Source organism: Trichomycterus rosablanca, chromosome 1 (genome assembly GCF_030014385.1).
Source record: "Trichomycterus rosablanca isolate fTriRos1 chromosome 1, fTriRos1.hap1, whole genome shotgun sequence".
NCBI lineage: Eukaryota > Metazoa > Chordata > Actinopteri > Siluriformes > Trichomycteridae > Trichomycterus > Trichomycterus rosablanca.
In genome coordinates this window covers 45,957,852-46,246,209 of record NC_085988.1, presented here as the reverse complement: position 1 = coordinate 46,246,209, position 288,358 = coordinate 45,957,852, and the positions used below count along the sequence as shown (strand labels likewise).

The window sequence follows — 288,358 nt, the reverse complement described above, 5'->3', positions numbered from 1 at the left end:
TGCTCAGGTACGAACGCATGCACTGCACATGCAAACAGTATAACATTAAAAACATCAGTGGGATTTCTGAAGAAAAATCTCTCTCACTCTCTTCCCTTTTCTTTAGAATGAGATGTCTCTGGCAACCGAACAGCTCTCCAAACAATTACTTAAATATGAGAAACAGGTAAAACATGACCACTCCCTTGTGTAATTAATTAAAGTAGTAATTCTGAGTAGCATCGTTGCTGTAATAATAAACTATATGCTGAGTCAGAATATACTGAATTTATTTTAGGGATAGGCAGTTTTGTTATTCACTAGATGGTGAGGTAAATTAAATAATTACATGTCCTTGCATGTTCTTCCCATCTCATCTAGGTTTCTTATGGCCACTTTTTGCTTTGCTTCCAACTCCAATAAACATATTTCTAGGTCAGTTGGCAGTCCCTAGGTGTGATGAGCTGAGTAGATTGCTACATAAAGCTCTGCAAGAAACTGGCGTCCCTGTTCATTGTGTTTCAAAGTCATAGATATTGTTTTATATCCTTGCACTGATCTATGTCTCGCTACAATTTGATCGTATAGATCCACAGACAGTTTTAGTTCTGACAATGAGTGTAAATTGTGGGCCATTATAGACCCAATTCAAAGTGCAACAGGTGGACTATGAGTTTTATACACATATCAAGGATACATATTTAAAGGAAACAGGAGGCACCTGGGCTCGGTGGGTAGCACTGTCACCTCACAGCAAGAAGGTCCTGGGTTCGATCCCGAGGCGGGGCGGTCCGGGTCCTTTCTGTGTGGAGTTTGCATGTTCTCCCCGTGTCTGCGTGGGTTTCCTACAGGAGTTCCGTTTTCCTCCCACAGTCCAAAAACATGCAGTCAGGTTAATTGGAGACACTTAATTGCCCTATAGGTGAATGGGGGTGTGTGTGTGTGTATGTGTGTGTGTCTGCCCTGCGTACAGGGTGTTACTGTGTGCCTTGCGCCCATTGAAAAGCTGGGAAAGGCTCCCAGTGAGGAGGCACCTGACCACAATTTGGAATGGCACAGCAAATTAATATGAATGTTTCATATACTTATGATTCCAAAACACTCAAATGTTTTCAATTAAGGGTTATATTTATTCCGGATCAAATCAGCAACACAAAGTGCTCAACAATTCACATTCCTCATTCAATCCATAAACAGTTAATTGTTTGACTTTGGGTCTTTTTTTTAAATTCTTTATTGTTGCAGAACTTTGCTCTTGGAAAGGGAGATGAAGAGGTGATCAGCACACTTCAGCACTTTGCCAAAACCATGGAAGAGGTAAGATAAGCGATGTGTGTATGTTCATTATCTTTTGTGGCTGGCTCTGTTTGTTTACTTAGAGAGAGTGATTAATGACTGATATACAGTGCTCAGCATAAATGAGTACACCCTTTTTGAAAAGTAAGATTTTAATCAATATCTTACTGAACACGGGAAAAATTTTCAAAATTTGGAAAAGACTGCGCTTCATAGAACATTACTTTAACCCATAGCATAAAAGTAAGGTTAATAATATAACTTAGATTAAAAAATATTCAGTTTTACTTAAATGAGTTGATGCAAAGATGAGTACACCCCACATCAAAAGGTACTACATCTGGTATTTTGTATGACCTCTATAATTTTTAAGGACAGCATTAAGTCTTCTAGGCATGGAATGAACAAGTTGCCGACAAATTGCAATGTCTATCTTTTTTTATTCTTCAAGAACGACCTCTTTTAGAGCCTGGATGCTGGATGAAGAGTGATACTCAACTTGTGTCTTCGGAATTCCCCATAAGTGTTTGATTGGGTTCAAATCAGGAGACATACTTGGCCACTGAATCACTTTCAACTTGTTCTTCTTCAGAAATGCAACAGTGGCCTTAGAGGTGTGTTTTGGATCATTGTCATGTTGGAAAAGTGCATGACAACCAAGGGCACGAAGTGATGGTAGCATCTTGTCCTTCAATATAGAGCAGTACATCTGTGAATTCATGATACCATTGATTAAATGCAGCTCCCCAACACCAGTAGTACTCATGCAGCCCCACTTAAGGACACTGCCACCACCATGTTTCACTGTAGGCACCATGCCTTCTTCTTTGTACTCCTTACCTTTGCGACGCCATACAGTTTGGAAGCCATCAGTTCCAAAAACATTTATTTTGGTCTCATCACTCCAGAGGATAGAGTCCCAGTAGTCTTCATCTTTTAATCTCTTTCAGCATGGGCCCTGGCAAATTCTAGGTGGGCTTTTTTGTGCATGGGCTTTAGGAGAGGCTTCCTTCGTGGACGATACCCATGCATGCCATTCTTCTGCAGTGTATGCCGTACTGTGTCACGGGAAAAAGTCAAGCCAGTTTGGCTTTTTACCTCTTTAGCTAACTGCAGTGAACTTGCATGGCGATTTTCTTCAACCCTTCTCATCAGAAGACGCTCCTGTTTGGGTGTTAACTTCCGTGGATGGCCTGGACGTCTCTGTGAGATGTTTGCAGTTCCATCTTTGTTAAACTTTTGTATCACTTTTGCTACAGTATTCATACTGATCAGTAAAGTATTCATGCCGATCTTCTTGTAGCCTTCACCTTTTTTGTGTAAAGGAATGCTATTCTTTCTCAGGTCTTGTAACATTTCTCTTTCATGTGATGCCACCGCTGACAGCATGAAATGGGACGGGGTTTTCTTTGTTAAGTAACGCCCTTTAAACTGTGAACTGTCTGCCGGACACCTGTTTAATGAATAATTAAACTCACATAATGTTTAATTCGTGTTAATTAGAATTTTGTAGTCTAAACTCCTAAGACTTTCATTGGGGTGTACTGATTTTTGCAACATGGTCTTGAATGAATTTGTTAAGAAAATTACTTTTTTGTGCGTACAAATGAACAAATCTTGTTTGCAATCAATGGCCCACATTTGTAGGAGTATTTTGTAGTATAGTATCCCATAGAAAATGTTGATTCTGGAAAGAAACTAAAGGTTTTCTGACAAATCTGTTGGGGTGTACTCATTTATGCTGAGCACTGTATTTAGTACTGTATTACCATTATACACTTGCAGTGTGGTACTAGGTGTCAGTGGCAACTGATTCATAATGTAACAACTATTATGACACATGAATACATTTCTGTGTGAAATATTTTAAAGCTTTGAAAATATTTCAGAGCCCTGATTTAAACAGCTTTAAAATGAACTGGAACATCAGTTTAGGCTTTTTTGACCAGCATCAGTGCCCAACCATAAGAAATGCTCTTTTGACTGAATAGGCACAAATTCCCACAGACATACTTCAAAGTCTTGTGAGAAGCCTTCTCAGAGGAGTGGCTGTTATACCTAAAAAGATCACAAGGTCACTCTATTATATAGATATATGATATTTATTTTTTTAAATGGGATGTTCAACAAGCTTGTGGTCAGGAGTCCAAACACTTTTGGCCATATAGTGTCTGTGCCCATTTGTATAGCTGGACTGATGTTGGTCAAGAAAGCCTCAGTTAATGTTCCAATTCATTATAAATCTGTTCAGTGGGGCTGAGGTCAGGGCTTTGTGCAGGCCACTGGAGTTTCTTTAAAATAATCTTTTCTTCATGTCCTTATAGAGCTTGCTTTGTACACAGGGCACAGTCATGCTGGAAAAGAAAAGGGCATTCCCTTGGAATGCTTATTATTTCCATTATATAATTGATTTATTACACCTGTTTGCAATTGCAACTGTATGAATTTAGGGCTACACTGCCTAACTATCTGTAGTTGTTTTTATAATTGAAGGTCACTTTTTGTTGTCATTCTGCATATTGTGAAGGACAAGTGACACAGTACGATGTTAATATTGCAATTTTTACCTGACAGTCTACATGAGAAAAAAAGGATTTTACTCCTTAACATTATTTGTTGTGCATTTTTAAATAGAGTCATTCATTACTATTGAATGTCACTGCTTTTGGCTTTATTTTTCTTGTTAAACAAAACACCCTGACCTGTGACTTTTACTTGTTTCTAAATGCTTGTCTATAATTTCCTAATTTCCTAATTAGCTAAGCAGACATTTAGGTTAATTTGCCTTAAGTGCATACCTAAGTTTGCATACGTCAGTAAGTGGGTGGATAGGTTTAGCTGGGTGGAGACCAGAAATATAATGCTATAATAAACATAATCACCTCAAATTGATATACTTGCTATGCACTTAATATGCTGTTCTTAATGCATATACAAACATATTTAAATATTTTATTATATCTTTTCATGGGACAACACTATAGAAATAAAACTTGGATATAACTTAGAGTAGTCAGTGTACAGCTTGTATAGCAGTGTAGATTTACTGTCTTCTGAAAATAACTCAACACACAGCCATTAATGTCTAAATAGCTGGCAACATAAGTGAGTACACCCCACAGAGAACATGTCCAAATTGTGCCCAAAGTGTCAATATTTTGTGTGACCACCATTATTATCCAGCACTGCCTTAACCCTCCTGGGCATGGAATTCACCAGAGCTGCACAGGTTGCTACTGGAATCCTCTTCCATTCCTCCGTGATGACATCACGGAGCTGGTGGATGTTAGACACTTTGAACTCCTCCACCTTCCACTTGAGGATGCGCCACAGGTGCTCAATTGGGTTTAGTCCATCACCTTTACCTTCAGCTTCCTCAGCAAGGCAGTTGTCATCTTGGAGGTTGGTGTTTGGGGTCGTTATCCTGTTGGAAAACTGCCATGAGGCCCAGTTTTCGAAGGGAGGGGATCATGCTCTGTTTCAGAATGTCACAGTACATGTTGGAATTCATGTTTCCCTCAATGAACTGCAGCTCCCCAGTGCCAGCAACACTCATGCAGCCCAAGACCATGATGCTACCACCACCATGCTTGACTGTAGGCAAGATACAGTTGTCTTGGTACTTCTCACCAGGGCGCCGCCACACATGCTGGACACCATCTGAGCCAAACAAGTTTATCTTGGTCTCGTCAGACCACAGGGCATTCCAGTAATCCATGTTCTTGGACTGCTTGTCTTCAGCAAACTGTTTGCGGGCTTTCTTGTGCGTCAGCTTCCTTCTGGGATGACGACCATGCAGACCGAGTTGATGCAGTGTGCGGCGTATGGTCTGAGCACTGACAGGCTGACCTCCCACGTCTTCAACCTCTGCAGCAATGCTGGCAGCACTCATGTGTCTATTTTTTAAAGCCAACCTCTGGATATGACGCCGAACACGTGGACTCAACTTCTTTGGTCGACCCTGGTGAAGCCTGTTCCGAGTGGAACCTGTCCTGGAAAACCGCTGTATGACCTTGGCCACCATGCTGTAGCTCAGTTTCAGGGTGTTAGCAATCTTCTTATAGCCCAGGCCATCTTTGTGGAGAGCAACAATTCTATTTCTCACATCCTCAGAGAGTTCTTTGCCATGAGGTGTCATGTTGAATATCCAGTGGCCAGTATGAGAGAATTGTACCCAAAACACCAAATTTAACAGCCCTGCTCCCCATTTACACCTGGGAGGGACAACGACACATTTGGGCACAATTTGGACATGTTCACTGTGGGGTGTACTCACTTATGTTGCCAGCTATTTAGACATTAATGGCTGTGTGTTGAGTTATTTTCAGAAGACAGTAAATCTACACTGCTATACAAGCTGTACACTGACTACTCTAAGTTATATCCAAGTTTCATGTCTATAGTGTTGTCCCATGAAAAGATATAATGAAATATTTGCAGAAATGTGAGGGGTGTACTCACTTTTGTGATACACTGTATATACAAAATATGAGATCTTAAATATCGGCCACATAGTGGAAAAAAAATCCGAATATCCGAATATGTTTTAGGCTGATATTGGCCTTAGCACTGATATTAAGTTGTGTATAAGTGTGTATATACAGTGTATCACAAAAGTGAGTACACCCCTCACATTTCTGCAGATATTTAAGTATATCTTTTCATGGGACAACACTGACAAAATGACACTTTGACACAATGAAAAGTAGTCTGTGTGCAGCTTATATAACAGTGTAAATTTATTCTTCCCTCAAAATAACTCAATATACAGCCATTAATGTCTAAACCACCGGCAACAAAAGTGAGTACACCCCTAAGAGACTACACCCCTAAATGTCCAAATTGAGCACTGCTTGTCATTTTCCCTCCAAAATGTCATGTGATTTGTAAGTGTTACTAGGTCTCAGGTGTGCATAGGGAGCAGGTGTGTTCAATTTAGTAGTGAGAGCTTCACACTCTCTCATACTGGTCACTGAAAGTTCCAACATGGCAAAGAACTCTCTGAGGATCTTAAAAGACGAATTGTTGCGCTACATGAAGATGGCCAAGGCTACAAGAAGATTGCCAACACCCTGAAACTGAGCTGCAGCACAGTGGCCAAGATCATCCAGCGTTTTAAAAGAGCAGGGTCCACTCAGAACAGACCTCGCGTTGGTCGTCCAAAGAAGCTGAGTGCACGTGCTCAGCGTCACATCCAACTGCTGTCTTTGAAAGATAGGCGCAGGAGTGCTGTCAGCATTGCTGCAGAGATTGAAATGGTGGGGGGTCAGCCTGTCAGTGCTCAGACCATACGCCGCACACTACATCAAATTGGTCTGCATGGCTGTCACCCCAGAAGGAAGCCTCTTCTGAAGTCTCTACACAAGAAAGCCCGCAAACAGTTTGCTGAAGACATGTCAACAAAGGACATGGATTACTGGAACCATGTCCTATGGTCTGATGAGACCAAGATTAATTTGTTTGGTTCAGATGGTCTCAAGCATGTGTGGCGGCAATCAGGTGAGGAGTACAAAGATAAGTGTGTCATGCCTACAGTCAAGCATGGTGGTGGGAATGCCATGGTCTGGGGCTGCATGAGTGCAGCAGGTGTTGGGGAGTTACATTTCATTGAGGGACACATGAACTCCAATATGTACTGTGAAATACTGAAGCAGAGCATGATCCCCTCCCTCCGGAAACTGGGTCGCAGGGCAGTGTTCCAGCATGATAATGACCCCAAACACACCTCTAAGACGACCACTGCTTTATTGAAGAGGCTGAGGGTAAAGGTGATGGACTGGCCAAGCATGTCTCCAGACCTAAAACCAATAGAACATCTTTAGGGCATCCTCAAGCGGAAGGTGGAGGAGCGCAAAGTCTCGAATATCCACCAGCTCCGTGATGTCGTCATGGAGGAGTGGAAAAGCATTCCAGTGGCAACCTGTGAAGCTCTGGTAAACTCCATGCCCAGGAGAGTTAAGGCAGTTCTGGGAAATAATGGTGGCCACACAAAATATTGACACTTCAGGAACTTTCACTAAGGGGTGTACTCACTTTTGTTGCCAGTGGTTTAGACATTAATGGCTGTATATTGAGTTATTTTGAGGGAAGAATAAATTTACACTGTTATATAAGCTGCACACAGACTACTTTTCATTGTGTCAAAGTGTCATTTTGTCAGTGTTGTCCCATGAAAAGATATACTTAAATATCTGCAGAAATGTGAGGGGTGTACTCACTTTTGTGATACACTGTATATATATATATCCCTATAAATAAGCCCATTATGTACTAGGATGCAGAGTTTCGGGAATTCAGTGTTGGCGGAGGGGTAAAATCTTTTCAGGAGTCTGGAAGTGTGGGCCTTGATACTCCAATAGCGCCAACCAAAGGGCCACAAAGAGAACAGGTTGTGACAAGTGTAAAATGAGTTCTTAATGATGTTATGGCCTGGTACAGGCAGAGTTGTTCTGGGAAAGCCAGTCCTGTCACAATACTGATCAGGTTAAAGCGATGATAAAACAGGAAAATGAAATCCTTTAATAAAAAGTAAATAGTATTTGTTGATGCTGATGATAATCTGAAATAATTGGGTTTCTCTATTAAACACACAGCATAACAGTTCAGTTCTAATCACAATAAAATGAATAGAAGTAACCCAAATAGCTCTACACATTCAGGGGAGAAAAGAAAATACAACTTCTAACTTAACTTACTAATGGGGCAGGGAGTGAAAGCTAAGTGGATTAGGGTCTGGGTTATCAATTGTTGCAGCATTACAATGAATTAATGCACTCAATATGAATAACAGCTCATAACGTCAAAACTAATCATTGCTGTGCTTGTGGCTTTGCTATAGTGTTTTACCAGTTTCACCTGTGTAAGTGCTTTTTGTCTTACAGCTTTATTTTATGAGCTTTATATTGGTCAGATTAAAAGCAGCTAAGCTTTTGGTGTCTTATAAAATGTTGTATTGTATTGTCTACCTTGTATTGTCTACCTAACAAGGTAGAAGAGCATAGAGCATTTGACATAAAACATGCATGTGATGCTTATTTGTATAAAGGTTTTTGTTAGATTAATTGCTGATTGAAAGATTTTCTTCTTTAATCATAGAATAGCATTTTTATACTTCTTGTTTATATTATGTCTCTCCTAGTTGAACTCCCTGCACAAGAATTTGGCCAGTCAGCTTGCAGAAAGGATGGTGTATCCCATGGTGCAGTTCAGGGAGAAGGACCTCACTGGTATGGCAGTATTATGCTTATTAAATCAACTAAATAAAATGAGACATTTGGACATGCTAAAAATCGGTGTCTCTCCGGCTGGGCTGTGCGGCTATATGAACAACAATTGGCTTGTTGTTCATATGGGGAGGGAAAACGGATAGAGACCTCATATAACTGATGCAATTATGACCTCTGCTGGCTGATTGATGGCACCTGCACAGAGTCGAGGAATAATGCATTGTTCAGGCTCTTCGTACACAAAGCTGATCCGCATATGAACTCACCTCCTGCAGGTGAAAAGATGCAGTCGGCTACTGCACATGTGTCGGAGGGGGCGTGTGTTTTTTCGCTCTTCTCAATCGGGGTGGAGGTCAGCACCAGTAGAGAGGGAGTATAATGCAATTGGGTAAAACATGGACATGCTAAAAATTGGGAGAAAAGGGGAGAAAATGCATAAAAAAAATCGGTGTTAACTTTTTTATAAGGGGATTTCTGCACTGTTGTAGAAGTACAGTACAATAAAGATCCTAATAATCTAGGTTACATGCACTGAATTACTTGATTACGGGACTAAAACTTTGCCATGTTTTTATTAATAATCAGATTACTAAATGCACTCAGTGCACATAAATGATGACCAACAACGTTTAATCTTTTCAGGACATCAATGTTTCAAGTCATAATTAATGTGGTGTTAACTTTCTCTTTCAGAAATAAGCACGCTGAAAGAAATTTTTGGCATTGCTAGTGATGGTAAGTAAAGAATGATTCTTTAAATCATAGGAAAAGAGTGATTCAGTGTATGTTTTAAGATTATTTGTAAAATGGTAATGGTTTTCCATTCATGCTCATTTTAGAGCATGAAGCAGCCATGATCAAATACAGCAGACTACCCAAGAGGAGGGAAAATGAAAAGGTAGGTACTTAAATCCTGTGTATATTTACAACAGGGCATACATAAAATAATACCTCCTGTTTACAATTTGCTTAAACATAAAGTTTGTGTTTGCATATCTGGATCTGGACATTTTTAATTTTGCCCTCCTATGTGCAACCTATTAGAAACACATGAACAGCTGCTTTTTTAGTGTATGCAGCACAATTCACAAAACCTAACAGATATGGGTCAAAAGCTTCAACTGATTTTTATCTCTTTGACTTTGACAGTGGATTATTTGTTGGTGACAGCCAGACTGCCTTAGATATGTCAGAAACTGTTGATCTCCTGGGAATTTTATGCACAACTATCTCTAAAGCCTAATTCTTATTAAAACACTGCATGTGGAAATTCCTTGTGGGGAAAGCTCAGAAGAAAATAGCTAGACTGTTTCAAGCTGACAGGAAGCCTACTGTAACTTAAGAACTTTCATTCACACATATGGTACGCAGAAAAGCATTTCAGAATGTGAAACACATCAAAGCAGCTGGGCTACAACAGCAAAGTCCAGTTGTGTTATACTAGTGTCAGCTAAAACCCAGAATTATAGAATACAGTCATCATAGGCTTACAGAAACTGGACAGTTAAAGATTGAGTAATAAATTAATTCACATTTTTCTGTGGGCATCCAACACACAAATGTCATGCCAAAACCATGGGCTTTGATTCACAGTCAATCCCCCTTCAGTGCTATAACAGCCTTCACTTAAAGAAAACTCTGTAGCTGAGGTCACTGTTGCCAATATTTTGAAAGCATACAATTCACAAAATTGGGTTTACCCCATCAACCCGCTAGGCTCGCAGGGTCCACCCGATCAACCAGGTGCTGCTGTTAGCTATATATTAAATAACAACATGCTTATGAAACCTCTCTTTGTGTGATTGTGTTTGCTACCAGCTGAAATCAGAGCTAACTGGTGAGGTGGCGTTCTGTCGGAGGAAGCAGCACCAGGCCTCTATGCAGTATTACTGTGCTCTTAATGCTTTACAGTACAGGAAGAGAGTAGCCATGCTGGAGCCCATGTTGGGATACACACAAGCTCAGGTCTGAGAACAGTTTTACATTTTCTCTTTGTGGTAAATTATTTCTTGTGTGTGTATTTTTCAAGAAGCAAAAAGTGTCTTCATAACATTAAAAAGAGTATTACTAATATTTTGCCATCGCACACACAGGTTAACTTCTTTAAGAAAGGAATAGAACTGGCCTCTAAGAAAATGGACACTTTCCTTGCTTCTGTAAGCACTATGTCTGAGAGGTAAATGTCCCACTGTTGGGTGCTTTACACATGCAGGATTTATTCATTTACTTGCTAAATGTTATTTATTTTAGTCTAGCAACCAGTTGTACTGTCTGTTAAACTTCTTGTCTTTTTTTATTTGAAGTATTCAGGCACAGTTGGATGCTGAGGCAGAGAGTATGCGTATGACCCAGAGAGACTTGTTATCAGTGGAAGATACAGTCTACATGCCTGATCAAGACCAGGAACCAGTAAATCGCGCACTCATCCAAAAAGCAGGCTACCTCAACATTAGAAAGTATGGCTACTCTATACTGTATGTTTTCTTTTATTTTGTATCTTTTTAAATGATTAGATCCTTCTGAATGGATAGTTGAAAAAATCATTTAGTCAAACGAGTCTTTACAGCAATAACAAGTTTATTTTATCATTTAAAATACTTAATGCCTAACAGACTTAGTGGTTAAGGTACTGTACTAGTAATCAAAAAGTTGCTGCCCCCCAACAAGGCCCTTAACCCTCAGTTGCTTGCAGTTCTAAACCAGTTTGAATGGTATCGGCTAAATGTCATACGTGTAAAAATATAAAGTAATGTAAGCCAATCACATTTAATCGTAGAGGGTGACAAGGTCATCTTAAACCTTCTGTAGATAAACCGTATATAGGTAGATGACTTTATATATACTTTATTTACATCAAATACCAGCTATTATGGCATATTTTAAATGATTTTGCTATTTAATAAAAAAATTAAGTTTGTGGATGAAACTTAAGACTCTGATACAAATAAAAACGTCTTAATGTGACTTATTATTATTACATAGCTACTTAATTAGATAACTAACTGATTTGGGCTGCTTTTTGTTGCAGTTGTGTAAGGTTTTGTTTTAAGAACTTGAGCTCTTCTGGTCTAAATAAGAGACTATATTCTATATAATATAATCCCTGTAAATATTAGGGTATAAATGTAAACTTCTTCTCAGAATTGGCCATCCAATCAAATGTGGCGTCCAGGCAAGAAGGGCCTTGATCATGGAGTTAAGAAAGAACCCAACAGCCAATTTTAAAAGTACCCTGAACATGCAAAAATTAGAGAACATGTTGGACGGGCAACCATCTCTGCAGTGCTCCATAGATCAGGCTTTTATGGAAGAGTTGCAAGACATTTTAAGTAAAATGCATATGACGGCCTGCTTGGAGTTTGCTAAATAACTTGCAAAGGCTGCATGAGAAAAAAGATTATCTGGTCTTTCAGAGCCCAGAATTTCAAGGTATGAAACTGGGAAGCACCACTATAGTAAGTTGGTTGAGCACCTGTTTGGTTGAGCGGTTAAAGCGGTGCAACCCCGGTTCGAATCCGCGCTTCACCTCCTGGGACAGTGGTAGCCTAGTGGGTAGAGCTTTGGGCTATCAACCGGAAGATTGGCGGTTCAAATCCAGGCTCTGCTATGCAGCCACTGTTGGGTCCTTGAGCAAGACCCTTAACCCTGGCTGCTCCAGGGGCACTGTAAGGTGGCTGACCCTGCGCTCTGACCCCAGCTCCCAAAACAAGCTGGGATATGCGAAGAAAGAATTTAATTGTACTGTACGTCTGTACATGTATATATGACAAATAAAGTATATCTTCTTCTTCTTCTATAGCATTATCCTGCCACCACCATTTTTGACCAGGTGATGTGCAGTGCCTGTTTTTAAATCTCATCATACATCTGTGGAGAGACCTAAGGATGGCAGTTCACAGATGCTCACCATTCAGTCTAATGCAGTTTAAGAGGATCTGCTATAAGTAATTGCATAAACTGCTCAAATTCAAGCTTGTAGAGACATGTTCTTGCCACTGTTATTGCTGGCACAGGGAATTCTGCATGGTGCTGAATAAATGGTCTAAATACTTAAATGAATAAGACATTTTAGTTTTAGGTTGTTGTCATAAAAAAATCCTTTTCACATGATTAGTGTAGATTGGTGGGTAAAAGTAGATTTAAAATCAAATCCACAGCACAATAAAGTGTGCAAAAAGTCACAGGATCTGAATACTTACTGAATTAACTGCAAGTCTTACACTGAGCATGGCTGAATATCTGGGGTTGGATTGTAGGAGGGTTAAAAGTAAGGTAAAGAAGAGCTTAATGTTCCCAATAAATGTCAGCACGTAACATCCCTATTCATGTTAAATGTCACACGATTAGAATCTTCCAATGCATTTATTAGGGGAATTATTTATACAGTATATTGTTAATCTAATACTTTTTTTTGGCCTTCTGTTGCAGTAAGACAGGCCTGGTCAGCACAGCCTGGGACCGACTCTACTTCTTCACACAGGGAGGAAACCTGATGTGCCAGCCACGTGGCGCTGTAGCAGGGGGCATGGTGCTCGACTTGGACAACAGCTCTGTCATGGCTGTCGAGTGCGAGGACAGGCGCTACTGCTTTCAGATCACGTCACCGACCGGAAAAACGTACGGCCATCAGGATTAAACTGTAGCTTAAACATACACAATCTAGCCAAAATTATGTAGACATCCGAACATAAGTTCAATCAATAATTTTAAAACTCTTATATAAATAAAAGTATTGTGATGCTCCTTCTAATTTTTGCATTGCATTTGTTCAGTCACAGCAATTGGTAACAGGTATAATAAAGCAATCAGATCAAGTCAAATATATTCTTTAGTTTAGGTAAGACCCTTTTCTGTTCTAACATGACTGTACCCCTGTGCACAAAGCTTTAAAAGCTTGATTTGAGGAAACTCTAGTGGTCTGCAAAGAGCCCTGACATCGGCCCCACTGAACAGCTTTAGAATGAGCTGTCTTTTTTGACCCACATCAGTGCCCAGCAATACAAATGATTAATTAACAAATTCCCACAGATTTCTTAGAAGAGTGACTGTTGTTACACCTGACAAGATCACATAGAGGTCACTCTAGGTCATTTTAATACAATTTGTTTTTGAAATGGGATGTCCAACAAGCTCATAGTCAGGTGTCCAAAACCTTTTGACCATATAGTGTATGTGACCTGCTGGAAAGGTGACGTTGTATAAGTTACTGAGCTTGTTTGTATGACACATTCTTCGGTTAGTTTATTTTGCATGGAAGTCTAATTGATTTTATGCACATCAGTGTAATTGATTTTATGCAGTCAACGTGTATTTTGCCATTTAACATTTAACATGCCTGTATTTAATTAGAATAATTTAATTTAATTCAAGTAAATAAATTGTTTCATGTGGGTTAAATCTGGATGTAAGACTTTTTATGACCTCAGAAGCGCCCTTACCTTCTGTGTTTCCACTGTGCTATGATTTTTTTTGACTGCATTCAGCTGTTTCTGCAAGTTTACACTTCTCTTTTGGTCCCTACATCAGTATTCTTTGACAAACTAAATACCCCAGAGCCAGGTGCCTAGCCGCTATAGCTGGTTGATTCCCAAAATGTAGCCTGAAGACATAACCTACTCTTCTTTTTCTTGTACGTCTTCTTAATTAAATCGGCATCTCACGATCACCCAAAGACTTGTGTAGGATTGCCTGTCTCTGTGAGTTATTGTTAAAAAAGCAGGTTCTTTTGTTTTCATTCTGCTTGTTACACTGCTCAGCAGCTATTTCCCAGATCCATTCTCAAGAGGATCACACCACTAAAATCAATTTTCTGTCACAACAGGTCTATCTCCCTGTGAGACAGAGAAACTGGTTCTTTTCTATAACAAAAAACAAAAAGAGGACAGAAAGTCATTGGTACTGAAAATAAACAATCTCCACTGAAAATCTGCCCCAAGAAACTTTCTGTCGTATATAAATTGCAGCTCTGCAGAGAGTTCTTTTATCAATGTCAATGTCTTCTTTTTCACCCCAGGTCTATGATTCTTCAAGCAGAGAGCAAAAAGGAGTATGAAGAGGTATCATTTTTGTACATTTTTATAGCTAAGATGGATGGTTCAGGAGAAACCTGCTTGAGAAAATGTTTTAATAATAATAATAATTTTATGAATACTAATTATTTATTTTTTCCCATACAGTGGATCTGCACCGTTAACAACATTTCTAGACAGATCTACCTGTCTGATAACCCTGAGGTACTTTTTTTTTTTGGCATGTCCACACTGCTTATCATACACATGAACACATCACTACACTTTTATGGCAGGGGAAGAGTTTGGGCAGCTAAGATAAGTCAGTCCCCTCGCACTGGACCATTTTTTCCGGTGGATGGGCTGCAGCAATAAGCATAAGGCAACTTACCAAGTAGACACCAATAATTGATAGCCATTGAAAATGCAAAAATGTGCACAGGTCCTAAGTAGTGTAGCAAAATATTATCATTCAATAGATGCTTAAATTAGCCATGATTTGACACTGGGTAATTGTAACTAACTGGCCACTCACTGTAACACATACTGCATTAAGCATTGTATACTGATTAGGGGATTATAAAAATTGGTGAAAAAGGCAAAAAAAAGTATAAAAAAGATGAAAGACGGTGCCCATGTGGCTCAGCGGGATATTCCGCTAGCACACCAGCGCCTAGATTCTGAACTCCTCGGTTCGAAACTCGGCATTGCCACCGGTCGGCTTGGCGCCATCTAGTGGGCATAACTGGAAGTCCCTGCAGCAGACACGTTTCTGCTAGGGCGGGATGACCGGACTATGTGGATGGGGTCTTCAAACGCCGTGTAAGGACCCTGATTAGAAGATAGAGAGGCGCCTGTGCAGAATGTATGGGTGAAAAAGGGTTCCGCTAAGGGCTGCACACAGGTCGGAGAAGGCGTGAGCAGCAATATACTCTCCTCGACAGCAATCAGGAATCCCTCAGCAGCAGAAGACAAATTGACTACGCTAAATTGGGAGAAAATGCATAAATAAAATAGACAAAAAAGATAAAAGATGCCCAAATGCTGTGGCCCACCACCCTGAGATCTCAAGCCGGCCGGCCGGGAGCTTACACAGATGTAATTGGCTATGTCTAAGTGCAGGCAGGCCAAAGGGATTCCTCATTACTGCTGAAATTGCAGCCTCTGCTGGCTGGTCAATGGCACCTTTACAGAGATGGTGAATAATATAGAACAGTGTGCGACTCTTCATATGCGATACAGCTTATGCAGAGGTCAGGAAGCAGCTGGCTACTATACATGTTGGAGTGTGATAGGTACGACCCTCCTCATTCAAAGTAGGCGTATGCTGCAGTGAGGACTGATTATATTGAGTAATTGGATATGACTAGAATGGGAGATGAAAATAAATGCATAAATGCACTCAGTCTTTGCAAGCAAATGTGCATGTCATGGCTCACCTAGAATTTTGGTATTATTTCACCATCTTGGGTACACAGAAGTAGGATTAATAAAAGATTAGGTGTTGGAGATATCTCATCTAGGGAAAGACCAGAAATAACCAGAAACGCTAATTGTCCGTTACTTTCGAGCCCTCAGATGGCATTGAAGGAGAAACAGTCATGCTACTGTCATGCTACTGATAACTACATTGACTCTGGAATGCTTTAAGAAAATGTTGTTACTTAACACAGTCCACCACTACACGGAAAAATGCAACCTAAAACCCTTATTACACAAAAGAAAACCCATAAATTCTTTGCAGAAACACTACTGAGTTTTCTGGGCCCAAGTATATCCCGGCACACATTTCCACTGTCCTTCGGTTCATATCCATGTTTCAGCTTTTGGGTAAAATAGACATCGTTCTGCATGCCAACGATGAAAAAGAACAAAAAGAACAGAAACATGATATGGGGTTGCATCAGTGCCCAGGGTACGGGTGATTTACACGTGTATAGTTACCATTGACATGTAGTCAAATATTGTTTGTGACAAGGTGTGGCAAATGCTGCAATCTAGATGGCATCTTTGTGTATTGAAAATGTATGGTACAGCATGAAGAGGAGAATCAGACAACCACCATGAACTCTTGAGCAGCTTGTATCAAATCTCGTATCAAGGAAGAATTCCACTTGCAAAACAACAATTAGCATACTCAGTATACTCCTAAACAATTAAAAGTTTAATTATTAGGAATGGTGATGGAACACTGGTAAACACAGCACTGTCCCAACTTTTTGGAGTGTTTTGCATTTGTATTTTCAAAGTAAAGAGGGTTAAGGGCCTTGCTCAAGGGTCCAACAGTGGCTGCATGGGAGAGATGGGACTTGAACTATCAACCTTTCGATTGATAGCCCAAAGCTCCACCCACTAGGCTACCACTGTTCCAAAGTTTTACAAAAGGTCTTAACTTTTTTTCCATTCTATGTTCTCCAGGCAGTGGCCATTCGGCTGAATCAGACAGCCATCCAGGCGGTTACTCCCATAACCAGCTTTGAGAGAAGAGCAGAGGGCTCACCCAACCCAGACAGGTTTGACTGATGGTTTGATATTATGTCACTGTGTTTTTATCTGGATATTAGTGTAAAAAATGTTGATCTTGTAGCGAGAATAAACCTTTTTTTATTTTTGTGGTGTTTGTTTTATCCTTTGTTGCGCATGATATCTTGACCCCAGTGTGGAGTGGCTTCAGGCAATTTCAGTTTATTACATTTTCTCTTTCGATTGAACAAAAGCGACCACACTTAGCCATTCATGACCCATTGTTTAGTTTTACCACATCTGCTTTTTTAGGATTTTTAGAGCTATATTGTTGTCCAGCCTAACAGTTAAAATGTTAATTTTTGCCCCATTTAATGTTAAATGGATTCCTCGCAAGCACGACACACAGCTCCATTTTTGGCATATTATTTAAATTTTCTAAGCTATGCTAGCAAAGGCCACTTTTCCCCATTTTATTTGGGGAAACTACCTCTTTTCCAGAGACATTTTACAAGTGTACCTGTTTTGTGAGCACATATTAATATACTAATACATTAAATATAAATATATCAGTTCAAGTATTTACATTTAAATGCTCTTAAATATATCATTTAAGAGTATTCAAATCAGTTGTTTAAAGTCAATTAATTAAATGATCTGTTTTAATTCTTCAGAATCCTTTTAATTATTGTTCTTATTTGCTGCATTTTATTTCCACAGTACCACACTGACCATGTGCAGTTTTGACCAATTTTGTATTTTCATAGCCATACAAACATAGAACTTGAAGCATTTATTATTAAGAACCTCAAATGCAAGCTTATTATAAAAAGTAAAGCTTCACATGCTTACTTAACTGTCTACACATTTCACCCACAAAATCATTTGCCACACCTTAAGTGCTCTTATAGTAACAGTATGCGATGAAGCGTCAATTTTTAACTGCTATATCAGCCTTCATTTCATGCATCTTTACACTGTTATTAAGCTAAACTCACTCATCTTTTTTGTAGGGCTAAGCCAGGCTCTGCGCTCCCTCCTACCATTACAAAGCCCCTTGCTGCTTCTGCTGTTCCAGAGCCTGAAGACCTAATCGCCCCTGGAACGCCCATCCAGTTCGATATTGTGCTGCCTGCTTCAGAATTCCTGGATCAGAACAGGACAGGAGGAAGGTTAGTGGATGCTGTAATCATTGTACACATAAAACATAATCCACCAGTGTCCCAGACTAACATTTAAATTGCTGGTTCACTGCTCTAGGATTGTGAAATGCATATTTTAGGAAATCCTTCATTTAGGCACAGTCGGTTACTCACTGTATTTGTATACTGTACTGTACTTACAGAGCTAGCGAATGGAAAGGATTGCCTGTTTATTAAAAAAAAAGTTTTTAGAATTGTTGATTGAGTCAGACTTGCTTAGTCCAGGTTTTTGATGGTGCTTACAGATGAAATAAAGCAAATAAAACAATAAATAAATAAATAGCAGTTCTTAATTAAGTAGGTGGTAAATCAATCTCATTTTACTTTTTTCCACTTTTCCTTAACTTGCAATAGGCTGGTGCTCTTTTCTAACATACCCTTATAAGATTAACAGCAGTATCAACTCGAGACATTATTTTCTTGTGTTTGTAATTATATATTCATTTCAGTTATGATCATTTGGTTTGTTTAAGTATATGAGGCCAAATAATATTAAGGCAGGCGCTCAGGTGGCTTAGTGATCTATTGGATTGGCCCACCACAACACTAAGATCTGGGTTTGAATCTCAGCAGTACTATGGACCAGCTGGACGTCTACACAGACATGATTGGCTTTGTCTGAGTGCCAAAGCCCCGCAATAGACTGGCGCCCTGAACTAGAACCGGACCTGCAGCAACCCTGACCAGGATAAAGCGGCCGATAAATGAAATTCCGCAGGTGTATAACAGACTCCCATTAAACATGGGATAGCTGCAGACACTGATTACATTAAAATATATATACAGTGTATCACAAAAGTGAGTACACCCCTCACATTTCTGCAAATATTTCATTATATCTTTTCATGGGACAACACTATAGACATGAAACTTGGATATAACTTAGAGTAGTCAGTGTACAACTTGTATAGCAGTGTAGATTTACTGTCTTCTGAAAATAACTCAACACACAGCCATTAATGTCTAAATAGCTGGCAACATAAGTGAGTACACCCCACAGTGAACATGTCCAAATTGTGCCCAAATGTGTCGTTGTCCCTCCCTGGTGTCATGTGTCAAGGTCCCAGGTGTAAATGGGGAGCAGGGCTGTTAAATTTGGTGTTTTGGGTACAATTCTCTCATACTGGCCACTGGATATTCAACATGGCACCTCATGGCAAAGAACTCTCTGAGGATGTAAGAAATAGAATTGTTGCTCTCCACAAAGATGGCCTGGGCTATAAGAAGATTGCTAACACCCTGAAACTGAGCTACAGCATGGTGGCCAAGGTCATACAGCAGTTTTCCAGGACAGGTTCCACTCAGAACAGGCTTCGCCAGGGTCGACCAAAGAAGTTGAGTCCACGTGTTCGGCGTCATATCCAGAGGTTGGCTTTAAAAAATAGACACATGAGTGCTGCCAGCATTGCTGCAGAGGTTGAAGACGTGGGAGGTCAGCCTGTCAGTGCTCAGACCATACGCCGCACACTGCATCAACTCGGTCTGCATGGTCGTCATCCCAGAAGGAAGCTGACGCACAAGAAAGCCCGCAAACAGTTTGCTGAAGACAAGCAGTCCAAGAACATGGATTACTGGAATGCCCTGTGGTCTGACGAGACCAAGATAAACTTGTTTGGCTCAGATGGTGTCCAGCATGTGTGGCGGCGCCCTGGTGAGAAGTACCAAGACAACTGTATCTTGCCTACAGTCAAGCATGGTGGTGGTAGCATCATGGTCTTGGGCTGCATGAGTGTTGCTGGCACTGGGGAGCTGCAGTTCATTGAGGGAAACATGAATTCCAACATGTACTGTGACATTCTGAAACAGAGCATGATCCCCTCCCTTCGAAAACTGGGCCTCATGGCAGTTTTCCAACAGGATAACGACCCCAAACACAACCTCCAAGGTGACAACTGCCTTGCTGAGGAAGCTGAAGGTAAAGGTGATGGACTAAACCCAATTGAGCACCTGTGGCGCATCCTCAAGTGGAAGGTGGAGGAGTTCAAGGTGTCTAACATCCACCAGCTCCGTGATGTCATCATGGAGGAGTGGAAGAGGATTCCAGCAGCAACCTGTGCAGCTCTGGTGAATTCCATGCCCAGGAGGGTTAAGGCAGTGCTGGATAATAATGGTGGTCACACAAAATATTGACACTTTGGGCACAATGTGGACATGTTCACTGTGGGGTGTACTCACTTATGTTGCCAGCCATTTAGACATTAATGGCTGTGTGTTGAGTTATTTTCAGAAGACAGTAAATCTACACTGCTATACAAGCTGTACACTGACTACTCTAAGTTATATCCAAGTTTTATTTCTATAGTGTTGTCCCATGAAAAGATATAATGAAATATTTGCAGAAATGTGAGGGGTGTACTCACTTTTGTGATACACTGTATATATATAGTGCCAATAAGACATGAAATATTTCGACCTGGACGACTGTGTTCCAATAGATCTGCTGGCACTAGCGATTGTTGATCTGTAGGAATGGTGTGACTTTCTGTATGTGATCCAGCTCACTGTGAGACTTCATGTCTAGCAGATGTTGCCTGTGATTGCTAGCTCCTTTAAGCAATTTTTTTATGGATATGGGGTTATGGGGAATTGTACAAACTAGATTAGGAGAAAGAGCACAACTAACATTGTGCATTTTTGTCATTTGAAATATTTTATGGTTTGTTTTATTGAAGCAGCTATTAATTTTCATGAATTTACAGACGCACAAACCCTTTTGGAGAAACAGAAGTGGACAGTTCATCAAGTGCTGATGCTGATGGTAAGACACCCTGACTGTCTCTTTTTTATTTGAGCTTTTTATTATTTATATTGGATAGCTATGAACAGAAAATGTTGAACACATTCTGTTTTCTTTTGAGTTATTTTTTATAAACAGAGAGCTTTAAAGTGTTTAAAATAAATAGCTAAATATATTTCTCATTTTGTGTGTGTTTTTGTGTGCACACGCTTGTGTATAGACTCGCTGCTGCAGCAGGTGTTTGCTGTACGTTTTCTGGGTTCTATGGCTGTCCGCTCAGGATATACACAGGAAGTTATCTATGAGGCCATGAGGCAGGTGCTGGCTGCTCGGGCCATACATAACATCTTCAAAACCAGTGAGTCCCATCTGATGGTGACCAGTAGCTGCCTCCGGTAAGTCTGACACAAAGTGAAATTTAGGCAGAATCATTTTCATCAATTTCTTGTTCACATCGATTACTAGTAGTACCTTGTAGCCGTATTCAGACTCCAAACCATTTCTACAATGATTTTCATAACCAGGGATTTGAAATCTAGTATTTGCTCTCATATTTTAAGTCAGATTTATGGGTTCAAACACACATGAAAAAAGTTAGATAAAATCTTACTAAGGAATTGTAAAATGTGTCCCAGTTTAACCATCTGCAGTAGTGTAATGGTGTTTAGAAATCTTGCCACAAATGCTTAAGAGTTAAGTATAGGACATTTACAATTTTCTTTATTTTGATAATGCATCTATCAAAGCATTGAGTGTGCTTTGCTTAAACTTCAAAAGCTTTGACATATTGGAAATGAATGATGAGTAGAAGTCAATACAACGAAATCAGATTCCTTCAGCCAATATCAGTCCCAGCTGTTTAAAAGCATATCCATGACATAATGCACCCACCACTATATTTTACAGTATATATTTTTAATCTTAAAAGAGAGTCCAACAAGTAGAAGCTTTTTATTGCAACTCTAAATGTACAATAGTGTATCACCTTGGATATGGCCCTATTTACAGTATATAGGGCCATATCCAATTGGGTGCCTTGCACCCAGTGTTTTTCTGTTGAAATCAGACACAAGAAAATATCATTATATATAAATATTTTTTTATTGTCGTACAGGTTAATCGATCCTCAGACACAGGTTACTAAAGTTAGTGTAAGTATAAGCATTTTTCTTTAGCATCTAGCATTCACTTAATTTAACTTTTAAGTCAGTCAAATGACAAAATCTAACATGCACATGTTCTCTTTGTTTCTTTTCTGTTTTTCTTTATCTATATCTTTTTTTGTTACTTTATCATCTGTGTGTCAGTTCAACCTAAAAGATGTTACCCAGTTTGCAGCTCATAAGGAGAACAGTCGGCTCATGGGTTTTGTGGTGGAGGGGAGAGACTGGAGCGAGGAAGAGGTGGAGGCTGAGCCATCCTTTAGTGCCTTTGTGTTTGAGAGCAATACTGAAGGAGAGAAGGCAAGTTACCATTTCCTTTGTTAAAAAAATTGTGCCTAAGATTAGAAATGTGTCTGGACTCTGAGTTTTATACTGGAGTTTATTGCTGGAGTTGCGTATTGCAACTTATAGTGACACTTTACTAGATGTATACCCTCTAGGCAAACATACCAGTACAAGTTAGCTATGCATGTATGTATAAAAGGATTTGCAGTGCATTGACCTCTTGTTGCTACAGTCATGTGAAAAAGTTAGGACACCCCATGAAAACCTTTGTCTTTTTGAACATATTTAAACATATGGACATTTGAGCTTCATTTGAACAGTACTGAGAGATGGAGCTTTTATTACTAAACAAAAAAAAATGTTAAAAATTACTTTTAAACTCAAGTTGTAAAATGTAATGAACAAAAATGAAAATTTATTGTGAGGAAAAAGTTAGGACACCCCCACATTTATTACTACTTAAAATGTCTAAAATTAGAATCCAGTGCACCACATCAGCTGCAATGATTACACCATCGTTAGAGGACATTGGAGTTTTATTTAAACCTCAGACATAAGTTTGGTTTGCTCTTGATTGTTGAAGTGAGTGGTATCACCATGGTGAGATCTAAAGAGCTTTCTGAGGCCTTCAGAAAGAAGGTTGTAGATGCATATGTGTCTGGGACAGGATTTCCTATGAGTCTGGGAAGGAATTTAAAAAGATCTTAAAACAATTAGAAATCAGCCATTCCACTGTACGGAAAATAATTTACAAGTGTGAACATTTAAAACAACTGCCAACATGGCCAGGTCAGCCCGTCCTAGCAAGTTCAGCCCAAGAGCAGACCGCAATATGCATAAAGAAATATCCAATAATCCTACAATGTCATCACGGGACCTACAGGTAGCTCTTGCCATAGTTGATAGGAAGGTACATGCATCTATCATCAGAAAGAGACTGCACACGTTTGATTTTCATGGGAGGTGAGCAAGGAGAAAACCCTTGCTGTCAAAGAAAACATCAGGGCAAAACTAAAGTTTACCAGAGAACACCTAGACAAAGACCAGGACTTCTGGAACAATGGGCTTTAGACAGATCAATCCAAAGTTGAATTATTTGGGCACAGTAACAGAAGACATGTTTGGCATAAACCAAACACAGCATTTGAGCACAAGAACCTCATACTCAACTGTGAAGCATGGAGGTGGAAATGTCATGGTTTGGGGCTGCTTTGCAGCAGCAGGGCCTGGCAAGCTCGCCATTATAGAATCCACAATGAATTCTTCACTGTATCAGAGGGTGCTTGAGGAAAATGTAAGACCATCTGTCCAAAAACTGAAGCGGAAGTGGACCATGCAGCAGGACAACGACCCAAAACATTCCAGTAAATTCACCAAGGAATGGCTCAAAAGAATGAAATGGAGAGTTCTGGAATGGTCAAGTCAAATCCCGGATCTTAATCCTATTGAGATGCTGTGGGGTGATTTGAAACGGGCTGTGCATGCAAGAAACCCCTCAAACCTCACACAGCTGAAATAATTCTGCATGGAGGAGTGGGAAAAACTTTCCACCAGTCGATGTCAGAGACTTGTAGATGGTTATAGGAAACGTCTAATTTAGGTTATTTCAGCCAAAGGGGGAAATACCAGCTATAAGAGCATAGGGTGTCCTAACTTTTTCCTCACAATAAATTTTCATTTTTGTTCATTACATTTTACAACTTGTGTTTAAAAGTAATTTTTTCAGGTGTATTAGTTTAGTTATATAAGCTCCATCTCTCAGTACTGTTCAAATGAAGCTCTAATGTCCATATGTTTAAATATGTTCAAAAAGACAAAGGTTCTCATGGGGTGTTCTACATGACTGTAGTTGCCTTTACATACTTGGGTTCCTGAAGGTTTAAAAATACACAAGTGGGTATTGGGAGGTAGAGTGCAGGTAGATATTAGGAAATTATTTAACCATATTTGTAATGTAATATAGGTCCCTTAATCTTCAGGTTTGAAGACATTTCTTGGGCATACAATGTTTAGTACACTTTCTTGTAATATTTCTTGCAGCTGTCAGAAAAAAAAAAAGGTTTTATGTTCTTATTCTGTAGTGCCCCAGTCTCTGCAAACAGAAGACCACTATACAGGCCACTAAAACACAATCGACCTTTGATTTCATTCAAAATACTCCTACAGTAGCTCTTAAGTGTTTTAGCCAATGCTGCACATCTGAGTTTTTGGGTTGTGACCTTGGACCGATCACTGACCGATCATACATTTAAGTTGCATTTAATTTATTTACTTTAATTTAATCAGTAATATAGTGTTTGTGTGAGCACAAGCCACCAGAACAGTGTCAGTGCCCAATGGCATAGAAATACAAATCTCTGTAACTGTAGTGTACTGTACTGTAACTAAAGGATAAAGCCCTATTCCTTTGAAAGATACTTGCTTAGTTGTTCTTTTTTAATGGTCCCCCTAAATTGTTTCATTGATTTAAGATTTGGCCACTATCTATAATTTCACTTGCGATTAAAAGTCCTCAAAGGACTCCACTTCTCTAAAACTAAACTAACTAAGATCCATTGATCTGTTTCTTTATTATGTGAGAAATGTAATGTTAAAGATGGTACCTTGGCCCTTTACATAGTTCCTGGTGTAATATATTTGTGTTTCCTTTGCACTTGCATGTACCCTCTTCCTGCTATAGCAATTTGTGGGTTTCCCAAACTCAGCAGCAGATCCTAATAACCAGTATGGTCGCCTGAAATCTTCTTTTGCCCCTTGTTTTAAAAGATGGATTTCTGAGATCAGACACAGCCCAGATGATTTTGATGTTATAACAGACAAGTTAGATCATATAATAGGCATATACTGTCCAAAAATGAATTCCACATCACATGAAAAAAGCTCAGAGCTCAATGTATATATATACACCAATCAGCCATAACATTAAAACCACCTCCTTGTTTCTACACTCACTGTCCATTTTATCAGCTCCACTGACCATATAGAAGCACTTTGTAGTTCTACAATTACTGACTGTAGTCCATCTGTTTCTTTGCATGCTTTGTTAGCCCCCTTTCATGCTGTTTTTCAATGGTCAGGACCACCACAGAGCAGGTATAATTTGGGTGGTGGATCATTCTTAGCACTGCAGTGACAATGACGTGGTGGTGGTGTGTTAGTGTGTGTTGTGCTGGTATGAGCGGATCAGACACAGCGCTGCTGGAGTTTTTAAATACTGTGTCCACTCACTGTCCACTCTATTAGACACTCCTACGTAGCTGGTTCACCTTATAGATGTAAAGTCAGAGATGATCGCTCATCTATTGCTGCTGTTTGAGTTGTTCATCTTCTAGACCTTCATCGGTGGTCACAGGATGCTGCCCACAGGACGCTGTTGGCTGGATATATTTTTGGTTGGTGGACTATTCTCAGTCCAGCAGTGACAGTGAGGTGTTTAAAAACTCCAGCAGCGCTGCTGTGTCTGATCCACTCACACCAGCACAACACACACTAACACACCTCCACCATGTCAGTGTCACTGCAGTACTGAGGATGATCCACCACCTAAATAATACCTACTCTGTAGTGGTCCTGGGAGAGTCCTGACCATTAAAGAACAGCATGAAAGGGGGCTAACAAAGCATGCAGAGAAACAGATGGACTACAGTCAGTAATTGTAGAACTACAAAGTGCTTCTATATGGTAAGTGGAGCTGATAAAATGGACAGTGAGTGTAGAAACAAGGAGGTGGTTATGACTGATCGGTGTATCTGTTTATGTATATCTAGCTATATAAATTTATGTATACAGTGCTGGCCAAAAGTATTGGCACCCCTGCAATTCTGTCAGATAATACTCAATTTCTTCCAGAAAATGATTGCAATCACAAATGCTTTGGTATTAATATCTTCATTTATTTTGCTTGCAATGAAAAAACACAAAAGAGAATGAAAAAAAAGTCAAACCAATTATCATTTTACACAAAACTCCAAAAATGGGCCGGACAAAAGTATTGGCACCCTCAGCCTAATACTTGGTAGCACAACCTTTAGACAAAATAACTGCGAACAACCGCTTCCGGTAACCATCAATGAGTGTCTTACAATGCCCTGCTGGAATTTTAGACCATTCTTCTTTGGCAAACTGCTCCAGGTCCCTGAGATTTGAAGGGTGCCTTCTCCAAACTGCCATTTTGAGATCTCTCCACAGGTGTTCTATGGGATTCAGGTCTGGACTCATTGCTGGCCACTTTAGAAGTCTCCAGTGCTTTCTCTCAAACCATTTTCTAGTGCTTTTTGAAGTGTGTTTTGGGTCATTGTCCTGCTGGAAGACCCATGACCTCTGAGGGAGACCCAGCTTTCTCACACTGGGCCCTACATTATGCTGCAAAATTTGTTGGTAGTCTTCAGACTTCATAATGCCATGCACACGGTCAAGCAGTCCAGTGCCAGAGGCAGCAAAGCAACCCCAAAACATCAGGGAACCTCCGCCATGTTTGACTGTAGGGACCGTGTTCTTTTCTTTGAAGGCCTCGTTTTTTTTCCTGTAAACTCTATGTTGATGCCTTTTCCCAAAAAGCTCTACTTTTGTCTCATCTGACCAGAGAACATTCTTCCAAAACGTTTTTGGCTTTCTCAGGTAAGTTTTGGCAAACTCCAGCCTGGCTTTTTTATGTCTCTGGGTCAGAAGTGGGGTCTTCCTGGGTATCCTACCATAGAGTCCCTTTTCATTCAGACGCCGACGGATAGTACGGGTTGACACTGTTGTACCCTCGGACTGCAGGGCAGCTTGAACTTGTTTGGATGTTAGTCGAGGTTCTTTATCCACCATCCGCACAATCTTTCGTTGAAATCTCTCGTCAATTTTTCTTTTCCGTCCACATCTAGGGAGGTTAGCCACAGTGCCATGGGCTTTAAACTTCTTGATGACACTGCGCACGGTAGACACAGGAACATTCAGGTCTTTGGAGATGGACTTGTAGCCTTGAGATTGCCCATGCTTCCTCACAATTTTGCTTCTCAAGTCCTCAGACAGTTCTTTGGTCTTCTTTCTTTTCTCCATGCTCAATGTGGTACACACAAGGACACAGGACAGAGGTTGAGTCAACTTTAATCCATTTTAACTGGCTGCAAGTGTGATTTAGTTATTGCCACCACCTGTTATGTGCCACAGGTAAGTAACAGGTGCTGTTAATTACACAAATTAGAGAAGCATCACATGATTTTTCAAAGGGTGCCAATACTTTTGTCCACCCCCTTTTTTATGTTTGGTGTGGAATTATATCCAATTTGGCTTTTTGACAATTCTTTTTGTGGTTTTCCATTGAAGACAAATTAAATGAACATTTTAATATCAAAGCATTTGTAATTGCAATCATTTTCTGGAAGAAATTGAGTATTATCTGACAGAATTGCAGGGGTGCCAATACTTTTGGCCAGCACTGTACATACACATCTGGCCACTGTGAACACAACCCCCAATCGCCCCAAACCAGACATTTAAGACTTTATAGACACAAAACACTAGATTTTAACCCCAGCAATGTTTTCTTCACTTTCTCAGATCTGCTACACAATAAATCTTGGAAAGGAGATCACTGCAGCAAAGATGGTAGGATCTAACATCCCAGAATGATGCACACAATAAATTTTTTAGGGATTTCAATCCATTACTTAATTCTATTGTATTCCTTGTGTGTGTTGCATTAGGACCCGGAGGCTCTTGCCCACCTTATGAAGTCCGTGCCTCTGACCAACGACGGGAAGTTCCTGTTGTTGGAGAGTGAGACAGGAGAGGAGGCAAACGGTGAAGGACTGGAAGACCTGGAGTCTGAGGCCTGATGATTTATCAGGATAAGTGATGATCCAGGGTCAGGTGTTGCTGCTCATATCCTAACGTAAAACGGTGGGCATTGTTCCTAAACGCAGAAGATAAAACTGACTGTTTGCTTTTAAAGTATGGTACATTCTGGCTCTACTCTAATATCCCACACTCCTCAATACAAATGTTAAATTTATAGAGTTATAAAGATGTAGGTACACATAGGAAGACTTCAGCTATGCTAAAGATGTGATCATGTGCATAGGAATCTTGCAAGTGTATCTGCATGTGCACTATTAATCCAATCATTGTTAATTCGATAAGATACAGTTTAAACAAGTACTTTCAAAATCTGATTATTAAATAATCAGCAGTAATCAAATGAAGTAGGGATGCTGACACCTTACTACTGTAAACTAAAGTAAAAGCATAATTATAGCTAGCCCAAGAAATTCCACTGCTGACTGACTCTTGTAGATTTTCATATTATTATTACTAGGTGCATTGCATAAAAACTCATTAATTGGATTAATGCCAAAATCTCAACAGTTTTCTGATTATTCTGTACATGCAAAGGCACTCTGTAAACCCAGGCTGAATTGGCTTAGCTTTCATTATCATCAGACTCATAACTGCTAAAGAACTTAAATACATTAAATGTGTTGATACTATTTTAAGGTGCACACAGCAGGTGAGAAGAAAATATGAGGCTGCTTAAAAGCCTTAGAGTCAGAGCCTCTCCGAGGAGTCAAATATTGGATAGATTTATTTCTTCCATGCTGCTTACCTACAGTATCTCTCAGGGCTAGATGTACTTAGCCTTTTACGCTTACTGTCAGGCTCAGTTCGATTACATTCTGCATTAAAAAAAAGAAAGAAAAAAGAAAATTTTACGCATTGTGCTGTAGCCTAAACAAGATTTGTTATTGGCAACTCACCAGCTGCTTGTTTCTTCCTTCTGAATATGCAAACAAGGAAGGATGGTGCAGGAGGTAGGGGATTCACATGAAAATAGGGTGGAGATTGAAGTGCTCTTTAATATACAGTATATATATATATATGTTAATATATATATTCTGATTCATTTAAGGTTTGGGCAATTTAAGGTTTGGGCAAAAAGCCCCCCCAAACCCCCCCCCAAAACACACACACACACACAATTTCCTAAGTCTTCTTAATTGTTGCAGGGAGTGTTTACAAAGTCAACACTGATTCTAGTCCAGATATATCTAGAACAGGGGTCAGCAACCTATTGCATGAGTGCCACAGCTAGCACGTGGGACACATCTGCCTGTCATGGTAATTTGTGATAGTAATAACAGTAAACGTATTTCAAACTCAGGGCTGTGCCTTACTGATTGGACGCTTACTTAGCTTACTTACTCTGCTAGGGCGGGATGACCGGACTATGTGGGTGGGGTCTTCAAACGCTGTGTAAGGACCCTGATTGGCAGATAGAGAGGCGCCTGTGCAGAGTGCATGCGTGAAAAAGGGTTCCGCTAAGGGCTGCGCACGGGTCGGAGGAGGAGTGAGCAGCAATATACTCTCCTCGACTGCAATCAGGGATCCCCCAGCAGCGGAAGACAAATTGACTATCTGATTGACCGCCAATCTGAGACAAAACATCAAAGTTCATTTAAGGATGATGCTGACAAAATGCATGGTTTTATTAGTTAGAATGGGTGTCCCTATATTTTTGTCCATATAGTGTACAAAAAAAGGTTGCCGACCCCTGATCTAGAATATAGTATTTAAGACTACAGTCCACAACAGCAAAGGAATAAAGTTCAAGTATGTGATTTTTACATGACAGAATATTCTGTTCTCAATAGTGTTTTTATTAGATACAATCTAATATTAGACATCACCTGTGTCCTTCAATGACATTCTCGTTTACTTTCGTACATCTAGTCCTCAGTGTGCTGCAGGACTAAGAAGCCTAATACCAAGGGTGCTGTTTTAATACATTATCATCTTTAATTGGTTCAGAGTTTTTTGCTGCTGAATCATCAAGGCTGTGTGTTTCAATAACAGCTACAAGAGTCTGTACTTTTCTGATGTTCTTTCCTTTTACCTGTGATTTTATTATATCTGCTAAGCACAGGGCAGTAATATGAGGTGTAATAAGCCAGCAGTTACAGGGCTTTGTGAACTCTTGGGAGTTATCTGGATTTCTGCATTTTCAGCAATATTTGGTCTGATCTAAACTAGTCACATACAAAGCATTGTTTTATTCATGTCTTCATTCAACAAATGAATTAATCCTTCATAATCCAGATTGGAAAAACGATGTGAACAAAACCGTAATGTGTCCAGTAGCTGCTGATTAAAACTCCTTCTGACAATTGTCCAAATTTGAGCATATTCAGAGAATTCTTTAAGGTCTTGTATTTGGCTGTTCCAAAAATGTGGAAATCAGTCTCAAGCAGTTTTCCCTCAAGACTGTGAAGGGAGCACCTTTGAACTTAAATGTGGTAAAGCTTCAATTAATGGAACGCTACCCTGACAATGTTCTATTGTTAGGCTGAGATTTTGTGTTGTTGGTTTGTAGCCTTTTCCTTTTTGCACCTTACACCACTCAATGCTGTACATTTAGTCCAACCTTTGGATGAAATAAGACATATGGCCGAGACACTGTCCCAAGTTTTTTTTATTTTGGCATTGGACCATTCAGTAGTATCTTTTCAAAGAGCTGGTTGTTCTTCCTCTAACGGTCCCTTAACAAGAAGACATATTTGTATGTCTTAACATCTAAAGCTGTGCTCTTGGTGTACTCTTTGCACACAATCCCAAGTAAAGGAAGCACATCTTATAATGAATTAATAATTAATTCAAAAATTGAGGTAACTCCAAAGATACCACAAATGTTTAAACTGTTTAGCTTAGCTTAGTTTTCTGATACCTACCAATGAGTTAAACAAGTCTGCTTGCTATAAGCAAAACATTCATCCCATTCCAAGAGTTAAGTTGCATGTAGATTGCGGATAATTGCACTATTATTATTTCATGGTAATGGTACTGTAATCCACATACAGTCCACTCACTCTGTAAAGAGCTAGAACTTTCTCTCTAAGAACTGTGAACATGGTTTAGACCAGGGGTCTTCAACCTGTGAGTACTTGCCCGAGGGGGTGGGGGGGGGGGGGGGTGCGTGGCACTACGAGATTACAATTATGAACCGGTGGCACACGAGACTGGCGGAGGACGCAGCAGGCATCCGCGATTGAGCCGTGGTCTACTAAGGGGAGGGGCGCGTCGCGAAAGCCATGCTGGGCATCCGTGCCCGAGCCGTGCCTTATCCAGGGGACGGGGGCGTGGCGGAAGCAGCGCTTGATACACGCGACCGAGTGCTGTTCCACCAGGGGGGGGGGGCACACAAAGGGGGGCGCATGCCTGAAAAGGTTGAAAACCCCTGGTTTAGACACCTGTGTGCTACTTTACTAACCTGTTTACTCACTTTACTCTTTACTCAGGCCCTTTGCATTAAGTTCACTTTGTTCAAACAACCAATAAATATTCAGTTTTAAAACACTAAGAGACATTGCAATTTCATTAAAAAAAAATCTTCAACTCGGGCTAACTGCTGTGTTTACAGTGAATACATGTTGCACTTTTAGGTTTAAACTATTAAACAAACAATCTATCTAGAGTTCTCTATGGCTTAGTAAAAACTAATGCTAATATTTTCAGATGCAAGTGTTGATACTTGCACATAGATACTAAGTTAACTTAACCCAAAAGCAGGTTGTGTGAAAGAGGCTTAGGTTACTTAGTGTGGTTTACCATACAAAGCAAGTCGTTTTTGGTTTCTCATTACATTAGCTAATAACACAATCACTTTGTTATACAAAAGCCATTATCAAAAACGTTGGGACATTTTGTTAAATAAAAAGAATCTGTGATTTGTTATTTTTATTTCTACTACTACTAATAATTAAGAAATAAATAAATGGGCAAATAAATGGGCAAATAAATGGGCAAGCAGTAGCCTAGTGGTTAAGGTACTGGACTAGTAATCCGTAGGTCACTGGTTCAAGTCCCACCACTGCCAGGTAGCTGCTGTTGGGCCCTTGAGCAAGGCCCTTAACCCTCAATTGCTCAGATTGTTTACTGTAATAGTACTGTAAGTCGCTTTGGATAAAGGCGTCTGCTAAATGCTGAAAATGTAAATGTTCAAGGGGATTATCATCATGACAGATGTTGACTTTTGTCCACTTTTGCTGAGAATAATCTGGATAGTACTTTTTATCTTTGGCACAGAACTTGATATCTGAAGCTTAAACATGGACTTATCCAAACACATACCACGTTTCCACTGGGTTTTGGTCCATCCGGCATTTCTGTATAACACTGATGTATAGCCTTCTTTTTGTGGAATAATTTTAGGTTGCATTTCTTGATGCATCGGTAGCCTGTGTTAAGTGACAATGTTCTAAATAACTCCCAAGCCTATGTGGCTGCAAAGTCATGCAGTTATTATGCGGTTGTATGGTTTTGGGCCTTGCCCTACACAGTGAAATCTCTCCGGATGCCCTAAATCAGCGCTCCCCAACCCCGACCACTGCCCTAAATTATTTGCAATCTTGCATGGAGAAACGTTCATTTGCAATTGATTGAACATGTTGGAGAGCCACAGCCCATCTTTGGAGGAAAGCTCCAAAGGCTCAGCCTTTGCAAGCAATAATGATACCCTCATCTGTAACAATTTAGCTGCTAATTGTGGAATATTTTAAAGCAGGGTATCATAAATATCTTACAATCTTTTCACTCATTTTGCCCGTTTCAACTTTTTTGAGTATGTTACAGGCATCAACTTAAAAATGTGTTTAGAATTACAAAATACAATGAAGTTGGTCAGTGGAAACATCTTTTCTTTCTAATTTTGTTGGTTAAATATTCTAGAGAATTAATAAAACCCAGATTCTTTTTGTTATTAATGCATTTTACAAGTTGTCCCAACTTTTGTTAATGGCTCATACAAAAGTATAACTTTGAGTTATGTTTGTGCTGGTTCGGCTCTCTACTTACATTTCTATTTCTCCTCAAGGGCTTGTTTCTTTTACTAGTTCTTATCCACTTGCTTGAAATCATTAGAAGGTGTGTTTATGAGCTTATTTTCACTTATCAGCTGCATTCTGCAAGATATACACATTCTGAATTAGCTGCACTTCAGTATTTTACAAAAAAGCTCATTTATACATAGAACGGGTGTGTGTGGGGGTTGTTTATTTCCAAACAATATTAGCTGGCTGGTGTAACAATGGTGGCAGTCATTAGCTGATTCATTAAATGCAGTCTGTTGAAGTAAGCTCACTTAATTAGGTCGCTTTTAATTTTTTTTAGCTTGTTTAAAAGAGCCAGAAGACTATAACTGATTGAGGTACATATAATTACGTCTCTTATTAACAGTTCGGTTTTCGCATCTGGCTTACACTGGCAAGAGCTTACACTAATTAACACTAATAAGAACAATGGCAATGCTTTTGATGAAATGATTGGAGGCGTTGATGTAAAAGGCCTTGCACGTCTGTCTTTTCTTATACAAAATGTTCTTATAACTTTAAATAAAGCTGTATGCAGATTGCAAAACTTTTCTTCTGTCGTGTGTTATCTTTTTTTTTTTTGATGTATTTGGCTGTAGCACAGATTTCAAACTGCTCAGCTACAAGAGGAAACAGGGGAAGTAACTTTGGCCTCCAGAGCTGCTCTGCTCTAAAAATAACATAGGCCTTGTTTGAGAATTTTCAGAAAAGGAGGCAAAGATCTGCTTGGCAGTCTGAGCTCCAGAACATCCCATAAAGCAGTGGTCCCCAACCACCGGTCATTTATTGCCGGGCTGCACAGAAAAAATAAATAATTAGAGATCGCTACAAAAGCAGTTAAATTTCCAAAACTCTTCGGGTGTTACTGTCTCCTATCACCACTAGGTGGCAGCAGCGTCTCGTTGCAGTGAAAAAAGCTCAGGATTCACACTGATTTTCTATTCTATAGTTACTCTATTTTAAATCCTCCCTCCTCCGCCGGTCCGTGAAATTATATCTTATATGAAACCGGTCCGTGGTGCAAAAAAGGTTGGGGACCGCTGCCATAAAGGGTTGATGATATTTACATTTGGTAATTTAGGAGGCACTCATTAAGGAGTGGTTTGTTATACATCAGGATATCTGCAGTATATATGGGGGCAATGGCTTTATGGAATAAGGGAACATCATAACCAAGCACATGTGCTGGCACAAGTCCATTTAAATGTTGTATATTAGGTTGTAGGTTGTTCAATTGACCTATTTAATAAAACCAAGCAAATGTACAAAAGATCTTCAAAACATTTTCACACTGATATTTTGGTTAAAAACGGTGAGGGTGGGAGCAGTTGTAATTGATCGTGTCTGAGAGACTAAGAGCGCCATCTGATTTCCACCTTTTTGGACAGCACAAAGAAGCTTTAAGGGGAAGAAGATTTTCATGTGATGATGATGTGAAAGCAGCGGTGCATCAGTGGCTACACGCTAAACCAAAAACATTTTTTGCTGATACCATTAAAAAGTTGGTAGGACGCTGGGAAAAATGCATCACAAAGGAAGGTGACTGAAGAAAAGTGATGTCATTTGTTTTTAAAATTCTAAATAAAAAGTTAAAACAGTGTGGAAACTTTTTGAAAAACCCTCGTAGAAAGACAGTGTTTGCTTTTACATTTATGTCTATACTGCCCTTGTTTGATTACTGTGACACGATCTACAGATTTGCCTGCAAAACCACCCTTCACAAGCTCAACCAAGCTCTGTCATTCAGCTATTTAATTTCCCACAATGCCTCCTATAAAACACACCATTGCTCTTTGTACTCCCTGGTTAAATGGTCATCTTTGCATATGTGTCGTAATATTCACTGGTTTATGTTTATTTACAAAACTAACTCGTTACTAGTTACTGCAGCCGGTGTCTGTGGCTGAGTATAATACAAGGTCCTCACATTATATCAGTAAAAGCCCCTTAATCCAATAAAGAAACACTTAATCCAATATCATTTTCATTTGCTGCTTCCAACAACTGGAATCTGTTACAAAGAACTCAAATCCTTAAAAGCAGCAGCTGAAATGAATTTATCTAGTTTTAAGAGCTACTTTAATGATTTAATGATACTTGTAATTGCTTCATGTGATGTTTCTGCTCTTGCCTTTGTCCCTCTCATCGTTTTCTTCTTTCCACAAGTGCTCCTTGGCACTTGACAGGCTGCCATTGTAAATAAGAACTTCTTCTTAATGTCTTGCCTGGTGAAATAAAGGTTAATAATAATAATAGGCAAGAGGACAGTTAGCTGTGATAGTGGCTTTGACCTCATATGGTAAAACAGAGTCATTTCTGATGTTGCTATTCTATCCTATTTACATATTTGCAGCTTAAAATTGTTCCTGTAAACACTGCAAGCAATTGAGGGTTAAATGGCCTTGCTCAATGGCAACTTGGCAGATGTGGGGCTTGAACCAGCGACCTTCCGATTGCTGGTCCTACCACTGCCTTTACACAAATCCTACATGCAGGATGTAATGTATCTGTTGCTGCTTTATCCTGATCAATCCTGGTCTCTAAACTGAGATCCCTTATAATGTTGAGCCATCCCAGTAATCCCACTAGGTCTTATCCTAGTGAATAGCTGTTAGTCTAACCAGTATGTTGGCTCTAGCCTGTGCAATTTCTTTTTGTTGTTTTTTTGCTATTTTGTTTATGCATTTTTTACCCATTTTCTCCCAATTTAGCAAAGTCAATTCGTCTTCCGCTGCTGGAGACTCCGGTCGTGTCCGAGAGGAGTATAATCGTCTGCCTCACGCTCCCTCCGACGCGTACGCAGTCCACCGACCCCTTCTTATTCACCCAGACGTTCTGTGAGAGCCACGCACTGATCCCCGCGCTCCTTCACTCCCTATACAGGCACCTCGGGCTACTAACCAAGGCCCTTACACAGCGTTGAAGACCCCACCCACATTAGTGCGGTCTTTATCCCTTCTGGCAGACTTTTAATGGCCAATTTTGTTGGCTGCAGGCACTGCCGATTATGCCCGCTAGAGGGTGCCCAGCCGACAGGCAGCAGAGCTGAGATTCGAACTCGGGAGTTCAGAATCTCAGCACTAGTGAGCTAGCAGAATATCCCCCTGTGCCAGCTGTGCAATTTCTTGCCCTGTTTTCTCACCTCATCAACCAATAAACCATTAGAAATTTAGAACTTCATGTTTCTTTATTATCATAGTCCAGTAGTTCTTAATGACATAATAATATATGAAAAAATCTATATTTCCTTTTATTTGTACATAACAGCTCAGAAACAGGACAAACATTCATTAATCTTCAGTCCAAAATAGAGGCCAACAGCCAATGTATTAAATCTACTTCCCATAAATATTTACAAGCTGCAGGCCAGTAATTAGAACACTGTTTAGAATACAGAAAGCCTTACTGACTGCAATATGAAGAAACCCATTCACTGATCGCACACATACTGCAATGCATTAGGAGTCTTTATAGTAATTGTTGAAGTTAAGACGCAGCAGGAAGTCTTCTAGATGAGGCTGGTAACCTTTGTCCACCAGTTTGGAAACCACTGTAGATGCATAAACACAGAGAAAAATATTTAATACTATTTATTTTTAATTCATCCATGTTGCTATTAATGTTGATCAAGTGTAAATATCCATAGGCAAACACTGAAACTAGTAGAATGAATGGTTCATACGGTCATGCTCCAGTATTGCACCTTTCAGTTTGCCAGAAACCTTCTTGGCTAGAGCTGCCGAGGTAACCATGTTCATAATGTCATAATGGTTTTACTACTGTAAAGACATTTACATTTGCTCTCTTACATTTCTTACAAAACCTAGGGAGCTCTCTACGTAGGCAGCATTTTATGTCATCCTTTTATGTCAGCATTTAGGCGCACTCCCGAGAAGAAGGCTGTTCGAAATCCTAGATGCCTTAATATCCTCCCTAGTAAGGTATCTTAAAGTTACAACGGTATTTTGAGTGGAGAATGAGGGAGCATCCGATGCTGCCTTAGCGGTGAAGGCAATCCCAGCATTCAGTGTGGCACGACTTTTCTCACAAAAAATAACAAATATGGCGGACGATGTGAGTTACTTTCAAAAGTAAATAAATTATTATTGATTATTAATTTGTATAAACTTGCACAAGTGTAAAGTATTTGCAAATACGTGCTTGTTAGGAACAGTTTAACCATTTTCGGTACACAGACAGAAATGTTATTTGACATGTTGCGTGTTATGCCAACTCATCTCATTGGTTTGAATGGCATGATGTGTTAGCTTAGTAAGCGAAACCCAATGTTATCGCTGTCTAAGCAGTGCGTTCGAATAACCTGACTTATAAGTCAATGACTTATTAGAATCCTGTCTACTTAGGCAGCGGCCTATGTCTAGTTTTGATGGTAAGAAATTCCGAATTGCCCTGCCAACTAAACATAATGCAATGCTTCTGTGAAGTCCACTGACCCCTTCTTATTCACCCAGACGTTCTGTGAATCCATGCATAAGGCCAGTATTGGCGCGCGGAGAGCCACGCACTGATCCCCGCGCTCCTTCACTCCCTATACAGGCACCTCGGGCTACTAACCAAGGCCCTTACACAGCGTTGAAGACCCCACCCACATTAGTTCGGTCTTTATCCCTTCTGGCAGACTTTTAATGGCCAATTTTGTTGGCTGCAGGCACTGCCGATTATGCCCGCTAGAGGGTGCCCAGCCGACAGGCAGCAGAGCTGAGATTCGAACTCGGGAGTTCAGAATCTCAGCACTAGTGAGCTAGCAGAATATCCCCCTGTGCCAGCTGTGCAATTTCTTGCCCTGTTTTCTCACCTCATCAACCAATAAACCATTAGAAATTTAGAACTCCATGTTTCTTTATTATCATAGTCCAGTAGTTCTTAATGACATAATAATATATGAAAAAAATCAATATTTCCTTTTATTTGTACATAACAGCTCAGTAACAGGACAAACATTCATTGCTAAAAAATAAGAATGTTATTATTTATTTTATTTATAAGGATTTTAATGTCATGTTTTACACACTTATTTTATTACTGGTTACACAAGATTCATCAGTTCAAGTCTTTATTGTCAAACACAGTCATGGACAAATTTGTATCTCCAATTCACCTCACTTTGCATTTCTTTGGACTGTGGGAGGAAACCCATGCAAACACGGGGAGAACATGCAAACTCCACACAGAAAGGACCTGGACAGCTTCACCTGGGAATCAAACCCAGGTCGGTCTTGCTGTGAGGCGACAGTGCTACCCACCGAGCCACCGTGCCGCCCGACGTGTTTAAAGAAAGTAGTAAAAAGCTTTCTCAGAAGAGTGGACACTATTTTGAGTAGCAAAGTACAAACTTCATTTAATTCACCACTGTTCTTAAAAATCCTATACAGGTGTTGGGTAAAAAGTGTACATGGTAAGTTCATTGCTCGAAAGTAAGGAAAGTGACAGCTGTGTGTGCATAGTGAGTTTATCACATGTACCTTCCTATCTAGAAGCAGTAAAACAACAGATAAATGTTTGCCCCATGGTTGTAAGTGGGTGAGTGATAAGAGCAGTAAACTGGGCTGTGTCTGCTTACCTTTGAACAGGAAGCGGGAGTAGTATTTGAAGGTGTTGTAAGACTGCTGCATGGCGATGAAACTGGGGTGGACTGTCTCACCCTGCTGGCTCTGCCAGGACTGAGCAATCAGCTGGCCACGGAACTTCAGGATCAGACTGAAGATGCTGTGGATGATGTTCATGACCGGGGCTGCTTTCTCTGTCAGCAGAGCTCTGAGAGCATCAACAACAACAATAAATATGTCATACATGCAGACCCAAAAATCAACAGTATTTTAAAAGTGTGTACAGACAAAAATTATGCAAATATTTGCAAAAACTGCAGTTATTGACAACTAGTGGAAAAGCCATGAAACTTAATTAACAGGGATGTCCCGATCATGTTTTTTTGTTCCCAATCCCGATCCCGATCATTAATTTTGATCCCGATCCGGTTCCTCTTTTCATCATATAATAATAAACTCGCTGTATTCGACTGAGTGTTTATTTTTTAGGTGCCGTATCAAATTGGTAGTAATTGTAGATCGTTTGGTTAAATGATATCTGGTTTGTTTCTTATGAGCCACCGTACTTGTATGCATGTTGTAACTGTAACAAACATTTCTGTGGTTGTATTGTGACAATGGTTTGATGGACGTTTCTACGCGAAGTGAGTGTGTTTTGACCCTTTGGGGCTTCCATAGTGCATGGAACAGCGTGCTTGGCTAATGCGATGACTCTAGCTGTCCGCTATTCGGTACAGTAACAGAAGGAGTTAATAAAAGTGTTATGCTCCCGACAATTTGTGAATATACCGTGTATTTATTCCTTTATTAAGCAAGTGCATCACTACGACGCTCGGTTACATAACTAAGCCAATCAGAGTGCTTGATACTGAGATGTCTTGTAACACGTAAACTCGTAAAAGCTGTATGTTATGGTCCTGAAGTTTTCATACTGGGATTAAAAGTTATAGTTTTGTAAACCGGAGTGATCCTTGACTCACACACCATATAAATAGTAAAATTCTACAGTAATGAACGCAGCTCTGCTCCTACCACCTCGTGAAACGCTCGAATTGCAGACATTACACTTCGCTGTTGGACTTGTTTCACTTTCCAATTTAAAGTATTTCCACACAGCGGACATGCTGACGTAAAACAAAGGATCGGCTTAGGATCGGCCTTAGTAAAACCGATACCGATCAGTTAAAAAATGCTTTAAAAAATGACATCCCTATTAATTAATTCATTGGAAATGGTTCTGATCATGTTTTAATATAGTGTGCTCTCTGCCTTTATTAAAACCCATTATTAAATACCATGCATTTTGCTGAGATCCAATCCCAGGAAGGTCACTGGGGTCATTATAAATTTGCACCATTTGCTGTCTTGTCGAAGCACCTACACTAGCGATGGATGATCTGAAGGGTACAGTGTGTCTCTATGCCATACACTGGGACACTAACAGGTGAAAACATGAAGTTGGCAACTGTGTGCGTGTCAGAGGGGGTGGCTGATAATCACAGCTCTGAACAGCCAGTGCGGGGGTGGTGCAAGTGGCAAGAGAACTGCAGAAGAGGAAAAAAATAAGAAGGTACATAGGTACCCTGTCCTTGCAATAACTGGAAATCATAGCATTATTATAAAAGATCTTCTATTTGAAAATAGCAATAATTAAAAGAGATATACTGTACGTGTTATCATGAGAGTTTGAAATGATTATGTGTAATCCTGCATTATGGCTGCACTGGCACGGCTCTGCTGGCCGAGATGTTTAGGTCTACCAGTGCATTTTGGCTTATGTTTTAAGATCACAACTTTTTCCATGTGCACTTCTTAGAAGCAACATCATTAACTAACAATGCTGTTGTTCCTTCAGTCAGTAAATTGGATGTTATTGCTTAATGCCTTTGCAATACAGAAAATGTACACAGACATATCTACACAGCTTCAGCCAGAGAGCTTTCATAAAGAAGTTTGTATAGGTGTGCAGTGCAGTATTGTAACCTAAAGATGGCCCTGTTGAGGTACTCGGCGTGTGTATGGTGGATGGCGTCCAGGTCGTTGGCACTGCTCAGCTTGTGTGTGAACTCGCTCCAGGAGACCTGCAGGATCTGATTAGCGATGTAGCCCTGAATCACCTTCACGAAGTGCTGCATCTCATGCCTGTACAGCTGCAGCTGACGGAACTGCACCGAGCGCCCTGCTCCCTTTACCAGGGCTAACACACACACAGACAGACACACACATAGGAGACAATGTTGAAAAGACATCGATTTTTACCATCTCACACAGAAGGTATTTCATCATATTAGTTTGCTACAACCCAGAATTAGTGGCATTTAACAGGCAATTTCAAGCAATTAATAAGCACTAATTACAGTATGTTAAATAATGCCTACAATTGAAACATTAACCATTTTTTAAATTGGGGCACTTTAATGTATCATCAAGACAACACTGACATCACTGACATGTAACGATCATCATATTCAACCTTTAAAAACACACCAGCATTTACCAACCTATTCTGTAGTCACCCAACCTGACAGATAGTGGGGAACAATATTGACATTTTATATCCTGAGGAAATCCACAAAAATCTATACAGGCCTAACTAATCCCACATAGCCAGATGCCTTTTCAAACGTAATCTCTTACATGAACATATGAGGAAACTTTAAATGAACCTTGGTCTGAAGGTACATGAGAGGAAGGCTTCATAAGGGCTGGACCAAACATGGTTTGAATAATAAGACTACCGGTATGCTCATGAAGGCAGAGTTTGAAGTAAGTTTCTTTTGACTGCTTCCTGATTTGACACAGTTTTACACTGGATGCCCTTTCTAACACAACCTGGTTTTATCTGGGCTTGGGACCAGCACTGAAAACACTGACAAGTGCACCTCCCAATGGCTAGACATAACCAGTCATGTCTGTGTAGACACCCAATCGTCGATACCACTGCTGAGATTCAAACCCCGAGTGAGCAAGCATATTTTATCCTCATGCCACCTATTAGGAGTCCTATCCATCAACTCACAGTACCATTTTTTGTGCTCTGATTAGGGGTGGGCGATATGGCCTTTAAATAATATCACGATATTTTGGGATATTTTTTGCGATAACGATATTCACTAGCGATATCTAAGAACACTTTTTTCAAAAGTTTATATTAAAAACACTTGTTTTGCAGACACTCAGGAAATCTAAGGTACAAATGTTACTAAATGTACATTAAATTAAGCATCACTTCCAGCAGGGCTGGGTGATATGGCTAAAAAACACAAGATCTACATATGCTTTTGAGAAGTACTATAATGTAAACTTGTATGTAATGATATAATGTAAACTTAAAGTACTGTACAATGGCAGGCCACTGCCCGTATTTTACCTTATATTGTTTATAAGTTCTCTTAAAAACACAAAACATTGTAGTTCTGATCAATTCTGACTGATTTAGTGTTTATATTTTGTATTATTATAAGGCTGTATTTGTATCTAACATTTATATTAAACAAACCAGCAGAATCTCACAATAACATTTATGTTGTCCGTTTTACTTCAAATAAATGAGCATCGAAAAAATCCCAAAAAGTTGAATATTTGATTATGCTTTGCTATCATTGCAAAATGAAAGCGCATGGTAAACAGCAGCACCGCGACCCAGATCAACCACACAGCAGTATAAAATCATAACCGCAGCTTACCTTGGAGGCCATCTTGTATATTTCCAGAATATTTCCGGAATATACAAATCCATATTTAACTGTGTTTATCTATCTAGCTAATGAAAACCGTCTTAGATCATTTAACATTTATTCTCTTGGCTGTGGCGGCTGAAAGCTGAAACTGGTTTACTTATCTGTCAAATACACAGCAACCAATGAAGAGAGAGATTTCGCCCAAAATTTTAATTAAAAAGCACTGATTGGTTTATACAGTGTATCACATGAGGCCCAGTTTTCGAAGGGAGGGGATCATGCTCTGTTTCAGAATGTCACAGTACATGTTGGAATTCATGTTTCCCTCAATGAACTGCAGCTCCCCAGTGCCAGCAACACTCATGCAGCCCAAGACCATGATGCTACCACCACCATGCTTGACTGTAGGCAAGATACAGTTGTCTTGGTACTTCTCACCAGGGCGCCGCCACACATGCTGGACACCATCTGAGCCAAACAAGTTTATCTTGGTCTCGTCAGACCACAGGGCATTCCAGTAATCCATGTTCTTGGACTGCTTGTCTTCAGCAAACTGTTTGCGGGCTTTCTTGTGCGTCAGCTTCCTTCTGGGATGACGACCATGCAGACCGAGTTGATGCAGTGTGCGGCGTATGGTCTGAGCACTGACAGGCTGACCTCCCACGTCTTCAACCTCTGCAGCAATGCTGGCAGCACTCATGTGTCTATTTTTTAAAGCCAACCTCTGGATATGACGCCGAACACGTGGACTCAACTTCTTTGGTCGACCCTGGCGAAGCCTGTTCCGAGTGGAACCTGTCCTGGAAAACCGCTGTATGACCTTGGCCACCATGCTGTAGCTCAGTTTCAGGGTGTTAGCAATCTTCTTATAGCCCAGGCCATCTTTGTGGAGAGCAACAATTCTATTTCTCACATCCTCAGAGAGTTCTTTGCCATGAGGTGCCATGTTGAATATCCAGTGGCCAGTATGAGAGAATTGTACCCAAAACACCAAATTTAACAGCCCTGCTCCCCATTTACACCTGGGACCTTGACACATGACACCAGGGAGGGACAACGACACATTTGGGCACAATTTGGACATGTTCACTGTGGGGTGTACTCACTTATGTTGCCAGCTATTTAGACATTAATGGCTGTGTGTTGAGTTATTTTCAGAAGACAGTAAATCTACACTGCTATACAAGCTGTACACTGACTACTCTAAGTTATATCCAAGTTTCATGTCTATAGTGTTGTCCCATGAAAAGATATATTGAAATATTTGCAGAAATGTGAGGGGTGTACTCACTTTTGTGATACACTGTACATCTGAAAAGAGTCGTTTCTGACTCCTTGACTCAGTGATTCAGTTTCCATGCTCATACGCAAAGGAAAGCTTAGCTCTTTTGTGTTTTAAACATTTTCAGATGGTAACCTGTGTATTCTGTGTTCGTTCACTTACACAGTTTCTGTTCTCACATCATTCTCGGACTCGCGCACTGACTGACACTCCTCGTACTCACGCGGGTGCTTTTGCTTTAGGTGCTGAAATAAATTTGATGTGTTGCCACCTTTTGTCGTCACAGTATTTTTGCACGTTTTGCAAATTACTGTCGTTTGTTTGGAGTCTGACCTTCTGTATCTGAAAAACTTCCACACTAGTGATGTAGCTCCTCTTGTAGGGACTAGTTCATCCTCAGTGCTAACTCCGGTACTACTCTCTGCATTGGTCGCCATTATTTCACTGTTATGCGCTTGAGAGCGAGTGGCGCACGTTTGCTAACAATATCACGATATGGCAAAAATCATATCGAATTTACAACTATATCGGTATTATCGTGAACGATATTATATCGCCCACCCCTAGCTCTGATTAGATATACCTTTATATTAGTATACTTTTACTCTATGTATGTCAAATAAAGCAGCTTGGGGCACATCCAGAAAGCGTATCTCTTTTGTGGAGCAAACAATGTCAGCCTGTATTACCATACAGGAAACTCATTACACTTGAAGTAAGAGCGAAGGTTACTCAGTGCTAAATTGTATGCTGTCACTCAGGACAGAGGAAGCAGTGTTTTGTAACACCTCAGCAAAAAATTTTAATAGCAAGTCTATTTCTCAAACATTCATTTCAAAGACTTGGCATGTTTAGTAAAGTCTGAGAAGCAGTTTTGCTTGGGCTGTGGATTTGATTGCTCTGGATGAGTTTCAGAAAAGCTTTGAGCGTAGCCGCTCTTATTTTCAGTGCTGTTAATAGTCTTCTTTAACAATGACTTTTCCAAGACAGTAAATCATGACATGACGTCTGGTCCTGCGAGATTTAATTATCTTAAACTACAAACTTATCTACAATGGAAGTCTAGGAGCAGTTTTGGAATTTGTAATCAGGACACTAAAATTGGTCATTTATAATCACATTCTTACAACTACTGTAGCTTTGACTAAAGAATGAGTAATGTATTCTATTAAAATCAATTTTTGAATGGCGCAGCTGGTAAAATGTGTGGTGTCCTGATTAGTGGGTTATATCCTCAGATCCAGTCACTTTTTGCATGTACGTGACCTGGCTCATAAAATGCTGGAGTGTTTCTTTAACAGCTTGGTGATGACCTGCTGATTGCAGCTACCTGTTCGTTTGAGATGAAACCACACGTCGCTGAGAGACCACACCATGTGTTTAAGCTGCAGCAGGAAGGAGAACAGCCGGTTGTACTTATTCATACAGCTGTCCGTTATGATAATGTTTAATGGCCAGTCCACCTAAGAAAAAAAACAAGAAAGAATGAGCACACTTGCGCTGATTAAATAAAACATCTATTACCTCATCTATTCTCATAAAAACTGGAGGCAGGATCGAGGTGTGGTTCGGGAACACCACACCAAAAAAGGTTCAAAAGGTTCTGAGGAGCACAGTTTCAATTTATAAAGACACATAAATAGGTGAACCCAAAAAACCATAAAACCACCAAAATCTACTCAATGATTATATTTAAATGCACAATGCATTTACCATGCATATAGTTTCCTCCATTAGCACACCATGCATAATGTTGTCTGAATATTAGTAAACCATCTGTCAGTTCAAGTGCTATGAAAAAGTATACGCTCCCTACTCATTTTCTTCTTTTTTTTGCATATTTGCTAGTGATATGTTGTAGATCATTTAAAAGATTTTAATATTAGACAAAGATAACACTGTTCAGCTCTACCTGCCTTAGTGAAGGGCTGCGTCCGAAATCGCATACTTCAATACTGAACAGTACACAAAAGCAGTATGCGAGAGCTGGTAGTGTGTCTGAATACGTAGTATTTATTAAACAGTATGTGAAAAGTACCCGGATGGCCAACTGCATAGGCAGCCAATTTTAAGTATGTAAACGATGCACACTTGCCGTCCTATAATCTACCCCATAATTCAACTGGAGCTGCAAAGGCGTTCGTAGCGAAGAAGAAAGACGGCAAAAAGTGAAGTAAGGCGAAAATTGAAAATATTATGATTAAGTACAACCCTGAATGCCCAACACATTCTTCTTACTGGACCACTGTGGTGAAGAGAGAGCTGAGCCGCAAAGCAAAGCTCTCAATTTACCGGTCGATCTATGTCCCTATCCTCACCTATGGTCACAAGCTTTGGGTAATGACCGAAAGAACGAGGTCGCGGATACAAGCGGCCGAAACGAGCTTTCTCCGGCGGGTTGCTGGGAATACTCTCTGTGATCGGGTGAGGAGCTCAGTAATACGGGAGGAGCTCGGAGTACAACCGCTGCTCCTTCGTGTGGAGACGAGCCAGTTGAGGTGGTTCGGTCATCTGATAAGGATGATTTTGGAGGTATACCAGGCACGGCCAACTGGGAGAAGGCCCCGGGGTCGACCCAGGACCCGCTGGAGGGAGCTGGTAGAAGTGGCAGGGGAGAGAGATGCCTGGGACTCTTTGCTTGCACTGTTTCCACCGCGACCCTGAATGGATAAGCGGAACAGATGATGATGATGATGATGACAACCTTAAATAACGTTATGAAAATGACAGAATTAATTAATTAATTGTCTGATTTTGAAAATTGTTGTAACTGTGGCGATGTGATGTCATGCATCACGTGACGTTGGTAAGATGCTGGACGTAGTATGTCTGAGATTGCGTGCATACTGCACACTGGAGTACTGGCTCCCGGCCTAGCAGTGCGCACTGCCTTAAATATTGTACGTACTGTTTAAGTATGCGATTTCGGATGCAGCCAAGGTGTACACAATGTAGACAAAAATGGCATCCATGAGAGTAGGGCTGCAACTATCGATTATTTTTGTAATCGAGTATTCTATCGATTATTCCAGCGATTAATCGAGTAATCGGATAAGAAATACTTTTGCTTTAATAAAAAGCAAATATAACTAGGGCTGTCGCGCTAACCGCAATTTTGAAATATCGCGGTATAGACCAGCCAACCGCAGGGCATGCCAAGCAACCGCAACACCGCGGTGTTCACGTTTTTTCTTTCTTTCTTCTCTTTTTTTTTTTTAATATTGTTGCAAAGTCCATCTTGTTATACGCTTACATTCGGGCGTAATAAATGTTAAATAAATTCATAATGAAAATGAGCTAGGAGCGACATTTTCCCGCAACCTGTTCGCATGCGTTGCTGCTGAGTGTCAGGCTTTGTGTTTTAAAATGTAAACAATCGCAACAGGAATTATTGGCAAGTTTATTAATGATCAAATTGAGTTCACACTCAGTAAATACTTGTAATTTAGACTATATTCAAACAGGCTTGGTGTACTAAAACACTTAATGATGGTTAATATGGAATTGCAGCCTGCAAATATTCTCTTGCTGGCTTGCTGGAATGATTTAAATGTATTTTTTCGTTGAATAAAAATGTATTGAAACGAATAATAACTTGAAATGTACTGTAGTATATATTGTTATGTTAATTATACCTACTAAACAGATAGTTTGTCGCATTGTAAAGTCGCATGCAGGTACAGTACACGTGTATTAGTGTAACGAGCCCCATCAGAGAGAGTTTTAGTACCGAGGGGAACATCGCTACCCCACTCAGATTCTCTCTAAACCACATCAGGTGAACATGTTGGTTCTTCTAGCGCGCATGATAACGCAGGTTAAAACTCTTACAGACTTTATTCTTTATTCTATTTTTTTTTACCATATTTTGATTAGATGTGCATTTAAAATATTTAGATTTTTTTTATAATATTTATAATGTTTCACAGTGTATATCTAGCCTAGGCTAGAAGCTTAATTTAAACCTTTTTTAATAGAGAAAAGATGCGCATCCCTGCTCTGTTCTGTATTTAACAATAAACACGCATTTCATTGGTCTTAAAACTGTCTCATCTTTGTCATTATAAAGCAGTAATATACCGAATCATAGCCTAACAATAAAGCTTGTTTATATAGCTCTAAAATCCAGATAAATTAAGTAATTTTCAAAAACAAAAAAAATGTAGATATTACCGCATACCGCGATATTGAGACAGGTTGAATATCGCAAGGGGAAATTCTTTCACCGCGACAGCCCTACATATAACATTAAATAACACGTGTCTCTTAAAACAACCTGTACATTTGTATTCCTTGCATACAGTGCATACAGTACAGTTTAAAGAACATTTTTGAAATGCAAAAACAAATACATCAAAAATAAATCAAATGACCTTTAAAATGTATACAGGCAACCTAAAACTAAGGCATAAATAATAATAAATATAATACATGAACATTGCCTCGAATTTGTGCAACTTTCAGAACTAAAAGTTTCAGCTACAGTTCACACATACCATAAACATTTAATATTTTGTTGGGAGGTTTTGTGGTATTTGTAGGAGGTTCTGTCAGGCTTGTATCTCTTAGATGAGGTAGATTTAGTGTGTGTGTGTGTGTGTGTGTGTTTGCCTAAGTCTTCAAAAAAGCGTGTGGCGGTTGCGATGAAGAAAAGTCAGCGTATCAACAAGACGCTCTGATGGTGTGGATGTTGTGGAGTTTTCGTTTTTTCCAGCTTAAAATGATCTCAGACTTTCTGTGGTTTTCTCTGTCCAGTCTCCTGTTCGCTATTTTCTCTCTTCCTATATTTTGCAGTCCGCGCTATCAAATCTCGGCTGCGTCCTAAATCGCTACGTTCACACTGAACAGTACACGCAGGAGTGACGAGCGTGTCCAAATACGTAGTATTCATTAAACTGTACGCAAAAGTACCCGGTTTAAGTCTTGTTAGGTACAGTTTAAGTGTGAGACTTCAGATGCAGCCCTCGGCTTCTTCACGTCACCTGCCCAAAGCGTAAGCACGTTGTGCAAAAGTGAAAATCGTCTGTGCGAAACACCGTGAGCTGTATATAGTTGTATGGATTAAACGATGCCTCGATGCAAAAAATTTTAATCGATGATTTTTAGTAATCGATTTCAGTCCTACATGAGAGAGTTGCAAGGTACAACAACTGCTGACCAAAAACAACACAAAGGCTTGTCTTACATTTGCCAAAACATCTAGATCCAAAGACTTTTCAGTCTTACATTGTTGAGGAATTTAAGGATGAAATGTATTGGGGATATGTAGCCTATGTCTTTCTCTGTTGTACTTTGGGCATTTGTTTAGGATGTGTTTTATGGTGATCAGTATGTGACAGTCTTCAAAAAATGTGGGGTTTTCTCCTAGTATTAAATGTTTGTGTGTCAATCTGGATTGGCCTATTCTACATCTAGTGTATATAACTTGATCTGTATATTTATATTTATATGTTACTTAATTTATAGTAACACATTTTTAAAAAAAATTAAGAAACTGGATGGGGGCAAATACTTCACAGCACTATACACCTTCACTCTGAGTGCTATAAGTATATAGCACTGGCCTGTGTGCAATCACCACCTACTTCATTCATCTTTACACTAAATACAGTTTTTATTTATTTATTTATTAGGATTTTAACGTCATGTTTTACACTCTTTGGTTACATTCATGACAGACACACGGTAGTTACTCGTTACACAAGGTTCATCACTTCTCAAGGTTATATCGAACACAGTCTTGGACAATTTTGTATCTCCAATTCACCTCACTTGCATGTCTTTGGACTGTGGGAGGAAACCGGAGCACCCGGAGTAAACCCACGCAGGCACGGGGAGAACATGCAAACTCCACACAGAAAGGACCCGGACCGCCCCACCTGGGGATCGAACCCAGGACCTTCTTGCTGTGAGGCGACAATGCTACCCACTTAGCCACCGTGCCGCCCCTAAATACAGTAATAAGAACAAATGTATTTTTTGTTGAACTGTCTACAGAAAGCCATGTAAGGATTCCAATACATTGGAACACAAGAGAGCCATCAGTGTAAACAACAAGGATTTAAGAAGGATGACGAAGAGTAAGAAGAATGGGGAGAATGAGTAAGGAAAAACTGGTGTGATACCTTGTAGCGGAGTTCCAGGCAGTTGAGCGAGTCGGGAGCATGAGGGTGAAACACCTCAGGCAGATAGCGCAGCGCAAATGTGAAATTAGCTGCCAGCTCGCTGTCTCCATGTACACTGTACTGCATGGCCTTGTTTAGGATGGAGTTTAGAACCAGGGGAGTCAGCAGTTCACCAGGTGTCTGCCCACTGCCCAGCTGCACACACACAAATCATTTTATAGTTAATATAATTAACTGCCATATAATCCACAACAGAGTAAAACCCAAGATTATTATCAACTTAATTAGGAATACCTACCAGCTATTTAATAAGGTATAAGCACCATAAAGGTCAGTTAGGTATAAGCAACATGTTTATTTGTTTTATTGGGATTTTAACAGCATGTTTTACACTTTGGTTACAAGGTTATATCGAACAGAGTAATGGACAATTTAGTGTCTCCAGTTCACCTCACTTGCATGTCTTTGGACTGTGAGAGGAAAACAGAGCACCCGGAGGAAACCCATGCAGACACGGAGAGAACATGCAAACTCTGCACAGAAAGGACCCGGACCGCCCCACCTGGGGATTGAACTTCTTGAACTTCTTGAACTTCTTGCTGTGAGGCGACAGTGCTACCCACTATAAGCACCATGTAAGCACCATAATATGCTGTAAAAACAGGACATTAACATCACGACCTTCAACTTCTAGATGTTGTAAGGTGGATCGTACTACTGTGCATTCTGGTGCCATTTCTTCCACAGGTATAAGGAGTTAGCACTTTAAATGGCCTGCGACTATGCAGTCACATACGAATGCGAATGCCCCTTTGATGATGGTTTATGTTACATCTTGTAAATCACAGTGAGACCGGATTAGGTTTTATGTCCAATATTGGCATGTCCAATAATGGCATTATCAAGTCTTGGCTGCCCAACAATCTGTATGCAGTTTGTGGTTTGTCCCTTCTTGGACCACTGTTAGTTGGTACTCGCCACAGCTGCCTGTGAGCACCCTTCTGTTTCGCCGATCATCTGGCCATAATGAGTTGGCTCCTACCAAAGACATTCGAGTCGTTATGCTGATAATATCTGCTGCATTTGACATGTGTAGCATGAGTAACTAATATCAGCCAAACATTTAATACCACCCGACCATCAGATAGATAATTGTTACATTTGGGGGAAGGGGGTGGTCCTAGTGTTTTGCCTCATTGGTACATGTCCTGTTCTAAAAAAAACTTGAATACTGCTACAGCACATCACCCCATATTTGAACCCAGGTCAGTGAACACCTAGACACCTAAGCAAGCGGTTTTAGGATAGGGTTTCATTCATTATGCTCTTTTTAGATCCATTCTGTGGTTGGATATTTTTGGTTGATGGACTTTTCTGTACCAAGAAGAGACAATAGTGTGCTAAAGAATTCACTTAACATTGATGCACCTGATTAACAGCACTGCTTTGCTAGTGATGGTCCATGACTCATATAATAACCAGTCCTATGGGGGATCATTTCTGTTAATAAACAGAGTAGACGTCACTGGAAAATTACAGTAAGTAAAGGCATGCCTACAAACTGCACCTATATGCTATGAATACATGATCAAATGGAAGGTGTACAAAGTATAAAAGAGGTGTACCTAATTAACTGACAATTTGGAGTGATTATAAATAAATTGAAAACAGCTGGAAGCAGATCTTTGCTGCAAAAACAGTTCAAGTAAATTATGGGAGAACTCCATCCATTACCAAACGCAATGCATTAGTTCCCTATCCAAACTCCTTCTATAATACATGCATACAGTCTGTCACACCATTAATGTTCTGTTTTATTTCTCACTTTCTCAAACAGGCGGTCAGTAAGCGAGAGTGCAAATTCTCCGTCCTCCATCAGCAAAAAGTGCCTCAAAGCTTCAAAGTGCTTCTCCACTCTCAGTTCAACGAAGAAATAATCCACCACCGCTTTATTCACCAAGGACAAACTGAAAAAAACAACAACACAAAACATTTAACATAGGCACTCAAACACATTTATTTAGGCAATACCTCTTGATAGGTAAAACCACTAGTTGAAAAAATTTCCCCTTCTTCCCCCCCTTTAGCGCATCCAATTGTTCAATTTGCATCGTGCTTCCTCTCTGTCTATGCCCGAGGAGATCGAAGCTAACCCATATCCCCTCCGAAACACGGGCAGCAGCCGGATGCATCTTTGCCACCCACACATTGATGAGTGTTGTGCCACCTAGCGTTGCATGCGGAGAGACACACCCTAAGGGCACTCTTCCTCATCTCTGTGCAGGTGCCTCTAATCAGCCGGCAGAGGTCGTAATCGCATTCTGACAGAGAGAGACCCACATCCGGTTCTTTGTCCCGCCCCCAACTGAGCAACCGGCCAATCGTTGCTCATACAGCCACTCAGCCTCGGATACAATGTACCCAGAATCCAGCTCTGGTTGCAGCGTGTCTTTTTACCGCTGCGCCACCTGAGCGGCTCTATTTGTGTAGATTCATTTTATTTTCTTTATTACTCATGTGACCGGGCAGTTATGAAAGGGTATTTCAACGCTAGTTGTACCATGTGGTCTTTGAGTTTTGCCACAGCATTTTAGTAGGTCAGTTACTCCTAGGTATGTTCAGCACTGTCCCTATTTTCTCCATTTGTAGATAATGGCTCTCACTAATCTGCTTCACACTGGCAGACAGGTTCTGTCAGTGATGTTTAAATTCAACAGGTCTGGCATTAATCATGCCTGGCTGTGGCTAGTAAAACTGAACCCAATTGTCAAATGAATTTGGTTAACTGATTTAGTAGCTAAGAGGACAATAACCAATTGTAAAGGACCAACATCATCAAATGCCTACATTCTGTTAGACATTACTGGAACTCTCATTGGGACCATCTTCTATATCCTGATGAGACCAGAAATAAAAAAAGCATGGCAGTAGACCTGTGTATATATTTAAACACTATCAGACTCACTGTGTGATTAGTGGAGTTGTGACTGAGTGTTTCATGAGCACAGGAAGTGGCATCATTTCACTGAGCTGAACAGCAGTGGAGTCTGTGGCGCAGTGCAGTGTCGTCTCCACTGGGAGACCGTTCGGCCCACGGGTAACCTGCTGCAGGAGCTGTGCATCGGGGGCTGACACTGAACCACACAAGACACAGACAAATTAAAATGCATTTGTTAGTGTTAACCTCCAACCATTTACCTTTTAGCATAATGTGTAGCTCACATGTCACTTTGTAAACCTTACACATTGCTGATAAAAAAAAATGAAAGCGAAATTGAAATGACGCTCACTTATTTGGCTAAAGGAATCCTCGTACTGCTCAGCGTGGTACTGAGAGGCCAGCTTGAGAAGGTAGTCATCTTCTGGCCTCTCTGAAGGGGACAGTCTCAGCCCCTGAGCCCAGGCAGCAAGACTCTCACCCAGAGTTTCTGCTGTAAGGTCTAAGAGGTAAAAACATTCAAAACGTTAATGCTAAATCCAACTCAAACTGTTTTTTACATTATTACTCCTTAACATAGGATTAATCATTACAAATTAATTTAGTAAAATACCTGTTTTAAATAAATGATTGGCTCTACAGTAAACATTCCAAATTTGAGCAGGTACAACCAATCATCTTCCAAATCACAACAGGGCTAATTGGCTGGCAGCTGACATTAATTGTAGTGGTCTTGATTACTAATGAACAAAACTGACTGTTTCTTGAGGATTTCACAGCTAGTAGTGCATGGTATAGCAAAAATTAATCATGGTTGGACAGGTGCTCCGAGATAAAGTTGTAAAAAGTTAAGAAATAGATATAAAACATATTTTAGAGGCTTTAGCTACCCTTTATGTACAATTTAGACCATTATTTCATTTTTTTAAATTCTTTTTCTCCAATTTTTCCCCCTAATCTAGTCGTATCCAATTACCCTGATTGCTTTACGCTACCCTCTACTGATACAAGCTTCCACTGCTGACTGAGGCAAGTTCATATGCGGATCAGTCTTGTGCACAAAGAGCCACACCCTGTCCACATTGTTCCTCGACTCTGTGCAGGCGCCATCAATCAGCCAGCAGAGGTCGCAACTGCACCAGCTATGAGGAACCCTGGTCCGGCTTATCCCACACTGTGAACAACAGCCAATCGTTGTTCATGTAGCCAGCAAGCCCAGCTGGATGGCAGAGCTGAGATTCAAAATTTAGACCATTATTAAGTAGCGCAAATGTATGGCTGATCTGGCTTTCTGTCCAAACTGGATGGCCGATCCAGTGTTATATAAAGTTATGAGAATATCTTGGGTTGAGGATCAGAAAGGCAAATGTTTTTGAGCGCCTAGGTTAGAGCCCTGACCTAAATCTGACAGAAAATCTCTGGATTGCTTTGAAGAGAGCAGTGCATTCAACACACTCGGAACAAAATCTGACTGAGCTTAAACTATTCCACACACCTTCTATTTCCATTTCCATTTTCAGCATTTAGCATTCACCTTTATCCGACTTACATTACAGTTACAGTATACAGTTTGAACAATTTAGGTTTAAGGGCCTTGCTCAAGGGCTCAACAGCAGCAACCTGGCAGTGGTGGGGCTTGAACCAGTACCTTAACCACTAGGCTACAGCTGGCCCTAGTGACCTTCTAGTGTGTAAAGCTGGTAGGAACATATCCAAACAGACTGATGACTGTAAATAAAGCAAAAGATGACTCTACAGAGTACTAAACTGTGAGACTGATTATTTATTCCAGTTTTTATCTTCAGAACTGTTGTTTTTTTTCTTATTGACTGAATGATGTGAAGCAAAATGAAGCTTAAATAAGATTTTTAGGGGGTTTCAATCTCAGCCTCTAAAAGTTAAAAGAAGAATAATTCTGGCCGCTCAGGTGGCGCAGCGGTAAAAACACACGCTGCAACCAGAGCTGGATCTCGGATACATCGTATCAAATCCAGCTCTGCCTTTGCCAGCTGAAGGCTGAGTGGCTACGTGAACAACGATTGGCAGGTTGTTCAGATAGGGGACGGGACTAAACAAAAAAAGCTGGATGGGGACTCTCTCTCAGACTAGTGCGATTACGACCTCTGCTGGCTGGTTGGTGGTGTCTGCACGGAGATGGGGAAGGAGTGCGGTAGGGGGTGTGGCTCTCCGCGCACAGCGCCGTACCACACTGCGCTCGTCAAGTGTAGGTGATAAGATGTTCAATTGCTGTGCACGTCTCAGAGGGGGGGTGGAGCAGTCTCGTCCTCCCCAATCGGGAGCAGGGACAAGCATTAGTAAGAGGATGATTGACGGGTGGAAATAGGATGCGCTAAAGTGAGAGAAAAAGGGGTAAAAAAAAAAAAAGAATAATTTTTTCTATAGGCCCTGTGAATAAAGTTCAGTACACTGGACTTGCAAATAGGTCTTATTTGAAATAATTTGCATAATGAAAACACTATTGCAACAAAGTAAATAAAATGCTTACTCTGCATTCCCATGTAAAAAGTCAACAGAACATGAAATTTCCTAACTTTAATTACTAATCAATCATTCAGTCATTGGGTATTTGCCCAAAACACTGAAGAATATATTTTATGTAATTGAATTAATTGTGTAGAATTTACACAGTGGTTAGCAAGACCTAAATTCAGCAAAGCAAGGGCTGTCCACATATTTTCATCCATATAGTGTGTTACACCAGCATTAAACATTTTGCACATACATTACATTCACAGTCCTAGATGACAATGGGATCAACTTAAATGCCTCAACTGTTGCATCACTAGGTCCTTAGCTTGACATGAAATTGTAATATTACACAAGTCACGTTCTTACCTTGCATCTCTTTGATGTCCAATTTGTCCTGAGTAAGTTGATTGGGTCGAGCTTGAGTAGTTTCACCATAAGAACTTCCAGGCTTGACCCCCAACACCACACAGCCCATTCCTAGGCTAGAGTCAGAGGAATGCCCAGGGGCATTACCTGGGAGAGAAGGCTTCTTAGGAGACTCAGCCCCCATCACCACACACCCTACACCCAAGGTTGAATTTGATGAATGCCCATAGGCACTACCAGGGAGTGGAGAAGGTATCAGATCTGGACCAGATACAACACATCCAGCCTTTAGCGTCGAGTCTGAGGAGTGACCGTAAGCACTGCCTGGCAGGGGTGAATGTGTGGGTTTAGAGTCTGGAATCACACAGCCCACAGTTATAGTGCTGTCTGAAGAGTGGCCATGCTTGCTCCAACGAGGGCAAGAAGAAGCAACGTTTGAGACAAACTCACCAAGCTTTATGTGGGAATCAGAGGCGTGACCGTGAATATTAGGCGATGGGGTTGGGGTGGTTACATCAGAAACAAGCTCACCAATCCTAATATGGGCATCAGATGCATGGCCATGAATATTAGGTACAAGGGTTGGGGTAGTTACATCAGAAACAAGCTCACCAATCCTAATATGGGCATCAGAGGCATGGCCATGGATATTAGGTACAGGTGTTGGGGTAGTTACATCAGAAACAAGCTCACCAATCCTAATATGGGCATCAGAGGCATGGCCATGGATATTAGGTACAGGGGTTGGGGTGGTTACATCAGAAACATGCTCACCAATCCTAATATGGGCATCAGATGCATGGCCATGAATATTGGGTACAGGTGTTGGGGTGGTTACATCAGAAACAAGCTCACCAATCCTAATATGGGCATCAGAGGCATGGCCATGAATATTGGGTACAGGGGTTGGGGTGGTTACATCAGAAACGAGCTCACCAATCCTAATATGGGCATCAGATGTATGACCATGGATATTAGGTACAGGGGTTGGGGTGGTTACATCAGAAACGAGCTCACCAATCCTAATATGGGCATCAGATGTATGACCATGGATTTTAGGTACAGGGGTTGGGGTGGTTACATCAGAAACGAGCTCACCAATCCTAATATGGGCATCAGATGTATGACCATGAATATTAGGTATAGGGGTTGGGGTGGTTACATCAGAAACGAGCTCACCAATCCTAATATGGGCATCAGATGTATGACCATGAATATTAGGTATAGGGGTTGGGGTGGTTACATCAGAAACAAGCTCACCAATACTAATATGGGCATCAGAGGCGTGACCGTGAATATTAGGTACAGGGGTTGGGGTAGTTACATCAGAAACAAGCTCACCAATCCTAATATGGGCATCAGATGTATGACCATGAATATTAGGTACAAGGGTTGGGGTGGTTACATCAGAAACGAGCTCACCAATCCTAATATGGGCATCAGAGGCGTGGCCGTGAATATTATGTACAGGGGTTGGGGTAGTTACATCAGAAACAAGCTCACCAATCCTAATATGGGCATCAGAGGCGTGGCCGTGAATATTAGGTATAGGGGTTGGGGTAGTTACATCAGAAACAAGCTCACCAATCCTAATATGGGCATCAGATGTATGACCATGGATATTAGGTACAAGGGTTGGGGTGGTTACATCAGAAACGAGCTCACCAATCCTAATATGGGCATCAGAGGCGTGGCCGTGAATATTAGGTACAGGGGTTGGGGTAGTTACATCAGAAACAAGCTCACCAATCCTAATATGGGCATCAGAGGCGTGACCGTGAATATTAGGTACAAGGTTTGGGGTGGTTACATCAGAAACGAGCTCACCAATCCTAATATGGGCATCAGAGGCGTGACCGTGAATATTAGGTACAGGGGTTGGGGTAGTTACATCAGAAACAAGCTCACCAATCCTAATATGGGCATCAGATGCATGGCCATGGATATTAGGTACAGGGGTTGGGGTGGTTGCATCAGAAACGAGCTCACCAATCCTAATATGGGCATCAGAGGCGTGACCGTGAATATTAGGTACAGGGGTTGGGGTGGTTACATCAGAAACAAGCTCACCAATCCTAATATGGGCATCAGAGGCATGGCCATGAATATTAGGGGATGGGATTAGAGTAGTTACATCAGAAACAAGCCTTGGACCTTGCTCAGCTGATGTCTGAGAAGGCTGAGCAAGATGCTCACTAGCTTTGGGGATTTGTTCTATGCTTGGTGTTTCTTGTTTTGGCTCAGAATCCAAAGCACATGATGAGGGTATCTTCCCTTCTTCAGCCAAATTGTTCTCTTTGCAGTGGTCATTTGTCTCCTGAAATGTATTTGTTGCTGGCAGTACTTCAGCCAGACTGGGCTCTGGGACCTTAATTGTGTTTCCTCCAGTTCCCCCTGTAGGGTAAGCAGAATTACTATGGGGTGTAAGACATTCTAGAGGGCTGTAAGGGGATGAAAAGTCATAATGTGAACTCTTCAGCATGGGATCAGTGTTTTTTAAGGATTCTGCAAGGTCAGAGAGGTCAGAGCCAATGTCCTGTAAAGCCTGGGCCATGACCCCACTGCCTGGGGCACACGGAGGTTTAGGTAAATAGTCGACAATGTCGATTTCTTCTGATATCACAGCATCATTGTTCCCAGTAGAGACAGAAAGAGGTGCAGTTATCTGTGGTTCAGAAATGCGATATTCCTGCAGTACAACAGATGAAAAGGCATTAAATCAAGTCTCCCCACACACAGAAAGACAATTCTAGTAGCGGAAATTTCTAGCCAAGCTCACAGACCTGCTCAAGTCTAGAAGGTTCCTTGGTAAAAGGTGGTTCATGAGGTGGACCCTTCTGCCCTAATGGATATCTCTTAAGCAGAGTCTGGAAAGCAAAAGTTAAGAGACCTTCATTCATCAACCATCTTAGAATTACTCAGAAAGATCATGTTGGTGTTCTTATTTTTTTATTATATATATACATATTTTTTTAATGCATTTTCTCCCGATTTTTAGCGCATCCAATTTTTCCCAATTGCAATATGCTTCCTCTGTACTGGTGCTGACCCTCGCTCCGATTGAGGAGAGCGAACTGACACATGCCCCCTCCGACACGTGAGCAGTAGCCGACCGCATCTTTACACCTGCACGAGGCGAGTTCATATGCGGATCAGCCTTGTGCACGGAGAGCCACACCCTGATCAACGCATTATTCCTAGACTCTGATGCAATTACGACCTCTGCTGGCTGACTGATGGCGCCTGCACAGTTATGAAGTCCCTATCCGGCTCCCTCCCTATATGAACGACAGCCAAACGTTCATATAGCCGCCCAGCGCAGCCAGATGGCAGAGCTGAGATTCTATACAATGTATTTTAAAAATTCCAGCTCTGGTGTGCTAGCATACAGTGCCTTGCAAAAGTATTCAGCCCCCTTGAACTTTTCAACCTTTTGCCACATTTCAGGCTTCAAACATAACGATATGAAATTGTAATTTTTTGTGAAGAATCAACAACAAGTGGGACACAATCGTGAAGTGGAACGAAATTTATTGGATATTTTAAACTTTTTTTAGAAATAAAAAACTGAAAAGTGGGGCGTGCAATATTATTCAGCCCCCTTGCGTTAATACTTTGTAGCGCCACCTTTTGCTGCGATTACAGCTGCAAGTCGCTTGGGGTATGTCTCTATCAGTTTTGCACATCGAGAGACAGAAATTTTTGCCCATTCTTCCTTGCAAAACAGCTTGAGCTCAGTGAGGTTGGATGGAGAGCGTTTGTGAACAGCAGTTTTCAGCTCTTTCCACAGATTCTCGATGGGATTCAGGTCTGGACTTTGACTTGGCCATTCTAACACCTGGATACGTTTATTTGTGAACCATTCCATTGTAGATTTTGCTTTATGTTTTGGATCATTGTCTTGTTGGAAGATAAATCTCCGTCCCAGTCTCAGGTCTTTTGCAGACTGCAACAGGTTTTCTTCCAGAATGGTCCTGTATTTGGCTCCATCCATCTTCCCATCAATTTTAACCATCTTCCCTGTCCCTGCTGAAGAAAAGCAGGCCCAAACCATGATGCTGCCACCACCATGTTTGACAGTGGGGATGGTGTGTTCAGGGTGATGAGCTGTGTTGCTTTTACGCCAAACATAACGTTTTGCATTGTGGCCAAAAAGTTCGATTTTGGTTTCATCTGACCAGAGCACCTTCTTCCACATGTTTGGTGTGTCTCCCAGGTGACTTTTTATAGATATCTTTGAGAAATGGCTTTCTTCTTGCCACTCTTCCATAAAGGCCAGATTTGTGCAGTGTACGACTGATTGTGTCCTATGGACAGATTCTCCCACCTCAGCTGTAGATCTCTGCAGTTCATTCAGAGTGATCATGGGCCTCTTGGCTGCATCTCTGATCAGTCTTCTCCTTGTTTGAGCTGAAAGTTTAGAGGGACGGCCGGGTCTTGGTAGATTTGCAGTGGTCTGATACTCCTTCCATTTCAATATGATCGCTTGCACAGTGCTCCTTGAGATGTTTAAAGCTTGGGAAATCTTTTTGTATCCAAATCCGGCTTTAAACTTCTCCACAACAGTATCTCGGACCTGCCTGGTGTGTTCCTTGGTCTTCATGATGCTCTCTGCGCTTTAAACAGAACTCTGAGACTGTCACAGAGCAGGTGCATTTATACGGAGACTTGATTACACACAGGTGGATTCTATTTATCACCATCAGTCATTTAGGTCAACATTGGATCATTCAGAGATCCTCACTGAACTTCTGGAGTGAGTTTGCTGCACTGAAAGTAAAGGGGCTGAATAATATTGCACGCCCCACTTTTTAGTTTTTTATTTCTAAAAAAAGTTTAAAATATCCAATAAATTTCGTTCCACTTCACGATTGTGTCCCACTTGTTGTTGATTCTTCACAAAAAATTACAATTTCATATCGTTATGTTTGAAGCCTGAAATGTGGCAAAAGGTTGAAAAGTTCAAGGGGGCTGAATACTTTTGCAAGGCACTGTATTTTACCGCTGCGCCACCTGAGCGGCGTGTTCTTATTTTCAATACGACACCAATTCTAAGTGTCGGTTAGGGCTGTTACAGTAGCCATCATACCATAAAATTACTTTTCCAAACTTCATTTGCAGAAAAGTTGGGAGGAAGAATCTGTGATTTGTTAACCAACTTTAACAACAACCTAATTGTAGTTTGTAAATAGAAACACACCTGCAACACACTCCAAAAAAAGCTTGGACAGAGACAAAGTTGATAGAATATTGAACGTACAATGTTTGCCTAAAATAGGCAGGTGAGAGAATCATAATTAGGTATAAAAGGAGAATCCACTAAAGGCTCAATCAGAACAATAATGGATTGTGGCTGACCACTGTGTCCCAACATCATGACAGAATTGGCAATCATTTAAAAATGCTCAATTCTCAATGCAAATTGCAAAATAAAAGTTTTTCACCATCTACTTTACATGATATTGTAAAAAGATTCATGGAATCTGGAGAAGGTTCAGTCAATGTATGCCAAGAACAGACCCCTACTGAATGTCTGGAGAAACCGTCATGCTACTGTGATAAATATAGTCCCATAGGCTTGAGAGTACTTCAGAAAACTGTTGTCACTTAATAAAGTCCACCAGTGCATCAAGAAATGTAACACAAATCTCTATTACACAAAGAAAAAGCCAGACATCAATCCTATGCAGAAACAGCACATGGATTCTCTGGGCCCAATAATTTTATCTTAAATGGATTTAAAGATAATAGAAACATGTACTGTGGTCAGTCCACATGTTTTCTGGAAACAATGGACAGTGAGTTCTCTGTGACAAAGGAAAAAGGGCCATACAGTCTGTTAACAGTACAAATAATTTTGGTCATAGCTGAATTGAAATTCCTCAAATTGTTTAATAATATTATGCACTGTAGAGGAAGATATGTGCAAATCCTGTCTAAGCTTTCTTTCAGGGACATTGCGTTTAAATATTATAATAAATTGGTCACACAAACTGGAGCTCCTCTACCCATCTTTGCTCCTTTAAGATCTTCGTAAAAATTGCTTTTGTGCATCACTTGTTTGAAATCACATAATTTGTTTTTTTTTTTTCACATTACTAGCCCTAAAATTGGCTGTCCCAACTTTTTTGGAATTTGTTACAGGCCTGAAATGCATAAATGAATGTGTATTAACAAATGAAATGTAGCTAAACAGACTATCTTGGGTTCAAACTGTCTGAAATGAACACTGCAGTTTGTTTCATTTGCATTTCACATACCGTCCCAAGTTTTTGTAATTAGGGCTGTATTTAGACTTTTGTTTAAGATTATACAGTAGTTTCCTTGCAGGTTTATGAAAGATGGAGGGATACACAACGAAAGTCCACACAGATACAAGGAGAATACAGAAAGTAACTGGTACACAGAATCAAACCCCAGAACATAGAGCTGTGAGGCACCAACACTACCTGCTCTACCACTGTTTTGGTCAGTATACTAAAATAAATGTATAAAATGCATTATAACTGATGTATTATTTTTGTGCACTGGATTACATCGCTACTAATTAATGAAGTTTAGATTTAAAATCGGAATAGCTCCGATTTCCTTATCTACTGCAAAACATGTAGTGCCCTTTAATAGTTTTCACTATGCCTCTGTACTGTGGGTGTTACACAGTACCATGGTTTGTGAGAACCTGGGTTCAATCCTCATTTATGTTCTGTCAGTAAGAATTTCACTTTTTTCCCTATGCAGCAGAGAAACTAAAAACAACTGGACTGGGAAAAAATAAATAAATAAATGAATAAACACCACCTGAGGTAGTTTGTACCTGTAGAGATTGGTGGTCCTGCTGTAGGAAATTCAGCCTGGCTTCATCCAGCTTTATTCTCTGAACTTTCCACATAGCCCTCCGCTCCCTTTTGGCAGCTTCTTCAGAAAGACGACTGTACTGTGCTATCAGGTCCATACTAAACACACACACACACACAGTATGAGTGCTGCACCATCCCAATTATCCAATTCTTAGCCCCAAGTGTGCGCCTCACACCTCATTTTTGAGACAAGTTAATGGAGTAAACTAAAACTGCTAGGCTTTATATCCCCGCAGTAAAAATGGAAACATGACTGTTGGTCTTACCGTGCCCTGCGCTCCAGCTGCTCCTCAAGAGCCTGCAGCCTCTGTTCTCTGTCTCTGAGCTCTCGGACAAAACTATAGTCATCTTCCTGCTCCTTCCTCTTAGCAGAACTGCGCCACTGTGAAAACATGAATGCCCTTATTAATATTCATACATTATAACATATTCATAGTCAGACACTACTCGCAATAGTGCAAATGTTAAATGCTCTAGTTCAACAGGAAATTACTGGACACTAGTTTTGATCTGTAAGCAACCTACAGTGTCTCATTTTAGTAGGATTTAAAATGAGCTCTGCTCATCCGAGACAAAACAAAAGTTAGGAGTAAATAAAAAGTATGCAAATAAAGAGTTTTAGCACTGTTACTGGAGTTTTTCTTTAGACACATGATTGTACATATGCCAGACACAAATATATTTAACTCATTATTTACTTAATTACTTACACCGATGAAGCATAACATTATGACCACCTTCCTAATAGTGTGTTGGTCCCCTTTTTGCTGCCAAAACAGCCCTGCAACTGCGATGCACTGTGTATGTGACACCTTTCTATCAGAACCAGCATTAACTTCTTCAGCAATTTGAGCTAGAGTAGCTCGTCTGTTGGATCGGACCACACGGGCCAGCCTTCGCTCCCCACGTGCATCAATGAGTCTTGGCCGCCCATGACCCTGTCGCCGGTTTACCACTGTTCCTTCCTTGAACCACTTTTGATAGATACTGACCACTGCAGACCGCGAACACACCACAAGAGCTGCAGTTTTGGAGATTATCTAACCCAGTTGTCTAACCATCACAGTTTGGCCCTTGTCAAACTCACTCAAATCCTTATGCTTGTCCATTTTTCCTGCTTCTAACATCAACTTTGAGGATAAAATGTTCACTTGCTGCCAAATATATCCCACCCACTAACAGGTGCAGTGATGAGATAATCAGTGTTATTCACTTCACCTGTCAGTGCTCATAATGTTATGCCTAGTCGGTGTATATCCCACAATAGCTTTCAGCCTTATTAGAAAGTATCAAAACTAGTAATTGTATCTACATTAATTGGCCTATCTATAGCCTATAGGTCTGAAATTTTTTCTCTAATGTATATGTATCAGAGCATTTTCTATACAGTGCCTCATCACCTTTGCACTCTTGTGAAGGGTAAGCATAGTAGTACAAGAAAGTCTGGAAAATGTAGTCATTAATAAATAGTAGAACCTTTAATAAAACAGTGCAGTATATCTAAAATACCACAAACTGCTGTTGCTGTTATTTGTAGACATTTACTTTAGTGAAAAAGGTTGAGGATTTACCAGTGTAAACAGCAGCTTTTTAAAAGAGGATTAAGGTCACGTAAAAGTTTTCTTATCACAAAGTTTTACTGTTTTACTTTGTTAATTGTAATTCCACCCACAAGCTCTTAAGTTGGTATAAAGATTCATTGGACTTGGAATGAAAAAGCCTCATTAGTATATTGATTTGAATTCTTTTAACAGCTTATCTTCCTATACTAGTTTTTCCTTATTTTAACGAAAGTCTTTAACACTGGTCTTTCTGATGGGATTGGAGTGCATGACTGGACAGGCATAAATTATACTCCTGCTCTAAAATAAACAGTGTAGTGGTAAATGCAGATATATCCAGCCCTTGCAGAGAGCTATTATCGTTCCCCAAAATATGTCCAAACTTTGCTAAGACGTACTGTAATGTGCTATTTGAGGAGAGAAACCATTTACTGTAATTTGGACAAACTGCCTTGGCACCTGCTGACACAAGGAAAATGAGGCTATGCTAATGGATCTGGGCTTCTAATATGCTTCAGAAAGAATGGCACTGCAGTTTGGCTCTTTAAGCACCTAGTGAATGTACAAATCCAAATCTTTTTCTTGACAGTGTAAACAGTAAACATCACAAGAAATGTGACATTTTTCATTTCGACCTGGGACAATTTTATATACAGTACTTACAGGGGTTGGACAAAATAACTGAAACACCTGTCATTTTAGTGTGGGAGGTTTCATGGCTAAATTGGACCAGTCTGGTGGCCTATCTTCATTAATTGCACATTGCACCAGTAAGAGCAGAGTGTAAAGGTTCAATTAGCAGGGTAAGAGCACAGTTTTGCTCAAAATATTGCAATGCACACAACATTATGGGTGACATACCAGAGTTCAAAAGAGGACAAATTGTTGGTGCACGTCTTGCTGGCGCATCTGTGACCAAGACAGCAAGTCTTTGTGATGTATCAAGAGCCACGGTATCCAGGGTAATGTCAGCATACCACCAAGAAGGACAAACCACATCCAACAGGATTAACTGTGGACGCAAGAGGAAGCTGTCTGAAAGGGATGTTCGGGTGCTAACCCGGATTGTATCCAAAAAACATAAAACCACGGCTGCCCAAATCACGGCAGAATTAAATGTGCACCTCAACTCTCCTGTTTCCACCAGAACTGTCCGTCGGGAGCTCCACAGGGTCAATATACACGGCCGGGCTGCTATAGCCAAACCTTTGGTCACTCGTGCCAATGCCAAACGTCGGTTTCAATGGTGCAAGGAGCGCAAATCTTGGGCTGTGGACAATGTGAAACATGTATTGTTCTCTGATGAGTCCACCTTTACTGTTTTCCCCACATCCGGGAGAGTTACGGTGTGGAGAAGCCCCAAAGAAGCGTACCACCCAGACTGTTGCATGCCCAGAGTGAAGCATGGGGGTGGATCAGTGATGGTTTGGGCTGCCATATCATGGCATTCCCTTGGCCCAATACTTGTGCTAGATGGGCGCGTCACTGCCAAGGACTACCGAACCATTCTGGAGGACCATGTGCATCCAATGGCGGTGCCGTGTATCAGGATGACAATGCACCAATACACACAGCAAGACTGGTGAAAGATTGGTTTGATGAACATGAAAGTGAAGTTGAACATCTCCCATGGCCTGCACAGTCACCAGATCTAAATATTATTGAGCCACTTTGGGGTGTTTTGGAGAAGCGAGTCAGGAAACGTTTTCCTCCACCAGCATCACGTAGTGACCTGGCCACTATCCTGCAAGAAGAATGGCTTAAAATCCCTCTGACCACTGTGCAGGACTTGTATATGTCATTTCCAAGACGAATTGACGCTGTATTGGCCGCAAAAGGAGGCCCTACACCATACTAATAAATTATTGTGGTCTAAAACCAGGTGTTTCAGTTATTTTGTCCAACCCCTGTATGTGGTACTGATATCCAGTTTGTGTCAGTTAGATTAGATCTGAATGCACATTTTATATTAGTTAAACATGACTGTCGTCATTTTAGAATGAAATATAATGTAAATAGGGGTGATTGGGTGGTGCACCAAACTAATGTGTTAGAGTACCACCAAACAGCTCTTGATTTGGAATACCTGAAAGAGCTATCAACCTAGCCAGGTGCCCAAATAGGATAAGAAAAATATTTTTGTTTGTTTGTTTGTTTATTAGGATTTTAACAACATGTTTTACACTTTTGGTTACATTCATGACAGGAACGGTAGTTTCTCATTACACAAGGTTCATCAGTTCACAAGGTTATATCGAACACAGTCATGGACAATTTAGTGTCTCCAATTCACCTCACTTGCATGTCTTTGGGAGAGTGTGGGAGGAAACCGGAGCTCCCGGAGGAAACCCACGTGGACACAGGGAGAACATGCAAACTCCACACAGAAAGGACCTGGACCGCCCTACCTGGGGATCGAACCCAGGACCTTCTTGCTGTGAGGCGACAGTGCTACCCACTTAGCCATCGTGCCGCCCAAAAATATCTTTGTAATTAATTTTTTTTAATTATACAAATGGCATACAAATGGCTTTTGGCCTGTAATAATTTAAAATTGGGTGCCAGGGGTGCCAATTCACTAAAGCTGAGATATAGGGTGCTATAGGGTGATAGCTGTGCTATCGGCCAGTCAAGTGTTTACATACAGACATGACTGCCTGAGGAGAAATAGCTAAGGCCCTGCTATGAATTGACATCCTGTCTGGGGTGTGTTCCAGCACTGCAGCGCGACCCTGACAATCAATAATGATGAGCCTATAATTAAGAGTACACTAGCACAGTCAAAATAAATATTACTAGTAGCGCTTCTCTGTTTGCTTGCTCTTTATTCTAGTCAGTGTTTTAGTGGATCCTGGGTACAAAGCAGAAATACACCCTAAACAGGGAGGCAATCCACTGCAGGGCATCACACAACTGCCCCTTTACTCACACCTAACTACATTTTACAAAAGCACAGACACGGAAGGAACATGCAACAGTCCTCGCAGACAGGAGCTGAAAACAAAGCTCAAGTATATCGCTGTTTACAATGTGTATTAAATTGTATCAGTCTTACCTCTTGGTCAAGCTCCAGCTGCTGCTTCAGCTCTTCAAAGCGTTCCCTCTTTTTAGCTTCTTCCAGCAGGCGCTGTGACATCTGGCTTCCTGCAGGGGGAGCGAGCACACAGCAAGAGATCAGCACCTAGCCTAATCATTTCCTTGTCTCTTTTTTCACTCGTGTCTCGCTTGCTCACTTACTGCTCCCTGTGCTTATCTGCATCTGACCTCTAGCTGCATAAAGTGCGTGCACACTCTTCACCTGATCAGTGGAAAATCAGACTGATCTAAAGCTGAGAACGAATTATGAGCTTGGCAATGTGGAATAAAACTCAAGCAGTTTTAACAAATGAACTGCTTGGTTATACTGTGCTTTATCTTTCTATCGAGCAGCATCAGCAGAAAGCCCTTTATTTTACGTTAGAGTCATATTTTGCTCTCTTAACCGCCCCGTAACGCTGCCCGATGTTCAATAATGTGGTGACGTATATCATCAAGAAAGTACATCCTGTTATGAATGTGCCTAGATCTAATGTTGCTGGCGAGAAGAAGAGATGGAATGCCTGCGATAAATACAGTGCGGGAGACGTTTGCTGACCTCGGATGCTCTCCAGTGTCTTGGCTGCTGATTCTTGGACCTGATTGATGAGCTCTTGGCGTGCCAGCTCAGTACGTATTGCCTAATGTGTGAAAGGGGAAGGCAGAGATGGATTGACAGATAGGCGGACAAAGTACAAGAAGATGACAGTCATAAAGAGAAGAGAACAAGTTACAGCCCTGTGGCTTATAATGGCCAGCATTTTCCTCTGATAATGTGTTAATGGATCATAGACGTCGATGCTTTTGAGCTATTACAGAGGCATTTTCTAACAGTCAGAGTCATCCAGAAAGCACAAACAAGCGCTGCAAGGGGTTTGTCGTGTTAAGAGTATAAAAGACACATTTACTTAATCAGTCATGATTACTTAATGGTTAGATATCACATGTTCTGAAAAATTGCATTTTTACTAAACACAAACAAAAGAAATAAAACAGAAAACCATGACATAATTGCGTCTACTTATGCCACTACATTGATTCTTGGGAGTCAGAAAACCTTTTCCTGCATGATACAGACACAGTAACATCATTGGTACAGTTCTCTCTTTGGTTCAGTCTTTCTCTCTCCAAATGGTTCAGAAGAAAAATAAAGCTCTGGCATAAAACAGCTGTTTCTGATCTTACAAACACAGCTATAAGCCACTGTTCTTCTTGTTCACAGCGGCAAAACACGCCAGCACACCAGGGCTGACATTTCGAACTCGTCGGTTCGAATCTCAGCTCTGCCATCCGGCAGGCTGGGCACCTACTTTCAGGTATGGTGCTGGAGGGGAAATCATAACTGATGCAGTTATGACCACTGCTGGCTGATATATGGCGCCTGTACAGAGTCAAGGAATCATACGTAGATCAGGGTGTGGCTCTCCGTACACAAAGCTGATCTGCATATGAACTCGTGCAGGTGAAACGATGCAGTCGGCTACTGCACAGATGTCGGAGGGGGCGTGTGTTAGTCTCGGCTCTTCTCATCCAGGGTGGAGATCAACATCCTTAAAGAGGAAGCATAATGCAATTGGGATTTTTGATACAACCAGATAGGGAGGATAATTGGGAGAAAATGCGGAAAAAACAAAAAACAAAACAAAAAAGCGTCTTCTGGTGTGGTGGAAGCCCTTTTTCAATAGCTGATCCCAATTCGTATTAAACAGAACTTGAACCTGTATTAAAACCGACACCTGGGCTAGTCAAGACTCCAAAAAGTGGGCAGATGTCGCACAAAGTAGATGCAATGGCCAATAGGTGCCAACTAAGTGCTGGATGATAGGATTAAGCAAACCTGGTATTGGCGGATTTACGAGGGTTCTTCAAAAAGTTTCCGAACTTTTTAAACTCTATTTATTAAGAATTTCAAAAACAAATTACATCACTTTTTTTACATAGTCACCTTCCGGTGCACTTTTCCCAGCTTCGTACCAATTTTTATAATGCCATCAGCAAAAAATGTTTTTGGTTGAGCATGTAGTCACTGATGCACCTCTGCTTTCACATCATCATCACACGAAAATCTTCTTCCCCTTAAAGCTTGTTGGAGTGGTCCAAAATCAGATGGCACTAAATTCGGACTATAAGCTCTCTCTCAGTCTCCCAGACATGACTAATTACTACTCCTCCCACCCTCACCCCCACCCCTTTTCCAACCAAAATATAAAAGTGCAGAAACTTTTTTGAAGATCCCTCATACATTTTTGCACCGCTACTAGGTAAAGTGTTGGGACATATCATAGCAAGCAACTTTAGCTTGACCCCAAACCCTAGACTGAAGTCAAATAAACGTTTGTGTAGTAGTAGGCTAATATTTAGTCAGGTTCAGTGCAATACCTGCTCCTCTCTGCTGACGGCGCTTTGTTTGGCAATAGTCTCCATGCGACCCCGGTACACGGCACAATCTCTCTCGATCTCCTCCACCTCCCGCAGAGAGAAAGTCACAGCAATCCGTGGAACTGGCACCTCTGACCAAATGTAATGCTGCCAAAGAAATAGTGAATGTGCTTGGCTTGGGTTTTTTAGAGTACCCTTTATATGTGGTCAGACTGAAATTCACTTTATCATCGCTGGGAGTGAACGATGTTGTATCATTATGTGTGCATAATGTTTTGTTTCACAGCAACAAACAGCCATTTACTCTGATTCGATTCTATTGCTTCTATTCATGTCCTCTAAATAGAACTTAATTTAAATGATTAGACATGCGTAGGGGACTAGCCAGAGACTCATTATGTAACCACTTCATGGATTAGTAAAACACCACATTGATTCACAAATTGATTTGCTTTGGCCTAACATAATTATTTCCAGTCAGAAAAGAAAGGCTCCTATCTATTTAAATGGGAAGAGACCTTTATACCAAAATTATCACCAACCTGATGTTGGAGTGAAAAACGTCAGCTCAAATAACACATATTTTTAAGAATTTTATTCCATTCTGTTGTTTTATCACACTATATTGTATCAATGTGGATTTTGTATTAACTCTTATTTAATAATTCTTATTCTGTTTTATTTTGTCAATCACAATCTTCATTCATCTGTATTCAATCCCATTCTAATCCTTTTTTTTATTTTGTAAGACTTACTTTTAATCTATTCTATTTACTCACTTCCATTTACATTTTCAGCATTTAGCAGACGCCTATTCAAAGTGACTTACATTACAGTTACAGTATACTGTCTGAGCAATTGAGGGTTAAGGGCCCAACAGCAGCCAACTTCTGGTTGCTAGTCCAGTACCTTAACCACTAGGCTACGGCTTGCCCATTTAACCCTATGACGCCAAGCATATCATATTTGATACATGAGACCTCTACATCATCAGTATGTATACTGTTTTCCTGAAAAACCTAATATGTACATTTAGATACATGTCTTCTGCCCTACTGCTTTGCACCAGAGGACCTTTTATTAAGATATCCAAATTGGCTGCCGTCGTTTTTTACTGATCTTTCATTAGGAATATTTGGTGGATTAATGCAACTTAATGGTACTAGATATTTCATAATTTATTTTGTTGTAAAATCGGGTTATTATGAGTGTATCTAATTATATACAGCAGGTATTAAAGGCAAATATCAGTAAATTGTGGTATAATGCATTTTATTCATTATGAATTCCACTAAGCAGCATACACTATTTATTTATGTAAACTAATTAAATGTTTAATTACATAACTAGATATACTGTATATGCAAACTCTTATTTAATTACTTTTTTTTGTATTGCACAGAAAGTCAAATAAACACTCCAGTTTAAAAAAAAAAATAGAATTTTTTTGGCGGTTTATGCTTTACAGGGTTAATTAATTACAATCTATTCTTTTCCATTTTTTCTATTCCATTTTATTAAATTTCATTCCATGCTATGCTCTTCATATCCCAAAATGTCTTATTTATGTGCACTATATAGGGTATAATATATAGATTTTTGTTGCTTTTTTGCATTTTCTCTGATATTTCACCCAATTCAGTCATTAGCAATTCTTTTGCTACTTGCCACTTGTATCACACCTGCACTGACCAAAAATAGCTATCGCGCTCCCCCTTGGACACACATGCAGTCACTGGCTGCATCCTATTACCTGCCAGTGGTGGAGTCTCTTGCAGTGAGCCATTCTATCAACTCTATGAATACCCCACACCCCCTCTGACATATGTTCAATCCGCGGCCTCTTCTTATCACCTGCCAGTATTGGATTACCAAAAAGAGCTGTATCGCGTACGGCCATGCTAAGCTCCGTGTGAAAAGAATCGAGTAAGTTCTGCCTGCTTGATGTTCAGCATGTAGCCAATGCACTATAAACTACTTGTCATATAACACCTGAACCTAATATTTTGAGGTTTGAGCTGCTGTTTATTAAGAGACCATTAAAAAAAAGGTCTCTGATATGCAGACTATTAGACTTTTAGTAACCAAAGCCAGCAGATAGTATCAGGGCAGGTTGCATAAAAATAAATGCATAGCTTATTCTGGTTACAAGGCAGCCAACATCATCATCCAAAACTGATCTAAACACAAACCTGTGGGCAACAAATCTTGAGCAGATTGATGGTTTTTCCGCAGACATAGACGTCGTTTGCAATGTGCCGGAGAAACACTGGCACACAGTCTTCTGCATCCTGTGAGATCAAAGTGTAGCCCTGTACCCAGAAATGCTTATCTGCAGAAACACAGAGAGAGAGAGAGGCATGCTCAAGATACTGTATTCCAGTCTGTGTTTGTACCATGATCCTTTGATCATGCAAAGCACAAAGAGCTATGTACATATGTAGCAGAGCTGATCATATTTAAATGAGAAAGACATGTTGCATCCACCTGCATTTATATACAACACCCACACCTGTACTTACCTCTGTAGCTGAGGTAATCCTCATTCACCTGAATCAGAAACTCTTTATATACATCTCTGAAGAATCCACTGTACACCCAGTCTGAGACAAACCTGCACAGAGTGAACTCAAAGAATCAGTCGGTATAATCAATACACCAGAATTACAGATGTGCCTATTGCTAACAGGTGCACAAATTCAAAACCAAGCCTTCAAATCTAGTAAAGAATTTTTATATTATTATTAACTTTATACAGTATTAGTATGCATAGTTTTGAATGAAATAGTCAAATGAAGGGTGGTGTCCTCAAACATTGTGCCACAAAGAAGAATGGTCAGGTTGACGAACAAAATTCTCTGGTTTCCTAGTGAAGTTACGTGTCGTAACACCAGAAAAAGAAAGAATTTATAGTTAATACAAATCAATCCACGGTGGTGATGGGCCAACAACCAACTGAGTGTCATTTTACTCTTTTTATTGTAATGTTTTAATACCACTTTACCCTGGTCAGGGTCAGAGCGGATCCCCTTGAATCAGTAAACGCAATGCAGTAACACACTCCGTACAGGACGCCGATCCATCTCAAAGCCTCAGCTGCCATGTTTAGTTATGTTGTAAAATTATATTCAAGAATGCATCTGCTACATATGCCTGAGGCTTTGCAATAATTGAAGCTAAGAGTCATAATGTTTAGCGCGAGCTCGAGGGTGATCCTGCCCTTGCTTCAATTAGTGTTTCCTATTAACTTAATTCACCATGTGTTCTGAAAGTAATTCTGGCACAGAAATTGATCTATATGCATAAGTCTTAATAAGCGAGACAAAAAGTCATTCAAAACCAATTAATATGAAGTACTTCGATAAGTACTAACAGTTATCATGTACTTAAGTAGCAAATGAATATTTATCCACTGCAGAAAGTAGATACAAAGTTTAAACAGACACAAATCAAAGGTTGTGGCATTTAAACAGGTCATTCATTCATGAGAAGGAAGGGGTTGGGGGATTAAGAATTTTTTTTTTCATTTACATGTATGGCATTTAGTAGACGCTTTGTGACTTACAATTGTCACTGAGTATAATTCAGGCAATTTAGGATTAAGGTGACAACAGTGACAACTTGTGGAAGGGTTTGAACCGGCAAACTTCTGGTTACTAGTGCAGTACCTTAACCACCAAGCTACCACTACGACTTCTCAGGACATTGTAAGAATTGTGTCTATATCTGGCTTAAATCAGTGTCCCTAATAGTTGTCATGGTGCTTTTAATGAAATGAAGGAAGACAGAGTCAGTCACTGCAGTGTGCTCCCACAGCAGCCCTGCTAGAGCATCTACATGATTAAAAAACAGCACATCGATCACAGATACTAAAGCACTATTGAGTTGTTATCCCATGGTGTTATTTAGAGGGTTAGGGCAGAAATGTAATCTAGAGAGACAGAAGCCTACAGACAGAAGAGCGAGAGAAAAGGGAATTATGGAAAACAACAGATTAATCTTAATCAATAAGTAAATTTTTTTATTGCTTTCCTCTATAAATATATGGACTACAGTGAATGTTGAAGATGTACAATTACAAAGCAAACACACATCATGGCAGTCTTGGGATTTTAATGATTTCTGCAAGTCTGTTTTTGTCTGTGACTGAATGATTTATGTGTATACACGCTACATGGCCGAATGTATGTAGATAATGCTCTTAATTATTGGCTTCTAATAACAGGTGTATAGACCCCTGTGCACAAAGCAAGGTCCATAAAAACATGATTTAATGGATTGTTGGTAGAGGAACTCCAGTAGCATGCAAAGAGCCTGGTAGAACTGATAAATTGGTATGTTGGTGACCCCACTGTAGCCACATAAATTAGTCTAGTCTGGCACAGCCTTTAGACCCAGGCCCCAAGCATTACAATAAAAAAAAGAGAAAGCTCTGTACAGACCTCAAAAAGCTAATGATAGATTTAGCAGCCACTTCTGAGCCAATTGAGGTAACAAGATTATCTCTACAAACTACATGGAGCAGTTGTCTCCATGCCAGGGCAGAATAGGGAACGCAACACTGTTAGCTTATGATGTAAGGACAATTGTCAAAACCACAAAAGCAGATCAGGTATGAATTGGAAGTTGCTTAAACATAGGTGGTACTGTTCACAGTAAAGTGAGCTTAATAGCACCAGGAGCTTAAGATCTGCCACGCAAGAAAGAAGACCCTGCTCCAAAATCAGCACCTTGAAGCTCGACTGAAGCTTCTTGTTGAGTACCAAGATCATCATTTTTTGCCATATTAACCAGAAGCATGTGTGTATGGATCAGACCGAGTCTTTAATGTCAAACACAGTCATGGACAATTTTGTATCTCCAATTCACCTCACTTGCATGTATTTGGACTGTGAGAGGAAACTGGAGCTCCCGGAGGAAACCCACACAGACACTCCACACAGAAAGGACCCGGACCACTATACCTGGGAATTAAACCCAGGACCTTCTTGCTGTGAGGTCTGCCCTGCATATTGGTGGAAATTATTATGCTCCAGGGCTAAAACTGGTGAATTTAACAATGAATAGAAAAATAATAGAAGGATACCTCAAAATTCTTACATGCAATTTGGTATTCTGGCAATACAGTAACTCAAAGCATGCAGCATAATTTTTCAAGTGGCTAAATTAGGCTCACACTTTTGGAATGGCATTTCCAATGTCCTGGATTTAATGCCAGGAGAAACAGTCAAAGATTCAACCAGTGTAATAATGGATAATAAAAGAGGCTGATAAAGGTGAAATAAGCTGGTGGCACATACCAAATGTTTGCTGATAAACATACAGTGTATCACAAAAGTGAGTACACCCCTCACATTTCTGCAGATATTTAAGTATATCTTTTTATGGGACAAAACTGACAAAATGACACTTTGACACAATGAAAAGTAGTCTGTGTGCAGCTTATATAACAGTGTAAATTTATTCTTCCCTCAAAATAACTCAATATACAGCCATTAATGTCTAAACCACCGGCAACAAAAGTGAGTACACCCCTTAGTGAAAGTTCCTGAAATGTCAATATTTTGTGTGGCCACCATTATTTCCCAGAACTGCCTTAACTCTCCTGGGCATGGAGTTTACCAGAGCTTCACAGGTTGCCACTGGAATGCTTTTCCACTCCTCCATGACGACATCACGGAGCTGGCGGATATTCGAGACTTTGCGCTCCTCCACCTTCCGCTTGAGGATGCCCCAAAGATGTTCTATTGGGTTTAGGTCTGGAGACATGCTTGGCCAGTCCATCACCTTTACCCTCAGCCTCTTCAATAAAGCAGTGGTCGTCTAAGAGGTGTGTTTGGGGTCATTATCATGCTGGAACACTGCCCTGCGACCCAGTTTCCGGAGGGAGGGGATCATGCTCTGCTTCAGTATTTCACAGTACATATTGGAGTTCATGTGTCCCTCAATGAAATGTAACTCCCCAACACCTGCTGCACTCATGCAGCCCCAGACCATGGCATTCCCACCACCATGCTTGACTGTAGGCATGACACACTTATCTTTGTACTCCTCAAATGATTGCCGCCACACATGCTTGAGACCATCTGAACCAAACAAATTAATCTTGGTCTCATCAGACCATAGGACATGGTTCCAGTAATCCATGTCCTTTGTTGACATGTCTTCAGCAAACTGTTTGCGGGCTTTCTTGTGTAGAGACTTCAGAAGAGGCTTCCTTCTGGGGTGACAGCCATGCAGACCAATTTGATGTAGTGTGCGGCGTATGGTCTGAGCCCTGACAGGCTGACCCCCCACCTTTTCAATCTCTGCAGCAATGCTGACAGCACTCCTGCGCCTATCTTTCAAAGACAGCAGTTGGATGTGACGCTGAGCACGTGCACTCAGCTTCTTTGGACGACCAACGCAAGGTCTGTTCTGAGTGGACCCTGCTCTTTTAAAACGCTGGATGATCTTGGCCACTGTGCTGCAGCTCAGTTTCAGGGTGTTGGCAATCTTCTTGTAGCCTTGGCCATCTTCATGTAGCGCAATAATTCGTCTTTTAAGATCCTCAGAGAGTTCTTTGCCATGAGGTGCCATGTTGGAACTTTCAGTGACCAGTATGAGAGAGTGTGAGAGCTGTACTACTAAATTGAACACACCTGCTCCCTATGCACACCTGAGACCTAGTAACACTAACGAGTCACATGACATTTTGGAGGGAAAATGACAAGCAGTGCTCAATTTGGACATTTAGGGGTGTAGTCTCTTAGGGGTGTACTCACTTTTGTTGCCGGTGGTTTAGACATTAATGGCTGTATATTGAGTTATTTTGAGGGAAGAATAAATTTACACTGTTATATAAGCTGCACACAGACTACTTTTCATTGTGTCAAAGTGTCATTTTGTCAGTGTTGTCCCATGAAAAGATATACTTAAATAGCTGCAGAAATGTGAGGGGTGTACTCACTTTTGTGATACACTGTATATTTTAACTTAGTAGTGTGGCTCATATTATTAGAAAGTCAAATTGCAAAAAATAGTAGTAGAAATGATGAGAAATGAAAGATTGGGGCACTTGAGTGATGCAGCTATCTGACACACTAGCACACCACTGCAGTGTTTGAACTGGCAAGTTCTAATCTCAGCAGACAATCACAAAAGGAAGAAAAGTCGGACAGATTTCCTCCCTCTGCAATATGCAATCTCCGGGAATGGTCGGGGCGTTTGTCACACAGAGCATGGCATGGCACTTCGTATGCAATACAGCTCTGTGTGGGAACCCAACAATGACAGGTTATTCAAAGCGAGGACAGCCTGGACATGTGTCGGAGGGGGCAAGTGGTGATCAGCTCTCCCTGATAAGATCAGGGGTTGTGCAAGCGGGAATGGATTTACAAATAGAAATTGGAAATGACTGGATTGGGAGATAAAGCAGGAAAAGTCTATTTTGCACCTATCGGGCTGAAATAATGCCTGAGGTGTTTAGGTTTTACAGAAGCTAACCAACAAGCCATATGCCATAAGAGTACCAAAATTCATCCGCTAAATAACCCTGGGGTAAAATCCAGGGGTCTTAACAGTATTCTTGACACCTGATAAAGGTTTTATTTTGATATAAAATAATATAGTGTTTATACACTTATCAGCCATAACATTAAAACCACCTCTTTGTTTCTACACTCACTGTCCATTTTATCAGCTCCACTTACCATATAGAAGCACTTTGTAGTTCTACAATTACTGACTGTAGTCCATCTGTTTCTCTGCATACTTTGTTAGCCCCCCTTCATGCTGTTCTTTAATGGTCAGGACCCACACAGGATCACTACAGAGTAGGTATTATTTGGGTGGTGGATCATTCTCAGCACTGCAGTGACACTGACATGGTGGTGGTGTGTTAGTGTGTGTTGTGCTGGTATGAGTGGATCAGACACAGCAATGCTGATGGAGTTTTTAAACACCTCACTGTCACTGCTGGACTGAGAATAGTCCACCAACCAAAAATATCAGCAGCACCCCGTGGGCAGCGTCCTGTGACCACTTATGAAGGTCTAGAAGATGACCAACTCAAACACCAGCACTAGATGAGCGATCGTCTCTGACTTTACATCTACAAGGTGGACCAACTAGGTAGGAGTGTCTAATAGGGTGGACAGTGAGTGGACACGGTATTTAAAAACTCCAGCAGCGCTGCTGTATCTGATCCACTCATACAGCACAACACACACTAACACACCACCACCATGTCAGTGTCACTGCAGTGATGAGAATGATCCACCACCCTAATAATACCTGCTCTGTGGTGGTCCTGTAGGGGTCCTGACCATTGAAGAACAGGATGAAAGCAGGCTAAAAAGGTATGTAGAGAAACAGATGGACTACAGTCAGTAATTGTAGAACTACAAAGTGCTTCTATATGGTAAGTGGAGCTGATAAAATGGACAGTGAGTGTAGAAACAAGGAGGTGGTTTAATGTTATGGCTGATAAGTGTATGGCCACTAAATCTTGTAACTGCTAAAATCAGATAATAGTACTAACAGAAACCAGAATCAGAGAAACCTGAGGCAAGTATATTATGTGCCTGTCACCTGGTGAACAGCTGACTTGGTATGCTGCTGATGCCGTGATCCCCAGCAATGTTTCTCTAATATACCAACCAGAGAAAATAGAAACATTCATTTTATGCCTTATATTAGCAAATCACTGCAATACATGTACGGTACCATGGGGAAAAAAAGGAAATTTGCCCTTCTTGATGTTTTCTATTTACACTCATTTGTCATAGTAAATGGTTTCAGATCCTTCTGAACTTCACATAAGGAAAGAAAAAAAGGCTTGCAAGCACCAGATTAATCCTTATGGCGTTTAATTGGGTTGGGGTCAGGGCTCTGTGCAGGCCAATCAAAAAGTGTCAAGACATGTACAGTGCTGTGAAAAAGTATTTACTCCTTAGCAAATTCTTCTATTTTTTTAAGTCTGTCATGTATTAAAATTAGATGGAGGATCCAAAACAATATTGTAAGACATGTAAACATAAAAAATGCAGTTTTTAAATGATTGTTTAATTTATTGAAGATGAAAACCTGAACCTAATAACTGGTTGTGCCTCCCTTTGCAAAAACAACCGCAATTAAACTCCCGCAATAACTTGTGATGAGTCTTTTACAACACTGTGGAGGAATTTTGGCTTTTCTTTGCAGAACTGTTTTAATTCTGCTACACTGGAGGGTTTAAGAATGAACTGCCCTTTTAAGGTCTTGCTATTCTATGACTACTTTCTCCATTTGTGAATAATGGCTCTCACTGTGGTTCTCTGGAGTCCCAAAGCCTTGGCTTGGCAATGGCTTTGTAACCCAGACCTAAACACTGCCACATCACCCCACTGCTGCGTTCTCTTCACTGGCTTCCTGTAGCTGTACGCATTCAGTTTAAAACAACAATGCTCACCTACAAAGCCAAAAGCTACCTTAGAGAACTCATCAAACCCTGCTCTGTACCACACAACCTCCGCCACTAGTCCCGCTCGCCTTGATCCTCCACCCAGAACTCAGGAAAGACACACATCAAGGCTTTTCTCTGTACTTGCACCCAAGTGGTGGACCAAACTTCCTCTGTCTGTCCGAACATCTGAGTCTCTCACTGTCTTCAAAAGATGTCTAAAAACCCACCTCATTACAAAGCACTTAAGCTGAGAACTAACATGTACCTGCTAACGCTTTTATTTAATTCTATAAAAAAACTCTACTTAAACTCGAGTAGGAAATGTTTACTGTGGCAGCACTTCTTTAAGTTGTTTGGATAAGAGTGTCTGCTAAATGCTGCAAATGTTAATGTATATTTTAATGACTTCGGTTTGCATCAGTAGTGCTGCTTTTTGACACCTTCTAGCCTGGCAGACAGGTTCTATTTAAGTGATGCTTAAATTCAACAGGTCTGGCATCAATCTGCCTAGGTGTGGCTAGTGAAACTAAACCAATCTGCCACCTGATATAATAGCTTAAGGGGAAATTAGTTTTTCCACATAGGGCCAAGTAAGGCTGAACAATATTTTTACTTCAGTAAAAAAAGTCATTAAAAAGGCATAATATGTTTAGTTGGATTATCTTTGTGTATTATTAAACATAATTTTAGCGATCTGCAAAAACACAAGAAATTGTGCAGGTGCGAATACATTTATTACATTATATTTATGGACCTCTGAGAGAGAGGAAGAGAAAGAGAGAGAGAGAGAGAGAGAGAGAGAGCAAGCGAGAGGTCATACTGACCTTGTGTAAGGCTCACAGCTGCTCTTCAGCAGCGACAGCAGTACTGGGTAGTTCTCATTACTGCAGTTACTCTGTGCTTCATTATACAGGTAGGATAGAAGCTTGACTCCCTAAGAAACCAGAACCCCCTTAATCTATTAAAAACAGTACCTTATATTTAACAGTGAATCTAAAAAAACTGAACCGTGTCTCTCACCACAGGAAATGTAGGCTGACATCCAGTAGCAACACCATTTACACAGCAGAGCTCTGCCAGGTATCTGCCGAGCACACAGACATAGTGGAATTACTATCATTAGCACATCAGTTTTCCACTTACAACATCTGCTAGAGTAAGAGCAACAGGTAAGCAAGATGCACTTGAATGTAGCACATTTTCACAAATACACTTAATCAACTAGGGGTTACTTGCTTAAAGCTAACAACATGCATAAAATCTCAGCAGTGCTTCTTGCCGAGCTCCACATAAAAGTGAGGTCAAAAAATCGTTCAGCCCACATTTAGTTTTTTACATTTTTAGAGCCTATACCTGTAGCATACTGCAATTAAGTATCTTAAGTACTTATGATGCCTGAGAAAGTCCTGACCATTGAATGGCAGAGATAAGTGGTGCCATAACTATCGCAAACATGTTACAGAATGACATTTTGGTGGTGATAACTATGTTGGAAAAAAAAAACCATAGCTTTATGATAATACTGTATTAATATTTATTATATTATATTTATTAAGTGTTGAAAAATAATGCCTGAAAGTTCCAGTAGGGCTTATTTCCTCAATTAAAATTTCATCAGAGTCATGGCTATCCAACAACCTGTCGGGGGTTTGTGGCTTGTCCCCTCTCAGACCACTGTCTGTGGGTGTTCATCAAAAAGCCTATTTGGCCAGCACCATATGGCCAAAATGATTTGGCCCCTATCAAAGTTTTTTATGCTGATCATATCTGCTGCATTCAAGACATGTACTATGAGTAAGGCCCTAAAGGCCCTACGGACGTAAAAATCGTGTGACAGACTGCGAAATGAGCAGTTTCCTGTGTAATATGCAATTTTCTGTGAAATTTTAAATGTAAGGTTTGTGTTTCGCGATGTTTCGTGTTGAAGTGCCTCACGTTTACTGGTTAATTTGCACATTGTGGCGGTCCTAGTGTAATTGACTGTCTTTAAAGTTTGCTGAGTTTATAATGTAAGAAATAAACTGTACATAGACAAACTACTGGAAGCATAATACTTTACTGGCTTGTTCTTTTAACGCACAGACTACACAGAGATGATCACGTGTGTAGAGAAGCACACATGGTTGATTATGGAATCCCCAAGAGACCAAAAAAAGCACTCAATATGTAAACACATACATCAAACATCGTCCGCACACCACACCCACAGAATCAGTCTTATACACTAGCAATCCTACGGCAATTCAGTTAGCAATCGGTTAGTCAAAATGTCCAAGATGTCGAAGCCTAAGGCAGCTAAAAACACGACTCGGGTAACTGAGTTTGGAAAACTCCCAACCAATTCTGTGGATGCTGGGGGGGATGTGAAGACACGGAGGAGTATTTTCGTATTTGAGATCGTCGCTGGATGTTCTAGGTTCACATTCAACTATTAACGTAGGCTGTTCTGTGTATTGTAGCTTTCATTTATTCTATCATTCAGTTTATGAGTGTTTATAATTTAATGACACTTGTGAAATGTGGCACTTTTCATTAAAAATCCATGAAATTTGTCATTTTTGGAGAAACGAGGTCCGTGAAATTAGGCGCATTTTCCTGTGAATTTAGCCCCTAACTATGGGACTAGCAACATGATGGATTAAAAAAGTATTCAGACACCTTAAATTGCATGGTAGATTTGATTTTTAATGAATTTATTGTGCATTTTTACCAATTAATCTACACTATCACATAATGGCAAAGTGAACCAACGTTTTTAGAGAAAAACTGAAATCTTCTGTTCACAAATTTATTCCAAGCTTTTTTGTAACACTCCAAATTGTGGACAGGTGCATTCTGTTTGTTTCAATTATTCTTATCAGCAGCTCAATTGGAGCTTGGAAAAGCACAGCTGGGTCTATAAGGTCACCCAGTAACACACAAGCATGAATTTCAATGCTATATAATTAAGAACAAGCTAAATAAAAAAGCTATCGGAAATATTGAAAAAAAACAGGGATTTCTACCTGAGCTGGCGTCCTAGCTTGCGGAAATGGAAGCCGATGGTAAGCAGACTGAGTGCTGCTGGCGTACTCAGAACACACGCCCTGTAGTAGTGCAGATAGCGCCTTAGGCCACCTGTAAATGCCTGACACATGCAAACAGAAAAAAAAAAACACTTATTAGATTTGTTTTCGTAAGGTTTTGATACAAATCCGATGGAGAAAAGCTGCCAGCCGTCCTTGATGCAAAGCAAGGTCAGCCATGCTGAATGTTGAGCCATTACCTGAAACACTAGGCCTTTCTTATCAGCAGAACCCAGAGAGAAGCGGCTCAGGCGAAGGTAGTGAGTGCCATATTGCGCCACCTCCTCTAACAGGCGGGTCACACTCTCCGGGGACGTTCCCGACACACACACATCTGCATGCACATCAAAGTGCACACTCGTCTGGAACAGAGTGTGCGGAGTGAGCGAAGTGAATAAAGACGATTAGCATATCCACAAGCCAATAAGTGCTTCATTACCTACATCGCCTATTCCTCAAAGTGTAAAGAAGCAATCCGTATTTTTTTTTTATGCTACACATATGAAGTGTAATTAAAAGCATTTCTAATCACCTCGTTTAGAGGGAAAGTACCAGAGGCCACCCCTATGAGTACATTAAGAAGGTCTTTAACAAGCTGACTTTGGCAGTCCAGAGGCAGAGGGAGAAGAGGAGAGGGAGTCTGAGTGGAGAGCATATTCCTCATCTCACCCTCCCACAATCGGTACAGCTGATCGAACGCCCCCCTGCCGGCCTCAGTCAGATATGGAGGTTCTTTCTGACCTGGAGGACTAGAAGCAGAACACAGAATTAGTTTTTTTTTTTTTTCCAGACAGCACCAAATGCTCTAATTCAATTTCCTGCTTCTTATTCTGCTCAACTGGATGCTATGCATAGTGACTATTAAAATCACACAACTATGCCACATCAGCCATAAATACAAAAGAAAAATAATAAAGGGTATACAAATTTGGATCAGTTAGGTACATTTACATCTAAACCCACTGGCCAGTGATTAAGAAGGTTCCAGATTCATATGAATGATAAGTTGAAAAAGAAGTGTTCTAGTATGATATGGGCCCATCACAAGCCCCACAAGATTTTCAATGCACCTTAGCATCGACTTCTCAAGTCTCTAAAAATGGTACTGTATCTCCAATTCACCTCACTTGCATGTCTTTGGACTGTGGGAGGAAACCCACACAGACACAGGGAGAATATGCAAACTCCATACAGAAAGGACCCGGATTGCTCCACCTGGGAATCAAACACAGAATTCTCCTGCTGTATAACGAGCCACTGTGCCACGCCTAACAAAGAGTACAATCACTGTATAATAAAGGTAGGTGTGTCTAATAAGCCAAACCAACACATGTATTTATCTGATGTATATGATGTATGCAAAAGTTTAGATACAACCCTGGCCTATTTTTATTTAAAGTTTTTTTTCTGCAAATGGTAACACACAGTTACTTTATATTTGATAAACTTAAAGAATAGGCGAAAAAAAATCTAATACTAATTATAGCACGATTGGAAATCCTTTCAGCTGTAATATCTCAAAACTCATTAGACCTTAATTGACTTGACAGGACATTGAGCAGGTCAAGAACTGTCATTAAGAGTCGTCAGCTTATGACAGTTCAAGAGCATAATCAATTCTTCAACCTGTCAAGTTCTCTTCTAACACTTAACATCCATGGAATCCATTAAACAGCTGACTGGGGATTGAAAAATAAAATCAGAAGCTATGGTCATCAAACTCAAAGCTAGGCAGAATTGAGGAGGTCAAGGTAAAATCATAAAAATCTCAGAGATAGAACTGCCTGTATGGTGGCTATAAAATACAGAAAGTCCTAGAGGTGTTAAACTTTTCTACTGTGCAGTGGTACTTGCCATACATTCTACTTTATCAAAGGCTTTAAGGGTGTCGAAACATTTGCATGAACACAAATAGAAGTACCATAGCAAGGGGTTTGAATACTTTGTGAGTGAAAGATTTCAGTTTTTTGTAATTAAAAAAACTAAAAGAATGCTTTCACTTTGTCATTCTGATTTATTGATTGTGAATTGATGGTTAAAAATGTACCGATCGGGGTTTTTGGCACCGATTCCGATCTCCTTTCAGGGATATCGGCCGATAGCCGATTCCGATCCGGGGGGGGGGTGATTTAGCAGTAAATAAAGTAAATAAACTTAAAAAGAGCCTCACAGTGAAGATAAACCAGAGCAGCGCACGCTCCGTGTTTTCTGTTATTAATTAAATGTCGTGGTTTTAAATAAACACCAACTACTACAGAACATTTTGTGTGACTCTCTTACATTAAAAAGCTTAATTAAAAAGCTTAATTAAAAGGCTTAATTAAACTGTTATTACCACAGATCTGTAACCAAATCAGACTCGTTCCGTCTAAGGAGCTAAAAGTTTTCTGATGATGAAGTTCAGCAGATGATCCTGAACTAACGAATTTGGTAATGAATAAACTTTTGCCTCGGATTGGCTCTGTAACGTTTTCTGTTCTCATCTACATCACAAGCAAGAACCGCTTACGATTTACCAAAGTGAACCAGGAGTTTATATAATGTGCTCATAGAATCGACTCAGATGTGACCGTGTTGAATTATCTTTTTAAAGTAAATATTACAATCAGCAAAATTACATCGTATGTATGATGCACAACGTTAATGATGTTATTTTAGGTCATGAAGAGCTTTCACGATTGTTTCTGTACGATTGTTGATGAATGGTGATGTGATGGTTGGTGCTTTGTAGCTCAAAGTGTGGATCAATCCACTGAGCTGTTAACTTAACGTGATCTTTATATAATCACACGATCGGATCGGCTACTTTTAGGAGATATCGGCCGATCGCCGATAGCATATTTTGATTAAAAATCGGCTGATACCGATTCATAGCCGATCGATCGTTCCATCTCTATTAAAAATATAGCACATGTAGCCATATGAGTCTAGTGCAAATTATATTCTGCCTCCTACCAGCCCACGTTTTCCCAGCAGCGCCGTCTGGCAGGTACAAATGTGCGCAGAGCCTCCCAGACATCAGGCTCCGGACTAGAACTCTGCTCAGACTGTGAGTCGGGAGTCAGATTAGAGGCAGACTGGAAGCCTTCATCCTCAGACTGATCCAAACATTGAGGAACCTGAACACACAAAAATGACTAATGTGAAATAGCATACCTGGTCTTTCAGTTTGAAGTATACAGCTATGTAAACAATGGATTTTTAAAAACTCAGCTAAAAACAAAGTGGCTGGCCACTTTAAATTTTGCTTATATACACAGGGGTTGGACAATGAAACTGAAACACCTGTCATTTTAGTGTGGGAGGTTTCATGGCTAAATTGGACCAGTCTGGTGGCCAATCTTCATTAATTGCACATTGCACCAGTAAGAGCAGAGTGTGAAGGTTCAATTAGCAGGGTAAGAGCAGTTTTGCTCAAAATATTGCAATGCACACAACATTATGGGTGACATACCAGAGTTCAAAAGAGGACAAATTGTTGGTGCACGTCTTGCTGGCGCATCTGTGACCAAGACAGCAAGTCTTTGTGATGTATCAAGAGCCACGGTATCCAGGGTAATGTCAGCATACCACCAAGAAGGACAAACCACATCCAACAGGATTAACTGTGGACGCAAGAGGAAGCTGTCTGAAAGGGATGTTCGGGTGCTAACCCGGATTGTATCCAAAAAACATAAAACCACGGCTGCCCAAATCACGGCAGAATTAAATGTGCACCTCAACTCTCCTGTTTCCACCAGAACTGTCCGTCGGGAGCTCCACAGGGTCAATATACACGGCAGGGCTGCTATAGCCAAACCTTTGGTCACTCGTGCCAATGCCAAACGTCGGTTTCAATGGTGCAAGGAGCGCAAATCTTGGGCTGTGGACAATGTGAAACATGTATTGTTCTCTGATGAGTCCACCTTTACTGTTTTCCCCACATCCGGGAGAGTTACGGTGTGGAGAAGCCCCAAAGAAGCATACCACCCAGACTGTTGCATGCCCAGAGTGAAGCATGGGGGTGGATCAGTGATGGTTTGGGCTGCCATATCATGGCATTCCCTTGGCCCAATACTTGTGCTAGATGGGCACGTCACTGCCAAGGACTACCGAACCATTCTGGAGGACCATGTGCATCCAATGGCGGTGCCGTGTATCAGGATGACAATGCACCAATACACACAGCAAGACTGGTGAAAGATTGGTTTGATGAACATGAAAGTGAAGTTGAACATCTCCCATGGCCTGCACAGTCAGCAGATCTAAATATTATTGAGCCACTTTGGGGTGTTTTGGAGAAGCGAGTCAGGAAACGTTTTCCTCTACCAGCATCACGTAGTGACCTGGCCACTATCCTGCAAGAAGAATGGCTTAAAATCCCTCTGACCACTGTGCAGGACTTGTATATGTCATCTCCAAGACAAATTGACGCTGTATTGGCCGCAAAAGGAGGCCCTACACCATACTAATAAATTATTGTGGTCTAAAACCAGGTGCTTCAGTTTCATTGTCCAACCCCTTTATATATCAACCATTACATATTTCAAACAGCTGTTTATATCATCAGATTCCCAGCTCAAGGGGATACATGCAAAACCAGACTGTGTAATAAGCAATAAGTTAATATGTTCAATAAAGATGGAAGTACACTCCTGGGCAAAATTAATTGGCCGAACCCAAAAATCCTTTTAATGGTCCTTAAATTGTTCAGAAAATGAACAGGATCTAAGAAAATGCACTCTTGAGGCCTGACTCTTTTTGTCTTCTTGTACGCAAAGACAAATTCATGTTTGTGTGTTCAAAATAGTTTTTTTTATTGTTTGTTTGTTTTAGGTTTGGCTGATTTTTTAGCCCAGGAGTGTATAATGGTTTGAGAGTTTTTGTGAATGAAGATAGTTCACATTATACGAAAAATTCATTTAATTTAAATCCATATAAATACCGATTGTTTTGGAATGTCCAACCAGGTCTTGGTGTCCACTTACATTTGGCCTTATAGTGTGTGAAGTATGTGAATTTAATGAACTATATATATTTGAACAGTGAATTTTGAATATTGAATTTCAGTGTCTAAATATAAAGCTAACTCAATCCAAAAATCTGGCAGACAGAATAGACATCTCACCCGAATCGTCAGTCCTGTGACCTCTGCGTTGCTGGGCACTGGTGGCAGATCCAATCGGACATCAAGGTCTGCCGTCCTCGAGTGCTGCAATGCCCCGAACAGAGACAGTCTAGTATCCCTCTCAAATCTCTCCTCCTCTGCATGTCTACTTTGCAAACCAAAGAGCCCAGTTCCTGGAGGAGCATCTAGTAAATTGAGGGTCGTACACACTCCCCCCAATGCCCCCCATTCCTCCTCACATACTAGAGCCCAAGTCCTACTCTCCAGCCTCTGTAGCTCGTTGTCCACGTAGCCCGGAAGTGGAGGTCTGCGTAGCACGGGGCGGTTGCGCCGCATACAGTCCCTGCTGAAAGAGGGCACATGGGATGGAGCTGAACCTGCTAGCTGTGCCAAAAGCTCCAGCACTGATTCAAGCTCAGATAGACCGGAGGAGCAGGATACTTCTCGCAGCAGCTCAAGGAGGCCCTCAAGCTTCTCGGCTTCCTCGCTATGACCCGAGACGCGGAGGTCAAAGGAAATCATGAGCATTTTGTTGTAGGATGGTGTGTTGGACAAAGCATTCGGTGCTGAGGAGCTGGATTTGGAAGAGCAGTCTTGGAAAAGTTTGGAGAGGAGTGTTGCGTAGGCGCACCTTCGGAGGGTGCGATGAAGCTCAGAGCGCGAGACACTTCCCATGGAGCGGCGCTTCCATGACACTCCGGACAGGCTGCAGTCACAAAGTGCACCAATGAGTCCTGTGATGCTGCTGCCGCTGGTAGTGAAACCAGAAGAGGTTTTTGGTGAACCCCAGCTGCAATTCATGGTCACTTACTGTTAATGAGATCAGTGCATCGTTTGATCTGAAAAAAAAAAAAAATTGACAGGCACCCTAAATGACTACTGATATGATACCAATGTTTAATGAACATACTTTGCATTTACAAAACAAATACCAAAACACTGTGACAGTGGGGATTTATTTATGAATTTATTAGGATTTTAATGGCATGTTTTACACACGTTGGTAATCACTGGTTACACAAGATTCAAGATTAATGTCAAACACAGTCATGAACAATTTTGTATCTCCAATACACCTCACTTGCATGTCTTTGGACTGTGGGAGGAAACCGGAGCTCCCGGAGAAAACCCACACAGACACGGAGAGAACATGCAAACTCCACACGGAAAGGACCCGATCCGCTCCACCTGGGAATCAAACTCAGGACCTTCTTGCTGTGAGGCGACAGTGCTACCCACCGAGCAACTGTGCCACCCAAAACAGGCGTTTTAATTTAAAAACATGTCTTACAGTGTTGCAAAACTTCCACTTGAAAAACTGCCACAATTAGTATCTTCATTTTTCAAATCACAGCTTTTTTTTTGTGTGATGAGGCATCAATTTCTGGGTTGGTGAATTTTGAACAAGGAGACTAAAGACCTTAATTAGGTACATTTCAAATCTTTTCTTTGTCCTTTCGCCTGCTAAATTAAAGTTCAAGTGAATTAACAAATTACATATCAGTTTTTGTTGCATTTTTAGAAAGTGTCCTTTCAAACTTTTCTGGGAATTGGGTATGTTCAAAACACTGCATGTGAACCGTTAAATGAAATGTTAAAATACAAAGTTTTTTAGAATCCTTACATAGCATATTAAAGCCTGCTACAGCCTTATAGGGGAGGCGCCACGTTGATGTGTATGGCTTCAGAATGGGATGTACAACAAGCACGTGATCAGGTGTCCAGCTTTACGTTTGGCTGCACTGCACAAAGCTTAAATGATTATAAACAAATGTATAATTTGATGCCTGCAACACACTCAAAACAATGAGCATGAAGCAAAATAAGAGTGAAAAGGTTACATAACAGTCAAGTTACACTGTTTTAATACATCTCAAACATGAAAAACTTTACATCTCTGCGCTTTCATTCATTCATTTCTTTCTTCATTTACAACTGCACAGAGCATGAAGGTCCTGGGTTTGACCCCCAGGTGGGGCGGCCCGGGTCCTTTCTGTGTGGAGTTTGCATGTTCTCTCCGTGTCCACGTGGGTTTCCTCCGGGTGCTCCGGTTTCCTCCCACAGTCCAAAGACATGCAAGTGAGGTGAATTGGAGACACTAAATTGTCCATTACTCTGTTCGATATAATTTTGTGAACTGAAGAACCTTGTGTAATGGGTAATTACCGTTCCTGTCATAAATGTAATCAAAGTGTAAAACATGATGTTAAAATAGACTTATGTGTCTATGACTCTAGTGTCTCCATACATGTCTTGATTGCAGTGTTGGATTTGCTACAATTACCCAATATATTGCTAAAGTTATCCAATATATGTAAAGTACAGGTACATGTTTGTTGTTGTGTTTGTTCCGTTTTCTGAATTTGTACTGTTAAATTTTATAGTGTGTACCTTTATTGTTGTATAATGGTACTGGAGCTTTAATTTCCTTCGAGATCATTTAAGTATAAATCAATCAATCTATCTATTTATCTAATTTCATTTAACTTTGGGGGTAGCACTGTCGCCTCACAGCAAGAAGGTCCTGGGTTCGATCCCCAGGTGGAGCGGTCCGGGTCCTTTTTGTGTGGAGTTTCCCTGTGTCCGTGTGGGTTTCCTCCAGGTGCTCCGGTGTCCTCCCACAGTCCAAAGACATGCAAGTGAGGTGAACTAGGGATACAAACTTTTCCATGACTGTGATTGACATTAAAGACTTGAACTGATGAAGCTTGTGTAACAAATAACTACATGTCCTGTCATGAATGTAACCAAAGTGTGTAAAACATGACGTTAAAATCCTAATAAATAAATAATAACATTTAACTTTGACTACACTCATTGTAAACTACATTTAACAGTAGACTTTTGTCAAGATCTACAAAGACATTAACCACCTAATGCTGGAAGAGGATGTTTCTGAATCAGTGTTTTGACTTACAACTGTAAATCAGCAGATAGTTTAGCTACTACCTATGGTGGTCTGATACGCCTTGTTTAGCTTGCTACACTTGCACGTCGTGCTAACTAGTACATAGGTTGACTGACCAACATAGGCAAGTAAGCTAACATGCTAACCATCCCAGTACATTCATAACCAGTACATACATCCCTGACTGAGCGTCATTATCAGAAAAGCAGTTTTGTGTGTGTGTGTGTGTGTGTGTGTGTGTGTGTGTGTGTGTGTACACGCACCTGGTCACGCTCGGTGTAAACAACACTACAGAGCAGTGTTGATATTCCTGCTTCGGTTTCTCTCATTAGCACTGCTCACACCTGAATCATTGTAAAGCGTTATAATAGCTAGTCTAACTATTTATTCCATGTTTACTATGAGCAACAATGTCACTCATATTACACTCTAGTTACAACATAAACTGTACCTCTGCAGTAACCAAAACATTATACCCACTTTCTAATTCCTCTCATACTGCCATGGCCACCGCGCTTTCTTCAAAAGTCCGGCCCCCGAAACAAATGATTGGATGAAACCCACTGTTTCAACCTGCGATTGGCTAGACCTCTCAACGTTTTTGTGCAGATCACTTCCGCCAACAAAGCCCGCCTGTCAGGGACGAATTTGGCTATGCTATGCTACAGTGCGTTAACGGTGTTCCGGACAGCACATGCAAACGTTCTTTTAATTTATTTTAAATAACTGCTTCATTCTAGTCAGAAAAAACACTGGGATTGATTAGGGTGCTAGTTTATCGCAGATACACAAATGTATCCATTCACTAAGTCACAAATAGATACATTTTTATAGAAGAATGCCTTCATTTGTCATATATACATATACAGGTGTACAGTACAATGAAATTCTTTCTTCACATATCCCAGCTTGTTTGGAAGCCCAAAAGGCTCAAGGGCCCAACAGTGACTGCATGGCAGAGCTGGGATTCGAACTCTCAACCTTTCAGTTGATAGCCGAAAGGTCGCAGTACCGTTTTGGAAGACATGGAATCAAACCTAGTGAAATTTCAGAGATAAGGAACTTTTAGGACCCTAGTGCTGTGTGGCACCTATCTACCAGCTTTACCACCATGCCAAATTCATACAGTTTCCTCCACAACTACAAAACATGAACAACAGGGGCTGTAAAACATTCTTAATTATAAAAAAAACGGGCCAGACGGGCATTTGAACTGGGTGACAGGTTTGATTCGGGAAAAGGGGGGTGTGTTGGATAGGTAATTTCTTTTTCTCCAATCCCCCCACCCCCAATTTTCTCCCCTAATCTAGTCGTATCCAATTACCCTGATTGCGTTACGCTTCACCTCTAACGATATAACCTTCCACTGCTGACTGAGGAGCTTCGCTCCCTCCGACACGTGTGCAGTACCTACTGCCTCTTTTCACATGTACAAGGCGAGTTCATATGCGGATCAGCTTTGTGCACGGAGAGCCACGCCCTAATCAGCATTATTACTGACATTATTACAGTTATGAGGAACCCTGATCCGGCTTGTCCCACACTGTGAACAACAACCAATCATTGTTCATGTACAGCCAGATGGCAGAGCCGAGATTTATAATACAATGTATTCGAAATCCTAGCTCTGGTGTGCTAGCGTATTTTATCGCTGCACCACCTGAGCGGCGGATTGAAATTTCATGTAATTGCTGGTGCTATGGCAGTGTATAAAATAGGGGTTAAAATATATGACAAATGCATCAATAACCATGCAGCTATGTTTTTTAACTTAAATAAATAAACGGCTAGTTTTTAACAAGACAACTAACAAATGCATTTTTGGTCAGATTATCTTTCAATTCAGCGTTAGTCCTAAACAACAATAATAACGAAAAAAAATTTGTCCATCAGTAGCTATTTTGACAATAATAGCGTTGACAATAACCTCTATCATAGTACGCACATTTGGAAATCTTTACACTGTTTTAGAACCAGGGAACCTTTAGAACCTTCTGTTTGAGAAGGCAGACATGCAGTCCATTGATCTGTAGCTGTTGTGATGCTTCATGGTGTAAAATGCAAAAACTCCTGCAGAAGTAACAACATCTTACCTGGTCTTTACCTGACGAACTCTTTCCTTTAGCTGCAGTTTTGTGTTTTACTAAACTGGCACCTTTATTTAACAATCGAAACACGAAAAAGCCAAACAAAAGCCAAATCCTGGTCATTTTTAATAATTTAGAAATCCTGTCTGGAGGGATTTTTTAGGTAAAAATATAAAAAGCTCCCCTTTATTAGAAGTGTAATTATTAATACAATGGAAAAACTAAATCTTATAGTTAATCGGTGGCACCCCTTGATTTAATACTTTTTGCAGCCTGTCTGAGAAAACAGCTTAATTTTAGGAGAACACATGCAGAATAAGAACATTTATGGAACATTATGAAACCTTAATGTACTAGTATGCTGCAGAGATGACTAACCTTTTTATACAAAGGCTATGTGTTAACAATATGCACAAAGGCCTGAAAGGATTTGTTGGAAATCTATTTTTAAAAGCCTGCTCTAAATGCCCTCTTTGTGAAATACACCTTATGCAATATAAAATCTGAATATCATAAACTGAAGAGGAATATCAATAAAAAAAATAACAAATAATAATAATAATAATAATACAGACAAGTAATATAAGCCAATTACAGTAAGATGAAAAATTATATTGTTCCAGCAACGTTATCAAGTTTCCTATTAAAAGTAGTGAAGTAAAAATGTCTCCATCTATTAAAAGAGCAGATATTATGCACAGTTTGCACTACCATTATTCGGCTTAATATGATTAACACTAAAATCTTTACTGCTTTGCTGAACAAACAGCACAGAGCAACCTCAGCTGATTGTCTTTATGAGCTGGATTGTGCTGCCATAAATGGACCTAGTGCTTGCTAAAGCTGTGCTGATTGTCTGCTGAATTAGCTGGTAAATGAGAACTGAGGGTATTTTCCAGGAATTTTTTTTTCTCCCAACTGTGATAATTTTAATAAGATGGGTCAATTACGTACTGAAGCAAATATACATAAAGCTGACAATCTTCATTCAAAAGGCTTTATCAGCTTATCAACTTAAACAAACAATAGATCAGTACCAGGCAGCAGAAAACAGCATCAACCAACACTCAGCTAATGATGCTTTGTGATGTCTTTAAGCAGTGTCTGTGGGATGATGTGATCTGTATGTAATGTAGAACGCTGGAATATGTTAGCTGGTTGAGATCAAAGCTAGATGTCACTGTTATCCCATTGTTATCCTAATGTTTAATACTGTGAAAAGTTTCTGTCCCCTTGGTTGCTTAATCAAAAGAGTTAAATAAAAATAGTAGGGCAGTTTAGCTAACACAGCCAGACTTGTTTACATTCAGTCTTCTGCAGGAACACTATGACATAAAGGATATAAGTATGAAATGTGTAACAAAGCCATTTTCCCAGGATTCCACAGAATGACAGTTAAACACATAATCTTCATATTAAGGAAACTTTGCTTGTGAAGTTGTGACCAGTTTTTTTTCTCTCTTTTTCTCCCCTAATCTAGTCGTATCCAATTACCCTGATTGCATTACCTCTTTGCACTTTACCTCTACTAATCAGAGATGGAGACTCGAGTCGCACGCACGTAAGTCGCACACACAGCGACTTCAGACTCGATTCAAATGACTCGACTCGTGACTCGCAAAAATGACTTGTGGACAGCAAAAGTCAGCAACATTAGTTACGTGTGACAATTATATATACAGTGTATCACAAAAGTGAGTACACCCCTCACATTTCTGCAAATATTTTATTATATCTTTTCATGGGACAACACTATAGAAATAAAATTTGGATATAACTTAGAGTAGTCAGTGTACAGCTTGTATAGCAGTGTAGATTTACTGTCTTCTGAAAATAACTCAACACACAGCCATTAATGTCTAAATAGCTGGCAACATAAGTGAGTACACCCCACAGTGAACATGTCCAAATTGTGCCCAAAGTGTCAATATTTTGTGTGACCACCATTATTATCCAGCACTGCCTTAACCCTCCTGGGCATGGAATTCACCAGAGCTGCACAGGTTGCTACTGGAATCCTCTTCCACTCCTCCATGATGACATCACGGAGCTGGTGGATGTTAGACACCTTGAACTCCTCCACCTTCCACTTGAGGATGTGCCACAGGTGCTCAATTGGGTTTAGTCCATCACCTTTACCTTCAGCTTCCTCAGCAAGGCAGTTGTCATCTTGGAGGTTGTGTTTGGGGTCGTTATCCTGTTGGAAAACTGCCATGAGGCCCAGTTTTTGAAGGGAGGGGATCATGCTCTGTTTCAGAATGTCACAGTACATGTTGGAATTCATGTTTCCCTCAATGAACTGCAGCTCCCCAGTGCCAGCAACACTCATGCAGCCCAAGACCATGATGCTACCACCACCATGCTTGACTGTAGGCAAGATACAGTTGTCTTGGTAATTCTCACCAGGGCGCCGCCACACATGCTGGACACCATGCAGACCACAGGGCATTCCAGTAATCCATGTTCTTGGACTGCTTGTCTTCAGCAAACTGTTTGCGGGCTTTCTTGTGCGTCAGCTTCCTTCTGGAATGACGACCATGCAGACCGAGTTGATGCAGTGTGCGGCGTATGGTCTGAGCACTGACAGGCTGACCTCCGACGTCTTCAACCTCTGCATCAATGCTGGCAGCACTCATGTGTCTATTTTTTAAAGCCAACCTCTGGATATGACGCCGAACACGTGGACTCAACTTCTTTGGTCGACCCTGGCGAAGCCTGTTCCGAGTGGAACCTGTCCTGGAAAACCGCTGTATGACCTTGGCCACCATGCTGTAGCTCAGTTTCAGGGTGTTAGCAATCTTCTTATAGCCCAGGCCATCTTTGTGGAGAGCAACAATTCTATTTCTCACATCCTCAGAGAGTTCTTTGCCATGAGGTGCCATGTTGAATATCCAGTGGCCAGTATGAGAGAATTGTACCCAAAACACCAAATTTAACAGCCCTGCTCCCCATTTACACCTGGGACCTTGACACATGACACCAGGGAGGGACAACGACACATTTGGGCACAATTTGGACATGTTCACTGTGGGGTGTACTCACTTATGTTGCCAGCTATTTAGACATTAATGGCTGTGTGTTGAGTTATTTTCAGAAGACAGTAAATCTACACTGCTATACAAGCTGTACACTGACTACTTTAAGTTATATCCAAGTTTCATGTCTATAGTGTTGTCCCATGAAAAGATATAATGAAATATTTGCAGAAATGTGAGGGGTGTACTCACTTTTGTGATACACTGTATATACAGTATATACTGTATATATACAGGGTTTGGACAATGAAACTGAAACACCTGTCATTTTAGTGTGGGAGGTTTCATGGCTAAATTGGACCAGTCTGGTGGCCAATCTTCATTAATTGCACATTGCACCAGTAAGAGCAGAGTGTGAAGGTTCAATTAGCAGGGTAAGAGCACAGTTTTGCTCAAAATATTGCAATGCACCCAACATTATGGGTGACATACCAGAGTTCAAAAGAGGACAAATTGTTGGTGCATGTCTTGCTGGCGCATCTGTGACCAAGACAGCAAGTCTTTGTGATGTATCAAGAGCCACGGTATCCAGGGTAATGTCAGCATACCACCAAGAAGGACAAACCACATCCAACAGGATTAACTGTGGACGCAAGAGGAAGCTGTCTGAAAGGGATGTTCGGGTGCTAACCCGGATTGTATCCAAAAAACATAAAACCACGGCTGCCCAAATCACGGCAGAATTACAGTGTATCACAAAAGTGAGTACACCCCTCACATTTCTGCAAATATTTCATTATATCTTTTCATGGGACAACACTATAGACATGAAACTTGGATATAACTTAGAGTAGTCAGTGTACAGCTTGTATAGCAGTGTAGATTTACTGTCTTCTGAAAATAACTCAACACACAGCCATTAATGTCTAAATAGCTGGCAACATAAGTGAGTACACCCCACAGTGAACATGTCCAAATTGTGCCCAAATGTGTCGTTGTCCCTCCCTGGTGTCATGTGTCAAGGTCCCAGGTGTAAATGGGGAGCAGGGCTGTTAAATTTGGTGTTTTGGGTACAATTCTCTCATACTGGCCACTGGATATTCAACATGGCACCTCATGGCAAAGAACTCTCTGAGGATGTGAGAAATAGAATTGTTGCTCTCCACAAAGATGGCCTGGGCTATAAGAAGATTGCTAACACCCTGAAACTGAGCTACAGCATGGTGGCCAAGGTCATACAGCGGTTTTCCAGGACAGGTTCCACTCGGAACAGGCCTCGCCAGGGTCGACCAAAGAAGTTGAGTCCACGTGTTCGGCATCATATCCAGAGGTTGGCTTTAAAAAATAGACACATGAGTGCTGCCAGCATTGATGCAGAGGTTGAAGACGTGGGAGGTCAGCCTGTCAGTGCTCAGACCATTCGCCGCACACTGCATCAACTCGGTCTGCATGGTCGTCATCCCAGAAGGAAGCTGACGCACAAGAAAGCCCGCAAACAGTTTGCTGAAAACAAGCAGTCCAAGAACATGGATTACTGGAATGCCCTGTGGTCTGACGAGACCAATATAAACTTGTTTGGCTCAGATGGTGTCCAGCATGTGTGGCGGCGCCCTGGTGAGAAGTACCAAGACAACTGTATCTTGCCTACAGTCAAGCATGGTGGTGGTAGCATCATGGTCTTGGGCTGCATGAGTGTTGCTGGCACTGGGGAGCTGCAGTTCAGTGAGGGAAACATGAATTTCAACATGTACTGTGACATTCTGAAACAGAGCATGATCCCCTCCCTTCAAAAACTGGGCCTCATGGCAGTTTTCCAACAGGATAACGACCCCAAACACAACCTCCAAGATGACAACTGCCTTGCTGAGGAAGCTGAAGGTAAAGGTGATGGACTAAACCCAATTGAGCACCTGTGGCGCATCCTCAAGTGGAAGGTGGAGGAGTTCAAGGTGTCTAACATCCACCAGCTCCGTGATGTCATCATGGAGGAGTGGAAGAGGATTCCAGTAGCAACCTGTGCAGCTCTGGGTAAAGGCAGTGCTGGATAATAATGGTGGTCACACAAAATATTGACACTTTGGGCACAATCTGGACATGTTCACTGTGGGGTGTACTCACTTATGTTGCCAGCTATTTAGACATTAATGGCTGTGTGTTGAGTTATTTTCAGAAGACAGTAAATCTACACTGCTATACAAGCTGTACACTGACTACTCTAAGTTATATCCAAGTTTCATGTCTATAGTGTTGTCCCATGAAAAGATATAATGAAATATTTGCAGAAATGTGAGGGGTGTACTCACTTTTGTGATACACTGTAAATGTGCACCTCAACTCTCCTGTTTCCACCAGAACTGTCCGTCGGGAGCTCCACAGGGTCAATATACACGGCCGGGCCTCTATAGCCAAACCTTTGGTCACTCGTGCCAATGCCAAACGTCGGTTTCAATGGTGCAAGGAGCGCAAATCTTGGGCTGTGGACAATGTGAAACATGTATTGTTCTCTGATGAGTCCACCTTTACTGTTTTCCCCACATCCGGGAGAGTTACGGTGTGGAGAAGCCCCAAAGAAGCGTACCACCCAGACTGTTGCATGCCCAGAGTGAAGCATGGGGGTGGATCAGTGATGGTTTGGGCTGCCATATCATGGCATTCCCTTGGCCCAATACTTGTGCTAGATGGGCGCGTCACTGCCAAGGACTACCGAACCATTCTGGAGGACCATGTGCATCCAATGGTTCAAACATTGTATCCTGAAGGCGGTGCCGTGTATCAGGATGACAATGCACCAATACACACAGCAAGACTGGTGAAAGATTGGTTTGATGAACATGAAAGTGAAGTTGAACATCTCCCATGGCCTGCACAGTCACCAGATCTAAATATTATTGAGCCACTTTGGGGTGTTTTGGAGAAGCGAGTCAGGAAACGTTTTCCTCCACCAGCATCACGTAGTGACCTGGCCACTATCCTGCAAGAAGAATGGCTTAAAATCCCTCTGACCACTGTGCAGGACTTGTATATGTCATTTCCAAGACGAATTGACGCTGTATTGGCCGCAAAAGGAGGCCCTACACCATACTAATAAATTATTGTGGTCTAAAACCAGGTGTTTCAGTTTCATTGTCCAACCCCTGTATATATATATTGTTTTTTACAAACTAACGGATTCTATTCCTAATGGGACAACACACGGTTATAAATTTAATAGCATCTGATAAGACAACATAAGATAAGGTAAGCAGTGGTTATGAATTTTTTGCTGTGTTTGGGATTTTGGCCGCTGTGCCGTAATTTGCAATGAAAACAAAACGTCAGTTTAAGCTTTTAACTGGTACCTAGGAGTAAAGGCACAAAGTAAAATGGCGAAATACAGTCGCTAATCTGTTGTTGTTTTTTTATCTGAACTTACATATTATTTGTTTATTTCTACTCTACATTTCCAATATATGTTTTGTGTATATTATATTGACTCGTGACTTGACTCGGACTCTAGCCTAAAGACTCGTGACTTGACTCGGACTCTAGCCTAAAGACTCGTGACTCGACTCGGACTCTAGCCTAAAGACTTGTGACTCAACTCGGACTCTAGCCTAAAGACTCGTGACTTAACTCGGACTCTAGCCTAAAGACTCGTGACTCGACTTGGACTCGTATTTTGTGACTGGTGAACATCTCTGCTACTGATACAACCCTCCACTGCTGACTTAGGAGCTTCGCAACTGACACACGCCCCCTCCGACACGTGTGCAGTACGACTGTACGACCATTTTTCACCAGCACAAGGCGAGTTCATATGCGAATCAGCTTTGTGCACTGAGAGACACACCCTGATCAGCATTATTCCCTAACTCTGTGCAGGCGCCATCAATCAGCCAGCAGAGGTCGTAATTGCACCAGTTATGAGAAACCCTGGTCCGGCTTTCCCATCCCTGAACAACAGCCAGTCGTTGTTTATGTGGCCGCCCAGCCCAGCCGGATGGCAGAGCTGAAATTTGATACGATGTATTCGAAATCCCAGCTCTGGTGTGCTAGCGTATTTTACCGCTGAGCCAGTTTTTTTATTAGCTTCTAATTAGAAACTGACCAAAAGAACCTAGAAAATCATTAAAGTAACTGCAGAGCCTTAGTTAAAATTACTGTTCCTGACTCTACAATACAAAAGAGTCAAAATCTCTTGATGCATGCTCAATAATCCAGGTACACAAATCCACAAAGTTGAGTCAGTTCATCTGGATGCTAAGTTTGGTGTCTTTATACCAAACTTTGTGTCCAGATGAACTGATTCAACTTTGTAAATACAAAAGAGACTAGGCAAAATGACATTCATGGAAACGAAGAAACCACTGCTAAGCAAAGGAAACATCGATGTTAGTGACATCTGCAATAGCACCTGAATAATCCCTTAATCCTCTGGCACGGTTTTCTATGGACAGATGGGTTAAAATTAGTTTCAAGGGTCTTATGTCTGGGGAAAAAGTAAATACAGCATTTTAAAGAAAGAAAATTATTTTAGCAGTCAAACGTAGTGTTAGTGCAGTGGTGTGAGGGTGATTCAGTGCATTTGGAAATGAGCTACTTGCCCTTATTATATGTATTTTAGTAGTCTACGAGAAAATCCCTGAAGAGAAGATAAGGGTCATCTGTTCACCAGGTAAAGCTGAGTTGTAATTAGGGTATGCAGCAGGACAATGATCCAAAATTAAAGTTCTGAAGCAGCCCAGTTATGACTTTAATCCAAAGGAGATGCTGGACCTGAAACAAGCACTTAAGGCCAAGCACTTTGTCTTGTTGTACAACCCCAAATCAGAAAAAGTTGGGACAGTATGGAAAATGCAAATAAAATAAAAATGCACTGTTTCTTACATTTAGTTTGACTTTAATTTCATTGCAGACTGTTTGAACCCAATATATTTCATTTATTAATATACCTCCATTCCTGCATTTCAGGCCTGCAACACTTTTCAAAAAAAGTTGGGATGGGGGCAATTTAGGGCCAGTAATGAGGTGAAAAAACTAAATAATGATGTGATTCCAAACAGGTGATGTCAACAGGTGATTGTAATCATGGTTTGGTACAAAAGCAGCATCCAGGAAAGACTGAGTCTTTGATGAGCAAAGATGATCAGAGAATCTCCAGTTTATCAACAAATGTGTGAGAAAATTATTGAAATGTTTAAAACAATGTACCTCAACAATAGCTGATATAACCACATGGGTGAGGGATTACTTTGGCAAACCTTTGTCCGGCACTACAATACAGAGTTACTTACTGTGCAAAAAAGAAGCTTTATGTTAACCATGTCCAGAAGCAATGTCGACTTATCTGGGCTTGGAGGCATCTGGGATGGACCATCACACAGTGGAAATATGTATTGTGGTCAGATGAATCAGCATTCCAGTTCTTTTTTTAGAAAAATCCAGACCAACGACGAAAAGGACCATCCAGACTGTTATCAGCAACAAGTCCAAAAGTCAGTTTTCTGTCATGGTATGGGGCTGTGTCAGTGCCCTTGGCAAAGGTCATTTACACTTCTGTGATAGCAGCATTAATGCAGAAAAGTACATTGAGATCTTAGAGCAACATATGCTGCCTTCAAGACGTCATCTTTTCCAGGGACGTCCATGCATTTTTCAACAAGACAATGCAAAACCACATACTGCACACATTACAAAGGCATGGCTGCTGAAGAAGAAGGTACGGGTACTGGACTAGACTGCCAAAATAAAAGCTGAAACACTAAATCACTTCGTATCCTTGGTGCCAAAACTTCTTTTAAATGAGGTGAAAAGGAATGGCAACATTACAAAGTGGTAAATGCTTTACTGTCCCAACTTTTTTTGGAATGTGTTGCAGGCCTGAAATGCAGAAATGGAAGTTTATTAATAAATGAAATGAAGTTTAGCAGATGAAACATGAAATATCTCAGGTTCATCCTGTCTGCAATCAATCAATCAGTTATAAAAGTCAATGTAAGAAAGTCTGTGTTTTTTATTATTTGCATTTTCCATGCTGTCCCAACTTTTTCTGAATTGGGGCTGTAGGGGTTAGATATGGTGATATGTTAAAACATACACACATACACAGATATACACACACACAGGTACAGATTTTAAAAGTTTACATACACTTATAGGAGACATGAGTCTTGGAATGTCATGGCAACCTTAGGACTGTTTTTATTTGTTTGATTGAATGAATAGAACACATTTGTCCAATAACACGTTCATGAATTCAGGTTTTCAAGAAATCTGTTGACTCAGAAATATACTAACAGCTACTTAAATTGTTAATTTGGTGGTGTTGAAAGTGATGTTATTTATTTATGTTGTGGTATGAGAGTCCTGGCAGAGTGAGCTTTTTATGGCATTTAGCTTAGAAATGTCCATGTTTCTGTATTTTTTATTAATGTAAGCAACAACAAACCACAATCTGGCTTTAGCATAGATGTTTTGAATTTGGACCTTCATTATCTAATGTAAAGAAATTTCCTTTCATATGACACTTAGGCAGGAGACCAGTGTTCCATGTACTTACAGTATATACCGACAAGGCATAACATTATAACCACTGACAGGTGAAGTGAATAACACTGATTATCTCTTCATCACAGCACCTGTTAGTGGGTGGGATATATTAGAGAGCAAGTGAACATTTTATCCTCAGTGTTGATGTGTTAGAAGTAGGGATGTAACGATGCACCGCGATACAGTTAATAACCGATTCAAAAACTCCACGATTCAAATCGATTTCACATGTAAAATGAATCGATATTCACTTTAAACAGCAGAGGGCACTGGCGCTAAACACCTTGCCTGGTTGACGTCACTGGCATTAAGCGCCTGGTTGCCAAATTCGGGGTTTTTCAAAATTGTTTTGCATAGTTTGTACCTACCTCAGAAATAAAAGGACCTTCATTATTTAGATAAATAAAGGATAATCACAAATACAGTATTATATAGTATATATTTTCTTTTTTAAGAGAAATAATAAAAGGAAACTTTGTCATAATTTGTCTTCAATTTCAGTTTCGGGTTCAAATCGTATTGTGAACCCAGTATCGTGAATCGCATCGCATCGTGGGTAGAGTGTATCGTTACATCCCTAATTAGAAGCAGGAAAAATGGGCAAGCGTAAGGACTTGAGTGAGTTTGACAAGGGCCAAATTGTGATGGCTAGACGACTGGGTCAGATAATCTCCAAAACTGCAGCTCTTGTGGAGTGTTCCCAGTCTGCAGTGGTCAGAATCTATCAAAAGTGGTCCAAGGAAGGAACAGTGGTAAACCGGCGACAGGGTCATGGGCGGCCAAGGCTCATGATGCACGTGAAGAGTGAAGGCTGGCCCGTGTGGTCCGATCCAACAAACGAGCTAACTAGTGGTGGAAGTGTGATGCTTTGGGCAATGTTCTGCTGGGAAACCTTGGGTCCTGCCATCCATGTGGATGTTACTTTAACATGTACCACCGACCTTAGCATGTACACACTTTCATAGAAACGGTATTCCCTGATGGCTGTGGCCTCCTTCAGCAGGATAATGCGTCCTGCCACAAAGCATGCTTCAGGAATGGTTTGAGGAGCACAACAACCAGTTTGAGGTGTTGACTTGGCCTTAAAATTCCCCAGATCTCAATCCATCTGTGTGATGTGCTGGACAAACAAGTCCGATCCATGGAGGCCCCACCTCGCAACTTACAGGAGTTAAAGGATCTGCTGCTAACATCTTGGTGCCAGATACCACAGCACACCTTCAGGGGTCTAGTGGAGTCCATGCCTCGACGGGTCAGGGCTGTTTTGGCAGCAAAAGGGGGACCAACACAATATTAGGAAGGTGGTCATGAGGTTATGCCTGATCGGTGTACTACAAAAATGAGTACACCCCTATCACTTAAATAACTCAAAATAGAATTGTTATAAAATGATAGTTTATATTTAATTTAAACAATATGATAAATGCTGTTATTTTACTGAAAACTATCAGACATGCCATAGTGAAATTACAGATTTCATTGTGGAGCAAAAGTGAGTGCACCAGTGTTGCAATTTTCAATTAAGGCTTATTACTTAAGCCCTGGTACACCATGGGCCAAACTATTTATTGCTGCTTGACTGCTTGTCTGTTTAATGCACAAAACAAGCTGTTAACACCAGAATTCTCACATGCTGTGCTCTTATGTGTAATCTATCATGGCTCTACAAGGCAAGGAATTGTCTGTAAATGTACAAAACCAAATAGTAACATTTAACAAACATGGAAAAGGGTACAAGAACACTGGTAAGCTGATAACCATAAGCTGAAACATAGTGACAGCAGTTATTAGGAAGTATCACCCAAGTCACATCCGCATGTAATCTAAGGCATAGTGGCAATCCCTGAAAGATTATAAAACTCACAGTTTGCTATTTACACTACCTTGGACAATCTAAAAAACAGTCAGGCCAGTGCTTCCAGCTTAGCACAAGACTTATCTGCTGATATTGGCCTTTCTGTGAGTGTTTAGACATTACATGAAGTCAATCTCTATGGGCAGCGTCCATGAAGAAGGTGGCATAAAGCCGTAAGATTAAAAATTGTTAAAGAATCTAAACAATATTGGAAGCACATTCTTTGGTCAGATGAAGCCAAGATTCACCTGTTTGGATCAGATGGAGTTTAGCATGCTTGGCCAAGACCATCACAATGACTGCATAGTACCAACTATGAAGCATAGGGAAAGTAGAGTGTTAATATGGGGCTGTAAGAGTTCAGTGGGTGTACGAGGGATGGCATTTATAGAAAGCATCAAACCACCTCCTTGTTTCTACACTCACTGTCCATTTTATCAGCTCCACTTACCATATAGGAGCACTTTGTAGTTCTACAATTACTGACTGTAGTCCATCTGTTTCTCTGCATGCTTTGTTAACCCCCTTTCACCATGTTCTTCAATGGTCAGGATCACTGCAGAGTATGTATTATTTGGGTGGTGGATCATTCTCAGCACTGCAGTGACACTGACATGGTGGTGGTGTGTTAGTGTGTGTTGTGCTGGTATGAGTGAATCAGACACAGCAGTGCTGCTGGAGTTTTTAAATACCATGTCCACTGACTGCCCACTCTATTAGACACTCCTACCTAGTTGGTCCACCTTGTAGATGTAAAGTCAGAGACGATCGCTCATCTACTGCTGCTGTTTGAGTTGGTCATCTTCTAGACCTTCATCAGTGGTCACAGGATGCTGCCCACGGTGCACTGTTGGCTGGTTATTTTTTAGGTTGGTGGTGTCTGATCCATGCATACCAGCAGAACACACACTAACACACCACCACCATGTCAGTGTCACTGCATTGCTCTGAATGATCCACCACCCAAATAATACCTGCTCTGTAGTGGTCCTGTGGGGGTCCTGACCATTGAAGAGTAGGGTGATACAGGCTAAAAAAGCATGCAGAGAAACAGATGGACTACAGTCAGTAATTGTAGAGCTACAAAGTGCTTCTATATGGTAAGTGGAGCTGATAAAATGGACAATGTGTGTAGAAACAAGGAGGTGGGTCTAATATTAGGTTCAGTCAAATCTATATGAGCACAGAGATACAGCTGTGGTCATAATCAAAATTTTCATAATTAATTGTGTGAAATAAGTAGGCTGTGTCACAATTCAAATAACATTATTAAACTTTTTAAATAACCAAATAATATCCTTATTCGCTGTATGTTTACTTTTGACAACACAGTAAACAAAATGAAAAAAAAACCACAATGTTGTAAACTTTCGCCTTGATGAGCTTTGAGTGATGTCTCTCAGTGAGATGTGAAAGAGAATGAGTTTAAATAATTACGCTCCCAGCAGGAGAAATGCAAAACGTTATTTTCGATCCTGTTGTACTAATTTAGTTTGATTAATTGCGCAGCCATGTGAAACCATGCCTCCTGCATTGAGAATATTGCAGTTGTTGAAAGGATTGTTTTTCTCCCTGCTCAAAAATAGTGAAAATTCACACTTGCGGCGTTATCAAAGAGCCTTTGATGGCCTATTTTTTTTTACTGTAAAATGCTTTTCTTGCAATTACAGACCAAAATGGTACTTTCTGACTTAAACCGTGACCCACAAGGGGCTCTTAATAAAGAAAAATAATTATTCCAGCACAGTGCCAACTCTTGAAAGCTATTTCTTTCTTCTTTTGGGACGTGAATGGAGCGTGCATATCTTTTGTTATATCACTCAGTTGGTTAAGTTTCATGGGACTTCTGTCTTTGATATTTCTTCCTTCTGCTCTAGTATTTGCACAAGGCAGTGCTTGCTTTCATCTTTTGAGATTTATTTATTTTTACTTTCATGATTTAATGAATTTACCTAAAGCCTAAAGTTGCTGGGCCATTTCTGGAGTTCCCAAAATAACAATTGTGTGTTTTTAGCACAGATCACTTGTTTAGATACAGATTTTTTTTTTTTTTTAATTTTAATTTAGGTGCTCAGGTGATGCAGAAGTAAATTCCACAAGCCCACTACCGCTGGAATCCAGAATTTAAATCCCCAGCAGTGGTATCGGCCAGATGGTACCTACAAACGTGATTGGCTAAAGGGGGGATGGTCAAGGCCCTGCAATGAATTGGCATCCTGTGCTAGGGGTGTTAATGCATTGCACCCAGTAATTCCAGGGAAACCAGGCCCAAGTTTTCAGAATTGAAAACTCTTAGTATTTGGACAGGGCTGTTGACCATTCTATGGTTTATTGTTCATTGACATAAGGAAAACTGCTTTTATAAGGGATTTATGATGCAAATAAAAATAACATTGATGCTGTTATTACCCACTGTGGGTAAAAATATGTCTTAAAACACTTGACAAGTCAGGGAAAGAAACTTAGACAGATTCCTATACCATCAGTCACACCTAAGAGCAGCAACTTAGAGAGTAGCAACTTTTTTGGCCAGTGGCAAAACACTGAAGTGCCAAGAGGAAACATTTACTCACATACAGCTTGGGAAAAACATAGCAAACTCATCACAGAGAATGCATTTTTGTATCTTCAGTGATTGATTGATACAACACAAATATTATGGGTTTAAAAATCATACTTTTTTCACACATTTGGACAGCATGCTGGCATAGTAGGTAGTATGGTGCATTACAGCTTTAAGGTCTTGGAAATATGGGATTAAACCTTTTCTCCAGTATGTTTTGCCAGGGTTTCCTATGGGTACTTTAGTTTCTCCCACTATTATGTATCATAAATAGAGCCTAGGTGTGAGTATGTAAGTAGGTGAGTATGTGATGCCCTGCAATTTACTGCTGCCCTGTCCATGGCTTACATTTACATTTTCAGCATTTAGCTTACGCTTTTATCCAATACTGTGACAGTATACAATCTAAGCAATTGAGGGTTATGGCCTTCCTCAAGGGCCAAACAGTGGCAACCTGGCAGTGATAGGGCTTGAACCAGCGACCTTTCGATTACTAGTCCAGTACCGTAACCACTAGGCTACAACTGACTACAATTTGCATTTTGGGCATTTAGCAGACACTTTTATCCAAAGCGACTTACAGTACTGTGACAATATATTGTCTAAACAATTGAAGGTTGAGGGTCAAGGGCCCAACAGTGGCAACCTGGCAGTGGTGGGGCTCGAACCAGTGACTTACTTAATTACTAGTCCTGTATATTAACCACTAGGCTACATCTGCCCCTATTTTAGTTTATTACCACCTTATGATAGGCATATTACCACCTTCCAGGAGGCATACTGGAACCTGATCAGGATTAAACAACTACTTTATAAAATTTTATTATTTTATGGTAATTCAACATAAAGTTTTACAACTTCCTGCTTCTGGGGTAATTGAAATTGACATGATAAACTTTACCAGACAGTGCTCCACTCAGTTTTGAAGGTTTACTGACGTTGTGATTGATCACAAGCACTACTCCACAAATTTATTTCTAAAAGCACATCAGAGTGGAGAAGTTTTATGTCTGGTTTTGACCAACAAAAGCTGTTTCATTTTCGTTATGATGTCCTGATTTTAAGTATTTTATTAGGATTTTTTCATAACTACATAGCGTTTTTAAAGGTACAGTATGTAAATTCTAGCAGAAGTATGCCTTTGCAAGCAAGTCACAGAGGAACATTTTGTACCAGCACCCTCATCCAGATCTGACAGCTTCAAATAACAAGGCAATACACATTCAATCGATACTTGTTATGCTAAAATTACACCATCAATTTGGTCTACATACAGTGGTACCTTGTAACACAACGTCCCCTAAACTCAAAATTTTAGAAACTCAACACCCTCTGTCAAGAAATTTGTACCCTTAAACTCAACGTTTCTCTTAAACTCAACCTGTGTGTGACTGCCGCTTTGTTCAGCGCTCGGCTTGAGCGGTGTGGTAAAACGTCATCAAGCTGATGAGTGTGAATATGAGACAAATCTGCATTTGTGTGGAATAACAAATCCAGTCTGAAAGCTCCACATATATCTGTATTTAGCTGGATTTTCCTTTTGTTTCACTTGTGTTACAGCTTGGGGTTCTGAGAAGTTGTAAGAAACAGCTTTTCTGAGAGAGTCTAAAACACTAAAAAGCTTAATGTGACAATGTATTAAAAGAACGACATAGAAACACTAAAACTCTCTTAATTATTACTGCTCATAAGTTCTCTCCACTAATTAAGAAGAATAAGAAAACAATAAAAAGTACATGTTTTGTTGTATTTTTATTGATTTGTAACTGTTTTTAAATTGTATTTCAGTGTTTTTATTTTATATTTGTGTTATTTTTAGTGTATAAGTGTCAAAAACAACCACATTATTTTACATTAGCCTAAAATATCTGCAGTTCCGCGGGACCATGGAATGCATAAACAGGTTTCCCATACATCCTTATGGGAAAAAATACCTTGAAACTCAACACCTTTTAAACTCAACACCACTCCCAGAACCAATTGAGTTTCAAGGTACCACTGTATATGCACAGGGGTTAGATAGTATTCAGACCCCTTGTAGTTTTGCACACTTTATTTTGTTGTGGAATCAATTTTGAATAGATACATTTGCCATTTTTATCCATCAATCTACAATAAGTCATTTATAATGTTTTCAGATTTTAAAGAAAATGTGTTCAACTTTAATCAATTACTATTTTTTTTATTCACAAAAAGTATTCAGACGTTACTACTGTTTGCTTTAATTATCCTTCAGATGTGTCCAGAACTTAATTTGTAGTCATACTGTTGCAATTCTTATTCTTACATTTTTCTTATTTATATATTTTTCTTATAAGAGCTCACCATTAAATCCAAAACAATACTTTCCAAATTTATAGTATATATATTCAGTGTGAGAGTCATTGGTGGGAAATCACTATTGAAAATGCCTCTATTCTGCATTTTTCTTGAATAAAAAAAATGGTAAAAATGTGTGTAAAAAGTTTAATCTTTTAAGATTTTACAAGGAAATCCTAAATCTTACCATCTTAATTACAGATACAGGGTATAATGGGGCTCAGTATGTAACTTTCTGTGTGCATTTGGATATGGATCACCATATGAACCCACCTTGTGCAGGTGAAAATAATTGGTCTGCTGCTGCACTTGTAGGAGAGAGCGTGAGTTAGGTATGGCTCACCTTGGTCAAGAGTGGAGGTCTTGATATGACTTTATCTCTTGCTGTTAATTGGGAAAAAGCAATAATTGAAAGTACAAGAAAAATAACAGCAAGGGGTCAGGTTTAGGGGTTTGTACAAAAGAGTAACTTAGACTATTAATTTAATGCTGTGAAGTCATTTTGCTTTGATGCATTACCCCCCATTTTTTGTTAATAATTAAAGTTGACTCAAGGTTTAACTGCACCAATTAAGAAGTCCATGACTTGGTGTCTAGCCATAGGTGGAAAAAACTCACTTCTTAAACACCTCTGACCCTTTTTAGTTTTTTTGTGCTAGTTTTGTTTCTGTACAAGGTATTCAAATCATCTAACCCTGCCATGATTGTACAAATCCCCTACTAGAGCATTTAAACAGTTGACGTCAAGTGTGTATATTGTGTATTTATCACATCATTATAAAATTAAAATATGGAACTGATAGTTTCATATTCAGTATATACACCGATCAGCCATAACATTAAAACCACCTCCTTGTTTCTACACTTACTGTCCATTTTATCAGCTCCACTTACCATATAGAAGCACTTTGTAGTTCTACAATTACTGACTGTAGCCCATCTGTGTCTCTGCATGCTTTGTTAGCCACATTTCATGCTGTTCTTCAATGGTCAGGACTCTCCCAGGACCACTACAGAGTATGTATTATTTAGGTGGTGGGTCATTCTTAGCACTGCAGTGACAATGACATGGTGGTGGTGTGTTAGTGTGTGTTGTGCTGGTATGAGTGGATCAGACACAGCAGAGCTGTTGGAGTTTTTAAATACCGTGTCCACTCACTGTCCACTCTATTAGACACTCCTACCTAGATGTAGAGTCAGAGACGATCGCTCATCTATTGCTGCTGTTTGAGTTGGTCATCTTCGAGACCTTCATCAGTGGTCACAGGACGCTGCCAATTTTTGGTTAATGGACTATTCTCAGTCTCAGTGTTTAAAAACTCCATCATCATTGGTCTTATTCACTCATACCAGCACAACACACACTAACACACCACCACCGTGTCATTGTCACTGCAGTGCTGAGAATCATCCAGCACCTAAATAATACCTGCTCTGTGGTGGTCCTGTGAGGGTCCTGACCATTGAAGAACAGCGTGAAAGCAGGCTAAAACAGTATGTAGAGAAATACATGGACTACAGTCAGTAATTGTAGAGCTACAAAGTGCTTCTATATGGTAAGTGGAGCTGATAAAATGGACAGTGAGTGTCGAAACAAGGAGGTGGTTTTAATGTTATGGCTGATCAGTGTAAGCAAATGTGAATGTAAATTACAACATTAAATTGTGATACTGGACTCAAACAATGTGTGCCATCAATGCTTGCAGTACTGTGCATATTTATAAACAAATATCAAGCAACTGTAAACAATATTTTAGCTAAATTATTCTGGAACCAATTACCACTGTTATTTTCCCTATAATGAAATGTGGTTCCTTCAAAAGATCATTAGCTCTAAATGATAACATTATGCATTAAGAAACCAGTCTGTTTACTGAGTGTTGCTCTATACTGACAGCTTAATAAGAGCAACTCACTTACGGGTTATATAGCAATTCAATATCACCAGACCCAACCGGGTGCTTGTTAAAAGGCTAAACGTTCATTCATGGCAGACCACATTGAGTGCGGTGATGGAAGAGAAGTGTCTCTTTATTGATGTAAGGCTGCAAGGTGTGTTGTCAGGCCTTGACATCTACAAAGTGGCGAGCACTTCAGTACAAACAGATTAGCCATGTAAGAAGTATTCAAAGTATCTGAAAGAGCCAAGGCTAGACTTTATTCTGGTGTCTCAAAGTATGTTACAGTCCCAGGAATCTTGGTTCACTACACAGTCACAAAAAAAAAAAGAAAACATCTCGAAAACGGTACAACATATTGCCATTTTCCAGGACCTCAAATGCATAGGATTATTACACAAGGATACAGTGTTGACAGATTTGCTTTTCCATTGATACAAAGGCATATATCATTACAGAAGATGAAAGAATAAAAATAACTGCACAGCAGTAAGAAGGTCATCGTCGAGTATAGATATTTTTCATACACACCATGGAATAGCAGAGAAAGAAATTATAGATCTAAGGGATAAACACAATATGAAACACCCTGCACTACTCAACACTTCTATTGTAGACTTTCCTCTTGAAATGAAAGCAAAGCTTTTGGGGAAATGGGTTTACATTCACCACAGCTTACTTTAGTCCAGATTCATCTACGCTTGTTCTCAATACACTACAAAAGCACACACTCGTACACACAAACCATGAATGCTTTAGAGATAAGAACACTATAAAAACAGCTTTTTCTTTTCTTTCTGTGGGGGTTAGCCTATTGGCACATTGTGACTACAGCACACAATTTATCCTAGCACTTACTTACAGTCAGAACCATATCGCAAAACACTGCAAGCTCTCTATCACTAAAACTCGCCATCATTACTAAATACCATCAATATTCAACAAAAGTTGTAACACTTAATATTGTTTAAGGCACATTTCGGTGAAAGAAAGGCTAAAGAAGCTTAACATTAAGCTATAGGGCCTTGGTCTCAGGTTAAGAAATGAGAAATAGGTAATATTGCGAGTGTATGTATAAGCATGGCAACTGCATCCCACACGCAATTAAGATCAAACGCATCTCCCGCTGGTTTCATTAAAGCATAGGGGAATTGAGTGGACAGTGCCAACTGCCGCCAGGCTTTTTTTTTTTTACTTCAATGATGCACACTGTTCAGCAACCGAGAGACCAGGAACAAAATAATGTTACTTCAAAGACAAGTCTTAAAACTCAGAGACCAAGGACCATCTATCAATTTATCTGGCAGTACAGTCAAGGGCAACATGAGCCCTAAGAAACATGGACATGTGACAACCTAAAAAAAAGGCCGAATAATAAATGGAGAAATTTAATGAGTGCAGACGCTGCCAGACAGGTGATGCAATTAAGCACTTGATCCTAATGGTTAAATATGCAAGAGGAGAAGATCTAAGACCATTTAAGATCTGATAAGGTCCAACAACTCAACCCTTACCATCCTCCCGACACACAAAACAGTGCTACATATTGTAAGACCGAGAGTTATTATAAGGGCAGGTGGCTGTCATGCTGTGAGGGCATTTTGCTGGCATGGATTGGGTCCACTTGCCTCCTCAGAAGAAAGGGTCACTTCAAATCAATACAAAGTTATTATGACTGCCTACCTGATCAATATGGAACACTTGTAATCTCTTCCAGGATGACAATGCCCCTATGCACAGTGCATTCAGTCACTTAATGGTTTGATGGGTTTAAAAAGAACATAAATACCAGAATTTAATCCACTGCTGACCTAGGTTGATTTAGAAACCAGGTTTGACAGCACTTTCCACCACCATCATCAAAACACTAATTAAGGAAATGTTTTCTCAGAGAGTGGTTCATCCCTCTTGTACTGTTTAAATGGTTTTTATAATATATGACAACTATTTATAATACACTGATCAGCCATAACATTAAAACAACCTCCTTGTTTCTACACTCACTGTCCATTTTATCAGCTCCACTTACCATATAGGAGCACTTTGTAGTTCTACAATTACTGACTGTAGTCCATCTGTTTCTCTGCATGCTTTGTTAGCCCCCTTTCATGCTGTTCTTCAATGATTGGGATTATTTGGGTGGTGGATCATTCTCAGCACTGCAGTGACACTGACATGATGGTGGTGTGTTAGTGTGTGTTGTGCTGGTATGAGTGGATAAGACACAGAAATGCTGCTGGAGAATAGTCCACCAACCAAAAATATATCTAGCCAACAGCGCCCTGTGGGCAGTGTCCTGTGACCACTGATGAAGGTCTAGAAGATGACCAACTCAAACAGCAGCAATAGATGAGCGATCGTCTCTGACTTTACATCTACAAGGTGGACCAACTAGGTAGGAGTGTCTAATAGAGTGGACAGTGAGTGGACACGGTATTTAAAAACTCAAGCAGCGCTGCTGTGTCTGATCCACTCATACCAGCACAACACACACTAACACACCACCACCATGTCAGTGTCACTGCAGTGCTGAGAATGATCCACCACCTAAATAATACCTGCTCTGTGGTGGTCCTGTGGGGAAACAGATGGACTACAGTCAGTAATTGTAGAACTACAAAGTGCTTCTATATGGTAAGTGGAGCTGATAAAATGGACAGTGTGTAGAAACAAGGAGGTGGTTTTAATGTTATGGCTGATCGGTGTATATGCCGTGAATAAGCTGTTCTGGCAGCTCATGGTAACACACCTTACAAAGACACTACTTTTAATTCGGATCTTAATACTGGCCTTGGACCCCAAAGAAGCAACATTTAACCAAGAAAAGTATGCTACCTTAAAACCTACGATCCTCAACAACAGTGAGAAGGACATTTGTGTATTGCAGTGTTTTAGTACAGACCTTCATGACATCTAGATGCATGGACAAGTATTGGATATCGTGACACAGATTTCTACCAAACAATACAGTTTAAAAAGTACAATTTAAATGATTACAACTGCGTATTGTAAATAGCTCTATCATTAACGTCATTAGAATTTGAAGACTGATCTGTTCTGAAAGTTTCAAAGCTGCCCAGTAGGTTTTATTAACTGAGGGAGATGGGACCAAAAAGTCTCCTTAAAAAAGTGTACCTATTAGTATACCAGCAAGGATGCAAGTCTGCTTTTTTAAAGCTGTGAGAAGCAGACAGACTAAATTAAGCAGCCATTTGATCTAAAGACGAGCAGTGACAGTCGAGTGCAAACGTTTGCATTCCCCGTAGTGTTTAACATTTCTATTTACAATTCAAAGATCTTAAAGCTGCAGTAGACAGTTTTCTTGGGATTGATGTGTGATCTATGGTACAAATTTGTTACTGTAAAAATTCTGTGATCATCAGCATATTTTGAAGCACACTCCTACCTTTTACAGAGTAGTCTAGAATGTGGCAAGTACAAACATTGAGTCAGAGTTAAAGTAGTGCCTGCATATGCAACATCTGATACAAAATCAGCCAGTGTTTCAGGTCAGTATCAGACCATGATGTGCACTCAATCTTTAACACTTAAGGGATATTAAGTGTAGCCAATCCAGCTTGTTAGGAGGCCAAGGCACCTGGAGGATCCTATTTGGACACAGAAAGAAAACTCCTCCGTGTTGCACCACCATGCAGCCTATAGAAAATCATCATACCCTGTCAAAACTTTTTACAGCTGTATTAACACATTATTACACTTGATATCAAATTGAAATGAACATAAATATTTTATTAATCATTTCACTTTATCTAGTAAAATACCTGGTTTGAATAAGTGATCAGCCCCATAAAGTAACCATCTGCTCCAGTATAATCAATCACAATCCAATTAATTTCAGACCACACACCTGGCAATCTGGCCCCCACCTGACATAAGCAGTAGAGGTTTTGATTACTTCTGAATATAACTGGCTGGGCACCCAGGTGGCGCAGCGGGATACTCCGCTAGAACACCAGCGCTAGGAGTGTGAACCCCCTCATTTCGAATCTCAGATTTGCTACTGGTTGGCTGGGCGCAATTGGCAGTACCTGCAGCAGACACAATTTGCTACTAAGTCTGCTGGGTGGAAAAATACCAGCTACCAGCTACCAGGGTGGAATCTTCGACGCTGTGTAAGGACCCTGGTTAGTAGCCTGAGCCCCCAGTACAGAAGTGAAGGAGATCAATGTGTGACTCTCCGTGTGCGAGACTGGCCTCACATGCGAATCCACCAAAGTATGGGCTGCATACGCGTCAAAGGGGGCGCATGTCAGGTGAATATACCTTCCTCGGATGTGACTGGGGTTTCCAGCAGTAGAAGACTAATTGGATATGCTAAAAATATAGGCAAAAGGGAGGAATGCCATGAATAAATAGACAAAAAGAACAGAATAAAAAGGTTGTTCCCTGTGGAATCCAGTGCTTGTAGTGTATGCTAATGCAAAAATCTGTCTTGATTGGAAAGATGCTCTGGCATACAGGATACAGACACATTTTAATTGCATGAACTATTTTGTGATCGAGCAGTGCATCCAAATTGGGTGAGGCACAATGAGAGGCCAATGGCAACTATGAAAGACTTACAACTCTTAAAAGCTGAGATAAGTCTGTCTGCGCACATGACAGGCTGGCTTGTTGGTATGTTGTTGAGGTTACTGGGTGTTTCTTATCAGTGGAAACTAAACAATTGGGAAATTCACCCAAACTTTAAGACCTTAGACAGCAAAAGATGGGCAGTTGGTTCACTTTCTGGCAAGGCAACAGCCAAGTATAAAATAACACAGTGGCTTATGTATAGGAACACAAATGAACAAGTCAGAGCCCTAACTGCCTAGTCAGGATATACAGAGAACAGTGCATAGCCAATTAAAGCAAAAAGCTGTACAAAGTATTACATCAGTAAACTGATCACTTTCAGATCAACCCTGTTTTTAATTTTAAATCATTTTATTCGTTTTTAGAATGGTTGTCTGCCTTATACTTGAATGTTGTGTAAATAAAGCTGTACAAATATTTTAATATTTTAGTAGCTTTTGATTCTCAGCTGTAAAACAGTAATGTAAATATTTCATAAGGGTAGGATGATTTTCTTAAGGTGTAATTTAACAATATATTGTCCTATGAAAAAGTCATTACCTACACTTTAACTGCCTCTGATTTTGCATATTTGTCATACTGAATGATTGTACATCATTAATTAAAACAGAATTGTACACAAAAGTAAACATATTTAAAGTAATTGTGCCCCCTGTTTCTCCCACATAGCGCATCCAATTCCTACCCATCAATCATCCTCTCACTAATGCTGGTCCCTGCTCCTGATTGGGGAGGACGAGGCTGCTCCACGCCCCCTCCGACACGTGCACAGCAATCGAACATCTTATCATCTACACTTGACGAGTGCAGTGCGGTACAGCTCTGTGTACGGAGAGCCACACCCTCTACCGCACTCCTTCCCCATCTCCGTGCAGGCGCCACCAACCAGCCAGCAGAGGTCGTTATCGCACTAGTCTGAGAGAGAGTTCCCATCCGGCTTAATCCCGCCCCTATCTGAACAACAGGCCAATCGTTGTTCATGTGGCCGCTCAGGCTCAGCCGGCAGGCAGAGCCGAGATTCGATACGATGTATTCGAGATCTCAGCTCTGGTTCCAGCGTGTGTTTTACCGCTGCGCCACCTGAGCGGCCTAAAGTAATTTTAAAAACAACACTCATGCACCCACTCACTTTCTTAACCGCTTATCCAATTAAGGTCGCGGGTTTAGGTGCAGGAGCCTATCCCAGCTTTTCAATGGGCGCAAGTCACACAGTAACACCCTGGACGGGGCGCCAGTCCATCGCAGGGCAGACACACACACACACACCCATTCACCTATATGGCAATTCAGTGTCTCCAATTAACCTGACTGCATGTTTTTGGACTGTGGGAGGAAACCCACGTGGACACGGGGAGAACATGCAAACTCTGCACAGAAAGGACCCGGACCGCCCCGCTTGGATATCGAACCCAGGACCTTTTTGCTGTGAGGCGACAGTGCCTCCCTTAAAAAACAACACATTTTGGAAAAAATAATCTAATTCATTTAAGTAACAGTTATTAAGCACCCATATAACCCTTGAAAAAAAACAAAGTAATTATCTCAAATAATTCAGTATGAAAAAAATATGCACTAACAGAGACAATCAGAAAGGCATCAACTTTCAACCACAATTCTATGAGGAATCTTCAAAAAGTTTCCGCACTTTTATATTTTGGATGGAAATGGTGAGGGCGGGAGGAGTAGTAATTGGTCATGTCTGAGAAACTAAAGCTGCGTCCGGAATCGCATACTTCCATACTCAATAGTACGCGAAATGAGTAAGCGAGAGAGGTTAATATGTCCGAATACATAGTATACATAAAAAGGTACGCGAGAAGTACCCGGATGACGTACCTATTGGGCAGCCAATTTTAAAGACAAATAAATTACAAAATACGATAAATATCCAAAATCTTGGCGAGTGGGGTTTGTAATGAGTCTGTAACTATGGTGATATTACGTCATCACGTCCTCACTTGACGTTAGTAAGATGGCGGATGTAGTACGTAGCAGTGTTGTGTGCACAGTGCATACTTCTGTACTGAAAGTATGTACTTCTTTACAGGGCGAGTAGTGCATACTTCCTCCAATCTAGTACGTACTCTGTAAGTATGCGATTCCGGACGCAGCTCAAGAGTCTGGATTTAGCGCCATCTGATTTCCACCTTTTTGGACACTCAAAGAAGCTTTAAGGGGAAAAAGATTTTCATGTGATGATGATGTGAAAACAGCGGTGTATCAGTGGCTATGTGCTCAACCAATGGCATTAAAAAGTTGGTACGAAGCTGGGTAAAATGCATGAGAAGGTGAAAATTCTTAATAAATAGAGTTTAAAAAGTGCGGAAACTTTTTGAAGAAACCTCATATGTATGACAAACATCATAGCAACATTTGCTAATCAAGACACTCTTAAGGGTATGCAAACCTTCCACACAACTGTGTGTTAAGTTAATAGATCATTTGATTCAGTCATGTATAATGCAATAATTCTCAAATTAACTTCCTCCAACTTTTGAAATTGATGTCATCAACCGAAAAACATAACCAGCTAATAATGAGCTGCATTAAAAATGTGCATTTAGGAACAACAACCACATTTCCAGTACAAACAGTAAGTAAATAACTAATGGAACATTTATTGACATTACGTATAAAACTGACATGCCTTGTGTTGACATTTTTCAGTCCGAATACTATTGCCTGAACAAAATCCTGTGTGCTGTTTTGGTACATGTAAAGGAAATGTGCTATTAATCATAATATTGGCTTTTCCAGTGTTTCCTCTGCTGGAAGCTGACACCATAAACTCAGCAGATCAGAATCAATAAAAAAACAAGCAACCCCTGCTGAGAAAACTGTCTATGTGCTGCCAGCTGAGGAGCTTTAGACAATGTTTGGTCGGCAAATGCATCGGACACGATCTCCTGGTGATACACAAACTTACACATGCACACACTCAAGCTCCAACACCCAAAAACTGGTCTTGTACAAATGACCGAGTGCCTCTCTTTTGGTCAGTATTTAGGCATCCTGTGTAAGAGCGAAGTCAGCAGTCAAGACAATCACGTTCCCACTCAGACATCCATTACATACACACAGATGCTTTATAAACACAATCAACACAAGGCTGTCCATTCTTTTTCTCTTATAAAGCTTTCTGCATAAAGACTGCACATTCAAAAAAATATAATACAATTCATAAAACCTTATTTATTTCTCTACACAGGAGGAAATTGAACATCTGTTTATACTTATATGCTAATTACACCAAATTTTTTCGCAACAAACGTTCCGTTTTGCCTAGAAGATTTTAGCCCGACATGGCCATTGGCAGTTTAATGCCTCGTTCTCACTCTCACACTGCGTCTATCTTTGTTTCGAAGAGTTAGAGATCTGTCACTTTGTTCTCGAGTGCAGCAGCTATTTGCTGGAGTCGCAGTGTCAGCTGCTTACTCTGAGCTGTAGGGTCTTCATCCAAAGCCAGGACAATCTATGAAATTAAGAATGAGAGTGCAGTGAGTAAGAGAAAGTCTGTTATAAAACTAGTGCTAGAGTAAAAATGTAAAGATATTAAAGCCTATAAAGGAACATCAGACTCTGGAAAGTCTATTTGCACAAGCAGTCTATTAGCATCCATCCTGAGAATAGTGCATGTGTAAGCATGTTTACCTCTTTATAGTATTTGCTGGCATACCGGTACAACTGATGGAGGGCAACTTGGATATTCAATTTGTCGGTATGGGCCTGCAAGACACAATGGAACATTATTAAGCATTTGCACAATAGCCAGTATAGGAATCAGAGGAAGCATTTGAAGGGCTCTCTTACCCGTGACACTTCAGCTAAGTGAGTGTTCATGTCTTGGTCGCTCACTGGTACCATTACCCGGATTCCTTTGTAGTAACTGTGGGATTGACACTTCAATATTAATGAGACTTATGGGATGTTCAAAGGCATGAATAGCTTACAGAAGAGATTACTAGTCACTAAAAAACTTCTCCACCCAACATTTGCACTATAACAGCCTTTTGAAGATGCTTTCTGGAAGATTTTGGAATGTTGGAGGGAATTTCTGCCCATTCAGTCAAAATAGTATTTGTGAGGTCATACACAGATTGCCTGACTTTTAATCAGTATTTCATTTAATTCCATTGGGGTTATTTATTTAGGATTTTAACGGCATGTTTGACACACTTTGGTTACATTCATGACAGGACAGATAATTACTGGTTACACAAGATTCATCAGTTCAAATCTTTAATTTCAAACACAATCATGGACAATTTTGTATCTCCAATTCACCTCACTTGCACGTCTTTGGACTGTGGGAGGGACCCGGACTGCTCCACCTGGGAATCAAACCCAGGACCTTCTTGCTGTGAGGCAACAGTGCTACCCACTAAGCCACTGTCTATGTGTCCATTGGGGTTAAAGTCAGGGCTCTGTTAGAAGGCCACTGAAGTTACTCTACAACAAACTCATCAAACCATATATTTATGGTCTTTGCCTTGTACACAGAGGCACACTGATACTGGAAAAGAAAAGAGCCTTTTCTAAACTATAGGGATTTAATGATAAAGTGGATGTCAACATACTTTGGTCCATATAGGGTATGAAGTATCATAAGTTGAAACACAATTGAAATGGGCATGAACTTTATTTTCCTGGGATTTTAAGTGCTTCTGCAACTGTAAAAAAAACTTTCCTTACGTTTTTTTTCCATTAAACAGAACCTAAAGTTTGTTAAGTACATATGCTAAAAGCAAGGATGATTATGTTTGATCACCAGGACAATTTTCTTCTCAGCATAGGAAAGCTTTTTCTCCCATTTTTGACAAACAAACCTCTGTTTCATGTACTGTTTCAGGTAGAGGCTCAGAATCAAAGAGAATCAAAGTTCTTTCTGTGTGGAGTTTGCATGTTCTCCCCATGTCTGCACGGGTTTCCTCTGGGAGCTTCGGTTTCCTCCCACAGTCCAAAGACATGCAAGTGAGGTGAATTGGAGATACAAAATTGTCCATGACTGTGTTGGATACTGAACTTGTGAACTGATGAATCTTGTGTGTAATGAGTAACTACCGTTTCTGTCATGAATGTAACCAAAGTGTAAAACATGACGTTAAAATCCTAATAAAATAAATAAGTAGAATCAAATAAAATCACTTTTTAGACCGTCTGTACCTCCAAACTGATAATCCAAGTTAATTTGTGCATATTTTGACCCAACAAATTCTGTCAAACAGTTGCAGAAATCGCTGAAATCCCAAGACAACCTCTTGTGCAAACTTTTGTGTTTTAACATTTATTTTGTCTTTTTACTAAATTATTCCTCCCAATTTTCCTCCCAATTTAGTCGTATCCAGTTACCAGATTGCATTATGCTTCCTCTCTACTGATGCTGATCTCCACTTCTCGAGGCGAGTTCATATGCGGATCAGCTTTGTGTACGAAGAGCCACACCCTGATCAACACATTATTCCTCAACTCTGTGCAGGCACCATCAATCAGCCAGCAGAGGTTGTAATTACATCAGTTATGAAGTCCCTATCCAGCTTCCCACCCCTGTATTAACAACAGCCAACCGTTGTTCATGTAGGCGCCCAGCCCAGCCGAATGGCAGAGCCGAGTTTAGAACCGACGAGTTTTAAATGTCAGCTCTGGTGCGCTAGCGTGTTTTACCGCTGTGCCACCTGAGTTGGCATTTTACTACATTTTTAAATGTGTAGTTTCTTTATGTGATCACTAGGAAACATAATGTTAAAATCAAAAGTTTATATACTCTAGTGAGCAACATGTAGGTCTTGGGAGCCTTGGGATTTCAATGACTTAAGCAACTGTTTTTTTCCATGAATTGAAAGCTGCTGAAACCTTGGAGGCATCATGACATTAGAATAGGTCAGCAGTTCTTAAACTTGTCAAGACCACACATAGGATCATGTGTGACCCCTCACTTCAGTTAAATGTTGTAGATATACAGTTATTTCTAGAACAGTGGTTATAACCATATTAACAGAACCACCAGCAATCAGAAGATAGGTAATATAATAGTCGGCAGTGACAAACTGCTTTGCAAACGCGATCCTTTTCAAACATCTGATCCAAATACTATACCGGCAAAGTCTGGGTTAAAAACACTGTTGTGACATTTGTACACATCATCAAGAGCAATTCTGTGCATCAGATGCACACGTAAGTGGATATAATAACTGAAAATAATCAGTTTGAACATTATCATCCATCATAATTATTGAATAATTGTCTAACCTAAACAGTCATTTTCACAGGTAATTAGAGTAATAACACTCACTCATCCACCATTTTCTTGTATGTGGAGATCTCCTTTGCATAGAGAAGCTTGTTGCTGGGGGAATCCTGTTGAAAAGAGAAAGAAAATGTAATGTTGTTGTTTATACTCTCCACAACACAATGAGCAATTGTTTAGCTTGAAGTAGCAGATAACTGAGCTTGGTCAGGACCCCCACAGGACCACCACAGAGCAGGTATTATTTAGGTGGTGGATCATTCTCAGCACTGCAGTGACAATGACACTGCAGTGCTGAGAATGATCCACCACCTAAATAATACCTGCTCTGTGGTGGTCCTGTGGGGTTCCTGACCATTAAAGAACAGCATGAAATGGGGCTAACAAAGCATGCAGAGAAACAGATGGACTACAGTCAGTAATTGTAGAACTACAAAGTGCTTCTATATGGTAAGTGGAGCTGATAAAATGGACAGAAACAGAGAGGTGGTTTTAAAGTTATGGCTGATCAGTATATATATATATATATATATATATATATATATATATATAACAGGTTTTCAGTTATTTAGTGAAGATACAGATCTTTGCTTTGCTGTATAACACAATTATAGCATCAGCTCAGGGATTAATAGTTTTTGATGCAGAGTGAAATTCATCGATCCCTCTATTATGGCAAGTCAACGGAATAAATTCACCACTGCTCCAGGATTTCTCCATTAAAAGATAATTGCTTAATGTGGTTCCGTAAAGTCTAAGAGCTTCAGATAAGACCTTGTGACACTTTCTGATAGCCTTTACTTACACTAATCAATTTACTAATCAAGTCTTGCTGTGTTCAATTTGCTACACTTGTTTACCAATTAAATTGGACGAATTGGTTGCAGTAACCAATGGGGCAATTACAGTGTATCACAGAAGTGAGTACACCCCTCACATTTCTGCAGATATTTAAGTATATCTTTTCATGGGACAACACTGACAAAATGACACTTTGACACAATGAAAAGTAGTCTGTGTGCAGCTTATATAACAGTGTAAATTTATTCTTCCCTCAAAATAACTCAATATACAGCCATTAATGTCTAAACCACCGGCAACAAAAGTGAGTACACCCCTTAGTGAAAGTTCCTGAAGTGTCAATATTTTGTGTGGCCACCATTATTTCCCAGAACTGCCTTAACTCTCCTGGGCATGGAGTTTACCAGAGCTTCACAGGTTGCCACTGGAATGCTTTTCCACTCCTCCATGACGACATCACGGAGCTGGCGGATATTCGAGACTTTGCGCTCCTCCACCTTCCGCTTGAGGATGCCCCAAAGATGTTCTATTGGGTTTAGGTCTGGAGACATGCTTGGCCAGTCCATCACCTTTTCCCTCAGCCTCTTCAATAAAGCAGTGGTCGTCTTAGAGGTGTGTTTGGGGTCATTATCATGCTGGAACACTGCCCTGCGTCCCAGTTTCCGGAGGGAGGGGATCATGCTCTGCTTCAGTATTTCACAGTACATATTGGAGTTCATGTGTCCCTCAATGAAATGTAACTCCCCAACACCTGCTGCACTCATGCAGCCCCAGACCATGGCATTCCCACCACCATACTTGACTGTAGGCATGACACACTTATCTTTGTACTCCTCACCTGATTGCCGCCACACATGCTTGAGACCATCTGAACCAAACAAATTAATCTTGGTCTCATCAGACCATAGGACATGGTTCCAGTAATCCATGTCCTTTGTTGACATGTCTTCAGCAAACTGTTTGTGGGCTTTCTTGTGTAGAGACTTCAGAAGAGGCTTCCTTCTGGGGTGACAGCCATGCAGACCAATTTGATGTAGTGTGCGGCGTATGGTCTGAGCACTGACAGGCTGACCCCCCACCTTTTCAATCTCTGCAGCAATGCTGACAGCACTCCTGCGCCTATCTTTCAAAGACAGCAGTTGGATGTGACGCTGAGCACGTGCACTCAGCTTCTTTGGACGACCAACACGAGGTCTGTTCTGAGTGGACCCTGCTCTTTTAAAACGCTGGATGATCTTGGCCACTGTGCTGCAGCTCAGTTTCAGGGTGTTGGCAATCTTCTTGTAGCCTTGGCCATCTTCATGTAGCGCAACAATTCGTCTTTTAAGATCCTCAGAGAGTTCTTTGCCATGAGGTGCCATGTTGGAACTTTCAGTGACCAGTATAAGAGAGTGTGAGAGCTGTACTACTAAATTGAACACACCTGCTCCCTATGCACACCTGAGACCTAGTAACACTAACGAGTCACATGACATTTTGGAGGGAAAATGACAAGCAGTGCTCAATTTGGACATTTAGGGGTGTAGTCTCTTAGGGGTGTACTCACTTTTGTTGCCGGTGGTTTAGACATTAATGGCTGTATATTGAGTTATTTTGAGGGAAGAATAAATTTACACTGTTATATAAGCTGCACACAGACTACTTTTCATTGTGTCAAAGTGTCATTTTGTCAGTGTTGTCCCATGAAAAGATATACTTAAATATCTGCAGAAATGTGAGGGGTGTACTCACTTTTGTGATACACTGTACTTTTTCTATAAGAAATAATGTTTCATGTGATGTGTTGTCTTTTTTAAGGTGAGTTAGGGTCTGTCTGAAAACCTAGTGAGCTGCCTTGCTGCTTACTGTTTACCTAAGCAGCTGTCTAAGTAGAGATGATTCTAATAAGACATTGAGTGCAGGTTATTTAGATCCTCTACTTAGACAGCAATTACGGTGATTCTATCACCGCAGTTTTCGCTTACTAATGCCTAGTTCACACTACACGATTTTTGCCCTGATTTTCGCTCGACGTCAGGTCGCCTCTATATGTGGCAGCTCTGCGTTTGCTCGGGGATCGAAACTAGGCTCTCGATCGCTATGTTTGAACTGTTCAATGACTCGATCCGAGCGGCTTGAAGATCGCTCACCAACTAAATATCTGGACCAGTCAGCGAGTCAAAATCCTGTAGTGTGAAAGGTGTTGCGAGCAAGTTGCGAATGGCAGCGAGTGCTATGTGGAACTACAGCCAATGAGAATGCAAGATACGGGGTGAGGAAAAACCCTGGGGAGGAGTTGTAAATGTGTGGGGCAGAGGGATAATATAGTTTTTATCAGAATACATCAGCATACACAAGCTTACACAGTATTTGTGATCTTATCGTCCACGCCAAACCATAATACCCATGCTGCATTGCAAAAAATATTTGTTAACCTCAAACTCACTACAGAACAGACAATCCCTGCTTGTCGCGTAGCCCAATTCACTCGGATTCATTTTTTTTTCCTACTTGATATTACCCTGCACATCAGCGCACAAACTCGCTTCTTGTTGACATTCATTTTTGGACATGGTATCATTAAACCCCTCGTCACTTCTCATGTGTGTTTTCATGACAAAACGTAGTTTGGGAGACCAGACAGACTCATCTGCGATTCCTCCCGGTGATAGATTGTGTAGTGTGTGACCCCATATCGCTGATCAGTCGTGTAGTGTGAAATCCACAACGACTTAAAAGACTCCCGACTACAAGAGATCTGGTTGTGTAGTGTGAACTGTACAGCGACCTGACAGCTCCGAAAGTCATGTAGTGTAGTGACCCCTATCGCCCGATCAGTCGTGTAGTGTGAAATCCACAACGACTTAAAAGACTCCTGACTACAAGAGATCTGGTTGTGTAGTGTGAACTGTACAGCGATCTGACAGCTCCGAAAGTTGTGTAGTGTAGTGACCCCTATCGCTGATCAGTCGTGTAGTGTGAAATCCACAACGACTTAAAAGACTCCTGACTACAAGAGATCTGGTTGTGTACTGTGAACTGTACAGCGATCTGACAGCTCCGAAAGTCGTGTAGTGTAGTGACCCCTATCGCCGATCAGTTGTGTAGTGTGAAATCCACAACAACTTAAAAGACTCCCGACTACAAGAGATCTAGTTGTGTAGTGTGAACTGTACAGCGATCTGACAGCTCCGAAAGTCATGTAGTGTAGTGACCCCTATCGCCCGATCAGTCGTGTAGTGTGAAATCCACAACAACTTAAAAGACTCCCGACTACAAGAGATCTAGTTGTGTAGTGTGAACTGTACAGCAATCTGACAGCTCCGAAAGTCATGTAGTGTAGTGACCCCTATCGCCGATCAGTTGTGTAGTGTGAAATCCACAACGACTTAAAAGACTCCCGACTACAAGAGATCTAGTTGTGTAGTGTGAACTGTACAGTGACCTGACAGCTCCGAAAGTCATGTAGGGTAGTGACCCCTATCGCCGATCAGTTGTGTAGTGTGAAATCCACAACGACTTAAAAGACTCCCGACTACAAGAGATCTCGTTGTGTAGTGTGAACTGTAGAGCAATCTGACAGCTCCGAAAGTTGTGTAGTGTAGTGACCCCTATTGCCCGATCAGTCGTGTAGTGTGAAATCCACAACGACTTAAAAGACTCCCATCTACAAGAGATCTAGTTGTGTAGTGTGAACTGTACAGCAATCTGACAGCTCTGAAAGTCGTGTAGTGTAGTGACCCCTATCGCTGATCAGCTGTGTAGTGTGAAATCCACAACAACTTAAAAGACTCCCGACTACAAGAGATCTAGTTGTGTACTGTGAACTGTACAGCGACCTGACAGCTCCGAAAGTCATGTAGGGTAGTGACCCCTATCGCCGATCAGTTGTGTAGTGTTAAATCCACAACGACTTAAAAGACTCCCGACTACAAGAGATCTAGTTGTGTAGTGTGAACTGTACAGCTCCGAAAGTCATGTAGTGTGAACTTGGCATTAGCGTCCTCAGGCCATTTAAACTGCAGCATGCTAGATAACATCTCCCTCTGAGTACTAACAATGGTCAAGCCCAAATTTGCAAATAAATGTACACCTTTATACAAATTAAAAATCAATTTGAATTTATTTACTTTTGAAAAGAACAAATGTAGTTGTGCCGCACTGAATGATGGGATTGCCTTCACCGCTAACGAATCATCGGATGCTCCCTCGTCATTCAGTCAGTTTACAGCTTAGAATTGAGGCACCTTAGTAGGCAGCATATAAAGGCATGTAAGGATTTAGACAGCCTTCTTCTTGGTGGCGTAATTAGGATGACATAAAATGCTGTCTGTGTAGAGGTTTTCAGACAGACCCTATGTGTATCTGTTTTTTAATGGTTTTAAAGTACTCACCGTGACAAATATGCAATAACAGTGGTAACACAAAAAAGGGGCAAGTACTTTTTACACCACTTTGGGTCTTGTAATTTCCATATGAGAGTTAAAAAAGCAAATTGGAGGAGATAAAGAGATTTGATTCATACATGACTCCAACTGAACATGACCAAAGTTTGCAATTTAAGCTACAACACAAGCAAGATTTCTTCTATTTTTCTACAAAAAGCACAAAATAAATACCATGTTCATGAAAAAAATATATGAATGAATATATTGCTCACTGCTAGGCTGAAATGAGCACGGAAACAGGAAAAGAGTTGGTGTGTCTTACCCTGCTGAGTTTGTGCTCAGATTTAGTGCAGGCATCCATGAAGGTCTGTGCAATGACCGACAACGAGGCGTCAACCACTTCTGTTACATGAACATCAAAGATGAAATGAGGGTTCTTCAAAATGTTTACCCAGAACCTTAGAGGAAGACTGTAGAGAGCGAGAGAGAGAGAGAGAGAGAGAGAGAGAGAGAAAGAGAGAGAGAGTTGACCTTAACAGTTCAGACAATAAAACCTAATCAACAGTCCAAGCAGCGTTTGCAACTCCCAACAGGCTTGATATGGCAAATTGCTCAGATGCAGGAAGTTGTGAGGGGATTTAATAAATCTGGCTCAGCTGAATGCAGCAGAGCTCATCAGCTCTCCAGATCCAATGCCTGCAGTCACATAAAAAAGAACTCTGAATGCCCTTGGTAAATAAAAAAATCCATATTTATCATTGATCTAAGTGCATCCCAACTGTACTGGAAAATTACACAGTTTCTTTGTGCTTTAACAGGACTAAACAAATATACATGGGAGTTGATTTTACATTTTTGGGAAGATATGGCTAGCATGTGCTTCCTCCAAGACACACAAAGTTATCCACCGCTTTTTTATGGAACTCATTTAATTCGGCAGTTCAGCATACTTGGTGTAGAGTGCCACCTGCCCTAACCTAAACACAAGCTTACAGATGCTTGATATTGCATATCAATGGGAGGGAATATAATCTTTCTCATGCTGAGAGGTGAGCCAGATCCCTGCCGTTGATGGCTTACGGCATCAACTTAAAACAGAACAAAATGTAAAATACATTTCACTCACTTAATGTTAACACTATTCACCACGATAAATAGCATGCCCCATGTTAAAAGATAAACTCTGATCAAAAGTCTGCCATAAAAGCAAAAGCATGGCACTTTACTTCTAATAATTTTTACTGAAGGTCCTAAAACTGTCAGCTGAAAGCGTTTATCATGAAGAGGACCGAAAGTGATAAAGATTTTGCCCTGGAAAAGCATATGAACAAACTTGAAAAGTTATCATACAGGCTTGTTAAAGTGTTACATCATGTTAGGTTGAAAGATGCAAAACAATTGATTTTCAGGGCTACTGCTTGACAATTTGTTTAACACAATTTGCTACTGATGTGGCAATGCTTTTGTCACTTTTCGAGCTTTATGCATCTCTAAAACACATTTTCAGAAGTCTTCTAAACGTTTTTTGCCTTGAGGCATGGTCCACACTGACTAATCTCTCTTGAGAACAGATTTGTCAGCAACCAGACTTGTTTGCCTTTATTTACCAGGCCTGTGAAAACCTGAACTTCCAATCTGTTCTCCTTTATTGGAACCACTTTAGCCTATTAGTTCTTAGAGACATCATTAACACAAAGGTTCACTTAATTTTTCATCCTGCACTGTATATACACCCATATGTGGGTGTAAACATTAGGACCACCCATCTGATATGCTCTCAAAATCTTCGGCATTTAGTGGAAGCTTTTATCCAAAGCCACTTACCGTTGTGACAGTATACAATCTAAGCAATTGAGGGTTAAGGGCCGTGCTCAAAGGCCCAACAGTGGCCACCTGGCAGTAGTGGGGTTTGAACCGGCAACTTTCTGATTAGTGGTCCAGTACCTTAACCACTAACAGGTCCTTTAACTTCTGTAGGTTGCAAGGTAAGACAAAGCCTAATACTGATGATGAATTACAATGTGCCAGTGTGTCAATAAAAACAAAAGAAATTGCAATTATTATATTATTTATAATATAAGTTATTATAATTTATGTAATTGTAAACAAGACATGTTAAATAAATTGGCAAGAGAATGAATATATCACAAATACTTGTATATATCTTGCATATGACAGCCCAGTTAGAGATTCCTATCTTTTTTAATTAACCAGGTACTTAATTACCATCATGTTTGCTTAGCTGTTTGGTGCATTATTATTTTTCTTTCAGGAGAGGTCTCTGCTGGATTAACACAACAAAACAAGCGCGTGAAGTCAGCGCTCTAACGATATTACACATCATCCTCACTCCTTACACTGCTCCAATCGGCGCCGGTCTGGCCGCAGCGCCAACAGCTCATCAGCAGGAATAAATAAACCCAAAGCTGATGTTAATTAATGCAGCATCCTCCCACAAGAGAATTAAATTAGCTGAATATAAAATAGCAGGTCACACTCCTGCAGGACCAGAGGGAGAGTGTGGATGCGCAGATATGTTACAGAAAGGTAATTCAAAGACCCACAGTAAATCATAGACATTGAAATCTTGGGATCATTCCTTGGTTCTTTTTGGTGGTTTTAAAATTTCTGTAATATTATGGAACTTTGACATTGGCCTCCTTCATCCTTATTGTTCATTATGATTAACTACAGCTACAGACTTCTTACTGCTTATACACTGCCTGGCCAAAAAACAGGTCACCACCTGGATTTAACTAAGCAAATAGGCAAGAGCCTCCCATTGGATAATTACTGCATGGGTGATTATGTTTCAGCTGGCAACAAGTTATTTAACCCCTAACTGATGCAGTGAGTAGCTTCTCATTTGTTAAACAACCATGTGGAAAGACATCCTGTGGTCGTGGAAAAGATGTTGATCTGTTTCAGAAGGGTCAAATTATTGGCATCAAGCAGAGAAAACATCTAAGGAGATTGCTGAAACTACTAAAATCGGGTTAAGAACTGTCCAACGCATTATTAAAAAGTGGAAGGACAGTGGGGAAACATCATCTTCGAGGAAGGAATGTGGTCGGAAAAAAATCTTGAATGATCGTGATCGACGATCACTTAAATGTTTGGTGAAATCAAATGGTAGAAAAACTACAGTAGAACTCAGGGATGTTTAATAGTGAAAGTAAGAGCATTTCCACATGCACCATGAGAAGGGAATCCAAGGAATTGGGACTAAACAGCTGTGTAGCCTTAATAAAACCACTTGTCAGTGAGGCTAACCGGAAAAGACGGCTTCAATTTGCTAGGAAGCATAAAGATTGGACTCTGGAGCAATGGAAGAAGGTCATGTGGTCTGATGAGTCCAGATTTACCCTGTTCCAGAGTGATGGGTGCATCAGGGTAAGAAGAGAGGCGGCTGAAGTGATGCACCCATCATGCCTAGTGCCTACCGTACAAGCCTGTGCTATGATCTGGGGTTGCTGCAGTTGGTCAGGTCTAGGTTCAGCAACGTTATGTGCCCAAAGAATGAGGTCAGCTGACTACCTGAATATACTGAACCACCAGGTTATTCCATCAATGGATTTTTTCTTCCCTGATGGCACGGGCATATTCCAAGATGACAATGCCAGGATTCATCGGGCTCAAATTGTGAAAGAGTGGTTCAGGGAGCATGAGACATCATTTTCACACATGGATTGGCCACCACAGAGTCCAGACCTGAACCCCATTGAGAATCTTTGGGATGTGCTGGAGAAGACTTTGCACAGTGGTCCAAATCTCCCATCATCAATACAAGATCTTGGGGGAAAAATTAATGCAACTCTGGACAAAAATAAATGTTGTGAAATTGCAGAAGCTTGTGGAAACGATGCCACAGCGAATGCATGCCGTAATCAAATCTAAAGGCGGTCCAACCAAATATTAGAGTGTGTGACCTTTTTTTTGGCCAGGCAGTGTATGTTCTTATTAAAAAAGCTAATTTGGCTTAATTGTAAAGTTGCATAAACCACAAAACTGGTAATTGTGATGATAACCGAATGTTTGACACATACAGTGCAATTACATCACAAACTGCTGGTGTAAATACAAGGCAACTGGTCCCCACACTCTCCCAGGAGCTTCCATTTTTATCCAAAAAATGTTCTATCACTGAAACCCAGAGAAAGAACAGCCCACACAGCCACACTTGCCTGTTGGTCTTCCAGATGTGTAACGTCTCTTCATCCACATTTTCGTGTTTTAAGGCCTGCTCATCCAGAAAGTCGAAAAAGTATTTAACAGCAGGCGGCACCTCGGTTCCTGAACAGAGAACACTGCGGAAGAAGTCATCCACGAACTGCTGCAGCGTCCCCTAAAACACACACATTCGTGCAAAATACATGCTGTAAACACAAATCGGGCCACACTGCTCACTTAATAACAAATAACCTATATGTTCAGATAGAATTCTTCTTATATTTTTGCATTTTTCCTGCATTTCTTCCAATCTAATAATTGCCAGTTACCTGCTTATACCACCCTCATGATGACCAAGGAGACTCAAGACTCCTACAAAGAGTGCATCTTTTCACCTGCCAGTGACAGAGTCTTCCAGAAAGCCATACTGTGTACAGAGGGACACACTACAGGGGTGTGTTCGAAAACCTAGTGAGCTCTCTACATAGACAGCACTTTACATCATCCTACGCGCTTCCGAGAAGAAGGCTGTTCGAATTCTTAGATACCTTAAAATGCTGCCTAGTAAGGCACCTTACATTTGACAGTATTTGGACTGAATAATGAGGGAGAATCCAAAGCTTCCTTAGAGGTGAAGGCAATCCCAGCATTCCATGCATTTCCCATAAAAAATTACAAATATGGCGGACGGATGTGGAGCAACGAGTGGAGTTCTTTTCAAATGTAAATAAATTATTATTGATTGTTAATTTGTATAAATGTGTGTCATTTATTTGTATTCGGGCTCATTCGGGCTTGTCAGTGACAATTCAACCATTTTCAGTACACGTGAGATGTTAGTTGACATGCTAGCCGTTGTGCCACCTCATCCCATTTTTCGAATGGCATGAGGCTAACCTCTGTTAGCTTGGCAAGCAAAAACTGATGGAATCACTGCAATCGCTTTTTAAATAGCGCGTCCAAATAACTTATGAGTCTTATGAGTCGATGTCTTATTAGAATTCTCTCTACTTAGAAAGCCGCCTATGTAGGCAGTAGAGAGCAAGGCAACTCGCTAGGTTTTTGAACAGACCCTATGAATTTTGTGTATACCCCACCACTAGTGCAGACAGAGTTCACAGTTACATTACATTACATCAAGAAAACAAACTACACAAACACAAATGAGGTTTTAGCTTTTATTTATACCCACACAGCTAACTGACCCCCAAACAAACAAATGCCTCTCAACCATAAACACAACCAGAGCTAAATGCCCCTTAGTCGTAAATACTTTCTGCAGTAAAACTCATTTTCTTGGCTGATAAACGTGAAATATCTACTGGAATTGTCCATGTCACAATGGATGAATGTTTTTAGATAATGTACCGTATAATGCCCCCAGCACCATTTGCAGAACCAAAGACATCCCTTGGTAAACCAATAGTTTATCACTCAATGCATTTGAATATATTGATATAATATTACAAAAAATTATAAATAAATACTTTTCACTATATGATTTGAGATAAAAACATCTTTGTTTATGCTAATTAACATGTTATTACGCATGTCTGTTATATGTGTCATTTCAGCTTTCTTAACCCTAACCCTAACCCTAACCCTTCAGAAGTTTCTCTAATGCTGAATATTACTTTATTGTTCTTAGCTGTTCGGGGGTGTCATCTATTGTGTGTCTATTTGCTTCATGTAGTTTGTTGGTCTGGTATCTGTTCCACATGGTTTGCCATTTGTCTTTGATGTACGAGTTTATTATAGGTTTGACATGCGTTGGTAGGATCTGGTACTTTGCTTCTGGTTTGCATGTGTTTTTTTTGCTGCTTGATTTGCTCTCTTGTTGCCCGGGAGCCCACTGTGTCCTAGTATCCAGCATAATATGATGTTATGATTCTGTTTCCTGGGAGAGTATACTTTGTGTGGGATAGCTATGATGGATGGATGGTGGGCTTTAGTGCCTTGAGTGCATGTAAGCAGGATTATGAGTCTGTACATCTGTACATCAGCCATCTGTGTATATAGGGATGTGTAAAGTGAACCTTTCTTTGATGTAGAACTTCTGTTGATATGTGATCGGGTGGGTGGTGCAGCTCTGATTTCTTGCTATGGAAGATGTCCGTGACTATAGTTATCTGTTTGAGGTCCCAGGTAGGAATAGTACAAAGGTGTGTTCTAGCAATGCTATGCAAATTTATGTCTAGTTTTAGTTATGTCTAGTCCAAGGGGCCTGATAAAATTGTGTTTGGCTTTGTATTGAAGTTGATTCTGAGGGTGGAAGACTGCAGAGTATACTGAGTTGAGCTGGGTGGTCTTTAGTTTGGTCACATACTGTAGGATTATTTTCTGCTGTCTACTCTTCAGTGACAATTAATTTGTCATAGATAATGTGCCAATATTTAAGTCAGAATCTTATGAGGGTTCTATATATCCTCAATAGTAGCTGCTGATCTGCTCCCCATTTGGTTCTTGCAGGTACTTTTATGATATCCAGGCTCTTAAATCATCTGTTTTTAACAGCTAGATATGTAAAATGAAAGAGAATTTAATGTCCATGAGTCCCAATATCCTTGTTTCCTGTATGACCTTGATGGGGTCCGGTTTAGGTATAGTCTTAAGTAAACAGAAGTATCCAAGAAAGATTGTATCCATTAAGAATTGACCACCAGTAGATCTTATTTATGCTTAGCTTTAACTGATGGTCCATAATACTCTTTGTAGCCGATGCAGATGTTGTCTACATAAAGTGTTTGGTGGGATTGTATTTGCAATGCTGTTTATCTTTATATTAAACAGAGTAACAGATAGAATGCTTCCTGGTGGGAGTCCCATTTCTTGAGTATGCATTTTTAAGAGGGTGTTATTGATTCTGACTTTGATTAGTCTATTCTCTAGGAAGTTGGAAATAAAGGTTGATAGCCTGTCTCTAAAGCCCATTTGGTGTGAATCTTTTTTTGTAGCATATGCCTTTAATAGCTCAAAAATATGGATATGACATGTCTCTAACAAAAAGTTTACAATCTGACTAGGTTATCTGTTGTGCTTCTTCCTGTCTGGAATCCACTCTGACATGATTAATCTTGTCAAGTAGCCAGACAAGGTGATTGTTGACCTTCCTATTTAAGTTTTCAGAGACAACTAGTCAATGCTACTGGTCGGTAGTTGTTTGGATTGCCTGTTTTTGTCCTGGCTTAACAGGATTAAGGTTGCTTCTTTCCATAATAGAGGTATCTTCTTCCCTGCTGTCCAGATTTGGTTATACTTGTATACAATTCATTTTAATTATATACAATTACAATTGGTTACAATTCCTTAATTTCCTTTGGGATAAATAAGTCTGTCTGTCAGTCTGTCTGTCAGTCTGTCTATCTGTCTGTCTGTCTATATATCTATTTAGCTGTCTTTCTATTTAGCTGTCTATCTAGCTGTCTGTCTGTCTGTCCATTTAGCTATCTATCTATTTAGCAATCTGTATGTCTATCTATCTATCTATCTGTCTGTCTGTCTGTCTGTCTGTCTGTCTGTCTGTCTGTCTGTCTATCTGTCTATCTGTCTGTCTATCTGTCTGTCTATCCATCTGTTTAGCTGTCTGTCTGTCTGTCTATCTATCTATTTAGCTATCTATCTATCTGTCTGTCTATCCATCTATCTATCTATCTGTCCGTCCGTCTGTCCATCCATCCATCTATCCATTTAGATATCTATCTGTCTGTCTGTTTAACTACCTAAATATCTATCTATCTATTTAGCTATCTGTCTGTCTGTCTGTCTGTCTGTCTGTCTGTCTGTCTATCTATCTATCTATCTATCTATCTATCTATCTATCTATCTATATGTCTGTCTGTCTGTCTGTCTGTCTGTCGGATAGGAGGGTCGTGGAGCTGTGTGGAAGGTACTTTTGCTAGTAGATTCAGTCTGGTCTGACTACTGTGATGGTTTCAAATTCAAGTAAGAGATTCTGTGCCAAGGAGTTACTTTCAAATGCTTCTGCTAGCAGGTTTGCTAAGTCTACTTTTGTGGTGAATATTTTGTCTTGTTGACTAATGTGCTGTATTTGAATCCCCTTCGAATTACCTTCGCTTTCATTCTGCATATTAAATCCCAGATCTTCGTTGTTGGTGTGTTTACCATTAATTTTGATACATAATCCCTTAAGCTTTGTGTTTTAGCTGCATTTATCACTATTCGGGCTTGTGCTAGGATTATATTGAGTTTGTTTAAATTCTCTGTTGTTGAGAGATTGTTAAAGTGCCTTACTGCTCTTTTGTGTGTGTTTATTGCTTTCCTGCACTTTTCAGTAAATCAGGGGTTGTGTCCTCTACTTGTTTTTATGGAGGTTTTTGAAATAGTTTTGTCTGCTATTGATTTCTGGGTGCCTGTAAAACATTTAACCAATTCTTGCGTCTGGTTTGGCTCTCTACTCAGCTGCAGTTCTGGAAGGCACACTAGTCAGTCCTTTTTAGCTTCTGATATTGGATTCTTTGTTGTATTTCTGTTTCTTTCTGATTACAATTGGGAAGTGGATAATGTGCCTTCTTTTGATAAGGTCAACTATGAGGGTGTGTGACACTTGTTTCTGCTTTAGGCCGACGTCTCTTTAATGTCTCTCTTATGCATTTTTGGTCTGTTCTTGGTTAAAGAATAATGTTTTTGTCTTATTGTTTTTTTTTTTTTTTTTTGTAAAATATTTTCTTTCTCCCCTTTATCTCACTTTTAGCATGTCCAATTGCCCGATTGCGTCATGCTTCCTTTCCACCGATGCCGATCCCTGTTCTGATTGAAGAGAACAAAGCTAACCCACGCCCCCTCTGACACGTGGGGACTCTTTTCTCATCTCTGTGCAGGTGCCATCAGTCAGCCAGCAGAGGTCGTAATTGCACCGGTCATGAGAGAGAAACCCCATCCGGCTTAGTCCCGCCCATCTGAACAACAGGCCAATCGTTGTTCATGTGGCCGCTCAGCCTTAGCCGGCAGGCAGAGCTGAGATTCAATACGATGTATTTCAGATCCCAGCTCTGGTTCCAGAATGTGTTTTTTTTACCGCTGCGCCACCTGAGCGGCCTTTTTGTCTTATTTGAATTGATCTTGTTCGGTTTTTGGGGCTTCTGTTTGGATTTGGGTTACCATAGGTGTAGTCTTTGAGAGGGAACTGAGTTTTTCTGGACAGATAGTTGGCTATGATTTGTCCTTATCAATTGATTTAGTTCACTTTACTAATTAGAGAGTTACAAATTAGAGAGTTTTGCAACAAATTTTCATGCCTCTGGGTAAATAATTTTGGATTTCTGGATTTCATTTTCTTTTATCCTGGTTTGACAAACTTTTGAGGCAGCATTATGTGATTCTCCACAGTTTCTGCACTTTGCTGGCTTCTGCCTATTTCATCTGACCTATTGTCAAATCCTTCCTTCCCACAGTTGCAGTAAATCACATAGCTTTTGTATAAAGCTGACCCAAGTTCAAACTTCTGACATTTAAAGCACCTTACTGGGGTTAGGGATATGTGGGTCAACATTTTGTTTGTGATATCCTATTGTACTTTTAGTTGGTGGTTGGGGTTTATTAAAAGTTCAAATAAACATGTTTGTTTTAATCAGCTGTTCAACATCCGTCATGTCTTGGGGTGCTACTACTTTCTTCTTTATCCATATCTGCCAGGTCCCTGTTGACACTTGTTTACTGCTACTGAAAGATGGATGTGGAAAGGCTTTAATGAGGATGCCTGCAAAGCCCTTAGTGCTTAATAGGTTATCGACTTGAACCTTTTTTAGACATTCTACCAGTATTTACCCTGATCTTAAATTTTTTTTTCACAGTCCCAGCAATTACTGAAATGCCTTTCTGGATGAAGAAAGGTGGAGGCTTGGTGAGCGACATATCTTCTGACAGACACTACTAGTAAAACTAGTCATTAAGTCTTGCTCCTTGTTCATTAGGTCTTGTAAGTTTTATAAGTGCTCATTCCTCTCTCCATCCTCTTTGCCCAACAATAGGGTGCACGGAGGGCTATAGGAATGGTATACTCAAACATTAGCTGTTATTGTCGCTTGATTGACCCTGAGCCAGCACCTTCTGGAGATCTCATGAGAGACACAACCCAGGTCAGGTCTTGAGCAGACCTCCTGTCTATGTGAAGTAAGAGTCAAAGTATTGTGCTGGGGATATGGTCACCACTCCTGTCAAGTACCACGATCTCTTCTTCCACAGACACAGGTTGCACCTCATGGCAAACAAGGGAACATACACTGATCAGCCATAACATTAAAACCACCTCCTTGTTTCTACACTCACTGTCCATTTTATCAGCTCCACTTACCATATAGAAGCACTTTGTAGTTCTACAATTACTGACTGTAGTCCATCTATTTCTCTGCATACTTTTTTAGCCTGCTTCCACCCTGTTCTTCAATGGTCAGGACCCCAACAGGACCACCACAGAGCAGGTATTATTTAGGTTGTGGATCATTCTCAGCACTGCAGTTACAATGACATGGTGGTGGTGTGTTAGTGTGTGTTGTGCTGGTATAAGTGGATCAGACACAGCAGCACTGCTGGAGTTTTTAAATACTGTGTCCACTCTCTGTTCACTCCATTAAACACTCCTACCTAGTTGATCCACCTTGTAGATGTAAGTCAGAGACGATCGCTCATATATTATTGCTGTTTGAGTTGGTCATCTTCTAGACCTTCATCAGTGGTCACAGGACGCTGCCCATGGGGCGCTGTTGGCTGGATATTTTACGTTGGTGGATTATTCTCATTCCAGCAGCGACAGTGAGGTGTTTTAAAACTCCATCAGCGCTGCTGTGTCTTATCCACTCATACCAGCACAACACACATTAACACACCACCACCATGTCAGTGTCACTGCAGTGCTGAGAATGACCCATCACCTAAATAATACCTGCTCTGTAGTGATCCTGGGAGAGTCCTGACCATTGAAGAACAGCATGAAAGGGGGCTAACAAAGCATGCAGAGAAACGGATGGACTACAGTCAGTAATTGTAGAACAACAAAGTGCTTCTATGTGGTAAGTGGAGCTGATAAAATGGACAGTGAGTGTAGAAACAAGGAGGTGGTTTTAATGTTATCGCTTATCGGTGTATACAGTGTTTTCTGTTTATATTGTAAGTAAAATGTCAAATGACATTGTAAATTTATATTATTAAATCAAAACAAAAGTGGTTAATCCTCACTGTATTACTCATTTTAATAAATTCATATCTTGCATTCGTCTATACACAGAAGCATATCTTTATTATGAAATTTAATGTGCTTATGGGCGGCACGGGGGCTCGGTGGGTAGCACTACCACCTCACAGCAAGAAGGTCCTGGGTTCAATCCCCAGGCGGGGCGGTCTAGGTCCTTTCTGTGCAGAGTTTGCATGTTCTCCCCGTGTCTGCATGGGTTTCCTCCGGGAGCTCCGGTTTCCTCCCACAGTCCAAAAACATGCAGTCAGGTTAACGGGCGAGTGCTGGAGCCTATCCCAGCTTTTTTCAATGGGTGCAAGGCACACAGTAACACCCTGGACGGGGTGCCAGTCCATCGCAGGGCAGGCACACGCACACACACACATATACACCTATAGTGCAATTCAGTGTCTTCAATTAACCTGACTGCATGTTTTTGGACTGTGGGAAGAAACCGGAGCTCCCGGAGGAAACCCATGCAGACACGGGGAGAACATGCAAACTCTGCACAGAAAGGACCTAGACCGCCCCGCCTGGGGATCGAACCCAGGACCTTCTTGCTGTGAGGTGGTAGTGCTACCCACCGAGCCCCCGTGCCGCCCATAAGCACATTAAATTTCATAATAAAGATATGCTTCTGTGTATAGACGAATGCAAGATATGAATTTATTAAAATGAGTACGTAGGAACATTATTCTGCCAGTCCTGCATTGTAAATGCAATATTAAATTATGAATATATATCCAGTTTCAGACATTATAAAGGCGGATTAAAAAAAACACATAACTGATATTTCATACACATTAATAATGCATTAGCAATAACGATGATGTTCTTAGCTTACCATATTTATCTGATTTGGGTGTTATTAAGCGTGCCTAAATTAGTCATAAGGTCTGACATAATGGACATTTCTGATATTTAATTGCGTGGGAATCATACTGTGAAAATGTCAGCTCATCACAAGCCCTGCATACTCAACAATAAGGCATGCTAATTTTTATGTGTTGAATATCTGACTTACTCACTCATGCACTCCTGCCTTGAAAACATATTGATTTATGCTAAGAGCTAGATGGACTGGAGCACATGCAGTCTCCAGCAGTGACCCCCCTTCTGTTTACTTTGCTGGGTTATGAAGGCTTCAGTTAATGCAAGCCAGGCTGAAACGTGCCCTAATTGCTAAATTTCCTGCTAAGCAAATTAAAATACACAAGACAGCCGATCACACAGGAGTACATTAACACAACCTGGACAGATGGCAAAATGTAAGCCTCAGTCCCAAGAAGCATTAAGACATATAAGAACATTTGCCACTGAAGCAGAGAATTGCCACTGAGCCTGCTTCATTAAGACTGAAGCGGCAAATGGCATTTTTTCACCTGAGGGTTTAATGCAGTCCCATTTCCAGCAGAAAGCTGATATTATATCTCCACAGTGGGTTCAACTGGATGTGTGTTTTTCTAATTTGGATATAGAGCCAGTGTTTACCTTGACTGAAAGCAGGCGAGTGAGATAGATCTCCGTGATGGCTTTAGTCATGGACTTATCCTTTATACTGCCTCTCTTCGATTTCACCTCGTCCAGCTCGTCTGCTGGCCGGACAAGATGGAACACTTTATCATCCTCCAGCAAGGCATTTCCTGTCAGGGGACAAAAGGGAGGTAGGTGTAGTGAGCAGGTATTGGTGTGCTTCATCTACATGTTGCATTTTGTGATATACCAGCGCATATAGAGCGATAATTAATCAGCAACCCTAGGCCAGATCCACATTGCTGAAACCTCCAGTATGCTTGATTAGCTAGCATAATCATATAACTAAACATCTGTGAACATCCCTCCTTGCTTAAAGGTGTATAAAAACAAAGATATGAGGGCAGTGGCGGCTCAGTGGTTAAAATGGAACAGTAATTGGTAAATTGCTGGTTCAGGCACCATCATTGCCAAGTTACCACTGTTACACCCTTAAACAATCCAACACTTTGGATAAAAGCACCTGCTATATGCTGTAATGTACACAGAAATACATTAAATCAATTACTTGCTTTTTAATTTGTGTCACAGTTTGGAAAGACCCTTTCCAGTTCCAGCATGACTGTGCCCTGTGGCCCTTCTGGGATCTATATAGACAGGGTTTGACACATTTGGTGTGGAGGAACACACTATACCCTTCGTATAAAGTTTTTAGTTTTAGTTTTGGCTGTTTTTCTACCTCAATAATGGTTACTGATAGTCAGTGACTGACTTCAAGGACACAGTTTTGACTAATGGGTGCAGACAAACTTCAAAATCTTTTGAAAAACCTTCCCAGAAAAGTGGAGACTGTTATAGCCACAGTAGTAGTACAAACGATTACAGAGCTTTAGGGCACAGGAGCAACATTTGGCAGCTTAGTGTCAATCAAAGGGTTAGGGTTAGGGTTAAGGCGGTCCTAGCAATCATACAGCAATTAAGTTAGTGTAACAGACTTTTCTGTGCTGTAGTGTGCTGATAATGTTTGATGTATGTGTTTAATTATTGAGTGCATTTTGTCCCTTTGGGGATTTCATAATCAATGGAAAAGCGCTTCTCTACACACGTGATCCTCTCTCTGTAGTCTGTGCTGCACCTCAAAAGAACAAGTCAGTAAAGTATTCTGCTTCTGATAGTTTGTCTATGTACAGTTTATTTCTTACTTTATAAACTCAGCAAACTATAAAGACGCTCGGTTACACTAGCAATCAGTTAGACAAAATGCCCAAGATGTCGAAATCTAAAGCAGCTAAAAACATGACTCAGGTAACTGAGTTTGGAAAACACCCAACCATTTCTCTGGGCGTGGAAGTGAGTGTGTCAAAACACGAACATCATTCAATTTATGAGTGTTATTTAATGACTGCCGTGAAATGAGGCTCTTTTTTCTTTAACAATATGTGAAATAAGCAATTTTTGAAAAACGAGGTTCGTAAAATTAAGCACTTTTTCTCATGAATTTAGTAGGACCCTATTTAAAACTAATTACATTTCAATACAAGTCACAAAGTGAACTTAATGAAAAAAGAAATAAAAAATGTATGGACGCCTCTAAACAAATAGAACCAGTTTTCAACTCACTTTCATGGTTGTCATGGTTTTTATGGTTTTGATGATATGACTGGTGTGTGTGAAAAACTCTGGAAAGGATCACCATGGCACTGTCTTGAACCTGAAAGCAGAGAACATGCAAGAGATTCAAAACAAATCTCAAGTTTACATGCACAGCTGCCAGGATGCTAGGTAGCTCCTGAAACATGACAAAGAGTTTTTGCAGGAGCGACACTTACATTGTAGTGTGCTAGTGTGTTGAGACGTCTCCATCTGCCCTCGTTCTGGGAGGTCAAATCAAGATCAGACAGGACATGCCCAGTGGACCCAGGGCGCCACTCTGTGGAGGGGGCAGACATATGTTTCTGAATATTGTAAAAGCTGAAATATAAATATTAATTCTGGAATATGGTTATAAAGTACACCCATGTGTTAACAGGTCAACATCAACTTTAGCCTGTTAGTGCCTTTTCAAAATGCACTGCTATGGAAATTATATATTATGTTTGATATCACCTGAATAATAGTATTTTGTTGCTTCTGCATTAAATACTTATAATTGTTAAATCCTTATGTGGCTGCTTGAGATGTGGCTGGGACAACACTTAGCACAGAATGTCGGTTCCAAAGTCCAACACCCAATGTCTAGTATAAAGATAGGGCCATAGCATCTGTTCGTTGTTCTTCTCCAGATACTCAGCTGTAAGAACCACAGATCGTGCCAATACATTTTATCTTTGTTTTCATATATCATCTCAGCTTATTTCTCCACGACAGTACCATGTTTGGCTTTAAGGTGAATGAATTCATTGAATTTATCAAATTATGCCCTTACTGTATACTATTGTTTACAAATCAAATTCCTAGAGTTGTTGATAGATAGATGGATATAGCAGCTCAAGATACACTATAGCAAAAAGTATTAAAGCACACAAGTATTAAAGTACACAAGTATTATTGTACAACTGCAGCAAATAGGCTATGGCGTGACGAGACACACGCAGAGATGTATAGCAAAATGTTTAAAAATAATAAAAGACCCAACAGGTTTGCACAAGACAAGACACACACATGGACTAAGCTAAATTGTAAGACTACTCTAAACACACAAGAAACCTGGCTAAACTATACTAAACCCTAAGCTAAGCTAAATGCTACACTAATTGCTAATTGCTGATCTAAACACACATGAACAAGCTAAACATGAAACCTATGCTAATGCTAAACACTAAACAAGATTTCTAAACATGAACATGACAAACCAAACTAACATGAGCAGGATAACCAAAGTCGTGACCAACAAACCAAAATCATGACCAGTCAAAGTCAAAATAGTTTTGGCTGAAGGATCCACAGCTGCTCCCTTAAATGCCCTGAGAATTACCTGCAATGAGGAGCAGCTGTGGATCATTAGCATCATTGACCAATCAGAATGATGGCGTAGGGTAGAATGAGGGGCGTAGGCTTGACAACAAACAAAAACCTCCTCAACCATGTGCTCCCAGAGACCAGGGCGTGGCATATACGCAAACTCTGGGAGCACAGAGAGGCTGCATTAGTGACAGCAACACTCTGTAATTAAATACATAGAATACAAAATGTAGTATCTAATATAAAACACTAGTAAAAAGTGTTGTTGCAGTAAATATTATCAGATGGGATATGTAATAAACTGTTGTAAGGTGCAGTAAATATTAACAGGAGTTAATAGATAGATATGCCAGATAGATATGTATTAAATAAAAAAAACATTATTGTTTTTATTTAATAAACCTGACATGCCCAGCTTTTTCACCCAGACGATAGACTATCTGGGAACAAAAATAACAACAAAAAAATTTATTTCTGGCACAAACATGCAACCCCAAAGGTAGTCAATTATCCTGCTACCAAAAACATCTGGCCGGCTGCTGTGGCATGGTCATCAAATGCAGAGCCTTAAGGCATAAAATAGAAATACACACTCATACACAGACACACAGAAACAATTCTCAGTTGCTTTCTTACCCAGACTGACACTTTCCACTTTGGGTCTCTGAGAGTAGGGCAGGTTTTTGTACACCTGTTCGATGATCTTCTCTTTCACCTGTGAGATGGTGTCACAGTCCAGCACCTTCACTGGTGTAATATCAGAACCCTCACCCTGCACCAGCACCTGTAGAGTCTAAACGCCCGGGTTTACATTATATTACGGTACTAAAAGCTAAGGTAATGAAATAAAGGATGTAACTTTAAACGTATAGGCAAGGATTCATATATAATTGATTAAAAACACACCCAGCACTTACCAGCATGGAGTACTCCACATCATCCCCCAGCAGGCCTGTGTCATTAAGTGTGTACTTGGCCTTCTTTACCTGCGCATCAACGGGACCTTTCTCTATCTGATGCTTTATGGCTCGGAAGAGTTTATACAGCGGTTCTCCTGCTGAGTCCTACAGATACAACAAACAAATGACAATTGTTATCAGTTTGCTGACACTCCCTTCTTACAGTGGATGCCATTTTATCCAAGGTAAACTGTTCACCATTCATTTTCCAATGAATCTTAACCAGGCTGTCAGTTCCTGCTTCTAGGAACTATCTGCGTAGCATGATGTTACCATTACCTTTATATTTAAGTAAAAATACTGCCACCTGTTACAGCCCAAAGAGAGCCATCTCCATATTTATTCATTTATTTATTCAGGGTCTGTTTTACCGGTGCTTTATCCTGATCAGAGTTGTAGTGGGTCTGATTCATTGGGCAGAAGGTAGGAAACATCCCGGACAGGTCGCCAGTCCATCACAGGGCAGACACACACACACTCACAGCTAAGGCAATGTCTAGTAGCTTCAATTAACCTGACTGCATGTCTTGGACTTGTGTGAGCAAAACAGAGCACCCAGAGGAATCCCATGCAGACACAGGGAAAACATGCAAACCCAAATGAAAAAGTTGACAGAGACCAGACCACCTGGGAATCAAACCCAGGCCCTTGTTGCTATGGTAAACAGCGCTACCCAGTAAGCCACCATGCCACCGCCAACTTCATATCAAAGAGTGCAATTTTAGAATGGACTGTTCAACAATCATTTCAAGTGTTCACATACTTTTTGCCATATAGCCATCACAGTAGATGTTGTGCATTGTGCGATACCTTTAAGAACTGATAGAGACAGATAGACATCCAGTTACACAGCATCCTCTCCACCACTGTCTCTGACCTTGAGGAAAAACACACACACACACACACACACACAAATACACACACATCAGTAATTGTTTGCCCTCTTACCTCTAAATACACCACATGTTAGTGATTAGCTACTAATGAACACTTATGGAGCAATCAGAGACGAGGATAATTACTCTGGATCAGTAACTGATTAAAAATTATAATTAAACAGACACAAAGTGGCAGTCCGGCAAATAACTTAATAAAATGTTGAACATGAAAAGACAGGATTAATGTTTATCTTCTATTTTACTTGGAACACGTCTGCTTAAGCTCTTAAGAAGCCGAAAGCAAAAAAGGTTTCTGACTCACAAAACAGTAAGCTCAAGATAAAATAGAAATACATTCTTTAAATATGTATGCATCGGGTTTAAAGTGATATAATCCTGTTTCATATATGTACAAACCCTATTTCGATGAATCTTTATTTAATCTTTGTTTATTTATTAATACAATCAGAAAGAAACATTTTTCAGTGTTTTAATGAGTCAATTTCATGTTTCATTTTGTTAATATTTGGAATTTGATGCCTGCAACACACTCCAAAAAAAAAGTCGGGGTGGAGGCATGATTATTAATGAATGCTTTTAAGGGTTTGGGTCCAATCTTGACAAAGGATGCAAGCCTAAGCTGAACACATGATCTCCAATAAATGGACCATCCAGATCAGAAACAAGTCCAGAAGCCAGGGTCTGTCATGGTATGGGGCTGTGTCAGTGCCCTCGGCAAAGGTCATTTACACTTCTGTGATAGCAGCATTAATGCAGAAAAGTACATTGAGATCTTAGAGCAACATATGCTGCCTTTAAGATGACATCTTTTTCAGGGACGTTCATGCATTTTTTAACAAAACAATGCAAAACCACATGCTGCAAGGATTTCAAAGACAGTTCTGACTTTTCCCCAACAGATAATGTGATAAATGGACAATTTTGAAATGACAAATGCGTCAACAACCCAGTACTGTTGCACACCTTAAAATGTGCTTGCAGGAAAGAATATGACAAAATAACAGCTGAACTACTTCATCACTTAGAATCCTCTGTGCCAAAACGTCTTTTAAGTGTTGTGAGAGGAATGGCAACATTACAAAGTGGTAAATGCTTTACTATCCAAAAATTTTTTTTGGAATGTGTTGCAGGCCTGAAATGCAGGAATGGATGTTTATTAATACATGAAACAAAGCTGACCAGATAAAACATGAAATATCTCAGGTTCATCCTGTCTGCAATGAAATAAAAGTCATAGTAAACTGCCCTAACCATTTCTGATTTGGGGTTATATTTACCAACAACATCATGCAAAATAAGCCTATATTAAGGAATCACCTGGTTAAGTTAATTACCTGGTCAGTCACTTTAATACCACACTGACAGGCCTATATATTTTGCACACAGGTTTAATCAAATTAACTGGTACTGTGTATTTCAACATATATGCGTTTCTAAGTATGACAGAGTGTGGCAGTTTTTATAACATAGCATCATTTATTAAGGTTTTTAGAAGACCCGCGATGGGGAAATTGGATCTCTTTGATGTGTTAAACATCCCTGATTAAGTCAGAAGAGAAGCAAAAATAAAATCCCATTAGCTAAATGTTGGTATCTTCTTATTAGACAAATAAACAAGTAAACAACATAAAACATCAAAGGATGGAGGAAAATCCACAGTGAACATGCCAATGTTATTTAAGTAGTTATGTATGCATGTTGTAATGTAAGTAATGATATAATAATGCTGTTTGTATGTAAAACATTAAAACATACAGTATATTGGACAGACTCATGTTTTGCTTGATCCTCTCTTGTTTGCACATGCACAAGGAAAAGAGCAGTATTCATTCATGTCTGTACATCTCTTTTATACATAATATGCATAATATGCTTTGCATGTAGAATGTGGCCAAATTATATTTTGAAAAGGTTAGTACATGTGACCCACAAAATTCTCACAAATAGAATAATATATTTATAAATTTATTTTATAAATTTTTATTATTTTAGTAATTTATTAATTACTTTAATACATTATTTATTAATATAATTAATTAATTTATTAATATTTGTTAATTTATTAATTACTAGTATGCCAAACTATTACATCCTACATGGTCAGCCACAACATTAAAACCACTGACAGGTAAAGTAAATAACATTTATAACATATGTAATAACATATCTAATTACAAGGTCAGCTGACAAAGGAAAATATATATTAAGCAGCAAGTGAACAGTCACTTCCTAAAGTTGGGTATGTTGGAAGGAAGAAGGCTGGGCAAGCGTATGGACAAAATTTTGATGGCTAGAAAGGTGGGTTTAAAGCATCTCCAAAACAGCAGGGTCTTGTGTGGTCTTCTCAGCATGCTGTGGTCCTGTGGTACCAACCAAAAGCTCCAAGGAGGGACAACTGGTGAACCGGTGACAGGGTCATGAGCACTGAAGGCTGACTGATACATGAGGAGCTAAGGTTAGATCATCTGATTCCACTGTAGCACAAAATCCTGAAAATGTCAATGCTGCCTATAATAGAAAGGTGTCAGACAACAGTACATAGGGCTACATAACTGCAAACAGGTCCCATGCAGATTTCTGTCCATCACTGAAAACACCTACAATGAACACATGAGCACCAGAACTGGACCATGCAGCAATGAAAGAAGGTGGCCTGTTCTGATTTCTGATAAATCACGTTTTCTTTTTTATATCATGTAGAAGACCAAGGATATCTGGGGACGAGACGGCACCAGGGGGCACTATAGAAAAAAAGACAAGCCAGTTAAAGCATTGTGATGTGCTGAGCAACGTTCTGCTGGGAAACCTTGGGCTTTGGCATTCATGTGGCTGCTAATTTAACACATACCACCGATCTAAACATTGTTGCAGACCAAGTATACCCCTTCATGGCAACCGTATTCTCTAATAACAGTGGTCTCTATCAGTCTAATGTGCCCTGCCACACTGCAAGGAGTTCAAGGTGTTGACTTGGCCTCCGAATTCCTCAGATCTCAATCCAATCGAGCATCTGTGGGATGTGCTGGACAAGCATGTCTGATTCATGAAGGCCCCACTTTATCACTTACAGGGTTTAAACGATCTGCAGCAAATGTCTCTATACCAGAGGTCTTTGTGTAGTCTATGGCTCATTACATCAGAGCTGTTTTGGTTGCATGAGTGGAAGTTACACAGAATTATGCAGGTGGTTTTAATGTTATGGCTGATCAGTGTACATCTTTATAAAAATAAACATACAGCAAACACACTGCTTTACTACTGTTATTGTATATCTATGTAGGAAAGTGCTATTTAAAGGAAGAGTCACTTATATATGAGGAAGGATTTGTTTTTAAGTCATGACTCATGGATAGCTTGATTTTTGTGGTTTGATTATAGCATTCCAGTGCAAAACCTGACTGAAAACAGGCTGATTTTTCTTTTAGAAAAAGGTAAGATAGTGGTATTTACCTGCGTAGCATCAGTTTGGGGTTTTTACTCTGTACATACTCCTCCATAAGGCCCAGCAGAAGTGTCCTCATGATGTCTGTGTAGTACTCCAGCTTTCCATGCAGTGCCACGGTCAGCAGAGATGCGAAGTACACTTTAGCCCTCGCGTTGAAGTCCGAACGAGCTTCTAGAGTCCGGATAAACTACATAATACAGAAATGGACAGAAAAAGAATGAACTCAGTTATTTTGTCATTTTATAATAATGAACCATTAATTCTGGCACATACAGAAGGTTGGGATGTACAGTGTGTGAACGGTAAAAAATGAAATGGATTTTATAAGGGTTTGTGCAGGAGAACAGGATAAATAGCTTTTATGTCAGGGGGGTTGGTGCTGGAGCCCATCCCAGCTTTTCAATGGGCGCAAGGCACACAGTAACACCCTGGACGGGACGCCAGTCCATCGCAGGGCAGACACACATACACACACACACACACACACATTAACCTATAGGACAATTCAGTTTCTCCAATTATCCTGACTGCATGTTTTTGGACTGTGGGAGGAAACCGGAGCTCCCGGAGGAAACCCATGCAGACACGGGGAGAACATGCAAACTCTGCACAGAAAGGACCCGGACAATCCTGCGTAGTGATCGAACCCAGGACCTTCTTTCTGTGAGGCGGTAGTGCTACCCACCGAGTCACCGTGCCACCCTAATGCTAGAGCTTTGAAAACAAAACAACATTTTACTTGAAGCTTTCATTATAACACTGTCATAAACATATTGTATGCCATTGATGACAGGTATGACAGAATTCTGTGCTGCTCCCAAGACCCCAGCCACATGACCTCCATCCACCCTGGCTAACAAGGCCATCCACATATTTTTTTAATATCAAGTAGCAAGTTCATATTTGAACTCACAAGGAGGAACAAACCAGGCTTACTGTATTTCTCAACCACTCATGCCGGCACCTCATTCAGACAGTAGGATTAGTTGTGTAGCAGCAAGAAGGTTTCCTTACTTCAACAACCAGCTGTGTCTGTAGTGAGCCTGACAAGTCTGGTGGTGCTATTCAGACTCAAACTCTCAGTGGTGGAGGGCTAGTTCATTTAACTTCTGTGCCACCCAATCACCCTAACACAGTCTTTTTGCTCAGCCATACAAATGCTCTTATGACAGAATGACAGAATTCTCACAGACATACGTAAGTCTTGTAAAAAGCCTTTTATGAGTAGTGGCTTTTGGTCAGGCAAAAATTATTACGCCCATATAGTGTAGACTTGACTTCTGTATTAAGGCTGAGGTCAGGAGCTTGGGAAATGATTCCCCCCGTGACCCTAATTGAATAAGCGGTTAAGAGAGTGAGTGAGTGAGTATTCGTTTCACTGGCCCCAACACTAATACCGCCAAGTTCCAACACTATCCTTGACAGTTGGTACAATGCTGTTGGTCTTTTTTTCTCCAAACCTACTTTTGGTCACTGTGGCCAAATAACTTTTTTTTGTCTGACCACACAATTTTGTCCAGAAGGATTTAAATTTTTCCATGTGATCAGCACCGTGATTCTAGAGCAGGGGCTTCTTTCATGCATGGCAGGTTCTAAACCCATGGGTATGTAAAGCTCATTACACTACAGACAGTTACACCTGTATTTTAACAGTTATTAATTCATGGCAAACCTGTTTTGGATGGTTCTTGGATCACATCTGGCCATCTGGAAAAATCTGCATTAAGCATTGCATTGCATGAAGTCATTTTCTTTGCTTACTCATTTTGGCAGACTAATGTTCCATGTACTTTTGTAATTTAAAATAAATTTTCCACTTGACATACTCTGATCAGCCATAACATTAAAACCACCTCCTTGTTTCTACACCCATTGTCCATTTTATCAGCTACACTTACCATATAGAAGCACTTTTTTTGTTTAGCTTGCTTTCACCCTATTCTTCAATGGTCAGGACTCTCCCAGGACCACCACAGAGCAGGTATTATGTGGGTGGTGGATCATTCTCAGCACTGCAGTGACACTGACATGGTGGTGGTGTGTTAGTGTGTGTTGTGCTGGTATGAGTGAATAAGACACAGCAATGCTGCTGGAGTTTTTAAACACCTCAATGTCACTGCTGGATTGAGAATAGTCCATCAACCAAAAATATCCAGCCAACAGCGCCCCATAGGCAGCGTCCTGTGACCACTGATGAAGGTCTTGAAGATGACCAACTCCAACAGCAACAATAGATGAGTGATCGTCTCTGACTTTACATCTACAAGGTGGACCAACTTGTCTAATAGAGTGAACAGTGAGTGGACATGGTATTAAAAAACTCCAGCAGTGCTGCTGTGTCTGATCCACTCATACCAGCACAGCACACACTTGCACACCACCACCATGTCAGTGTCACTGCAGTGTTGAGAATCATCCACCACCTAAATAATACCTGCTCTGTGGTGGTCCTGTGGGGGTCCTGACCATTGAAGAACAAGGTGAAAGCAGGCTAAACAAGTATGTAGAGAAACAGATGGACTACAGTTGGTAATTGTAGAACTACAAAGTGCTTCTATATGGTAAGTGGAGCTGATAAAATGGACAGTGAGTGTAGAAACAAGGAGGTGGTTTTAATGTTATGGCTGACCCTATATACAGTGTATCACAAAAGTGAGTACACCCCTCACATTTCTGCAAATATTTTATTATATCTTTTCATGGGACAACACTATAGACATGAAACTTGGATATAACTTAGAGTAGTCAGTGTACAACTTGTATAGCAGTGTAGATTTACTGTCTTCTGAAAATAACTCAACACACAGCCATTAATGTCTAAATGGCTGGCAACATAAGTGAGTACACCCCACAGTGAACATGTCCAAATTGTGCCCAAAGTGTCAATATTTTGTGTGACCACCATTATTATCCAGCACTGCCTTAACCCTCCTGGGCATGGAATTCACCAGAGCTGCACAGGTTGCTACTGGAATCCTCTTCCACTCCTCCATGATGACATCACGGAGCTGGTGGATCTTAGACACCTTGAACTCCTCCACCTTCCACTTGAGGATGAGCCACAGGTGCTCAATTGGGTTTAGTCCATCACCTTTACCTTCAGCTTCCTCAGCAAGGCAGTTGTCATCTTGGAGGTTGTGTTTGGGGTCGTTATCCTGTTGGAAAACTGCCATGAGGCCCAGTTTTCGAAGGGAGGGGATCATGCTCTGTTTCAGAATGTCACAGTACATGTTGGAATTCATGTTTCCCTCAATGAACCGCAGCTCCCCAGTGCCAGCAACACTCATGCAGCCCAAGACCATGATGCTACCACCACCATGCTTGACTGTAGGCAAGATACAGTTGTCTTGGTACTTCTCACCAGGGCGCCGCCACACATGCTGGACACCATCTGAGCCAAACAAGTTTATCTTGGTCTCGTCAGACCACAGGGCATTCCAGTAATCCATGTTCTTGGACTGCTTGTCTTCAGCAAACTGTTTGCGGGCTTTCTTGTGCGTCAGCTTCCTTCTGGGATGACGACCATGCAGACCGAGTTGATGCAGTGTGCGGCGTATGGTCTGAGCACTGACAGGCTGACCTCTCACGTCTTCAACCTCTGCAGCAATGCTGGCAGCACTCATGTGTCTATTTTTTAAAGCCAACCTCTGGATATGACGCCGAACACGTGGACTCAACTTCTTTGGTCGACCCTGGCGAAGCCTGTTCCGAGTGGAACCTGTCCTGGAAAACCGCTGTATGACCTTGGCCACCATGCTGTAGCTCAGTTTCAGGGTGTTAGCAATCTTCTTGTAGCCCAGGCCATCTTTGTGGAGAGCAACAATTCTATTTCTCACATCCTCAGAGAGTTCTTTGCCATGAGGTGCCATGTTGAATATCCAGTGGCCAGTATGAGAGAATTGTACCCAAAACACCAAATTTAACAGCCCTGCTCCCCATTTACACCTGGGACCTTGACACATGACACCAGGGAGGGACAACGATACATTTGGGCACAATTTGGACATGTTCACTGTGGGGTGTACTCACTTATGTTGCCAGCTATTTAGACATTAATGGCTGTGTGTTGAGTTATTTTCAGAAGACAGTAAATCTACACTGCTATACAAGCTGTACACTGACTACTCTAAGTTATATCCAAGTTTCATGTCTATAGTGTTGTCCCATGAAAATATATAATGAAATATTTGCAGAAATGTGAGGGGTGTACTCACTTTTGTGATACACTGTATATATATTTACTACCTCTTACCTAGATACACCAGTTTTCAAATTTCAAATGAGTCTTGCCTTGAGGTATGGTACAGTACACATCATAATTAATTGCTGGTGTCTTTTTCATACCCAAGAGTAATGCTGGCATTATGAAAACACTTACTTAGAACTTTGATATCAGTAACAAAGTAAAGTCTGTCTTATGTGTATGTCTGTGCATGTGATAAAGCACAACAGGGTTTGCTGTTATAACAATTACAATTGTGTAGTTTTACTCTATGAGTAAAACAACCTCATGACACTTATATTACTGCAGCTTGCCAGTTTATGCATGCTTCCTTTAATAGTATAGAAGATTTGCAAAACAATTTACTGCCTACTGTCACCAATACCATTTTTTATAGTCCTTGCCTGTGCATAAACACATTTGAGGGTACAGCATTGTGTTAGTAACTTTATATATTATTGTATTGTAAAGCTACACAACATGTATCGTTCTCAAAGCATTTTTTTACTTGTATTTAAACTCCATAAATTATAATGTCATTTTGTATCTGTATTATTTAAATTAAATGGTAATAATTTAGGTGCAACTGTCTTTGTCACTCAACCATAAGTGGCTTCTGTTCTCCTTCATATTGCAACATGCCACCATTGAAAGATAAGCTACATACAAAACATTAGATTTTGTCGGCTGAGCTTTTTAAAAGACTGGCCACCACCACTGGCCATATCTGTGTCACGAATCAAGCCTCTTTGTGCTTCCGGAGCTCATGTTGATGTGCCACGCCCCTCTCTTCAGGAGCACATGTTGGAGGTTTCACACTGGTCAATGAAGAAAATGATCCACAGCTGCTCCTCGTTTTAGGTGTAATGCGTAATGCTTAGGGCATTTAAGGGAGCAGCTGTGGATCATTCGGGGGAGGCTGTTTTGACTTCGTCCTGCTTTTGGTTTGTTATGATTGTCATGATTTTGATTTGGTTATAGTTGATATTTGAATAGTCATGGCATTTGAATGCTCTTGTTCATGCTCTTGCTCATGTTTAGAAGTCTTGTTTAGTGTTAGTCAGTTCATGTTTAACTTTAGCATTGTTAGCTTAGGGTCCAGGATAGTTTAGGGTCAGGTTTCATGTATGCTTAGATTAGCTTAGCAATTAGCTTAGCATTTAGCATAGGTCATGTGTTTGTGTGTCTTGTCCTGTGCTAACTGCCCCCCCCCTTTGTCCACCCCCTTTTGTCATGTCTCTCGCATTAGCCCATTAGTTACAATTTGTGGGAGAGTGGGTTGGATTGTGAGTCACTTCCTTGCCACTACCACAGCGACTCCTACTTTTCAGTCAAGACACAAGCGTGGATTGGTAAAGCTATACAGAAAGCAACATACATGTTTACACCATTTTGAAACATTCTACCTTAGTAAGCAGGTACATTGGGTATCATGATTGGGTATAAAAGCAGGATCCATCAAATGCTCAGTCTTTGTAAACAAAGATCACCAAATTTTGCAGATCAGTACTGTATATTACGCAACGCTCAAGTTAATCTGGCCCAGTTGCTGTCTAGACTGGCAGGGGAAGCAAATTACAATATCATGCCCACCTGCCATGGCATTGTAGTCGGTGAAGGGCATGGAAGCACAAATATCTCACAGTGCTGGCTCCTTTAAGAGGCAGTCTCTGTGCCTCATCAAGCATTAATTCACTGTAACCGCAGTCTTTGTTCTTCACTGCCTCATTATGTGCAATTCTTTTAGGAAACTCGGATAGTAATTTTTTACCTTGTGAATATTGCCCTTACAAGGCTACTTCCAGTGGGTTTGTGATAGCATGTTTAATCCATCCTAGGCACAGGCTGTGCCATTTGATGGAGTGGCGGTCTCACTTGTTTGCCGTCACCAGTTTGTTCTGTGTTTTCTCTGTTTACTCTTTTTCAGAGAACTTTGTTGTCATAGGCTGTGAGATTAAGCCTTGTTAAGACATTCATTCTTATTCTTTCCCTTTTTAATCCACTTCCTCCTCTGCTTCACTTTTGCTGTTTTCTATTTTTCTTTTTGATTGTTGCTCTTTAGTAACTGTAGTAATTGTTCTACCTTGTTAGCACCCTGTAAATTGGGGTCATTTTTAAATCTTGCAGGTATAGAGCAACACCTGGCGCCTTATTGATGATGTTTGATCCAGCCCATTACAGGTTAAAGGAATCTTCCTTAAATTAATCTGCAATAGTGCTGGGTTCTTATTAAGATAACTTCATTTCCAGTAATTAAGAAACACATTATGTTTCAGTTATATTTAGGAAGCCATGCCTGCAGCTCCTGCTGATAGCACTGAAAATACATTAATAATAATAATTACATTTCCTCATCATTAATGGGTTAAAGTAAGATTGAAACAGTGAGTGAAATCTGAACTAGAAATTTAATAAGAAGGACTATGTGGTGGAAGCCAGTGAACAGAGGACTTAAAGAATCTTTAGATTTAGCCCAGCGAATTGCTACTGCTTGAGAAAAGCACTTCAGTGGGGCTGCTCCAGAGAGACTTTCATAGCTATTGGAAGATAAACTACCTTGGGTAAAAACATAAGCTAACTTACCTAATGCTTGGCCATTGTTTTCTGCCCTTAGCCCACTGTTTGCTTCCTAAATAAAACAATTCTCAATCGCCTTCTGAGTTTTCTCCATTCAATAATGGCCATCAATCTAAGAGAGTACAATATTCAACCCGACTTTATTGTTGCACAAAAAATCTCAGGTTGAAGTAAAAATCAATGATCTTGAAACAGATAATATGCATGATCACTGGTGGCCAAATTGGTGTTGTTATGACCAAAGACAGCTAATGAAAAGAGTTGATGGTTAGAGATTTTACATCTAAATCAGTGTGTACGTAATCTGATAAGACCAGTACAAAGTTCACAAGCGGTTGAAGGAATAGCACATGCTTTCTTTAAGACAGTACCCGAACCAGCGCATAATGTGTGGAGGAGAATAGTCTCCAACAAATTTTAGGAAGATGTCTGAGCCTTTTTTAATAAATATATAAACTTGTCCCTCGTAAACTGCATCCCATTGAGAATGTATGTATGTAGTAACACAGTTATTTCAGTTTCCATGTAATGTACTGATCATCTGGTGTTAGTGACCCTAAACATTACTATTGCAAACTGAGCAGCCAGTAAAAGTTGAAAGATTAAAGTTATTGTGCCTTCAATATTGTAGTACTTGCTATACACCAGGGATCTTTAAAAAGTTTGAACTTTTATATTTTGGTTGGAAACAATGAGGGTGGGAGGAGTTGTAATTGTTCGTGTCTGAGAGACTGAGAGAGAGCTTATATTCTGGATTTAGCGCCATCTGATTTCCACCTTTTTGGACCACTCAAAGAAGCTTTAAGGGGAAGAAGATTTTCAAGTGATGATGATGTGAAAGCAGTGGTGCATCAGTGGCTACATGCTCAAGAGTTTTTGAAGAACCCTCGTACTGCAAAATGTGGACCAGTCTGTTGTAACTATGTATATAATTTTTTTTTCTTAGTATTATGTGATAATTTAACGGGACAGTGGTAGCCTAGTGGGTAGAGCTTTGGGCTATTAATCCAAAGCTTGAGAGTTTGAATCTCAGCTCTGCCATGCAGCCACTGTTGGGCCCTTGAGCAAGGCCCTTAACCCTCTCTGCTCCAGGGGCACCATACAATGGCTGACCCTGTGCTCTGACCCCAGCTTTCAAACGAGATGGGATACACGGAAAAATAATTTCATTGTACTGTACATCTATATATGTATATATGACAAATAAAGCCATTCTTCTACCTGCTGCTCCATGTACAGTTTTGATAATATACCAAATTTTCTACCTGAAATATTACATGCCACCTGGTAATGCATGACACATATGCTTAATTATTGAACTATACTACTTTTTGCATTGTTTGTTCATGCTTGTCTATAAAGCTTGGGCTTGGGTCTCCAGCATTCTTGCTCCATATGTCTACAATGTGCGTTTCTGAATTGTTTCTGCAATATTATAAAATATACAGTTCTTGTTATTTTTAAGAGAGGGGTGTTTTGTAACCCTCATTAGCAGTCCATTATATGGTTAGCACTATACAATGATCACACAAAGATCAGGTAGTGTGAACAGTACAACTATACAGAAGAACATGCAATAGGCTTAAGGTGTGTGTGTGTATGAGAAGAACATTGTATCTTACAGTGATAAGGAAAGTCTTGCTGTTCAGCAGGTTGGAGAACTGGTTGAGAGCCTGAGCCACTATGGCCCTGCGTGACTCTGGGATGTCCAACTTGCCGGTGATCATGACATCATTGGCTCCATCTTTCGAAGGCAGGAAGAATACGCGATCTGTGTAGGTCTTATAATCCAGGAATGGGATACGGCCTTCGCTGATGTCATTTGTATGATCCTCCATCTCCATCATCAAGTCTGGAGAGAAGAGAACATGGAGTGTGTTAACATGCATGGAATAATTTTGTATAGATGGGGCTGGATGTCATTTATGAACTGATAGAAATGGTTGCTAACTGTAAAACTGCACTGAAATGGAGCCCAGCTACACCTTCGGACGTTCTTGAGTGGCCTTTAATAATCTAAGAGTTTATTCTATAACACAGAATTATGTCATATACATCAATAAACAACCTACATGTTTTAGAAATAGGTTTATCATTTGATTATGTTCTTTCAGAGATCTTTCAGTGCAGCTATGCACCCATTTAATCCTTATTCCTGAGTAAAAGCACATTGTTTGGTCCACCACCAATATGTTTAACCCTAGCTGCTAAGAGCAGAGATCCATGTGATCTATTGCACAAAGATTTCTTCTTAAGCTTTGCCATAAGGTGTTATATACTCCGATCAGCCATAACATTAAAATCTCCTCCTTGTTTCTACACTCACTGTCCATTTTATCAGCTCCACTTACCATATAACTGACTGTAGTCCATCTGTTTCTTTGCATGCTTTGTTAGCCCCCTTTCATGCTGTTCTTCAATGGTCAGGACCCCCACAGGACCACTACAGAGTAGGTATTATTTGGGTGGTGGATCATTCTCAGCACTGCAGTGACACTGACATGGTGGTGGTGTGTTAGTGTGTGTTGTGCTGGTATGAGTGGATCAGACACAGCAGCGCTGATTGAGTTTTTAAACACCTCACTGTCACTGCTGGACTGAGAATAGTTCACCAACCAAAAATATATCCAGCCAACAGCACCCTGTGTGCAGCGTCCTGTGACCCCTGATGAAGGTCTAGAAGATGACCAACTCAAACAGCAGCAATAGATGAGCGATCGTCCCTGACTTTACATCTACAAGGTGGACCAATTAGGTAGGAGTGTACAGTGAGTGGACACGGTATTTAAAAACTCCAGCAGTGTGCTGTGTCTGATCCACTCATACCAGCACAACACACACTAACACACCACCACCATGTCAGTGTCACTGCAGTGCTGAGAATGATCCACAACCTAAATAATACCTGCTCTGTGGTGGTCCTGACCATTAAAGAACAGGGTGAAAGCAGACTAAAAAAGTATATAGAATAACAGATGGACTACAGTCAGTAATTGTAGAACTACAAAGTGCTTCTATATGGTAAGTGGAGCTAATAAAATGGACAGTGAGTGTAGCAACAAGGAGGTGGTTTTATTGTTATGGCTGATCGGTGTATAGGTTAATAAAACTATTGTAAATAGGTTGTTTCACACTAATAGGTTTTTGGTTTTTAAATTGTAAAATAAATTGGCTCATAAAAAGTCCCACCCTTAGCTGTAACGAAGCATAACAACATGCTTTAGAAATACCAGAAGCACTGAAGATTTAAAAAATAGGCAGCAATTTATTAATTTTCTGCAATTTATCAAAAGGACAAATGTAATGGGAGGGAAAAGGACAAAATAACCCATTCATGCATTCATGTTCTATGAATGACAGACCTTGATTCAAGTCCCGGCTGTATGTATAATTGACAGATTATTGAGTTTGAGAGACAAACATATAATGCCACTCTTATAAAAGAAAGGTTTTTGTGTAATGACCTGTAAATTCCTTCTTGCAGCGATCACGTACACTCTCTTCTAGATTCTCTAACTGATGCTTCACCTTCTCGTACTCTCGCTCTGCCTGCTGGCTTTTCCTCCTTAAACACAGTGAAAAAGCAAGAGTAAAGCAATAACAGGGCAAGTGTCAACACATACTGATCGATTTTATAATAGTAAAGATAAAATGCCATGAACGATTATAACAAAGTACAAAAATCAGGAGGTGAGGTAGTTTACCTGTAGCAGACAATAGAGATGGCTATGATGAGTAGCATGGGAACGATAACTGCAGGGATAATTATTGTATCCAATTTGACCTCGTACTTCCTCTCGTAATGCACAGAGTCAACCACCCATTCGCCATTTCCAAATTTAATCTAAGACGTAAAGCAATCACAGAAAGAAGGTTAATATTTCAATAATCAGCCACACAAAGTAAAGCATGATGGAAATTTGCGTCCTGTTTTATGCCTCACTCCCTGTGGACTACATTAAACTTGGATAAAACATGCATGAGCATCTAATAACACATTTCCTGAAAGAAGGGTTGGTAATAAGGTGACGAAAATAATTTACAACATCCGAACTGCACTGCATTTTAGAGTAATTAGCCCTACAGAGAAAACTCTGAAATGAGACCACACATCCATTTGGAGGGTGGTTCCAATCTATAGTCAGAAAAGGTCTTTTAGAATATTGTTAAACAAACTAGTGATGTACAAAGCAAGTTATATTTTAAATACTTCAAACTAGTGTTTTAGCTTTGGTAGAAGTGTGTTTTAAAGTCATTATTTTTTTTAGAATGGAGATTAACCCAAATACATTTTTACTGTGTGTAAGAGAGTTGGCCAATGTTACTGTACGATACTGACAATAATCACAATATGTTTCTTACATTGACTTTTATTTGATTGCAGACAGGATGAACCTGAGATATTTCATGTTTTATCTGCTAAACTTCATTTCATTTATTAATAAACTTCCATTCCTGTATTTCAGGCCTGCAACACATTCCAAAAAAAGTTGGGACAGTAAAGCATTTACCACTTTGCAATGTTGCCATTTTTTTTCACCACACTTAAAAGACGTTTTGGCACCGAGGATACCAAGTGATTTCGTGTTTCAGCTTTTATTTTGTCTCATTCTTCCTGCAAACACGTCTTTAGATGTGCAACAGTACGGGGTCGTCGTTGTCGCATTTTTCCTTTCAAAATCCTCCACACATTCTCTATTGGGGACAGGTCAGGACTGCAGACAGGCAGGCAGGCCAGTCCAGTACCCGTATCCTCTTCTTCCGCAGCCATGTCTTTGTAATGTGTGCAGCATGTGGTTTTGCATTGTCTTGTTGAAAAATGCATGGACGTCTCTGGAAAAGATGACGTCTTGAAGGCAGCACATGTTGCTCTAAGATCTCAATGTACTTTTCTGCATTAATGCTGCTATCACAGAAGTGTAAATGACCTTGCCAAGGGCACTGACACAGCCCCATACCATGACAGATCCTGGCTTTTAGACATGTTGCTGATAACAGTCTGGATGGTCCTTTTTGTTTTTTGTCCGGAGCACACGGCGTCCATTTATTTAAAAAAAGACCTGGAATGATGATTTGTCAGACCACAATAACCATTTCCACTTTGTGATGGTCTACCTTAGATGCCTGCACGCCCAGAGAAGTCGATGCTGCTTCTTTTGTACATGGTTAACATAAGACTTCTTTTTTGCACAGTAAAGTTTTAAGTGGCATTTGTGCATGTAACTCTGTTTTGTAGTGCTTGACAAAGGTTTGCCAAAGTAATCCCTCACCCATGTGGTTATATCAGCTATTGTTGAGTGGCGGTTCTTGACGCAGTGCCGTCTAAGGGATCAAAGATCATGGGCGTTCAGCTTAAGCTTGCCCCCTTGGCCTTTAGGCACTGGAATTCCTCCTGATTTGTTAAATGGTTTAATGATATTATGCACTGTAGAGGGAGAAATATGCAAATCCCTTCCAATCTTTCTTTGAGGTACATTGTTTTTAAACATTTCAATCATTTTCTCACACATTCGTTGACAAACTGGAGATCCTCTGATCATCTTTGCTCATCAAAGACTCAGTCTTTCCTGGATGCTGCTTTTGTACCAAACCATGATTACAATCACCTGTTGACATCACCTGTTTGGAATCACATCATTATTTAGTTTTTTTACCTCATTACTAGCCCTAAATTGCCCCCGTCCCAACTTTTTTTGGAATGTGTTGCAGGCCTGAAATACAGGAATGGATGTTTATTAATAAATGAAATGAAGTTGAGCAGATAAAACATGAAATATCTTGGGTTCAAACTGTCTGCAATCAAATAAAAGTCAAAGTAAATGTAAGGAACACTGCATTTTTATTTTATTTGCATTTTCCATACTGTCCCAACTTTTTCTGATTTGGGGTTGTACAAAAAAAACCCCAAGTAACTACAATTTTGTGTTATCTTCGCAAAGCTACTGTAGTTTGCCATTGTAGAACAGACTGTTAAAGATGTAATCTGCCAACTCACCAGAAGCTCTAACGGTTCTGATGTGGTGTCCCTTTTTTGTCTCTTGGAGTGAGATTTTGGTGTAGTGCTGGGTGGATCCAGGAACAACTTGTCATCCTGCAGGGTGTTCACATTACAGGACACATCGCCCACATATGCTTCTGCCTCCTTTGCCGTCATAGCCTTGGAGAATCCACGACCCTGGAAACAATGGAAAACAATTGGGTTGAATAATATACTTTAAGTAGCTTTGTCACACTTTTAGGATAATTACAATACAAATGCATTGTCCTCAACTTTATTTCTGACATTTATAAAATGTTAATTTAGTTAATAAACATCCATCTTATGTACGCATATGCTCCTTTTACATAACATAAATGTAGCGACACAAACACTTAGATTAGATTACAATTAGATTACAATCAGTATAGCCAGATGACTGGTTTGACTCATATGCAGCCATGGTGAGTATCAACAAATCCTGTTTTCATCAAGATCATGTGGACAGCTGGGCATGTATCCACTGTTTACTCATGGAATTGAAGGCAGGATTTAACTCACAACATACAGAAGTGGTTTAGCTGCCCAGCTAGCTGGCATGATACATATTGTTGCCAGCACATGGTGTGGCTAGCACAGAAGCTAAATAACGCTGACTACAGTTAGCTAAGGTTATAAAAATATTCATTTAGAAGAATTAATTTTCCATTATTGAATTGTACACAAGACTGCTTTCACATAGAGTCCCAAGAGAAGGTTCACAATCACCTAGTCATGAGATTGAGAGCAAAACGTATACAATTGTAATTATATTATCTACTAAACAAAATAAAGAAATAAAAAAACAGCCATTGCTGGAGTTTCTTAGTCAAAAGTGACAGAATTTGGGACGCCTTGTACACACAAGGGTCCAGTAAAAATACCCCAGCATTGAAAAAAACCCATTTTACCTCATTAAATGTTTGAGTGAATTTCTATGACCGACCACCTCTTACACACATGACAAGCATGCTGCCACCAACCTCTTCTTTTCACCTGCAAGAGGTGGCATATCTCAAACTGCCGTATTGCAATGCCATCCCCAATCATTCGCCCCTTGTGCAGGCACCTCAACTGAGCAACAGAGGCCATAATTTCAGCAGCAATGAGGAATTCCTGCTTTATCACTGTCCCTCCCCACTACAGACACACAGTCGATCATGAGGCCCAGCCGGGTAATAGCACAGCTGAGATCAATCTCAGACTGGCAGACTAGTGCATTACACTACTGCGCCACCCAAGCCCTGATGAGACCTAGCAGTGCATTTCAAGAATGCAGCATGGGATATAAAACTTGTTTGACAAGCTGAATGAGCTTAATATTATTATGCAGGGACCACAGATGAAGGTACTGCACTCGTGTGACAAAGTCAAGGGGTTCAGAGAAGGTCTTTTCCTGCAGTCAATTTCTGCTTAACATGTGAACATTCGAGAGAAGAGGCAGTGGACATATCTAAAACATTTTGCAACTACATACTTATGTGAAAGTGGAATTATAAAGAAACAAAAACGTGTTTCTACACTTACTGTCCATTTCATTAGCTCCACTGACCATATAGAAGCACTTTGTAGTCCTACAATTATTGACTGTAGTCCATCTGTTTCTCTACATGCTTTTTTAGCCTCCTTTCATGCTGTTCTTCAATGGTCGTGGTGTTGGATCATTCTCAGCACTGCTGTGACACTGACATGGTGGTGGTGTGTTAGTGTGTGTTGTGCTGGTATAAGTGAATAAGACACAGCAGCGCTGATGAAGTTTTTAAATACCTCACTGTCACTGCTGGACTAAGAATAGTCCACCAACCACAAATATCCAGCCAACAGCGCCCCGTGGGCAGCGTCCTGTGACCACTAATGAAGATCTAGAAGACGACCAACTCAAACAGCAGCAATAGATGAACGATCATCTCTGACTTTACATCTACAAGGTGGACCAACTAGGTAGGAGTGTCTAATAGAGTGGACAGTGAGTGGACACGGTATTTAAAAACTCCAGCAGCGCTGCTGTGTCTGATCCACTCATACCAGCACAACACACACTAACACACCACCACTATGACATTGTCACTGCAGTGCTAAGAGTGATCCACCACCTAAATAATACCTGCTCTGTAGTGGTCCTGTGGGGGTCCTGACCATTGAATAACAAGATGAAAGCATGCTAAAAATGTATGCAGAGAAACAGATGGACTACAGTCAGTAATTGTAGAACTACAAAGTGCTTCTATTTGGTAGGTGGAGCTGATAAAATGGACAGTGAGTGTAGAAACAAGGAAGTGGTCATAATGTTATGACTGATCGGTGTATATATATATATATATATATATATATATATATATATATATATATATATATATATATATATATACATACAGTGTATCACAAAAGTGAGTACACCCCTCACATTTCTGCAAATATTTTATTATATCTTTTCATGGGACAACACTATAGAAATAAAACTTGGATATAACTTAGAGTAGTCAGTGTACAACTTGTATAGCAGTGTAGATTTACTGTCTTCTGAAAATAACTCAACACACAGCCATTAATGTCTAAATGGCTGGCAACATAAGTGAGTACACCCCACAGTGAACATGTCCAAATTGTGCCCAAAGTGTCAATATTTTGTGTGACCACCATTATTATCCAGCACTGCCTTAACCCTCCTGGGCATGGAATTCACCAGAGCTGCACAGGTTGCTACTGGAATCCTCTTCCACTCCTCCATGATGACATCACGGAGCTGGTGGATGTTAGACACCTTGAACTCCTCCACCTTCCACTTGAGGATGTGCCACAGGTGCTCAATTGGGTTTAGTCCATCACCTTTACCTTCAGCTTCCTCAGCAAAGCAGTTGTCATCTTGGAGGTTGTGTTTGGGGTCGTTATCCTGTTGGAAAACTGCCATGAGGCCCAGTTTACGAAGGGAGGGGATCATGCTCTGTTTCAGAATGTCACAGTACATGTTGGAATTCATGTTTCCCTCAATGAACCGCAGCTCCCCAGTGCCAGCAACACTCATGCAGCCCAAGACCATGCTTGACTGTAGGCAAGATACAGTTGTCTTGGTACTTCTCACCAGGGCGCCGCCACACATGCTGGACACCATCTGAGCCAAACAAGTTTATCTTGGTCTCGTCAGACCACAGGGCATTCCAGTAATCCATGTTCTTGGACTGCTTGTCTTCAGCAAACTGTTTGCGGGCTTTCTTGTGCGTCAGCTTCCTTCTGGGATGACGACCATGCAGACCGAGTTGATGCAGTGTGCGGCGTATGGTCTGAGCACTGACAGGCTGACCTCTCACGTCTTCAACCTCTGCAGCAATGCTGGCAGCACTCATGTGTCTATTTTTTAAAGCCAACCTCTGGATATGACGCCGAACACGTGGACTCAACTTCTTTGGTCGACCCTGACGAAGCCTGTTCCGAGTGGAACCTGTCCTGGAAAACCGCTGTACGACCTTGGCCACCATGCTGTAGCTCAGTTTCAGGGTGTTAGCAATCTTCTTATAGCCCAGGCCATCTTTGTGGAGAGCAACAATTCTATTTCTCACATCCTCAGAGAGTTCTTTGCCATGAGGTGCCATGTTGAATATCCAGTGGCCAGTATGAGAGAATTGTACCCAAAACACCAAATTTAACAGCCCTGCTCCCCATTCACACCTGGGACATTGACACATGACACCAGGGAGGGACAACGACACATTTGTGCACAATTTGGACATGTTCACTGTGGGGTGTACTCACTTACTGTATGTTGCCAGCTATTTAGACATTAATGGCTGTGTGTTGAGTTATTTTCAGAAGACAGTAAATCTACACTGCTATACAAGCTGTACACTGACTAAGTTATATCCAAGTTTCATGTCTATAGTGTTGTCCCATGAAAATATATAATGAAATATTTGCAGAAATGTGAGGGGTGTACTCACTTTTGTGATACACTGTATATATTACAAAATTATTAAATATTATATATTACATAAAAGCAAGACTTGCAAGTCATATTCATATTTAACGTAGACCCACCGTGACGATGATCATGCTCTTCTCTGGGATGACTTTATTAGGAAGTCTGTTGAAAGTTGGGTCAGGATGGTAATCAAACGGTTTCAGCTCCTCTATGAAATTGTCCAGCTGTATAAAGGTACTGAACGACTGGCTCTCGTACGATCTGTTCACTCTGGGTGAGAGGAACTGCAGCATGGTGTTGTTCTTACTGTAAGCTTCCTGAATAAACTAAAGAAACAGAAGAAACCAGCATCAGATCATGTGAATCAATAGTAGAACTTCTGCACACCTCACACACACACTGGAAAAAAGCTCTCAGCACAGCTGTATTAATTGAGCAGAACAGCACGCCAGGGTTAATGCAGCTTTTAAATGAAAATGTATCAGGGTTTTTGCACTTATTCCTCTGCGCTACTCTCAGGAGTACTTACCATAGTGGAAAGCTCTGTTCAGCATATATGACGATTCAATTACACGCCAATATCTCTTTTCTATATTCTACATACATTCACAAACTGTTCCTATTTGAAATCTTAATAAGACTGGGGACGAATGCTGCAGGGCTTTTAGACTTAGTGGTGTTCAGGTTATAGAAACACTAAAGCCTGCGTCTGTTCATTTTCATTCAGGCTTTGGAATTCTTGGGTGGATTGAGACAAAATGATACAGGAGACAGATCGTAAACTTTTTATATTGAAAAGTTTTTACAACCCTAAATCAGAAAAAGTTGGGACAGTATGGAAAATGCAAATAAAATAAAAATGCAGTGTTCCTTACATTTACTTTGACTTTTATTTCATTGCAGACAGTTTTCAGTGTTGTCTGCTCAATTTCATTTCATTTGTTAATAAACATCCATACCTGCATTTCAAGCCTGCAACACATTTCAAAAAAAGTTGGGACGGGGACAATTTAGGGCAAGTAATGAGGTGAAAAAACTAAATAATGATGTGATTCCAAACAGGTGATGTCAACAGGTGATTGTAATCATGGTTTGGTACAAAAGCAGCATCCAGGAAAGTCTTTGATGAGCAGAGATGATCAGAGGATCTCCACTTTGTCAACAGATGTGTGAGAAAATGATTGATTGATTGATGTTGTTTAAAAACAATGTACCTTAGAGAAAGATTGGAAGGGATTTGCATATTTCTCCCTCTACAGTGCTGAATATTATTAAACCATTCAAGGAATCAGGAGGAATTTCAGTGCGTAAAGGCCAAGGGCGCTAGCTTAAGCTCAGACGGAACTGCATCAAGAACCATCACTCAACAATAGCTGATATAACCACATGGGCAAGAGATTACTTTGGCAAACCTTTGTCAAGCACTACAATACAGAGTTACATGCACAAATGCCACTTAAAACTTTACTGTGCAAAAAAGAAGCCTTATGTTAACCATGTCCAGAAGCGGCGTCGACTTCTCTGGGCTTAAAGGCATCTAGGATGGACCATTACACATTACAAAGGCATGGCTGCGGAAGAAGAGGGTACGGGTACTGGACTGGCCTGTCTGCAGTCCTGACCTGTCCCCAATATAGAATGTGTGGAGAATTTTGAAACATAAAATGCGACAACGACGACCCGGTACTGTTGAAAATCTTAAGACGTGTTTGCAGGAAGAATGGGACCAAATAAAAGCTGAAACACTAAATCACTTGGTCTCCTCGGTGCCAAAACGTCTTTTAAGTGTGGTGAAAAGGAATAGCAACATTACAAAGTGGTAAATGCTTTACTGTCCCAACTTTTTTTGGAATGTGTTGCAGGCCTGAAATGCAGGAATGGATGTTCATTAATAAATAAAATGAAATGTTTGCATTTTTCATGCTGTCCCAACTTTTTCTGATTTGGGGATGAAGTTTGGGGCCGAATTACAAGTTTGCTTGTACCAGGACCGTAAATTCCATGAATGATGTACAAACCAGGATTTGTTCTTATTAAAAATGAATGTGAAAATGTTCCCAGAGTAACTAAAAGGTTTGTGTGCAAACCTGTATTAATAAACAGTGGGTGTCATCCAAGTAACCTGGGTTTTAAGGACAGGGGTGTAAACAGACCTGTGTCTGTTAGTCTCCAGGTAGTCCAGTTATTTTCCACCTAGTAAAATGTGGATTGGCTGCTCCAAATTACCCCTAGTGAGAGTGTAAAAGAACAACACTCCAACAAGTGTCAGTGGTTTGTCTGAAGGCAATGCTTGTGGACCCTATCTATGGTGTTATACCAAAAGGATCTTAATTGGAAAGAGGCCAAGCAAGAACAAGAGACCTTGTCTGACCTTTCCTCCTTCAAACAAAGTCAACTGCATTTGTGTGGACACCCAGCCAGGTCGGTGGTAAGAACACTCCACAGTGGTGTGCTAGTGTCACACTGCCTGCGGTTCCTAGTGATACCATTAACTGTAATGTGGAGAACTGCATTTCCCAGGAGACAGTGGGCGATCATGTGGAACAAGCAGCCAATCGGACAGCGCAGTGGGAGTCTGTGTCACCAGCTTACTAATGAACACACCTGAAGCCAATTTATGAATGAATATAAGCGTGTTGACAACAGAGGTACTCGCCGATGTATTGGCAGTTTCTTTTGTGTACTGAGCGTTTTGAATGTGTTATGTTATTTCAGTGTATGACCCTTGTCAAGTCAACTTTATTTATATAGCGCTTTTTACAACAGACATTGTCTCAAAGCAACTTTACAAAATCCAGGACCAACAGATACAAAAACCCCTGTTGAGCAAGCCGAGGGCAACTGTGGCAAGGAAAAACTCCCTGAAAATTACAGGAAGAAACCTTGAGAGGAACCAGACTCAGCAGGGCCCATCCTTCTTGGGTGGTTTTGAGGATACACAAATCATACAAACACAGAATTAAATGAACTAAAAGTTATAAGAAATAAATAATAATAGAGTTATTATTCGGTCTAGTCTTTAATAAAGTCTGTAGTTAGTTCTTGTCATTCTTGGTGCAGTTACTCCCGAACCGTCACATCTGGCAGAAGCAGCATCGTTGGCACTGCTTTGTATTACGACTTGTGCTTTGTATTACGACTACGATTTCACTTTTCCCCTTGGACTGTGTTTGGATTATTGAATTACGTGTTGACCTACTGCCTGTTAGGGTGCCTGCGACGTCTGGTGAACATACCACCAGTTCCCAGCGTTGCAGGCGTTACAGAACAAAGAGCAGCATGGCCTCAAATAGGAGGCCAGCTGATTAGGGCAACGACCTGCAGCTGTCAGCTCCCTATTTAAGGGGGCGTCGCCAGTCTGCAGGCGTCGCACCTTTGTTCTGTGTTTGTCACACGGCTGCTCTGCACCAGCCATTCCTTTTATCAGGGCAAGAACGGTTACCCCAGGCGCTTCCTAGAGCGGTTGGGTGTGTAAGCTGTAAGGCTGAGGTAACTAGGGTTTTTGTTTCACTGATTAGGGAGAGCCGGTGCGATTAGGTGCAGCCCTCGCGCTGCGGTTGTTTTGGCTTTGCCGCTTGTTCCCTGCTTGCCAAGCTAGCAGCGGGTTAGCTTTGGGCTAACAGCCACATTCCGCAGGCCATTAAAGGCGTGTGTTTTTCCCGGGCTATTCTCTGCCTGTTTGGTGCAGCGGTAACTCTCCGCTCCTCCACTCGAGAATCCCCGGTTCTAATCCACTCATTTGAACCTTGTGTCAAATTAAATATCGGTTTCTTCCCAGCCTCTAAATGCTGGTGACACAACCGATCTGCTGCTGTTAAATAGCACCCTTGTGTTAGTTTTGTCTCTGTAACGGATTATTTCCATATTTCCCCCTCTTTTCAACTGCCTCTTATTTAGTAGGCGAGCCTGTTGTCCCGGCTACACCGTAGCTTAGTGGGACTTACCATTGCACTGCGAGTGCGCGACCCGGGTTCGCGCCTCGCTTCAGCTCCTTTTCTATTTCTTTGTTTTGTGTTTCCTTTTCAGTTGCCAGCGACACCAGCGGCCTCGTTCGGGATTTCCCGAATTGTCTTCTGTTTGAGTTTTGTTTATGTTGTACTGTATTTATATTATTTATTGTTAATAAATATTATTTTTTGCTCCGCACCTTTGGGTCCTACGCCTCTCTCATTATAACAGAAAGGTGCGACCAGTTATGGACCCAGCGGAGAGTCCCCCTGTGGCTGACGTGCTTCGTCACCAGGGGGTTGCTTTAGGGCGACACGAGCTGGCGCTTTCAGAGCTGGCACAGCGGGTAACCGAAATTGCCCAGCTGTTGCCATCTTGGGGTGCCGGTTCGGGTTCCCCCAACCATCCTCCCGCTTCTTCAGCGGTTCTGGTAGGAGTCGAAACCCCCATTCCGCCCCCCGAGCGTTTTTCAGGGGAGGCGAAGAAATGTCGAGGTTTCCTCCTACAATGCTCCCTCACGTTCGAGCTTCAGCCGTCCCGCTTCCCTTCTGAGCGCTCCAAGGTTGCATTTATAATATCTTTGCTGACAGGCAAAGCCTTAGAGTGGGCTACTGCCCTCTGGGAACAGAACGTTCCAGAGTGTTCTTCAGAGTCTCTGTTCAAGGAGGCTCTGAAGGATACTTTCTTTCATCCCACAGGGGGAAGGGAAGCGGGCCCGCGTTTGCTCGAGCTGTCCCAAGGGGGGCGCTCAGTCGCCGATTACGTCATCGAGTTTCGCACTCTGGCGGCTGAGTGTGGTTGGGACGAGGGGGCATTAGCCGCCATTTTTCACCGCGGTCTAGGAGAGAGAATTAAAGACGAGCTGGCCACTCGAGAACTTCCCACTTCTCTAAAGGCCTTCTATCTCCTAGCCACCTCAATCGACACCCGACTCCGACAACGAACCCGGGAGCGAGGGTCTCACCCACCCTATTGTCGGCCTCAGGGCCAGCCCCGGCCCGTTTCGGGAGATCAGGACCCAGAACCCATGCAACTGGGATCGACCCGGGGGGCCGCCCCACGACCATCCAACTCCGCCTCGAGAGGCCGACCTCGGTTAAACGAGTAGGCCGCTCTCGGGGCAGGGAGTCGAGGGCGAGCCGTACCATCATCCCTGAACAGGGCCTCTTCCTTAGCGCGTCGTTGCGTTGGGAGTCTGGGGCTACTGATCTCCAGGTCTGTGTCGATTCAGGCGCGGTGGAAAATTTCATAGATCGCCATCTGGTGCACGGGTTGGGGATTGATCTTCAACCATTACGAGTCCCCATAGTGGTTCATGCTGTGGATGACCGGGCGGTGGCCGGGAGTCCAATCACATTTCAAACGCCTCCTCTTACGATGCGTTTGGGGAGTCATGAGGAGCGGGTCACATTTTTAGTGACCCAGGTTCCTCAACTCCAAGTGGTTCTGGGGCACTCGTGGTTGAAGAAACACAACCCTCTAATTGATTGGCAAACCGGGTCAATCTTTGCCTGGGGAACACGGTGCCAAGATGCTTGCCTGCTGCCAGCAAGCATGTCATCGGCACCACCATCGCCTGTTGCGATGACCCCTGATTTGGCCCGGGTACCCCCCGTGTACCATGACCTACATGAGGTATTTAGCAAGTCCCGGGCGCGGGACTTGCCCCCACACAGACCTTTTGATTGTTCGATCAATTTGCTTCCTGGCACTTCTCCTCCTAGGGGGCGCCTCTTCTCCCTGTCGGGACCGGAGAGAATCGCCATGGAGGAGTATGTCAAGGAGGCACTCGATCAGGGGTTCATCCAACCATCGTCCTCCCCAGCTGGGGCAGGATTCTTCTTTGTGGGTAAGAAGGATGGAACCTTGCGCCCCTGTATCGATTATCGAGGTCTGAACGCTATAACGGTTAAGGATCGTTATCCGCTGCCGCTGATGGCCACAGCTTTTGAAGCTCTTCAGCGGGCTTCCATTTTTACGAAGCTAGATTTACGCAGCGCGTATAACTTGATCCGTATCCGGCGAGGGGATGAATGGAAGACTGCGTTCATTACGCCCACGGGACACTATGAATATCTAGTGATGCCCTTTGGGTTAATGAATGCCCCCGCGGTCTTTCAACGCTTTATCAATGAGGCTTTGCGGGAGGCCCTTGACAGATACGTCTATGTCTATCTGGACGATATCTTAATCTTTAGCCGATCCATCGAAGAACACGTCAGGCACGTTCGTCGGGTTCTCCAGCTTTTGCTCGACCATCATTTGTTCGTCAAGCTGGAGAAGTCCGTTTTCCATACCCCATCAGTGTCTTTTTTGGGGTTTATAATTTCCCAAGGTGCCCTGCGAATGGATCCGGCTAAGATCAAATCTGTGGAGGATTGGCCAACTCCTAGTTCCGTACGCCATGTGCAAAGATTTCTGGGCTTTGCAAACTTTTTCCGGCGGTTCATTCGGAACTTCAGTTCGGTCGCCGCTCCTTTGACGGCTCTCACAGGGAAGGGTCCGTTTAAATGGACGGTGCAGGCCCAACAAGCCTTCAATAGGCTCAAGTCTCTCTTGACAACTGCTCCTGTATTGCAGTTGCCCGACCCAGAGGAACCTTTCATAGTAGAAGTGGATGCCTCTGACATTGGGGTTGGGGCGGTTTTGTCCCAGAGAGGGGGTCCGGAAAAGAAGCTCCACCCATGCGCTTTCTTTTCGCACCGTCTAACTCCTGCTGAGCGTAACTACCCGGTAGGAGATAAGGAGCTTTTGGCCATCAAGCTGGCGCTTGATGAGTGGCGACATTGGCTAGAGGGGGCGAAACATCCCTTCCTTGTCTGGACAGACCATAAGAATCTGTCGTTTATCCAGCAAGCGAAGCGGATGAATTCCCGTCAGGCTCGGTGGTCACTTTTTTTTGGTCGGTTTCATTTCACCCTGTCTTATAGACCAGGGTCGAAAAATGTAAAGCCTGACTCGTTGTCTAGGCAGTGGGAACCGACCAGACCGGAAACCGACCCTGATCCTATCATTCCCCCTAGTCAAATTGCTGCCCCAGTAACATGGGGTATATTCAAAACAGTGAGAGACGCTCAAGTTGTTGAGCCCGACCCAAGTGGAGGTCCGCCTGACCGGATGTTTGTACCATCAACAGTCCGTCGTCAGGTGTTTGAATGGGCTCACGCGTCCTCATTTGCGGCTCACCCAGGAGTCTCTAAGACCCTGGTGTTCTTGCGTCGAAGGTTCTGGTGGCCGGGGATGGAGAGTCAGGTTAAGGACTTTGTCCGTACCTGCGCTGTCTGTGCGACTAATAAAAGCACACGAGAGCGTCCTCGTGGACTCCTCCATCCATTACCAGTACCCTCTAGACCGTGGTCCCACCTGGCACTGGATTTTGTCACGGGTTTGCCAAAATCCAGGGGATTCACGGTGGTACTGGTGATTGTAGACCGGTTCACTAAATCTTGCCTTTTCGTTCCGATGCCCAAGCTCCCGTCCGCCATGGCTACCGCACAGGCTGTTCTGCAACATGTGGTGAGAGCACATGGGGTCCCGTCCGACATTGTGTCGGATCGGGGTCCACAGTTCATTAGCCAGTGCTGGCGAGCCTTTTGCCAACTTCTTGGCGCGACGGCCAGCTTATCCTCGGGATATCATCCCGAGTCCAACGGGCAATCGGAGCGGGTCATTCAAGATCTAGGCAAGATGCTTCGGTGCTTGACTGCAGGTAATCCAGCCACTTGGGCGGATAAGCTGTTGTGGGCTGAATTTGCTCACAATACCCTGCACCATGCCGCTCTGGGTATGTCACCATTTGAGGCACAGTTCGGCTATCCCCCTCCGCTGTTTCCTGATCAGGAACAAGAGGTTGCGGTGCCGACTGTGCAGCAACATATCCGTCGCTGCCGCGCCGCCTGGCGGAAAGCAAGACAGGCCCTTTTGGCCTCTCAGCGCTCCATGAAGCGCAATGCTGACCGTAGGCGGCAGCCGGCTCTTACGTTCCGTCCGGGCCAACGTGTCCTCCTATCGACGAGGGATCTCCCCGTCAAAGGTACCACTCACAAGCTGGCACCGAGGTACATTGGCCCGTTCAAGGTAGTCCGACGGATTAACCCGGTGACATATAGGTTGGAGTTGCCCCCCAGGATGAAGGCGCATCCGACCTTCCATGTCTCCCAACTTCGCCCGTTCGCGGGTAGGGGAGCTTTACCCCCCCCACAACCTCCCGCCCCTCGTATCATCCAGGGTGCCCCTGCATTTACGGTCCGCCGTCTCCTGGATAGCAGGAAAGTGCAGGGCAGCACCCAATACCTGGTGGATTGGGAAGGTTACGGCCCCGAGGAACGTTCATGGGTACCGGCTCGACGCATCCTGGACCCTGAACTGATCCGTGAGTACCGAAGGAACCGGTCCGCGGGTCTTGGGACCTCGGGAGCTGTCCCTAGAGGGGGGGGTCCTGTTAGGGTGCCTGCGACGTCTGGTGAACATACCACCAGTTCCCAGCGTTGCAGGCGTTACAGAACAAAGAGCAGCATGGCCTCAAATAGGAGGCCAGCTGATTAGGGCAACGACCTGCAGCTGTCAGCTCCCTATTTAAGGGGGCGTCGCCAGTCTGCAGGCGTCGCACCTTTGTTCTGTGTTTGTCACACGGCTGCTCTGCACCAGCCATTCCTTTTATCAGGGCAAGAACGGTTACCCCAGGCGCTTCCTAGAGCGGTTGGGTGTGTAAGCTGTAAGGCTGAGGTAACTAGGGTTTTTGTTTCACTGATTAGGGAGAGCCGGTGCGATTAGGTGCAGCCCTCGCGCTGCGGTTGTTTTGGCTTTGCCGCTTGTTCCCTGCTTGCCAAGCTAGCAGCGGGTTAGCTTTGGGCTAACAGCCACATTCCGCAGGCCATTAAAGGCGTGTGTTTTTCCCGGGCTATTCTCTGCCTGTTTGGTGCAGCGGTAACTCTCCGCTCCTCCACTCGAGAATCCCCGGTTCTAATCCACTCATTTGAACCTTGTGTCAAATTAAATATCGGTTTCTTCCCAGCCTCTAAATGCTGGTGACACAACCGATCTGCTGCTGTTAAATAGCACCCTTGTGTTAGTTTTGTCTCTGTAACGGATTATTTCCATATTTCCCCCTCTTTTCAACTGCCTCTTATTTAGTAGGCGAGCCTGTTGTCCCGGCTACACCGTAGCTTAGTGGGACTTACCATTGCACTGCGAGTGCGCGACCCGGGTTCGCGCCTCGCTTCAGCTCCTTTTCTATTTCTTTGTTTTGTGTTTCCTTTTCAGTTGCCAGCGACACCAGCGGCCTCGTTCGGGATTTCCCGAATTGTCTTCTGTTTGAGTTTTGTTTATGTTGTACTGTATTTATATTATTTATTGTTAATAAATATTATTTTTTGCTCCGCACCTTTGGGTCCTACGCCTCTCTCATTATAACACTGCCTGGTTTAGACTTTTAGACTCTTTGGATCTCCCTTCGTACTGTGAACTGTTTAATAAAACATTGTATACTATCCACGTGTTCACGGTCATGACAGCTAGTGGTTTAAAAAAAGCATATAATTGCTCGCAAAAACTCTAAATAAATTACAAGAAACAAACATTTTAAAAATCTGACAATATATGTCTTTTAATCTGTCTTGTTTATACCAGCTTTATAATTAACTGCCAGCCAAATCCATTAACTAAGCAGAATCTGTGTAAGAGAAATCTTGCTACGATTGATTTTCCAACAGAGAAACAAATATACAAAAACAAACAATGGTTCGTTTTTGTAAGATAATTTAATCCAAATGATATTTTGATTTGATAAATGCAAACTACATTTCCAAAGAAGTTGGGACGTTTTGTAAAATGCAATAAAGAGAAGAATCTGTGATTGTTAAAATTCTCTTGAATCTTCATTTAAAATTAAAAAGAAAAGATTTTTTAACTGATCAACGTTATTGTGTTTTGTAAATAGAAACATTTAGACACTCCAAAAAATGGAACAGCATCAAAATAAGAGTGAAAAGTTTCTAGTATAGTTCTATTGAAGTTTCACAATAAGCAGGTGAATTGGTAACAGGTGAGGGATTCATGATTGTGTATAAAAGGAGGATACACCTCAAGATCAGTCCTTACAAGCAATGATGGGTTGTGGCTTGCCAAATCTCAGGATAGAAAGGCCAATATGTTCAAAAATAACAATACACAATTGTAAATAATTTAGTCTTTCACCATCTACTGTTTATAATATTGTGAAAAGCTTAATGGAATCTGGAGAGATCTCAGTCAATGTAGGGCAAAGCCGGAGAAAACGGTTGAATGTACGTGACCTCCGAGCTTTCAAACGGCATTGCATGAGAAGCCGTCATGCTGTGATAAATATAGCCACATGGGCTCAGCAGTACTTCAGAAAACCATTGCCACTTAACACAGTTTACTGCTACATTAATAAATGCAACCTAAAACTCTATTACACAAAGAGAAAGCCATACATCAACTCTATAGAAAAACACCTCAGAGTTCTCTGGGCCCAACCTCATCTCAGATGGAAATGTGTGCTGTGGTTAGATGAGTCCACGGTTCAGCTTGTATTTGGGAAAAACAAGTCAAGTTCTCTGTGCCAAAGATAAAAAGAACCATCCAGACTGTTATCGGTGAAAAGTGCTAAAGCCATTCCAACATCTGTCATGGTATGGGGGTGTATCAGCGCCCATGGCATGGGTGACCTGCATGTGTGAAGGTACCATTGTTGTGGAGGTGTATATTGGAATTTTAAAGACACGACAATGTGCCATCAAGGTGACGTCCATGATTATTTCAGCAAGATGATGCCAGACCTCATTCTGTACATGCTGCAACAGTGTGGCTTTGTAGACACAGTGTGTGTGTGCTTGACTGGCCTGCCTGCAGTCTGGATCTGTCTCCTGTTGAAAATGTATGGTGCAGCATGAAGAAGAGCGAGCATGAACTGTTCAGCAGCTGAAGTCTCGTATCAAGCAAGAATGGACAAAATTCCACTTGCAAAACTGCAACAATTAAGATCCTTAGTTCTCAATTTATTACATTTATTGGAAAGCTGATGAAACACAAGGTAATCATGCCTCTGTCCTAAATTTTTAGAGTGTGTTGCAGGCATTAAATTCTAAATGTGTTTCTGTTCACAATATACAATGTTAAAACCATTCCCTTCCACTTTTACATAAAAAACTTAAATAAATTTCAGTTAAAGATTCAAAGAATTAACAAATTACAGGTTCTTCTTTCAATTGCATTTTACTAAATGTCCCAACTTTTCTGGAAATGGAGTTTGTATATTACCTACAGTGAGAGAAAAAGCACATACCTCCATATGAATCTGTGGCCCAGACCACTCATCCACTGAAGCTTGTACTTTGATAGAGGCTTTTTGGATGAGGTCAAAACCAGAGCCCATCACTGCAATCTTTCTTCCACCACTGAAAAAGAAAACACAAATGTGGTGGTAATGTTTTCCCACACCTATGCAAGAGTATCTGTAATAACACTTGTTAAGAGGTCTAAATTGTTCCAGTTGTGGTCTACGGAGAAAGGAAATAAGTTCATCTATTCATCTCTTGCCAAACTTATATGATATGCTTTAACAGCAGCCACACCTAATCTCACTATCCACAAGGTTGGTTCCAATCCTCAAGACCATAAGAAAAGGTCATTTATTTTTTACTATGAACTTTATCCTGTCATGGTGGATCTGTTGTCTTCTAGTAACATGAATCTGCTCTAACATTTCATTTAATGATAAAACAATTTATTACCCACTCTATTTTGAAGGGTTTTAACCATTAGAAAAATGAAAGATGTCTGTAGTCTCATGATCTAAAAACTCACACAAATTTCATCCATTTATCTTGTAATTAAATGTGATTTATAACACACACTCACACACGTCTGTGATTGGTTTTGTGGATTTATACAGCGTACAGCCTATTTTCAATGCTTGAACAAGCAGATGGGAAATGAAATGGTCAGACAGATGCATTCTCTGGCATGCCCTATTACAAGATCATCGTTTCTCAAGCCCTTAAAATTGGCTAGATGTCTACATTAATTCCTAATAAAATGTGGTCTGATAGTCATCCAAGTCTATTTTAAGCACAAAAACACTAAGTCCAGGCTGAAAAGAAAATCCTATTCTTTCGACCTAGATAAAGATTAGACTGTATTTTAGCAGAAATTAATCCTGGAATTCTATAGAGTTTGGCAGGTTTACCTTATAGATCCAATATACAGTAGGCATGCATCTTTAATTTTATATTTAGTATCTAAAAAAACTGTGTACAGTGGTACCCTTGAAACTCAATGTCAATTAGTTCTGGGAGTGGCGTTGAGTTCAAAAGACGTTGAGTTTTAAGGTATTTTTTCCCATAAGGATGTATGAAAAGCCTGTTAATGTGTTCCATGGTTCCGTGGAACTGCATATATTTTAAGCTAATGTAAAATAATTGACACTTATACACAAAAAACACACAAGTGTAATATAAAAAAACACTGAAATACAATTAAAAAACAGTTAAAAATCAGTATAAATATTGTTTCCTTATGCTTCTTAATTAGTGGAGAGAACTTATAAGCAATAATAATTAAGAGAGGTTTAGTGTTTCTATGTCGTTCTTTAAAAACATTAAGCGTTTTAGACTCTCGGAAAAGTTGATTCTTACAATTTCTCAGAACCCCGAGCTGTAACACAAGGAGAAAAATCCAGCTGAAAGCAGATGCATGTGGAGCTTTCAGAGTAAATTTGGTGGCTATTGCACACAAATGCAGATTCGTCTTATTTTCACATGGCGTTTTACCGCACCGCTCAAGTCGAGCACTGAGCAAAGCAGCAGTCGCACACAGGTTGAGTTTAAAGGAAACGTTGAGTTTAAGGGTACAAATTTCTCGACGAAGGGCGTTGAGTTTCAAAGATTTTGAGTTTAAGGGATGTTGAGTTACAAGGTACCACTGTATTTTATCATCATGAGCTTGCTTCATTTTAGCAGCTCACATCTGTCCTCACATCTGTGCTCACATTTATCCTATAAACTACACAGTTTAAATGCAATCGATCAATCTTGCTCTGCTATACAGTATGCTCTAATACTTTGCCCTGTAAACACACCTTCTGCATTTGCAGGGAACATTTTTAGCTCAAGTATAAATAAATAAAAATAAGAGCCACATAATGATATTTTCCTTGGATGACTGTGATTTAAAGTAGAAAGCCATGTGAGCTCACCAGTCAAAACTGCTTCTGGGCTGGTGGCTGGAAACATCAGGGTTGTTGAAGAACTGGAAGTAGGCGGGCACCTGGATGCTTGTATGTTTTCCATAATGCACGGTGACAGACAGGGAGTCAGAGGGCACTTTTTCACTCCGATATTGCCCCACCTTACAAGTGATATAATTCCCGAACTCCTCACTATTAAAGAGAATGGGGAAACCAGTTAGAAGAAATGCATTGAGTAAGAAAAATAGCAAAAAAGAGAGCAGCAGAGAAAAAACATTGAGGAGAAGGGTTAATATAATTGGAGCCCTGTGAATGACAAATAAGCATGGAAAATGAGGCACTAGTGCAAAGTAAATAAGGTCATGTTCCCAACCCAAAGTTTAAATTTATGAATAATTAATTCCTTGCTTTGGTGCTTGTTGGTACTTAATCTTACCCACTGAGAGCCAAAATGTTGAAGGTTTTTATTTTACTCAAGCTCAAAACTGACCTGACTGCATTAGTTTTTTTGCTGGTCTTGATCTTTAAACTACTCATTAGTTACATCAGTTCAAGCTCCTGGCTGGTGGGTGTGCAGGTCATTGAGGATCACTGCTTTAGGAACCATCATCATCAATGCGTTCAGGGCAAGGTTTTAATGTTACTTGTGACAACAACATTTAATGCTATGAAGCTCCACTTACCATACAGAAGCACTTTTTAGTTCTACAATTACTGACTGTAATCCATCTGTTTCTCTGCATGCTTTGTTAGCCCCCTTTCATGCTGTTCTTCAATGGTCAGGACTCTCCCAGGACCACTACAGAGCAGGTATTATTTGGGTGGTGGATCATTCTTAGCACTGCAGTGACACTGACATGGTGGTGGTGTGTTAGTGTGTGTTGTGCTGGTATGAGTGGATCAAACACAGCAGCGCTGATGGAGTTTTAAAACACCTCACTGTCACTGCTGGACTGAGAATAGTCCACCAACCAAAAACATCCAGCCAACAGCGCCCCGTGGGCAGTGTCCTGTGACCACTGATGAAGGTCTAGAAGATGACCAACTCAAACAGCAGCAATAGATGAGCGATCGTCTCTGACTTTACATCTACAAGGTGGACCAACTAGGTAGGAGTGTCTAATAGAGTGGACAGTGAGTGGACATGGACATTAAAAACTCCAGCAGCACTGCTGTGTCTGATCCACTCATACCAGCACAACACACACTAACACATCACCACCATGTCAGTGTCACTGCAGTGCTGAGAATCATCCACCACCAAAATAATACCTGCTCTGTGGTGGTCCTGTGCGGGTCCTGACCATTGAAGAACAGCGTGAAAGCAGGCTAATAAAAGTATGTAGAGAAACAGATGGACTACAGTCAGTAATTGTAGAACTATAAAGTGCTTCTATATGGTAAGTGGAGCTGATAAAATGGACAGTGAGTGTAGAAACAAGGAGGTGGTTTTATTGTTATGGCTGAGCAGTGTATGTCAGGTGATGTGCATTGTCTGTCTGGATGCCTTTATTTCCCTGGAAAGTCCAAAGCACAATCTATGCTAAGGATAAATAGTTCATTCTTTTGCCTGGCCACTAGTTATAAATGGAACAGTCAAAAGCAAAAGCAGAGAACTAAAAAAGAATTGCAGGAGCACTTGGTAACCAAAGCATAGTTTGAATTGTGTGCTTGAAATTCAATTATTCTATACTATTTTTTACAGGGCATAATTATGCAGTGCCAGATTTTACACAGCATCATTTTACAGTGTCAGATTTGTTGAGGTTTTTAAATAACAATTAAGTGGCTAGCGCTCTAAAACTACTATCATCTTAGCAAATACAAAGCATACAATTATCAAGTTTTTTAACCATCAGTATTTTTGTTTGAATTCATTTTCTCCCCATTCCCTGATTGCAGTCGAGGAGAGAATGTTGCTGCTCGCCCCTGCATTCTGCGCAGGTGTCTCTTCTGCCAATCAGGGTCCTTACACAGCGTATGAAGACCCCACCCACACATAGTCCAGTCCTCCTGCCCTAGCAGATATGGTGGCCAATTAGTATCTGCTGCAGGCACTGCCAATTATTCCCGCCAGATGGCACCCAGCCGACCGATGGCAATGCCTAGTTTCGAGTTCAGAATCCTGGCGCTGGTGTGCTAGCGGTGGATATGCCATCAGTATTTTAACCATACTCATATATACAATAAACTTCATGCTTCAAATTGAGTGGCAACTGATGGGGAAGAACCTTTCCTCATCTCTGTGTTTGTTTCCTGTGCCCCTGTGCACAGTACAAAGTCCACAAAGACGTGAGCTAAAAGGTTTAGTGTGGAGGACCTAATCTGGCCTGCAAAAAGCCCTGAGCTCAAACCCACTGAACACATTTGGAATGTCATTTTATCTTCTAATAATCCTCACAAATGACTGAGGACACACTCCATTATCATGTGGAAAGCCTTCCCAGAAAAGGACGGCGACGAGGAGGGGGGCACGTCCACAGTAATGTACATGGTGTTGGAACGGGATGTCTCAAAAGCTCATGGTCATATGTACAGATACTTTGCCCTTCTAGTGTATGAATGCATGTTTGTGTGTTTTGGATGTGGCTTTGGAGAAAACATTAAAGAAAGTGGCTGCATTTGGCTGAATTTGAGTTTTTGAGGTCAGGTGTCCACATACATTCTCTTCATCATTATGTGTTTTTAAGGTAGGTGTTTCCTCTTGGGAAATAAAAATGTACAAAATAGACCATCCATGATGCAACACTGCACTCACACTGGGCATGCCACTCCACCCACAGTGATCTCAATATCTTCCTTAGAGGCTGTTTTCAGATTAGTGCCAGAGATGGTAATGATGGTCCCTCCTGCTCTGGGACCACGCTTGGGATGCACCGTCTGAGGGTTTGGGTCCTAAAAACATAAAGAAAAGGAGATAAAAGCTGTTTAAATATAGATTCATAACAATTTTCCATATATACTATGATTGACATCCAGAGGGCAGGTGATCTAACCCACAGCCACTGATAAGTATTTACAGATTAAAGGATGGTTCACACTTTCATCACTTTCTCTCCAAACTTAAAAGCAGAGGTTTTCACTTCTATGTGCTAAAAGCCACAACAGCTGTATTACTTTACACCTGATCTTACTTGCTAAAACAGTTGAAGTAGGTCATAGTCTTTTTAAGATCTAGACTGAGTAAACAAGCCTAGGCACGTGCAGCTTCAGCCTGGCTTTGTCATTGTGGTGCTTTAATATTACAATCAAAACCTCTACTTCAGAACAACCTCCAATATTTCTGATATTTATTCAGGGCAACACAGTGCTGAGCAGGTAGTGTGGGTGCTGCACAGCTCCAGGGCTCTGATAACTCGGTTTTGAACCTTTGTCCAGGTAAGTTTTCTTTAAGTACTTTGGTTTAGTCATATCTTTCAAAAACATTCCAGAAGTGGAATTGTGATTAAGTGAATGGGTGAGGAAGGGATACACTGCAAGGACTAGTGCCCTAATCAAGGTTTATTTCTGCATTATGACCACTTGACCTCCAGCACTTCTGACCAAGGTAAAATACCAGACTGAAAAGTAAAGAATAAATGATTACATCTATTTATTAAAAAACAGCCATTGTGTACCATCACATTTAGTCTTTACAAATACAATTCACACATATTTACATTCATGTTTGTACATGTATTGACATTTCAGCAGCTGATTTGGGCAGTTGTAGCCTAGCGGTTAGGAGACACTGCCACTGTTGGACCCTTAAGCAAGGCCCTCAAACCCTCAATTGCTTAGACAATATACTGTTATAGTACTGTAAGTCGCTTTGAAAGTGCCAAAAATGAAAATGTAATGATTAAAAGCAACTTTGGTGGCACTCTGATGGTGCAGCAGTCTAACACTCTAGCCCATCTCCATCCTGGTTGAACAGTCAACAGGTATAATTGATCAAGACCGAAGAAGAGAAGGCCAGATGAGAAACCCCATCTTTGCTGCTGCAACAAGCTGTCATGAGTGGTGGAGGAATACAGAGGGACTAGCATGAGTGCTCTGTATGTACGAGACTTTCTGTAATATCTTGCACGTGAAGGCAGCTTTAAATAGGTCGAGGATTTCTGCTAGCCTGCTGCCCTACTCAGCCAGTGAGGCTATTGTGCAACCAGCAGAAGTTTTCAGAGTTTTCAATCTATGTTGTTTCGTTGGTATTCACTGATCTGACAACCTCCAGAGTCAAGACTCGAATCACCATTTACATTACATTTACATTTTAAGCATTTAGCAGACGCTTTTATCCAAAGCGACTTACACAGTGAGCGGAACACAAGGGCCCTAACAAGGGTTAAGGGCCTTGCTCAGGGACCCAACAGTGGCAACTTGGTGGTGGCGGGGCTTGAACCGGCAACCTTCTGTTTACTAGTTTACTAGTCCAGTACCTTAACCACTGAGCTATCACTGGCCATAATAATAATAATCACCACTAATTTTGCCTCCCAAAATGAATCTTAATTCATTCTAGTGCATGTAATTTTTCTGAGCGACAGCAAGGTTCTGGGATGCAAAAAACGATATTTAAGTGGCTATGTGAGTTAAGGTAATGGAAGGGTAAAGAAAATAGCATTATTATAGTATTTTGTGTAATGTCTTATTTATATTTATACTGTGTTTATAATATATTTATAATTCACTTGTCTTTTTAATACTGTTATAACTGTTCAGTACTGTTTTTGTTTCTAAAACAAAGAGGAAACATTTATAAAGACATAAAGCTATGCAGTGTCTGTGTGAGTGTTTAAACACAGAGATTGATGACTGAATAATGCAAGGGGCACCAGCCAAAATCTTGCCTAAGACACCACACTGGTCAAATAATCAAATTATATATATATATATATATATATATATATATATATACAGGGTTGGACAAAATAACTGAAACACCTGTCATTTTAGTGTGGGAGGTTTCATGGCTAAATTGGACCAGTCTGGTGGCCAATCTTCATTAATTGCACATTGCACCAGTAAGAGCAGAGTGTGAAGGTTCAATTAGCAGGGTAAGAGCACAGTTTTGCTCAAAATATTGCAATGCACACAACATTATGGGTGACATACCAGAGTTCAAAAGAGGACAAATTGTTGGTGCACGTCTTGCTGGCGCATCTGTGACCAAGACAGCAAGTCTTTGTGATGTATCAAGAGCCACGGTATCCAGGGTAATGTCAGCATACCACCAAGAAGGACAAACCACATCCAACAGGATTAACTGTGGATGCAAGAGGAAGCTGTCTGAAAGGGATGTTCGGGTGCTAACCCGGATTGTATCCAAAAAACATAAAACCACGGCTGCCCAAATCACGGCAGAATTAAATGTGCACCTCAACTCTCCTGTTTCCACCAGAACTGTCCGTCGGGAGCTCCACGGGGTCAATATACACGGCCGGGCTGCTATAGCCAAACCTTTGGTCACTCGTGCCAATGCCAAACGTCGGTTTCAATGGTGCAAGGAGCGCAAATCTTGGGCTGTGGACAATGTGAAACATGTATTGTTCTCTGATGAGTCCACCTTTACTGTTTTCCCCACATCCGGGAGAGTTACGGTGTGGAGAAGCCCCAAAGAAGCATACCACCCAGACTGTTGCATGCCCAGAGTGAAGCATGGGGGTGGATCAGTGATGGTTTGGGCTGCCATATCATGGCATTCCCTTGGCCCAATACTTGTGCTAGATGGGCGCGTCACTGCCAAGGACTACCGAACCATTCTGGAGGACCATGTGCATCCAATGGCGGTGCCGTGTATCAGGATGACAATGCACCAATACACACAGCAAGACTGGTGAAAGATTGGTTTGATGAACATGAAAGTGAAGTTGAACATCTCCCATGGCCTGCACAGTCACCAGATCTAAATATTATTGAGCCATTTTGGGGTGTTTTGGAGAAGCGAGTCAGGAAACGTTTTCCTCCACCAGCATCACGTAGTGACCTGGCCACTATCCTGCAAGAAGAATGGCTTAAAATCCCTCTGACCACTGTGCAGGACTTGTATATGTCATTTCCAAGACGAATTGACGCTGTATTGGCCGCAAAAGGAGGCCCTACACCATACTAATAAATTATTGTGGTCTAAAACCAGGTGTTTCAGTTATTTTGTCCAACCCCTGTATATATATTCTTCTTCTTGCAGGATAGTGGCCAGGTCACTACGTGATGCTGGTGGAGGAAAACGTTTCCTGACTCGCTTCTCCAAAACACCCCAAAGTGGCTCAATAATATTTAGATCTGGTGACTGTGCAGGCCATGGGAGATGTTCAACTTCACTTTCATGTTCATCAAACCAATCTTTCACCAGTCTTGCTGTGTGTATTGGTGCATTGTCATCCTGATACACGGCACCGCCATTGGATGCACATGGTCCTCCAGAATGGTTCGGTAGTCCTTGGCAGTGACGCGCCCATCTAGCACAAGTATTGGGCCAAGGGAATGCCATGATATGGCAGCCCAAACCATCACTGATCCACCCCCATGCTTCACTCTGGGCATGCAACAGTCTGGGTGGTATGCTTCTTTGGGGCTTCTCCACACCGTAACTCTCCCGGATGTGGGGAAAACAGTAAAGGTGGACTCATCAGAGAACAATACATGTTTCACATTGTCCACAGCCCAAGATTTGCGCTCCTTGCACCATTGAAACCGACGTTTGGCATCGGCACGAGTGACCAAAGGTTTGGCTATAGCAGCCCGGCCGTGTATATCGACCCTGTGGAGCTCCTGACGGACAGTTCTGGTGGAAACAGGAGAGTCGAGGTGCACATTTAATTCTGCCGTGATTTGGGCAGCCGTGGTTTTATGTTTTTTGGATACAATCCGGGTTAGCACCCGAACATCCCTTTCAGACAGCTTCCTCTTGCGTCCACAGTTAATCCTGTTGGATGTGGTTTGTCCTTCTTGGTGGTATGCTGACATTACCCTGGATACCGTGGCTCTTGATACATCACAAAGACTTGCGTCTTGGTCACAGATGCGCCAGCAACACGTGCACCAACAATTTGTCCTCTTTTGAACTCTGGTATGTCACCCATAATGTTGTGTGCATTGCAATATTTTGAGCAAAACTGTGCTCTTACCCTGCTAATTGAACCTTCACACTCTGCTCTTACTGGTGCAATGTGCAATTAATGAAGATTGGCCACCAGACTGGTCCAATTTAGCCATGAAACCTCCCACACTAAAATGACAGGTGTTTCAGTTATTTTGTCCAACCCCTGTATATATACACTGTGTTCCAAATTATTATGCAAATAATATTTTCTCAGATTTTCCAAAATTACCTATATGAATTGCAGTCATTGTAATTTTCCAGTCATCAACTATTAGAGTACAATTGAAAGGTTTTTGAACAAACTGCCAATGATAACAGTATATTTTTAAAAAAATAAAACACTCAAAATGCACTCAAAATGCATGTTCCAAATTATTATGCACAGCAGAGTTTTCAACCTTTTCATTTTTATAAAGAACAAAAAAATGGTCATTTGTGAAATTATAAGCATTAGCAGGTTATTACAAACTGAAATCAAACAGTTTTCAAGTCAAAACTTTATTCTAGGTGATGTTACATTTGCACATAGGACCCCTTGTTCGAAAGGAGCTTCTGAACTTTCTCGTCCATTGAATTTGTCAGGTTTTGGATGGTATCTGCTTCAATTGTTTTGCATGAGGACAGAATACCCTCCCAGAGCTGTTGCTTAGATGTGAACTGCCTCCCGCCATCATAGACACTCCTTTTGATGATGCTCCAGAGGTTCTCAATGGGGTTGAGGTCAGGGAAGCATGGGGGCCACACCATAAGTTTGTCCCCTTTTATGCCCATAGCAGCCAGAGATGCAGATGTGTTCTTTGCAGCATGAGACGGTGCATTATCATGCATGAAAATGATCTTGCTGCGGAATGCACGGTTCTTCTTCTTGAACCATGGCAGGAAGTGCTGTTTGAGAAACTCCACATACATTATGGAGGTCATCTTTACCCCTTCAGGGATCCTAAAGGGGCCGACAATCTCTCTCCCCATGATTTCAGCCCAAAACATTACTCCACCTCCTCCTTGTTGGCGCCGTAGCCTTGTTTGCATGGGGTGTCCATCAACCAGCCATCCTCCACTCCATCCATCTGGACCATCGAGCGTTGCACGGCACTCATCGGTGAACAAAACAGTTTGGAAGTCAGTCTTCATGTATTGTTTGGCCCACTGGAGCCGTTTCTGCTTGTGTGCAGTGGATAGAGGAGGTCGACAGGATGGCTTACGCACAGCTGCAAACCTCTGAAGGACCCTGCATCTTGTTGTTCGGGGGACGTTGGAGGCACCAGCAGTTTCAAAAACTTGTCTGCTGCTATGACAAGGCATTTTTGCAGCTGCTCTTTTAACCTGACGTAATTGCCTGTGGGAAAGAGTCCTCAATTTTCCCTTATCAGCATGCACACGTGTGTGCTCTGAATCAGCTACACACTTCTTGATTGTGCGATGATCACGATGAAGTGTCTTGGCAATGTTGATTGTAGTCATGCCTTGACCTAAACACTCCACAATTTGTTGCTTCTCAGCAGCCGACACATCCTTTTTCTTTCCCATTTTGGCTGAAAATGTAGGCTGCTTAATAATGTGGGACAGCCTTCTTAAGTAGTCTTGCCTTTAATTGGACACACCTGCCAAACTAATTAGCACAGGTGTCTGCAATTGCTTTCAGTGATATAAAGAGCCCTGACACACATCACCATCAATGAGTTTAACTGACAAACAAAAAAATTCTTACCTTATCACTCCTAAACACTTTTTGCATAATAATTTGGAACACAGTGTATATATATACAGTGGGGTCAAAAAGTATTTAGTCAGCCACTGATTGTGCAAGTTCTCCTACTTAGAAAGATGAGAGAGGTCTGTAATTTTCATCATAGGTACACTTCAACTATGAGAGACAAAATTAGAAAAAAAAATCCAGGAAATCACATTGTAGGATTTTTAAAGAATTTATTCGTAAATTATGGTGGAAAATAAGTATTTGGTCAATAACAAACAAGCAAGATTTCTGGGCACAATTTGGACATGTTCACTGTGGGGTGTACTCACTTATGTTGCCAGCTATTTAGACATTAATGGCTGTGTGTTGAGTTATTTTCAGAAGACAGTAAATCTACACTGCTATACAAGCTGTACACTGACTACTCTAAGTTATATCCAAGTTTCATGTCTATAGTGTTGTCCCATGAAAAGATATAATAAAATATTTGCAGAAATGTGAGGGGTGTACTCACGTGATTGTGAATGAGTTTTTGTGTATGTTGGTATATTTACACCGACCAGCCATAACAATAAAACCACCTCCTTTTTTTTTTTTTTTTTTTTTTTTTTTTTAATGATTAATCGCGATTAACTATATGAAATTCTGAGCTTAATCGCGATTAAAATTTTTAATCGTTTGACAGCCCTAATATATATACAGTATATATACAGTATATATATATATAAAAATTAAAGTTAAGTTGTGATAAGACAATTACATGCAACTGTTTAATACACTAATTTATATTTCATTATCACATTATTCGACTATACTGTTTTTAAGTAAAATAACATTTAGCTTTTAACAAATAACCAAGTGTCATTAGTTCACTGACAAGCTCATAGCATCCCATATAATTATTATTAACACAACACTGAGATTCAGATAAAGAAGGCTTTAGGCTTATTAATAAAAAGTGTGACATGGCAGTAATGTTGAACAGTAACTAGTTCAAAGAAATTACAGCTAAAATGCTAAGCAAGATGTAACCAACATCCCAAAGCTTCTCTTGTCAAGATTATTTAATATAGCAAACTCAGAGTCCTACCATCATATTCAACATATTGCCTATCATCAAGCAAACAATATGAATCATGCAGAACAATAACATTTACACATATCCACATGTGCAGAGTTTATTATCACTATATTTCAGCATGACACCACTGCTGGGTAACACATGCTAGACATGGCGTTAAGGGAATGTGCTGAATTTCTGCTCAGTCAAATTTCATTAGAGTACCAGGTCCCGGTGTTGCTAAGGTGTGAGAGAGGTCTCCAGCTTCATTCCTAATTGAAATATTAACCACCAGCTGTAAAAACGTAATTAGAAAACATTTTAAACAACTAGATTTATTAAACAATCACGTCTTTGTCAGTTTCATCAGTTAATCATTAACATCACTATCCATCCATGCAAATCCATCATCAATACATCAAAATAACATCTAGTCCATATTTGTTTAATGTTGGGTGTTATATAATATAGCTTGGATCATCCTGGAAGGGGATTTTTCCCAGGAGTTTTCACCCCCAATATAATCATTGCAAACCCCCCTCCACATGCTCAAATTAGACATATCTGCCTGTGGAGAAAAGGCGCCACCGGTAAGTGAGTGACAGTATGTGATTAACGGTAAATGCAAGGATTAGCTAACAACAGAGCAGCCGTCAGTCAATATGTCAATGAGGCTAAAACCCTCTTGTGCCCAAGTGAGAACAAAAAGGGAAGAAGAAGACTGAAGATGGTAAAAAGACAGAGGTAATGTGATGTGATGAATGAATACTTTTTGTTGCATATTAAATAATAAACACACTCAGATGCTCAGAGCAAAGTTACTAGCTAGCTGGATAATGTTTGCTAATTTAATAAATAGCTACCCAGATACCCAGTAACAGAATGTTGGCCAAATGCCAACATCATATTTCACTGTCAGAACAAAGAAAACGTTATAGAATGGATGTCGGTGTCTTTTATCCAACTTCAGCTCCAGCTGGTTTGTGGCAAACACGAATAACTCACTATCCTCATATTGTATAAACATTTGTAATGCACAGTTGTGGTCTGTTGTGATTCATCAGCATTCACTAGTCGGACATCCTCCAGTGTCAAGACTCGAACCACTGCTCTATCTGGCTCCCAAAATGACTCCTAATTCATTCTAGTGCAAGTGCAAATGAGTTTCTGGGATGCAAAAATTATATTTAAGTGGCCATATGAGTTTGACGCAGGAATAACAAAGACAGAGAAATAGTATTAATATATGAGGGGTCTTCAAAAAGTTTCTGCACTTTTATATTGTTATAAATGGTGAAGGCGGAAGAAGTAGTAACTGGTCGTGTCTTAGAGACTGAGAGAGAGCTTATAGTCTGGATTTAGCGCCATCTGATTTCCACCTTTTTGGACCGTTCAAAGAAGCTTTAAAGGGAAGAAGATTTTTAAGTGATGATGATGTGAAAGCAGTGGTGCATCAGTGGCTACATGCTCAACCAAAAACATTTTTGCTGATGGCATTAAAAAGTTGGTACGGACTATGTAGCAAAGTGATGTCATTTGTAATGCTATTTTTATATTTATATATTATTTATCCTGTATTTATATTATATTTATAATTCACTTGTTTTTTTAATACTGTCATTACTGTTTAATACTGGTTTTTGTTTCCAAAGTAAACAAAACCTTAAACACATTAAGCTATGCAGTGTCTATGCAATGACTGATTAATGAATGAAGCAAGGGGCACCAGCCAAAACCTTGCCTAGGACCCCACGTTGATCAGGGCCGGTTCTGTCTGTATGAGTGTCTGAAGTAGCTACTTTGCTAAGGTTAACTTAAAACTAAAGATGTATCAGATATTTTTGCATAACTTTTACCACTTAATAGAATAAAACACATTTACAATTGTAATCAGACTGCTTTTTGTTTGTTTCATTATCTTGCTGTTGAATCTCCTACATGTATCTGTCACGCTTCCCAGTCCCTGCACAGACCTTTCCACTTTAATGAATTCCATCTCCCAAGATGCACCAGTCCATCCTGTGACTCAGCCAGCCAATCAGCACTTGATTGCTAGATCAGCCTCACCTGAGTTCTAACTCAGTTCAGCTGTATAAAAACCTATCTATTTGTTAAATTGGTTGCGAAGTATTGCCCCTGTTTCTCAGCTGCATACCGAGCATTATTTCTTAGTGTAGTTATTCTTAGTTAGATTGTGTTTTTGCTCTTACGTTTTGGTTTCCCTCTGGCTTTGACGCTCACTTGCACTTTGACTACATTTTTTTATTCAGTCCAACATATTAAAGCCTCTTCTATTTTTTATTACAAGCGTCTCATTTCAGTCTGTGACGTCACAGTAGCTAAGTTAGCTAGCTATGTCTAGGGAGGCAGGAGATCCAATATAAAAATCTGGATAATGCACTGAATGAAGTGGTTTGTTTAGGTACAAATGACAGACATGTACTGTATTTATGATACAGGTTACAGGCGGTGTGTGAGTGTGGACTATCTGTCAGCCATCTAGATCAGTTGAAATGACAGAGAAAAGAATGTTCTGCCTGGAATTTGTTAGATCCAGTGACACCCAAAGAAATACATTTAGTTCTCCTGTCTCGTTCTCTGACAAAGAAAAAAGTTTTAGTATGCTAGACGTAGTGCTTTACACTATGTAATAATACAGAATGATTAATTTGCATCTCTTTTATATTTACTTATTTTATTTTATACTGTTACAATTGATAAGCCCTGTCTGCCCTGGATTTGGTGGAACAATTGTCCATAGCTTGTTTTTAAACATGACTACAGTGTATAATCTACAGACTATTCCTGGTATTACTGGGCACCTTTGATGCCCCCCTCAGAAACTGATCTTAAGAAATTGTATTGTTTATCGTCCCCATGAAAGTGAAATTAAATTTACACCCTTGCATCTGGGATGTCTTACACACTGAATTTATGATATATATATATTTTATTATATCTTTTCATGGGACAACACTATATAACTAAAACTTGGATATAACTTAGAGTAGTCAGTGTACAACTTGTATAGCAGTGTAGATTTACTGTCTTCTGAAAATAACTCAACACACAGCCATTAATGTCTAAATAGCTGGCAACATAAGTGAGTACACCCCATAGTGAACATGTCCAAATTGTGCCCAAAGTGTCAATATTTTGTGTGACCACCATTATTATCCAGCACTGCCTTAACCCTCCTGGGCATGGAATTCACCAGAGCTGCACAGGTTGCTACTGGAATCCTCTTCCACTCCTCCATGATGACATCACGGAGCTGGTGGATGTAGGACACCTTGAACTCCTCCACCTTCCACTTGAGGATGCGCCACAGGTGCTCAATTGGGTTTAGTCCATCACCTTTACCTTCAGCTTCCTCAGCAAGGCAGTTGTCATCTTGGAGGTTGTGTTTGGGGTCGTTAAACTGTTGGAAAACTGCCATGAGGCCCAGTTTTCGAAGGGAGGGGATCATGCTCTGTTTCAGAATGTCACAGTACATGTTGGAATTTATGTTTCCCTCAATGAACTGCAGCTCCCCAGTGCCAGCAACACTCATGCAGCCCAAGACCATGATGCTACCACCACCATGCTTGACTGTAGGCAAGATACAGTTGTCTTGGTACTTCTCACCAGGGCGCCGCCACACATGCTGGACACCATCTGAGCCAAACAAGTTTATCTTGGCCTCGTCAGACCACAGGGCATTCCAGTAATCCATGTTCTTGGACTGCTTGTCTTCAGCAAACTGTTTGCGGGCTTTCTTGTGCGTCAGCTTCCTTCTGGGATGACGACCATGCAGACCGAGTTTATGCAGTGTGCGGCGTATGGTCTGAGCACTGACAGGCTGACCTCCCACGTCTTCAACCTCTGCAGCAATGCTGGCAGCACTCATGTGCCTATTTTTTAAAGCCAACCTCTGGATATGACGCAGAACACGTGGACTCAACTTCTTTGGTCGACCCTGGCGAAGCCTGTTCCGAGTGGAACCTGTCCTGGAAAACCGCTGTATGACCTTGGCCACCATGCTGTAGCTCAGTTTCAGGGTGTTAGCAATCTTCTTATAGCCCAGGCCATCTTTGTGGAGAGCAACAATTCTATTTCTCACATCCTCAGAGAGTTCTTTGCCATGAGGTGCCATGTTGAATATCCAGTGGCCAGTATGAGAGAATTGTACCCAAAACACCAAATTTAACAGCCCTGCTCCCCATTTACACCTGGGACCTTGACACATGACACCAGGGAGGGACAACGACACATTTGGGCACAATTTGGACATGTTCACTGTGGGGTGTACTCACTTATGTTGCCAGCTATTTAGACATTAATGGCTGTGTGTTGAGTTATTTTCAGAAGACAGTAAATCTACACTGCTATACAAGCTGTACACTGACTACTCTAAGTTATATCCAAGTTTCATGTCTATAGTGTTGTCCCATGAAAAGATATAATGAAATATTTGCAGAAATGTGAGGGGTGTACTCACTTTGGTGATACACTGTATATATACTGTATATATATATATATATATTATAGATTCCTCCTGGTAGTCATTAGTCATGTTATAGACGTTCTCTCAAGGGCTTATTACTCCACCACAATTTATACTACTCAGACACACTCCCACCCAGCCCATGAGCATAAAAATAATTGGTAAATAAAAAGCATTACAAGGTAATGATGTTGTTATAACCGCTAGAGCAATTAGAGCTTGATTAAAATTTGCAATTGAACTTCACCTACATTTATAGGTCAATTTAAATTTGCTGGATGCTGCCTGATTTCTTAAGTCAGTCTAATAATATTGCTATGTGCTAATAATAATCTACAGCTATGTGCATTATTTATGTATTTATTAGGATTTTAACATCATGTTTTACACATAGGTAATTACTGGTTACATAAGATTCATCAGTTCAAGTCTTTTTTAATGTCAGACACATTTCATGTGACTTTTGTATCTCCAATTCATCTGACTTGAATGTCTTTGGACTGTGGGAGGAAACCGGAGCTTCCGAAGGAAACCCACGCAGACACAGGGAGAACATGCAAACTCCACACAGAAAGGACCTGAACCGCTCTACCTGGGAATCAAACCCAGGACCTTCTTGCTGTGAGGCAACAGTGCTACCCACGAGCCACTGTGCCGCCCCCAGCTATGTGCATTAAGTGTACTAAAGTAACAGTCATTGAAGAAAGCCTTTTAAACAACTATGTTCCAATAGTTTTATTACAATCAACACTAGAAGTGGCTACAAAGAGCATTTTTATTCAGTTTGGACTACACCGCAAATGCAGTCGCTAAGTGTGTGCCTCCTGGAGGTGGAGATCGGTTTTGGGGTTAATTGAGTGAGCAGTAGCTAAAAAACTGGCAGTGAAGAACGTTAACTGTGTTACCACCTACTCATAACTGTATCATATCTCCCTTGAGTACCGGTCTAATATCTTCCCCAGGCTGTACTGACATTGAGGCTATCACACACACACACACACACACACACACACATACAGACCACTGTCAGCTCGCTGAGTAAACACACAGCCGCGCAAAGCCCTGTGGGAGGAATAAAGCAATGTTAACTCCCTATAATAGTGATGCAATAAAGTGTGCTAATGCACGGCCACTAGCGTGTACCGTTAACCTGACAGATAAATATCATACCATTGGGAGAGTGCGCATCAACCTGCATCAGTGCAGCCTGGAATGCTTTCATTGTTTACCTTGTGAAAAAATGTAGTGTCCTTTAAAGCTTAAAGCTGAAGGCTACAGACTTTAATGATACAACACAGTGATGAATGAAAGTGCCCGAGTCCCAGAGTATTCACCAATCTTATAGCGCTTTCAGCTGGACAGTGTAGGGCTGCACAGTGTGGTTACTAATCGGAGTATGGAACTTGTCATCCCTATTGCATCACAATACCACTGCCATGTTTAACTGCTGGCATGATGCTAGAATTATGGTTCATATGAGAGTGAGTTGTTTTCTTTAACACCAACCTTACTGTAGGCTTATATATATACAGTGTATCACAAAAGTGAGTACACCCCTCACATTTCTGCAGATATTTAAGTATATCTTTTCATGGGACAACACTGACAAAATGACACTTTGACACAATAAAAAGTAGTCTGTGTGCAGCTTATATAACAGTGTAAATTTATTCTTCCCTCAAAATAACTCAATATACAGCCATTAATGTCTAAACCACCGGCAACAAAAGTGAGTACACCCCTAAGAGACTACACCCCTAAATGTCCAAATTGAGCACTGCTTATCATTTTCCCTCCAAAATGTCATGTGATTTGTTAGTGTTACTAGGTCTCAGGTGTGCATAGGGAGCAGGTTTGTTCAATTTAGTAGTACAGCTCTCACACTCTCTCATACTGGTCACTGAAAGTTCCAACATGGCACCTCATGGCAAAGAACTCTCTGAGGATCTTAAAAGATGAATTGTTGCGCTACATGAAGATGGCCAAGGCTACAAGAAGATTGCCAACACCCTGAAACTGAGCTGCAGCACAGTGGCCAAGATCATCCAGCGTTTTAAAAGAGCAGGGTCCACTCAGAACAGACCTCGCGTTGGTCGTCCAAAGAAGCTGAGTGCACATGCTCAGCGTCACATCCAGCTGCTGTCTTTGAAAGATAGGCGCAGGAGTGCTGTCAGCATTGCTGCAGAGATTGAAAAGGTGGGGGGTCAGCCTGTCAGTGCTCAGACCATACGCCGCACACTACATCAAATTGGTCTCCATGGCTGTCACCCCAGAAGGAAGCCTCTTCTGAAGTCTCTACACAAGAAAGCCTGCAAACAGTTTGCTGAAGACATGTCAACAAAGGACATGGATTACTGGAACCATGTCCTATGGTCTGATGAGACCAAGATTAATTTGTTTGGTTCAGATGGTCTCAAGCATGTGTGGCGGCAATCAGGTGGGGAGTACAAAGATAAGTGTGTCATGCCTACAGTCAAGCATGGTGGTGGGAATGCCATGGTCTGGGGCTGCATGAGTGCAGCAGGTGTTGGGGAGTTACATTTCATTGAGGGACACATGAACTCCAATATGTACTGTGAAATACTGAAGCAGAGCATGATCCCTTCCCTCCGGAAACTGGGTCGCAGGGCAGTGTTCCAGCATGATAATGACCCCAAACACACCTCTAAGATGACCACTGCTTTATTGAAGAGGCTGAGGGTAAAGGTGATGGACTGGCCAAGCATGTCTCCAGACCTAAACCCAATAGAACATCTTTGGGGCATCCTCAAGCGGAAGGTGGAGGAGCGCAAAGTCTCGAATATCCGCCAGCTCCGTGATGTCGTCATGGAGGAGTGGAAAAGCATTCCAGTGGCAACCTGTGAAGCTCTGGTAAACTCCATGCCCAGGAGAGTTAAGGCAGTTCTGGGAAATAATGGTGGCCACACAAAATATTGACACTTCAGGAACTTTCACTAAGGGGTGTACTCACTTTTGTTGCCGGTGGTTTAGACATTAATGGCTGTATATTGAGTTATTTTGAGGGAAGAATAAATTTACACTGTTATATAAGCTGCACACAGACTACTTTTCATTGTGTCAAAGTGTCATTTTGTCAGTGTTGTCCCATGAAAAGATATACTTAAATATCTGCAGAAATGTGAGGGGTGTACTCACTTTTGTGATACACTGTATATATATATATATATATATATATATACTGATCAGCCATAACATCAAAACCACCTCCTTGTTTCTACACTCACTTTCCATTTTATCAGCTCCACTTACCATATAGAAGCACTTTGTAGTTCTACAATTACTCACTGTAGTCCATCTATTTCTCTACATATATTTTAGCCTGCTTTCACCCTGTTCTTCAATGGTCAGGACCCCCACAGAGCAGGTATTATTTAGGTGGTGGATCATTCTCAGCACTGCAGTGACACTGACATGGTGGTGGTGTGTTAGTGTGTGTTGTGCTGGTATGAGTGGAACAGACACAACAGCCCAGCTGGTGTTTTTTTTTAATACCGTGTCCACTCACTGTCCACTCTATTAGACACTCCTACCTAGTTGGTCCACCTTGTAGATGTAAAGTCAGAGACGATCGCTCATCTATTGCTGTTGTTTGAGTTGTTCATCTTCTAGACCTTCATCAGTGGTCATAGGATGCTGCCTGCAGGGCGCTGTTGGCTGCATATTTTTGGTTGGTGGACTATTCTCAGTCCAGCAGTGACAGTGAGGTGTTTACAAACCAGCACAACACACACTAACACACCACCACCATGTTAGTGTCACTGCAGTGCTGAGAATGATCCACCACCCAAATAAAACCTGCTCTGTGGTGGTCCTGACCATTGAAGAACAACATGAAAGGGGGCTAACAAAGCATGCAGACTGGACAGATGGACTACTGTAAGAAACTGTAGAACTACAAAGTGCTCTTATATGGTAAGTGGAGCTGATAACATGGACAATGAGTGTAGAAACAAGGAGGTGGTTTTAATGTTATGGCTAATTGGTATATATATATTTATGAAATACGGCCATGTATAAATTATAGCATGGATAAATTATAGCATGGTGGGCACTCGACCACTATTACTGTGGTTTAGTGGAGTCCTACAGTGCTGCAAATAGTTTTGCATTCCTTTCCAGACTGTTATATTTCAACAGCTGTTATCACTGTTGAAATATAACTGCTGTTCTGGAATTCCCTTAGAGTGTGGCATACTGTATCTATAGAAACTTTAAGGTGACTGCATGATTTAATTTAGGATATGAGAGATTTATATTCTACAGGGGTTGGCTCAAATCAAGCCTGACTTGCCAATTCAATTTGTTTAATGATATGTACTATTGATATTTACTAAAAGGGGGATTTATGAGTAACCAATGAAATGATTACATTTTGCAAGGGTAATATGGGTGTGGATAAATTTTGTTGATAAATGAAATTGTATTTTACTAAATGATTTGTATTGTGTGAAAAAGGAAAAAATAAAAGATTAAACTGTATAATGAACTAATACTTTTTTCTAAAGCTACTAATTTTCAGCCAAACATGTGGGTGTCTTAATAATAATAATATTAACTTTCACTTAACAGTATCACTCAGAAACCCAACTCACAAGAAAGAAATACACTGTGGGCATGCTGCCAAACCACTGCAGGGTAACACACACTTACCCATTGTATCACTAACACCTAAATACAATTTAGAGTCCATTCTACCTTCTACACGTTATTGGAAGGTAAAAGGACACTGGAGTACCCAAAGAAAACCCACACAGACATAGCAAACTCCATATAAACAGTAAACAAGGGCAAGGATCAAACCTGGGTCCTTAGCACTCTTATTGCTGTGTGGCACCCAATCTACCAGCTGCACTACCATGCTGCCCCAATAATAACTTTAGAAAAAAAGAAAGAAACCATGTGATACTACATTACACTACACTGTCACTACACTAGGGTACTAGGTGTCAAAACATGGATTTATGTATTTGAGATGGAGCCTTGCACCGTCGCTGGATGTTTTAGGTTTTTATTCAACTATTAAGGTAGGCTGTACTATATATTGTAGCTTCCATTTATTCTGTCATTCAATTTATGAGTGTTATTTAATGACTGCTGTGAAATGTGTCACTTTTCTGTACAAATCTGTAAAATGAAGCACATTATCCTGTGAATTTAGTAGGGCCCTAAGTAAAACCAATTGCATTAATATAATAAAGAATTTGCATGCAGCTAGAATGGTGTTTACTCTTCTAGATTTCTAGGAATGCCATGTGATTTTTAAGTGAGTCTGTGGTCATTTGCGCCCCAGTTGTCAAAGAATCAGATCAGACACTGATGTAAAGGCCTGGCATGCAATGCCCCAATGCAGTGTTCCAATTTCATTTAAAGGTGTTCATCCACACCAGGGGTATCACACTCATTTTCACCGAGGGCCACATCTGCATTATGGTGGCCCTGAAAGGGCCGATTGTAACGTATCCTGCTGTGATTGCAGTCTGCCTTTTAGATCTTGGACAATTTGTTGTTTTTCTTGGAGGCTAAATTCTGTTTGGTGTCAAAATGCCAAATATATACTTCTTGAAGCTTCACTTTCCCATCTTTCATTAAATTACCTCCTTCTGCTTCAATTTTCTCTTCTTGTACATTTTGGGATTATTTGTAAAAATTTATCAACATCATCTAGTGGCGGGATGCGGTCACTTTGCAGGTCACAAAATCGGCATGCATTGTGAGAGATGCAGTTTCTGTACGATTTTACAGTGTATTTTAAGAAAATTGTTCTGCCCTCACCAAGTTTTCCCCCTTTCTTAGCTAGACAGACAGACAGCTCCTTCCAAAATACAGTTACGTTGGTTTTATTTGCTTCCCAACTGTACACTGTGTGCATCTGAATGGAGTAAAACTTAAAAATACAAACAATAAAAACAATAAAAAACTATGGTGTCAACACTTGCTGCTTAAAGGCACAGGTGTCCTATTAAATTATAAGTATGTCTCTGTAACTACTCGAACTATCACAACAATCATATGTCTTTTAGACTCTCACGGGCCACATAAAATGATGTGGGCCTTGAGTTTGACACCCCTGATCTACACCAAACTTGTCAAACCAAGTCTTACTGGACCTTGCTTTGTGCATAGGGGCACAGTCTTGCTGGAACAGGAAAGAGCCTTCCCTAAACTGTTGCTACAAAGTAGAAAACATTTAATGTACTGTTACAAAGCAGTGTGGCTAATACACTTCAACTTCATAATTAGAATGGGTATCTACAGTGGGGCCAAAAAGTATTTAGTCAGCCACTGATTGTGCAAGTTCTCCTACTTAGAAAGATGAGAGAGGTCTGTAATTTTCATCATAGGTACACTTCAACTATGAGAGACAAAATGAGAAAAAAAAAATCCAGGAAATCACATTGTAGGATTTTTAAAGAATTTATTTGTAAATTATGGTGGAAAATAAGTATTTGGTCAATAACAAAAGTTCAACTCAATACTTTGTAACATAACCTTTGTTGGCAATGACAGAGGTCAAATGTTTCCTGTAAGTCTTCACCAGGTTTGCACACACTGTAGCTGGTATTTTGGCCCATTCCTCCATGCAGATCTCCTCTATAGCAGTGATGTTTTGGGGCTGTCGCTGGGCAACACGGACTTTCAACTCCCTCCACAAATTTTCAATGGGGTTGAGGTCTGGAGACTGGCTAGGCCACTCCAGGACCTTGAAATGCTTTTTACGGAGCCACTCCTTCGTTGCCCGAGCGGTGTGTTTGGGATCATTGTCATGCTGGAAGACCCAGCCACGTTCCATCTTCAATGCTCTCACTGATGGAAGGAGGTTTTGGCTTAAAATCTCACGATACATGGCCCCGTTCATTCTTCCCTTAACACGGATCAGTCGTCCTGTCCCCTTTGCAGAAAAACAGCCCCAAAGCATGATGTTTCCACCCCCATGCTTCACAGTAGGTATGGTGTTCTTGGGATGCTACTCAGCATTCTTCTTCCTCCAAACACGACGAGTTGAGTTTTTACCAAAAAGTTCAATTTTGGTTTCATCTGACCACATGATATTCTCCCAATCCTCTTCTGGATCATCCATATGCTCTCCGGCAATCTTCAGACGGGCCTGGACATGTACTGGCTTAAGCAGGGGGACACGCCTGGCACTGCAGGATTTGAGTCCCTCTCGGCATAGTGTGTTACTGATGGTAGCCTTTGTTACTTTGGTCCCAGATCTCTGCAGGTCATTCATCAGGTCCCTCCGTGTAGTTCTGGGATTTTTGCTCACCGTTCTCATGATCATTTTGACCCCACGGGATGAGATCTTGCGTGGGGCCCCAGATCGAGGGAGATTATCAATGGTCTTGTATGTCTTCCATTTTCTTACAATTGCTCCCACAGTTGATTTATTCACACCAACCTGCTTGCCTATTGTAGATTCACTCTTCCCAGCCTGGTGCAGGTCTACAATTTTCTTCCTGGTGTCCTTCGACAGCTCTTTGGTCTTGGCCATGGTTGAGTTTGGAGTCTGACTGTTTGAGGCTGTGGACAGGTGTCTTTTATACAGATAACGAGGTCAAACAGGTGCCATTAATACAGGTAACGAGTGGAGGACAGAAGAGCTTCTTAAAGAAGAAGTTACAGGTCTGTGAGAGCCAGAAATCTTGCTTGTTTGTGGGTGACCAAATACTTATTTTCCACCATAATTTACAAATAAATTCTTTAAAAATCCTACAATGTGATTTCCTGGATTTTTTTTCTCACTTTGTCTCTCATAGTTTAAGTGTACCTATGATGAAAATTACAGACCTCTCTCATCTTTCTAAGTAGGAGAACTTGCACAATCAGTGGCTGACTAAATACTTTTTGGCCCCACTGTACATAGTTTTGAACATATAGTGTACCATACCATTTTTTTAAATGCATTAAATTACCACATTTGTTTGGATGCTGTGTGACAGATATAAGACTTACCCGGTAGGTAAAGAGGACAGAAGACTTGCTTTTCCTCCCTCCTTTGACCCCCACCTCCACCAGTCCTTCATGTGTGCCGCGGTGCCCCGCTCGCCCAATCTCACATACCACGCTGTAAAAAAGGACCATATCTTGACATTATTTTCACGTTTCACTCAATAGCAAGTATTGCTGCTACATTTCAATAAGCTCTCTCCGGGAAAGCAGAGGAACGAGGCAACAGGTGTGCTTCAATTCAGCACTCCATTGTTGATCTACAATAAGCTCAAATTTTAGTTCTACTATATAACCAAGGATACGGGGCTTCTATGTCAGGGTGCCCTCTGCAGCAGTCCTTATTTACTAATGCTTGAAGCTCACAGTACGGTGAATGCAAATACACCATGCTGATGTTAAACCCTACTGAATTGTGCCAGGAGCACATACACACACACACACACACTCCACACAGGCCTCTGTGCTTGAGAAGCTTGTTAGCAGGCAGACAAACAAAAAGCCAGACCACCCTCAGCCATAAGCAGAGTAAATGGAGCTTAAAAGCTCAGTGTGAGATCTCGCTAGCATATCCCGGCTCACAGGTGGAGGACAGGTTAGAGTTGGAATTACTGCTGGACGTTAAAGCTTTTCAGCTTTTACTTCCTTTTACTCAGAGACCGTGGTCGATTCCTCCGAGCTTAAGACTCACATATTAAAGTTCCACGGGCTGAGGAAAACAGCGATGACTGACAGGTGAGCGGTACGACTGACGGAGTTTGCATATGTTAAGACAAAGCCCTGTAGCGCTGGCAGACAACGGCTTGGTCTACAGAATTGAATTCTGAACTATTCATACCCTTTTTCACACGTTTAGTTTATCTGGGATTTTACTGAGCAGCGCGAACGCATCCCAGAAGCAAAAATCTGAGCAGAATGACGAGAGCGATTCGCTGGGTCGAAGGAATCTCAAGTGGTGCTGCGGTAAATCATACACCCTCTAGTCAGAAGATTCATCATATTGGTTTGCAGTGGTTTCCTCCATGCTAAATATTCAGGAATATTATTTTGCCTAGTCTCTATTGTACTACAGAGTCAGTGAAACGAACCCTAGCTAAGGCTAGAGAAGTCTGCGAGCTGTAGCTGAGCCTTTGGAGAAATTAAAGCACACTATTCACTCCTAGACTCACTTATTCAAGGCAGTCTTGAGTGGTGCTACAATAAATCATATGCCCTATAGTCAGGAGATTCTGAGATTGATCCCTGCTGATGTCACAGTTATTTATGGTCAATGCCTTATGTGAATCTATCTGTCCCTGCTCTCAGGATGGGCTTGATGGCATTCCTTTCTTTTCATCAAAGTATTACAAACTTACATAACATATTTTGGTAGTTTGTAAGTAATAATCACTGTCATGTCATTTATGTGTAGAATCATGTGACTCACGTTCATTCATTGACGTTCCTAAAGTTTCCACAGCACTGATACCCAGTTTGTTATGGACCATGAGAGACACTTTTACATTGCTCTATAAGTCTGATATTGCTTGTGGCCACACATTATTAAAAATCAATGCTTACTCACTAGAAGAAAGCTGTATATTTGACTTATACAGCACTATGTACATTATTGGGCAGGAAATTCTGACACCTTACTGAAATGGATCATTTCAAGCACTCAGCATGGAGACATCATGAATAGCTTAAACTTAACAAAGAAGGACAAATTGGTGTCATCCAGACTTGTAATAGATGTCAAGCATTCATGCTGAGAATAAAAATCATTGTTAAAACTTATCCAGTCCCATAATGTGGTCATTAATAATCTAATCCCATGTGCATTAATCAAAAATGAATAGTAATGTCCTGTATTTGTATTATTATTGAGCGTAAAAGGTGCTTCTAAAGCAATAACAGACCTACGTTATTGCTTCACAAACCCCTTTTACACTTGTGTTAACTCAAAGTAATATTAAGTATAAATATATTAATATTAATATTAACTCATAGTATATTTAAGCTATTGCAACATCACCTGGTAGAAACTGAGTATTGGTCCTCCTGGTGAATGCAAGGAACTCCTGCTACAGTTATGCTCTCAATATCCTCTTTCTTTATACCCAGGTTTGAGCCTTTGATTGTAACTGAGATCCCTCCTTTTAGAGGACCAAAGCGTGGTACAATCTAGAAAAAATGGAAGGATAAATAAATGTTAGCACAAGAACAGAATAATGCCTTAATAATCTTAATAATAATAACACAAAAATGAACAACAATAACAACAACAATATCAAAATTAACAACACCACCACCAACAATAATAATTTAAATAATAATAATAAATGACAATAACAACAACAATAATACACCACCACCAACAATAATTTAAATAATAATAATAATAATAATAAATGACAACGACAACAATAACAACAATAATACACCACCAACAACAACAATTTAAATGATAATAACAATAATAAATGACAACAATAATAATAATTAGTATTATAATTAATAATAAAAATAACAATAATAATAAATGACGAAGACAACAACAACAACAATAAAAACATTACACCATCACCAACAATAATTTAAATAATAATAATAATAATAATAATAATAATAAATGACAACAACAACAATAACACCACCAACAACAATAATAATAATTATAATTAATTAATAACTTTAATATAATAAGTAATAATAATAATAATAATAATAATAAAATGACAACAACAATAAAACACCACCAACAATAATAATTATAATTAATTAATAACTATAATAATAATAATAATAAAATGACAACAACAACAATAAACCACCACCAATAACAATAATAATAAAATGACAGCACCACCACCACCAAAACAACAATAAAATGAAACAGCACAACCACCACCACCAACAACAATAAAAACAACAACAACAACAACAATAATAGTAATAATAATAATAACAATAACATTAGAAAGGTGAGTGAAGCATCTGACACTAACAAAAAATGTGTATGGCTTTGACTGCAACACCGGTACCAACTTTAAACATGCTATCATCCTCATCCTCATAAATAGCATGTTTAAAACTAATTTGTTATTTGACATTGACATGTAATTATCTTTCTCAAAGAAGTGGGACCATAAGGTCATCTGTACGTGAGCTGGTCATCTGTATAATTTAATTATGACAATATTTTAAACCCCAAAAGCTACTTCTGTCTGAAGATAAACAGGGTGTAAGGATGTGGCCTAGATAAAGTCCTGTCTTGAACCCAGTATAGATCCTGTGACAAGATTCTTTGTAAGTAGCTCAAACACAAAAACCTAGCTATGTGTCTTATTTAGAGCAGTTCTGCAAAAAAAAAGTAGGCTATAATTCCCCCATAGCAGTGTGAAAGACTAAAATCAAGTATTTAGTTGCAGTCATTGAGCTGCAACTAGTTATTAAGTTGGGAAAAGGTAGGTTATAAAGGTGGTATATGACGTGCATGTAAATGAAAACACTAGAAGGACATGATATTTAATGTCTTACTTTATCATCATAATTAATACATGACTGTAATATTTGAACATTATGTAGTAGAACATCACTCACAGCTGAGATGGCTGGGTCCGGGCACTTCGGCTCTTCCTCAACAGGGCATAGTTTTTTAAAGACACAAGACCGAGACTGCTTGCACCACATACAGTGGTACTTAGGATCTGTGTTCTTACACAGACTGCAGTCCTCCCGGTCCAATGAGCAGTTATACAGAGTTACTACAGGAACAAATGACAAGATTGAAGAAAACATACTTATTATTCTAAAATAACCCTCACAGGAACAATACAGACCACTTAAATGCATCGTTTGAAGCATACTGTTTTATTTCATACGTTCATTTAATTGCAACAGACAGTCAGGCTTATTGAATGAGCATCGACATTAAACGTACCATTCAACGTGCTGTCAATCTTCTTCTCCGTGTATTTGTCTTTGATATAGAACTGGATGCTGGTCTCCTGGGCTTTATCATAGGAAAACTACAAAAGACACCCAGCAGAAAGAGTTACAGTCACGCTAGTAAAAGTATCATTTGATGTTCGTGTACGGCAGTTTATCTTCTATCCTGAATGTCACCAGTCACAGTTGAATGCGTCTTCTATCTGTAGGCTGTTTTCACTTCACAATTTTTATGCACTTGGCAGCAAGTCAAACAAAGCTGGAAAGAATCGATGCTCCGGGCCTGTTCTTTGGTGGGATGCTAGATGCTGTATAGCTGCCTCTGTCTAAGGCTGTCAAAGTGCTTAGATGAGGGGAATCGTGACACAAACTCTACTTAAATCAGTAAGGAATGCCAGGACCTTCTACTTTTTGTAAACATACTATTACAACCCCAAATCAGAAAAAGTTAGGACAGAGTTTCTTACATTTACTTTGACTTTCATTTTATTGCAGACAGGATGAACCTGAGATATTTCATGTTTTGTCTGCCTGGAAAAGATGACGTCTTGAGGGCAGCATATGTTGCTCTAAGATCTCAATATACTTTTCTGCATTAATGCTGCCATCACAGAAGTATACATGACCTTTACCAGGGGCATTGACACAGCCCCATACCATGACAGACCCTGGCTTGTGGACTTGCCCATGTGGCTATATCAGCTATTGTTGAGTGGCGGTTCTTGATGCAGTGCCACCTGAGGGATCAAAGATCACGGGCGTTCAGCTTAAGCTTGCGCCCTTGATCTTTACGCACTGAAATTTCTCCCAATTCCTTGAATCCTTTAATAATATTATGCACTGTAGAGGGAGAAATATGCAAATTCCTTCCAGTCTTTCTTTGAGGTTCATTGTTTTGAAACATTTAAATCAATTTCTCACACATTTGTTGACAAACTGGAGATCCTCTGATCATCTTTGCTCACCAAAGACTCAGCCTTTCCTGGATGCTGCTTTTGTACCAAACCATGATTACAATCGCTTCATTACTAGCCCTAAATTCCCCCACTCCCAACTTTTTTTGGAATGTGTTGCAGGCCTGAAATGCAGGAATGGAGGTATATTAATAAATGAAATGAAGTTGAGCAGAAAAAACATGAAATATCTTGGCTTCAAACTGTCTGCAATTAAATAAAAGTCAAAGTAAATGTAAGGAACACTGCATTTTTATTTTATTTGCATTTTCCATACTGTCCCAACCTTTTCTGATTTGGGATTGTATGTAAATGTCTTTAACTACCAAAATGTACACCAGGTCTATAGTTATTTTTTATGTCAGGTGCTATTGCTATTGAAATGCCATTGAAATGATTCAGTATCAGAAAGAAAGTTTGGTAGCTATATATACAGTGACTAGTTTGTATAGATTTGTAAGGTATATAAACTGTATGACATGGCATGGTATGTCATGAGATTTCAGTCATTCTGTAAATCATAATTCTTGAAATTTGGCAGTGTATAAACTTTGTGTCATGGGCTACTAAGTCACAGTTAGTTATTCAGTTATTATGACTACCACTATGACCACTACTGGTGACATGTTGGGCTCATATAAATTAGACTGTACACATAACAATGTACATACAACAGTTTATTTCCCAAGGTCAGGAAGGAAAACCGAAACCCAAATAAACAGGGCATATTTACTGCACCCATTAATAAAAGTATATAAATCAGTGGTCTTTTTTATCAAGGTCAGAAGAAAACCCAGACTGTCACCTAACACTGAGAGACAATTCTGGATGGTTATAATTCATCTCAGACATGATCCATGAACCAGCAGAACAGGACTGCTGTGAATATGAAGCTGCTGAAACCTAGGTGATACTGTTCACAGTCAGATAAACTTTATTTCACCATGGGATTAGAGACCACTATGCAAGGAAGAAGCCAAATCCCAAAAACTGACACATTAAAGTTTATTGTTTTAGGATTTTAATGTCATGTATTGCACATTTTGGTTACATTCATGACAGGACAGGTAGTTTTTGGTTACACAAGATTCATCAGTTCACAAGTTTAATGTCAAACTCAGTTTTGTATCTCCAATTCATCTCACTTGCATGTCTTTGGACTTTGGGAGGAAACCGGAGCTCCTGGAGGAAACCCAGACAGACACGGGGAGAACATGCAAACTCCACACAGAAAGGACCCGGACCGCTCCACTTGGGAATCAAACCCAGGACCTTCTTGCTGTGAGGCGACAGTGCTACCCACCGAGCCACTGTGCTCATTAAAGTTGCTGATTGCAAAAGCAGTTTTTTCTTACATGGCAGTCTCTAACACATGGTGATATAAAGCTTGTTTTACTGTACACAATGTACATTGCATCTTGTTAATGAATGCAGTCAAACTAGCCCTATTTGTATAGGCACAGAGAAAATCCAATCTTAATCACTAACAAAGGAATTAGGAGGTCATGCTACAAAGTTCAATGATACCCACCCAGCGATACTTGCATTTCTATACTGGGCGCAAGGCAAGATCTGGACAGGGTGGCAATCCATTGCAGGGATTCGCAAAACCTTCCTCCACATATATACGCAATCATGTCTGTATAGACACACTGCTGGATAATAGTACTGATAGTGGTGGGCTAGCATAATAAACCACTGCTTCCCCTAAGCGGCACTGTGGCTCAGTGGATAGCACTGTCGCCTCACAGCAAGAAGATCCTGGGTTCAATTCCCAGGTGGAGCGGTCCAGGTCCTTTCTGTGTAATTTTTGCATGTTCGCCCTGTGTCTGCGTGGATTTCTTCCAGGAGCTCCGATTTCCTCCCACAGTCCAAAGACATGTAAGTGAGGTGAATTGGAGATACTAAATTGTCCATGACTGTGTTTGACATCAAACTTGTGAACTGATGAATCTTGTGTAATGAGTAACTACATGTTCTGTCATGAATGTAACCAGAGTGTGTAAAACATGACGTTAAAATCCTAATAAATAAATAAATGACAACATTTCTACATAGAAGCATTGTCACTAGTGCTGTCAGATAGTTGGCTGTACACCACACATCACAGGGGACTAACTGCATTTTGTACATACTGGTAAACACAGAAAACATATATTTTCTCCCAATATAACACGTGTTGATATATGCATAAACCCAGAACTAATGCATCCTTATGGATTGTACACTTTTTGGATCTGGCAATGGAGCTGGAAATAATTTTCTGGGAAGCAGCCATTGACATACTGTGTAATTCTGACAAAACATGTATCTTTAGAAGGCATTGCAGCTACAGGCTAATGCTATCTGCATCAAACTATGGTTGTTATGGTATATGTCGACATCTTTGACTTTCACTAAATAAATCACTAAAACATGTTAATGTAAACCAAGACTCACTTGTTGTGAAATGTTTATTAGCAAAAAGCAGATTGACTACATTAAAGGTAATGTGCTAAATTGTGTCTAATTTAGACTTAAGCCTACCTAAGGAAAGTATAATGTATGCTGAACTTCATTGAGTGGAGCAGAAGCACTGTGATAGAATAATTATATCCCTGGAGCAGAGGACCTAAGCGACTACTGGCTAGAATACTAATTACGTGAACAATCAATCGGAACTGGATTCCTGCTATATTGCTTAGCTTTGTTGGGATAAACTGTATACTAAGAGTGAATGTAGGAGAAAAAGAAAAGTAATTTATGGTATTACTCACCGTGTATCCACTAAAAGAGAAAAAGCCATCTGGTTCTGTTTTTACATCATCTTCAGCATGTTTCATTAGCTCCGTACTGATGATGAACTCTCGACCCTACAACGTTAAGACGTTACAGCTATTACTAAAATAATACTGTATGTAGACACATATGAAATGTTAGTGTGTTAGTGTTTAACAGAGATCTTTCATTTTGACACTGCAACATTAATAGCAATAGTTTTTTTTCATCCCAGTAAACAAAGTAAGATATTATAATCAGAAACATCTGCCTTTCCTTCAACTCAAAGATGACATGAATCACACAGTCGAGTCACATTATTATGACCACCAGCTAAAATCCAGAGTAACCGCCGTGTGCAGCAAGGACAGCAGCTAGATGGGCTGGGAGTGACTCAATAAGGTCCTGGTAGGTTGCCACAGGTATCTGGAGCCCTGCTGACTGCAGTGCATCCTACAGCTGCTGGAGGGGCGTGGGGGAGGATGCATAGAGCCAACATGATGATCGAGTTGGTTCCACAGATGCTCAATTGAGTTCAAATCTGGGGAATTAGGAGGTCAGGGTAGTACTTAGAAGTCTTGGTCATGCTCTTCCATCCAATGTCAGACATTTCTAGCCATGTCACATGTCGCATTGTCTTGCTGGAAGATCCCATCCAGACTATCACACACCTTATTTACCCACCAAGCCAGCTCACGTAACATGACTTCCTTCATTAGCTACGCACTACGTCGAAAGTAAGAAGTGATCATAATAATGTGACTCGACTGTGCAATAAATGGGATGCAAAGCGCAATGTTATGACATTGTATAACAAAAAGATGTTTAAACCAATTATACACAGTCTACTCTGTAATAAATGTATTGGGATTGGTTAAAATTACAGTAGAATGGACACCATCAAACATCTCTGCTCTTTAACCAGACAACAATGTAAAATGTTAATATCTTGTAGATAAAACTGCTTGACGCATGTGATACATTCACATTTTCCTGAATTACATATAAGGACAACCCTTCCAATCAGCATACCTCCACAGTCCCGATTAATACTAGAACTGATTATATTAAATGCCACGTTCTCAGCAAGTCAGTTTAAACCCAAGATATTCAAACCTTTAATTAACCAATCAATGGTTATATATAAAAAATGTGAATTATTGAACTTGAACAATTGTTTGACTTTATGTAATTTTTTACATCAGTCCTAGAGGTCCAATGCAGTGCAAATATTTTGAGTCTTTCCTGCTTGGTCCGGCTATTGAAGGGCTTAATAATTAGACCCTTAGCCTATAAGGGTTTTGAAAATAGACAAAGGCAGTTGGCTTTAGGATTGATGTTAAGAAATTCTGGCTTAAAACCCAATGACATTCAACTCTGTAGAAAAGACATGCTGGTTCGGTGGGTAGCACTGTCCCTTCACAGCAAGAAGGTAATGGATTTAATTCCCAGGTGGAGCAGTCTGGGTCCTTTCTATGTAGAGTTTGCATGTTCTTCTTGTGTCTGTGTGGGTTTCCTCCGGGTGCTTCTGTTTCCTTCCACAGTCCAAAGACATGCAGTCAGGTTAACTGGCGATGCTAAAGTCCCACTAGGTATAAGTGTGTATGTGAATGTGTGTGTGTTTGCCCTGTGATGGACTGGCAACCTGTCTGGGGTGTTTCCTGCTTTTCGCCCAGTAAATCTGATCCACTAAGACTGAATGAATGAATCTTGTATTTTGAGAGACCTGTCAATTATATATGTTTAGTGGGAATAATGGCCTGGGGCTACTTGTTATGGTTTGAGCTGGACACCTTCGGTTCTAGCAAAAGAGAACACTCATACTTCAATTTACAATAACGATCAATCTGTAGAAGCAGATTGAGGATGGCACTTTAATGTCCCAGTTTAACAATGAAAATAAATGTAAATGCCAGCAAACAGTCCTGACATCATCCCAAATCAACATAATAAGATTTAGATTTAGGATAAATTGGAACTTAATCACCCAGTATCAGTGCCCAATCTTACTAAAGCTCACTAAAGCAAATGCACTTGGGGCTGATTAGATTTGAATCCCACTATCTTTTTTATGTAACTCAGATAAAATATATCTTCATGTGTACAAACAAATCAAAGAGTGTGTCTGCTTACTTTGTAAGGATCTAGATTGACTCCCTCAAAACTGATGCGAGTTTTATATCCCACTGGAATGAGGACCGGGTCCGGGTTCTCGAATCTGGGACATTTCTTTGTCTGAAACACATTAAAAAACAATTAGAAATGCTGTGCTGAGATTATTTTACACCTTCAAACCAGCTGGACAAAAGTTTCCAATCATTTCACTATGCTTTTACTTCTGTATGGCTCTTTATTATTCCCTGTCTGTTTAAATATATATAACTTACATTAATAATTCATGCAGTTTCTTTCAAGGTCTTGCAGTTTTTTTGTTTTTGTTTATGTGTTTGCAGAAAAATAAATCAATAGTTACAAAACGAACCACACTCTGTATTCTGGTCTAGTACAACTTAGTATGCATGTGCACTTGTGATATTTGTAATAATGTCTCTGCCCTCTAACACAATCTGATCAGGCAATACAAAGTAAACAATATGCTCGCTGACAAACGATGCATGGGCTGTAAATTTCTCGTGCATCTTCTAACAGCTATTAGCAGATTTCAGTACATTACCAGAAGTTGAATCCAAATCCAGCCCAACACTATAGTAACCTGATTAACAGCCAAATAAAAACTACAGGAATTTCCTCTTGAATGGACAAGCTGCTATAGGAGCCACACCAGTAGACTCTCTCTTATCAGGCAAGCCCAGCCTTTTATCCTTTGTGCAGCTAAGTCTGCTACATTTTTAAAGCCATTGTTATTTATTAATTATAAAAAAACAAAAGCAAAAGAGCTAGTGTGGAAAACGTCCTGATAGCTTAGCCTCCAAGAAGACGACATGATATGGTATCCACATACTTTTTACAATATAGTGCAGCAACAGTATTAATGCACAAGATATTCAATTGCTTGTGTTGTTTTGTTTTTGCTCTTCATTACTCATCATAGGATAGAAATGCTGATATACAGTAGTTCAGAAAGTATTCAGATTCCTTTTTGTACATGTCAGTATGTATATACTGTATATACTGTATATATACAGTGTATCACAAAAGTGAGTACACCCCTCACATTTATATTTAAGTATATCTTTTCATGGTACAACACTGACAAAATGACACTTTGACACAATGAAAAGTAGTCTGTGTGCAGCTTATATAACAGTGTAAATTTATTCTTCCCTCAAAATAACTCAATATACAGCCATTAATGTCTAAACCACCGGCAACAAAAGTGAGTACACCCCTAAGAGACTACACCCCTAATTGTCCAAATTGAGCACTGCTTGTCATTTTCCCTCCAAAATGTCATGTGACTCGTTAGTGTTACTAGGTCTCAGGTGTGCATAGGGAGCAGGTGTGTTCAATTTAGTAGTACAGCTCTCACACTCTCTCATACTGGTCACTGAAAGTTCCAACATGGCACCTCATGGCAAAGAACTCTCTGAGGATCTTAAAAGACGAATTGTTGCGCTACATGAAGATGGCCAAGGCTACAAGAAGATTGCCAACACCCTGAAACTGAGCTGCAGCACAGTGGCCAAGATCACCCAGCGTTTTAAAAGAGCAGGGTCCACTCAGAACAGACCTCGCGTTGGTCGTCCAAAGAAGCTGAGTGCACGTGCTCAGCGTCACATCCAACTGCTGTCTTTGAAAGATAGGCACAGGAGTGCTGTCAGCATTGCTGCAGAGATTGAAAAGGTGGGGGGTCAGCCTGTCAGTGCTCAGACCATACGCCGCACACTACATCAAATTGGTCTGCATGGCTGTCACCCCAGAAGGAAGCCTCTTCTGAAGTCTCTACACAAGAAAGCCCACAAACAGTTTGCTGAAGACATGTCAACAAAGGACATGGATTACTGGAACCATGTCCTATGGTCTGATGAGACCAAGATTAATTTGTTTGGTTCAGATGGTCTCAAGCATGTGTGGCGGCAATCAGGTGAGGAGTACAAAGATAAGTGTGTCATGCCTACAGTCAAGCATGGTGGTGGGAATGCCATGGTCTGGGGCTGCATGAGTGCAGCAGGTGTTGGGGAGTTACATTTCATTGAGGGACACATGAACTCCAATATGTACTGTGAAATACTGAAGCAGAGCATGATCCCCTCCCTCCGGAAACTGGGTCGCAGAGCAGTGTTCCAGCATGATAATGACCCCAAACACACCTCTAAGACGACCACTGCTTTATTGAAGAGGCTGAGGGTAAAGGTGATGGACTGGCCAAGCATGTCTCCAGACCTAAACCCAATAGAACATCTTTGGGGCATCCTCAAGCGGAAGGTGGAGGAGCGCAAAGTCTCGAATATCCGCCAGCTCGTCATGGAAAAGCATTCCAGTGGCAACCTGTGAAGCTCTGGTAAACTCCATGCCCAGGAGAGTTAAGGCAGTTCTGGGAAATAATTGTGGCCACACAAAATATTGACACTTCAGGAACTTTCACTAAGGGGTGTACTCACTTTTGTTGCCGGTGGTTTAGACATTTGTGATAAAAGTGAGTACACCCCTCACATTTCTGCAAATATTTAAGTATATCTTTTCATGGGACAACACTGACAAAATGACACTTTGACACAATGAAAAGTAGTCTGTGTGCAGCTTATATAACAGTGTAAATTTATTTTTCCCTCAAAATAACTCAATATACAGCCATTAATGTCTAAACCACCGGCAACAAAAGTGAGTACACCCCTTAGTGAAAGTTCCTGAAGTGTCAATATTTTGTGTGGCCACCATTATTTCCCAGAACTGCCTTAACTCTCCTGGGCATGGAGTTTACCAGAGCTTCACAGGTTGCCACTGGAATGCTTTTCCTTGACGACATCACGGAGCTGGCGGATATTCGAGACTTTGCGCTCCTCCACCTTCCGCTTGAGGATGCCCCAAAGATGTTCTATTGGGTTTAGGTCTGAAGACATGCTTGGCCAGTCCATCACCTTTACCCTCAGCCTCTTCAATAAAGCAGTGGTCGTCTTAGAAGTGTGTTTGGGGTCATTATCATGCTGGAACACTGCCCTGCGACCCAGTTTCCGGAGGGAGGGGATCATGCTCTGCTTCAGTATTTCACAGTACATATTGGAGTTCATGTGTCCCTCAATGAAATGTAACTCCCCAACACCTGCTGCACTCATGCAGCCTCAGACCATGGCATTCCCACCACCATGCTTGACTGTAGGCATGACACACTTATCTTTGTACTCCTCACCTGATTGCCGCCACACATGCTTGAGACCATCTGAACCAAACAAATTAATCTTGGTCTCATCAGACCATAGGACATGGTTCCAGTAATCCATGTCCTTTGTTGACATGTCTTCAGCAAACTGTTTGTGGGCTTTCTTGTGTAGAGACTTCAGAAGAGGCTTCCTTCTGGGGTGACAGCCATGCAGACCAATTTGATGTAGTGTGCGGCGTATGGTCTGAGCACTGACAGGCTGACCCCCCACCTTTTCAATCTCTGCAGCAATGCTGACAGCACTCCTGCGCCTATCTTTCAAAGACAGCAGTTGGATGTGACGCTGAGCACGTGCACTCAGCTTCTTTGGACGACCAACGCGAGGTCTGTTCTGAGTGGACCCTGCTCTTTTAAAACGCTGGATGATCTTGGCCACTGTGCTGCAGCTCAGTTTCAGGGTGTTGGCAATCTTCTTGTAGCCTTGGCCATCTTCATGTAGCGCAACAATTCGTCTTTTAAGATCCTCAGAGAGTTCTTTGCCATGAGGTGCCATGTTGGAACTTTCAGTGACCAGTATGAGAGAGTGTGAGAGCTGTACTACTAAATTGAACACACCTGCTCCCTATGCACACCTGAGACCTAGTAACACTAACAAATCACATGACATTTTGGAGGGAAAATGACAAGCAGTGCTCAATTTGGACATTTAGGGGTGTAGTCTCTTAGGGGTGTACTCACTTTTGTTGCCGGTGGTTTAGACATTAATGGCTGTATATTGAGTTATTTTGAGGGAAGAATAAATTTACACTGTTATATAAGCTGCACACAGACTACTTTTCATTGTGTCAAAGTGTCATTTTGTCAGTGTTGTACCATGAAAAGATATACTTAAATATCTGCAGAAACGTGAGGGGTGTACTCACTTTTGTGATACACTGTATATATATATATATATATATACCTGTATATATATATATATATATAACATATATATTGATATATATTATATATAAATAGCCTAGTAGTTGTATCAACATCTGCATGTAATCAATAACTGACTGTCAAATCAGATGTCTGTTTATTAGGATTTTAACGTCGTGTTTTACACTGGTTACATCATGACAGGAACGGTATTTACTCATTACACAAGGTTCATCAGGTCACAAGTTTATATCGAATACAGTCATGGACAATTTAGTGTCTCCAATTCACCTCACTTGCACGTCTTTGTACTGTGGGAGGAAACCGGAGCACCTGCAGTAAACCCACGCGAACACGGGGAGAACATGCAAACTCCACACAGAGAGGACCCGGGCCGCCTCACCTTATCAAACCTTTCTCTTATCAAATTAAGAGAAAAAAATAAATAAATTGTGCTCCAGTGGGAAGTAAGAACAGAAATGAGTCTCTCCATCACTGATTAAATGCTGTATTTTTGCTGTACACGTTTCTTTTTTGGAGAGCGTCATTTGTCTCCTGTCTCACTCGTCTTTTTCTCAACTTTCTCCTGCACAGTCGTCTGTATCTCTCCCTTCGTTTTTTCTACGTTCGCTATCTTTCTTTTTCTTTCCACCGTCTTTCCACATGTAACTCGCCTCTAACTCTCTCATCTGTCTGCACTGTAGAGTCGCAGTGTTTACCGGCTGGAATGCACAGACTTGATTGGCTAAGTGGTGTCACGTGATTGGTCTGTGCGTTTTCTCATCTGCTAAACCGCTACCGTAAAGACTACAAAAGCTGCGCCGGTTAAAATAGAAGCGCTCCGTCAGGTTTCAAATAATAACTTTCTGTTTTGGCTGTAGGTCCGGGTCCGTATGGGACAGCTTCTGGGTCCGGATCCGGACCGCGGTCCGCCTGTTAGTGACCTCTGGTCTAGAAGATGACCAACTCAAACAGCAGCAATAGATAAGTGATTGTCTCTGACTTTACATCTACAAGGTGGACCAACTAGGTAGGAGTGTGTAATAGAGTGGACAGTGAGTGGACACGGTATTTAAAAACTCCAGCAGCGCTGCTGTGTCTGATCCACTCATACCAGCACAACACACACTAACAAACCACCACCATGTCAGTGTCACTGCAGTGCTGAGAATGATCCACAACCTAAATAATACCTGCTCTGTGGTGGTCCTGGGGGAGTCCTGACCATTGAAGAACAGCATGAAAGGAAGCTAACAACGCATGTAGAGAAACAGATGGACTACAGTAATTGTAGGACTACAAAGTGCTTCTATATGGTAAGTGGAGCTGATAAAATGGACAGTGAGTGTAGAAACAAGGAGGTGGTCATAATGTTATGCATAATCGATGTATATATACAGTATATATTTGGTTTATGCATTTTCTCCCCTTTTTCTCCAGACTTTTAGCGTATTCAATTACCCAATTGCATTATGCTTTCTCTCTACTAATGTTGATCTCTGCCCTGATTGAGGAAAGTGAGACTGACACACTTCCACTCCAACACGTTTGCAGTAGCCAACAATGTAAAATTAATCACTCATAATAACATAGTAAACGCATTTTTTTTGAAAATTAATTAAAAATATTTTTCACAAAAGTACAGTATTTAGACCATTTTGCCATGCCACTCCAAACTGTGGTCAGGTTCCTCCTGTTTGCTTTAGATAACCCTGACATGTGTAAAAATCAATTGTGGTTCTTCTGTTGCAACTTAAATTGATTTAATTTATTAGACATAGTTTGGAAAGACACACCTGGGTCTATATGTGTCATTAATTTACACAGCACTGTCAGTACAAAAAACAAACCATGTCATCCAAGGAACTGTCGGTGGATCTCCATGATCAAACTGTGACAGGGCAGAGATCAGGACAAGGATATAAAACCAATATTCAAGGCTTTGAGTGTCCCCAAGACCACAGTGGCCTCAATAATGGAAATAGCTTGGCATAACCTCAAACCTTTTGAGAGTTGGTAGTCCAGACAAACTGGGCATATGGACAAAAAGGTCTTTGGTCAGGGAGTTACGAAGGAACTCAAAATCACTCTAAAAGAGCAATACATGTCCTGTACAAAGATGGGAGAACCTGTTGTTCTGACACTCCATGAATCAGACATCTGTGGACAAGTGGAATGATTGATGTCAATGCTAAGTAAAAGACATATGACACCCTGCTAAGACAACTCAAGCAACAAAAAAATTCTGGTATGATTAGCAGAAAATTTGTGGAACACTTAGTGTCCAAAAGCCTGGAGTGACTTTGGGGCAGGGACACCTGGAGTGACATTTGTGGAGAGACCTGAAGATGACACAAATGCTGACCGTCTAATCTGATGGAGGTTAAAAGGAACTGTCATGAACAATGGGATAAATTCCCCAAATCCAGGTGTGCTAAGCTTGTAAAGATGTGTCTAAGAAGACCTGCAGTTGTAATCAATGTCAAATGTGATTCTACAAAGTACTGAATAAAGAATCTGAAATTACAGTTTTTAGTTAATTCTCAAAAAAAGATTGGGGGGTGGCAGTTGCATCCATTCAAAATGAGATCCACAACACTATAAAGTGAGCAAAAAGTCAAGGGGTCATAATATTTCCTGAATCCACTGTACCTTGGCTACCACCAGGCTCAATCCCAAGCCACAGCACCATGGACTTCAAGTGGGGGCTTATAAGTGCCTCTATTTAGCCTAGAATTTACTCTTACTGAAGAAAAATATATGTATATCAGTGCATGTCTGTCATGGTATGGGGCTGTGTCAGTGCCCTTGACAAAGGTCATGTACACTTCTGTGATGGCAGCATTAATGCAGAAAAGTACATAGAGCTGCCTTCAAGACGTCATCTTTTCCAGGGACGTCCATGCATTTTTCAACAAGACAATGCAAAACCACATGCTGCACACATTACAAAGGCATGGCTGCAGAAGAAGAGGGTACGGGTACTGGACTGGCCTGCCTGCAGTCCTGACCCTGTCCCCAATAGAAAATGTGTGGAGAGTTTTGAAATGAAAAATGTGACAATGATGACCCTGTACTGCCGCACAGCTTAAAATGTGTTTGCAGTAAGAATGAGACAAAATAAAAGCTGAAACACTAAATCACTTGGTATCCTCGGTGTCAAAACGACTTTTAAGTGTGGTGAAATGGAATAACAACATTACAAAGTGGTAAATGCTTTACTGTCCCAACTTGTTTTGGAATGTGTTGCAGTTCTGAAATACAGGAATGGATGTTTATTAATGAATGAAATGTTGAGCAGATAAAACATGAAATATCTCAGGTTCATCCTGTCTGCAATTAAATAAAAGTCAAAGTAAATGTAAGAAACTCTGTGTTTTTTATTATTTGCATTTTCCATGCTGTCCCAACTTTTTCTGATTTGGGGTTGTAGATTAGAGCTGATATTGGTCATTCATATCTTGCTTAGCACACATTTTTAGTAAAATGATGAACGCTCATTCTGGATTCGTATATAAAAAAAGTCACTGCACTTGTACTAAACAGATAACAAAGCAGCATTTTAACATTAGAATGAGGCCAGTGTGTGCAATCTGTCAATGCATTTATTTATTTATTTAATTTAAACAGTGGTTAGTGCTTATAACAGATGCCAAAATGTTCTAGTGAATGCAGTCTCTGGGCTATGACACTTGCACTGTTGTTCCAGGTAAGTGTAAAAGCATTTTTCAGTCTCAAGTGTAAAGAAAAAAGGCAGATATGGGTGGGATCTGCTTAAATTGCTCTTGGATGCAGAATGTAGGTGTTATGCACCTGAGGCTTGAATAATTGCTGTAAATGTGTTATTTTTCTGATAATCTATGTAAGATTAAGCTAGTAAAGCTCAAACACATTTCATGACCTTTTTACCCATGGCTACCATGAATGCTAATAATTCTGGAATTAAATGCATCATTTATTGGGGAGAAAACTTGACCAAATATCAAAAAATTCCAGCTGCGTCTTCATGCCAAGTTCAAAATAATGAATAAACAAGGTTGGCTCGCTTCTTACCAGTCTGTGTTTGATAATGTTAGGTCTTGTTTCAGCATCGTTCATATCTGAGCATGTGTGGTCTAAAGTATTCCACTGACAGGCCCACGGTCTGCTCACACATGCTATACACCTGCAAGGTAACACAGAAATAAGAATATAATACCCAGCTATGGAGAGAAAAGAGAATAGCATTAACAGCGCTTCCATGAGCTTTAATTACATGTTTCAGCAAGAACACACATCTTGCAGTTCCCAGGAAACAATGCATATTCATCAGATCTATTTCACGGAGCTTAAACAAGAAAAGCACACAGTGTAGCAGACAACTTTTGCTTCTGATGCATGAATAGGAAGGTAAAGCAATTTCCTGCTATCACTGTGAGTGTGGGAGGGGAAAGAAGGAAGGAGAAAATGCCTCTCCAGGTCCCTACAGTAGCAAATTTAATTCCAGGATCACTCATGCATCACAATTTATGAGTAAACCCCGGTTTCATTCAAATGAACGCTGGTATTCATTACACTACACATTCACTCTGTAGCTGAGTGTCAGCACAAAAAAAGGTGACACAATCGCTGACACGGAGAGAAGCACTCACGGAGTGTTTTCGGCCTTGCGCACTGCCGCCGCGCAGTCATAGAACTCGTAGTCGCGTGAGGCCACCTCCACACTGTCATTCACGAAGATCCTCAACGGCACTGCCACAGAGTCTTCACATAGAGACAAAGAACAAGGAAAATCTCAGTACAGTAAGATTACCTGAGGAAATGTACAGTCATTAAGCTTTATACTCTGGAATAAGTTTAACAAAGCATATACGTATGAGAACATGTAATGCTAACATTTAGTGCAATAAAACGTATCATTCATTCATTTTATTTCATTTGTTTTACCACTGCTTTATCCTGGTCAGGGTCGTAGTGGGCCTGGCTTTCTTAAAAATCACTGGGTACAGTAACACACACCAGTAACAATATAGTAACACACCACAGATGACAGTTGTAGCCTAGTGGTTAAGGTACTGGACTAGTAAGCAGAAGGTTGCTGGTTCCAACCCCACCACTTTCAGGTTGCAATTGTTGGGCCCTTGAGCAAGGCCCTTAACACTAAATTGCTTAGACTGTATACTGTCACAGTACTGTAAGTCGCTTTGGACAAAAGCGTCAATGTAGATGGACAACAGTTTATCTCAGGGCCTCGGCTCTACCCACATACTGTACATAACAAGCATGTTTATGTAGAGCCCAATCAGCCAATATCACCACTGGGGATTGGATTTCTAGATCCCAGTCTTAATGGGCTAGCATAATTTACCACTGCGCCACCCAAACGCCCTTTAATGAGGTTTAACTTGTTTGATCTGGAGACACTTCAGTGACCTGCACAGGATTCAAACCCCAATAAACAGCTTTTGGAATAAATAAAACATCAATTCTGAGCCAGTAACCGGCCTTAATTCTCTTTTAAAATATGGGCACACTTGTGGGGTAAACTTTTAAAATCTGTAAATAAAAATCCCAGAAAAGGGGAATTGACCAATTTAACGCATATGATTTTGAAAATAGAAAGTCTAGCAATCTTAAGGTTAGGAGTCCACATATGTATGGATATATTTCACAATCTAGTATTAGGCCCTCCATTAGCTCCCGATATGTTGCAAAGCCTCTCCCAGCCTATACGGGGCAAAGAGGCTACTGCTTCTCCTCTAAGTCTATAAGGAGAAGAAGTGACAGGCATGGGGGGAACAGTTATTTGGTGAGGCCTACATGAATGTTGGCAATGTTTGGTGTGGAGTTTGGTTCCTAAGAGAACACCCAAGAAATTAGGATTAAAAAGCAGGAGGCCTAGCCTTATAGTCTGCGTATACACCCTTCTGAAGAGCTAGTAAGCTCTCCTACTCAAAGTAAATGTATATACTTACACCTTGAATTAAACTGTTATGGTTCACATGGTTTTGTAAATAGACACAAGGGTGTTGGGGTATCTTTTATGTTTATACACTATATTGCCAAAAGTATTCGCTTGTCTGGCTTCACACGCATATGGCACTGATGTTGAACGAGAAGGCCTGGCTTGCAGTCTCCGCTCTAATTTATCCCAAAGGTGTTCTATCGGGTTGAGGTCAGGACTCTGCTTCCGACGCTTTGCATTGCGCTTGGTGATGTAAGCTGGATGCAGCTACTCAGCCATGGAAACCCATTCCATGAAGCTCTCTACGCACTGTTCTTGAGCTAATCTGAAGACCACATGAAGTTTGAAGGTCTGTAGCGATTGACTCTACAGAAAGTTGTCGACCTCTCGCACTATGGCCTCAGCATCCGCTGACCCCGCTCTATCATTTTATGTGGCTACCACTTCATGGCTGAGTTGCTGTTGTTCCCAATAGCTTCCACTTTGTTATAATACCACTGACAGTTGACTGTGGAATATTTAATAGCGAGGAAATTTCACAACTGGACTTGTTGCACAGGTGGCATCCTATCATGGTACCACGCTGGAATTCACTGAGCTCCTGAGAGCGACCCATTCTTTCACAAATGTTTGTAGAAGCGGTCTGCATGCCGAGGTGCTTGGTTTTATACACCTGTGGCCATGGAAGTGATTGGAACACCTGAATTCAATTATTTGGATGGGTGAGTGAATACTTTTAGCAATATAGTGTATATCTGGATAGGGTGTTTATGAATTGTTGGAGCTTAATTATTGTTGTATTTCCATTTGTAGAGTGTTCATGTGCTTCTGTCTGTGTTCATCTTGATGATTTCGACCATCAGCGTCCGTTCTTTGGACTTAGATTGGGTACACTTTCTAATCGGCTGGCTTCTCATTGCGCATATGGACTTTTAGTCAAAACGGACTAATGAAATAAGAGGACTTCAATCGTTACTTGGGTCAGGAAATACACCAATATAGACTGTAAATGTTTTCAAAATGGTGGTTGTGTAAAATGTTTTTCAGATTGATTACTGAAGGTTATGGGAGATAATGGAGCAAATAAATGATTTTTGTGACTTAATCGGAGAGTGCTGACCCTTGAAGACGGCAATTCTTATTGTAGTTCTGTTAACCTGGTTCCTCACAAAAGAAAAGTGGAACGAGTGTTACAAAGGTTTTTATAGTTGTAATTAAAAAGAACAACTCCTTACAGCTTAGGGGCAATATGTTTGGTCTCATCTAAAAAATCAGTTTATCATGACCTGTTTAAAAAGGTCTTTTGTAGGGTCTATTTTATAGGAAAGATCTTTTCAATTGCACTAAACCCTAACTGTCTAAATGCCTAGTTCACATAAAAAAAAGATTGGTTAGAATGGCTACTGTGAGGGCAACACAGTGGGGACAGGGTTTGATTCTCCAGCCGGGCAGACACAGTTCTTTCTGAACGGAGTTTGCATGTTCTTTCTCTGTCAGTGTGGGTTTCCTCCAGGTGCTCTGGCAACATTCAGTCTGGCAAATTGTAGCTAACAAAAACTGACCTAACTATGAGTGTGTGTGTATGCTCTGTGATGGATTGGCAAACTGTCCAGGGTGTTTTCTGTTTTTCTCCCAATTATTATCCCACCATTACCCTGACCAAGATAAAATCAGTGGTAAAACAAACATTGAATTAATGAATAAATGACTACTGTGATTAAAAAAAATATATATATACAGTACATATATAACATTTTTGAGTTGCACAAATCAGTGGCAGTGACTAAAGGTTATGTTCATAGTTTAACCAAGTGCAAAACATCACACTAAAATCAAAGAATTGCAGGGAAATTGTCTAAAATCTAAAGCCCCACTGTAAAATATGGTGGCGGTAGCATTTTGTTATATAATCTTGTCAAGACTGATAAAAAATAAATGATATAAATTGGATAAAAATCTGCAAGAGTCCTAATCATAACCCAACCAAACATCTGTGGAAAGACTAAAATAAACTTAAATAAAAAAATAAAATTGCTGCATCATGTTGTGCAACATTACTTGAGACACAGCCAAAAGAATTGGCTAAAACAGTGGCTTGACAAGGATCCAAACAAGGGAAATAATGCTTACATTTGAGTTAAATTAATTTATGTAAATATAGTTTTAAATATAGTGGTCTAAATACACAGTATATAGCATATTCCACAAACGTTTATTAGTCAAAAGTGGTTGAATTATTTTCTGTAATAGTAGAATACAGTGTAAGTTATAGATTACTTTTTATTTTAGATTTCTATATTTTCCATGTAATTTTTTGTTTATAATTATGTGGACTTGTTTGATGAATGGTTGAAATCTAGCAAACAAATAATGATAATTATGTGAAACAAATGGAAACAAATCAAGCATTCAAGCTGACCATGTCCAGCCAATCAAGCAACTCACAAAAATCCACAAAGTTGAATCAGTTCATCTGGACACAAGTTTGTTGTAGAGATACGTTTCGTCACTCAATCCGAATGACTTCTTCAGTCTGAGCTGGTGTTGAATACCCCAACCTTATATGCAGTTGATTTGCATAACGACCGATCACCACCCATTGCATAACAATGGAACTGGTGATCAGGTCCATATGAAATTCACAATGACCATTAATTACAATGGTCATGTGTGTCTTTCACACATGATTGGGGTAAAGCTCCAATTACGGCGTAGTATGATGGTGAGAGATGTACTCTCAGGCCCCCTCCCCGGTTCAGAGATGGTCGTTCCCTCTTCACGTAAATGGCCTCTTTGACTCCACGTTCAAACCAGCGTTCCTCCTTGTCAAGGATCTGCACATCTTCATCATTAAATGAGTGGCCGCTGGCTTGCAGGTGGGTGTAAACTGCAGAGTTCATATGGACCTGATCACCAGTTCCATTGTTATGCAATGGGTGGTGATCGGTCGTTATGCAAATCAACTGCATATAAGGTTGGGGTATTCAACACCAGCTCAGACTGAAGAAGTCATTCGGATTGAGTGACGAAACGTATCTCTACAACAAACTTGTGTCCAGATGAACTCATTCAACTTTGTGGATTTGTGTACCTGGATTATTGAGCATGCATCAACAAACTCACAAAAAGTTAACATTCATGCATTGAGTTTGGGTGGTACCTTGGTGTGGGGGTGTAGGAGGCAGTCGAAATTGTAGAGGCAGATCACATTTAACCATGGAGTCGACTATCTTAGCTTTACTACTGGAGATCCCGACTGTGCAGTGAATCCTGTCAAAGTCTTTGATGCTGGGAAGGGATGGGACGTTGATCTCAACCTAATAGAGACAGCATGGAGGTTTAATTACACTGATGTCTACACCGATCAGCCATAACATTAAAACCACCTCCTTGTTTCTACACTCACTGTCCATTTTATCAGCTCCACTTACCATATAGAAGCACTTTGTAGTTCTACAATTACTGACTGTAGTCCATCTGTTTCTCTACATACCTTTTTAGCCTGTTTTCACCCTGTTCTTCAATGGTCAGGACCACTACAGAGCAGGTATTATTAGGGTGGTGGATGATTCTCAGCACTGCAGTGACAATGGTGCTGGTATGAGTGGTGTAATCAGTGGTCACAGGACGCTGCCCACGGGACGCTGTTGGCTAAATATTATTGGTTGGTGGACTATTTTCAGTCCAGCAGTGACAGTGAGGTGTTTAAAAACTCCAGCAGCGCTGCTGTGTTTTATCCACTCATACCAGCACAACACACATTAACACACCACCACCACGTCAGTGTCACTGCAGTGCTGAGAATGATCCACCACCCAAATAATACCTACTCTGTAGTGGTCCTGGGAGAGTCCTGACCATTGAAGAACAGCATGAAAGAACAAAGCATGCAGAGAAACAGATGGACTACAGTCAGTAATTGTAGAACTAAAAAGTGCTTCTATATGGTAAGTGGAGCTGATAAAATGGACAATGTTTGTAGAAACAAAGAGGTGGTTTTAATGTTATGGCTGATCGGTGTATATAAGGTAGCCAACATCTCTGCACACTATTAATTGTAGTACATTTAATGGATACATAGATTTTAATGTTCGTAACAGCCATCTGACATTTTTGCTACATCAGATAGAAAATTTAAGTTCACTTTATTTACATTCAGAAGGAACCATAAAAGCTGTTCTACACCAGGTAATCAGAAAGTGCTGACATCAAAATATTGTAAGAAAGACTATCCTGTAAATAATACCTTCTTGTATACTACCTATAAAAGAAAGTAAAACCCCTTCCTAAGCATAAATGAACAAGCCAATCTTCAAAGACAAACTTTTGACATGAGACTGGGTTTTGCTAAAAAAAAAAAAGCATGCCACTTGTCTGCAAATATAAGGTTATGAGTACAAGCCCAGAACTAAAGTTCCTTTACCAGGTGGCTTGGCATTATCTCCGTGATTGGATAAGGACCATAGTCATTTAGGGAAAACCCTACAGTAGGGTTGCTGCTCCAATAAATCAAGTGGAGCCAGCTGAAGTGGTTTGGATAAATCATACAAATTCCCTACGGTTGGCACCCGGCTGGAGCTGTTTTAGGCAATTCTTTTTGAACAAAGACCCTGGGGCAGAACCAGAACCTAGCTGGCTTCAAAGTTGGCTTGTAAGTATATAGTGATCCCCCAAAGGAGATGGACTCTATCGCCAAGGAAAGTAAAATCTGGCCTGATCTTTACAGCCTGCTGCCAAGTTCTGTCATACTGGAACAGTTTCAGTGGAGAAAACTGTCTTGTATTGGGAAATGGTTTGATCTTACATGCCATCATGAACTTCATAAAGTGCCGGGAGATTTTAAATAAAAATCTGGGTCCCCATTCCAATATTTTAAAACTAGAAGTACAAAATGCAAGAGCACCACATAAACATTAAACCATGTTACCAACCCTTTATATATATTTACTTGGCTTACATTTAGTTCAATTTCTTTATTTAATAAAAATACATTTTTCACCCATATTTACCAAGAGCACCAATAACCAATGACCATAAATATTACATTATTTATAAAGCTAACTGTATAGGTGATATCACAAAAATATCTATTACCTGTTTTTACAAAGTCATGTACAGTGGATTCAGAAGGTATTCAGAGCCCAGATCTTCTTAATCTCTATTGGACTGGATGGCAGGCATCTGTGAACCTTTACATACCCTTTAGTTAACTGTGTCTTAACAATGGCTTCTGTCTTGCCACTTTGCAATAAAGACCTTATTTATGGATTGCTGCAGAGATTTTTGTTCAGCCAACAGGTTCCCCCATCCCTGCACAGAACTTCTGAAGCTCAGAGTGAACTTTCTGACCAAGACCCTTGTTGTTCGGAAGGCCAATCTGACCAGATGGCCAACTCTAGGAAGGTTGAAGGTTAAGACAGGCTTATACATTTGTATTGTAATATAACTGTTGAGGCCAGACAATGTAGTGTAAATTGTAGTCCCTTACAGACCCATGTGTGTGTCCTTCCAAAATATATTTAATTAGTTTAGTTTTCAAGGCAAACAGGATTTTTCGGAACATGATTAGAATGCTAAAAAGGTCTGAATACTTTAATAAATAAGATAATAAATTAACATCAAGGGGTTTGAATACCTTCTAAATCCACTGTTTATGCAAAACATTTCACTTCCAACAATAAGCTTTAAATGTACCTTACTGAGCTGTTTGCTGTATAGATGAAGCAAGAAAACATCTCAATTTAATTCTTCCAAATACTAAATGTTTGCACATTTCCTGTGCAAAGAAAGTTCAATAAATAATGCCTTGTCACGGCTCTGTGGTTATTTCACTTGCCCCAGACATGACACAAATAACCTCTTTTCTTTTTCTAAAGGAAGGTTTGTCTGTCTTTCAACAACAGGGCTTAGAAACCAGAACCATTCAAAACTAAAGCCAAATGTTTACATAAGGGACATGTCTTGAACAAGACATGAATATCATGGCAGTCCCAGGACTGTTCTTTTTTATTTTATTTTTTCTGTTTATAAGTATGTTGTAGAAATAAATACATACACACACACACACAGCAACCTCAAACCTTAACTGAAGTTTGGTGCTGATTACATGAACAAGGAAAACGCACATTCAGTCAAAAAAAAAATTCGTGAAGTCTGGAACTGATCTTGGACGAGATCATAAACATCTCATATCTCATAAACAATGTTCGAAATCATCCCAGATTAGGGCTATGCACGCCACTCAAATTCATGTCAAACCGTTGTCTTTGTAAAAAGCAATTTTAGCACAGGGTCATGCAAAAACAGAATACAGCAATCCCCAAACTATTTGAAGTTATAAGCATAGGATAGCATTTGGGACAGCATGAAAAATGCAAATAATAAAAAAACAGTTTCTTACATTGACTTTGACTTTTATTTCATTGCAGACAGGATGAACCTGAGATATTTCATGTTTTATCTGCTCAACATCATTTCATTTATTAATAAACATCCATTCCTGTATTTCAGGTCTGCAACACATTCCAAAAAAGTTTGGACAGTAAAGCATTTACTACTTTGTAATGTTGCCATTCCTTTTCACCACACTTAAAAGACATTTTGGCACCGAGGATACCAAGTGATTTAGACTCTGGCTTTTTGGTCCGGAGCACACGGCTCCTGGAATGCTGATTCATCTGACTACAATACACATTTCCACTGTGTGATGGTCCATCCTAGATGCCTCCGAGCCCAGAGAAGTCAACGCCGCTTCTGGGCATGGTTAACATAAGGCTTCTTTTTTGCACAGTAAAGTTTTTAGTGGCATTTGTGCATGTAACTCTGTATTGTAGTGCCGGACAAAGGTTTGCCAAAGTAATCCCTCACCCATGTGGTTATATCAGCTATTGTTGAGTGGTGGTTCTTGATGAAGTGCCATCTGAGGGATCGAAGATCACGGGCATTCAGCTTAAGATTGCGCCCTTGATCTTTACGCACTGAAATTTCTCCCGATTCCTTGACTGGTTTAATGATATTATACACTGTAGAGGGAGAAATATGCAAATCCCTTCCAATCTTTCTTTAATTTTCTCACGCATTTGTTGACAAACTGATCATCTTTGCTCATCAAAGACTCAGTCTTTCCTGGATGTACCAAACCATGATTACAATCACCTGTTGACATCACCTGTTTGGAATCACATAATTACTTAGTTTTTTCACCTCATTACTGGCCCTAAATTGCCCCAGTGCCAACTTTTTTTGGAATGTGTTGCAGGCCTGAAATGCAGGAATGGAGGTATATTAACAAATGAAATGAAGCTGAGCAGACAAAACATGAAATATCTTAGGTTCAAACTGTCTGCAATCAAATAAAAGTCAAAGTAAATGTAAGCATATGTATAAATGTAAATGCATTTATTTGCATTTCCATACTGTGCCAATGTTTTCTGATCTGGGGTTGTATAACAGATTTTTATAAAGCTGTTAGCAAAATGCAGGGGTACAATTACAAGAACTTTGTTAGAACATTAGGTTCTAACAAATGTAATAAATGTTAAAGGTATTAGATTGGAGTTAATAAAAATAATAGAAATAGGTATAAACTATGCTTAGTCTCAGCTTATTCCTCCATAGCAAACAGAGAAGTACAGGAAATTCTGATATAATTCAAACAATAAAAATAATGACACACAGCTATTAAACCACTGTAAAAGGCCACAGTAAAACCAAATGAGTAATGTGTGAGCAGCTGCTAAATAAACTGCTTTAGTATGCATTCCATTCTTTCTGTACATTTGCCATATGGTTTTATTGTGCAGCAGTCCGGTACTGAGAGTGGATCAGCACGCTCAGCTCTTATAATGACTATTTGAGAAAGGAAGTTTAAAAATAAGTGCAGTAATTGCATGTCTGACACCTGCACACTCACCTGCTGAGGTTTCTTGCAGCTCAGGTTGGGAGGATGGAAGGAGACTATTGTTACACACTGTTGTCTACGGCTCCACAGCCAGCCATTTTTCTCTTCAGCTCGACTACACTCCGACCTCCTGGTACACCTAGAGCACAGACCCAGCATGCACAACCCACAATTCACTATGAATAGTGCAACTCTATATTTTACCAGTTATTTTTTCCCCAGTTATTTGAAGGAGACCACTACAGGACCACCTTGAAAGGCATTTAAGTGGTAAACCATTGTTAGAACAATAGTGATACTGACATAGAAAGAACTCAGTACTGTTTTAGGTGCTTTATGAGTGTATTTGGCAGGGTATAGTAGCTGTGGGTTTTAAGTACGCTAATTTCAACAGCTGGGTTTAGTCCATAATAGTCCCTAAAATAAAGCAATGTCAAAAACTGACCACTAAGTAGGGGCTGGATTCAGGATTAAACAAATGCCCTGTAAAAAATCTGACCTGTATTAATTTTTTCTAGCCCCCTTCTACAATTCAAGCCTTCTATTATTTAAATGGATACATTTTTATAGAATATATACTAACACCATACACTGATCAGCCATAACATTAAAACCACCTCCTTGTTTCTACACTCACTGTCCATTTTATCAGCTCCACTTACCATTTAGAAGCACTTTGTAGTTCTACAATTACTGACTGTAATTCATGCCTTCTTTCATGCTGTTCTTCAATGGTCAGGACCACTACAGAGCAGGTATTAATTAGGTGGTGGATCATTTTCAGCACTGCAGTGACACTGACATGGTGGTAGTGTGTTAGTGTGCATTGTGCTGGTATGAGTGGATAAGACACAGCATCACTGCTGGAGTTTTTAAATACCGTTTCCACTCACTGTCCACTCTATTAGACACTCCTACCTAGTTGGTCCACCTTGTAGATGTAAAGTCAGAGACGATCGCTCATCTATTGCTGCTGTTTGAGTTGGTCATCTTCTAGACCTTCATCAGTGGTCACAGGACGCTGCCCACGGGGCGCTGTTGGCTGGATATATTTTTGGTTGGTGGACTATTCTCAGTCCAGCAGTGACAGTGAGGTGTTTACAAACTCCAGCAGCGCTGCTGTGTCTTATCCACTCATACCAGCACAACACACATTAACACACCACCACCATGTCAGTGTCACTGCAGTGCTGAGTGTGATCCACCACCTAAATAATACCTACTCTATAGTGGTTCTGGGAGAGTCCTGACCATTGAGGAACAGCATGAAAGGGGGCTAACAAAGCATGCAGAGAAATAGATGGACTACAGTCAGTAACTGTAGAACTACAAAGTGCTTTACCCCAGGTAGTTTTAAAGCTGGAGTAATTATATGCACCTTCATAATGCCTTTTCATAATGTTTTTGTATGACTGGTGCAGTCAAACTAGCCCTATCTTTAGCTATATTTATTTACAATCTCTATCTATGGATTTAAATAGCCACAAAGTCAAATGACATTACGGAACTAAAAGCAGAAAATTAGGTAATATATTATAAGCATCCATTTATGTTGACGTTCATAATTTTAACTCCATAGTGTTGTAGTGGTTTATATTAAATGACAGTGGTTGTTTGGTTTGATAAATAGCACATTAAATCATGCACATCCATAGTAAAACCCTTCTGTTTATTCTGTTTTACAGTTTATTTGGGCTTAAATACCCCTCAAACTATATTAGCAGATGGTCTTTCTGATTATTTTTTATTACTTGTATTAAGTTTTACTGTGTGACAATATTCATAAGGCACCCTAATTATGTTACTTGTTAAAACCTAGCATTTACCATAGCAATAGAGACATGATACAATGCTGGATTCAAACACAATTATATTACAGGATTATAAATTGAACAGTTTGGTTGTTTATTGATAAATAAAAGTTTGTACACTACATGACCAAAGTTCAATGTGGACCCTCCTTCTGAATATTAAGTGTAAGTGTTTACCCACAACCATTGTTAATAGATGTATACAATCCCTTACATTAAATAAATATGTTTCTGAGGTCACTGTTCCAGCACAGTGGTACCTATATGCACAAAGATGAGGCCTGCACTGGCGTTCAGAGTTTTTGACCTCAATCTCACTGAAGTCTGAAAACCTTTGGATAACTACAAGCATGGTCTTCTTGTCCAGCATCAATGCCTGACCTCACAAATGCACTTTTGAGTGCATTTAATGAGCACACATTTCCAAGGAGACAATACTATCTTCATTGCATCCCTAGATGTCAAAAAGGGGCATCCAACTCCATAATAATGGGTGCGGTTTTTAAATACAATGTACAGGAGTCCAAATACTTCTGGCCATATATTGTACTTTTTTAACCTGAGTTAATTCCAGTATTTGTCACTGAATGTACCATTCAGATCAAATATAATATATAAATAAAGACGTACACCGATCAGCCATAACATTAAAAACACCTCCTTGTTTCTACACACACTGTCCATTTTATCAGCTCCACTCACCATATAGAAGCACTTTGTAGTTCTACAATTACTGACTACTGTTAGCCCCCTTTCAAGCTGTTCTTCAATGGTCAGGACCCCCACAGGTTTACCACAGAGCAGGTATTATTTAGATGGTGGGTCATTCTCAGCACTGCAGTGACACTGACATGGTGGTGGTGTGTTAGTGTGTGTTGTGCTGGTATGAGTGGATAAGACACAGCAATGCTGATGGAGTTTTTAAACACATCACTCACTGTCACTGCTGGACTGAGAATAGTCCACCAACCAAAAATATCCAGCCAACAGAGCCCCGTAGGCAGCATCTTGTGACCACTGATGAAGGTCTAGTAGATGACCAACTCAAACAGCATCAATAGATGAGCGATCGTCTCTGACTTTACATCTAATAGAGTGGACAGTGAGTGGACACGGTATTTAAAAACTCCAGCAGCTGTTGTGTCTGAACCATTCATACCAGCACACCACACACTAACACACCACCACCATGTCAGTGTCACTGCAGTGCTGAGAATCATCTACCACCTAAATAATACCTGCTCTGTGGTGGTCCTGACCATTGAAGAACAGGGTGAAAGCAGGCTAAAAGGTATGTAGAGAAATAGATGGACTACAGTCAGTAATTGTAGAGCTACAAAGTGCTTCTATAGGGTAAGTGGAGCTGATAACATGGACAGTGAGTGTAGAAACAAGGAGGTGGTTTTAATGTTATTGCTGATCAGTGTATAATTAAAATCATAAATACTTCACCTGCCCTCCAGGACACACCAGCCACAGTATGGGTCTTTGCTGCTCATGCAGGCTTTGCAGTCTAATTTCTGGTGGCACAACTGCACTGGCACCTTGGTGATCTGCATACCCAAAAAAAAAAAAAAAAAAAAACCCCAGCAGGAATATGTTAACGTTCCTATTTTGATGTTTTGGCATCATTATAATGCAGTACAGGCAGCATAAGTATGCAGCGAACATAAAATAAGACATTAGAGTATGTGCCTCCAACAAGATACATTACGCACAAGCAAAGAAATGAACCCTTTAACAAACACAAACAGGCTTAATGCTTTGATAAATGACTTTAGTTTGGCACCTTTTTCTCTGTAGTGATGTATATGTGACTCTGGGTGTTGTCGAAGAATAAATTCTTATTCACACGCTCGCCCATGTTGTCCCCAGGAACCCTGTTGTACACCTCTGCTGTGCTTGACAAATAAACCTGCGTAGTTGAAGAGAACAATAGTCATGGAGCAGGTCACAATTATACGCTGCACTACAGGACAAGAGGAATTTGTCATCAGTAACCAAAACCCACACACAGCATCCCACATATCTGAAACGCACCTGACAAAATGTCACCTCTAAATGAATGCCCTATAGGCTGGCTAATGACCACAAACTCCAGGATTCTGCTGTAAAACTCCCGAAATAGCCCCGACTACTCTTCATTATGTGCTGCTATCTGTAAGGTCCTGGTGAGTGAAGGAAAGATGCCAGCATTTCCACTCTCCGTTCCTTTCCTAGCTGAGTGGATTTAAGTAGGAGGCATTTTCTTCACATCTAATAATACTAAAATTAGAATAAAAAGACCAATTTTTTCCAGGTGTTCTGCAAACCTGAATGTAATACACCGATCAAGCATAACATTATGACCACCTTCTTGTTTCTATCTCACTGTCCATTTTATCAGCTCCACTTACCATATAGGAGCACTTTGTAGTTCTACAATTACTGACTGTAGTCCATCTGTTTCTCTACATACTGTTGTAGCCTGCTTTCACCCTGTTCTTCAATGGTCAGGACCCACAAAGGACGACTACAGCAATGCAGTGACAATGACATGGTGGTGGTGTGTTAGTGTGTGTTGTGCTGGTATGAGTGGATAAGACACAGAAATGCTGATGGAGTTTTTAAACACATCACTGTCACTGCTGGACTGAGAATAGTCCACCAACCAAAAATATATCCAGCCAACAGCGCACCGTAGGCAGCGTCCTGTGACCACTGATGAAGGTCTAGAAGATGACCAACTCAAACGGCAGCAATAGATGAGCGATCGTCTCTGACTTTACATCTACAAGATGGACCAACTAGGTAGGAATGTCTAATAGAGTGGACAGTGAGTGGACACAGTATTGAAAACTCCAGCAGCGCTGCTGTGTCTGATCCATTCATACCAGCACAACACACACTAACACACCACCACCATGTCAGTGTCACTGCAGTGCTGAGAATGATCCACCACCCAAATAATACCTGCTCTGTGGGGGTCCTGACCATTGAAGAACAGAGTGAAAGCAGGCTAAAAAAAGTATGCAGAGAAACAGATGGACTACAGTCAGTAATTGTAGAACTACAAAGTGCTTCTATATGGTAAGTGGAGCTGATAAAATGGACAGTGAGTGTAGAAACATGGAGGTGGTCATAATGTTATGCCTGATCGGTGTATATATGCGACAGATTTGTTCAATTGCAAGATCGTGAAAAGCCAAGTCATAAAAGCCAAGATATAACACAGTTCATACTGTATTTTGGTATATACAGAGAAGAGGCAGGAATATATACAAATGTTGGAATATATTAATTTCAAAGATAGGTTCATTATTTGTATGGTTTGTACATGGATTCTGAAGCTTTGACAATCTTCCAGCTCTTTCTGGGATAAAGAAGGTGGAGATTTACTCCAGTCTGTGCTCCGGAACTTCCTAAAACGGTTCAATGGTGTCTAAATCTAGTGATTACAGACTTGGAAGGTGCTCGACTTCATCCTGGAGTTCACCCAACCGCTTAATAATTTTAGCAGTTGGCATAGGAGCATTATAATCTTGGAAAATGGGAACATGTGTCTGTGCCATAGAGTGTACTTAGTTCTTTAAAAAATCCTCATATTTGTTGGCTGTATACAAGCATGTAAAACAATCACTAGACTCACTATCCACCAGATAGCTGCTCATAATGGTTGGTAGGACAAAGTGTCGACATTTGGCTTACTTTAACATGAACAGATCCATAAAGCAAATATGATTAAAGTTTACATTGCTCAGGTTTTGTGCTCCATCCACAAAGTTATGCATGTCTGAGCACTGGAAGCATTACCATGAAATCTAGCTGAACTCATGTGAACTCATGAAACACATTATAAAGTCAGGGTCATTGGAAATGGGCATCTTTACAGGAAAGCAAAGTTAGGTGTAGCAAAATGTTGTGTTTGGAAGTGATCGTGATTTCTGTTTTATTTATTTTTACTAGTTGCTTCCTAGTCGCAGATGAGAAGCAGGAATACACTCTGGACAGAGCACCAATTCATCTTAGTTTTCTCTAATTAATCAAATAAAATTAACAGCAATATGTGTAAGCTTTGCTAGGATGAGCTTATCAGCTTACATAACATCGGCAATTCATCAATGTTTTATTGTTTATTTATTTAGCAATTGCTAGGTTCTATGTAGTTTGTCTCTAATGTCTGATTATTATTATTATTATTAGTGCAGTCAAGTCAATTCTGACCCCTGGAGATCATATGGATAGTGTTTTTCCAGTACACCCCATCAGACTTCTTAATGGCTAAGCCATAATTGTCTATTCCAATAAATTGGTTCTTTTCATAATGTGTCCAAATAAAAAGCTTTACTTTGGTTTTCTGGGCTTTAAGTGAAAGGTTAAATTTGGTTAAGGATCCATTTGTTTGTCTTCTAAGCCATCCACTGCACTCTTCAAAGGTTTTCTCCAGCACCAAAGTTCAAAGGCATCAATATTCTTCATGTCCTACTTTTTCTATTGTCCAGCATTTACATCCATAAAGAACCACAGAAACTACCATAATCAAGACACTACTGATCTTTGTTTGGAGAGACAAACTTTACAGACTCCTGTCCAACATACAGTAACTGTAACCCTACGCTCAGATCTGCATCGATTTTTAGCCTCTTATCACCTGAAATGTTTAACGCTCATCACCCTGTGTTCACACTGAAAGCGTCATTATCACCTGTGGGCGTTTGGCTGCCATGGTTTAACAGACGCCAAGAAAAAAGAAGAAAATGCCATCGGAATACAGCGTACTTTACTGATTAGTATCTACAGAACATATAGAAAAAACTATTTGATCACAAATCAAATACAAATCAGATTCCTTACCTAGTTTTTTTTTTTTTTTTACCAGAAATCAGATGTGTTTCTGGTAAATCGCTTGTCTATAAATTTTTCATCCCTTCATAGTGCATCACTGCCTGTGCAGTCAACATGACAAGAAAACTGTTTGTTCTTTGCGATTGCTGCTGTCTATTTGTGGAAGTTTGACACCGCAACAATGTGTTTCTCTGCAATTTCTAATAGAAACCAAAACAGTGCACTGTTTCACTGTGGGGCGGCACAGTGGCTCGGTGGATAGCACTGTCGCCTCACAGCAAGCAGGTCCTGGGTTCAATCCCCAGGTGGGATGGTCCGGGTCCTTTTTAAAAAAAATGCATTTTCTCCCCTTTTTCTCCCCCTTTAGCGCATCCAGTTGCCCAATTGCATCATGTTTCCTGTCCACCTATGCCGATCCCTGCATCTTATCACCCACACATTGACGAGTGTTGTGCCACCTAGTGTTGTGTACAGACAGACACACTCTTTCCTCATCTCTGTGTAGGCGCCTCTAATCAGCCAGCAGAGGTCGTGATTGCACCAGTCTGACAGACAGAGACCCATATCCGGCTTAGTCCCGCCCATCAGAACAACAGGCCAATCGTTGTTCATGTGACCGTTCGGCCTCAGCCGGCAAGGCAGAGCTGATATTCGATACGATGTATTCGAGATCCCAGCTCTGGTTGCAGCTTGTGTTTTTACCGCTGCGCCACCTGAGCGGCTAGTCCAGGTCCTTTCCGTGCTGAGTTTGCATGTTCTTCCCGTGTCTGCGTGGGTTTCCTACCACAGTCCAAAAACATGCAGTCAGGTTAATTGAAGGCACTGAATTGCCCTATAGGTGAATGTGTGTGTATGTGTCTCTGCCCTGAGATGGACTGGACTAGTAATCGAAAGGTCGCTGGTTCAAGCCCCATTACTGCCAGGTTGCCACTGTTGGGCCCCTGAGCAAGGCCCTCAACCTTCAATTGCTTAGACTGTATACTGTCACAGAACTGTAAGTCACTTTGCATCTGATAAGTGCTGTAAATGTAAATGGTCAACTTTTTTTGTGTCATAGACTCCTGTTGTTGGAATCGCCAGCTCCAATTAAAAACCCAGTTGCTTTGTCACGTCGTAAAAGACACCCAGTCGCTTTGTCACTTCTCATCGCTGCTGGTCTAAACGTACCTTAATGTTACCAAGGTGGAACGTTTACTGAAGACAAAGAAATGAAAATGTGCTTTCTTTTCTAATTCTAAGAAATACTGGAAATATAAAAATGATGACTTATACTGGTGTAATTTAATGTATTTATTTTTAATTCAATCATTTATTCAAATTCACCAACCACTTTATTCACATCAGGGCCAATTGTTCCAGAGCCTACCTTGAAAGACTGGTAACAAGACAGGTATACACCATGGACAGAGCATCAATTTATCTCATTCATCACATTCTCATACTTGCGTACACCTAGGGGCATAACAGTGAGAAATGGGAAGCTGCAGCAATATCTAAAACTTGCGTGAGTAGAGTAAAAATGAGAGTGGGAATACACAACAAAATAAACAGATAAGAAGCATCACATGCACATACTATATCAGCGTGAAACACAGAGCAGAGGAGAGCTGATGAGTTCCAGATACCATCCTATAGTATATACTGAATATTGTGCTAAAATACTGTAGATTTTTACCTACTATTTTGAGCAAACTGTATAGGATATTGAGAGCAAATTGAGACACAGCCCTCCACCTTTCTAAAGGAGTGTCCTCTGTGCTCTGTGTGCAGCCTAATACAGTGGATATTGTAACAGAATATTTCATATTTGAGTTTGCAGTCCCCATACATAACACATCGCCCTATGTGCCTGCCTAAGGACAATTTAGAGTAGCTATTACAACTATTGGCATGTTTTGGGAGGTGAGAGGAAACCTACACACATTAATTTCCTACAAACAGTGAACAGAGATGAGGTTTAAACCAAGGACCTCAGACTTCCAGGAGCTCTGCAGCACCCACACTTCAAGCTAGCCTGGCATATGATCATTTCAACTTCTAAACTTCTGTTAATGAAGTAAAAAAAAGTGTTTTCAGTTCCTGCACATAGAAGCAGAAAATAATCTCTATTTCATGCCCTAAAGCCCTGATCATTCTGGCATCTATTAGTGCTTTGGAGGCTGTTCACACTGCTGCCACCTTCCTTTCCATTTTTGTGTCTTACATAACCAGTCTACCTCAATCTAGAATTCTTGCCAAACGCTATCACTTTTACTGAGTCTCAAGATTTAACGGTTTTTCTTACAGCCTGCCTTCAGCTCTGTAACACTTACCTTTAGTACCTCTCCTACTGAGTTTCCCAGGAAGGCTATCGTGTGGTCATTCTCCACAGCGATGGCCACTGCAGTCAGATAACCCCGAGCCTTTACGGTAAAGAAAGCCTCGGCCTGCAGGGCGAACTCTGGTTTGCTGGCCAAGGGAGAGCGCAGGAACTCTGCTCCACACCGGTTCTGGTCCACTATTTCCTTCTACATAAAGAAAAGAATGCAACATTTATACAAAATCTATAAAGATCTGTTAATCCATCTTATGCCCTGAAGAACATATACTTTATAATTTATAGAAGTTCATTTTCTTATACAGTATTTTCTATAGAGGAGTGACACAAGTTATGTTTTACACTTTGGTTACATTTATGACAGGTTATTACAGGTTACACATGATACATCAGTTTAAGTTAATCTCCAATTCACCTCACTTGCATGTCTTTGGACTGTCGGAGGAAACCGGAGCTCCTAAAGGAAACCCACTCAGACACGGGGAAAACATGGAAACTCCACACAGAAAAGACCTGAATCGTTCCATCTGGGAATCAAACCCAGGATCATCTTGCTGTGAGGCGACAGTGCTACCCACCAAGCCACCATGCTGCCCCAAACCTATAATAAATCTGTAATATTAAATGTATGTATCACTATGAATTTTTTTTTATGCATTCTCCCTTTTTCTCCCAATTTTTTACCCAATTGCGTTATGCTTCCTCTCCACTGGAGCCGACCCCCGCCCCGATTGAGGAGAACGAAGCTAACCCACGCCCGCTCCGACACGTGGGCAGCAGCCGTATGCATTTTGTCACCTACACTTTGACGATGCGGATCAGCACTATGTACGGAGAGACACATCCTGACAGCACTCTTTTCCCGTCTCTGTGCAGACGCCACTAATCAGCCAGCAGAGGTCGTAATTGCATTAGTTATGAGACAGTCCCTATCCAGCTTTAATATCCCACCCTTATATGAACAACAGGCCAATCGTTGGTCGTGTCGCTGCTCAGCCCATCCGGCAGCCAGAGCTAAGACTCAATAAGATGTATTCGAAATCCCAGCTCTGGTGTGCTAGCGTGTTTTAAATGTAAAGTCAAACATTAGTTCCAAATGTAATTACCACTTTATTTGAAATGCTATATGTGTCAAGATCACTTTACAGATCAACATTACTAATACTAGTGAGCTTTTGATGTTTCTCTGGCTGCCTTTTATTTAGCTGGAAAAACCACTGCACTTCTTCAGAGGCTGATTGTTTTCTGTACTGCCTGACTATTAGGGTGTGTCAAATTATTTGTCAAGTAACCCCCAACTACATTGGTTTCCCAACCTAAAAGAATCAGAAATGGATTTTTACTTCCACAAAAAAACGTTACAAGCAAATATAGTGTTCAGTGTTTGTTTTGCAGTAAGCTGCTATTAAGGTGCAGCATATCATTACTGGTATACCCCACTTTGCAAAAGTTCACTTTAGGCCTCTTCGCTTTTATAAAAGATTCACATTAGAACAGTACCTGGTTTTGCTGACCAAAACAAATTTAATGGAAAAAGGCAAAAAGTGAAATTGTGTTCTGCGTTTGTTTTGCAGCAATTATAGAGGCAGCGATTCTGGTCAGTGAAACTACACTGTACTTTCTACTTTATGTGGGCTGTGTATCATCTCATTCCTGCTTTTATTATGTGTTAGTTATATTTTAGGTTTTATGCTTTTAATGTTTATGATTTAGTGGATAATTTTTGCATCTGGGAAGGCTCAAAACTTTTCCCATATAAATGAATGTTAATTGCTTTAGAGAGATTACTTGTAGCTACACTATATGGGCAAAATTATGTGGACACAATTCCGTTTCAGCCACACCTACTGCTAAAAGGCATAAAACAATAAACCATGTAAAATAATGTAATGTCACGAATGCAGCCTCTCTGTGCTTCCAGAGTGTGTGTATGTGCCACGCCCCGGTCTCTGGGAGCACATGGTTAGGGAGGTTCTGGTTTATGTTGTCAAGCCTACGCCTCCTCATTCTGATTGGTCAATGATGCTAATGATCCACAGCTGCTCCTCGTTGCAGGTAATACTCAGGGCATTTAAGAGAGCAGCTTTGGATCCCTCAGTGGACTATTTTTTGTTTGGTTGGCTCTTGTCTAGTCCATGCTCTTGTTCATGCGTAGTGTTAGTCTAAGATCATGTTTAGCTTAGTTCATGTGTGTTTAGCGTTAGCTTTAGCATAGGTCATGTTTTAGTGTCTTGTCTTGTTCTATCATGTTTTGTTTCTTGTCTGTTGTTTAAAATAAATCTTAGAAACATCTCTGCGTGTGTCCGCCCCTCTTGTCACGTCTTAGCCCCCATCGTTACGTAATAGCCTCCCCCGACTGATCCACAGCTGCCTTCTTATATGCCATGAGCACATTATCTGAGATGAGGTGGATATTTTATTATTTTTTTAAATATTTTGTTTATGCAGTTTCTCCCCTTTTTCTCCCTTTTTAGTGTGTCCAATTGCCTGATTGCATCATGCTTCCTCTCCACCAATGCCAATCCCTGCTCTGATTGAGGAGAACGAAGCTAACCCACGCCCCCTCCAACACATGGGCAGCATGCCGTATGCATCTTATCACCTACACTTTGACGAGTGCAGTGCAGCTCAGCAATGTGTATGGAGAGACACACCCTGAGAGCACTCTTTTCGATGAGGTGGATAATTAAACCGAGACCAATCACAATGAGGGGGGTGTTGGCTTAACACAAGACAAACCACTTCTAACATGTGCTCCTTGAGAGGTGGGCATGGCAGGTGCACGGAAGCTGTATTCGTGACATTGCTACCAACTTTGTGGCAACATTTTAAAGAATGTTCTCTTTTAAGTGTTTTCAAGCATGGCTGTGGCCCTGTGCTTGAAGCAAGGTCCTACTGGTTGATAGGTCTGGTCAGGAGGAACTCCAGTAACATGCACCAAGCCCTGCTTTCAACCCTACTAAGCTTGTTGAACAATGAATACATGAATTACATGCCTATCATTCAAGCCCAACATCAATCCCTGAACTTACAAAAGCTCAGAATGGGCTCAAATATCCATAGACACAACATCTTATAGAAATCTTTAACTAAAAAGTGGAGGCTGTTATCCCATAGAGGTCCAGCAAGCTCATGGTTTGGTGTCCACTTACTTTTGGCCATATAGTGCATATTTGATGCAGTCTTTCTCAGTCATTTGGTAGTATAAATATGGACAGTATTGATAACCAAACTGAAGTTAGTCAAATTCAATATAACTAGTCAAGTAAAGCCCTGTGTTTTACAATGATGTGACACATGTTTTGGTAAATGCTTTTTTAAATTAAATCTGTTATGGCTACAGCTTTACACTGTAGTTTTTTGTTTTTTTACATAGGAACATGCAATTGACTACAATTAATAAGTATTTAATATAAAATAATACATGCCTGGTAATACCAGAACTGATGTGTTCCAAATATCAGTCTAATTAGTCTTTGAACTCCAGTTCTGTTACTATTCTATCATTTAGTATAGACATAATGTTTCTAGGGCACTCAAGATCCAGGTTCAAATCTCATTGCTGCTATCTACACAGACATGATCGGCTATGTCTGTGAGGGAAGGGGGGCTGCTGAAGCCCTGTGATGGACTGACTTCTCATTCAGGATATTCCTGGTGGAACCACATTCGCAGCAAGTGTTTGAGGAAAATGAAATAAAAGAAAATAATGTGTTGTAAGTAGTGTTAGCTCAACAGTAAGAAGGTCACTGATTGAAGCCCCACCATGGCGCCATTGTTAGACTGTGAACCCTTGTGTGTGATTTGTTAATTGTTTTATTTGCATTTACATCCATTAGGTTCACCTTTACTTTTTCTTTAATGTTTTGGCGGACCAACTTGAATTAATTTTATGAAACAAAATTAAAATGTGATGCCTGTAACACACTTACAAAAAAAGTAAATAGTTTTTTAGAACATTTAAGTAATGTATAAAATATTTCGTATAAGCCAGATGAACTGGTAACATGTGAAGGTACCATGATTGGGTATAAAAGGAGGATCCACCAAAAGCTCAAAAGATGAAACAGAATGAGCAAAAGGAATGAATCTTTACCGTAGATAAGAGCACAGCTCCCTGATTTGATTCCATTGACTAATTCGTTTAAAAAGAGTCGTTTCGGACTTGTTTCACTAAGTGATTCAGTGAAGCTTTACTAAGTGATTAGTTAGAAACTAACAATTTGGTATAGTGATAGTAAACAACATTTGCCACATGAATAAAGTGTTGGTAATAAAATTGCAGACCTACTTACACTCACTGAAACTTTGGATTAAAAATTTTTTTTAAGCATAATAATATAATAATTTGAGCGTAATCATGGCATTTAGCTGTTTTTTCTGAGGCTTTAAGGGGTTTTATATAACATTAAACTATAATTTTTGTGTTACCTTAGAAACTTTCTGAATGAAAAGCCTTAGAAACTAGGTATGTCATTCAGGCGGAAAATCCACAAAATAGGCTGGACAGCCAAGGGGTTAACAAATCATTCTATTTTCATGAATTTACATTGTTCTAATTTCAGTGTGATTAAAATAATAATAACCATTTTTGTCTGTGTAACCACACACTATGAACAAGCATATGCAAACAGCACGTTTCTGATGTAACTGTGTCTTACTTACACTGTGTCGATGGGCACACGGATTGCCTGCAGTTGATAAATAGGGGCTGTACACAGCTGGTCTTCCTCCAATCTTCCCATAGTCAGTGTAGCAGGCGCTAAGAATGTCTTCCACCTTCTCATTAATGCGCTTCAATGGATACATGCAAAGAGCTGAATCTGTGGCATTCTCACCATCTGGAGTGGCTACTATAAACAGCATTTTATCCCAGACTGTAACCGTTCCAAACAAACCAGAATTCATCACATGAGCCAGCTCCTCTCCTGGCCTGGTCACATAAGCAGCCTGAACTTTATTGTAGTGGACACCATTTGCACTACAGTTTAGCTGCAGCTCTGTGTAGGAGTAATAGCCTTCGTCCTTCTCGCACAGGCGGGACACAAATGTAAAGTTTTTGTTATCCGTCCCGCCCTGTGTGCGAGAGAAAAGAAAATACACATAGCCTTGGTCTTTAAAAGCAAAGCGAAACTGGTGCTGATATTTCGGGGCAAAAGGGATGGCCTGCACAGCCGACGCCTCCACGATGCTCTCGAACACAACCCATTCCTTATAGTTCTCCAAGATGCGTGTAGTGATCAGCTTAGGGTGGTCCTCCTGGCTACCGTAGCCCTTCCCAACCAGAAAGACATTGAATGGCTTTTTCCCGGGTTCGTCTTTGAATTGGAATGTTGCCATGACGCCCACAACCGAAACGCTTTCCTCGATGCTGGCAGCGTACGTCCTTTCCCCTTTACTGTCACTATAGTAGATCTGCTGGTTCACATTGCTCAGGTTGAGCAGGGAGCAGAGACCCCTGTACACACTTCCACATGCAATCAGAGAACCATTAACAGAGTTCACCAACAGAAGTTTGTTAAAATTGTTTGTATCCTTAAGGTCTGCGGACGTGCATGTGGACACAGGTGGTGTGCAGCTGCGAGCATCTTTCTTCGGTCCCGTCTCAGCTTTGGCCTCCAGCTGGAGAGAGGCATCAAGCTGATAAATGGCGTTGACGGCACCTAGATAAACTCGGCCGGTTGCTGGATCCTGCACTACGTTGTTGATGCGCGTAGCTGTCGTGAAGTCCAGAACTGACCCCTCGCAGACAATAGAGGAGATACAGACCAAGAACAGGATCATCTGCATCCAACCTCCCATCTCTGTTGAAATAAACAAGAGAAGTAATTAAATAAACCATTCATTACACAAATGTCACTGAATTATTAAATGCCTTCATGCAAGATGTGCTGAGAATCTTGCATGCATAATGCATTATAAATGTATTGATACAGCATCTTTAATATATCAGAAATGTACTTTTACAGCATTTAGCAGATGCTTTCGGAGTGCCTGAATTTAGACAATTGAGTTTGAGTGACCTTGCTCAGGATCCCAAAAGCAACAGCTTGGTGGAGGTGGGGCATAAACCAGCAACCTTCATTTTACTAGTCCAGTACCTTGATGCATTAAAGCATTAAAGCATTTATAGTACTGGTGATATCTGCCAAAGTGTAACCTATGTGTAAAAACACTGAAACACTAACACTTGGTTTGTAGCTGTTTAAGTTAGCGGTGCTATTGACCGACAGGGCACCTACTCATTGTGAGCAGGTTCAAAGATGCAGCTGTCGTCTATGCAAGTGTCAGAGGGGTCTCGTGATAGTCAATAGGAGGGAATTGGAGATGACTAGATTAGAAGCACAGTAAAATACAAAACAAAACAAATAAATGTTATATCTGGTGTAAAGCAAATATAGTGCTTGGGTGGCATAGTGGTCTATTACGCTAGCCCACCACCACTAAGATCAAGGTTTAAGTCTTGGCAGTGCTATTAGCTGGTCAAGCTGTGTAGAAATGTTTGGCTATGGCCTGCAACTGATTGGCACATTGTCCATTATATATACACCAGTCAGCCATAACATTAAAACCACCTTCTTGTTTCTACACTCACTGTCCATTTTATCAGCTCTACTTTCCATATAGAAGCACTTTGTAGTTCTACAATTACTGACTGTAGTCCATCTGTTTCTCTGCATGCTTTGTTACCCCCCTTTCATGCTGTTCTTCAATGGTCAGGACTCTCCCAGGGTCACTACAGAGTAGGTATTATTTGGTGGTGGATCATTCTCAGCACTGCAGTAACACTGACATGGTGGTGGTGTGTTAGTGTGTGTTGTGCTGGTATGAGTGGATAAGACACAGCAATGCTGTTGGAGTTTTTAAACACATAACTGTCATTGCAGGACTGAGAACAGTCCACCAACCAAAAACATCCAGCCAACAGCGCCCCGTGGGCAGCGTCCTGTGACCACTGATAAAGGTCTAGAAGATGACCAACTCAAACAGCAGCAATAGATGAGCGATCGTCTCTGACTTTACATCTACAAGGTGGACCAACTAGGTAGGAGTGTCTAATAGAGTGGACAGTGAGTGGACACGGTATTTAAAAACTCCAGCAGCGCTGCTGTGTCTGATCCACTCATACCAGCACAACACACACTAACACACCACCACCATGTCAGTGTCACTGCAGGGCTGAGAATGATCCACAACCTAAATAATACCTGCTCTGTGGTGGTCCTGTGGGGGTCCTGACCATTGAAGAACAGGATGAAAGCAGGCTAAAAAAGTATGTAGAGAAATAGATGGACTACAGTCAGTAATTGTAGAAGTACAAAGTGCTTCTATATGGTAAGTGGAGCTGAGAAAATGGACAGTGAGTGTAGAAACATAAGGTGGTTTTAATATGAATATGCATGACCATTAAGCCCTCATGTGCTACTATTTGAGAACGCTACAGATGGCTCGGGAGTACTTTGGAAAATCATAGTCACTTAACATAGTCCACCGCTGCGTTAACGAATGCAACCTGAAACTGTATTATGCAAAGAGGAAGACATATATCTAGTTTTTAGAGTTCCAAAGTTAGAAGCCTGAAGTCATCTGAGATGGACCAAAAGACAGTAAAAGCATTTTTTTTTGTGTTGTCGGATGAGTCCTTGTTTCACCTTGTTTTTGGGAAAGCGGACATCAGATTCTATGTGCCAAGAATGAAAAAACATAATCAAATCAACAGTTACCAACAAAAAACATCTGTGATGGCATGGGGGTACATCAGTGCCCACGGCAAGGATGATCTGCCCATATGTGACTATACCATTGATGCAGAGGCTTATATTGGTATTTTGGAGAGACACATGCTGCCGTCAAGATGACGTCTTTTTCCAGAAAATCCATGTCTATTTCAGCAGGATTATGCCAGACCTCATTCTGCACAAGTTAGAACAGTGTGGCTTTGTAGACATAGAGTGTGTGTTTGATCTGTCTGCTATTGAAAATGTTTGGTGCATTATGAAGAGGAGAATCAGACAACTGTGACCACGGACGATTAAGCTGCTCAATCTTGTATACAGCAAGAATGGGGGAAATTTCCACTTGCAAAACAACTGAAAACACTAAAACCTTTTCTTTGTTCTTTCGTCTGTTAAACAAAGTGATTTAAAACATTACAGATTTTGGTTTTTATTACATTTAAAAAAAAGTGTCCCAACTTTCCTTGAAATGTGGGCACAGTTAATAAGGTTTCAGAAGCAGCTGCTATGAAAAAAATAATGGATTTCATAGGTAATCAGTTCATGCTACAAGCTGTACACGTTCTAAGATAAAAGATATGAGAAAATTTGGCACAATAATGAGACAGCTGAATATCTGAGTTAAACACAGAGTGTATCTACACTCATCACCCCCATTCCCTCGCTGTTTGAAGACATTAATCTTGGTTTGGTCACAGTTGCTCAAGCACAGTCAATCATGTGTTGCTTATTCTATTACAAATAAATGACATCAAAACAATTAAATACAGTCACGCAAACACAAAGAGGTACACACCACAGAGAGGGCTTACACTGCAGCTTGCACTAAAAGCTCTGACACACACACACTAGAGGAGTGGTGGGACAGACAGTGGCTGGTGGCCCTGAGTCCACAAAAATGTCAGAAGTCTACCTGAAGTCAAACATGCTGATGGTCAGGCTCACCGCAGTGGACAGAGAATGATGGAAAACATTTATCGCCCAATGTGCCTGGTCACACAAATGGACTCAAACAACAAACAACATACCAACCTACAGCTGTATGCAAAATTTTGGGCACTCCTAACTAAAGGTGCACGAAAGCCACTTGATAATCTTGTATTTTTATTTATTTTTGCATTTTGGTATTGTTATTTACAAATATACACCGATCAGCCATAACATTAAAACCACCTCCTTGTTTCTACACTCACTGTCGATTTTATCAGCTCCACTTACCATATAGAAGCACTCTGAAATTCTACAGTTACTGACTGTAGTCCATCTGTTTCTCTACATACTTTTTTAACCTTCTTTTACTTTGTTCTTGAATGGTCAGGACCCCCAAAGGACCACCACAGAGTAGGTATTATTTAGGTGGTGGGTCATTCTCAGCACTGCAGTGACACTGACATGGTGGTGGTGTGTTAGTGTGTGTTGTGCTGGTATGAGTGGATCAGACACAAAAGGAGCACAAAAGCGTCAGCTTGGTAGAGGTGGGGCTTAAACCAGTAACCTTCAGATCACTAGTCCAGTACCTTAACCACTGAGCAAGTTTTTATTTTTCTATTTTATTTATGCATTTTCTCAAATTTTCTCCCCAATTTAGCGTAGTTAATCTGTCTTCTGCTGCTGGGGGATCCCTGATTGCAGTCGAGGTGGGTATATTGCTACTCACGCTTTCTCCGACCCGCGTGCAGCCCTTAGCGGAACCCTTTTTTACCTATGCACTTTGCACAGCTGCCTCTTTATCTGCCAATTAGGGTCCTTACACAGCATGTGAAGACCCCACCCACATAGTCCAGTCATCCCCTAAATCCCCTAAATAAATTTTAATAAAAAACAGTATTTGTGGCACATTCCTACTGAATCATTACTAAATTCTTAGTACATAAAAGTTGGCAGGCTGTGTAAGCAGCTAAGCTTTCTATTATTGATTTATTATTTTGTTACTCACTCTTTCATACAAAATGCTGATTTTACCTTCCAGCTAATATGTAGTTGTATCTATTACTTCATCTACACATGCAATGTTTCCTGTGCTTTGTTGTTTAGGGGCTTTGATATGTATTAGAGTGTTCCCCTCATTTGTAGGCATTACCAGACTTAGATGGTGCTGAGAGAAACCAGTGATTGTTAAGTGTTAGCACAGGGTCAATAGATAACAATCTCAAATGACAATTCTTGACCTGCCTAACAGGTCTAATATATTAATTAAGTTCCTAGACCTACAGTAAACTGTGAATGATTGGTGTCCAAATTCTGCACATGCCACTTTATATTTGCAGTTAAATTTCCTAATAAGAAATTAATTAGGGATTAGAACTGTGAGCTAATCCCTAGTCATGTAATATTTCCATATTTGGCAAGAAAATAGTGCACAGTGTAAAGCTCAGTGTTAATGATGTAGCTGTTCAGGTGGTATTTAGGTCATCAAGAGTCTCTAATGCCTTGCAGGAACACTGGGCACAGGGCAAAAATACTGTCACACGCCCCCTCCAACATGTGTGCAGTAGCCGACTGCATCTTTCACCTGCATGAGGCGAATTCATATGCTGACCAGCTTTGTGTATGGAGAGCTACACCCTGATCGCATTATCCCTTCACTCTGTGCAGACGCCATTAACCAGACAGCAGAGATCGTAATTAAATTAGTTATGAGGTCTCTATCCAGCTTTTCTTACCCTGTATGAACAACAAGCCAATCGTTGTTCATATAGCCACCCAGCCCAGGCGGATGGCAGGGCTGAGTTTCGAAACTGCCGAGTTTGAAATGTCAGTTCTGGTGTGCTAGCGTGTTTTACCACTGCGCCACCTAAATAATGTGCCAGTGTGTGGCATAGCAACACTGTCTTATTACACCTTGGGCAATTCAAAGCAGTGACTCCACCCTCTGCATGGTTTTAGTGTGTAGGAGAAAATCAAAGAGTCCAGAGAAAACTCGTTATATCAGGAAAACAATTTCAAACTTATAGTCAGTGACTGATGTGAGGACTGAACCCAGCTCTCAAAAAAAATACACCCCCTCTACCAGCTGCTCCACCATGCCATCATAATAGTTGCTTTTAGTATACAAAGGGTTACATTTCAAAATAAATTGGTAGCCATTCTTATGGATTTACATTTATTGTAATACAAGTGTGTTATGGGTAGCTCAGGGTTCCTTTACAAAGAAAGAATGAGATGAAGATACTCTTTTATACTGTAGAGTAAAAAAGTAAGGCTAATATTTTCGTTCTGTTAGCATAGGTGTGTTTTATAAAATATCTAATCTAACAATGGCTGGAGAGGCATCTCAGCTTCTATTTAGTAAAGTGACATCTTGTTTTAAGCAGTTCTCCTAAATTCGTGGTAAACTCACTCTTTTAAAGCCTAAGGGCACTTTTACACTTGGCATGAGTACTGGAGTCCACAGCCAGGATCAATGTTGGACTCATTAGACGTGAGGCGTCATTGAGGTTTGTGTTCAGACAGACAAATTCCTTCTGATCCACAGATCAATTAAGCTGTGAGGAAACTCTTTGCAAATGTGCAGGTTTATATGTTTATTGTTCTTAGAAAATATTTTCCCTGCTTGCTTCTGATGAATAGTTTGGTTTTTAGTTTAAGCCTTTTTGTTTAAACTGCTTTCAAGATAAAAAATAAAATATGTTTTTATGATTAGTAGTCATTTGCCACTTTTCTCTATATATCAAGAAGGTATTATGTCTTATCTGAAAACAACAGCAACACTTTTTATGGCTTGTGACACTTGAAATAGTTCTAATAATTAGTTCTAAAGACATTAACAAGGGTGGCACAATGGCCGCAAACATTATGGAAAATGCAAATAAAACAGAGTTCCTCACATTTACTTTGGCCTTTTTTTTATTGCAGACAGTATAAACCTGAGATATTTCATGTTTTGTCTGGTATTTTGTGCCATTCTTCATGCAAACATATCTTAAGATGTGCAGCAGCACAGGTTGTCGTCACATTTTTTAATTTTAAAATTCTCCACACATTCTCTATTGGGGACAGGTCAGGACTGCAGGCAGGCCAGTCCAGTACCCGTACCCTCTCCTTCCGCAGTCATGCCTTTGTAATGTGTGCAGCATGTGGTTTTGCATTGTCTTGTTGAAAAATGGCAGCATATGTTACTCTAAGATCTCAATGTACTTTACTGCATTAATGCTGCCATCACAAAAGTGAAAAGGACCTTTCCCAAGGGTACTGACACAAACCCATATCATGACAGACCCTGGCTTTTGGACTTGTTGCTGATTACAGATTCATCTTTCCACTGTGATGGTCCATTCCAGATGCCTCTGAGTCCAGACAACTCAACGCTGCTTCTAGACATGGTTAACATAAGGCTTCTTTTTTGCACAGTAAAGTTGTAAGTGGCATTTGTGCATGTAACTCTGTATTGAGTGGCAGGTCTTGATGCAGTGCTGTCTGAGGGATCTGAGATCACGGGTGTTCAGCTAAGGTTTAGCCCCCTGCCCTTTACACACTGAAATTCCTCCCAATTTCTTGAATCATTTAATGATATTATACACTGTAGAGGGAGATATGCAAATATCTTCCAATCTTTCTTTGAAGAACATTATTTTAAACATTTCAATAATTTTATCATGCATTTGTTGACAAACTGGAGATTCTCTGATCATCTTTGCTCATCAAAGACTCAGCCTTTCCTGGATGCTGCTTTTGTACCAAACCATGACTACAATCACCTGTTAACATCATTTGTCCGGAATTACATCATTACATATATTTCTTATCACATTACCAGCCCTAAACTGTTCCCATCCCATTTTTTTTTGGAATGTGTTGCAGGCCTGAAATGCAGGAATGGAGGTATATTAACAAATGAAATGAAGTTGAGCAGACAAAGCATAAAATATCTTGGGTTCAAACTGTCCGCAATCAGATTTGGGGTTGTACAAACTGGCATGTTTTCAAGAAGTTAGAGGAATATGAGTACACAGAGCAAGGTTTTACACACAGACAGAACCTGGAATAGAACCTACACCACCTGCTACATCAGTGTGCGGCCTGATTAAATATATGTACAGTGTATCACAAAAGTGAGTACACCCCTCACATTTCTGCAAATATTTCATTATATCTTTTCATGGGACAACACTATAGACATGAAACTTGGATATAACTTAGAGTAGTCATTGTACAACTTGTATAGCAGTGTAGATTTACTGTCTTCTGAAAATAACTCAACACACAGCCATTAATGTCTAAATAGCTGGCAACATAAGTGAGCATGTCCAAATTGTGCCCAAATGTGTCGTTGTCCCTCCCTGGTGTCATGTGTCAAGGTCCCAGGTGTAAATGGGGAGCAGGGCTGTTAAATTTGGTGTTTTGGGTACAATTCTCTCATACTGGCCACTGGATATTCAACATGGCACCTCATGGCAAAGAACTCTCTGAGGATGTGAGAAATAGAATTGTTGCTCTCCACAAAGATGGCCTGGGCTATAAGAAGATTGCTAACACCCTGAAACTGAGCTACAGCATGGTGGCCAAGGTCATACAGCGGTTTTCCAGGACAGGTTCCACTCGGAACAGGCTTCGCCAGGGTCGACCAAAGAAGTTGAGTCCACGTGTTCGGCGTCATATCCAGAGGTTGGCTTTAAAAAATAGACACATGAGTGCTGCCAGCATTGCTGCAGAGGTTGAAGACGTGGGAGGTCAGCCTGTCAGTGCTCAGACCATACGCCGCACACTGCATCAACTCGGTCTGCATGGTCGTCATCCCAGAAGGAAGCTGACGCACAAGAAAGCCCGCAAACAGTTTGCTGAAGACAAGCAGTCCAAGAACATGGATTACTGGAATGCCCTGTGGTCTGACGAGACCAAGATAAACTTGTTTGGCTCAGATGGTGTCCAGCATGTGTGGCGGCGCCCTGGTGAGAAGTACCAAGACAACTGTATCTTGCCTACAGTCAAGCATGGTGGTGGTAGCATCATGGTCTTGGGCTGCATGAGTGTTGCTGGCACTGGGGAGCTGCAGTTCATTGAGAGAAACATGAATTCCAACATGTACTGTGACATTCTGAAACAGAGCATGATCCCCTCCCTTCGAAAACTGGGCCTCATGGCAGTTTTCCAACAGGATAACGACCCCAAACACAACCTCCAAGATGACAACTGCCTTGCTGAGGAAGCTGAAGGTAAAGGTGATGGACTAAACCCAATTGAGCACCTGTGGCGCATCCTCAAGTGGAAGGTGGAGGAGTTCAAGGTGTCTAACATCCACCAGCTCCGTGATGTCATCATGGAGGAGTGGAAGAGGATTCCAGTAGCAACCTGTGCAGCTCTGGTGAATTCCATGCCCAGGAGGGTTAAGGCAGTGCTGGATAATAATGGTGGTCACACAAAATAATGACACTTTGGGCACAATTTGGACATGTTCACTGTGGGGTGTACTCACTTATGTTGCCAGCTATTTAGACATTAATGGCTGTGTGTTGAGTTATTTTCAGAAGACAGTAAATCTACACTGCTATACAAGTTTTACACTGACTACTCTAAGTTATATCCAAGTTTTATTTCTATAGTGTTGTCCCATGAAAATATATAATAAAATATTTGCAGAAATGTGAGGGGTGTACTCACTTTTGTGATACACTGTATGTATGTATGTATGTATGTATGTATGTATACACAGTATATGTAACAGTTTTACTGTTACTACCATGTCAATCTTAAATATTATTGCAATAGATGTTCATTAGGATCAGGAGAAATGGGATCTGTCTGAGAGGCCCCTACAGTATATAGAATCACTTATGCGCCCCCCCACACACACAGCCTATTCATCTCTCTGAGAAATCCACAGTTCTTGCAGACAGCGGAAGTGAAGAAGTCTTAACTATTCATTTTAGTCAGACAGTGCTAGAGGCACCCGTGTCACATTGAAAATCCTGATGAGACTCCCACAAGGCTAAGCATGGCCGCCAGTATGTGTTGTGTTAACCTGCCTTTCCCTGCAGCTCTGATCACGTGTGCAGCTTATTATCCATTCACCTCTAGGGGTCTGTTAATTGCAGCCACACACTCATTTCCATAAAAAGCCCCTGTCCCTCTATTGGCCCACTTTATTCACTGATTATTTTTTACCCCCTTCTGAGCAATGAAGCTCATTTATTGTAAATTCCATTTCTCCAGGTAAATGTGTCTGCCCTTTTTAAATTCATAGCCTTAAACAGGTTTTAAACAATCAATGTCTGGGGGGTATGAAAGTGATAGAGAGATACAGATGCTGTTTGTCTTCCCTGCAGCGGTTTAATTTTCATATTTTGTTTGCCCTTTTACTGGGTTAAAGATCAACCAGAGTAGATTTGCCAACAGCATGAATTACACTCCATACCTACCCTACCTTGGCTTCCATATTCAAACTTTTGAAATCAGATCCAGTATGCTTAGAATTTTTACTATTAACTATTTTAGCAATTTTACACATTATTTTATTATACGTACTTTGTCTACAGTATTAGTTTTTCTTGGCTAAGGGTCGCATAACAGCCGAAGCAGAAATTGACCCAGGCAGAGATGGGGACTCGAGTCGCACGTAATTCACACACACAGCGACTTCAGACTTGACTCGGACTCGACTTGTGACTCTCAAAAAATGACTTGTAGACAGCGAAAGTCAGCAGCATGTGTTAACAATTATGTATATGATCCGACATCATTCTGATCGTGTTATTTCTGCTCTCTGATAACGCTCCAGCCGTTTTAACCCGCAATGGGTAAATGTTCCAGAAAGCTTCCGGTATAGTGATGAAGCATCGCTCCCTACTCCCTCTTTTGGATTAGATTCCCTATGTAGTGCACTTCAGAGGAACAGCTGGTGTGAATGAAACGCTGCCACAGAATTGGCGCTAATGGTTGAAAGAGTGTGTTCTGAACCAATCAGACCTTCTGATTTTAATTTTTAGTATGAAATGCTGTTATTTGTATTTATTTAGTTTGCAGTGTCACACAGATGATGTGTCAGTGAAACACTTGAGTTCGTGTTTTACTTCACAACCGGGAAAAGTTTGGAGGTTTTTAATTATATACACATTTACAAACTAACAAATTATATTTCTAATGGGACAACACACAGTTATAAATTTAATAGCATCTGGAAGAATATAAGCTAAGGTAAGCAATGGTTATGGATTTTTTTGCTCCTCCTTATTCAAGTCAAGGCATGTTTTGGTAAAAAGAAACCAAAGTGCTTGAAATAAAAACCCAGAAACACAAGCAAACAACATTAATATTTAAGTTTCATATTAATAAAGCTTCATACTAAAATCCTATTTCCTTAAAAGACCATTTTTGCTCCATGTGATCATATATACTGTAATTGACTTAACTGAAATAAATTATCATGCATTTGAATGAGTGACCAATAATTAAAAGTGGAAAAAAAAAACATTAGACAGTCTGCTCAAACTAAACATTATGCAATGATATGCACTAGTGCACTTAAATTTGTAATTTATTTTAATGAAATGTGGGTCTAAACTTTTAAACAATACATCGTATCAAGTCGCTGGACCAATCAGATGCAGATGAATTACAAACAAACAAACTGCTTTAGTATTAAAAGGGACATGCTTAGGCGCTCGGTTGGCGCAGTGGTAAAATATGCTAGCCCATCAGTGCTGAGACATCAAGCTCTCAAGTTCATATCGTAGCTCTTGCTATCGGCCGGCCGGGGGCTTACACAGAGACATGATTGGCTGTGTGTCTGTAAGGGACGGGACAATGGCTGAACAGAGTTTCCTCATAACTGCTACAACTGTGGCCTCTGCTGGCTGATCATTGATGCTTGCACAGTGAGACAGGGGATGATGAGGATCAGTGTGTGACTCTCCATGCACAAATTGGGCCTTGTGCAGGTAAAAAGATGCTATACAAAAAAAATACAATATTATTACATTACAACATTAAATTTTTTGATAAAAAAAAGACCTGATGTCCACTACAAAGGATAGATGATAAAAAACAAATAAATGACATTGTTGAAAAATACATTTTTGTACTGTTTCTTTCAACCACAGTGCTTAAATTATCAATATATATATATATATATATATATATATATATATATATATATGTATATATATATATATATATATATATAAACCTTTTCTCAGGAAAACAAATAGGTTTAGATGAGTTAAAGCAGTGGTCCCCAACCACCGGGCCGCGGACCGGTACCGGTCCGTGGGTCATTTATTACCGGGCCACACAGAAAAAATAAATAATTAGACCAGACCTGGGCATTGTACGGCCCTCCCCATCCCCAACCGGCCCGCATGAGGTCAGTGGCAATTAAAAATCAGACAAAAATAAATGTACATCACACATGCCATATAACAGGATTATTTTATTTTGACAAGAGCGCTAAGTTTCGATTTACGTGTAATGTCACCGTAATGTGTCTGCGAACAGAACTGAGCGCGACTGACAGAGACGGTAGAGTTTTTAACAAGACATGAACTTTAAAAGTCAGGTGTAAAGCTGTTTAAGGATCACAATTTAAATCTAGGGTTTATATTGCCGTTACGGTGCTAAACACAGAGAAATACAAGAACTTGAACGAGTGTCACATATGAAGCTTCGCTAACTAAACTGCAAACCAACACAGTCTTACACATCCAGGACTGGAGCAGTTAAGATCAGCTTTGTGATATCCAAACAGCACTTTTGTTAATGCACATTTTGTTCACATTTGTTTTTAAGAAAGTTGATTAAATAGTGAAATAATGTTGATGTTTTTACTCTGCCTGCTTTTCATTTTCTGATTGTAACATCTACTCTTAACAGTAACAGCTTATCAGAACTGTAACATTTAGGCAAAAAAAAGAAATCTTATTAATACTGAGCAGAATGAAGTTTACCCTATTGGTCCAGCCCTCCACAACAATAACAGTTTCTTATGTGGCCCCTTGGAAAATTTCCAACACACGGGTGTTTATTGTCTCATATCACCCCCAGGTGGAAGCAGCGTCTCGGTGCAGTGAAAAAAGCTCATGTAAGAGCAGTAGTTTTTCTATTATAAATCCTCCCAGCCCCGCCGGTCCGTGAAATTATATTTGATATGAAACCGGTCCGTGGTGCAAAAAAGGTTGGGGATCGCTGAGTTAAGGAATCAAATTCTGCAGGGTAAAAAGACCTCTTGTGGCACAAGTTTCTAAAGCAAAGAGCTCATCCTAAATCCCTCTACAGAAGCCATAACCGGATACTTAGCTGGTTCGCAACTAAGAAAACAGCTTTTGAACTTTTAGATGACTTCTAGAATGACTGGACACTTTGAAGAGTCACAAATGCATCTTCTGTTATCCACTTGCCCTGTCACTTCTCTGTGGTTGCTAATGCCAGATAAAAAAGGTTGAGGCACTTGGTCCTTAATCCATCAATTCTTTGAGACACTCAAAAAAAGGACTGAAATGGGTTCGGTTTAAAGTCCATTTCAATAAGCTAAATAAGCAAATAAGCAAAATGCAATCAAAGACAGGAAGCTAATTGGCTTGGGGTGTTGAATTACATGGCTAAGTGTGCAATAAAGATCAAGTTTACTCAGAATGAGCTGCAATGAATGAAACCTAAATGGCTCTGACAGGACTCCAGACTCTGGGGCGCATTCTAATTTGAACAAGAGGAAAAAAAAAAGGGTTTTGAAAGGATTCTAAAATAAACTTAGTTTACAAAGCCAGGGAAAATTAATGCTTTGGGAAAAAGCCACACTAAACCTTAGTCATTTCTTTGGGGGAAAAAAGACAGACGTCCCTTTATTAACAAATCAAGCAGAGAAGTCCTGTTTCTGCAACAGAAACTTTGGTGAAAAAGACAGTACCTTGAGATTAGCGTGACAGACATTCATTCCCGCTTAACTATGGTACAGAGGGTTCTTCAAAGGATTATTTGCCTATTCATGCAAAACACTTAACATGGTCCATAAAACATTCCACAATACAAATTACTTATCAATTGCAGAGTCGCGCCACACTGTAAAAAAAATACAATTCCTAAATATTGCTTATTTTTTAAGTTTATGTGCAGTTACACCCCGAAGCTTTCCTCTTGTTTCATCACTTCTCTACACTCCTCCAAAACTGGGGCTTCACACTATCAAAGGAGGACCAGCAGCACGATGACGCAACAGTTTGGCGCTTCCCAGTTAGTGTCAATCGTGTTAAAAAAGTCCTGGATTTCCCATTTCCCTGGTTTTTGGTAGAATTGCGAGGTATTACACACTCACATTTATCTAGTCAACCATTTACACACTCAATAACATGTTTACTGCCTCCCTCTCAGGGCCAATGTTGTGTACCCCATCCACCTACTAATATAATTCGGTAGCTGGAAGGAAACAGGAGTACTCGGAGGAAACGTACAAACATGGACAAGTGATGAGAATAAAACCAGGTCCCAATAAAAACAGTAAAATAAAATGGCAGGCAACATTCTACTAATAAGTAAGGACCTGTCCTTGTCAGGAGTGGCAGTAAGGTAGTAAAGGTTTTTTGGAACCGCAAAGCAAACACCACTCAAAAGACTCAGAGGATAGTTTTAACAGGTTTATATACTTAGGGCAGGAAGAACTTAAAAGGAGCAGCTAGGGAACCAAGAGGCTGGGAAAGAGGCAGGTAGAACCGGTGGGGATGATGGAGACTATAGGGAGGAGAAGGGTAGTGAGGAACAGGAGATCCAGGAGAAGGGAAAGTTCTACAGTTCTGCTCATCTGTCTGTCATCTATACTTAGGGCCCTACTAAATTCCCGGGAAAATGTGTTTAATTTCACGGACCTTGTTTTTCAAAAATCACAGATTTCACAGATTTTTAAAGAAAAGTGCCACATTTCACGGCAGTCATTAAATATCACTCACTAATTGAATGACAGAATAAATGGAAGCTACAATACACAGTACAGCCTACCTTAATAGTTGAAAGACAAAAATTCCCAGCCTTTTTCACACAACCCCCCTTTTGCGTCCACAGAATCGGTTGGGAGTTTTCCAAACTCAGTTACCTGAGTCGTATTTTTAGCTGCTTTAGACTTCACCATCTTGGACATTTTGTCTGACCAGTTGCTAGTGTAACCGAGCGTCTTTAGAGTTTGCTGAGTTTATAAAGAAAGAAATAAAGTGTACATAGACAAACCATCAGGAGCATAATACTTTACTGGCTTGTTCTTTTGAGCACAGACTACACAGAGATGATCACGTGTGTACAGAAGCACACTTTTACATTGATTATGGAATCTCCGATGGGACAAAATGCACTCTATATGTAAACACATACATTAAACATTGTCAGCACACTACACCACAGAAAAGTCTCTTGCACTAACTTAATTATGATGCCGTATGATTGCTAGGACAACCTTATATTGCACATCATGTTGTGCCTCATACTTCATACGCTACGCGAATGAAAAATGTTAAATCGCTAAACACAAACCTTAAAGTTTCGATTTCACAGCAATTTGCATATTACACAGGAAACAGCTCATGTTGAGGTCCGTAATGCGTTTTTTTTTTTTTTTTACCGCCATGAATTACGTAGGGCCTTTTCTATACTACAGTGGGGTCAAAAAGTATTTAGTCAGCCACTGATTGTGCAAGTTCTCCTACTTAGAAAGATGAGAGAGGTCTGTAATTTTCATCATAGGTACACTTCAACTATGAGAGACAAAATGAGAAAAAAAATCCAGGAAATCACATTGTAGGATTTTTAAAGAAGTTATTCGTAAATTGTGGTGGAAAATAAGTATTTGGTCAATAACAAACAAGCAAGATTTCTGGCTCTCACAGACATGTAACTTCTTCTTTAAGAAGCTCTTCTGTCCTCCACTCGTTACCTGTATTAATGGCACCTGTTTGGCCTCGTTATCTGTATAAAAGACACCTGTCCACAGCCTCAAACAGTCAGACTCCAAACTCAACCATGGCCAAGACCAAAGAGCTGTTGAAGGACACCAGGAAGAAAATTGTAGACCTGCACCAGGCTGGGAAGAGTAAATCTACAATAGGCAAGCAGGTTGGTGTGAATAAATCAACTGTGGGAGCAATTGTAAGAAAATGGAAGACATACAAGACCATTGATAATCTTCCTTGGGGTCAAGATCTCATCCCGTGGGGTCAAAATGATCATTAGAACGGTGAGCAAAAATCCCAGAACTACACGGAGGGACCTGATGAAGGACCTGCAGAGAGCTGGGACCAAAGTAACAAAGGCTACCATCAGTATACACACTACGCTGAGAGGGACTCAAATCCTGCAGTGCCAGGCATGTCCCCCTGCTTAAGCCAGTACATGTCCAGGCCCATCTGAAGTTTGCCAGAGAGCATATGGATGATCCAGAAGAGGATTGGAAGAATATCATGTGGTCAGATGAAACCAAAATGGAACTTTTTGGTAAAAACTCAACTCGTCGTGTTTGGAGGAAGAAGAAAAACCCAAGAACACCATACCTACTGTGAAGCATGGGGGTGGAAACATCATGCTTTGGGGCTGTTTTTCTGCAAAGGGGACAGGACGACTGATCCGTGTTAAGGGAAGAATGATCGGGGCCATGTATCGTGAGATTTTAAGCCAAAACCTCCTTCCATCAGTGAGAGCATTGAAGATGGAATGTGGCTGGGTCTTCCAGCATGACAATGATCCCAAACACACCGCTCGGGCAACGAAGGAGTGGCTCCGTAAAAAGCATTTCAAGGTCCTGGAGTGGCCTAGCCAGTCTCCAGACCTCAACCCCATAGAAAATTTGTGGAGTCCGTGTTGCCCAGCGACAGCCCCAAAACATCACTGCTATAGAGGAGATCTGCATGGAGGAATGGGCCAAAATACCAGCTACAGTGTGTGCAAACCTGGTGAAGACTTACAGGAAACGTTTGACCTCTGTCATTGCCAACAAAGGTTATGTTACAAAGTATTGAGCTGAACTTTTGTTATTGACCAAATACTTATTTTCCACCATAATTTACAAAAAAATTCTTTAAAAATCCTACAATGTGATTTCCTGGATTTTTTTTTCTCATTTTGTCTCTCATAGTTGAAGTGTACCTATGATGAAAATTACAGACCTCTCTCATCTTTCTAAGTAGGAGAACCTGCACAATCAGTGGCTGACTAAATACTTTTTGGCCCCACTGTATATGGCCAAAAGTGCATATATACCCCTTCTAGTTATTGCATTCAGGTGCTTTAGTCACGTCTCTGTCCGTTCCAGAACCTGTTCCAGGTCCAAAGTTAATAAATTCAGTCCATAATGTCCAGATTTACAGTATATAAATTCAGTGGTTAAGGTACTGAACTAGTAATCAGAAGGTTGTCGGTTTAAGTCCCACCACTGTCACACTGATACTCTTGGGCCCCTGAGCAGGGCTCTCAACCCTCAATTGCTTGTATTGTACTTGGTCACTATTGTACATTGCTTCAAATATGGCCAAAAGTGCATATACACCTCTTCTAGTTATTGCATTGAGGTGCTTCAGCCACGTCTCTGTCCTGTTCCAGAACCTGTTCCAGGTCCAAGGTTCATAAAGACATGCTTTGATAAATTTGATGTGTTGGAACTTCAGTGGCCAGCACAAAACCATGTCCTTAATCCCACTGTACACCTTCGGGATGAATAATAAAAAAGTTGACTGTGAAAAAGGCCTTCTCATCTAGCATTAGTCATGTTTAACTAAATGCTCACCAGTTCACACAGGCACACTCCAAAACACACTGATGCAGTTATAACTGGGGGTGGGAGGAAGGATTTCTTTATAATGCTGGCATTTTTGAATAGGCTAACCAACAAGCTTATGTTCAGGTGTCCACATACTTGACCATATAGGGTCTTTCTGAAAACATTGTGAGCGCTCTACATAGACAGCATTTTAGGTCATCCTAAATGCACTTCAAAGAAGAAGGCTGTCTAAATACTTAGATACCTTAAAAGGCCTTATTCTGACCAATGAGAAAGCTCTGTGTGCTTCCTTATCTAAGAAGGCAATCCCAGCATTCAATGCGGCACAACTTTTCTTACAAAAAATTCTAATATGGTGGATGGAAATGAAGCCATGTGTACAAGCGTAATTTATTTGCAATTTTATGGAAGGAGATGTTAGCTGGCATGCCTTTTGTTTTATGCTAGTCGATTGTGTCGCCTCAGCCCACTGGTTTAAGTGACCTGAGGCTAACTCTGTTAGCTTAGTAAGCTAACACTGTGGCGACAGGACAGGTGTAATCGCTGTCTAAATAGTGCGTCCAAATAATCTTACTCCTAAAGTTTGATGTCAGTTAGAATCTCCTCTACTACTGCAACTGTCTAGGTAGGTAGTGGGCAGCAAGGTAGCTCACTAATTTATCAGACAGAGTCACAATGTATTAATTCAGTAGTCAAGGTACTGAACTAGTATTTAGAAGGTTGTCGGATCAAGCCCCACCACTTCCACACTGATACTGTTGGGCCCCTAAACAAGGCTCTCAACCCTCAATTGCTCAAATTGTACTTCGTCACTATTGTACATCGCTTCAAATAAAAGCATCTGCTAAATGCCAGGAATGTAAGTGTGTCAGGAAATGCTTGTGTGCCGTGTACACCCTGTCCAGCAGTCCCAGCCATAAACGTAAACTGATAAAAATCTAGCAGATAAAATCTCTTGCAGGGCATAAACTGTTCAGTTGCTGCAGCATTAAAAGACAGCTCTGTACCAGAGATAAAGCGAATAATGGTGCTGTGTGTCCCTACTGCACCAGACTAACCCTAAATCAAATAGGCTGAACTCGTTCAGCTGACAAAAATAAGCTTCATTATTTAAGCTTTTGTACAGAAATTCTAAAAAAAATGCCAATTTAAAATGTTAAATAGATTTTTTAAATGAACAAAAGCTAACATTGCTGGAAAATGGCAGTGATAATTAGACAAGCTAACAGCTAATAAGCCGGGCACATTTGGACTGATGCTGCCAAAAGCCTCAGTGGTGAATAATAATTGTCCTGTAAAAAAATAAGGCCCGAATTGAAAAGAAAAAACAACCAGAGAAAGAAAATGAATAAAACTCAGAATGTTTGTTAATAATATACATTATATGGCCTTGAGTGTTTGGACACCTGACCATGATCTTGTTGAACATCTCATTTTAAAAACAAATGGTATTAAAATAGAGCGACCACTTTGTGAACCTTTCAGCTACAACAGCCCATCTTTTGAGATATCTGTGGGAATTTGTGCCCATTCATTCAAAAGAACATTTGTATAGCTGGACACAGATGTTGGTCATGAAAGCTAAGTAATGTTCCAGTTTATTCCAAAGCTTTTCAGTAGGATTGAAATCAAGGCTCTGTGCAGGCCACTGGAGCTTCTTTAAACCAAGCTTTTCTTCATTGCTTTGTATACAGAGGCACAATCATGCTGAAACAGGAAAGACTTTCCTAAACAGTCCTTTATGAGTGTGTTCGAAAACCTAGTGAGCTGCCTTGCTGTCTTACTGCCTACATAGGCAGCTGCCCCAGTAGAGAGGATTCTAATAAGTCATCAACTTATAAGGCAGGTTATTCTCAGACAGCGATTCCATCAGTTTTCCCTAACTAAGCTAGCACAGTTAGCCTCATGCTGGTCAAACCAATGGGATGGGGTGGCACAACGCGCTATCATGTCAACTAAAATCTCCCTCCGTTTACCGAAAACGGTTACATTCACTGACAAGTCTGAATTTGGAAATAAACGACACTTGTGCAAGTTTACACAAATTGAAAATCAATAATAATTTATTTCCGTTTGAAAATAACTCAGTTTGTTTCGCCGCACCATCCGCCATGTTTTTTATTTTTCTGTGAGAAAAGTTGTGCCGCACTGAATGCTGGGATTGCCTCCACCGCTAAGACAGCATCGGATGCTCACTCGTTCATGAATCAAATTAGCGTTGAAATTTTAAGATGCCTAACTAGACAACATATTAAGGCATATAAGATTTCGAACAGCCTTCTTCTCGGGAGTGCACGTAGGATGACGTAAAATGCTGTATATGTAGAGAGGTCCGTAGGTTTTCAAAGACATCCTGTATAACTGATTTATTACACCTGTTTGCAGCTGTTGACGCTGAAACACATGAATTAAAAAATTGGAAAGGCTGTCCCAATACTTTTGTCCATATACCGTACAATGACGTAGAAATGATTAATATTTGTTAACACACAGGCCAAGGCTAAAGATACTGTGTAGTTATGTTATAAATAAATGATCTAGTTATTAGGAGCAAAGCCCTGCATTAGATTGGCGTCCTGTCTAGGGTATTCCCTAGAATGCTTTGCGCTCATTGTTTGCCAGTGGAGTCAGACAAGCTGTGACCCTGATCAGGATAACACAGTTGATGAAAATTAAATAAAGTGTATGTACAGTACAACCCTAAATCAGAAACATTTGGAACAGTATGGAAAATGCAAATTAAGAAAAAAAACCTGCAGTGTTTTTTGTTACATTGCTGACAAGATCCCAAGATATTTCACATTTTGTCTGTTTAGCTTTATTTGCATTTGTAAATACACATTTATTTCTGCTTCAGGCCTGCAACACATTCCAAAAAAAGTTTTGCAATTTAGGGCTAGTAATGAGGTGAAAAAACTAAATAATGATGTGATTCCAAACAAGTGATGTCAACAGGTGATTGTAATCATGGTTTGGTACAGAAGCAGCATCCAGGAAAGGCTGAGTCTTTGATGAACAAAAATGATCAGAGAATCTCCAGTTTGTCAACAAATGTGTGAGAAAATTATTGAAATGTTTAAAAACAACATTCCTTAACAAAGGATGGAAAGGGATTTGCATGTTTTCCCTCTACAGTGCATAATATCATTAAACAATTCCAGAAATCTGAAGGAATTTTAGTGAGTAAAGCTCAAGGCCGCAAGCTTAAGCTGAACGCCTGTGATCTCCGATCCCTCAAACGGCACTGCATCAAGAACCGTCAATCAACAATAGCTGATATAACCACATGGGTGAGGAATTACTTTGGCAAACCTTTGTCAAGCACTACAATACAGAGTTACATGCACAAATGCCACTTAAAACTTTACTGTGCAAAAAAGAAGCCTTATGTTAACCATGTCCAAAAGCAGCATTGAGTACTCCGGGTTCTGAGGCATCTAGAATGGACCATCACACAGTGAAAACGGTTAGTGTGGTCAGATGAATCAGTATTTTAAATCATTTTTGGAAGAAATGGACACCATTTCTATCAAAGTGTTATGAGAAGAAATGACAACATTACAAAGTGGTAAATGCTTTACCCTCCCAACTTTTTTTGGAATGTGTTGCAGGCCTGAAATGCAGGAATGGATGTTTATTAATAAATGAAATGAAGTTGAGCAGATAAAACATGAAATATCTTAGGTTCAAACTGTCTGCAATAAAAATAAAAAAAACACTGTGTTTTGTATTTGCATTTTCCATACTGTCCCAACCTTTTCTGATTTGGTAGAACTGCTTTTCTGTTCCATTTGAAAAGGAAATCTTTTCACATCACGTATCAAGTATATCCAACTAATAATTAGCTTTTAACCCTGATCCTATAAATGCTTTAAGTATTTTTGCTATTAATCATTGCAGAATAACTTTAATAAGTCTAAGCTTTTGATATGTAATCCTATTGCACTAGTAAACCATGTATGTAAAACAATGTTTTTCATTGTGCCCCTTTCATTGTTTAAAAATGGAAAACTGTGACACCTCCACACACTTGTCTGGAGCAATATGCTTCAAAAGAGGCTAGCAATATGTATTTACAAATAACTTAATAATAAGTATGTGCCTTGCAAGGCTAACAAGCTGTCTTAAAGGTTCCATATCTCTCAAATGAAAGAGTTTGTGACCTGGCCTGTCAGTGACTTCTACAAAAGTCCAAACCAGTCAGCATTGTGGCATGCTTAGTTCAGCATTCAGACAATCTAATAGCATAAACTGCAGATGACAGCGGAGTGTTCGACCAGGTTAGAGGCATTACACTGAAAATAAGCGCACTGGACCCTGATTCTGACAGCATCGAGCGAAAAATTAAAAAATCAAGCTCCAAACTTTACCTTTTAAGACAGCATTGGGAATTTAGCTAAGCCGGTGCAGTGCAGAGGTGCCTCACTGAGCTGAAAAGCGCCTGTCAAATTTTGTAAAATGAAGGATGACAAACGTATAGCAGGATATCATTTCATATTCATAGACACTAAGAGCGTAATGGATGCTTTTTTTCAATTGGGTAATAATGCATTCAAATGCTGCTTTCAACCTTGTAGATTGTCACTTTTATAACAGCTGAAGACTTTGCATTAGGCTGCCTGATATACACTTCACATGCTCACACAAATTAGTGCTTTTAAATTAAATTATGCTTAGTCTTAAAACTCTGGTAACACGCACAATGGAAAAAAAAAATCAGCTCTCATTTGTCGATAGGATTTATCTGATTGATTATGTCTTTCGGTCATGTTTGGTGGTCTGCTAATGGCTGATAAAGAGTGGACACAGATGACAGAAAAGGTGAGCAGCACACATCAAGGCTAGCGGCGACAACTATTTTGTGAAAGGTTTCGAAGATAACGAGCACCTTGTTATTTGTAGCAATGAAGGGCAGGGATCCAACTCGATTGCCTGGCATGAGCTGGCACCTCTCTACTTTGAAAAAGCTTGTGAGACAACAGCAATCCAATTTCCATATGAACAATTACTCCACTGTGTGGCCTGGCACTTCATTTATTTCAATTTGACTTAGCAAGGGGAAATGCAGATCACCAAGGAAGCATCGAACCAGCTGCTACCCATGCACACTTTCCGACAGGCATTCCAGCCCTACAAAGGGCACATAAAATAATCCCAGACTGCTTTGCCCCTGTGCTAGGAACAGTGGTAGTCTAGTGGTAAGATCTTTGAACTATCAATCAAAAGGTTGAACGTTTGAATCACGGCTTTGCCATACTGCAACTGTTGGGCCCTTGAGAAAAGCCCTTAACCCTCTCTACTCCAGGGGCGCCGTACAGTGGCTGACCCTGCTCTCTTACCCCAGCTCCCAAATGAGCTAGGGTATGCGAAAAAAGAATTTCATTGTACTGTACGTCTGTATATGTATATATGACAAATAAAGGCGTTCTATTCTATTCTATTCTATTTTAGTTACTGATTATGTAGGACTACACCTTTTTAAGCCTCCTTGCCCATATAAATAAGTTTAGGTGACTGCACCCATTACACAGTACATGGAAAAGTAGTCTCTTGTCCAAGGTTGGTTGTCAAAATGAGCACGTGATCCAATAACCACTGAAGAATAGGTCTGCCATTAATAACAAGCTGCTGAAACACAGGTGTTACTGGCACCAGTCAAGTGTGCTTTATGTTGCCGTGAACATAGAGGCTGCTCACTTTTTAGCAGTTCTGTTCTTCAATGGTCAGGACCACTATTATTTAGATGGTAGATGATTCTCAGCACTGCAGTGACACTGACATGGTGGTGGTGTGTTAGTGTGTGGTATGAGTGGATCAGACACAGCAGCGCTGCTGGTGACCGTGTCCACTCACTGTCCACTCTATTAGACACTCCTAACTAGTTGGTCCACCGTGTAGATGTAAAGTCAGAGACGATCGCTCATCTATTGCTGCTGTTTGAGTTGGTCATCTTCTAGACCTTCATCAGTGGTCACAGGACGCTGCCTATGTGGCGCTGTTGGCTGGATATTTTTGGTTGGTGGACTATTCTCAGTCCAGCAGTGACATTGAGGTGTTTAAAAACTCCATCAGTGCTGCTGTGTCTTATCCACTCATACCAGCACAACACACACTAACACACCACCATGTCCGTGTCACTGCAGTGCTGAGAATGATCCACCACCCAAATAATACCTACTCTGCACTGGTCCTGTGTGGGTCCTGACCATTGAAGAACAGGGTGAAAGGGGGCTAACAACGCATGCAGAGAAACAGATGGAGAGCACCTGTCAGTCTAAAAGGGAGCCATGTCATATACAGAGAGCCATGCTATGAACTTTGGGACAATTAAGCCCATTTGACCATCCTCCCTGAGACTGGCTAGGTTGATAGCACTGTCTGAGACTGGCATATACGTTTCTTACAAGTCGATTATGTAAACGTTTACTCTCAACTGTATGAGTGCTCAGACAGGTATGAGTCAACTCTTTAGTCTGAGTGTGTGTGTGTGTGTGTGTGTGTGTGTTTCCCGGCTTTCCAAGCCCATCATTTCAAACTCATCTTTCCATCTCATGCCAAAGTATATTCATTATTCATTGCACTGAATTTGCTAGTCCATTTGTCTGTTTATAGCCCGATTGGTCTTTCCATATTACATCCCCAGGAGCAGCTGTGCAGCGAAGCAAAACACACACACATCTCTGCATGTCTAGATAATCTGCCCATGCTGAGTCTTTCGACATTTTGGATTAGCTTACTTTTGACAGGAAATATGTGTGTGTGTGTGTGTTATTTATGTGGGCATGCCATGTACAAGCTAGGCTACAGCTGGCCCAGGTAAAGGCTGATTAAACATCGGGACCACCGAAAAGGCAGAAACGCTCCCACTGCTTCTCCTTAACACTTCCCCACACGTTACACAATTAAGAAGTCATGGAAGAAATCTATTACACACCTTACTGGCTTTAATGATTGCACTTAGTGCTCATGAGGCCCAATGAGCCATGCAGCAAGTGGTAATACAGTCCCATTTAATTCCTTTATCTCCACAGATTCAAGCAGAATAACGATCCACTTCTCATGGAATGCTGCTTGCAAAAGCCTACTCTTATATTAAGGCTCACTGCTCTGCCTTTAAAGCCCAGGAACAATAAGTACCTATACACTATGTTACTTAAACGATTACAAAAGATTATAATTATCACCTCCTCGTTTAGATTTTTTTTTTCCCCTATGCACAATACCCACACTGGCGTAGGCTAGCACAAGCCTCTTTCATTGTCCTATGGAAAGCTTTAACATGTATAATAAACGTAATTTGCTCTTTATATTTCTCTAACACTCACATTGGCACCTCAAGCACACAGTATTGCCGTGGCATGATCTGACTCAAACTTGGTTTTAGCTGTAAAGAGCTAACGTATTAGACCATTGCACCAGTCAAATGCAGTCTAATTAGACACTTCCATAAGACATCATACACATACAGCGACCAGGCATAACATTATGACCATTAACAGGTGAAGTGAATAACACAGATTATCTCTTTATCACGGCACCTGTTAGTGGGTGGGATATATTAGACAGCAAGTGAACATTTTATCCTCAAAGTTGATGTGTTAGAAGCAGGAAAAATGAACAAGCGTAAGGATTTGAGCGAGTTTGACAAGGGCCAAACTGTGATGGCTAGACGACTGGGTCAGAGCATCTCCAATAGTGCAGCTCTTGTGGGGTGTTCCCGGTCTGCAGTGGTCAGTATCTATCAAAAGTAAGGAAGGAACAGTGGTAAATGGGTGGCCAAGGCTCATTGATGCACGTGAGGTGCGAAGGCTGGACCGTGTGGTCGGATCCAACAGACGAGCTACTGTAGGTCAAATTGCTGAAGAAGTTAATGCTGGTTCTGATAGAAAGGTGTCAGAATACACAGTGCATCGGAGTTTGTTGCGCATGAGGTTGCATAGCCGCAGGCCAGTCAGGGTGCCCATGCTGACCCCTGTCCACTGCCAAAAGCACCAACAATGGGCACGTGAGCATCAGAACTGGACCACGGAGCAATGGAAGAAGGTGGCCTGGTCTGAAGAATAACGTTTTCTTTTACATCACGTGGATGGCCGGGTGTGTGTGCGTCACTTACTTGGGGAAAACATGGCACCAGGATGCACTATGGGAAGAATGCAAGCTGGTGGAGGCAGTGTGATGCTTTGGGCAATGTTCTGCTGGGAAACCTTGGGTCCTGCCATCAATGCGGATGTTACTTTGACACGTACCACATACCTAACCATTGTTCAACCTTTATACAACAGCATTGTCTCATTGGCTGTGTATTGCACACAGTGGTTTAGTTTGAAAATGGCCAAAACTGGAGATGGCTGGGTACCAGCTGAGACTGGGCTATACAGGATTTATTATTAAGATTATAGGCTTTTCAGTATGCTCAATTGTAAACAAGCACTAAACGCTTAAATCCAAACAGAAATCCTTTCTGCAGATAGAGGTGTGTTAGGAAGAGATTGTCCAGAATAAATGGAAATTGATTTAATTTTTAATGTTTTGCAAACAGACTCAGATGAAACTTGTTTAATTTTGGATCTGGGTCTGGACACTACCCAGATGCGAAGGCACAAAGAATGGTGACGAAATATTCAGTCCAAGCAACCAAAATAAATATAAAAAAAAAAACAGATGGTCAGGACACAATACAGAGGGTTTTAAAAATAGACTGGTAGCAGACATTTATACTGACAGGTATATATTTCATTTATCTATTAACAATTATAAAGACAAGTAGAATGTTTAAGGTGTTTGGTATGTTTGTGTAACATCTAAAAATGTATAGATTTTTATTTATTTATTTAATTATTAGGATTTTTAAAAAATATTTTTTTTCTTTATGCATTTTTTCCCCTTTTTCTCCCTTTTAGATCGTCCAATTGCCCGATTGCATCATGCTTCCTCTCCACCAATGCCAATCCCTGCTCTGATTGAGGAGAACAAAGCTAACCCACTCCCCCTCCGACACGTGGGCAGCAGCCGTATGCATCTTATCACCTACACTTTGAAGAGTGCAGTGCAGCTCAGCACTGTGTATGTAGAGACGCACCCTGACAGCACTCTTTTCTCATCTCTGTGCAGGCGCCATCAATCAGCCAGCAGAGGTCGTAATTGCATTAGTTATGAGAGAGTCCCTATCCGACTTAGTCCCACCCATATCTAAACAGCAGGCCAATTGTTGTTCACTAGATTTTTGTAACCTTTACATCTGCCTCTTTTACTGCCAATCCAAATCCTTTTCATTTTAATGAATAGGTATTTTAACCATATTTGGCTATAATGTTTGTAAAGTATATACAGTATGTATACAAATCATGGCATTCAGGTAGTGCAGTGGCAAATCTAAGCAGTGCTTTTTTCCAATAGGGCATCTGCACGGACATGATTGGATAATGTTTGGGTGGGTGCGCTCTCAGTACTGGTCCCAAGTATGGATTAAAATAAAAGGGTTGCGTAATGAAGTGCACCTGGCTCAAAACAGTGTCAGTTTGGTATGCGGACCAGATCTGCTATGACGAGCCCTAAATAAGGAAGCAGCTGAAAGGAAAAAATGGACACAGGTTAAAAGTACACAATCCAATAATCTGCCACTTCGCTAGCCTCAGAAAAGTCCTTAGACACTCTGGGAACTTTGTACTGTGTGTTGACATTTGTGCACTTTTAATGTGTAAGGTCAGGCACTAATTCAAAACCAAAAGACAAAAGGGCAGTGATAGCTCAGTGGTTAAGATACTGGACTAGTAATCAGAAGGTTGCCGGTTCAAGCCCTGCCACCACCAAGTTGTCACTGTTGGGTCCCTGAGCAAGGCCCTTAACCCTCAATTGCTCATTGTGTAAGTCGCTTTGGATAAAAGCGTCTGCTAAATGCTGAAAATAAAAATGTAAAAAAGACTTTGTTTAAAATTGACATTTCAATTCGTCCCAAAGTTGTCTTAAGATTACAGCTCTATGAGAGCCACTGGAGTTCCTCTTGACCCAATTCGTCTTTATGGACCTTGTTTTGTGCACAGGGACACATTCCCAAACACATGTTAGCAATGTATGTGGCTGGGACACTTGAACTCATAAATAGGAGAAGTGACCACATACTTTTGGTGTCCTGCACATGGTGGCTCGGCTTTGGAACGGAAGTAAGAGCTAGAACACAGGATTAAACCGGGCTATAAAGGATCTATTTCTGATCATAGGGTTCTCAGTAAGCTCAAGTGTATAATTATAGGGTCTGTTCGTCTATCTGGGTACTCAAACAAACATGCACATTTTTACTGAGTAGTAAATCAGTAGAGGATGGTTATTTTAAAATGTTTTCTTTGGCTTATTCTATAAGGCGTCCTACTTGTACAATCAGTACAAATGATGTTGTCTTATCAGGTGTCAGTTATTTTTAATGGCAGATTAAATGTGTTCCCATTTTGCCTCCTGCGGTTTAATGCAGCTTACATATCTAGTTACAGATGGCTATTGTTCAGCATCTCTGATCACACAGGTACACTAAAAATCCGCCTGTCTCTAATGAACGATCCGTCGCTATAATAAAACTCTACTTTACATTTCTCTGCGGTTCCAGAAGCTTAGGTTTGCGTCAAAATCTTGAAAGTCCTGCGATTAAGCCAGATGTCTGTCGTCTCACATCTATCATCCTTCGGTGCATCCACGGGCCGAAAGTCCCACAGCTAGGAGACGTTTGTGAAATGGCTAAACAAACACCATTATCCTGGCGTGATGGTGCCTGAGGAGCAGTTCTGACTCAAGCGCTTAGCTAATTCTTGTGGCCCTGCTATGCTAATAAGGGCTGTACGCGGCTGTAAGAGAGAAAGCTGGACATATATCGAAAAGGCAGGGAAAACCACCAGAGCGGAGCAATATTGCCTGACGAGCTGGAAATGCTTAACGTATACATTCATTTATAGTATATTAAGTGGGACTGGAAACTAATGAGGTGAGGAAAAACAGCTAGCGTGGCGGGTGGTTCTAATGCATACATCCTTTCTCTCTCAGACTTCCTCTTTCTCTCTCGTTACAGCAGTCGACAGGGGCGAGCCACTCGTTGATAGAGGACTGGTAGGTGATTAGGTCCGCAGAGACAGCGCTGACCTTTTCCCTCAAGATCAACATGCATACGTCTGCTATTTCTCACGACAGTGCAGAGGCCCAGCATGAAATGTCACAGTTGTAAATGAGCGGAAAGTCATCAGACATTCTGCACAGGCCAGCCTGTGTCCCTTGTCTGTAGAAGAACTTGGATGTGAAGGTAATTTCCCTTCCGTCAGCATTTCCGCGCTACACTAACAATACCTTTCCCCGAACAACAATGGGGTCAAATTGACCGAAGTTCAGCTCGCTTCTGCAACATCAGTGATACCGTAGCGTTTCTCTAATGCAGCAATCATTGCTGTGTCATACAGTTTGTTTAGGCCAGCAATTTGTAGAGCTGTATTTATCTTCAGCACACCTGGGTTTACTTTTTATGAAGAAAAGCAGAAAGTAAGAAAGTACGGCCACATGGACAAGAGTGATAACCTGTTCATTGAAAATGCTTCCCGATGTAGAAGTGAATTCTACACACTTTACAGAAAGTCTAATTGGAGTGACATTTAAGTCTCAGTGGAATTTTCTCTTTCTTTTGCACAAGACTCCTCTCTATTTCATTTCTCATTGCCTCACTGTCTTCTATTACCACCTCTATATCTCACCTAGAGATCGGCCGACCGATACGACTGACTGGCGTGCAGATGTGTAGGTTAATTAAGTTGGAAATCAGTGAGCAGTCACTCACTCTGGCAGAGCTCCTCAAAGATCAATTCACTTCTCCAGCCAAGAGTGATCTTACCTGTCTAATTTAAAAGTACATGCTTTAACATGCAGTATTGTACAAACCCCAAATCAGAAAAAGTTGGGACAGTATGGAAAATGCAAATAAAATAGAAATGACTTTTATTTATTTGCAGACAGTTTGAACCCAAGATATTTCATGTTTTTTCTGCTCAACTTCATTTCATTTATTAATAAACATCCATTCCTGCATTTCAGACCTGTAACACATTCCAAAAAAGGTTGGGACGGGGGCAATTTATGGCTAGTATTGAGGTGAAAAAACTAAATAATGATGTGATTCCAAACAAATTATGTCAACAGGTGATTGTAATCATGGTTTGGTACAAAAGCAGCATCCAGGAAAGGCTGAGTCTTTGATGAGCAAAGATGATCAGAGAATCTCCAGTTCATCAACAAATGTGTGAGAAAATGATTGAAATGTTTAAAAACAATGTACCTCAAAGAAATATTGGAAGGGATTTGCATATTTCTCCCTCTACAGTGCATAATATCATTAAACCATTCAAGGAATCGAGAGGAATTTCTGTCCATAATGATGCAGATGGCACTGAATCAAGAACCGCCACTCAACAATAGCTGATATAACCACATGGGTGAGGGATTACTTTGGCAAACCTTTGTCAAGCACTACAATACAGAGTTATATGCACAATTGCCACTTAAAACTTTACTGTGCAAAAAAAGAAGCCTTATGTTAACCATGTCCAGAAGCGGCGTCGTCTTCTCGGGGCTCGGAGTCATCTAGGATGGACCATCACATGTGTATTGTGTTCAGATGAATCAGCATTCCAGGTCTTTTAAAAAAAAAAATGGACGCCGTGTGCTCCGGACCAAAGACGAAAAGGACCATCCAGACTGTTATCAGCAACAAGTCCAAAAGCCAGGATCTGTCATGGTATGGGGCTGTGTCAGTGCCCTTGACAAAGGTCATTTACACTTCTGTGATGGCAGCATTAATGCAGAAAAGTACATTGAGATCTTAGAGCAACATGCGCTGCCTTCAAGACGTCATCTTTTCCAGGAACGTTCATGCATTTTTCAACAAGACAATGCAAAACCACATGCTGCACACATTACAAAGGCATGGCTGTGGAGAAAGAGGCTACGGGTACTGGACTGGCCTGCCTGCAGTCCTGACCTATCCTCAACAGAGTAAGTGTGGAGAATTTTGAAAGGAAAAATGCTACAACGACGACCCCGTACTGTTGCACATCTTAAGACAACTTTTACTGATTTGGGGTTGTATAATATCTGCCAACCAATCACTAATCACCAAAGCAATGTAAGCTAAAAGTAAAGCTAATTCTCTCAGTATATTTATTCATTTTCATTTTTTATCACTGCTTTATCCTGGACAGGGTTGCAGTCGGTCCGGCTTCCATGTAATCGCTCCCCAGACAGGATGCCAATTCATCCTCTTCTCAGACCTAGCCAATCATGTCCAGTCATGTCTGTGTGCAGATATCTGACCTGAACCCAGTGGTAGTGGGCTGCACTTAATTTACCTCTGCACCACCGAGCAGCGTTGGTCGCTCAAGCTTATGGAAAGATGCTGGGGCGTTAATGGGAAATGTAGTACCTATAGTGAATTCACACGCCGTGTCCTGTAGTTTTGCTCAGCAATCCAGGATAAAACGAATAGCTATATGGCTTTCTCATTAACTTTTTTTTTTACTGCAGTGGCTTTAGTGGGGAACAGTAAAATGGGTTCAATGACCTTTGTGCCCCCACATAATAGTCTGTATTAGCTGGGTATACCTGACCAGCGAAAGCCTGCTGCTCTGTCCAAGACTGCTTTGGAGAACTCTCTGTCCACTTCTGAGTATTTTATATAAGAGTATTTAACACTGCAGAACAGTTACCACATTGGAAGGGTGAAGGCTTATGCAGCTGTAAGAGAGAATCGCTTCATGTGTTTCTTTACTAAAAGCCAGCCAACTCCTTTGGACCAACTGGTCAAACATTGTCATTGAGCTAATTAACACACTTAAACCTGAGCCAAACCTGTTCACGTAGACCTGCGATTGGCAACTGTTATGTATTTCAATAGAGGAGGAATTAATGTCATTTCTGCCACTCCAAGAGCAGTGTCAATTACATTCTCAAGCTGACCATTAGTATATTACTGCACTCTGCTGCCACCCCCATCCCAACCCCAATCGAGAATAGCCAAGGCTGTCAAGTGTCCTCTCAGACACACGTTTAGCAAATCACTTAGCTGTAGCTTTAGAAGCCAGCTGTAGCCTAGTGGTTAAGGTACTGGTCCAGTAATCAGAAGGTTGCCAGTTCAAGCCTCACCACTGCCAGGCTGTCACTGTTGGGCCCTTGAGCAAAGCCCTTTATCCTCAATTGCTTAGATTGTATACTGTCACTTTGGATAAAAGCGTCTGCTAAACGCCGAAAATGTAAATCACTTCTTTTCACCTCTCAGCGGCGGGGTCTCTTAGAGAGTGGTATCATGTGCAGAGAGCCAGGTACTGCCATCTGTGATGGCAACCTCGACCGGTCAGCAAAGGTCATATTTACACCAGTGACCAGGAATTGTTTCAGTCATTGTTTCTTTACATACCTTTTTAGCCTGCCTTCACCCTGTTCTTTAATGGTCAGGACCCCCACAGGACCACGACAGAGCAGGTATTATTTAGGTGGTGGATCATTCTCAGCACTGCAGTGACAATGACATAGTGGTGGTAGACACACAGCCAATTGTGTGTTTGTGTTTGTGCCAGGCAGGCTGACAGCAGAGCTGACATTCAAACTCAACAGCTTGAGATCTCAGCACTGGTGGGCTAGTGTGGTTTACGGCTGTGCCACCAAACCATAGTATTAGTGAAACATGGAACGCTGGGGGGTACTTTCTCTGACCTCAGGACACCTACTGTCTTACTGGACTAAGGGCTTAGCCCATTATCTACTTCTCTACTTCTCTTGAATTGCCTGGCATATGGCTAAGTGGCATCTAGGGATTGAGGCATTTAGGGTGAGGCAAACAGCCCTTTAAAAAAATCAAACCTGGCTCATCCTTTTGAGAAGCCGCAGACATATTGATGTAAAATGAGTAGCCATCGAGTATTGAAACATAAAGAGACATGCATGCACATACCACCACTGAATGGATGTGCTTTCATGTCTCATGTACAAGGTGACATTTTGTCAGAGCCGACATTGGGTAACATCAAAGACAGGCTTTTGCTGGCGCTGTTTTGTTAGTATCTCTCGCCCACTGGCATTTCTCACAACCCGGCTGAGATAGCAGCACAGGCTGCCAATCGCTGTCTTATTCCAAAATCTTTATCATGGCAGCCTTCTGTTCATGACTGCACCTTCTCCCAACACGCACGGCTGGGCTGCCGTGAACGCACTGGTCCTGACTTATCTCTCAAACCATCGTCCTGGAGATCCAAGGTCAGGCTCTGTCCAAATCCATTTTCTATACCGGCGGTTTAGAAGCGGACAGCCGGTGTGACCACACTCACCATACACAGACATGTGCACACTCACTGGCTTCCATTTATTTTCAATCTCAGACAGCAGGCCTGAATGGAAATTGATGATTTAATCCTGGAATGGAACTCAGAATGGAGGTCTTTTTGGAAACGACTCCCATACTTTAACTGTCTGTGTCCTACACTGCAAAAAAGGCAATTTTTAAACTGCTGTAGTAGCCAAGATGAAATGGCCACCCCGTAGTCAGTGAGGAGGAAAGACAGGAAGTGCGATCCACCCGCAAAGGTTCAACAGTTTACTCAAAGCATTAGTCACTCGGTGAGCTTGAGGAGTCTACAAATGAGAGTCTATGCTAATGTAATTTCGCTGTGCGTCTCCCCTCTCGTTTTGCACATGACCGATTAATACCCAAAGCCTTCTTCACCCCATCATCAATTAGCATACACTAGATGTTATTACAAGATTAATGTGTTTTCTATCAAAGCATAATTGCAATTTGATTCTGGGAAGAACATCTTCAACTCTTCTGTTGCCAGTGCTTAAAGAGTAAAGCTGTAGACCTTGAGGAACACTTGTTTAGTAAAAGACCCGGGTGTTTAGCTAAGGCTGATTTTAAACAGAAGTACGCAAATCTAGAGGAAGGCTATGTAAGATTTTACAGACATTACCTGCATACTAACCGATAGGACAACTCTTTCTTAAACCTGTGCATGATTTAATTAATGTTAATGATATTCAAGGGAAAGATGGTAGCCAGATGTTAATCCAATTAATGATAAGGTAGTTTGTTAAAAGAGGGCACAAGAGATCTAAAAACAAATTAATTCTTAGATCAGGAATGTAGGTACTGACAAACAACAAACATGCTTACTGTATATACACCGATCAGCCATAACATTTACTGACTGTAGTCTATCTGTTTCTCTACATGCTTCCCCTTTAATGCTGTTCTTTAATGGTCAGGACCCCCACAGGACCACCACAGAGTAGGTATTATTTGGGAGGTGGATCATACTCAGCACTGCAGTGACAATGACATGGTGGTGGTGTGTTAGTGTGTGTTGTGCTGGTATGAGTGGATCTGACACAGCAATGCTGATGGAGTTTTTAAACACCTCACTGTCACTGCTGGACTGAGAATAGTCCACCAACCAAAAATATATCCAGCCAACAGTGCCCAGTGAGCAGCATCCTGTGACCACTGCTGAAGGTCTAGAACATGCCCAACTCAAACAGCAGCAATAGATGAACGATCGTCTCTGACTTTACATCAACAAGGTGGAACAACTAGGTAGGAGTGTCTAATAGAGTGGACAGTGAGTGGACATGGTATTTAAAAACAACACACACTAACACACCACCACCATGTCATTGTCACTGCAGTGCTGAGAATGATCCACCACCTAAATAATACCTTCTCTGTGGTGGTCCTGACCATTGAAGAACAGGGTGAAAGAGGGCTAACAAAGCATGCAGAGAAACAGATGAACTACAGTCAGTAATTGTAGAACTACAAAGTGCTTCTATATGGTAGGTGGAGCTGATAAAATGGACAGTGAGTGTAGAAACAAGGAGGTGGTGTTGATGTTATGGCTGATCGGTGTATATATACAGTGGAACCTTGATTTAATGGACTAAAAGGGTGGAGCACGGATCTGTAAAATTCGATTGTCCGAAAATATACACAAACACAGGACTAAGGTCCACAAAAGTGCTAAACATGCACATATGATAAACAGTAAAATGAACAACATAAATAGATATGTAAATATATATGAAGAATATTCTTCAAATATTAATAAAATGTTTATTTTATATAGTATTTTTTAAATTCATTAATTCACAATGCTAGTGAAAATGTATTAATATTTTTTTTTAAACTTGGGTTTAATTGTCCTTTCACAAAGAATTTATTTTCCTATTTTTTATAAGCACTCACACAGATCTGAGGCCTGTTTTGGTTTTTCCACACATTTTCATCTTTTTTCACACCTGTTTGGTTTTCCCAGTGGTTACATTCATGTGCATCACCTGTGTCTTGTTTCATTGCAGATACATGATGTGTGAATCAAACTCTTAATATGAACATTATATGGACGTAAAAAGCATATACTTAATTTTATATTACTGATATGGTCAGCTGTCCATTTTCATTAAGGTTAAATGGGTGTGGCTAAAACATCTGAATTTATTATGGATGCCTCCCAAATTTTGCCACAACTTATTTTAGCAGAAACGCCAATTCTAAATATTGTATTTTAGTGAGGCAAACTAAGACATACTGTCAGTAATCAGCATTATCCTGGTTAAGTTTTATTCTTTTTTTATGACAGATCTGTATACAACTTTATTCAGGATTTAGTGGAAGTACTCATTTTGATACATTAGGCTCCCCAGTGAGCTCTGGTGGAGAGTATAAAAGCTAAATGCCACTGTGTATTGAGAGGAGACAAGGAGAAAGCTCTGGCAGGGGTTAATGCTAAAAGACAAATACTCAGAGAGGCGTTTAGCTGCTAAGGATCAAAACACTTTCTCTAGAGCCTTCAAGATCAACACAAACCCTATTAGGAAATTCTCTTTTGTGTAATACACATACTTACAGCTCTTTTGCAAACAACAAGCTAAAATGTTAAATGAATGCTGATAAAAGATCTGTACAGGTGTTAAATTCCTTAACTGTTATCATTAAATACAGTTCCTTTATTACTAGACCATGCTATATCATTTTAATTATCACTCTTGAGCCTAATTAGTTGTATTCTGTAAAACCAGAGGCAAACACATAGCCAATTAAAGTAAAATCAAAGCAACTCAAAATCACACACACAGTACAAGGACGAGTGTGTGGAAGCATGTACATGATAATGAGCAACTAATGGGTTCGGGAGGGCTCGTACTCATGGTAAGCCATCATACACACAGGACAAAGCAATAATAGCACTTGTTTAATTACAGACTTAATGACTAAGGCTTTAATATCCATCAAAGCATGTATTTAGCCTAGCTGGGCAGAGACAGAGTATGAGGATCCTCATTCTGCCGTCTTTTCAAGTTTGTACACTGCCTATCAATCTCACCAATTCCAGGCATCAAAACTGACTGGAACAATGAACACACACACACACACACACACACACACACCAAGCAGACACACTAAACAAAACAACAAAAACTGACACATTGTAGCAATGACTTTCCAATTATGAGAATGAATGAACGAGAATGACTCTCAAAGCTTCGATCTCCAATAACCTATTAATTGCATGACCTATATATCTGAGGATTTAGAAGTCAAATTCTCCTCTCCCTTGCAGTTACATGAATACAGCTTTTATGTGCTAGACCAAACACCAACAACAGACCTTCCAAACACAAAACATGATTTCTTAATGAAAAACTGATTTGGATAGCTGGTTGCAATTATATAGATTTTTGGGTCACATTCTTGAACTAAAGTTATTTTTTCCATCACGTTTAACAGATTAATGTATAACTAAAAAATAAATGAGCTCATGAAGGAAGTCATGTTTAGTGAGCTGGCTTGGTGGGTATATATGATGTGCAATAGGCTGTCTGCACATATATCCTTCGTTGCTGTCACGGGTCGTGGATGGGATCTTCCAGAAACACAATGAGACATGTCACACAGCTGGAAATGTCCAACATTGGTTGGAAGAGCATGACCAAGACTTCCAAGTACTACCCAGCCCTCTTTTATTCCCCAAACTTAAACCCAATTGAGCATCTGTGGGACCACCTTGATCGTCGTGTTCGCTCTATGGATCGTCCCCCATGGTCCCTAAAGCAGCTGTGAGATGCACTGCAGTCAGCATGGCTCCAGATACCTGTGACAAACTACCAGCCCGTCTAGCTGCTTACTCTGTGTGTATATATATATATATATATATATATATATATATATATATATATATATATATATATATATATATATATATATATATATATATACACAGATCAGCCATAACATTAAAACCACCTCCTTGTTTCTACACTCGTTGTCCACTTATTCAGCTCCACTTACCATATAGAAGCACTTTGTAGTTCTACAATTACTGACTGTAGTCCATCTGTTTCTCTGCATGCTTTGTTAGCCCCCTTTCATGCTGTTCTTCAATGGTCAGGACCCCCACAGGACCACTACAGAGTAGGTATTATTTGGGTGTTGGATCATTCTCAGCACTGGAGTGACAATGACATGGTGGTGGTGTGTTAGTGTGTGTTGTGCTGGTATGAGTGGATCAGACACAGCAGCGCTGATGGAGTTTTTAAACACCTCACTGTCACTGCTGGACTGAGAATAGTCCACCAACCAAAAATATATCCAGCCAACAGCAAAGCTGCCAAAGCCATTTGCCACAAGGCATTATTACTCCGAGTTTACCAGCTTAGCCATAAGCTATGCCAAGCACATAAGACGGTGTGTCAAGGGGTTTTCTTCAATACCCTTATTTGTCATATATACATATACATGTGTACAGCACAGTGAAATTACTTTTCTACATATCCCAGCTTGTTTGGAAGCTGGGGTCAGAGCGTAGGGTCAGCTATTGTACGGCACCCCTGGAGCAGGCAGTGTTTTGCTCAAGGACCCAACAGTGGCTGAATAGCAGAGCCTGGATTCAAAATTCATCTTTCAATTTATAGCCTGAAGCTCTACCCACTAGGCTACCACTGTACCTGGTATTTTTCTTTTTTCGGATGCCTTAGCAATAGTCTGAATAAATAAACAAGACAGTACAGAAACCAACTTACGATACAATACAGTCCTTTTATGTGGGAGAAGCACAGCTATTTCAGATTTTCAAACAGAGAGGATGTTTTTGACTCTGAGCCAGGTAAGTTACTTAACAGAGGATGGTGTGTTGGCTGTCGTGTGACCATTTGTAAAGCAATTTTCTCAGTGATGAGAGCATCTGCGCAGTGACCGCTTCGCAAGCAAACACCTACCTGAATTGCAAACAGCTATTTAAGAGTTATAAGAACAGAAGCCTCTCTCCAACCAGCTCGACTATGAGCACTAACAACAACTGCTCATGCGCTGCTGCGTATCTGGGTCTTACAAATCCATTTCAGATTAGTTAAGGAATCACGGGTCCTCCACTAATTCTCTTGATGCTGTGCTGGGTGGCATAAAAATGAACCCCTCCCGGCACACAGATTGGAAAGAGAGCATGTTTATTCAGTCTCCGTGAGGCGCAGAGACACCGTACAATAGGGGATTCTATACTAAGCTGTGGTGATGCTTGCCCAACTTCATTCAAATCAAGCCCTCTGTTTACACTACCGCTGCTTGCCACTTCCCCGGAGATTGCCCACAACAAGAGCGTTGTATCCAAACTGCCATTTATAATTCAACTGTGCAAAGCTGCTTCCCACACATGACTTTATTTATGAAGATATAACAATTCTACAGAGGTTACAGAAAGCAGGATTTCAGGCCTCCATGGGATCTGCGGAGAGAAAGCGTTAAATTCCTCCTGTACACTACTTTCCATAACAAACCCGGGATCTTCCCTGGAACTCGAACAGCTGGCACAGCACAGGAGGATGTTTTAGAGCTTTAGCTGAGCAAAAAGATGAGAATAATAGAAAGACTGAAATTGGGACTCATCAGAATGCATGTACACGTATAACACCCCAGAACAGCCAAACTGACTCAGTCTGTAGCCCAGAAATAGAAAAAGTAAGCCAAGAAGAAAAACAAATCCTCATTACCAAATGATTCTCAGGCGGGTTGTGATTACAGAGGATTATAAACAAAGAAATCCAGTCTCTTACTTTAATCCATAAAGAAAGAGCAACTTAGAAATTTCAATTTGTATCAAGGCATTTTTTTTAACATTATGGATGTAACAATCCAAGCTTTTCTATTTTAAAACCAATTATAATATTAATTTTAGAACCCTAGTCAAGAACATGTACAATATTTTTTTCTTAAACCTTTATACCAATGTTTGCACTGGCTAACTTTATTAATAAATTTAGAATATGATCCCTGTGACACATTCAAGTTGACACTCAACACAGTGGTGGACTGTGTTAAGTGACAATATTTTTTCAAAACACTCCCAAGCCCATGTGGTTATATTTATCACAGTAGAATGACAGTTTCTCATGCAATGCTATCTGAGGGCTCAACAATGGTTTCTGTGTTTTCTCGCCTTCAGCGAAACTAGTCACATGACAGCCTTTTAGCAACCAAATATCTGGAGCTTTTCAGCATGTTAACATTTTGCCAAAAACATTGAGATGCCTTGTCACAAAGTTAAATGACATAACACAACTTTGTACACCATCAAATTGTTAGTGTACACACACACACTGACACACACACACTCAAGCTGCAGTTCTGTTTTTTTGGCATGTTACCTTATAAAATAGCTTATAAAGCTTATAAAATAAACAAAATAAAGTTCTGAGTGAGGGTTATGCCAGCAGTTGAACCATTAAGAACTATTATTCTATAAAGACCGTAAAAATCAATAAGCAGAGTCACACGGGAACTCATTAAGTACACTTTTAGTTAATTAAATTATTTTACTTTTACTCATGTTAGAAAATTAAATGCAAATAGAAATGCTGTTTTAATTAATTTTATCACATTAAAATAAATCTATCTGGTAAAGGCACTTGGGTGGTGCAGCAGTAAAACACGCTAGCGACAATAGTTACCTACAAAGACATGATTGACTCAGAGCAGTTGTAGCTTAAGTGGTTAGGGTTAGGGTGCCACTGTTGGGCCCTTAATCTTCAATTGCTTGGTTTGTATAGTCATAACTGCTAGATGCCAAAAAATTTAATGTTCGTCTGAGGGAGAGCAGGCCAAAGGGACTCTTTCTGAACCTTGTTGCTTCTGAACCTGCACCAAGCAGGTGAAAAGATCTAGTTGGCTACAGCCAGTGGCGTAACTAGGAGCTCATGGGCCCCTGTGCAAAAAAACATGCTGTGCACTCACTTTAAACTGTGATTACATGTATTCTGATATTTCATTGTCTTTTCGTTATTTTAATATTTTACTTAACAAAAATATTGTCGTGTTTTTACTTTCGTTATCATGCTGCTCGTCCGGCGGGGATGCTACGGGTCTTTTGCTGCGTGAAGTAGTGGAGTTGTGGGAATAATGGCACATGACAAGGTAGAGTTACAACACTTTCGACTGCCTAGCTCCAGCACGCGAACTACCTATTGGGTTCAATGCTGGGGCCATATGGCGAGTCTCATATACAAAACTAACTAACTGCAGAAGGTCCGAACGCACATGTATAAACCGGGTGCTGCATTCTGATTGGCTGAGCTGAATGTCACTCACACATCGCTGCTACAATATTGTAATATAATAATAACGACCTGGTGAGTGCAGCCAGTGGGGGGCAGTGTGGTGGGGGGTTGAGGTCATGTCGTTGAGTTAATGCCTAGCAGGGGACATGGGGACTGTCTGTGTTTAAGGTTTCACTTTAAGGCAGCGTTTAGACTTGTAGCTTGGTTCCTTTGGTCTGGACCAACCAAGAAAATGATACATTGTTACAATTGATACAATGCACCTATCAGAGTTGTGTATACCTGCTGGTATTTTACCAACTGGAAACACAGTAGGAGGAGTAGGATGGATTAAAGAATCAAAACAGCACCAGAAATTTCTCTTCAACACATTTACCTTTGTATAACTGTAAAAGTAATAATGCCCTTTTTTTAATGCACTCTGTTTTGTTTCGTATCTTGTGACATCATGTCATGTTTGGTTTATTTAGATGCCTTTGGTTTGTATTAGAAATGGACCGAGAACCCCTGCTCAAGTGATCTCGGTCTGCTTATCAACACAACATAAAATGCCGTTCTCGTTGGGCTTTTGCTTGCTGGCTCATTGGTTTTGCTTTGTATGATGTCCATGCTTCAGCGACACCCCCACGCTCTGCAAAGCCAGTATCTCTTGTTTCCACCTGCTCAGATGTCAGCATCCTATCTCTTTTTATCTTTTTTTTCTCTGAAAACGTGAGTTATCACACACCAGTGGACTGAGTGGCGAGTGCTGTGATAACTCATTTTTACCTATTTCTTTTCTTTTTTTGTACTTTACTTTGTGGCCGTACATTTTGCTGGGTGTATGTCGCCAATGTCTGTATGGAACAAGTGCAAGGCTACCCTTTTTCCAATGTTTTGGAAGGCACAGGCTTATGTCCTTGTGGGGCGAACAGCTCCTTTATTTACTGGGCAAACATATGGCGTGTGATATCCACTATTCCCTTTTGACGCTTGGCTTATCGCCTTTTCACTTTGGGCTGTGGATTTTATTTGGTCTCTTTGTGTTTTTTATTAATTTCTGTTATTTTGACCACCTTTATTGTGTTGTTTCATTTCAGTTTGTGGTTCTTCAACCACTGTATTGCTCTACCTTGGTATAGAATCGTGTATATTGATTTCATACTTCCGTTCTCAAAGGTACAGTGCTCCATCTGCGGTGTCCTGCCTCCTCACAGCGTAAAATACACTATATGGCCAAAACTACACTGACTAGGCATAACATTATGACCACAGACAGGTGAAGTGAATAACACTGATTATCTCTTCATCACGGCACCTGTTAGTGGGTGGGATATATTAGGCAGCAAGTGAACATTTTATCCTTAAAGTTGATGTGTTAGAAGCAGGAAAAATGGACAAGCGTAAGGATTTGAGCGAGTTTGACAAGGGCCAAATTGTGATGGCTAGACGACTGGGTCAGAGCATCTCCAAAACTGCAGCTCTTGTGGGGTATTCCCGGTCTGCAGGGGTCAGTATCTATTAAAAGTGGTCCAAGGCAGGAATAGTGGTAAACCGGCGACAGGGTCATGGGCGGCCAAGACTCATTGATGCAGGTGGAAAGTGAAGGCTGGTCCGTGTGGTCCGATCCAACAAATGAGCTACTGTAGGTCAAATTGCTGAAGAAGTTAATGCTGGTTCTGATAGAAAGGTGTCAGAATACACAGTGCATCACAGTTGCAGGGCTGTTTTGGCAGCAAAAGGGGGACCAACACAATATTAGGAAGGTGGTCAATATGTTATGACTGATCGGTGTATGTGGACACCCCATCTAATATTTGCCTTCAGGTGTTTCAGCTACACCCATTGCAAACCGGGGTATAAAATCAACTATATAAAATCTGTGATATGCTTTAATTCCACTACACAGTCTGTGCCTTGAGCTAAATCCACTGAACATCTATGGAATGAACTGAATCAGTAATAAAAACATTTGCGTTAACAGTGATTTCCAATATCAGTGCATGTCATTATAAATGATCTTTAAACCAAATGGGCACAAATTTCCACAGACACACTTCAAAATCTTGTAAAAAGTCTAAGTAGAAGAGTGGGCGCTGACAGTGAAGTTCAGTTTGATATAAATAAGACTACACAAGATTAAAAAGGCTGCTGAGAGAGGCACTTTTTTGCATGCTTGAGTGAGAAGCCGTAAATGAGTAAATTTGATTTGTGGTCACATGACAGAAGGAGATGAGAAAACTGACTGTAGGGAGAAAAGTGGGATTCAGCAAAGTTAATCTGTATACCAGTGAATAATGCTGATTAAACGGCAATCTATCTGAATCTGAATCTAATCTGAAGAAGGTCTAGAAGATGACCAACTCAAACAGCAGCAATAGATGAGCGATCGTCTCTGACTTTACATCTACAAGATGAACCAACTAGGTAGGAGTGTCTAATAGAGTAGAGTGGACACAGTATTTAAAAGCTCCAGCAGCACAGCTGTGTCTGATCCACTCATACCAGCACAACACACACTAACACACCACCACCATGTCAGTTTCACTGCAGTGCTGAGAATCATCCACCACCTAAATAATACCTGCTCTGTGGTGGTCCTGTGAGGGTCCGGACCATTGAAGAACAGCATGAAAGGGGGCTAACAAAGCATGCAGTGAAACAGATGGACTACAGTCAGTAATTGTAGAACTACAAAGTGCTTCTATATGGTAAGAGGAGCTGATAAAATGGACAGTGAGTGTAGAAACAAGGAGGTGGTTTTAGTGTTATGGCAGATCAGTGTAAGTGCTTATTGCTAACAAACATATCACTTAAAAAGTCTGTTATTGATGGCAACACTCTTTATCTGCCTCTGAGAACATCTGCAAAAGAGTTTTCACAAGCATTAAAGCATTATGCGTAAAGCCATGTAAAGAACACCACCATTGGATCCCTAAAGCAGTGGAAACTTGTTTTCTTATATTGATGAATCATGCATCCAAATTAATCAGTGTTATACCTTTTGTTATAGCATTGTCTGTACTGTTTTTTGGGGCTGTTCTTGATGGTTTGAGCTTCTTAGTTTCATTGAAGGAAACTGTACATCATACAATGATCTTCTAGACCAGGGGTGCCCATACTTCCGTGGCTTGAGATCTACTATTTCAGTCGACAGGTCATCACAATCTACTTTTTAAAAAGGTTGGCCTTATCATTTTTTCAAAAAAGCTTCAGTTGCCTATATTGATATTCAGCATTACAGGGCAAGTGAGTGAAAAATCACACTGACCTTATTCTGATGATTTACACTGAATGGTGTCAGCCAGGTTTATTTAGTCTGGACAACAGCTGCTGATGCCAATTCTCAAGCAGGCCTCCAAGTGTTCATCAGTAAGGGTGGACCCATATTTAGACTTCATTATTGTCATGTGGGAAAAGGCTGATTCACACAAGTAGGTTGATCCAAAAATTTTCTTATGTTTGGATATTTTCCCTCAACCAGTTCCAAATTGGATGGGTCCCTGTGAAACAATGATGCAGTTTTTGAAGCCAGCACATCAGCTTCGGCTGTACCACCAAATGGAAAGCACATGAATGCAAAGTCTGCTATCACGTTATCTACAATACTAAACCATCTGACATACAGATACATGAGATCTGAAAATTCTCCATCAGATTCTTGTACGTATGAACGAGACAGCCATTTCTGCAGTGATTTTGACTGAATTGAACCGTTTTTGGTTTCTTTGTTCTTGGTTGCTTACTCAAAAATGCGAAAATGGTGCAAACTGGCTACTGATGAATGAAAACTTTCTAGATTCGCAGTGCTTTAGATGGGCTGAGGCGTAGCAGCAAATGAAAGAAAAAGTGGCCATTTCATGTCAATTACATTGACCTGTTTGAATGAGGAATGGCCTACCAGTGCTCTGTGCAATCGACTGGTTGATTGTGATTGACATATTGGGCACCCCTGCTCTAGACAATTATGTGCTTTTAACACTTTTGTGAATGACATTTAGTGTGGAACATCTTGACTGGCCTATCTAGAGCCCAGACGTCAACCCTGTTTCTGCTTTGGAATAAAATTGAACACAGACTATGAGCAGAACTCTCCCAACCTTACTAATGCCCCTTAGGATAAATGGAGGAGAATCTCTAATCTCTTTTCACCTTTTCAGAAAAGATGGAGGCTGTTAAGTTTGTTTGGATTGTAATGTTACAATTTGCACTTTGGTTACATCCATGACAGGACAAGTCACATGATTCATCAGTTAAAGTTCAATGTCAAACCTTCACAGGCAATTTTGTATCTCCAATTCATTTACTGTTTTTGTCTCTGCACTGTAGGAGGGAACAGTAGGTCCTGTAGGAAACCCACGCAGACATGGGAAGAACTCCACACAGAAAGGACCTGGACCGCTCCACTTGGGAATCACACCCATAACCTACTTGCTGTGAGATGACAGCACTACCCACTGCACCATCATGCTGCCCTAAAGGCTGTTATAACAGCAAAGCAAAGAGGGACCAGTTCTTTGTTAATGCCCATAGTTTTTGATTGATATTTCCTGTATGAGACACACCATCATGCATACTCAAAGCTCTTGTGTCTCCGGTTTGTTTGATCTGTTGAATGCAGTTGGTGCCGAGCACATTATTATGCAACGACATACCACAGTAACTATGTGTAGAAACACATAAAGCACCGAAGTCATATCCCAAAAGAGAAATGCATGCATAAAACCTAACAAGATCTGAAATCTAGCTCATAACGTAATGTTTATTAATAAGCTCTGCCTTGTGGGAAAGACCAAAGCAATCCAGACAGCCCCTTGTGAGTATCCACCAAAACAAGCATGCATCCATGCACAAACATGATTGACAGGCGATTACAATACACCATTGTAATAACTGCTTAACTATTGCCTTCCAGCTCAGTTTTTATTTTTTATGCTTACAGAATCAAGGGCAGACACAGAGACCTATTTTTTAGATTTTAATGGTCCAGCAGTCTACTGGATCTGGGTTAAAATCTCAGAGGCGCTATCAGCTGAGCAGGCATCTAAACAGACTGGATGATTGGCTATGCTGAGAGACACGATTGCTGGCTGAAGCCTTGCAATGGATTGGCACCCTGTCCAGGGTATTTTAGGGTATTCATGAACTGGGTCTGATGTGACCCCGATCAGGATAAAGCAGGTAATAAAAATGAAAACAAAAACATATACCCCGACCAGGCATAACATTATGAAATGAATAACACTGATTATCTCTTCATCACGGCACCTGTTAGTGGGTGGGATATATTAGGCAGCAAGTGAACATTTTATCCTCAAACTTGATGTGTTAGAAGCAGGAAAAATGGGCAAGCAAAAGGATTTGAGAGAGTTTGACAAGGGCCAAATGGTGATGGCTAGACGACTGGGTCAGAGCATCTCCAATAGTACAGCTCTTGTGGGGTGTTCCTGGTCTGCAGTGGTTAGTATCTATCAAAAGTGGTCCAAGGAAGCATCACACTGGTTTATGACCCTGTCGTAAACCTGCGACAGGGTCATGGGTGACCAAGTCTCACTGATGCACATGGGAAGTGAAGGCTGGCCCGTGTGGTCCGATCCAACAGACGAGCTACTGTAGATCAAATTGCTGAAGAAGTTAATGCTGGTTCTGATAGAAAGGTGTCAGAATACACAGTGCATCACAGTTTGTTGCGTATGGGGCTGCATAACTGCAGACCAGTCAGGGTGCCCATGCTGACCCCTGTCCACCTCCGAAAGCGCCAACAATGGGCAAATGAGCATCTGAGCTGGACCACGGAGCAGTGGAAGAAGGTGGCCTGGTCTGATGAACCACGTTTTTTTTTACATCACGTGGATGGCCGGGTGCATGTGTGTCGCTTACCTGGGGAACACATGGCACCAGGATGCACTATGGGAAGAAGGCAAGCCAGCGGAGGCAGTGTGATGCTTTGGGCAATGTTCTGCTGGAAAACCTTGGGTCCTGCCATCCATGTGGAAGTTACTTTGACACGTACCCCCTACCTAAGCATTGTTGCAGACCATGTACACCCTTTCATATAAACGGTATTCCCTGATGGCTGTGGCCTCTTTCAGCAGGATAATGCGCCCTGCCACAAAGAAAAAATGGTTCAGGAATGGTTTGAGTAGCACAACAACCAGTTTAAGGTGTTGACTTGGACTCCCAATCGAGCATCTGTGGGATGTGCTGGACAAACAATTCCGATCCACGGCGGCCCCACCTCACAACTTACATGAGTTAAAGGATCTGATGCTAACATCTTGGTGACAGATACCATAGCAAACCTTCAGGGGTCTAGTGGAGTCCATGCCTCAATGGGTCAGGGCTGTTTTGGCAGCAAAAGGGGGACCAACACAATATTAGGAAGGTGGTCATAATGTATGCCTCATCGGTGTACTTTGCTTTTATTATACAAGGATCACTTCACCATGCAGCAAAACCATATTTTTAATAAAGAGCAATACCTCCCAGCACTGTTTAACAAGTCATGGCATTCTCAACCAGGCTTGTTTTTCTTTTTTAATAATGAGCCTTTTATCTTGATCCCTGGTTCCACACCATACACAACTTTAATGCACTTATTATCACCTACATGGAAAATAAAGTAAACAAATAGCACTAACACACATATTTAATCCTCATTAATCCTTTATTACATACAGCAGCAATAATCAGAGTCTAATCTAAGACGAGCAAGAAATCTCAAAGCAAATTGCAGCTAAGGTATGCACACATTTATATCTCCTCTCCACTCAGATCTTCTGCTGAATTTCTCAAAACCATACTCAGCTGCTTAGATCCTGATGATTTCATAAAATTGTTTGTTTACAGAGATGCTTGTAGCGTCATTACCAAAAGCAAAGCAGAGCTAAATGCTAACAATTCAACATGTTTGTCTTTTCCTCTTTTACATACACAGAGAGAAGACAGATGCTAGAACAACGATAGACTTTACCGTAAAACAACTGCAGCTCTTCATCTTATTATACACAGCACAGGGGATTGGATTCCTGTACAACACTCTGCTCTTAACTTCTGAGTCAATAATTTTTCATACACTGACATTCAGAGATGATTCTGCAGATGCACATTTCTTTCCTAGTATGGATAACTAATGCTGTATGTTTACTTCAAAAAGTGATGAAAGGTGTTCAGCAAGTCTAACAGTTAGCAGTG

The 288,358-nt window shown here is 40.7% G+C and overlaps 3 protein-coding genes and 1 long non-coding RNA gene across 4 annotated transcripts in view; 1 reads left to right on the top strand and 3 right to left on the bottom strand.

Annotated features, from left to right (window-relative positions):
• Nucleotides 1-31,278, top strand: part of appl2 (adaptor protein, phosphotyrosine interaction, PH domain and leucine zipper containing 2) — a 43,542-nt gene extending 12,264 nt beyond the window's left edge. The window contains exons 2-21 of the mRNA XM_062993509.1: nucleotides 1-7; nucleotides 107-166; nucleotides 1,225-1,296; nucleotides 8,414-8,501; nucleotides 9,195-9,236; nucleotides 9,341-9,399; nucleotides 10,320-10,466; nucleotides 10,595-10,677; nucleotides 10,805-10,957; nucleotides 12,930-13,118; nucleotides 14,515-14,557; nucleotides 14,678-14,734; nucleotides 16,928-17,022; nucleotides 17,986-18,144; nucleotides 20,874-20,932; nucleotides 21,132-21,306; nucleotides 22,026-22,062; nucleotides 22,219-22,374; nucleotides 27,901-27,948; nucleotides 28,047-31,278. The exon at nucleotides 1-7 is cut by the window's left edge and continues 92 nt beyond it. Of these exons, the coding sequence (XP_062849579.1) occupies nucleotides 1-7; nucleotides 107-166; nucleotides 1,225-1,296; nucleotides 8,414-8,501; nucleotides 9,195-9,236; nucleotides 9,341-9,399; nucleotides 10,320-10,466; nucleotides 10,595-10,677; nucleotides 10,805-10,957; nucleotides 12,930-13,118; nucleotides 14,515-14,557; nucleotides 14,678-14,734; nucleotides 16,928-17,022; nucleotides 17,986-18,144; nucleotides 20,874-20,932; nucleotides 21,132-21,306; nucleotides 22,026-22,062; nucleotides 22,219-22,374; nucleotides 27,901-27,948; nucleotides 28,047-28,178 (1,861 nt within the window). The 3' untranslated portion in view covers nucleotides 28,179-31,278. The remainder of the gene's footprint in view (nucleotides 8-106; nucleotides 167-1,224; nucleotides 1,297-8,413; nucleotides 8,502-9,194; nucleotides 9,237-9,340; nucleotides 9,400-10,319; nucleotides 10,467-10,594; nucleotides 10,678-10,804; nucleotides 10,958-12,929; nucleotides 13,119-14,514; nucleotides 14,558-14,677; nucleotides 14,735-16,927; nucleotides 17,023-17,985; nucleotides 18,145-20,873; nucleotides 20,933-21,131; nucleotides 21,307-22,025; nucleotides 22,063-22,218; nucleotides 22,375-27,900; nucleotides 27,949-28,046) is intronic.
• LOC134311863 (uncharacterized) lies at nucleotides 17,785-33,289 on the bottom strand. Its single transcript, XR_010011488.1, has 3 exons — nucleotides 33,187-33,289; nucleotides 28,068-28,255; nucleotides 17,785-18,118 (listed from the first exon to the last, which is right to left on the bottom strand). It is a non-coding gene; the product is annotated as an uncharacterized LOC134311863 (long non-coding RNA).
• Nucleotides 33,290-36,404: 3,115 nt separating this feature from the next.
• Nucleotides 36,405-87,861, bottom strand: tubgcp6 (tubulin gamma complex component 6; the record flags this gene model as incomplete). The annotated part of the gene is made up of 24 exons (XM_063004148.1): nucleotides 36,405-36,750; nucleotides 38,782-38,975; nucleotides 40,751-40,964; nucleotides 45,060-45,192; nucleotides 49,855-50,049; nucleotides 51,680-51,821; nucleotides 52,820-52,988; nucleotides 53,145-53,294; nucleotides 55,649-58,337; nucleotides 58,432-58,515; nucleotides 62,463-62,601; nucleotides 62,772-62,887; nucleotides 67,123-67,211; nucleotides 67,702-67,783; nucleotides 69,522-69,668; nucleotides 71,714-71,853; nucleotides 72,044-72,135; nucleotides 79,770-79,879; nucleotides 79,966-80,029; nucleotides 81,951-82,072; nucleotides 82,211-82,372; nucleotides 82,543-82,759; nucleotides 84,966-85,129; nucleotides 87,118-87,861. Coding segments are annotated over 24 exons (6,450 nt in total), but the record flags the coding sequence as incomplete, so codon positions are not given.
• Nucleotides 87,862-118,023: 30,162 nt separating this feature from the next.
• On the bottom strand, nucleotides 118,024-241,963 carry plxnb2b (plexin b2b). Its single transcript, XM_063004078.1, has 35 exons — nucleotides 240,827-241,963; nucleotides 236,157-236,351; nucleotides 230,810-230,935; nucleotides 230,473-230,573; nucleotides 227,222-227,348; nucleotides 222,470-222,626; nucleotides 217,997-218,108; nucleotides 217,419-217,530; nucleotides 209,300-209,401; nucleotides 207,166-207,261; nucleotides 203,449-203,536; nucleotides 203,109-203,272; nucleotides 201,541-201,689; nucleotides 199,533-199,644; nucleotides 179,994-180,130; nucleotides 177,245-177,427; nucleotides 175,334-175,445; nucleotides 164,196-164,405; nucleotides 160,146-160,325; nucleotides 157,855-157,994; nucleotides 157,615-157,715; nucleotides 155,773-156,002; nucleotides 147,357-147,538; nucleotides 143,818-143,884; nucleotides 142,966-143,112; nucleotides 142,685-142,841; nucleotides 140,917-141,017; nucleotides 140,708-140,798; nucleotides 139,106-139,257; nucleotides 130,443-130,603; nucleotides 126,581-126,728; nucleotides 121,136-121,200; nucleotides 118,657-118,732; nucleotides 118,498-118,572; nucleotides 118,024-118,318 (listed from the first exon to the last, which is right to left on the bottom strand). The coding sequence occupies exons 1-35, from the start codon at nucleotides 241,961-241,963 to the stop codon at nucleotides 118,214-118,216; spliced, it is 5,598 nt and encodes a 1,865-aa protein (XP_062860148.1). The 3' UTR covers nucleotides 118,024-118,213.
• Nucleotides 241,964-288,358: the final 46,395 nt, after the last annotated feature.

What these genes read in the sequence shown, in the direction of transcription:
- plxnb2b (XM_063004078.1), bottom strand. Translation starts at nt 241,963, where the DNA reads ATGGGAGGTTGGATGCAGATGATCCTGTTCTTGGTCTGTATCTCCTCT. An exon ending in CTGTCCTCTTTACCTACCGG is followed by an intron (nt 180,131 to 199,532) that starts GTAAGTCTTATA and finishes TTATGTTTTTAG; the next exon opens with GACCCAAACCCTCAGACGGT. An exon ending in CCCAGAAGCAGTTTTGACTG is followed by an intron (nt 175,446 to 177,244) that starts GTGAGCTCACAT and finishes TTTCTTTTTCAG; the next exon opens with TGGTGGAAGAAAGATTGCAG.